Source organism: Onychostoma macrolepis, chromosome 25 (assembly GCF_012432095.1).
Source record: "Onychostoma macrolepis isolate SWU-2019 chromosome 25, ASM1243209v1, whole genome shotgun sequence".
NCBI classification, from domain to species: domain Eukaryota; kingdom Metazoa; phylum Chordata; class Actinopteri; order Cypriniformes; family Cyprinidae; genus Onychostoma; species Onychostoma macrolepis.
In genome coordinates, this window is record NC_081179.1 from 6,168,076 (window position 1) to 6,456,433 (window position 288,358).

Below are 288,358 nucleotides of genomic sequence, written 5' to 3' on the forward strand. Positions count from 1 at the left end.
AGAACGATACAACAGAAGATAGAAAGATAGAATGACAGACAGATAGATAGATAGATAGATAGATAGATAGATAGATAGATAGATAGATAGATAGATAGATAGGAAGATTGAAACGATAGACAGACAGACAGATAGATAGAAAGAACGGAAGATGGAACGATGGAAAGACAGATAGATAGATAGATAGATAGATAGATAGATAGATAGAAAGATAGAAAGAATGGAAGATGGAACAATAGAAAGACAGACAGATAGATAGAATGACAGACAGACAGATAGATAGAAAGAACGTTGTTAGCATGTTGATAACATGTTTAACATGATTAGCATGTTACTAGCATGTAGATTATTTGCATTTTGATAACATGTTTTAGCACAATTATTATGTTGCTAATCATGTTTCTTAATGCTAACACCTGATTAGCATGTTGTTAACATGTTTCTAACATGATAAGCATGCTGCTAGCATATTTTTAACTTGATTAACATGTTACTAGCATGTTTTTAAAATGATTAGCATGTTGATAGCATGTTTCTAACATGATTAGCATGTTTCTAGCATATCGTTAGCATGATTTAACATTGTTAGGATGTTTTAACGTGATTTAGCTTACTGCTAGCATGTTTTTTTATTTAACACATTGCTAGCCTGTTTTAGCACATCATGTTATTATCATGTTGTTAGCATGAATTAGTACATTGATAGCATTAGGTTAGCTTAGGCTAGTTGCTAGGCTTGGCTAGATAGATAGATAGATAGATAGATAGATAGATAGATGGATAGATGGATAGATGGATAGATAGAAAGAACGGAAGATGGAACAATAGACAGACAGACAGACAGACAGACAGATAGATAGATAGATAGATAGATAGATAGATAGATAGATAGATAGATAGATAGATAGATAGATAGATAGATAGATAGATAGATAGATAGATAGATAGATATAACAAGTTAGAACGATAAAACAAAAGATAGATAGAACAAAAGATAGTTTGATAGAACAGAAGATAGAATGATAGAATGATAGATAGAAAGAACAGAAGATGGAACGATAGACAGACAGATAGACAGATAGATAGATAGATAGATAGATAGATAGACATACAGACAGATAGATATAACAAGTTAGAATGATAAAACAAAAGATAGATAGAACAAAAGATAGATAGAACAGAAGATAAAACGATATGACAGACAGACAGACAGACAGACAGATAGATAGATAGATAGATAGATAGATAGATAGATAGATAGATAGATAGATAGATAGATAGATAGATAGATAGATAGATAGATAGAACGATAGACAGACAGACAGATAGATAGATGGATAGAATGGAAGATGCAATGACAAACAGATAGATAGATAGAAAGAACGGAAGATGGAACGATGGAAAGACAGACAGACAGATAGATAGATAGATAGATATATAGATAGATAGATAGATAGATAGATAGATAGATAGATAGATAGATAGATAGATAGACATACAGACAGATAGATATAACAAGTTAGAATGATAAAACAAAAGATAGATAGAACAAAAGATAGAATGATAGAATGACAGACAGACAGATAGAACATAAGATAGAACAAAAGATAGATAGAACAGAAGATAGAACGACAGAATGATAGATAGAAAGAACGGAAGATGGAACGATAGAAAGACACAGACAGACAGACAGACAGACAGATAGACAGATAGATAGATAGATAGATAGATAGATAGATAGATAGATAGATAGATAGATAGATAGATAGATAGAACGATAGAGATGTTGAAAGTTAAGGCAAAAGTTCTGACTGCACACCGGATCAGCTTGGTTTGTAGTGTGTGGGAGAGATGGAGCTGTTTTGGCCTGTGGCTGCAGTGAGATCAAAGCTGATGGATGAGGCAATACATCACTGCACTGAAAAACACAGGATAGGACTCTCCTCGTCTTCCTCTCTCCTCACAAACTGGGACGGCAATACAAACCAGAGTCAAAGAGCATGCTCAATGTTTCAGACAGAGAGAGAGGCTGTGTGTGTGTGTGTGTGGCCCTCACATGAAGAGAAACCCACAGACTAAACTAGGCCTACCACAGACAGTTTATAGAGTGTGTAATTTCATGTGGTCAGATTTTGACAAAAAGCCTGGCCTTCACAGCTGCTTATTCTGGCTAAGAACTGTCCACTTATTAAACAGAAAGAGACATAAAACCAACCGCATTTTAATTTTAATTAAGGGGTGGAAGTATCTGCAATAATTTATGCAACAATAACCAAAATATAAGAAAAAAAAAATTGAAAAAGTAATAAAAAATGTAATAAAAAAATAAAATGTTGTTTGTTCAACAGAACAAATAAATTAATACAGGTTTGGACCAACATGAGGGTGAGACCGAATTTTCATTTTTGCCTAGACGATCCCGAACGCATTTCATTTACATTTTTTTTTTTTTTTTTTTGAAACGTTAACAGCTACGAAAAGCCTTTCCTGAGACTTTAGTTCTGGCAACACACCTGCTCAGCCAATAAAAAGCCGTGAACGTTCAGCTCAATTCCCGCTTTTAATATAAACGTCTCAGGAAGTCGTGACTATTGTTGCAGCCTTTCTGCGCGGCTTTGCCTTTGCTTTGGCTCAGCTCGAAGTTCTGAATCACTGTCACCAACAAACAAACCCCAAGACACGAACAACAAAACATCAAACGCCGCGGAACGATTAGTCTTCCTGCCACCGGGCTGCCAGGAGCTAAAAGCTGCTCTTTCAACGCGCTGTTTCACAAAACCGAACAACACAACCTCCCAAACCGGCGGTTGCCAGGTCTTCCTCACAGCGCCCTGATTTCTGACCCGCTACACCGCAGAAGAATGCGTTCGTCCACAATAAACACACTCAGAAAGCCCGGGCCACCGCACAAGTGTGCGCCGTTATGTTAATTTGATGAGGGCTTTGGTTCCGACGCTCCTCTCCGCGCTGAAAGAGCTCATTGTTGGGAACGGTCAGCAGAAGGGGGCTTTGAGAAACACTGCGCGCTCTATGAGCTCGGATAGGGGTTCCCTGCAGCCCGCCAGATCTTCCGAGGGGCCCGCAGGGGCCAAAACGAGGCCAGAGCCGCTGTGAACTGAAACAATTAGAGCTCATCTGTTGTTTGAAGCGAATCTAAGGGAGTTAATGAGAAGATTTTACTCGTTCGATTGGCGTTTGATGCTTCAGCTATGCAGAATGGATTTCTCCGCATCCAGATTTGCATATTATGCATCCTAAATAGCGTGCACGATCAGGATTAGAGCATCGGGCTCACGGTTCGACTGGTTAGTAGTTGCCCCTGCTGATAGCGATTGTAACTACACCACATGGAAGAAACATAATACAAAATTGTGTAGCCTATGAACACCCTTGATGCATCTCAAATCCCAAAAAATTCCTGTAGCATATATTCTTTACTTGCATTACCCACAATTTATTCCACAATTCCTTATTATTAACCTTTTTAAAAATAATAATAATATAAAAAGATGCAAATCGTGCAATACCAAAGTTGCAAAAGATGGTTATAAATGTATTAACATAAACGTTAAATTAATTAACTTACTTTTAAAGCATCCAGTTTTATTTTGGCATTATTTATATGCTATTATAATTTTTTTTAATAGTTTTAGTGGGCTCAGTTTAAATAATTATTACAGTTCGTATTAAATTTTCATCTTATATTTGTATTTTATTTCAGATTCATTTCAATCAACAAAGATGCTTTTCATAATCTTAGTTTTACACTGTAAATAAACCTGTAAAATAACAGAAAAAGTACTGGCGGCTCATTATCGTTCCGGGAGTTTGATTGACAGGCGATCTGACCAATCATAACACGGAATCTGCTATTTTGGGCGGGGCAGGTCTTAGCCAAATACAGCTAAACACCCTCCCCCCTAAAAGTGAACTAAAAGTGTAGTTTATGATAACAATCACCCTGGATGCATCCAAACACAAACAACATATGACGAAGGTGTCTGTGGCATCAAAACAGAAAAGCAGATTTTTTCCCCAGACAAAAACAGCAGTGTTCAGTAAGACCCCAATGACTTTATTAAATGGGAAAAACACTTCGAATAGCCTATACTTCAAAATTATCTTATTTTATGTTACATGTAAGGCTGAAAGTCATCGTTTTGGAACGGCGTGGAGGGGAGTCAATGATTTCATTTTTGGGTGAACTATCACTTCAGCCAGAAAAATCAGCAAAGCAGACCAGACTTTATGACGATAAGTTGGCTCTGCATGACTAGAGTTTATTTGACAGTTATATCAGCTTATAGAGACGCCAGATCAGACTAATGAAGGCTCCCTCGGTATCCGTCTGTCTCTCTCCCACACACACCTCAGACAGCGCAGTCCGTCTCTCGCTCTCTCGTTAGCTCTCTGCAGGAGACGCGGGGCACCTGTCAAGTCACAGACACACACAACAATCTGGGTCACTCTGACTGAGCCGAAGAAAAAGCACCATCCTTCACCTGTCCAAAACAATTCTGCCTAGTCACTAACATACACTCACAGATCATTCCAGTCCTGTGGAGTCAGACGGGGTCCGCCGAGTAAACATAGTTAGACTGGATGAATTATTTCGCACCTTTCGCTTCCAAAGATGAGTGTTTTGCTGTCTGTCTGCTCATCTCATTATTAATTTTACCTCATTAAACGTCTTTATGTAAGCACGTATACCAATTGCGATGTAAAATCATTCCCTGAGATGAATGCTGATATAGGCTAGATGAATGGAATTGCTAACAGACAGCTTTCTTCAGGCATTGCAGACAAATAGTAATAGTATAAAAGACTCGACTGAAAAGAAAGAGAAAGACCGTTTTTGGAATAGCATACTACATTTTTGCAATATGTATGCTGTGCGCACTATAAAAATATGTATGCCTAGAATATATACATGACCCAAATCTACAGAATACAACATTTCCATATCTGAACTAATATCAGTCACATGTATAATGACACCTCATTTTACAAAAAACTGAATAAAAATGCAAAATAATTTTATTTGTAATGTAAGATAACTGGATTAAGTACGTGCCATGTTTCCATACATGCGTTTTGTTTTATTATATATATATATATATATATAAAATATGTGTGTATGTATACGTATGTGTGTGTATATATATATATATATATATATATATATATATATATATATATATATATATATATACACGTATATATGTATATATGTACATATGTACACACACACATTATATTTAAAATATTTAAAATTTAAAAATGTAAATATGTATAGCAATTTATAATATGAAATATTTTCAAAATTAGACTATTGTGTGCATACTTATGTAGCTTTTAGTTACATTTTTAAATATTTAATACATGTGTTAAATATATTTACAGTAGCATACATATATGCACACACACGTAAACAAGGACACAATCACCTTCCTCTATACAGAAACTGTGAAACCACAGAGCATCAAATCTAAGAGGTGCATTGCCTCCTGGTGGCCAACCCTGATCCTGATCACCATCAAAGCATAATGCAAATAATCGGTGCATTTCAGCAAATATAACATTTTTGCATAACATGAATAATTCAAAAACAAGCCAAATGTTTATGCTACAAATGTAATTTTTATTAATTTAAATAATATGCAAATAAAGGGTCTATAATGATCCACAGAAAAGACATGCTTTGTGACTCATTTTTAAAATGTGTATATATATTTATATTTAGATTTGTCCAGCAGAAATCTATCCAGAGTGAAGACTGAAATCTCTGACAACGATAAAGAAGACCTTTACATTCATAAGAGTTGTGTCTGCATGTGTTTGCCAGAGGACACGGCTGAAGGTCTATCGAAAATGGTCAGTGATAAAAGTGTACAGAAACGAGATCCATATTCAAACTTCAAAAATTAAAATGTTTTTTTACTTATAAAAACTTCCATTGGAAAAACAAGAACCTGGATACATTTCTACTTTGCAAAATTAACATTTTTACTAATAAAAAAAGAAAAAGAAAGGAAGACAAAATAGAAGAGCAAAGGAAACACACAAAAGGAGAAAGAAAACAAACCCCAACCTTAATAATCGACTCCCTTTGGTAAAAACTGTAATAAACCATCCTGTCATCAGTTTCCATGTGGTTCCCGCTCTTTTTCTCCATAAACACCACACTGAAGCACTAAACACAACACACATCTGGCATAAAAAAGGTCTGGTGATATTTACACTGTATTTACAAAACTGTTGAACTAAGTGTGTGTGTGTGTGATTCACAGGTCATGTTCACTGTAAGCTGGTGTATGGAGCAGATATAAGTGTGTTTTCTGATTCATAACACGCCTTCACACAGGCCTTGGATTTTTATTGCTGTCGCATTTATATTTTTTTGCCTATATTTTTAAGTAAAAACTGAATTTTTTCATTCTAATATTACAACGTTAAATTCGCACTTCAGATCTTTGTTCTCTGAAATGATGTGGCAGAATAAATCTCTTAAAGTCACGTTAAAGTTAAGTGCACTTATCCCGAAACGTTTTTTGTTTTTTTGTTTTCATAAAAAGTCTGATTCAGACTTTTCCGCCACTTTCTCGGATCTGCTGCCTGTGAAGTTCTAACTATCAAAAACCAGTGAACACACTCGACTGGCGTTCAAGAGATGCGCGGAATCCGATATATGTATCGGAATGGTGGGCTGGTCTACGGTAAGAGCTGTGCTGATTGGTCCGGGCTGGGTTTGACTGACAGGTCTTCAACCCCGTGTTTTTTTGGCACTGGGCGACCTGCGTTTCTGCAGGAACAGCTTATAAAAAGGGAAAACAAAAACACTGTTAAAAATCTCACGTCGTCGCTGAGCTCCGCCCCTTTCCGCTGATGTCACGGGCTCTTGTGGGCGCTGCCGTACTGGACTCTGTACTTATTAATGCGCTGGAAGTGAAGGATCTCGGGGTCACAGGTGGTGGAGCAGGGCAACAGTCCCTCCCGCCCTTCTCCCATGAGCCACCTGCTGGTTTCAGCAGCCATGTCTCTGGTCACGTGCTCCTTCACCCAGCGCTGAGTCCAGGCGTGAAAGCGCTGGTGCAGACGTGTGCTCACCCGCTCATGAGACTGAGAGAGAGAGAGAGAGCTGTGCTGAGTGACGAGTAAGGACTTTTCACATCAAGTACAAATTTCCGCAGCCATAATATTTTTTAAATATTTAAAAAAAAGTGAACTGAGACCGTATGTAATTATATAATAATAAAATACAATACTGTCAATATAAACATTAAATCCTACTAATATACTATCCTATTAAAACTATTATATTGCAAAAATTATATTGCACATAAACTGAGAATGTATTTAGTTATATTAAATACATAAAAATAAACAATTGCAAAATGAAAATTATTTAATTATATAATACCATCAATTTAAATATTAAATAATTATATTAAATTATATTAAATAATAAATAAAAATATTAAATAATTATATCAATATTCTATCCTTTCAAATACTATTAATGTGAATAATAATACTATTGGCTACAAAGGAAAACATATTGCAAAATTGACAAATATTAAATCCAGCTAATATTCTATCTTATCAATTAATATAAATATTTAAATCCATATTAGTAACAAACAATCAGGAAAAAATTATATTGCACATAAACTGAGAATGTAATTAAGTATATTAAATGAATATAATATAATTGCAAAATGAGAATGTATTTAAATATATAATGCTACCAATTTAAATATTAAATCTTATCAATATCTCATTCTTTTAATACTACTAATGTAAATATTAATACTATTGGCGACAAAGGAAAAATATTGCACAAATTGACAGTGTATATAATTATATTAATATGTTACACTATAAAATATTAACTATTATTAATAGTTATACTATCCTTTTTATACCATAATATAAATATTAAAATCCATTTTGGCAACAAACAATCAGAGAGGAAACAGATCAGAGGTTAAATTATTAAACAATATGTATTTGCAGTTTCATACTAACCATTTTTGTATATTTAATTATATAGTGATAGGGCTGGGACAATAAATCGATTCTGAGATTTTTCGAATGCATCACGATTCCTCTGGAATCGATTCTGAGCTTAGATTTTAACAGCAGATGGCGCTCTAATCTATTTTTTATCCGCACATTCAAACGCTCATGAGGAGCAGCGCTTGTGCATTTCGGCTGAGTCTGTAATTTCACCTCGGCTCAGAATGCTTTTATGACACGAAATTAAATGTTAAACAGCCCACAATTTTATGAATGATTATTTTAGGTTCAAGTATGTGTAAAGATTTGGAAACAAGCAGAGTACAGCTGTTTCTAAAGCTTGCAGCGCCATCTGCTGTTCAAAACTAAGCTCAGAATTGATTCCAGAGGAATCGCGATGCATTCGGAAAATCTCAGAATCGATCCAGGAATAGATTTCTGCATGGATTTATCGTCCCAGCCCTAATAAGTGAGATGATAGACTTTGGTTATGTTTTTAAAACCCTGTAAAACATGATAACCTAACCTAACTTCCACCAATATAAAATATGGTAAAAAAAAAAAAAAAGAGGGGACAGGTAAGTTATAGATGTGCTAGTCCATGTGTTCATGTGATAAAAAGAGAAGGTTTATCTCATAAATGTTAACTAGATATTGATAAGCACAGATATTGATTTTTCAGTTTTTTTAAGTGCTCAAATGAACAAAAAAACAAATAAAAAAAATGCTCAAAAAACTGAAGACAGTTCTTGCATATTAGAAATTCAAAATCAGTGTTGGCGAATATCAAAAACATGTTTGTGATTGTAATTAGTCATCTTGGTGTGCGTGTGATCTTACCTGGTGGGCTCTCAGCAGCGCGGTGCGTCTGTACATGTAGTCTTCGGATTTGAAGACGTACACCATCTTATAGGAGTTGAGTTTGAACATGCACTCCATCTTCATGCTGTCTGCGTTCTCTTTTCTGCCTCCGTCCTTCACCTCCTTCTCCTGAGACTCACTGCCTTGCTGACACTTACGGATCCGCCGTAGGTTCCTACACAAACGGAGGAGGACGATGATGAAAAACCAACAGTATTTACCGCTGTGAACCTCTCTGTGGCATGAAAACAGGAGGGGAAGTTCAGGGGTCAGGGGTCACAGACACAGGATACCTTGGCAGAAACACAGGCTTTTGAGACAGATGATCCCTCAGGTCTGGAGATGAGAAATCAGCCGACAGATACCGCACAACGTAATCCGACCAGCGCTACATGTGACCATGAGAACAGGGAAAATGAATTACATTTTAAATGTTTTATGAAAACATCTCTTTAAAATAAACACTGAACAGTATTATTTTAGTACCAGTGAGATGCTATCATTTATTTTATTATTTCCATTTCAGTAAATTTCTTTACTCATTTTTTGTTATTATTTTTTTTGTCTATATAGTTTTTTTTTTTTTTAAATGTTAGTGTAGTGTAGTACAACTTTAAGCGAAAATGAGAAATATTGTTTTGGGAACTAGTTAATTAAAAAAATTAAAGTTTTATTGTCTAGTTTTATTTCAGTTAACATTTATTTCAAGTAACAAAAATGTTTTTTTGTGGTTTTAGTTTCAAGAAACTATAAACCTGGAACTGAAGAATAATAGCATATGTGGATTTGACCTTTTTTACATTTTATTCATTATTATTATTATAATAATAATAATAATAATAATAATAATAATAATAATATTATATATAATATAATCATTATTATTTAATTTTGATTTTTCCCACATTTTTAAAATGAAAATAAATTTTTCCTATTTATTTATTTTTATTTATTAACTCATTCATTCTACTATTACTTAATTTAAATGTTTTAAATTATTAATAAAAAAAAAAAAAAAAAAAAAAGCATATCATTGCTCTTTTGTTGATTTTGATTGCTTCCATTGTCCTCATTTGTAAGTCGCTTTGGATAAAAGCATCTGCTAAATGACTAAATCTAAATGTAATTGTAAAATTACTACATTTCAATTCGGTCCAAAATGTCAGAAGTGTGTATGTTCGCATCCATGTTTGATCTGTGAATCAATAAGTGAAGCTCACCTCGATCTCCATTGGCCCTTCTGAGTTCTCCTCCTCTGTGTCCAGGAGCTCCACAGTGAGCTGAACGTTCCCTCGGTTCTTCATGAACATCAACTAGAGCGAGAGAAAGAGAGATTAGACTCTTAATACTGTGAGACTCTCCATGTGGCCTTCTCTAGCACTCACTAGGTCAGAGCTCTACCTTAAAGCAGTTCTCGTCCGACATGAGCTGCTCGGCTTTGCGCTGGTAAGACACTTCCGCCGGTGCCCTGCTGCTCTGTGTGAGCAGAGATCCACCTGTGGCTGAGTGGCTGCTCTCACTCAGGTACAGTTCAGTGACCTGAACACAGATCTCCTCACTCACTATGTGCTGGAGCTACAGTTACAGACAGAGAGAAAAAGAGATTTTCATATCCTACAAGGCAAATCAAGAATTTTAAAATTGTAGAGGAATCCAACTCATCTTTTAAAACACTGTACTATGAAGTTTTGATTTCTATGTAACAGTTCAAAGTCCAAAAATATCATTAAACTATTTTCATAAGGAAAAAAAACTCTGAATATATACATACATATGTGTGTGTGTGTGTTCATAATGTGCGCACATTTTACACAAGACATTTTTGTTAAATTAAATATATAAAGGGAATAAACAAATATAAAAAGGTTAAAAAAATCTAATTGATAAAATAATGAATATAAATTCCATAAATTGAGAAAAAAAAATACTATAATTGTACGCATTTTGAACAAGCAATTTTCATAATTTAAATTTATTCTGTTATTCACGCAACTCACTATTTATTCACTTTATATTTTTTCTACATTTGTTATTTTTTTAAATATCCAAAAGATAATTTATTAAACCTTGTTTCATAATAAAAAAGTAACATAACAAATTTACAAGTTAATTAAATTACAATAAAAAAAAGATATATATAGAAACAAATACACACACGTGTATATGTATATATATTTTTTTCAATATATTTGTGTAAGTTTAGAACAAGCCTTTTTTGTAGCTGAGTTTTTTGATTTTCTTGTTTATTACACACTATTTAATCATTTATAATATACTTTATATATTACTATTAATTACTTATATAATTTATTTTCACAATTTTGATTTACAATGAAAATAATAAATATAAAAATATTCTAAATATAATAAAACAACTAGCACTATACTGTAAATATCAAGACAAAATAAATAAATAAATAAATAAATTTTTTTTTTTTACTATGATCACTTCAAAGCATGTTTTTTTTTTTAGGCATGACATGCAGAAGCACTATATTATGATTATGTCATGGGCAGACGGACCTGTCTGACTATGTTCTGGATGAGCTTGTCCATGGTGAAGGCGATGTAGGCGTGAATGGTGAACATCTCTCGGAGCGAATCCTCAAACTGAGACGCCTCTATATTCCCATCCAGCAGATTACGCACCATCTCCAGAAACGCTGAGTAATAATCCTCCACATCTATGTCCACTGAAAGAGAGAGTGACAGTTTCTAAAATCAGTCCAAAAACAGCAACAAACATCCACCGGACTTTAAAAAACAAACAAACAAACAAAAAATAAAACCAACATGAAATTTAATTCACTTCCTTAATAAATGTTCCTGGTCTTACTGTGCACAATTCATCAGTTATTCTGATAAAACAATTGTTCAAAGTTAGCCGGTTTCATAACTCACTGGGCTCCTTCAGACGCAGCTGGATGGCAGTGTTGTCGTTTTTGTCCCGTTTGAGTCCGAGCACCTCCCTCTCCCACTCGCGCTCCCTCAGGTCCTGTTCGATCTGTCGCTCGGCCTGCGCATAGAGCCGCAGCAGACGCGAACACAGGGTGTGGTGCAGCCGGAGGAAGATGTACCAGTTGTTATTTACATAAAACAGATTATACGCGTCCTCGCAGGAGCGCAGCCGCTGAGCCGTGGATGTGCTAAACAGCAGTTTGGACTTTGTCGGGCTGCCGCTAACTCCTCCTGTTAGCCCGTTGTGCTTCTTCGATGCCCCCTCGTCGAGGTCCATGTCTTCCTCATCATCGTCTTCCTCAACGTCCGACAACACGCCTCTCTGGGAGAACAGCATGTCGGGGATGAAGTGGTAGATGATCTGTTTAATCTTGTATTTGTCCTCTTTATTGATGCTGCTCTGGCGTTTCACGTGATGGATGATTAGCGCCGCCGCATCCTCCAGAATCTGATGGTCCTCGTAGGTCAGCGTCAGGTGAGGCCCGCTAGGAGACGTACTGTTGTCCTCCGAAGCCTGTTCTTGCCGCTAAACGAACACACGAACATCAGTCAAGTTTATCTGAGAGGAACAAACCCTTTTAACTTTCTCCAGAGGATAAAGAGCGTCTCACCTCATCAAAGATGCTCTCGATCTCGTTGAGAAGTGTTTTCGAGCGCAGCACCTTAGTGTCGTTCTGTTTGAAGTTAATGCCTTGATGGTCCAGAGATTTTAGGTAGTATTTCTCATTCTGCTCTCTCCAGATCTTGTTAAAACCCCTTTGAGCTTCACGCCACTCTTCCTCCTTCAGCTTTAACCTGAGATGCAGAACGAGAAGATGGATATTTAATGTGTTAAAATAACTTGATTTCAACAACAACAAAACTTTAACAGCTAAAATGTAGATATTGGAAACAGCTAAATAAAAACAAATATTGGCAATAAAATTAAATAAAAGTTTTAAAAACCCACATTGGTCAACCACTATTTTTGGATAATCTAGTATAATATAATATAATATACAATAAATGTAATATTATTGATAATCGCTAAACCACTACTGATAAATACATTTTGGGAAATAAAATAAATTATTATATTTATTAAATAAGACAATTCTATTAATATAAGTAATGCACTTTAAAAAAAAAAATCTGAAAAATCCAAATTGGTGAACTACTAAATTTGAATAAAAGAAAAGTAAAGTACACTACTGGTGAATAAATAATAAAATAAAGTTAGTTAAAATCAAATACATCAAAAAATAATAATTTTATAATATAATATATAATACTACATATATAAAAAAATGGAGCTCCTGTACTCGTTAAAATGCCCACGATACCAAACAGCATGTGATAAGTGCCATATTCAGACAAAGACACTCACAACAGAACAGAATTATTAGAGATTAAAGATGTCTACGAAGTATATGTATGCAATGAATTTAATGTTAAACATTCAGTATTAACGCCTGTATAGCTGATGTGCGTGAGCTGATGGGCTAAGCAAAGCACGCTGAGTGGATAGTTTGTAGTTCGGTCGGATGTGTCAAAAACAAGTAAGTAAAACAATGCACAAGTTACTTAACGGTAGGGAGGGAGGGGAGAGTGCACTTCTGTTGTGTGATCTTTATTGATGTTTGCTCACTCAGCACACGCATGAATTGGCTTAAAACAAAATCGTAAATATAAGACAATTTATAGGGGCATTCACTATAAACAGCATTTATTTTCAACCTTAAACACACAAGACTTTCTGGACGAAAGTAATACTAGCAGCCTGTGTGAAATGTGCTAGGCTGTACTGTAAGTGTCCCTCTCATTCTGCACCAGTACAACTACGTGTGCGTGTTGTGCTTGTTTTGCTTGCTTCATGATGATTCAGCATTATATGAGTGGCTTTGAAATATAAATTTCAGCATGTTTCAGATGAAAAAAAAGGGACTTTTATTTCTGAAAATATCACAGTTAGGAGATTTATAACGAGTGGTTCCCTGCATTATTACAGCAAAACGCGTGATACAGTACTGAGCCGCTGCAACGGAGCAGCTCTAATGCTATTAAATTAAAGATGATGGACCATAGAACAAAAAAATGAACAGTGAAAGTAACAAAAACTTGTAAAATACATTTTAATGGGCATAATTAAGTGTGAAAATAACCGAATGATATACAGTCAAACCAAAAATTATTCATACCAAGTCTGGGAAAAAATTTAAGTTCAGATTTGCATGAACCTGGTTGACAGCATGCCCAGGAGACTACAGGCTGTTATTAAGGCTAAGGGTTGCCTGACAAAGTATTGATAGTTCTGTAAATATTGTCATAATAACAGCTGTCTGAATAATTTTTGGTTGATTGTAATCCATTATATACTTTTCAATCAAAGTTATCTGACATTATAAAGCTGAATTTGTTCTGGCACAGTTTAACTCTTACTTAGAGTTCTTGTCATATTTTATTACCATTTTATAAACTATAGCGAATAAACTGTGATAATGTGAGAAATGTTGAAGGTGTCTGAATAAATTTTGGTTTGACTGTATCTATTTGATAAATGAAGTTAACCAATTAATATTATACATACTCTTTTGGTTTCTGTACCCAATATTTTAAAAATGTTTTTTTTTCCAAGAACATTTTACCAATTCCAAACCACATCAATCTTAATAACTACTAATGATTTTGTATTTAATCATTTCACTCTCGAAGGACCAGCATCACATCCTCTTGTGCCCCTGTTTGAAGAATTTATCTTCCAGAATCTGGCAGTAAGTTTTGGGAGCTCATTTTAGTTCATCTCCTATCCTGAAATGTCTATCTTGCAGGACTGATTAAAAATGAGCTCCTAAAACTTACTGCCAGATTCTGGAAGATAAATTCTTCAAACAGTGGCACAAGAGGATGTGATGCTGGTCCTTCGAGAGTGAAATGATTAAATACAAAATCATTAGTAGTTATTAAGATTGATGTGGTTTGGAATTGGTAAAATGTTCTTGGAAAAAAAATGACCAGAATATCAACTTGCCTAATAATTCTGCACACACTGTAAACCTACAGGAATATCATAATGTACTAGAGTAATTATAAAGTAATATTATTGCCGATGTAAAATGTAGCAACACAAACCCTGCCTGGGACAGGAAATAAATAAATTGCAATAAATATATTTAAAAGATTTGAAAAACCCACACTGTTTAATTTAATATACTACAATGTAATATAATATACATCAGGGGTTCTCAACTCTGGCCCTTGAGGTCCACTTCCCTGCAGAGCTTTGCTCAAACCCTAATCAAACACACCTGAACTAACTAATCAAGGTCTTCAGGATCACTAGAAATTTACAGGCAGGTTAGGCTGGAGAGAAACTCTGCAGGAAAGGGGACCTTGAGGGCCAGAGCCAAAAACCTCTGATATACGTAATGCAGCAGGTCTTTTGAAGGTGATTCTCTCTAACCTCTTGAGTACAATGGGAACAGACACTGCCGGATTCTTCTTCAGTCCGTCGATGATGTCCAGAGCTTTGTCTCCATATATCCTCTGGATGGCTTTCCTGTGGATGATCTCCGAGCCGCCGCCCAGAGTGTTGTCCAGTCGGAATTTCGCCTGCTCTTCCGCAGACATCCGAGACAGCTTCTTCTGAACCGCCTCCAGCACACGAATGGTGGCCAGGTTGGTTTCCAAGACGACATCCAGCTAAAGTCAACGACATCGTTAGCAAGAATTACATCACAACAGCAAGTGGAAGCAGTAAAAATGTTCTTGTGTGTGGAAGCGCCTCACCTCGAATCGCTCGTCCTCACACCTGTACATGTGCTCTTCATACTGAGTCTTCTTGGAGCTGACGAAGGTCGAGTCCTCAGACCAGGATGGGAAGGAAACCCAGGTATCATTCAGCACCTGATGCATCCACAAAGAACCAATTTCTTAATAAAAACTTGCGTCATATGATGCATGCTCATTATTAAGAAGCTGTTGTTAGGGGGAAATCCTCTCTAACCTCTTTACAGAGTGACGTTCTTCCTGTGCATTTGGGAAGCTGGTAGCTCTTGGGTAAAGCTCGGTAACTAGAGCCCAGACGCTTGCATGAAGCGTAGTCAATTTCCATGGCAATTCCTTCAGTGGCTCTTTCTTTTGGGTACCTCTCCAGGTGTGACATCTCCTTATATCCAAGGAAGTTCTTAAACCAAGTGAACAGCTCAGGAAATTTGCTGGGGAAAAATGGGTTAATTAGTAAAAACACAAATGCACCACTGCAAAATAAATTCTGGAGGCAGCTTTGTAATACAAAAATGAATAAAAAATACAAATGAAAGGCAAAACAAATCTACCACCTACTGCAAAATCATTTCTGCAACAAAAATAAATACAAAAATAAAATGGATTTTAAAAAAAATGAATGAATGGTGAAAATGCAAAAAACTAAATCCCACTACTGCAAAATAATTTCTAGGGATGTTTTGCATAAAAAAAAATAAAAAAAAGATTATTGCTAAAAATGTTTTTGCAGTATCCACTATACCTAGTAACACAAACCTTTATAATAACTATAATAATAATAATAATAACAATAATAATAATAAAAAAAACACATTTAATAAATATAAAATAATGAAAAAAATAAAGATAAAATAAATCTTTAGTTTATTTAAATCAAATACATTTAAATAAATGAATTAAACTAAAATAAATAAAAATTAAATATAAATACCATACACTTAAAATGGACTTCAAACTGGACTTACCCCAGGAATGGAACCACAAGTTGAACCAGCTCAGCACGAGAAATGATCTCTTCATTAAAAATGATCAGGCACCGGAGAAAGTTGTCATATGCTTCAGTGCTACGTAAAGCTTTCCGCACCTACGAATGCACCAATAATGTAACTCAAAATAGGAAATCAAAACTTTTGAGATAAAAACAACCTGAATATTACATCAACATCCCTACGTTAACCCAAAGCAGCTCACTTTGTCAAAGAATAGAGACTCTGTTCCTCCACCATGTTTGCCAGATTCTGCCACGGATGAATCTTTGATATTCATTAACTTGAGCTTTTTCTGGAAAAAGAGGGAAAAAAAGTCAGAAATCAAGAAAGTAATTCTACAAATAAACATGCCAAATACTACGAAATTCATTCAGTAAACAATGAAATGTATTTCCATGATTTTATCAAATTCTTGTACCTTCACAGGTGGGGTGACGGCTGTAGTTGAGTGCTTGCGTATCTGGCAGCCGTTCTGATTGGGCCTCTGCTTGTTATTGAGCTGTGGTTTCTTGGCCGTTCCACCGTGATCGTTACGCACAGATTCAGCCTTCTCTGCTGTCGTCTTGCTCAGCAGCTAGAGGACATTCATAGCAGCAAACATGCGTCATTTTCACTTAGTGAAATTTAAAGTAATAAAAAGTCTTAAATAGTATTACATACTATTAATTAAAATTAAAATTTAAAGAAAGGTAGAAAAACAGTAATCGCGATACGTCCTAAAGTGATAATTAAACTTCAAAAGGCTATTATATAATTAAATAAATAGAAAAAAAATAAATAAATAGAAATCTATTGTAACAGCATACGTCTTTACCATCACTTTTTTTAAATCATCAGTTTTAACATATCCTTGCTGAATAAAAGTATTAAAAAAAAAAACCCAACAACAACAAAAAATACTTGCCACAAAATTTTTAACAGTAGTGTGAATTGTTACAAAAGATTTCTATTTTGAATAAATGCTGTACTTTTGAAACTTTTTATTCATCAAAGAATCCAGAAAAAGTATTTTAGACTCCAAAAAAGAAAGCGTATTAGAATGATTTCTGAAGGATCATGTGACACTGAAAACTGGAGTAATGATGCTAAAAATTAAGCATGGCATGACAGGAATAAATTACATTTGAAAGTATATTAAAATAGAAAATCATTATTTTGTTGTAATAATATTTTACAATATTACTGTTTTTTTTATTTATTTTTTTTATAAAAAAAGCAGCCTTGATGAGCATAAGAGCCTTCTTTAAAAAAAACAATAAAAACCTTACTAACTTCAAACTTCTGAACGATATAAAACATTTTGGTAACATTTAGAACAGGGAAAACATTAACTATTAATTACAACTTTTCCCTCCATAAATTCCTAATTTGCTGCTTATTAATAGTTAGTAAGGTAGTTGTTAAGTTTAGGTATTGGGTAGGATTAGGGATATAGAATAAGGTCATGTAGAATAAGGCATTAATATGTGCTTAATTACGACTAATAAATGGCTAATATTCTAGTAATATGCATGCTAATTAGCAACTAGTTAAGAGATCTTAAAATAAAGTGTTACCAACCTTTTTAATAATTATTTTTAACAACAGTTTGAAGAAGAAACATTTAAAATCCTAGTGTAGTTTTTGTATTATAATAAATTAAATAATTCTGCTTGTAGAAAAAAATTAAACCATTATTTGATCAATTTTCATTGGAAAATCCTAAGTAAAATTTTCAACTTAGGAGCACATGCGAAAAAAGTAAGCGTCAAGCCCTGAATTAATAAACTACAAAATAACAACTTAAATATCAAAATATTTATAAAAACTATGATAGAATCTCAATGACACTAAAATAACAAAAAAAAACTGATTAAACTGACCCTGAACTTCTGAAAATGACAGTTCATTCTTTTCAGTTAGAGACTGTTCAAAAAGTTTAGATTAAAAATTCTAAAACTGGAGTAATGTATCAGTCCAGTGGGCGAGGTCAGAGTGGAGGCGGAGCCTCGATCAAACTCACCACAGAGCTGTTGGCGTCTGGCAGAAACTGTCCAAACTCAGAGAGCAGATCTTCCTGGTTTTTGAAGAGTTGGGCCACCTCAGCATAAACTTCCTGCTCGGTCAGGGCTGGGGTGTAACTCCCACCCGCTTCTTTAGCATTACGCTGCTCCTTCTGATTAATGAAACAAGTATATGCGTAAGTGGATTGTGAAGTATAATTTATTTGTGAAGTGTTTTCAGTTTCCGTCCCGACCTGATACTTGTGCAGAATCTCAAGGAAGGATTTGTAGATGTTGGGCTGGCCCTGGAAGCGGTTCTTAATCTTGTTGACGTAGCTGATGGCGTGGTTGAACTCCACAGGCTGGTTGTTCTGCAGCGGTGGGGCGGTGGGCATGCTGTTGACGGGGGTGTGGGGCTGCAGCGGGGGCGAACGCGGGGACGCATACGGAGGGATGGACGGATTGGGATGACTGCTCGGAGTCAGAGCTGGAGACTGCAGTGGCTTTACAGAGAGAGATGGAAAAATATCAGTGATCCATATGTGGAATATTACTGTATAATCATATAAAATAAGCCCATAACATCTAAACACTGAAACTGGTTAACCAAAAACATTTTTATGCATAATGCGAAACTTTTAATTACAAAAAAGCCTGGAATCCCCAGAACTCCTATTTTGAAATGTCATTACTAACTTTAGCGCTACTTCCAGCTGATCATTCAAACGAATGACAGAGATAAAATATAAAATATGGTCACAACCATCTACAACATATTAAAACATAAAAAGCCAAAAAGTAAACTTTTGTCATAATTTATCCACAGTTGGCATATAAATGCGCAGCATTCATTGACTGCGAGCTTCTCTGAAAACATTTTTTCTATCCCCAAATTTAACACTTCTATTACCATTTAAAGCTGGGATATTGTAGTTATACTAAATTAAACCATAAAAAAATCCTTACTTGAAATAACAGAAACATTAACTGATATATGCTGATACTGACATTATTATAAAATGATGTACTAAAATTTCTAAAACTAAAACAAAAATTAATAAACAATGTAAAAAGCGACAAAAACACAATTATTGCAAAATTGTTAATTAAATCTATAATATGAACTATAACAGTATCTCAATAATACTAAATGCTAAAATAACACTGTATTTAAGACATTTGAAACTTTATGAATTTTAAGACTTTTTAAGGACCCACAGGGACCTTTTAAACATTAACCCTGCAAAATAGCTTTACTTTTCTAGTCTGAGTACCTTGCTTTTTGGTGTGGGTTGGGCGGGAGGTGTGGATGCCAGGCTGGGAGGGTTTGCGGGGATCTGGTTCTGGAGCTGCGGTGGTGGCGGTGGCGGCGGCGGTGGCGGTCTGGTGGGGATGTTCTGCACGGAGATGCCGTGAGGTGTGATGTGGTGGATCTGACCGGGTGTAGTTACGTTAACCAGGTCATTGGTCTGAACTTCAATCTTGTATCCCGGAGGAAGAAACGTGTTAAACCCCATAATGAGATCAGGGTGACCCTTAAAGAGCTGCGACACCCTGCTGATTACGCCTGGGGTGTCAATACTGCAGAATGAGAAAGAGAGAGATAGTATTCAAAATGATTAACTACTTCCCAGTAAAATGATCTACCACTGTGAGAAATTATGCAGGGCAGAAATGTGGGAACATGGCAAAAACATTTTTATGAGAACATGGCCTCACTTAAGTGAAAAAAACCCAACATAAGTATTTAATGAAAGCAATGTTCATTTTTATTTATATTATTTTAATGGATAAATTTAAAAAATGCATGTTTTTATTATGCAAGGGCACATTCAATTTCTCAAAAGTGACAGTAAAGACACTTATGTTACAAAATATTTGTTTCAAATAAATGCCGTGCATTTAAACTTTTTATTCATCAAAGAATCCTGAAAACCATTTCCACAAAAATATTATGCAACTAATCAATAAAATAAGAAATGTTTCTTATTACAATGATTTCTGATCACAGACAAATTACAATTTAAAATATATTCAAATAAAAAATAATTTTAAAGTCTTGATGAGCATAAAAGACTTTTCAAAAATGTAAAAAAAGAAAATATCTTACAGACCCCAAACCTTTAAACTAATTTCTAATCATGCACTTTGTTGATATTTAGGTTAATAAATGGTAACACTTTAAAATAAAGGTGCAATTTGATAGGTATAATAAACTAACTGTGTGATCAATTTGCAATATTACAAACCTACTCAATATGTAGAAATTAACATGAGCCTAGATTAATACATGCTATAAAGTGTTCATGATACCTAATGTTAACTAACTGATGTTTATTGTGAAGTGTTTAACATATTAGTTAGAATCGTGATGTTTCACTAGTATCAGCTATTACAATTTTATGACAACCCTACATGTGAATAAACTCACCACTGTGATTTAAACTCTTTCATGATATCCAAGAAATCATTGTAGACATGTGGTTGACTGCCAAACTGTAGCTTCACCTGGTCCAGGTAAGACAGGGCATCCTCCACCTGCAGGAAGGAAAATGACAATCCAGTTTTTCTCACGCACACAGCTGCTATTGCAAGACTGCATTGATTTGACTCCCAAACAACCCAAACACAAAATCTCGTCCCACCTTGAGTCTCTGGAACTGCTGCTGCCCCTGTGCGGATGCGGAGGGGGTGGGCGGGTGACTGTGACCCTGCACTGGCGCAGGACCGTGGGCCTGGACCGCTGCCGGACCATGATGGTGAGCACCACTGTGGGCCGCTGCCGGACTGGGTGTGTGAACATGACCACTTGAGCTTTGGGCCACTGTGGACACCTAAAATCAGAAACGGTGCAAAGATCTCAGCTATGTGGAGCCTCTGTGAGATTCTCTCTAAGCAAAATTACTATATAATTACTATATATATATATATATGCAGTTAACACACTGGCCCCGCCCCCAGACCTGTACATCATCTTACATTTCATGCAGTTGACTGTTGACAAATATGATGCAGGGCAACAACTCCATAAATGCAGTTATGCCCTAAAATTCAAGATATTGGGGCAAAAATGCTCCTGTATGAGTTTTATTATATCACATGATAAGCGATATCACACAAGCAGCGAGAGCAATATCACATGAGTGCTGTTTGTCCCCAATAGAATGAGAGCATGTGCGATTTTATACAACAGTTCAGTAAATTAGAAGATAATATTATTGTATTTTTTAAACACAATATTGTGTTTTTGCTCAGTTTTGCCAACAAAAATATTACCTATAAAGCCACAGCAGAACTGTTGTGCATCTGTGAGCAACACAGCAGTGTTTAGTTTCAGACACAGTTACCGCCACCTGCTGGCAGTTTTAGTTTCTTATTTAGACTATTATTTCATAAAAAAAAAAAAAAAGAAAAAAAAAAACACTTTGAAGTGATAGTTCACCCAAATTTTTTATAAAAATGTGTGATTTACTCAAACCTGAATTACTTACTTTCTTTTGTGGAACGTAAAAGAAGGTATTTTGAAGACTGTTGCTAACAAAGCTGTTTTGGTTACCAATGACTTCCGAATGAACTTCATGAACGAAAAAAACAGATGTTTCTCAAATTATCTTCTTTTATGTTCCCTAGTTTATGTTAGGCCGTTGTTGCCTAAATATTTCTGTGTAATAAATTTGATATTGAATCAAATAAAATATTTATTTCTAAATCTACTATTTGTAAGGTCTACTTAACACTTACTCATTTAACACAAAAATAGTTTTAAATAATCTTTTGGGGGTATTTCAACAGACAAATGTAATTTGCGATTACATTAATTAATCGACATTTAATTAATTAGATCAAAATTTTTCAATTGACTGACAGCCCTAATATACATATATAGTCGCACATTTTTCTGAAATTAATCGCGATTAATCCCACCTAACATTAAAGTTTTTAAATGTACTTCTATATTGCAATAATTTCATATTCAATCTTCAAATTGATTTAGAAACAACAAAAAAATATACTGTCTTTATATTTGTTAATTTTTTTATGACTGAAAATGAGTATCACTGATACCAATATTACTGATGTCTCTAGGAATTTTTTTCCCCCTAATATTTAAACATTGACTATTGCCATTCACCATTACAGTATAATTGAGAGCTATCGATTTTAACATTAGACTTTAAAAAAATAACTAATTTAAGTGAACTTGAAACAATCTTCACATAAACGCATTATTTACATGTACCCTTCAGCAAATAGGAAATAAACAGAAATTGAATAAAGTTATCAAACACTAAATGCTACATTAAATATGAATCCTTAAAGCTACAAAAGCTTTGATTAACAGACATCACAGAAGCTGGGTTATTAGGTTATTTGGTTTGGTTTATTCTGTTATTACTTTAAGAGCTGCTACTGCTGAACATGACGCAGATCAGACACACATGCTTGTAGTTTCATTCGTGCTTTAAAATGAAATGATACAGCGCGTGCCGCGCATTTGTGTGTGCAATTGGCAGGGCAGGTAAATTTGTGTTTACTGACATATGGCCTGACAACATCTCATCTGACCATAGTTCACTGTTGTTCTTCTGAAGCCCCCTTCTCACCTGACTAGCGCCTGGCGCTGAAGTGAAAGTCGCCTGTTTGATGTGGTCGTAAATATGTTCTGCAACTAAATAAATGCACTTCTCATCAAGAAAAAGAAAAAAAGAGACAGAAGCAGCAGTTCTGAGTGGGGTGGCCAACCCTAGCCCCACCCATTGCATTTTAATGAGTGAAATAAGTATTTGATCCCTTATCAATGAGCAAGTTTTCTGGCTCCCACTCTTAAAGGGAGTGCTCCTAATCTCAGCTTGTTACCTGCATAAAAGACACCTGTCCACAGAAGCACAGATTCCAAACTCTCCACCATGGCCAAGATCAAAGAGCTGTCCAAGGATGTCAGGGACAAGACTGTAGACCTACACAAGGCTGGTCTTGTAGCCCATTCCATCGTCAAGCAGCTTGGTGAGAAGGTGACAACAGTTGGTGCGATTATTTGCAAATGGAAGAAACACAAAATAACTGTCAGTCTCCCTCGGACTGGGGCTCCATGCAAGATCTCACCTCGTGGAGTTTCAATGATCATGAGAACGGTGAGGAATCAGCCCAGAACTACACGGGAGGATCTTGTCAATGATTTCGAGGCAGCTGGGACCATAGTCACCAAGAAAACAACTGTTAACACACTACGCCGTGAAGGACTGAAATCCTGCAGCGCCCGCATGGTCCCCCTGCTCAAGAAAGCACATGTACAGCCCGTCTGAAGTTTGCCAATGATTCAGAGGAGAACTGGGTGAAAGTGTTGTGGTCAGATGAAACCAAAATTAAGCTCTTTGGCATCAACTCAACTCGCCATGTTTGGAGGAGGAGGAATGCTGCCTATGACCCCAAGAACACCATCCGCACCGTCAAACATGGAGGTGGAAACATTATTCTTTGGGGGTGTTTTTCTGCGAAGGGGACACGACAACTGCACCGCATCAAAGGGACGATGTACCGTCAGAGCCAGGGGATTGAAGCCAGCCAGGGCATTGAAAATGGGTCATGGATGGGTATTCCAGCATGACAATGACCCAAAACACACGGCCAAGGCAACAAAGGAGTGGCTCAAGAAGAAGCACATTAAGGTCCTGGAGTGGCCGAGCCAGTCTCCAGACCTTAATCCCATAGAAAATCTGTGGAGGGAGCTGAAGGTTTGAGTTGCCAGACGTCAGCCTTGAAACCTTAATGACTTGGAGAGGATCTGCAAAGAGGAGTGGGACAAAATCCCTCCTGAGATGTGTGCAAACCTGGTGACCAACTACAAGAAACGTCTGACCTCTGTGATTGCCAACAAGGGTTTTGCCACCAAGTACTAAGTCATGTTTTGCGAAGGGGTCAAATACTTATTTCACTCATTAAAATGCAAATAAATTTTTTCTGGGTTTTTTTTGTTGTTGTTATTCTGTCTCTCACTGTTCAAATAAACTTACCATTAAAATTATAGACTGATCATTTCTTTGTCAGTGGACAAACGTACAAAATCAGCAGGTGATCAAATAATTTTTTCCCTCACTTATTATATATATTTAAAAATATTTACATGTATTAATATGATTTATATTATATATAATTATAAATACATTACATATATTTCTTAAATATATACATGTACGTGTGTATATTTCTATATACATATAAATGTACACTGTACACACACATATATTATGTAAACACACTTTAACACACTCAAAGTTTTATTTTAGATGCGATTAATCGATTTGACAGCACTGATATATATATACACAGTGATCTACGGTCAGATGAGATGTTGTCAGGCCATATTGAAATCTAAATATATGCATGCATGCATATATATATATATATATATAGTCATGACCAAAAATATTGCTACCCTTGGTAAATATGATCAAAGAAGGCTGTGAAAATTAATCTGCATTGTTAATCCTTTTGATCTTTTATTTTAAAAAAATTCAAAAATCTAACCTTTCATTGGATAAGAATTTAAAATGGGGGGAAATATCATTATGAAATAAATGTTTCTCTCTAATACACATTGGACACAATTATTGACACCCCTAGAAATTCTTATGAGTAAAATATCTCTGAAGTATATTCCCATTCATATTCATAATTTTGAGCACTCCAGGGTGATTATGAACATGAAATTATCCAGCCATGGCTTCCAGTTTCACAGAAATATAAATAGGAGGGGAAACAAAGCCCAAATTCCCTTAATCATCCATCACAATGAGAAAAACCAAATAATATATTTCTGATGTGCAGCAAAAGATAATTTAGCTTCACAAATTAGTGAAGTGGCTTTAAGAAAAGAGCTAGAGCAGTGAAAATTCCCATTTCCACCATCAGGGCAATAATTAAGAATTTCCAATCAACATAAAATGTTACGATACAGCCTGGAAAAGGACGTGTGTCTATATCGTCCTAATGCACGGTGAGAAGGAGAGTTTGAGTGGCTAAAGACAAGGACCACAGCTGGAGAATTGCAGAAAATAGTTGAGTCTCGGGGTCAGAAAACCTTAAAAAAAAAAAAAAAAAAAAGGTCAAACAGCACCTACATCACCACATGTTGTTTGGGAGGGTTTCAAGAAAAATTCTCCTCGCTCATCCAAAAACAGTCTCCAGCATATTCAGTTATCAGACACGACTGGAACTTTAAATGGGACTGGCTTCTATGGTCAGATTTTTAGCAGCAAACACTAAAGATGGGTTTGGTGAACACAGGGATAAAAAGTACCCCATGTGTACAATGAAATATACTGCTGTATTTTTGATGTTGTGGGCCTATATTTCTGCTGGAGGTCCTGGACATCTTGTTTAGACACATGGCATCATGGATTCTATCAAATACCAACAAAAAAACAATAAGTGACTGACTGTTAGAAATATTATAATGGGCCATGCTTGGATCTTCCAAACGTACAATAATCCAAACACAAACCTCAAAAACAACACAAAAATGGGTCACAAAACCAAGCTTCTGCTGGCCATTCCAGTCCTCTGACCTGAACGCTATAGAAAATGAGTGGTGAACTGAAGAGAAGAAGCACCAACATGGAGCTGGGAATCTAAAGGGTCTGCAGTGATTCTGGATGAAGGAATGGTCTCTGATCTCTTGTCAGGATTAACAATGCAGATTAATTTTCACAGCCTTCTTTGATCATATTTACCAAGGGTGCCGATATTTTTGGCCATGACTGTATATATATATATATATATATATATATATATATATATATATATATATATATATATATATATATATAAAATGTCAACATCTTCAGAACAAGATAATATATTTTATTAAAACAGATATAAGTGCAAATGTATATTTTATAATATACTTTTATATAAATAAACAATAACCTCATTTTATTTCAGTTAATTGCCAATGCAACACTTCTCATTTTCATTTAGTTGCACTAAACTGTAGTACTTTAGCAGTACTTAACAGAACTAAAATAACTAAAACTGAAATAAAAACTAATAAAAATGATATAGACACTTTTTAAAAACACTACAAGTAAAACAAAAACAGAAAATATAAGAACTAATAAACTATAATAATACGGCAATGATCCTAAAATATCATTTTGGCCTTTGGAAATTCTGGAGTCACTCTGGATTAAAAGGATGCTGTGTGAACACATTCCTTGGAGCTATAATGCATCACAGTGCATGGTGTGTGTCTGCACCTGGTATGCCTGGGGAAGCGGGTACTGTATTCCTGGAGTAGGCTGCATGCTGTCAGCCACAGCCTCGAATACAGCAGGCGCTGGAGCAAGAACCCTGTGCTGGAAGCCCTCGGCGCTGCCAGGAAGCCGGCGCTGTTGTGGGGTGAACACTGGCTCCTGATCCTCTAAACGCCTCCTCATGCTGTACTCATACTCAAGACGGAAACTAAGACCTGGAACAGACAAGACAAAGACAGCAACTTATTAAATATCATGATTTGGCTGTAGTCCAAACCATTCCCAACAATTTACTAGTCAAGACTCTGACTATCTGATGAATAAAGGCCACAGTAATGTATATACAAACGTGTATGATGTGTATATCCACACATGAGCAAGAGTGCACGTATATATAAGTGTGTATGATGTGTATATAAACGTAACGTACATGTAAATATGTATGCGGTGTATATGTACATGTGCATGGTGAGTGTATGTGTATATATAAATGCTTAGGTGTGTATAAATAAGTACGTATATAAATGTATATGGGTGTGTATACATGTGCTTGATGTGTGTGTGTGCGTCTCCTGCACATGCAGACAGTTAATGCTAACTTGCTAACCCGCGACTAAAAGTGGCGAAGTTTAGTCAGGAATTTCGCTTTTATCAAAGAAACTAAGAAAACTAAAGGTCGGACATTTCAGTCTGACAGAAAACCAGCTTATTGAGAGGGAAAAAAGTTCAGAAATACTGAATAAAACTGGTATTTTATACCTCTGAGACTCACCCGCTTCTGTTAGCTGCGTTTATAGTACACCACGGCTGTTAAAATATCACCGAATTACTAAAACTTACACCGAAAACACCGATAAAACACATTAAAACTGAGTTTAAAATCAACTAACGCAGAAAATTCCTGTTGAAAACAAGCGCCGAGGAGGGGCGGGGCTAACATAGGCTTTGCGAACCGTCTCCGCCCACTTGGTCTCTGATTGGCTCTTTGCTCTGGAGACGACATTGGGTTGTATTTTTATTGAAGTTCTCGACTGTCACTCAAACAAGTATTAACATTGTTAGGGGGGTTGAGCCCAAACCCTCTACTGTTTCTCTCACTCTCACAGACACAGACACACACATACATACACAGCGCGCACGCACGCAGACGCACACACATACAAACAAACTCCCGAAACTACGACTGGCTTTGAGAAGCACGTACGCTAAGTCACTTTTTAGACTGGAGAGTGAGTAGCGATCTGGGCGGGCTTAACTTTACTATAATGCGCCATCACTCTTTGTGATTTTCCTAATAAAGTCGCGGCATTATGTCTGAACGCTTTCAGCAACTTCATGAACTTCCTGCCTGAGGTTACGTCATTCTTTACGCCCCCTCAGAACAGCTGGCCAATCAGAACGAGGGATTTCATTAAATAACCGCCTCTTATAGAATTCTGGACTCCCGATTGGCCAGACACTCTGAGAACGCGTAAAGCATGACGTAACCCCACAGGGGCGTTTACGCGGAGCAATAGCCAATTCCGATTGGTCGGGTGTTCAGAGAGGGCGTTACGTATGACGCGAGGCTCATATTGCCATGCTCCGCCCACGAGAGGCGGGGCTTAAGCCAGTGCCCGGGATTCCTCGCCCCGTCCGCAGTCAGTCAGAGCTGAGGCTCGCTTGTGCGTGTTTGTGTGCATAGCGTTTCGCTTAAAAAACGGACAAAACCCAAAACAACACGAACCAAAACAGCTCAAACTTACAGAATAAACAAGTTCGGACTGATTTTGACGCAAAGCGCTCAAATATTCCGCATGTTCGCGAACGCTATAACACGACACCGAACAAAAGATCCGCATATAAACACCCTCAAACGTTTATTAAGGACACATTTCATAATCTCATGATTTCTGGATTGAACGAGCACACACGAACATGACACCACAACCACACACGCCTCTATCATGACATGTTGTCCTTTAGTAATCAGACCCAAAGTCAAAATGGGAACTAAAAATCTGATCGCATGAACACGGACTCGCTATGTGATCATGCGAAGATCTGAAATGAGAGATCCGATCATACATTACAGCATAAACACGCCAGTTGATCTAATATTCTTTGTTTACTGGGAGACTGAAGGGGAAAATGTCTAACCGTGTTTGAGCACCTCTTCCCTCCCCCTCTGAACACCAGACAGAGCTACAGATCTGCTTTCAGATCAAAAACAAGTTAGAAAAGCCCTCGGGAAAGCATCGGACACACACAGATGGGTTTGTGTCTCATAACATAGAGATACACGTTTCTTTGCTGCTTCAGTTGGCCAAAGCTTTGCCCCTTTTTCTCCCCTTAATGTGCCATGATCGAACGAACAGCCCGATTAATACACTAAAATCTCCTGAACGACCAGCCCCCTGCAGAAAGCACTCAAACACCGACAGAAACGTATATTCGATCAAAAGAGGACAACATAAATTTGTTTTCTTTTGCCCAGCTGCTACATACCTGCGAAAAAGAACCTCGCACTCCGGATTCGTGTTTGGAACAAATAGTTGGGAACGCCCCCCTCTCCTCCCATTGGTCTACGTGACCGCATGCGTCATCTGGATTTGAATACGACCCGCCAAACGCATATAGGCACAGAGATGTACTCAACACACCTGTAGTATTCCACTAGATGTTTTTCTTTGTAATTTGGTTTAAAATGTACTCTGAAATGACACCAGAGGCGCAAAAATGTGTGTTAGTGTATTTTAAATTTCTTAAAGCAAAGAAAAGGAGCAGTATTTAAAGAACACCGTTTGTATTTGAATATTTACCATTGACAGAGATGTGATACTTATGTTAACGCTTTGCTAAATTCCGCCAGTTATTACTAAGTTAGAACACGCCCCTCGTCGAAACCCCGCCTTCGAAAGGCAGTACAGCGAGGGATGCTCAAAATGATTGACAGGTAGAGTGTTTCTGATTGGCTGAATAAGCGCGGGCCACTCCCCTTGCTCACAGTTTTTTTTTTTTTTTTTCTGCAACAGGTATTTAAGTGATATCTACCATTTTATGTGTGGTATTAGACGTAGAAATAATTCGCAGTACTGTTGACCAAATTCTGTTGTTGTTTTATGTAACAAAAGTATATTATACAAGATAAAGGTTAGCATGTGAGAGGAAAAAAACCCCCAAAACAAAACAGGCAGAACATATATTCTTCTATAAGTGTTTTTCACACATTTGCAAAACTTTATTTGCTTAAACCCCCAAAAATCATTAGATTAATAACCATTCGTTTTTTAACATACTCCTCGTTTGAAATCACTACAGGACCTTTAATGTAGTTGTGAAAGGTTGAATTAAAACACTCAGTCAATATAGTTTGTCCATTTAATAAAACTTTAAAACACATGGTTTTGATTTGGTTTTGCTCAAATGATATTGCAGTTTGAACAGCTCGGTTTTGAGTTCGAGATGGACACCAAGACAGCTGAAACCCTTACAGTCTTTTCACATAAACGTTTCACTCAATTCAAACATACAGAAAGAATAAGGCCTTTTCACTGCAGAGCAAAGCACTTTTTCATTAAAAGAACCGCTGTGAACTTATTGAGAATCACAAGCTTGACATTACAAGTTAGTTTTTCCATTGGCATAAGAAACAAGAAATAAAAGATAAAATTGGATATAAAGGAAAATATAATTTACGTATATATATTTGGGAGTAATAAGTGAAAACAAAGCGTGGTTATAATAGAAAAATACAATTGGTCACATTGTGTGCCCATCAAGGCAGGAGTGCAGATCCTGGAATCATTGGGAGTGTGTACAGATGCTTCACTACAAGGAATTTCAATATGAATTCAGTAGCAAAGACTCTTTCAACCCACAACAAAATAAAAAGCGTTTCTAAATGCACTTAACGGGAGCGTTTAGATATTTTAAACCGGTTTTTAGTACAATATTAACAGACAAAATTCTTACAAGTGTAAATGAATCAATGTAGCCATCTCACATTTACACCACACTAAAAAAAAAAGAAAAAAATTGTATATAGACTATATCAGTTGAGTAATTGTTGCGTTATAGAGGTTTACCGATCCACCCAGCTGATGTGAGAAGACTTTTCCTCATCCTGGCCGTCTCTAAACCATCATCTTCAGATGCAATTGCAAAAAATGGACTACAAACTACAGAGACATTCCTGATACAGAATACAGGCAGAATTTAGACAATAAATCTGCATTCAATTCCAGCAAATACATAATCTCTAGTGTGCATTGACTGCATCCCATGGGTCAGATGTGAGTATAAAACTCACCGTCAAGTCATTTCAAACATGTATGACTTCCTTTCTTTTGTGAAACACAAAAGGAGCAGAATGACATTCGGCTGTTACACAGAAAAAAAGCAAGTAAAATGGATTTGAAATGACATGAGGGCAAGTACATGAAGACAGAATTTACATTTTTTGGGCAAATTAAACACGCGGACGGACTGTTGGTCTGAGGTGTTATGGAATAAAAAGACCTACAGCATGATAAATGACTATAAATTCTAGAAATTGTATGTTCGTTTGTCCTGAATCACATTTGAGCACAGCTGATTTGAAGCTTCATGTGAAATATGAATTTTGACAATTTGGACAAAATTCACAGAATAAACTGCACAAAATGCAGCACAACATTACATAGACTACACTACAGCAGGATCACTGAACATTTAGACACCCCCTTCATATGGAGTCATTTAGGGTTACTATTTATGCTGCCCGTCTTTTAATAATGACAGATTCATCAAAAACCCAGTGATTTTGATCGGGAATTATCCTGTCTAAGAGTCGCCGATCAATCAGAAACAAGCCTTGTCTTATGATTGGATGAGAGCAGGCCTTGCCTCTTACTGATTGGTTGGGATTAGACCTTTTTGGTCTGTGATTGGCAAGGAGTGGGCCCTGCTGCTCACTGATTGGCTGAAAGCAGGCCCTGTCTCTGGGCATGCTCGAGGATGGCGGTGTGGCAGAAATAGTACTGCTCGGGTGTTTGGATGCTGAAGGCACGCTGCGCTCTCATCCGTCGAACCGTCTGGCAAATGTTAAGAGTCCCGACGTCCTGCAGCTGGGACAGACAGATATCCAGCGCACAAAAAGTACCTGTGGGCAGAGGAAGTCAGTCCGATAAGCCATTAAAGGGACAGTCCACCCAAAAATTGACCGAGACCATTTAGTTACCAACATCCTTCAAAATTTCTTCTTTTATGTTCATTTACCAAATCTGTATGACTTCCTTTCTTTTGTGGGACATGAAAGAAGATATTTTGGAGAATGTTTATTAACTAAATAGTTTTGGTTCCCATTGAATTCCATTGTATTTTTGTCCGCACAATGGAAGTCAATGTAGGCTGACCATACGGGCCATTTTTATGGGACGCGTCTTGGCCAGGATTTCTATATTGTCTAAAATATCCAGGTTTTGGCTGTTTGCACTTTGCAGATCGATCGTTGTATGACATTCACGAGAGCTATAGAGAGCAGAGCAGATGGCTCCTTATGCTTTCGAATTGCTCTCGCAGTACTTTGGTGTCATACTATGATCGGTGCGCAGCGACGCTTCAAGTCAAACGAACAAACAAATACGTGCGCTTATTTACATCTCTTTGATTGTTCTCTGTAGATCTCACCTTCTCATGCACCACGATTGGTCAATTATGTACAATACCTGCATGTTATTGGTCAAACTACTTTGGATGTTTTAGGCAATATAAAAATCCTGGCCAGGACGTGTCCCGTATAAATGGCACAAATGGCCACCCTAAGTCAATGGGAACCAAAACTGTTTGGTCACCAATATTCCAACTTTCTTCAAAATATCTCCTTTTATATTCATTTACTAAACCTGTGTGACTTTCTTTCTTCTGTGGAACAAGAAAGAAGATATTTTGGAGAATGTTGGTAACTAAACAGTTTGGGTTCCCATTGTATTTTTGTCCATACAATGGAAGTCAATGGGAACCAAAACTGTTTGGTCACCAATTTCCCAAAATTCTTCAAAATATATTATTTAATGTTCGTTTAATTAATCTGTATGACCTTCTTCTGTGGAGCATGAAAGAAGACATTTTGAATAATTTTGGTTCCCATTGACTTCCATTATATTTTGGTAACTGTTTGGTTATCAACATTCTTCAAAATATCTTTCATGTTCCACAGAAGCAAGTCAGTCATACAGGTTTAGCAAATTATGACAGAATTTTCCTTTTTGGCTGGAATTTTAAAGCAGCTCATTAATATGTAGATTTGTTTTTGAGGTCTGTTTAATTACTGACCGGTCCGGCCGATGCCAGCGCTGCAGTGGACCACCATCGGCGGGCCGAGCGGATGACCCCTCCACTGTGAGCCGAAAGCCTGGACCGCCCACTGCTGCTGGTGCTTCACGGCACCCAGGAAGTCAATCAGAGACAGTGCGGAGGACGGGACCCCGTAATCAGGCCAGCTGAGGAACTGAAAATGAGTAACCTGTCTCTGTTCGAATGTCTGGGAAAAAACAACAAAAGTTCAGACAAAGTTCCATTATACTTTTCTTCAAAGTCAGATATACAGAACCACAATATTCAGTGCCAGAGCAAAGGAAGTTATGAGTTCTGAGTTGGCAGTCTAAATCAAATGTGATGACACAAAAAGGCTGTGTGAAACAAAGATATCGCTTGTCTTTGTGGGCTGATTTAAAAAAAAAAAAAAAAAAGCACCATTCCCAGAATCAGTCCAAAAACGCACAAATTCATGAGTTTTCGGTTTGAATCACTTTTTCAAATGCGCACCTCAATTGCTGGACTCAATGATATATCTCAAATATTCATTAAATATTTGCAAATGATTTTGCTGCTGATATATACAGCTGAGAATTGTGAATATTGCCATTTAAACCCATTTTTTAAAGATACCCAAAGAATATTAATTTATTAGTTATATGTATATATGTACACTACTGTTTTATATATATATATATATATATATATATATATATATATATATATATATATATATATTTTTTTTTTTTAAAGAAATTATTACTTTTATTCAGCAAAATTCATTAAATTGATCAAGTGACAGTAAAGTTCTTTTGAAACCTTCCATTCGTCAAAACATCTTAAAATTATCACTGTATCCACAAAAATATTAAGAACAACTGGCAACATTAATAATAATAACCGTTTCTTGAACAGCAATTCAGCATATTAGAATGATTTCTGAAGAATCATGTGACACTGAAGACTGGAGGGATGATGCTGAAAATCAGCTTTGACATCAGGAGTAAATTACATTCTAAAATATATTCAAATAGACAAACTATTATACTGTTTCACAATATTATGGTTTTTACTGTATTTTTTATATCTATCTATTTTTCTATGTTTTTTCAATAATTATATTGCAACTTATTACTATGCATTGTTATATTGGTGCATATAAACAAGTATTTTAATGTTTGTTTGTTTTTTTGTTGTTCTTGTCATTTAGTGAAAAACAGTGTGAATTGAATAGCTTGAAATTATGTAACTAGATGTTTATTGTATTTTTAGATTTTGAAACCACAATGCAACAAAATAGTATTGGGCTAAAATGATGCTTAAAAGTGGTTTTGAGCATACATGCATAAAGACAGCACACATAGATACATACATACATACAGTCAGAGCGAGCTCAAATATCATCAAAATGCTATCAAATGTATAATTTCTAGTGATATTACTCAGCAATACTACAGCCACATTAAGTGGTGAGATTGAATTCATTATATAAATCATATATGAAATCATAATTAGTGACTTATTGAAAACATTAAAACAAAAACTGGTATATGTGCGGTACCTCAGTGTTGTGCAGCTCAAGTGTGGTTTGGTTGTAATGTGCATGTTTATCCACTCTGTGATTGACCACAGCAATGTGCCCGTACACCTCCTGACCACCCTCCTCCTTGGGCCAGTACTGTCCACACTTCCTCCGGCCGCCCTCGTCTGTCCTGCGCACACACACATTCACACACAGATCTCTAAGCAGCAGTCTTCGTAATCTACCGTGACAGCGTCCATATGCCACAGCTCTAATCTGATCTCAGAACAGATCGGTTTTACAGAATAACTTTTTAATAAGTGGCTCAAATCTGATTGGCTGACTTCTACATATTTCTAGGAGTCAGGCTTCATTTTATCAGCCCAATAAGCAACAAAGTTGTATTTATGTTCCCAGGCTGCTACAATGAGATTTTCTGAGAACAAAGTTTTCTAAAAAAAAACATTTAGTAGCAAGCATGAGCAACTGTACATTATATTACCCAACAGTGCATTATATTCTGGTCTCTGGTTAAATGTGATTTATGTGAACCATCACATAAGACGACCGAATAGTGGTTGGCCACTGTATATATGTTGATCAGAAAACCTCTTCCTTTCTAGGTGGGTGGATTTTGGCCTGAATAAGTGGCAATTTGGACTAGACATTCTGGTGATAGTAAAACGTCTGGCTATGGAGGACTATGCATCATTTCCTCTATATTTGTAAACTAGACTCTCTGTGACGTCTCACCTTGTTGTCATTACAATGACAAGCACACTTTGCTCCCAAAGCATTCTCCAGAAATCTCCGTAGGTTTTCTCCAATGGTCCTGTTAAGAAACAGATGCATCAGTTCCAGTGCAGGTTAAGAATCATGATCCTAAATATGATGGGTTATATAAAATGCATGATTGTTTTTACCCTGAGTCCCAATATATGCATTTTTCTGTTTGTATCCATCCATGAAGCTGGCATTTATGTAGTCTGATCTCTGTGGAAAGAAAACATGATCAGTGTCCAAAAAATTTTGGGTCAGTAATTTGTTTTTTAAAGAAATTAATATTTTTCAGCGAGGATGCTTTAAATTGATCTACAGTAAAGTAACAGAAATATTCTGATGTTGCAATAAATTTCTATTCAAAACATGCTGTTCTTTTGGACTTTCTGTTCATTATAGAAGCTTGAAAAAATGTATGGTGTCTACAGAAATATAAAGCAGCACAACTGTTTTCAACATTGATTATAATAGCAGTTTCTTGAGCAGCAAATCAGCATATTAGATTGATTTCTGAAGGATCATGTGACACTGAAGACTGGGGTAATGATAATGAAAATTCAGCTTTGCATCACAGGAATAAATTACATTTTATAATATATTACAATAGAAAACACTTCTTTTAAATTGTAATTATATTTCACAATATTATTGTGCTGTATTTTTTATTAAATAAATGCAGACTTGTTGAGCATCTTTCAAAAACATAAAAAAACCTTACTGACCCCAGTTTTTGAATGGCAGTGTGGATCAGTCTAAAGAAGGCCAACACTGAATAACATCAGACAGCACAAACCTCGTTTCTCCTCGCTTTGAGTCGCACACGAGTCTGATCGAGACACAGCACGTCGCCATAACGATTCCGCTCCTGGTTGTGAGCAGCCCTGCAGAAGTTCAAAGACAACATGAAATCAAACTCTGTTTTACGCTAAAATACCTCACATTATGGCAGGTAAAGTCCACACTCACAGCGCACAGGTGAAGGTTCCAGGAGGCTGCTCTCTGCGAAGCTCTTCGTACTCCAGGTAGATCCCGCTGCGCTGGGCCCGGTTCAGGTGTGCCATGAGCTCAGCCAGACCCATGGCCTCAGGTCCCGGGACGTGTATGGACGTGTTCTCCAGTGGAATCCCCACCAGCTCGTCTACAGGGTCCACACGTCCATTCTGCTCGGACAGCAGCTGCAGGTTCCAGCTGTGCACATCCAGAGGCAAACAGCCGCCCAGGTGCTCAGGTAAACAGTCTCTGGGCAGATGTTGTCGCAGGTCGGACATCTTCACCATTTGAACCTGAGAACAGATTGTTTAGAAATAATGAAACTGACAGTAGCTATGTTTCCATCATAAGATTGGAATTTAACTTATGCGCAAAACTGGAATATCGCATTAAAAATTTGCAAATTAAGCACTAGGGCTGTCAGAATGGCTGAAAAACTAAATTCCAATTTTGTACTTAAATATTATCAATATTTGAATTATATTCGAATTTAAAAGGCATAATTTCAGTTAGGGGGAAAAATGCTGTGACGTATCGATCTGCCATTGGTCACATGGTATCACGTGATGCGAATTCGCAGGCCAGAGTTCACCAAGTTTGAACTTTGGAACACAGCGAAATGCGAAAACGTTTCGCACGGGCTTGCGTTTGCACTCTGACGCATACGCATGTGTATGAATGGAAGTCAATGGAGCGAAAAGAGCAGTGTGGCCGCGGCTTATCTTTGAAAAAAGTGCATAATGTTTAAAATAATGTCTACAAACCATGTATAATTAATAAAGTAGCTTAAACAATTAGAAACAAAACTGCATCATGTATGTATGCATGCATGCATGTATGTATGTATAGTTTAATACAAAGGACAGAAAACCAATCACAAAAAGTACTTTTTTCATTTAAAAACAAGAGATGCAGTAGGATGGGGAAAAACTGCCATAAAGTCGAGACATGTTTTTAAAAAGTTTTAATTTTACATGGCTTTCTAAACATGCTGCTCTCTTGTGCAAGACGCGAGTGCAACGGTGATAGATGCCCCTATAAAAAATGCGATAAATATGCGTTCTATGTGAATGGCTTGGTTTCAGTTTTGATGCAAACAACATCTCCGCGATGTTCTCTTTTTCCACAATATTTTTAATGAACAACGTAGCAGCGCTGCATCCAGTAGTTTCAACTGGATAGGCTAAAAAAAAAAAGCATTTAAATGCAATGATACCTACATCGTCACAGCATCTCATGCACCACTGATAGGCTGCCTGACGCACACCTACAATTTGAATGTAACGTTTTTGCACTCAAATGTGGATTTTTATTTTAAATTCGACGAATATTCGACAATCGATTTTTTTTTTGACAGCCCTATTAAGCACCGTTTCCATCCAGTGAGTTGAAGAGAACAAAATAGTCACTTCCTGATTAACTTGCGCTAAATATCATGAAGAAAAATTCAATTCGAGAAGGCACTGTATATAATAATTTTTTGTATACAATAGCTTACAAGCTTCAGAGCTCGCAGACGAAACGCGGTCATGTTATCTTATTTTAGGAGCCTGCTGTTTGGGAACGCAGTTCTGGGAGTTAATTAGAACTAAGCACTTTGACGAGACTTTGCTCAAGCATTTTAGAATGACAAAACTAGCATTTCAGATGCTGTGCAATGAGATCGGTCCGTTGGTTGGTCCAGTTTTATGCTGTCCCATCGCAAAGTCACATCTTTTTTGATGCACATTAAGAAATTTATTCGGTAAAAGTGTTTCCATCGTAGTTTATGCGCATTTATTTTTTTAAACGGATAAAAAGTTTATCCTACTCAATTGTGCGCTTTTAGAATTTATGAGCATCTTGCCGTTTCCATCCAGTGTTTTTTAATGCAATATTTCAAAATGCACATAAAAATAGGTGGATGGAAGCTAATGTGGCCACAAAAGATGAGAAAATGTGTTAAGCACATAGACCAGAGTGTTACCAGCTCTAACCTGGTTAACCAAGATGGCTTATCAGGGCCAGCCTCCGCTGGTTTTGATTTAAATCAGCTATTGCCATATATGTGTGTATACCAACCCGTTCTCGGAGCTTCTCCTTCAGTAACAGACTCAAAAGATTATACGGGACCCTGAACCACACAGGAGCTCCAACGATAAGCACTTTCTTCAGCCGTGCTGGGAACGCACCCTGCAACCAACAAGCAAATGTTTGGACAGATTTTTCTAATTTACTCTGACATCGAAACAACACAAAAACCCACCATCTCTCAGACACAGGAAAACCGCACACAGATGAATCACAAATCTCACCTTAAGCAAATTGAGGATCTTTTTGCTGAGGTCCAGTTCAAAGTTTGTGTAGTTGGATCCAGCCATGTCATAAATGAAGACCAGTCCATTTCTCTGAGTCTCAAAACTACAGGAAAGAAAGAGAGAATTATAACATTGCAACTCACGATAATGAACCATTTTCTGTCAAAATCTCTGGTTTCACACAACGGTCAAAAGTTTAGAATAATTAAGATTTTTAATGTTTTTGAAAGAAGTGTCTTATGTTCACCAAGGCTGCATGTATTTGATCAAAGATACATTAAAAACAGAAATATTGTGAAATTTTATTTCAATTTAAAATAACCATTTTCCATTTTATTATTTATTTACAATGTAATTTATTCCTGTGATGTAAAGCTGAATTTTCAGCATCATTACTCCAGTCTTCAGTGTCACATGATGCTTCTGAAATAATTCTAACATGCTGATTTGCTGCTCAAAAAACACTTCTGATTATTATCAATGTTTAAAACAGTTGTGCCGTTTCATATTTTTGTAAAAACCATGCTAATTTTTTTCAGGATTCTTTGATGAATAAAAAGTTAGGTAACACTTTATTTTCAGGTCTCTTAACTAGTTGCTTATTAGGATGCATATTACTAGAATATTAGCCATTTATTAGTAGTAATTAAGCACATATCAATGCCTTATTCTACATCCCTAATCCTACCCAATACCTAAACTTACCAACTATCTTACTAAATATTAATAAGCAGCAAATTAGGAGTTTATTGAGGGAAAAGTCGTAGTTAATAGTGAATAAGTGTTCACTATTCTAAAGTGTTACCAAAAGTTAAAATAAAAAGTAAAAAAAACAAACAAAAAAACATATTGACCCCAGACTTTTGAAAAGTAGTGTATATTGATTACCTCTCAACAGCTCGGTCCAGTAGGTAGAACAGGGCCTGAAGAACCACGTGGTTTCCCGTTTTGCTGGGATGGTGCAGTTTAGCTGTGTACAGGGCGATGGATGCACCAGATGGGTCCCGGACACCCTGATACCAGAACACAATGTAAACCATCTCAAAATCTCATTTTTAAATGTTTACATGTTTAGTCATCTCAGCTCTTTGGAATACTAGTGTACTACTTTGTACTGCATACTAAATGTTGAAACAGGATGCAATATGCAATGATAAATGCTTCAACAAACAAAATTGCTGTCACACAACCTCACTTGATTGCATGTTTAATTCATGAATTTAGAATGGCGTTCAATTCATAAGCAATTCAGAAATAAATACCATAGTTTTCAAATTTTGCAAAACTTTGTGCAAATTCTGAATTAAATAAAATAAAAATAAGACTAAAGGAATGCATGAATAAAGGAATGAATAACTAAATAAATGAATATCCAAATGCTCTACCAAATAAATATGGTAGTATTACATTTTTAGTAGTCCGTTTTTAAACTTTTTTTTTAACAAATTTGGAATTAACAAACTATTATGATAAAATAAAAACAACAAAATAAATGAATATATGAATGAAGAAATTAATGAATAAATATCCAAACATACAGCAGTATGTTCTTCCAAATAATGAACAAATAAATGAATAAATAAACCTTAATAAAATAAAAAAAATAGTTAGCATACAGTAGTATGCCCTTTCAAAAAAAATAATAAAGTGGTTTTCAATTTTTACTCCAACTTTGTGCATTTTCTGAATTAAAAATCAAATCAAATCAGGTCAGGACAGTTGATATCACCTCCTGGAACAAAATAAGTGCAGGACACCTCTGGGTAGTAGTTTTAATTGTGTACACACGGGGGCAGAATAGAGCGTGTCTCTCAGAGTTGTGAGGGATGACTCACTCCAATACCTCCGATCAGTAAAGAAACATATTTATCTCTGCCAGTCAGTAAAACACTAAATCGGATTTATTCGCTTTCAGCTGAACCATTTCCGTATGTGCAAGCACACAGCTTTAGCATTTATTAAATATTTATGTCAATAACATATTCCAATAATCTGATGACTCATGAGATAAACAGGACTTGTGTGCATCTCTCTGGGTTATAAATACAGATGGCAGGATGTGAGGAGAGGAGACAAGAAGATGAGGAGGATCAATGAAGTATCGGATGAACCAAAGGGGTCCTGCCTCTGCAGCGTCCAATCAGATTTCAGAATGTACACTCGTCTGACCAATAGGAAAGCAACACAAGGCAAAATGAGCTACAATATTTGGAGAATGAATTTTGCAGACTCTGTCTTGGCCTGGTTATAATAACTGGCTGAAAGTTGAAGTGAAACTTGGATTAGTGACTCTGCAGCTGTAATTATCGGAGTGGAAATGAAATTTAGCAATGCATTTTTTTTTTTTCATTTGACCTAATTTCCCAGATTTAAAGAGCATAAACAGCCCTTCTGAAGATACGGCCCTGATGTGATATGAACTTACCAACACAGTGAACTTCCCACTCAACAGCTCAGAGCGTAACGGCTCCTCGTGAGGCTGCAGTTTGACGATGCCCTCCCTCAGACGTGTCTCCTGTAAGAGAAACAGAGATATATTTATTATGTTTCATATTTATCTTACATGTTTTATGAAGGAGTTTATTTTGTGATAATGATCAGCTAATTAAATTAATTATATGCCCTTTATTAATCACTTGTCTACTAAATATTTCAATTTATTTAATTTGTTTATTTACATATTCAGTTTATTTTATATTTTAATGTATTCTATACTTTAAATATTCTATACATTATATTATATAATAAAATAAAAACAAACAAACAAACGAATGAATTAAAATAAAATAAACCAAAATAAAATAAAGCCACTATTATATGGGTTCCCAAAATGTCCTAATGAATTTCCATAACATGCAGCCAGACACTCTACAATTTTTTGTCAAGCCAATAACCTACATTAACCTGGAAGTGAAATATTAAAGACCGAGAGAGCGAATAAATCAGCATCACTCTACTGTTTGGGTAAGGTCTTTCCGGGCTGATTTTCGCTCCTCGTGTCTGGATTACTGATATCAGGAATGAGGAGCGCTTGTTTTTGTGAACACAGCTTATGTTCTGAACACGTCCTCGCCTGAACCCAAAAATACAGAGTTCTGGAGAACCAAAGAACCTTAAATCTGCTGCACACACAGTCAGACCTGAAAAGGTCTGACTGTGAAAACGCCACGCAGATCTTTACTGAGTGAATTAACTACAGCCCAACCCAGACACACAGACAAACAGCGGCAGTCCCAGCTCAAACCAGATTTACAGACTAATTTCATTCTGAATTAACATCTGAAACAAAAACCTGCTCATTTTAAGTTCAGTTGCACTTTGTAAATCTCTGTCCCTGTAAACTTAAGTTGCTTTTAAGTAAATCTAATTATAATTGGTATAAAATTAACCCTAAAAATAAGGCTGTCAATTTAACATGCTAATTCAGTGTCATTAATTATAAAATAAATATTTTATAATAGTAGGCAAGTATATTCAGTAACTTAAAATATGACTTCTAAAGCCACTTTTGTCTAAAAATGTATATTTAAAAGAATAATTCAATTAAAAATTGTACCTGAAACTTAAACCTACCAAAAACAAATCTTATTTTGTTTATTTATTTATTTGCCCTTAGAATATTTATTTTTAAGGATATTTCTTTCCTTAAGTTTTTATAAATAAAACATGTGTTTTTGTTAATTGTGACCCTGGACTTAAGTGTCAATTGAGATTTATACATCATCTGAAAGCTGAATAAATAAGCTGTTATGATCGGACAATATTTGTCTGAGATACAACTATTTGAAAATCTGGAATCTGAGGGTGCAAAAAAATCTAAATATTAAAAATTATTGCCTTTAAAGTTGTCCAAATGAAGTTCTTAGCAATGCATATTACTAATCAAAAATGAAGTTTTGATTTATTTACGGTAAGAAATTTACAAAATATCTTCATGGAACATGATCTTTAATTAATATCCTAATGATTTTTGGCATAAAAGAAAAATGGATAATTTTGACCCATACAATGTATTTTTGGCTATTGCTACAAATACCCCAGCGACTTAAGACTGCTTTTGTTGTCCAGGGTCACAATTAATTCATTACTTTATTTATTATTATTTTTATGTTTTATTCCCAGTCCAAGAAGGGAATAGATATTTCCATCCTCATGTTTTTTTTTCCCCTCTCTCAGCAATTTTGTCTTTAAAATCTAAATATTAATGTTGTCAAGACACACAATCACCCTGTAGCTGTGAAAAAGCTCGATCGCTCGCAGAACATCAAACTTGCGGGCCATCAGAAACTTCACAGCCACGTCCCAGGACAATGGCGAGACGCCGTGTTGGGATGTCCATTTGTTGATTTCCTCCAAAAACTGCTTCGTGGCCTGAGAAAGAAAGAGATAAATGTTATGTTTTCATTACTATGGTACATTTTGGTCACACATGCAAAATCACCAGCTGCCACCAACCGAATACAGGTACATTTTGTGCTTTGGCGAGCACACAGTCTGCGCCGCAGAGACCTGCACTAGTGTGTCCGTCAAGGGGCTTTGAGTAGGTTTACAAAAGATTTACAGCAAAACACTATGTTCTCAGTCATTTCCTGACAACTATAAACACTCACATGCAAACAAGACCATAAGAGAGTGAGGCAGGAGACGTGGAAAAAACAGAATGATGTTTGGATCTAGAAAGCTCAGAAGATCCAGATGGGGAACCAAGAGGCTTTTGCATCAGGCTTTGCTCATTTCATATCAAACACAGTGACGAAATCAAGCTAAACCGCATTAAATGAACTCTCTATAGGAGAGATGCTGATGCAAATCACCTGACAGCAACTGATTTTCATATGTTTTCAATGCATTCTGGGAAACTATGCCTCCACTCGACTCACAGGAAATGCATCACATGGCTCCAAATGTCTTCATTCCTATTGGTTAAACTTTTCTAAACATTTTTGGACAAGCCAAGGGAGATCAGGCTTTTTGTGCAGTGGACTACATATGTCCGGCTCAATAAAATCGGATATTTAGTCAACATACTGGACTAATGTCATCAGCTATACAGACGTCTGAAACTATTCTTCAGAAATCTGTGAAAATAAAGCTTAACTGTTCATTTGACCTGATAGCCAAATATAATACCAAAAAATAAATAAAATAAACTCGGTCTCTCTCCAGAGGTTCCAGTCCACCCACTTGCACAACACTGTATCCTTAAAAGGACAGATAAGCAGCATATCCAGACAGACAGGCCTGAATTCTGCAGAATTCACCTCTATGAACTGTGCTGTTTCACAAAGTTCTTGCTCGTGGCCTGCCACTGAACTCTGAACATCATGCATATTAAATGGTCTTGATTTGTTTTGAACAGTAAGGCTGCCCTCGCTTCTAAACAAAAATCTTGCATCCTATGAGTTCTTTGGTTTCTCCCAGCATGCACAACACATTTGAGGTCTTCCCCATAACATCTCAATGACTTTCAGCTTCACACCTTAAGAAGATTGGGGTACTTCCGGTAATTCTGAACACACACACACACACACACACACACATGCATGTATGTATGTGTATATTATATATATATATATATATATCAAATATGGTTTAAAGTGATGTTTTATATAATCGTCATCATTATATAAAACATATTTAAATTTTTATATTTTGAGATATTTAAAAAAAAAATAATAATATAAAAACATCAACTAAGACTTTTGATATCTAGTGAAGACAAAAATATATTAATTATTATTAATATTATTAGTCTTTTCAGAGCATTACAATTTTTTTAAAAACAAATCTTACAAAACGATTTTGTAGGATTTATTAACACCCATAAAACACACACATACATACATACATACATACATGTATGTGTGTGTATATATATATATATATATATATATATATATATATATATATATATATATATATAGGGTAATATTAATTATTATTATAATGTTTTATAATCATTATTATTACTATTATAATAATTTTTGGGAAGTTTTAGAAAAAATCATAATTTTAAAATATATTTCTCCTGATTCTGTAAGAGTATCCCTTACAAAAATTAACCATGGTTTTACTACAAAACAAAAATAATACAAATTTTAAAATGGTTACTGTAGCAAAATGATGGTCATCACAAAATAACCATAGTTTAACCACGGTATTTCTAGTAAAACTATTATACAAATGCCAATCAATCTGCCAAAAAAACATGGCTACTACACTTTTACTAAAGTAAAACCATGGTCAATTTTCATAAGGGATACTTGCACAGACTATGTTGCAGGCCTAACACATGTCAGCATCATCACTCCTCTCTACTTTGGCATCAGTCAGCTCTGAACAGGAAGAAAAACACGTGATGAACTGGACCCAGGTCTCTTCTTTCTCTCTGCTTCTACATTCCCTGTGTGAGTTTCTCCAGTTGAAATGCTTTTAGCAGCTCATGTCCCTCAGGACCTCGGAGCGCCGGACACAGCCAGTCTGACATCTAATTACTCCCTCACATTTGTCCAGCAGGATCCAGAAGCCCAGATAAGCCCACGTCCCCACGCTGCCTCAGAGACGGGACCCCGGAGTGTCATTCACTCACTCAGCCATGATTCCTGCTCGTTTGCACAGGCAGAGACTGGCGATAAGACACTGACTGCTGACCGGCAGACCGATGAATGAATGGACGGATGACTGGGAGTTTATTTAAATGAGATTCCACAGCAGGATGGAGGAGACAGAGAGGCCTTGTTAAAGAAATCAACAGACGCACACTCTCCCTGCTTATTAAAACAGGTTACTGAGGCTTTATGAGTCATTCATGACATTTTAGTTCAAGCAAAACTATTCAAAGATTTGCAAAACATTTACACGACTTACACACATTCCTGCTGAAAGTGACCTATAAATAACAAGCAGACTTATATAATGACCATTTCCTGTTTTAGTCTGTGTATAGTACAAAACTGCTCTCCCACCGACCTGCTTCATAAGCACACATTAGAAACATGTGTACATGAGTGTATGCGATTAAATATTAAATGCGTTTTTGAGTGTTTCATGCTCAGATTCAAGGAATATTTCATCCAAAAATGTAAATGCTGTCATTATTTACTACATACATTATTTATTAATTTGTAATATAATTTAAGAAAAAAAAAAAAAAACCCTGCAAGTCTTCTGAAGTGACAGAGCTTTGTGTGAGGAACAGACTGAAATTTAAGCAATTATTTGGGTCAGCCCTTTAACTTTTTGTGCTTATTTTAAAAAATAAAATAAATAAATAAATAGCTAAAAAAATAAGTAAATGATGAAAAACATTTGCATAAAGGGTAATAAAAAGTATAAAGTACAAGAATAAAAAAAGAGTCCCCATATAATGCAAGCAAAAGGAAATAAGTTACAGTATACTATTTACTAAATATTAATGGTACGACATGCAAATGCAAAACAACAATTTTTTTGATGCATTTTGTTATGTCAGTTTCTCAACTACTCTCTGAGGTTATTTTCAAATGCATTTGGCAGCCACTTTTATCCAAAGAAGCGTATACTTCACTGAAGCCATACATTTTTATCAGTTTATCATGTTAATTTAGCTGGGATTCGAACCCATGATCCTGATGTTGCGAGCACCATGATATAAAAAAAATTTAATATTTAAAAAAAAAAAAAGAAGAAAATTATTGCCGTCAAACGATTAATCGTGATTAAAATAAAGTAAATAAAAGTTTTAGTTTACATAATACTGTGTATATTTACTTGCATATAAATACACACATGCATGTATATATTTAAGAAAAATATGTTGTTTATATGTTAAATATAGTTATATAGAATATAAATTATATGAATATAACTATATGCATACTGTATGTGTGTGTATTTATATACAAGTTACATAATATACAGTATACACATATATTATGTAAACAAAAACTTATTTTGGATGCGATTAATGGCGAGTAATAGTTTGAAAGCACTAATTAAAATGTTTTTTATAAATGTTAAACAAAGTTACAATACGGTTTCATTAAAAATAGTTAGACACAGTTTTAAAAACACAGTTTTCATGTTTACTTTTTTGTAATATAACAAGTATTAATTTTAAAGGTTTATTATATTTACCTGATATTTTTCATATCCTATATTTGTCGAACCACATTTAATTCAATAAAAACTGTACCCATGACTCTGATACCTAGGTACTTTGGTCTGAACTAAGATTACCACGGTAAACCACGGGTAAAGGGTGTTCTAGTCAACCGGACAGTGTCCCGGGGTTGCTTAGCAACAGAACCGCTGGAACAGAGAATCGGCGTTAACCGGGCTGTGACGGTATTTCATACCTGCTCCTCCTCGGCGCTCAGGCGGCTGGCCATCCTCTGCTCTCCCGCTGGAGGATCTTATTGAAGCTCACACAGTTGTTTAGATCGGACTGTAGAGATCAGTCCGGGCTTTTTTTTTTATTTAGGCCTGTTAGCAGCGATCAGGCTAACAGCAGCAGCAGCAGCGCGAGACTCGCGCCGTTTTCCGCTCGAGAGGCCCGCCACTTCAGCACGGCGCGTTCATGATCCGGTCCCGGTTCGGTTGGATCCACATATATATATATTTTTACACACATACACTACTGGTGCTCCAGCGGAGCTTCGGTCCGCCCGCCTGTGTGACGAAGGGAAAAATTCATCACGGTGCTCCGTCGAAAGTCGTCGAAGGCCGGTTCGTTTGTTTGGAGGTATGATATTATATTAAACGATCGGCTCCGCGTCATCCGGGAGCTTTTAGACGCTTTTAACGCGAGAAGGCGAATGAAGATCAGACGCTCCTGAAAAGCAGCAGCAGTGAAAGATGAAAGATGACGCTCCCTCTACTGGCCACAATGGAAGACAGCAAACTGAACGACGCTCCTCCTCTCCATTCATAAAAACCTAGAGGAGTCCGAGTCATTGGAGCGAATCGGTTCGTTTGGACGGCTCCTTACTTGTTCAAAAACTGATTCTTTTTTTGTATTTTTTAAATATATGTTTTAAGTATTTAGATGAGTTCCTGTACGTGTTTTTTTTCTAGTGAAATACATATTTAATTTTACTTTTACACGTAGTCATTTAGCAGACGCTTTTATCCAAAGCGGCTTACAAATGATGACAATAGAAGCAATCAAAACCAACAAAAGAGCAATAATATGCAAGTGCTATGATAAGGCTCGGTTAGCCTAACGCAGTACACGTAGCTATATATATATATATATATATATATATCATGGTGTCTTGTTGCATTTGTATGATTCCAAGTGAGCCGAGTGATTTGCGAATCACTTTTAAATATTTAAGAATGATTCATTCGCGAATCGGACTTCGTTCACACACACACACACACACACACACAGAGAGAGAGTCTGGTCAGCTATCCTTGTAGGGACTCTCTATAGGCATAATGATTTTTCTACTGTACAAACCGCATTTTCTATCGCCCTACACCAACCCTACACCTAAACCTACCCCTTACAGGAAACTTTTTGCATTTTGACTTTATCAAAAAACTCATTCTGTATGATTTATAAGCTTTTGTACCTCAATTTAGGTCCCCACCGTGACACGAGTCCCCATGAGTCTGTGTGTATTCAGGTTTAAGTCCCCTCTAGGATATATAAACCTGTACACACACACACACATACTTGAATTAGTGGTTTACAGGGACTCTCCATAACCATAATGGTTTTTATACTGTACAAACTATATGTGTTATTGCCCTACTACACCAACCCTACACCTAAACCTACCCCTTACAGGAAACTACTGGCAATTTTTGAATTTCATAAAACACCGTTTTGTATGTTTTTTAAGCCTTTTGTTTTACGGGGACACAGGATGTGTCCTCATAAACCATGTTTATGTTGTGGTACCCATGTCATTATACACTCGTAAACCATATATACCAGTACACACATACACACATATATATTTAGTTATGTAAATGATGACATATTCTAATGTTTTCATAACAAACTAAAAGTAAGTTTCCTAAGTATATAAACCCCCCGTTCTATTTTTGTACTTATAGAATAAGAGTTCAAAATAAGATATACATTTAGAATATTTTAGCACATTGTTGTTTAGTAAAATGTAAAATATAAAACATTTAGATTATTTTTGAGGTCAATTTTGTTCTTAAACTACAGCTAAACAGATCACAGCAATATTTGATGTCAGTATTTTTGAACTGAAAGTTTCCATTCTGTACAGATATCATTGTGGATGCAAGGGTATAAAAATCATGCAGTTTAAACCTGACGCAAGAAAATCTGCCAAGAAACCGAGCCGATAAAACAACAAAGAGCTTCCTGTAGGCGGGTTTCCATGCATGGGTTAGAATGACTGACAGGAGAGCATTCATGATATCATGCTGGAAAAATGCACACAAGGGCTTTCACTTTCAGAGAAGAAATTCACACTCAGTGACCCGTCATAGCCCCAAACTAAACTATACACACAAAAACATCCCCAAGTCAGGCAAAACAGGATTTGAGAAGCTGCAAGTCTCAAAAACTAGAGAGCATTTTTGGCACACTTTATGTTTTGAGTAGGCCTAGGCTGTTGATGTGCTTTATTGATTGACAGATCTTACTCAGTGTTGGTCATGAGTGATCCGGGAAGTCTGATCTGGGCTGACAGGTGCTGTGAGTTCCTGGAAAGCAGCTACTGACTAATAACCAAACTCTCCGATTACGCTTTGGTTTACTGCAGGAAGTGACCTAGTGGTTTCAAATCAACGAAAGCAGCCTCACTCTAACCGCCTGCACATCTGTGTATGAGGTGTTTGACATTCAACCAGAAGAGATTTTGATGATGCCAGCCTTTCCTTGGCAAAGCTAAAAACTCAGTGCTGTTACAAATGATGCCAATAGAAATGAGACATTAAAAACCCTTGTTATTGTTTTTATACATGTCCGTATATATCAAACAATATTTTATATATTAATTATAATTTATATAACTGATTATACTTTTATTTTATAATAATTGTATATGTAATGTATACAACTGTTCACAAGCTGGTCGGAATGTTTAATGGTTTTGAAAGAAGCGTCTTATGCTCTTTTGTTTGATCAAACAGTAATATTGTGAAATATTATTACAATCTAAAATAGCTGTTTTCTATTTTAATGTATTTAAAATGTTATTTATTCTTGTGATGCAAAGCTGAATTTTCATCATCGTTACTCCAGTGTCACACGATCCTTCAGAAATCATACTAACATGCTGATTTGATTCTCAAGAAATATATCTGATTATTATAAATGTCAAAAACATTGTTGAGCTGTTTAATATTTTTGTTGAAACCACGATACATCTTTTTCATGATTCTGTGATGAATGGAAAGTTCAAAACAACATTTAAACATTTGTGAACTTTGGATCAATTTAATGCATCCTAAAAATAAAATCTTTAAAAACCCTTTAATTTCTTAAAACAATAATAATAATAATAAAATAAAATTTACTAACCCCAAACTTTAATCAATGTGCACTTATAAGCAAGCAAATTTCAGACGTTCAAAAATATTTTAGACAAGGGGATAAACAAAACAGACAGTAAAACTTTATTGGTCATAACACAAATTTAAAAAAACTATTCATAGGCTTCTTCACCAGCTGATTCTTAATGATCTCATCTTCTACAGAAAAGATCGAATTAAAAAGCTATATATAAAATCCAATGAAGATGCGTGACTAAACAGAGTATGTGAATTCAGTAGAGTGTGAGAATTCAGCAGAGCACGAGGGTCTACTCTCATTTATACCTATGTGTTTCCTAAAATAATATCTGCAAAAAAGCAGAATAGTTTCATTTTTGCCATTACGGTTACAGAAATAGTTCCATCTGAGTTACTTAGAACTGAATAGCAATTTTAAATATAGCATTTAAAAACTCATTGACGTCAGTGTACTCCTGAAATGAGATCATCTTCACGGTCATGCGCAGACTTGAGAAAAGTGCTCTCTAAAGCAGTTGAAGCAGAAGTCCTCAGACCTCCATGCTCTCTTTCTGAGCACTGTGAGAGTTCTCCAGCTGTGTCTCTGGCGTGGACAGGTGTTCCAGTTCATATCGGCCGTTTTGGTCGGCCGGGCGAACTTCTGTAGAGGTTTTCTTGTGCTCCAGGATCTGCTGAAGCTGATGGCTGGCATAATCAGGCTTGCTGGTGAGGGGACACTGTGGCACCTCAATTCCCAAGATATCTGCTACCATATAGGGTCTGAGCCAGCCGACCAACGGTGTGCTGCCAGGGGTGTAGTGGGTCTCCTTGTGGTAGAAAAGAAGCCCATCCACCTAGAAGAGAGGAACACAGTTCGAGTTCTTCTATGCCAGGGCTCAACAGTACGAGAATTTCACTCGCATATGCAACCAAAAATAGATGTGCAAACTATAAAATGTATTTAGGAGCATGTGTGTAAATAAAAAAAGTCCTTAAAAAGTCTAAAATATAAAATTTCTGCAGCTTTAAATAGGAACAAGTAATACCATAATTAATTAGTGCTGTCAAGCGATTAATCGCATCCAAAATAAAAGTTTTTGTTTACGTAATATATGTGTGTGTACTGTGTATATTTGTTATGTATATAGTGGGGGAAAAAATGATTTGATCCCCTGCTGATTTTGTACATTTGCCCACTGACAAAGAAATAATCAGTCTATAATTTAAAAAAAAACAAAGAAAAACGCATTTCAAAAAAAGTTATGAATTGATTTGCATTTTAATGAGTGAAATAAGTATTTGATCCCCTATCAGTCAGCAAGATTTCTGGCTCCCAGGTGTCTTTTATACAGGTAAGGAGCTGAGATTAGGAGCACTCTCTTAAAGGGTCTTAACCTGTATAAAAGACACTTGTCCACAGAAGCAAATCAATCAATCAGATTCCAGACTCTCCATCATGGCCAAGACCAAAGAGCCGTCCAAAGGCTGGAATGGGCTTCAAGCAGCTTGGTGAGAAGGTGACATCAGTTGGTGTGATTATTTGCAAATGGAAGAAACACAAAATAACTGTCAGTCTCCCTCGGACTGGGGCTCCATGCAAGATCTCACCTCGTGGAGTTTCAATGATCATGAGAACGGTGAGGAATCAGCCCAGAACTACACGGGAGGATCTTGTCAATGATCTCGAGGCAGCTGGGACCATAGTCACCAAGAAAACAACTGTTAACACACTACGCCGTGAAGGACTGAAATCCTGCAGCGCCCGCATGGTCCCCCTGCTCAAGAAAGCACATGTACAGCCCGTCTGAAGTTTGCCAATGATTCAGAGGAGAACTGGGTGAAAGTGTTGTGGTCAGATGAGACCAAAATCCAGCTCTTTATCATCAACTCAACTCGCCGTGTTTGGAGGAGGAGGAATGCTGCCTATGACCCAGACATGTTCACAAGTGTCTGAGGTCCAAGTCAAGTCTCAAGTCTTTAAAGTGGAGTTCAATTCCTGTCTCAAGTCTTTGTTCTATTTATTAGCAACAGTTCTTTCAGCTAGTTATTGAGGCTAAATCGGTTTTGAAATACTGATTTCACAATATGATTAAAAAAAACAAACAAAAAAACTTAGAAATGAAAAGGTGTCCATTTATTAATTGTCAGACAAAATGCTGCACATTTCTTTGTAAAATTGAAATATGTCAAACAACAAAACTAAATAGAAATTTTAAAACAAACCCCAATCAATCAAAAGAATAACACAAATGAAAGAAATCTCATATAAACAAACTAACAAACTTCTGTGCTCTTTTTCAGTTTAAAATTAGAGGCAAGCACTAAACAGTTTTAAACACAAAACAATCCAAACAAAGGCTGCATACATGCAGCATGAGCAGTTTTTAATATAAATTGGATTGTATAATTTTAAAAAAAACTAATGACTTTAGTTTTGTGAAACTATTCTACATAAAGCATCTGCACGAAACAAAAGAGCAGACAGGTTGAATTAGAAAACAGATTCACTCTCTCCAGCAGGTGGCGCTTGAACAGCAATTAAACATCGTTTCCTTGGTCGCCGCTGTAAACCAAGCAGCGCTGCGGTTATGAACACTACTTTAATATGAATTATACAGAGGCAAGATGAAAAGAAAACACCATCTAAACTTTTCTAAAGACATCCAGTTCCCCTCTGAGATGTATTCATATAAACTCCCATACCAAATGACTTGGGTTTTTTACGAGTCTCATGAGTCACGAGTCCAAGTCAAGTCCCAAGTCTTTATTTATGCAACTTAAGTGCGACTCGAAGCCGCAGACTCGAGTTTCCATCTCTGCTATGACCCCAAGAACAACATCCCCACTGTCAAACATGGAGGTGGAAATATTATGCTTTGGGGATGTTTTTCTGTGAAGGGGACAGGACAACTGCACCGCATCAAAGGGACGATGTACCTTCAGGGCCAGGGCATTGAAAATGGGTCGTGATTAGGTATTCCAGCATGACAAAGACCCAAAACACACGGCCAAGGCAACAAAGGAGTGGCTCAAGAAGAAGCACATTAAGGTCCTGGAGTGGCCGAGCCAGTCTCCAGACCTTAATCCCATAGAAAATCTGTGGAGGGAGCTGAAGGTTTGAGTTGCCAGACGTCAGCCTTGAAACCTTAATGACTTGGAGAGGATCTGCAAAGAGGAGTGGGACAAAATCCCTCCTGAGATGTGTGCAAACCTGGTGACCAACTACAAGAAACGTCTGACCTCTGTGATTGCCAAGAAGTACTAAGTCACGTTTTGCGAAGGGGTCAAATACTTATTTCACTTATTAAAATATAAATTAATTTGTAAATTTTTTGAAATGCGTTTTTCTCTCACTGTTCAAATAAAACTACCATTACAATTATAGACTGATAATTTCTTTGTCAGTGGGCAAATGTACAAAATCAGCAGGTGATCAAATAATTTCCCCCCCACTGAATATTAGTGCTGTCAAATGATTAATCGCGATTAATTGCATCCAAAATAAAAGTTTGTTTACTCAATATATGTGTGTGTACTGTGTATATTTATTATGTATATATAAGACACACATACAGTATATATTTTGAAAATATTTACATGTATTTAGATGTATATATTTATATTCATATAATGCATTTATACATACATACGTATGTATGTATGTATGTATGTATGCATATATATATATATATATATACACACACATTACATATTTTTCTTAAATATATATCCGCATGTGTTTGTATTTATACATAATAAATACACACAGTACACATGTATTATGTGAACAAAAACTTTTATTTTGGATGCGATTAATCGCGTTTAATCGTTTGACAGCACTAGTATATGTGTGTGTGTATATACAGTGGGTACGGAAAGTGTTCAGACCCCCCTTAAATTTTTCACTCTTTGTTATATTGCAGCCATTTGCTAAAATCATTTAAGTTCATTTTTTTTCCCTCAATGTACACACAGCACCCCATATTGACAGAAAAACACAGAATTGTTGACATTTTTGCAGATTTATTAAAGAAAAACTGAAATATCACATGGTCCTAAGTATTCAGTCCCTTTGCTCAGTATTTAGTAGAAGCACCCTTTTGATCTAATACAGCCATGAGTCTTTTTGGGAAAGATGCAACAAGTTTTTCACACCTGGATTTGGGGATCCTCTGCCATCCTCAGTCAGGGCTCTGGCTGGGCCATTCAAGAACAGTCACGGAGTTGTTGTGAAGCCACTCCTTCGTTATTTTATTTAAAGACTGCATCTCTGGAGCTCAGCCACAGTGATCTTTGGGTTCTTCTTTACCTCTCTCACCAAGGCTCTTCTCCCCCGATAGCTCAGTTTGGCCGGACGGCCAGCTCTAGGAAGGGTTCTGGTCGTCCCAAATGTCTTCCATTTAAGGATTATGGAGGCCACTGTGCTCTTAGGAACCTTAAGTGCAGCAGAAATTTTTTTGTAACCTTGGCCAGATCTGTGCCTTGCCACAATTCTGTCTCTGAGCTCTTCAGGCAGTTCCTTTGACCTCATGATTCTTGTTTGCTCTGACATGCACTGTGAGCTGTAAGGTCTTATATAGACAGGTGTGTGGCTTTCCTAATCAAGTCCAATCAGTATAATCAAACACAGCTGGACTCAAATGAAGGTGTAGAACCATCTCAAGGATGATCAGAAGAAATGGACAGCACCTGAGTTAAATATATGAGTGTCACAGCAAAGGGTTTGAATACTTAGGACCATGTGATATTTCAGTTTTTCTTTTTTAATAAATCTGCAAAAATGTCAACAATTCTGTGTTTTTCTGTCAATATGGGGTGCTGTGTGTACATTAATGAGGAAAAAAAATTAACAAATGATTTTAGCAAATGGCTGCAATATAACAAAGAGTGAAAAATTTAAGGGGTCTGAATACTTTCCGTACCCACTGTGTGTGTGTATATATATATATATATATATATATATATATATATATATATATATATATATATATATATATATATATACATATACACATATACACACACACACACACACATGCATGTATATATTTAAGAAAAATGTTATGTTTATATACAGTATTAAATATATTTATATAAAATACAAGTTAAATGAATATAAATATATACATGTATATTTATTTCCAAAATATATATTGTGTTTTTATATATAATAAATATACACAGTACACACACGTATATTATATAAACAAAAACTTTTATTTTGGATGCGATTAATCGTTTGACAGGACTATACTTATTAAATACAGTTTGAAGCAGAAATATTTAAAATATTTAAGTGTACTTTTCTAGTAAATTCCATAAATCTGCTAGTAAAAGCCTCCTTGTATCCAGCTCAATCAGTGTTATTTTATAGACTTAGCATGCCAAATAATAGATGTTCTTACTGTAAAGTTGTACTCATGTGCAAGAGCCGTCTGGATGGACTCTGTTGAACAGCTGATGCTGTTCAGACTCACAAACCGGAACTGCAGAGAGAGAGAGAACAGACCATGAACCACATACTTCAGCTCAAAGTTCAGCTTTGTTCATAGATGCAGTTATTTTGCTCACTTACAGGATTAATCTTGGAAATTTCAGAAAGAGCTTCAACCTCTTCCACTTTAGACTGCAGCCAGTAGAACCGGAACTCGGTCTGTAAAAATACATAAGTTTGTGCTTTTCATTGTAAGAAAAGAATTATGTGCAAACAAACTAGAATTTTAATACCGAAGCATTTATGAAAATTAATTCCACATGCAAAGTGGTTAGCCAGAACATACATTTACATACAATACCATTCAAAAGTTATTTTTGTGATGCAAAGCTGAATTTTCAGTCTTCAGTGTCACATGATCCTTCAGAAATCATTCTAATATGCTGATTTGCTGCTCAAGAAACATTTCTCATTATTAGTGTCGAAAAACAGTTGTGCTGCTTCATATTTTTGTGGAAACTGATACTTTTTACAGGATTCTTTGATAAAAAGAAAGTTCAAAGAACAACATTTATTTGAAATAGCAACCTTTTGTAAAATTATAAATGCCTTTACTGTCACTTTTCACCAATTGAATGTCTCCTTGCTGAATAAAAGTAATAATTTTCTTCGGAAAAAAACAAAAACGAAACAAAAAAAAGAAATTGACCCAAAGTGAACAGCAATCATGATACATCTAACACTAAATTTATGATTGTTTTGGTGCAACAAAAATAATAAGTACAGTATATTTCAGATAAATTAATTATAGAAAATGGTCCAAAAGTGTAGAATGTGTTTATATAAATGTCATTAGAGGAAGTGATCACTCACTGAGCAGTCATACACAGGATGTCCCCTCCAGCACATGACATCCAGGATGTAGTATGTTCTGTCCACGTCACTGTAGATGCAGTCCAAGATGGTGTAATCTATATAAAACATATTTGTCACTTTATTTTCCGGTATGGTTCAGAACTGCAGTACTCTAGCACACTCTAGTGTGATGAATCTGTAGGACAGGTGCAGACCTTTCCCCAGTGCAGAGTTGTGTCTGTTACCGCCGGGAATAAGAGAAGGGAATCGATTGACACAGTAGCCACTTTTGGTGTAAGATGACGTGGATCCCTGAGGATAAAATAATAAACATGAAAATTAAACTGAAAATGATGCATCATGTACATATAAACTTTGGGGTTGTTAAGATGTTTTAATGTTTTAGAAATAAGTCTCTTATGCTCAGCCAGGCTAAATTTATTTGATCAAAACTACAGTAAAAATGTAATATTTTTACAGTTTAAATAACAATTTTGTATTTTATTATATTTTAAAATGTAATTTATTCCTGTGATGCAAAGCTGAATTTTTAGCATCATTACTCCAGTATTCAGTGTCACATGATCCTTCAGAAAAATCATTCTAATATGCTGATTTGCTGCTCAAGAAACATTTCTGAAAATAGTTGTGCTAATCAATATATTTATGGAAAACTGTGATGCATTTAATTCAGGAAAGTATGATGAAAAGAAAGTTCAAGAGAACAGCATTTATTTGAAATTTAATCTTTTAACATTATAAATGATTTTACTGTGATTTTTGATCAATTTAATGCATGCTTTCGGAAAAAAAAGAGTATTAATTATTTAAAAACAAAATTCCTAAACCCAAACTTTTGAACGTTAGTGTATGTCTGATCTCATGATGTTCACGATGGATGGAAAAAGATCCGAACCTTAGCGGCAACAACGAGGGAACGCTTTCCAACTGGACAAACCACCATCAGCCAATCAGAGCTCAGATCTGCAGGGATGTCCACCAACCACTCTGACAGCATCAGCTGAAAAACAGAAATATAACAGAAACATAAAATATACAACTTTTCTATTAAAAGACTTTTAATTATGTTCCCAGACAGCATTATAATGCATCACTTTTGTAGTATTTTTATTATAAAATATTTACATTAGTATATACCCATGCAAGTAACCACTTACAAGTTATTAATAGTATTTCTGCTTTACATAAGCATTTTCCACCCATTTTCTTTAACCCTTAGCAATGATTTTATTACTGTACCTTTAAGACAGCTATATATAAATGACAATCTGTCAATGTGTTTTCCAGCACTGATTTAAGTGTAAAAGCGGTGGATTTGATTGTAAAATACTTATATAAGTCATATATGATTACAGAATTTGTTAAAAGGCATAATACAAGTTATTTACAGTTTCTTAAACCAAAGACTTACAGGCTACTGTACCTTTAAAAGTCCTTTTTTAAACAACTATATCTGTCTAAGTGTTTTTAAGCACCTGGTTGGCATAATGCTTTGGTAGCTTTTTCTTCTGCTCGATCTCCATCCCTTCTTCATCAACGCTGTTCTCCAGCTCCTGCTGACTCTTCTTCTCTTCATCCTCCTCATCCTCGCTGTCGGCTCTGGTCCAGTCTCCATCAGCCAGCCGACGGGCGTGATTCACATAGTTTAGCCTCTTCCTGCCAACATAATGTATTCTGTCAGTGTCACTGCATCTAAATAACATGTCGAAGGTGGTTGATAACAGCTGCTCTTGTGTTTTATGTGGCTGTGTAAGGTAAACTCACTCTTTCTGCAGCTCCAGAAACCTCCTGCGCCGTTCACTCTGCTCCAGTACGCTGTATTTGCTCTTGTACTGGGCCAGCCGCGGATGGGGAGCAGAAGTGCTGTTTGGTTCTCTAGATACAGAGAAGCTGGAGGAGAGAGCCTGGGTCAGAGCCTCCATGATGGACCTGTGAAAACATTTATATGCCACGATAAGTGTATGTAGACCACTAAGGTATTTCAAAAGCAAACAGGACTCATTTAAATCTCATATACACAAACACCACGTACAGATAAACAGACTGCAGGCAGAGAGTGACAGCAAACACGTGATCACAATCCCATCAGAGCTGCTCTTAAAATCCTTTACTCGTGATTTAAAAGAGCAGGCCTAATACAAACAGCGAAAAACACAAACACCTACTTCTGCAGAGAAACACGCGCTCAAACGCAGTGGCGCGCTGACGTCATCACGCCTCACCGCGGCCGACCAAAATTAATCGCTGAGTTTCACCGATCGGTGAAGAATTCATCTAATTTTAAGCATTTTACGGCGGTTAAAGCTCGTTCGATTTACTGCGACGAACCACAAATTACAAATCTGGTAAATACTGTAAAAATATGCTGCGTTAGTTCGTCTCCATGAAAAACCTTAATTCTAAAGCAAAATAAAAGCATTACAAAGAGAGGAAATAGAACATGTAGTGAGACTAGCGGTCCAGGTGTTGCCTATAAATTACTCTTAAATAATATTAATCACATTTTAAATCTTCACCTTGTACTTTAACTACAAGTTCTTTTCAGACGAATGGCGACATCACGTGGTATCTGTTAGTTTTCTCAGCGCTGATCAGGATGGACCAATCACGGTCGTTTGTGATTACTTTGAAAATCTTTTAAAGAAACGCGGATTTCAAATTAATAATTATTACAATTTTTATTTTAACGGTTTATACGTTCTTGTGTACAAATGCCTCAAATAACCCACAAAATCCTGTCAATCAAAAAAAATAAATAAATAAATAAAATGAATGTGTCTGAATGGCAGAACAGTGCAGGGTTTGTCATTCAGTGGCAATAAGTCATCTAGCTGAGTTATTGTAGTAATTCGGATGCGTTTTGCGTTTGTTAGAAACTGATAAGACTGTTTAACTCTTGTCAGTCAGATGTTACTGTTGTTTAGTTGACCGCCGAGCGGCGCCACAAACGCGGTTGTAAAGCTCGCGCTAAACTGCGCTACTCTCATTGTTCGGTCGTCACGTCATGGAAAGAGTTACTGCGTTTGTGCTCAAAGTAAAGAAATAGTTTATGAAAAACTCCTCACGGGCCTGTTGAATCACTTCTCGAAGGGATTATTATGAACACACAGCGATCTGAACTGGATCTGTGGATTAAAAAGGTGCTTTAGATGTACTTTTTGTTCTTTTGTTGGCGGAATGCAAAGGATACGTTTATTTCCCATCCCTGTCTGGGACGAAATGTTGAGATAATGTTTTCATCTGGAATTTAGTTCAGCCGGACTTGCAAAACAGATGTTTGTGTTTGTTTTTTAATACTTTGACAGCATGCAAAATGCCTAAAACTATTATATAGTTATTATGAGACACTGAACTGAATGTGTTTGCCGGTGTCTCGGTTCTGTTGGACGGGATTTGTGGATTTATCGGTTTATTTTTTTTTTTTTGCGGCTGAAGATTCTGGTTTTGTGGAATAATGAAACGGCATAAATTAAGGGAAGTTGGAGAATAACAACCTGGAAGGGAGTTCCAACATGTAATGCTTTATTTACAAATGTAGCATATTGGAGATTGTTTCCCAGGGGAAAAAAAGATTCCTGTTGTCTTCTTCATGGTCAGTAACTTTAAAAAAGTGATCTTTATCATAAAGAATATTGTTCACCAACAGCCTCAAAACTGCTAGTTTTGTTAAAGTACTATGCATGTATTAACAAGTACTGCTGTACTATATAACCAAAGTTTTAAGTTATCAAACAGCCCTGGTTTTGTTAGATTTGATCTGTACAGTCTGATATGAGGTAAGGAACTTTAATTGTGGCCCACTTTTGTGCATCTGGCTTGCAAAGTTACAAAAATGTCGTTGAGAGCCAAAGCCCTCTACACTTTCCAAAGTGAGAACAAGGAGGAGATCAGCATCCAGGAGAATGAGGAGCTGGTGATTTTCGAAGAGAACTCTGTGGACGGCTGGCTACAAGGAGAGAACAGCCGGGGAGAGCGAGGCCTGTTCCCCGCCTCGTACGTTCATATCATCCGGAACCGATCCGGGTCCAATCTGACAGATCATTCCCTCAGCTCCCCTGGAAGCTCTCCTGGTAAGGATTTATCGTACATCCATACGCCTTCCACGACCCTGCCGAGCGACGACGATGAAGACTGGCAGGACTGGGATGAAACCTCAACGGTGGTTGAGGATGAAGATCCTTGGAGAGGTGTTGGCGCCAATGGACATTCCCAAAGTCCGTATTCCAACCCCAACGTCCACTACCGGCCAAAGCCATATATGGAGCGCCAGGACAGCATGTCCAGCAATAGAAAGGGCAGCATGGTGGGCAGGAACTTGAACCGATTCTCCAGCTTTGTGCGCTCAGGTGTTGAGGCCTTCATACTTGGCGACGTTCCAATGATGGCCAAGATCGCAGAGTCTTACTCTATCGAAATGGGCCCCCGGGGGCCTCAGTGGAAGGAGAACCCTCAGCCCTTCATCTGTTCAGTTGAAGACCCCACCAAACAGACAAAGTTCAAAGGCATTAAGACGTACATTTCGTATCGCGTCACCCCCAGTCACACTGGCAGGCCGGTGTACCGCCGCTACAAGCACTTTGACTGGCTCTACAACCGACTACTACACAAATTCACGGTAATTTCCGTGCCGCACCTTCCCGAGAAACAGGCCACGGGACGATTCGAGGAAGACTTTATTGAGAAAAGGAAGAGGAGGCTTATTTTATGGATGGACCACATGACCAGCCACCCCGTTTTGTCTCAGTACGAGGGTTTCGAACACTTTCTCATGTGCGGAGACGACAAACAGTGGAAGCTCGGGAAGAGGCGAGCGGAAAAGGACGAGATGGTCGGGGCTCATTTCATGCTCACCTTCCAGATTCCCAACGAGCACCAGGACCTTCAGGACGTGGAGGAGCGCATTGATTCCTTCAAGGTGTTCGCCAAAAAAATGGACGACAGCGTGATGCAGCTGACGCACGTCGCATCGGAATTGGTTCGCAAACATCTCGGAGGTTTTCGGAAGGAGTTCCAGAGGCTGGGAAACGCCTTCCAGTCCATCAGCCAGTCGTTCCTGCTGGATCCTCCGTACAGCTCGGATGCTCTGAGCAACGCCATCTCGCACACAGGCCGCACCTACGAGAACATCGGGGAGATGTTCGCCGAGCAGCCCAAATACGACCTGTTTCACATGCTGGATAAACTGTCGCTGTACCAGGGCCTGCTGTCCAACTTTCCAGACATCATCCACCTACAGAAAGGTAAAGTGCACTCAAACTTAGTTTTGTTTAAAGGGAGAGTTCACTCAGAACTGCCTTTTTTTAAAACTCTAAATGGGTATTTTGAAAAATGTGTTTTGTTTTGGCCATACAATGAAAGTAAATGGGGTCCAATGCAGGGTTATTTTTGTTAACTAAAACTAAAAGCATGAAAATGCATTTTTGTTGCTTGAAATAAAAGTAAACGCTGAAAATATTTACATTTTAATCATTTACTCTTGGAGCCATATTGGAATTCCAATATCTCTGGAACCGAACCATATAGGGCCTTAAAAATGAAGATGCCTAAAGGAAAGTTTGTTAAGACCCAATCTCTAAAAGGGCATTAAGATATCTTTAATACTTTTTCAGTTACAGGCCTGCAAACTTTGGAGAAAAAACTTGAAAAGTGCTGTTTCCCCATTTTTGAACGGTCACCACTGGCACATAATGCAACAAAGATTGCTAAAGTGAATAGATTTTACTAACAGACCTACCAATCTCTGTGTAAAAATAACATTATGATGCTGCCATCTTTCTGAAGTCATTTTTACCCCCTTGTAATTTGGTTCTGAATCTCAGGTGAAAATTGCCATTTTGACCCCCCTCTACAAAATAGTGGATTACTCAGTCAATATTCTTCCAAGACATTTAAAATTTTGGCTTTCATCACTATACTTGTCTGTCTTTCTTCAGAAAACCTGAACTATCCATTCGGGTGAACTATCCATTTAAGTAGGCCAACTGATTAGGCTAGAGATTTATTGATAAATGGGTCAAACTTGTATTTAACTCATGGGTGTTGAAATTCAGCTTTCATTATTCATTGTGTTGCCTCAAACGTTTCATATTGTTTCTACACCCCTTTTAGATGTTCAGCTTGCTTCTAAACCTAGTGACTTGCTCAAATGTGGGGCACACAGCTGGAGTGACCCAGTGACATCATGCCTGTAGGCAGCCAATCACACGTGTTGTTATTTATGAGCAGTGGTTAGTTGGCCTCACATTGTGGACTGGAGTGAATTTTGCTGTCGATGATGTCAGATAACTCCCAAATGTGACTTGCAGAGACTTTGTAAAGCTGAAATGGCAGTCAAGAAAGAGAAACTCCTGGCTGTGCTCCTGAGAGGAAGCATCCTCTTCATTCTCAGTCTAAATCACAGGAAGTTGGGGAAATAGTGTGGTTAATCAGTGCACTCAAGTCCAAGACATTAAAGCTCAATCAGTTTGTGGCTTAGACAAACTTCCACTTTCATTATGATCCTTTCGTGGAATTTCATAGTGATGTTAAGAATTTCTCGCTCATGAGAGCTCAGACTTAACATAAATCCTGACATTAGTAAGCATTTACACTACCAGATAAAATTTTGGTCACAATATTAAAACCTTTTGAATGAAAGTCTAATGCATGACTTAGTTTGGTAGACAAATCTGTATTTGCTTATGCATGATAAAAACAAATAGTTATAACAAATAATATTGCTATATTATATTATTTGTAATGTTAATTTGTGGTCATAAACACAAATAAATAAATGGTGTGTGTGCATACAACTGAAATAGCTAGTTGGCAAGGCTTGAAGTACTAAAATAAAACTAATAGAGAATTAAAACAAAAAGAAATTTAAAAAACTAAAAAATTAGTATTACAATAATGCTTACATGAGACCCTGACAACTGAGACACTATAATCAACGTGAGGATTTAATGTTGTTGAACAGGTTCGTTAAACAAATGCAGTGATGTGTTCAATGTGGTGAGGTCAGACGATTGTTGAAGAGAACAGAAATGTGTTTCATCTTTATAACTGAGTTTGCTGAAGGCGTGATTGGTCATATGACCGAGGCACATGTCAGATCCCAGATTAACGGTAATGATTTGGAAAAGATTTAATCCCATAAAATAAGAGTTATTTCACAGTCCTTAAATCATTATTGTGCCTTTTCGGTTAGTTAACGTAGCGTTATTCTGTAGAATAAGTTTGCGCTAATCAAATAACCACCCTAAGCAAACATTTGACGTGTTGAAAGGAGGCCAGTATGATTTCTCCAGTTTCATGTCCACACCCTATAACGGTCGTAACATGATTACCGTTCATGTTCAGACACAATGGATCTTAGCGTACAATGGATAATGGTGTTTTTAAATAATCAAGTTGCTAATAGCAACTAATGTATACACAGCATGTCTCCTACAGTAGAAGCCGATTAGAGTTTATTATATTGCGCTGCTGATGTTTGACGCACAGATTTAGGGACCGTATTCTTGATAGCAACAGTCATCGATTCATTGCTGAATCAACATTGATGTTTGATTTCAGTCCAATATTTCATTTGCTTATTAATTCTGATATTGATTCAACATTAAATCAGAGTTGTTTTAGCATCATAAAAATTCTAGTTAATATTTTGAATAAATATTTATATTCATATTTATATTGATTTTTTTTTAAATATAAATTTATTTTTATATGATTTATTTTTACATTTTAGTTGTGTGTATATATATATATATATATATATAAAATTAAAATAAAATTGAGAAATGTTGCTGAAAAATGAAATAAAATGTTATATATATATATATATATATATATATAAAATATAACATTTTATTTCATTATTTATGATTTTATTTTATTTTAGTTTGTAATTTTGGTACATTTAAATAAATAACTTTGGTATATATAATTTTTAGTATAGTAAATCAAATAACTGTTGCTGTCTGGGAGCACTTTAACTTAAGAAACCATTTCTGGCTTACAGTTAATCTTAAAATGTATTAAAAACCACTATACACAGTTATAAAATATAAACGTTCTTCAAAAACAACATTAAATGGCATTCATAATGTATTATATATATATATATATATATATATATATATTGTGACATTTAAATGTGAGAACAACATTTAGCAGGAAATAACGTGGGGTGGGATTTAGTTTTATATGTCAAGATTTGATTAAATGGAAACGTTATGCTATATTATTTGTTCATTCATATGATTTATACTGTTGTCAGAAGGAAATTTCATTTTAGTGGCTAGTATAGGCCTAAACCAATAACATTCACTAAAGAAAGTAAATACAATTTGAGTTTAATATTTGTAATGGATAAACCAGTGTTGGTTTTGTCCTCTGATTTACCTGCAATAGGTAAAAAGCATCTACTGTCCTGCATTTAGGGGATAGTAAAACAACTGTAACGCCGGGATCGCGATATGTGAAAACTGGGCATCTGTTTCTCTTGTGAGCCGCACGACAGCACAGGCAGAGATCAAAGAGAACCAATGAACAGAGGAAAAACAACACATGACCCAGGGAAATAATAACAGCCCTCTCCGAGCGCTCTCTGTACGGCGTTTGAGCGGCCCAGCTGTAATCAGATCCACCGTGGGACGACAGGACACTTGACCCGATGTCCAGAAGTCGGCTTGAACCCGACCGTCTCCCCGAATTAAAGGCTACAGAAATATTTAGGCCTTCCAAAAGCAGTGGGATATGAATTTGGCTTTTAATGCATAACATGTTCCGCCTTCGCAAATAGGGAGAGAATGAAAAATACAAGTAAAAACAAAAGGCGTTCCAGGCCTCGGGCTCTGTGTGTACAGTAGTCGTGAACTCTTCGGATTGTGTGGGTGTTGGTCTGATTTTATTGCCAGTAATACACACTCGCACACATACATCAGAGTTGTGCGTTTTTTGGAGTGATTCTTGTTGCTTTTAGGTTTGAAATAAAGAGGAATAACATGTCAGGGCAAGACCTTGAATTCCTCTCTGAGGTTCTCATTGCTAACTGGCAGCAACTGAGCCGGTTTTGAACGTCACGCATGTGTCTTAAATAATCAGGAAGTGTAAGCATGTGTGAATGAACAGGAGAGATATACAGGATGGTGGATGATCGCTCCACACCTGTCCTGTAATTGTATAGCAGCTAACTTTTACTCACTGTGTATACACTTACGAATTGTAACCCTCTCTGTGAAATCCAGGCTAAAGTCTCAAAATCTAATAATGAGATATCAAGCATCAAAGTTTGATTTCAACCATTAATTTCATTACTTACATTTGTCTTACTCAGTCAATATTAAAGACATCAAGGTTACATTTTCACAGAATGTTCTTTACCTTATGAAGGATGATTTTATGTAAAAAAAACAGTAAATCACAAAAAAAAAAGACTTTAGCTTGGTTTCACAGCCAGGGTCACAATTAATTAAAATCATTTCATTTGATATCAAACCAAGTGTCACTTAGTGTCACCTTTCTGACCAACTTTTAACTGCTCAGGGTGATTTTAAGGCCTCACTTTTGTGATGATGCTAATGCTAATGCTAATTTGCCTGTTGAAAGCTCTTTGTGGCTTTTAATGTTTATGTTTTGCAGTTAAATGCATCTAAGAGGACATTTATACGTATTTTGTTCATAATCAGATCAGTTTTTATCTGTAAAAAAAGTGTTTAAGGGTACTAGATGTATGAAGCTCAGAGTAACCACAGGTATAGTTTGTCACATTAGAAAGTATCTAAATCTAATTGTAAAAAGCATATATCTATATTAACATACTATGCTTCTTTCTGTAGAAGTGTTTTGCTTAAAGTGTGGTTGTGTGATCTTTTTGGCCCACCGTTATGGTTTGTTTCTCCACTTCTGGTGTCTGAGAATTTGCTCTGGGATAAATTGAGCTGTGACTGTTTTTCCAGTCCGAAATTCCTCTGTGTTTCCACGGCGGTGCTGTTAGACACATTAAACGCAGCTCTGTGGCTTCAGGTCAGTTATTCTTTGTGCTATTAACATTCATTTCACCTCAAACACTGCAAGAAAGATCAGATCATACACTGATCATTTTTCTGACTGCAATTAGCATCATGCTATCATATAGCCTGTAGTATGTTATATTTAGGTTGTCTGTGGTGTCGGTTTTGTCTAATTTAATCAAATATAACAAATATGTTGTTGCATATCAAGAGAATGAACTACAAAGATTTTACATAACTTGCGTAGAGAATGTTAGCTTTGCAGGCTAACTGATTAGCTTGCTTACTGGAAATACTACAGAATGCTTCATTTGGCTTTATTTAAATAACTTGATACGTGATTTTGTAATTCAAAAGACACTATTTTACTGGCTAATAATACTACATAGATCAATAAGCTATATGGCTGTATGGACTAAAATACCCCAGAAAATTATTTTAGCAGTCTACTGGAGTTAGGATTTGACATGTTTTCCACTAGAAAGCCTCTAGACATTCATTGCCTCAGAGTAAACAGAAGCCATATATTCTAGTGTTTATATAGGAAAATAAATATACAGACAATCACTGACCACAGAAATGATGTACAGACAGTTTATGGATGTTCAGCTTCCTCTTTTAATGACTCTGTTAGGACCGTAGCACACAAGCAATGTAGTTTTGCATGTTTGAAAATAAAGAACAGGAGGAATTCACAATATTCCAGTCGTATGTTAATGGTTAGCGTGTCTACGGTCCATTAGTGATCAAATCAGATTAACCCCATTTTCAGTGTTTTACTTGCTGAGCATTACAAACAAAGTGAGGAAAACCAGATGTTTGAAACAACAAATATGTGTGCATGACATTGAAAATGATGTGAAATGTTTCTCAAATCAGCATATTAGAATAATTGGATTTGTGATGGTGCAAATTGCCCAGGTTTGAATCAGGCTTGCAACATGTCCTCTTTTCATTTAAATAAACATCTTCCATTTTGATTGAAAAATGAAGGATTTTATAAGAAATCTGTCATATTGAGCATATTGAATTCAGTCCTGTAAACTTGCGTGTGGTTGAGTGAACGGAGAGTATGTGTGGTAGAGGTCAATGCTGGGTTGTGCCTGGTACCGCTGGACGCTTGTTCCTGTCCCTCTGTCATGAGAAATTCACCCTATTATTTCATTGTCCCCTAGTTTAAAGGAATGCATCTTGGAAAATGTATTTTTTCGTTGCTCTTTGTAGCTTTAACTTATTACAGCTCACATATACTTCAACGTCTATTCAGTATCCAGCAATTTGACTTGTCCTAATGAACGACAGCCTACACTGGTATTCAGAGGTTAGCAAATAATAACAGAGTTCATGTACATATCATTTGCATACATAGAGTAACTATATGTTTAACTGTTGTATATTCATATGAGATGAAGATTTCTATTAGTAGCCTAATAAAACCTGTTTTATTTTATATTGTATGTGGATGGCCATGTTAAGATCAGTTTTATCTTGTATTTGTAGTGCATTTCTACATTCTTCAGCAACTAGCAACAGTTGCTTTAGCGTGATGTTTTTTTGTATGTAAAACCTCAATATGGAAGTCCATTTCCAGCACTTTAGAAAAAAAATCATAACAAAATCTCATAATTCTGACATAAAAAGTTGAAATGATGTCAGGAATGATAGGCATAATACTATGATAAAAATCAAAATTGCACAAAATGTCATAATCATGACATAGAATGTCAGCGTTATGAGATAAAAAAGTCATAATTATGAGAAATTTTAATTATAAGATAAAAATACATAATTATGAGAATTCTAAATGATGAGATAAAAAGTCATAATTATGAGATGAATTTAAATTATAACAAAGACATAATTATGAGATTTCTAAATTATAAGATAAAAAACATAATGAGATAATTCTAAATTATAAGACAAAAAGTCATAATTATGAGATGAATTTAAATTATAACAAAAAGTCAAAGTTATGAGAAAAACATTTGACATTTTATGCCATAATTATGACTTTTTATCTCATAATTTTGACTGTCATAATTTGACATTTTAAGTATTAAGTATTTCAATTTTAACTCTTTTTTTCTCAGTTTCAACCTTTATATCATAGTTATGATTTACCAAAGCATTTTTTTTCTCATGTGGTTGAAATGGGCTTACTTACTAAGTCACAGTAATTATGAGCTAAAAAGTCAAAATGTTGACGTTTCGTGATTATGACAGTATGTCATAATTTAGACCCTTTATTTTATGATTATTACTTTTTAATGTCATAATTTTGACTTAGAATTTCATAATTTCAGCCTTTTAACTATAATTGTAATTTACCAAAGCATGATTTGTTTTCTTACGAATCAGAAATGGGCTTCCATGCCTCAGGATAAAATGCTACAAAAAGTGTAGAAATGGGCCATTTTACTCAACATGGTTAGAAATTATTTCCAAAAACAAATATGTTTTCAAACTGTGACCTTGTTTACGCGGCGTAATATTGTCTTATTTTAGATGCTCGGTGTGGGAATGCAAACAAGAGGCCTTTGCATACAGACTCTGGGCTTTTATTTGACTGTACTCGTTTGTTCTTTGTGGTGTTTGTGCAGTGGGTTTGTAATTGGTCATTCTGTGAGCTGAAAGGAAATAAAGTAATAATAAATGCCATGTATACAGTCTCAAACACAAAGAACACAGGGCCAGACTTCCTGTGTCAGATTACAGGTGTGTACAGCACCGTCAAACACTAACCTCTGATCAGCCATTCACACTGGGATATCTAATTCGTCATGCTGTCTGTGATAATCTCTGGCTTTCTATCTGTATTCTGTGCTGCAGATGGACACAGCATGTGATGATTTAGTAGATCTGTTGGTTCACGTCTGCAGATTCACTTGTATCTCTCTGTGAGTCGTGTGACTCAGCGGCTCCGTCCAGTGTGTGTGTGTGTGTGTGTGTGTGTGTGCGAGTGGCTTCTTCTGTCACAACAGGATGAGAACACTTAAAACCGGTTAAACTGGAAACGTTAAACAAATCTGAGGCAAAAGGCACTTTCATCTGACAAGTGAGATCAGAGATTCACTGAGCCGTGACTAAACCTTTAAAAAAAAATCTTAATTTTTGCTTAAATTGGAGTCTTGTTTGGCCTTTGCAATGTAGAGCAGGTGTTGCAGAAAGTGTGATTTAATCTGATTTAATCAGTATCTGTAATGATTTATATTTATAGAAAACACTGTGTGAAATTGTGTAGATTTATGAATATTTGACTAGATAAAATTAATTTTTGTATAACTCTGATAATAAATACAGCATAATATATATATATATATATATAGTACATATAATTCTCAAAAAAAAAAAAAAAAATATATATACACACACACACACACACACACACACACAAACATATATATATATATATATATATATATATATATATATATATATATATATATATATATATATATGTATATGTATATAGTGTAAATCTGATAATAAATACCACATCATATATTTTACATATAATTATATTCAATAAACTGAATATATTTATTCATACACACAAAATTGTTACAACTTTAAATAAATAAAAATTATAAATTATATAATTATGCATGTTATTTTATATAATACTACTTTGTCTGCAGCATCATATTCTCTTTACTTACTCATTTTAGTAATTACAAAAATGTTATTGAATGTCATATTTTTTATGTATTGTGTGTGTGTGTGTGTGTGAATTTTAACCATAACATCTATTCTATTTATTTACTCATTTTTATAATTATAAAATGTTATTAAATATATGTAGTATTATTTAATAAGTTATTCTTTCTTTCTTTTATTCTTTCTTTCTTTCTTTCTTTCTTTCTTTCTTTCTTTCTTTCTTTCTTTCTATTTGCTAAATCAGTCAAAGCCAGTGATACCAGTTTCCTTAAGTGCAAAATGTTGGTAAATAAAAAAAAATTTGAAAAAATTGATAAATCAGTTGAATTTTGCTTAACACAAGCCTAGTCTTTTGCTAAAAATTAGCAAAATTAAAAGTTATCTTCAGTGTTATTGCTAGTTCTTGACTAGTGTTTTTTGCATATTGCTACAATATTTCAAAATTTCTAAAACGTCTCTTTGTTTCACGCCCTCTTAGGTGCTTTTGCTAAGGTGAAGGAGTCTCAGCGTATGAGCGACGAGGGGAAGATGGACCAAGAGGAAGCGAATGGCATTCGTAAACGCTGCAGGACTGTGGGTTTCGCCCTGCAGGCCGAGATGAACCACTTCCACCAGCGGAGGGAGGTGGATTTTAAAGAGATGATGCAGGCGTATCTCCGCCAACAGATCGCCTTCTACCAGCGCGTAGGTCAGCAATTAGAGAGAACCCTCCACATGTACGATAACCTCTAGAGCCTTTGGCGTCTGGACTGTAATGGAGATACAACACTCCTGTGGACGGATATACAAGGGGTTTTTTATTCCCAGAATTGGAATTTTCTAATTCCAGACAGGATTTTTATTTTTTTTTTTGCAAGAGAAAAGGGACATTCTCACTTCTGCACTTAAAAATGTCACTTTTAACCCCAGAAACCAACAATACAGTTGCCTTTGATAAACTATTCATGTATATCTTCATGTTTTGAATTTTATTTAAATATCTGTTAGATCAATGTTACACTTTTTATCCATATTTTTCTTCTTCAGAACTTCAAAACAGAGTCAGGTGTGCAAATGACGTTGCCTGTGCTTTAGCAGGCGCAGACGCTAATCAGACTCAAAAAAACAGTCTGGTCATGTGACACAAAGTTGTTTACATAATAGTTTGCCAAAAACACAATTATTTCTTTAAAAAAAAGCAAATTGCGACACAGTGTCTTATTCAGGCGCAATGCAAAAAACAAAATTGTCAAATGCTGAACGTTAGATTTTCTATTTATGGCTTGTGTTGAGTTGCTCCGCCCACACTGAAATCTCATTGGTCCAAAAGCCTATTTTATCACTGCAAAAAATAATTTTATTTAGTAATTTGGTCTTATTTTCTGGTACAAATATCTAAACACTCGATAAGGAAAAAATTGGGGGGGGGGATCAAAGTTAATTTCCTAGAAATTTTAGGAAACGATTAATTTGCTTCTCAAGTAAATGTATCTTGATTTAAGAATGTTTAGATATTTGTACTGGAAATCAACAGAAATACTAAGAACATCATTTTTGCATCAAAATAACTTGGTCTAATTGGCTTGGATTTGTTGTTTCGTGCAACATTTCACTTTCAGTGACTGCAGAAATATGACTTGATGCTTGAAATGTTCAGTTGCCCAAATTTGCTTGGACTAGATGAGCAAGAAATAAACCCACATAGCAGGTTCATGTGGTTTTGCTAACTTCTAGGAAGTTTAATCAGATAAAATGTTAATCCAGCTCCCCTTCAGGCGGAAGACGATTCCTGAGTTTACGTGAAATGCATGGGTCTGATTTGATACAGAGATCAGATGTGACGGTCATATGATATTCATCAGTGATTCAGATGAATAACACCAGGCTTCTTCGACGCTGTAATCTGTGGTCCGGTACTAATTTTTCCAAGTGTTATTAAGACAAAACATGTTTTTATGAATTCTTGGCCAAGAATCCCCACCCAGAGACTCTGAATATCAGATGGAAACACTTCAGTATTAGCATTAGCATTTAGCCTAAATGTTTGTTCAGGGTGTTTCTAAAGCAAAAGGGAGCTCTTATCCTCCTCTTCTCCTTTTTGTGTGCCCTCAGGAAAAACTTGAGAGGACTTTGAGCTTATGTTAATGCTTTTTGTTTTAATTTCCTCAGAAGTAGGCTAATCTTTATTTTTAGTTTTAGTCGCTAGGTTTAAGGGGTACAGAGGTTTGTGTAAATCTCAAGGCTGCAATCGAAGTTGACTCTGTGGTTAAGAGTTGTGATTTTTACAATGCTTTTGGTTTAACTGTAAAAAGTCTCAAGTTTCAGATTGTAAACTTGGATGTTTACCGTTTGCACAGTAACTGAGGACCAAAATTTAAACCTTTGGGTTTACTGTCGTTTTGCTTTATACATGTTAAAAAATGGAGCAGATTTTACGGAAGCCATTTCCTTTATGGAATTAGATAATAAAAAGCTAACTGTGACTTTTTAATATCACGATTCTTTAACATTACTTTTTATAAACTCACAGTTGAACTCAGAATCTCGCAATTCTAAGAAAAAAAAAAAAGAGAAAAAGTTGCAATTTTTTATTCTGTGGTGGAAACAAAAAATGTGCAATTGTAAGATTTAGAGAGAAAATTCAGAATTGTGAGATTTAAACTCGTAATTCTGAGGAAAAAGTCTGAATTCTGAATTGCAAGTTTATATCAAAACTGAGATAAAAAGTCATAATTATCTTTTTAATTTTTTTATTAGTGTTGGAAACAGGCTTCCATATATTTTAGCTCAAGCAATGTATTAATAAATAATAGTCAACATGAAATAAAAATCAACCTTGTTTACTTTCTTAATACACAAATGCCATTTTTCAATAGATAAACATACATTTTTCTTTCAAGGTTTTTTTTTTACACCAAAACATGTTGCATTATGAATGCATTGCAAACTGCATTTCATGTTGACTTTAGCATGAACAACCTGAAGAATATTTTTAAGAACTGACCAGTCTTGTGGTTTGCAGAACCGCTGTGTTTTAGTGTCCAGATGTTTATGTGCCCGCAGAAGGAAATGTTCATCGTTTTCGAATCGGTTAAAGCAACGGCGAGCGATCCCGAAGGGGATTTTTTTTTCTGGTAACTGGGAAAAAATGCACATAAACAAAAGCCCCTGCTTTTAATTCTCTGGAAAACCTTGGAACGTAAACAGACTGTGTGTCGGGGGTTGCGTGTGTCCACTTGGCGACTTCACTCACATTCCGGGATACAGCTGAGCTCAAACGCACAGCAGAGTTCCTCACGCTTTAGTCATACCAAAGCAAAGACGGGTTTCCATGACTTATCCAAATATTACATTTGCTTAATGATCTTTTCGCGTTTTGTAGCGGCAGTGTCACATCTGAAGACGGATTACACGCATTCTAAGAGAAATAGGTGTTTTAATGAGCTGAAATATCAAGAAACTAAGGACAACAACTGCAGAAATGGACACAAAAATGTTTCTTGGGGAAGGGCAGACCTCACACGGATGATTTTGGACTCTTTTAGGACGTGTGAGGCTGTGTCCAGCACATTGCTCTGTGTTTACTCACTGTAAGGTGGACAGTAGAATTTATATAATGTGTAGATTTTACACTTTTTACACATTCTGGTGTTCAACAGGGGATCTGAATAAAGAGATCTCAAAATGGATTTAGTGTCTTTTCATTTTGTAGGGACCTTTTGTTTTCTGAAAACTTTCTTGACTGGCACAGATTTATGAGTAATTGCATGCTGTTACAAACCAGTCAATAAAATGGCACTAAAGTAGCAACGCCGAAACCATCACTGGACAAAAATACAACATAGCCTTTTCAGTTAACTCATTAGGGAACATGTGGACACATAAAATACTTATTTTCACGTAAAATGCACATTTATTAAAAATGAGTAACAGCAGGCAGTATAAAACTATGATGACATATAAGTCTTAATATTTTAAACAATTTAACAATAAATTAGACTATCCATCAAGGTTTCCTCAATATATAAATACATCATTTTTTTTTTTTTTTAAATGATATAATCATAGTTTGAGTTAAGATTAAACTTCATTAAGTTTTGCTAGATTTATGCTTTAAGAATTTATCGAAATATCATGCTATTTTTGTTAAATATTAATATATTTGATTATATTAAATCAATTACACCTCATATATCTCATAAATGTATTGACATTAAATTCATTATATACATATTACATACTATAATTACACAGGAAAAAATAGTAATCTAAATACGGTCACATATAAATAGGGAACCCATTGCCTTAAAATTATTAAGTAAATAATAATTACAAAAAATAAGTTAAGTGAATTGTCAAGTTCACTTAACTTTTTAAATTATTTACTTAATAATTTTCAGGCAACAGGTTTCCTCAATTTTTTTTTAAGTTAAGTCAACTTATCACTTTTTACAGTGTAACTTTATTCAACTTAACCTCACTGAATAAACTTAAATACATTAATTTACACCAACAAAATGAATTTGGTAACACTTTACATAAAGCCTTTATGTATAATGCATTACAAAAGTAGTTTTAATGAATGAATTATGCCTTGTAATGCACCTTATAATGCATTGAATCTCATGAATAATTGTAACCACAGTTAATACATTATAACACTTATCAATTCATTGTTACACTATGCATTTTAAATTTAGTTATAATTATTTATGACAATATACAATACAATGCAATGTATTACAATGCACATTATGAATAATTATAATGCATTATACCCTCTAATAGCCTTTTATAATGCATTATACATAAAGGCTTTAAGTAAAGTGTTAGCATGAATGTCTATGGATTAAATCAGTTAGAAATAGCTCTTTTAGGTAAAAATTACAGGTTGCCACTCTTTACAGTATACATAATATTTTTCAATATGCATTTTATCACTTGAAAAATATAATGAATAAACAAAGCTTGCCATGTAAAATTTAGCTTCATTATAAAATGCAGTTTTTCAATTATTATTTTTATTCCTTAACAAAACTATCAAATAATTGTTCTTTAATGTTTATTTTGGGAAATCTGGGACTGCTCAGATATATATTTATATATATATTATATATATATATATATATATATATATAGTTTTATGTTTAAACATAAAAGCTGACCTAAATCTGTTCATCATAATTCCCTTAAATGCTAAAGTAAAACACATATTTCTGGACACATTTAAAAAAAACATTCTTAGCCTGAACGAGATTCCTCTGGAGGTCACAAGATGAATTTTAGACAGATCTGAAACTGCCAGCCATCTTGTGTGCAGATGAGCAGCTGATATAATGGGGGAAAAACTGGGGAAAATGCCTGAAAAAAAAAAAAAAAATTATAGGAATTAGATAATAGCACTCCTGATTCAAGAGATCCTAATTCTTTTTGATTAAATGGGATTAACATTACAATAATACAATGATAATGAGCTTTAAGTTATTTATGAGCATTTATGAGATTTATTTTCTGAACAAATGTAAGTTCGCTCTCACAAAAGCCCTTCAGCCGAGTGTCTCCGTCTGTGACCCCTTAAGCGAACAGATCCATAAATACTGGCTTCAAAGTCTCTTGATGTTTCATCCAGAGGTCTCTCTCTTTTTTTTTTTAAAGAATTTCACTGAATATAGGCCAAAGGTCTTTTGGCGTCTTAAAGTGGAATTATAGAGGAACTTTTTGAAACAGAAATCACATTGCAGGAACACAGAGCAGCTGTCACTGTGATGTAATGATGATCCAATACTGTATGAAGAAGAACAATTGATGTATGAGTGTGTCTGGCAATATAAAGAATGCCAGATGGTCATGTTCTCTTAACATGTAGCGCTTAATCTGGCCTTCCCACAGTTCTTTGCTGCTGGTCTGGAAGAGCTTCTGAGTGTGTGTGTTTAATTTGTAAATAATACAAATTATTGGGAGTATGTTTTACATAATGAAATACTATTTCAGCGTTTATACTTCAAAATTTCATGTTAAAATCAGTGTGTCACTTACTGTTTCGTTGTTATTATTTGTAAAATTTCAATTTCTGAGTCACAATTGTAAACCCTGAATCAAATTTTTTCAGTGTAACAGAAATATTTGAAATACATAAAGATTTAATATTTAATTTTAAGATTCATCATGTTTAATCAAACTGTTAAATATATATATTTTTTAATTTACTCTAATATTAATTTTTATGCATTAATTATAATATTACAATATTAAAATATATTTAAATATACATTATTTAATTATTTGAAAATATACCGAATATTTTCATTATTGTAATTGCTTTGGATAAAAATATATGCTATAGGAAAAAATTATTTTTAATCTTTAATCCACAAGCATGTCACAAAATCCTCATTTTAGTTAAACTTAAGATGTGCAACAGAGTGCTGTGCCAGCTTCATTTAATTAATTAATTAATTAATTTGATGATTTACCAGCATTTTCCCTTAGTCATTCTGCAGAAACCTTGAGGCCATGAAAATGTTATAATATGTATATAGAGAGAGGTTTTTTAAATTTTTTAAATATGATTCATAGTTACTTTGTGCTGTTTTATAAAGAGGGAGTAGACAGTTACCAAACTTTGCAGATGTAGATACTGGATGAAGGCCAGATCAGAGAGAGAGAGAGAGAGGGAGAGATGAGGACATGTTTGGACCACACCCCCTAATTGTGCGACCCTTTCCCTGACTCCGCCCCCTTGTCTTCAAGCCAAGCAACATTCCCAGAAGACAACAGTCACTTCCTCAGAACACTGAGCCTACATTCCTCTCGTGCCTTCAGATCTCCTTAAACAACAAACTCAAAAGCTCCTATTTTCTCAGTTTCTTTCTCAGTTTTTTCATGTCTCATTTGAGGCATCAAGCATCTGTTAATCAAATCCAGTCAGAACTGAATGCAGGACAATACTGGTGGACATCACAAGTCCCTGTTTTTTGATGGATGCGTGAGAATGGAGGAGCCTCCTACAACATAACACACTAAAATCACGTATGCCTGTGGAGAAATCTGAAATCTGGGACTAAGAGTGACGCTGGAGCGCATACAGCTACACATGCTATTCACATCCACTTTAATGCCTCAGCCGTGAGATCATGGGACAATAAGATTCTAGAGCAGTGAAATTATTGAGCAGTGGGATCATAACAAGCGTTGAGATCATACAGCAGTGAAATGCTGATACATGCAAAAAAAGTGAGACCATATAACAGAAGTTTAGAGCAGAGCACTTCTAGAGCAACGAGGTTGAGCAGAGCAGACCTAGGGCATTTAAGAAGTAGGGTTAAAAGAGCAGAGTGGTTATAGAGATGACCATAAAAGAGCAATTGTGATTTAGATGAGCACTCATGTTTCAAAGTGGAAGATTCTAGAGGAACAAGGTTGAAAAGCAGAACGGTTCTTCTGCAGGCTAAAAACGGTAGAGCAGTAAAGAAAAGCAGAAAGGTTATAGAGAAGTAAGAATATAGAACAGAGCAATTATGGAGGTGAAATGTTACAAAAGGAGAGTGGTTTGAATGCATAAAGGTCACAGAACAAAGCAATGTAAGGGTAGGGATACACAAAAGTGACGCCGAAGAGCTAGCACTGAGGAAAGCTGACTGTAGCGTTGCCGAGCATCGCCTGCGTTGGAGCAAAAAAAGTTGCACTAGAACGCACCAGACAGACTACTGCCAAAAGCCAGGTAGCGTGTACACTATGCTATGCTTGCGTGAGAGAACATAACTCTCCCGTACCAGCAGGTGGCAGGAGTCTGTATTCGGCATTCAAACAGGGCAACCGGAAGAGCTAGAGCTGTGGATATACAAAACAAGCAGCACTTGATAAGCTGAATAGCCAATTGGAGTTGTCTTTCTTATTGATGATTCGACAAGCAGTAATGTAGAGCGGCAGAGTCTAAATAGAGCTGTTCTAGTGTAGTTTTTTTTTTAGAGTAGTTATGTTAAAAAGCAGATTAGCTATGTAGAGCATTGAATAAAAGCTATGCAGGAATAGAAAGAAGTGAGATTATAGAACAGCGCAATTACAGAGCAGTAATTCTTAGAAGTAGAGCGGTTCTAGAGCAGTAAACTCACAGAAAAGAGCAGCTAAGTAGAGCAGTGAGGAAAGGCTGAACAGTATAGACAGAAGTAAAATTATAGAACACAGCAATTCAAGAGCAGTAAAGTAGAGCGCAGAGTAACTAAGTAGAGCAGTAAAGGAAAGCAGAGATTATAGAGAAGTGAGATTATAGAACAGAGCCATTACATAGCAGTGAACGTATAAGTAGAGCGGTTCTAGAGCAGTAAACTCACAGAAAAGAGCAGCTAAGTAGAGCAGTGAGGAAAGGCTGAACAGTATAGACAGAAGTAAAATTATAGAACACAACAATTCTAGAGCAGTAAAGTAGAGCGCAGAGTAACTAAGTAGAGCAGTAAAGGAAAGCAGAGATTATAGAGAAGTGAGATTATAGAACAGAGCCATTACATAGCAGTGAACGTATAAGTAGAGCGGTTCTAGAGCAGTAAACTCACAGAAAAGAGCAGCTAAGTAGAGCAGTGAGGAAAGTGTGTGCAGTATAGACAGAAGTAAAATTATAGAACACAACAATTCTAGAGCAGTAAAGTAGAGCGCAGAGTAACTAAGTAGAGCAGTAAAGGAAAGCAGAGATTATACAGAAGTGAGATTATAGAACAGAGCCATTACATAGCAGTGAGCATTATAAGTAGAGCGGTTCTAGAGCAGTAAACTCACAGAAAAGAGCAGCTAAGTAGAGCAGTGAGGAAAGTCTGTGCAGTATAGACAGAAGTAAAATTATAGAACACAACAATTCTAGAGCAGTAAAGTAGAGCGCAGAGTAACTAAGTAGAGCAGTAAAGGAAAGCAGAGATTATAGAGAAGTGAGATTATAGAACAGAGCCATTACAGAGCAGTGAACGTATAAGTAGAGCGGTTCTAGAGCAGTAAACTCACAGAAAAGAGCAGCTAAGTAGAGCAGTGAGGAAAGTCTGTGCAGTATAGACAGAAGTAAAATTATAGAACACAACAATTCTAGAGCAGTAAAGTAGAGCGCAGAGTAACTAGGTAGAGCAGTAAAGGAAAACAGAGATTATACAGAAGTGAGATTATAGAACAGAGCCATTACAGAGCAGTGAACGATAAGTAGAGCGGTTCTAGATCAGTAAACTCACAGAAAAGAGCAGCTAAGTAGAGCAGTGAGGAAAGGCTGAACAGTATAGACAGAAGTAAAATTATAGAACACAACAATTCTAGAGCAGTAAAGTAGAGCGCAGAGTAACTAGGTAGAGCAGTAAAGGAAAACAGAGATTATACAGAAGTGAGATTATAGAACAGAGCCATTACAGAGCAGTGAACGTATAAGTAGAGCGGTTCTAGAGCAGTAAACTCACAGAAAAGAGCAGCTAAGTAGAGCAGTGAGGAAAGGCTGAACAGTATAGACAGAAGTAAAATTATAGAACACAACAATTCTAGAGCAGTAAAGTAGAGCGCAGAGTAACTAAGTAGAGCAGTAAAGGAGAGCAGAGATTATAGAGAAGTGAGATTATAGAACAGAGCCATTACATAGCAGTGAACGTATAAGTAGAGCGGTTCTAGAGCAGTAAACTCACAGAAAATAGCAGCTAAGTAGAGCAGTGAGGAAAGTCTGTGCAGTATAGACAGAAGTAAAATTATAGAACACAACAATTCTAGAGCAGTAATGTAGAGCGCAGAGTAACTAAGTAGAGCAGTAAAGGAAAGCAGAGATTATAGAGAAGTGAGATTATAGAACAGAGCCATTACAGAGCAGTGAACGTATAAGTAGAGCGGTTCTAGAGCAGTAAACTCACAGAAAAGAGCAGCTAAGTAGAGCAGTGAGGAAAGGCTGAACAGTATAGACAGAAGTAAAATTATAGAACACAACAATTCTAGAGCAGTAAAGTAGAGCGCAGAGTAACTAAGTAGAGCAGTAAAGGAAAGCAGAGATTATAGAGAAGTGAGATTATAGAACAGCGCAATTACAGAGCAGTAATCGTATAAGTAAGTACAGGAAGTAAGGTGACAGAACAGGGACAACAGTGACATTAAAAAGCAGAGCAGCTAAGTAGAGCAGCAAGGCTAAGCAGTATAGACAGAAGTAAAATTATAGAACACAGCAATTCTAGAGCAGTAGAGCAATTTGAATGCAGTAAGGCAACATAGCAGTAATTCTAGAGCGGCAACATAAAAAAAAAAAACGGGTAGGAAAAATCTATTAATTTTTTTGATGGTTTGAACATCTATCTATCCTAGAATCGATAAGAACTCATATTAAATAGCTTTATTCTCGTCCTTGCTTTTAAAAAAAAAATAAAAATTGACTAAGAAACCTGGCTAAAACAAGATGATTACATTACTTTAAACGAGTCTACACCCCAAGATTACTGTTACAAACATGAACCGCGTCCAAAAGGTAAAGGGGGAGGTGTTGCTACAATTTATAGAAATATTTTCAGTATCTCTCAGAGGTTGGGTTTCAAGTATAATTCGTTCGAAGTAATGGTGCTTCATATAATGTTATCCAAAGAAACAAGTGTTAATGATAAATCCTGTGATGTTTGTACTGGCTACTGTATACAGGCCACCAGGGCACCATACAGACTTTATTAAAGAATTTTCTGATCTTCTATCGGAGTTAGTGCTGACTGCAGATAAAGTCCTAATCGTTGGTGATTTTAATATCCATGTTGATAATGACAGAGATTCGTTAGGATCAGCATTTATAGACATTCTAAACTCAATTGGTGTTAAACAACACGTGTCAGGACCTACTCATTGTCGAAATCATACTCTAGATTTAATACTGTCACATGGAATTGATGTCAGTGGCGTTGAAATTTTGCAGCAGAGCGATGATATCTCAGATCATTATCTAGTCTCCTGTATATTCCATATAGCTAAAGCTGTAAAGCCAACTTCTTGTTACAAATATGGTAGAACCATTACCTCTACCACAAAAGACTGCTTTATAAATAATCTTCCTGACTTATCTCAGTTCCTCAGCATATCCAATAGCTCAGAACAACTTGATGATGTAACAGGAACTATGGACTCTCTCTTTTCTAGCACTTTAGATGCGGTTGCTCCTTTACGCTTAAGGAAGATTAAGGATAAGAGTCCAACACCGTGGTATAATGAGCACACTCGCGCCCTAAAGAGAGCAGCCCGGAAAATGGAGCGCAGCTGGAGGAAAACTAAATTAGAGGTATTTCGTTTAGCTTGGCGGAAAGTACCCTATCCTACAGAAAAGCATTAAAACTGCTAGATCTGATTACTTTTCGTCTCTTCTAGAAGAAAACAAACATAACCCCGATATTTATTCAATACAGTAACTAAATTAACGAAAAATCAAGCATCAACAGGTGTTGGCATTTCCCAAGAGCATAGCAGTAATGACTTTATGAACTACTTCACTTCCAAGATCGATACTATCAGAGATAAAATTGTATCCCTGCAGCCGTCAGCTACAGTATCGCATCAGATAGCGCACTATAGACCCCTGAGGAACAATTCCACTCATTCTCTACTGTAGGAGAGGAAGAATTGTATAAACTTGTTAAATCATCTAAACCAACATCATGTATGTTAGACCCGATTCCATCTAAACTACTAAAAGAGCTGCTTCCAGAAGTCATAGATCCTCTTTTGGCTATTATTAATTCATCATTGTCATTAGGATATGTCCCCAAAACCTTCAAATTGGCTGTTATTAAGCCTCTCATTAAAAACCACAACTTGACCCCAAAGATCTAGTTAATTACAGACCGATCTCAAATCTCCTTTTCTGTCAAAGATACTAGAAAAGGTAGTATCCTCACAATTATATTCCTTCCTACAGAAAAATGATATCTGTGAGGAATTCCAGTCAGGATTTAGATCGTATCATAGTACTGAGACTGCTCTCATTAGAGTTACAAATGACCTGCTTCTATCATCTGATTGTGGTTGTATCTCTTTATTAGTTCTACTGGATCTTAGCGCTGCGTTCGACACTATCGACCACAACATTCTTTTGAATAGACTACAAAACTTTGTTGGCATTAGTGGAAGTGCCTTAGCATGGTTCAAATCGTACTTATCTGACCGCCATCAGTTCGTAGCAGTGAATGAAGAGGTATCATATCGATCACAAGTGCAGTATGGAGTACCTCAAGGCTCAGTACTAGGGCCGTTACTTTTCACGCCTATATGTTACCCTTGGGAGATATTATCAGGAGACATGGTGTTAGCTTTCACTGTTATGCTGATGATACTCAGCTCTATATTTCTTCGCGGCCCGGTGAAACACACCAAATTGAGAAACTAACGGAATGCATAGTCGATATAAAAACTGGATGACGAGTAATTTTTACTGCTAAATTCTGAAAAACAGAGGTGTTAATTATCGGACCTAAAACCCCACATGTAACCTAGAACATTATCTAACACTTGACGGCTGCTCTGTCAATTCTTCTTCATCAGTCAGGAACCTAGGTGTGCTGTTCGATAGCAATCTGTCATTTGAAAGCCATGTTTCTAGCATCTGTAAAACTGCATTTTTCATCTCAAAAGCATATCTAAATTGCGACCAATGCTCTCAACGTCAAATGCAGAAATGTTAATTCATGCGTTTATGACCTCAAGGTTAGACTATTGTAATGCTTTATTGGGTGGTTGTTCTGCACGCTTGATCAACAAACTACAGTTGGTCCAAAATGCAGCAGCTAGAGTCCTTACTAGAACCAGGAAATATGACCATATTAGCCCGGTTCTGTCAACACTGCACTGGCTCCCTATCAAGCATCGGATAGATTTTAAAATCTTGTTAATTACTTATAAAGCCCTGAATGGTTTAGCTCCTCAGTACTTGAGCGAGCTCTTATCGCATTATAGTCCTCCACGTCCGCTGCGTTCTCAAAACTCTGGCCGTTTGATAATACCTAGAATATCAAAATCGACTGCGGGCGGCAGATCCTTTTCCTATTTAGCACCCAAACTCTGGAACAGTCTACCTAACACTGTTCGGGAGGTAGACACACTCTGTCAGTTTAAATCTAGATTAAAGACCCATCTCTTTAGCCTGGCTTACACATAACACATTAATACGCTTCTATTATTCAAATCCGTTAAAGGATTGTTAGGCTGCATTAATTAGATCAACCGAACCAGGAACACTCCCCATTACACACGATGTACTCGTTACATCGTAAGTTGAATGGCATCTGCGATAATGTTTGTCTGTTTCTTTCCTAGTCTGTTTCTCGGTCCGTGTCCGATCAGATGGTGGGTCGGCGCCGGGAGGTGACGTCTGCGGCCCTGATCGTCGGCGGAGACCAGGACGCCCGGATGACCCCCAGAGATATATCCCCAGATATATCAACCAAAATAACAAAATAACTAAAATATAATAAAATACCTAACTACATAATACTACTATTGTTAGAAATTGCAACAAAATTAAAATAGAAATAGAAACTTTTGAACTGCGGGTTTCGTCTGGTCAGAGGAGAACTGGCCCCCCGACTGAGCCTGGTTTCTCCCAAGGTTTTTTTTTCTCCATTCTGTCACAGAGGGAGTTTTGGTTCCTTGCCGCTGTCGCCTCTGGCTTGCTCAGTTGGGGACACTTAATTTCTAGCGATTATCGCCGATTTGATTGCACAGATACTATTTAAACTAAACTGAGCTAGACAATGACATCTCTGAATTCAATAATGAAATGCCTTTAACTGAAAATTGAGTGTTTAATCTTATCATTATACATTACTGACACTCTATCCTCCAATTTGATACTGTTAAGTGCTTTGACACAATCTGTATTGTAAAAGCGCTATATAAATAAAGGTGACTTGACTTGACTTAACATGGCGTTTAGTGTCAACATCTATACATACACACAACACAGATAAGCTACAATAGGTGTCAGCTGTGTGGTTGCCAACAATGGGTTGGCAATATCGATTTATCGTTTTTAATCAGGTTTCATTCTGATGAACCAAGATCTTTTAGTCTATGCTGTTTTCAGTTGATTCTTGAACAAATATTATTTGTAGGACACCTGCAATCCAATAATCACAATAAGCTTAATGCTCTCTTACTTTTGATATGAAACAAAGTCACGTCTTTCAAATTCTGTCAAATCTATGGAGCAATTTAAACAATTAATGTTGTTTTGGCGCAATTTAATGGAGCATGACAGATCGTCCGCCTCAATTCAAGCAGCACCGCGGAGTGCACACAAACCGATCATATCTTCCTCTTTACTGCTAGTTAAAGGGAAAATAAACATGAATGAACATCAAAAGATGAGTTGAAAGAAACAGTTCGTGTATGGTGTCTCATGTAATAGCTTAATCAGCATTTTAACCTCGGAAAGACTTCAGTAAAACAGTTTGTAAACAATATGTCACAGACTGTAACATTTACCTCAGGAAAGCCATGCAGTGTTCACAGTTAGAAAAATAAGAAGAGCATTTTGCAAATATATCTGCACATATATGTGACCCTGGACGTCAAAACCAGTCTTAAGTGTCAATTTTTCAAAATTGAGATTTATACATCATCTGAAAGCTGAATAAATAAGATTTCCATTGATGTATGGTTTGTTAGGATCGGGCAATATTTGGCTGAGATAAAAATATTTGAAAATCTGGAATCTGAGGGTGCAAAAAAATCTAAATATTGAGAAAATCACCTTTAAAGTTGTCCAAATGAAGTTCTTAGCAATGCATATTACTTATCAAAAATGAAGTTTTGATACATTTACGGTAAGAAATTTACAAAATTTCTTCATGGAACATGATCTTTACTTAATATCCTAATGATTTTTGGCATAAAAGAAAAATGGATAATTTTGACCCATACAATGTATTTTTGGCTATTGCTACAAATATACCCCAGCGACTTAAGACTGGTTTTGTGGTCCAGGGTCACATATTACACATTGGATGTTACATATTCAATCTTACTTAACCTATTAGTGATCTCTTCATTATTTAATGAATGTTTGAATAAATCTGCCATGAAAACTAATTTTTAATATAGCTAGCCAACTGTTAGTGACGGCTGTAAATCAGCATTTTGTATTGTATTACAACAATTGTATTACAAATTAGAGAATCAGTGATATTACAGATAACCTTTTATTCAGGTTATCAGATAGTAAGGTAATAGATGACCATTAAATTGTTGGACAGTTTAATAGTTCATGCTCTAGAACACAGAAACAGAGCGGCCATTGCTCTATCTAAACCCTGCCTCCAGTTTGAGTCAATAACATTGCTGCCAATGAGCCTCTGCCCTGTTATTTGCTGATAAAATACTGGGTGTATTATAGGGAAAACAGACAGCGAGATACGGTAAATAGCCTGATCCTGCTGTGACAGGATGTGTGCCGACTCACCATCTTTATTATTTTTTTTCTTTTTTACAAATTCTTCCTCTCTGTCTGTGGTTCACAAGGTTCTAGGAAAGACAGAGTGAGACACAAACACATCTGACCTGCAAATAAACTTTACATTACAGAGGGAAAACATTATCTGGCAACAGACATGCAATGTTTAGAGAACCCTTAAAAATAAAGCTCCTTCAGTGGTTGTTTGCTTATGAAGACCCGTGTTTCACTGTAGAGGGATTTTGAGGTTGAAAAAAGTTCTTCATGTTACATTATATGTTGAAACCGCTTAAGTGCCCTTCCAGAGCTCGTTCCTCAAACTAACAGTCTACTCAGACTGCATATCTTCTCTGTAGCATCCCTGAGAGCAGCACTATGGAAACTAAAGTCCCTGCAGTTCAGAGACAATGACGACAAGTCTCAAATCACATACCCAGACATGTGGACTCTAACTAGGGCACTACACTTAATATTTCCTGCTGGCTGCTTTCACCCAGAGAACATTTAACTTTAACTACCCAATCCTTTTTAAATCTATTAGTGTATCAGACCATCGTAAACACATTTGACCGTTACAATTGTATTTCGACCAATTAAAAGCAAGATTGCTGGATGATTTCACAGATTCTGAGGTGACCTCAGATGGAAACATGGGGTGTTGTAATAGCAGACTGGAAGCAGGAAAAGCTTATTTAGAGGTTGGAAATGTTAACACAGTTGCAGGATGTAAAAAACAGAACTGTGAGGCACATTTCACCCAGACGGGATGAACAGAAGGAGAAGGGGCCCTTTCATATGATCTACACACGTTTTGGGTCAAGGAAATATATCAACTGCAAATTTGCTTAGTTAATTGCTGCTTGCTAAGGCAAGTATCCCTACTGTTGCTCATATGTACACATACTGATTTTAACCCTGTGCATTACACTGTGGCTAGGCAATTGCAACACTGATTCTGTATGTGTTTTAAAGTAAAGTGCAGTGATTTTTCTGCATGCACACACACCCTAGCATTGACACATCTGACCACTGACAAGAGAAACCACGAGAGAGAAAGCATGAACTCTGGTGACCCCTCTCTTTTTTCTTGACCCTAACATCTGCCTTTCTTTCTCCAAGACTAAAAGACTCAGCAAACCACGAAGCCCTTCTGCATTTCTATGCAAATGTTTCCAGTTTCTGCATTTGAAATGTGCAAGGCGGCAAACAAAGCACCTGCATTTATTGACATATTTTTTTCAAATAAGGTCAGTTTTCAGATCCATTTTTAATGGCTCATATTTTCCTACAATATTTTAAGTAATAATAATAGTAACCCAAAACTTCATATTAGTTTCACATTTATTCACTCGCCTCTGAGACTGAACAGAACAGGGCCCTATTCTTTTGTCTAGGGAGATTGCATGACTGTGCAATTCAATTTATGACCTGCTAGTTAAGAGTGTTTCTGAAATAGCCAAACCCCATAATTAAAAGGGGATGTGCAAATACTTTTGCCTTTGCAGTGTATATTTAAATTGTACTGATTCTCTTTCCCAAATATGTCAATCATTATGCATTGCAACAACCTTTAAGCCTTCCATCATTTAGGCAATGTAATTAAAAACAGGTGCTGTTAAAAAAAAACCCTGCTTGTTTACATAAGTTTCAATGCTTTAGAATCAGAAACCAGAACCAATCAATTCACCTGCATTATTGAGACAGTTTACTTCTTTCTGGGTTCCTTTTTTTTTTTTTTTTTTTTCAAGTGGGCGTGTCGACTGTGTTTGGAGCGCGACCTGATTGGCTGGTTGAGTTGAGCTGTTTTGACTGATTCATATGGTGAGACACTTCAAAACAAAAGTCTTTTAGCTAGCAAATGAGTAAAATAAATAGTTATCTGTTAAATATAAAAGGATATGTAGCAGGTGCCAAAGTAATATGCTGAAAACAGTCATGTCAGCTATAGTAACAAGACTGTGGAGCGTTTGACAGTGAGTGTTGTTCCGAAGAAAGAGCCAAGAAAGTCTGAAGAAAGCGAAAAGGCCGCTGGTAGGAAAGAATGAGCGCAGATGAGAGCTCGTGAAATACTTATGGACACCCTTGCGCCATCTGCTGGTCAAAACGAAGCACAACATGCTGCTGATATTTGCGTTAAACTATATATAAAATGATAGCAATAATAATAATGCATTTTTATTTATTAAATGTATCTTTATTTTATATTAAATATTATATATGATCATTTTAACATGTTATGCAACACAAACATGTGGAACACATCATTCAAGAAACAAAAGCAATCTTTTTTGTTTTTTATTTTGTTGTTGGGACCATGACATATTACTTTTTTCTATAGGGACATAATGAATTGCATGTTCACACACTTTTTAAAAGAGCAAAATCTAAACCGAATATAGATGCTAAAAATAAATAAACACTGGAAATGAAAACTCTCACCCACGAATGAAATCATTGAAGAGCTGGAGGAAAGTGCATTTTGATTCTTATGACAGGTTATGTGACCCGACATAATATATTTACAAGCAAACAAAATTCAAAAACATAAAAAAAAAGAAAAAAAGAAAGAAGAAGAGGGTTGTGGGATTGTACATGGTTTTGGGTTTAAGGTCAACATATTCCCATAAATACCCAGAGAACAAATACCATTGATGTCCTGAGTTTTCATGTGATCTCAATTCTGCTCTGCAGAAACACCGATACAAACGTCCTGAGAGGTCTCAGATAGGATATGGTAACCCCAGGATATGCAGTTAACACTAGCTTAATAAAGAAAAGGGAAAATCAGATCAACAGTGATATAAATTCCATACGCAGTACCTTGGGAACCGATCATGTCTCTATATAATTAAACTCTGGAATGATGTGGAAGAATTGGTCTATGATTATAAGGAACGTCACTATTGTTAGATAAGAAAAGCCAAACAACCGATTAAAATTACAATTAAAATTATACAGTTCAGCCAGTGACGGTCCAAATGATTTACTGCAATTCAGAAAGAACCAGTGACAAATAACTCTTTCTATAAACTTTTTTTTTTAAGAAATAGAAAATGAAAACTCTATTCACTCACCCTCAGGTCGATCCAAACCTGTATGACTTTCTATCATCCGTGGAACACAAAAAAAGGCATTTAGAAAAATCTCCAGGCCACTGTTTCTATACAACAGTGTCTAGCAAACCCAAAAAGCATATATTAATTAAATTTCAGTGACACAAAATATGGAAGACAGAAAGTCATAGTGGTTTTTAACGACATAATGTAAGGTTGAGTACATGAATTGACTGAATTTTCATTTTTGGTGAACTATATTGTTAGCCGAATTTCAGTTTCTTTATTTCAAACACTGCAGAAATATATGTCTCAAATGGCAAACATTATTTTGTAAAAAATGCATATGCTCAGACATACTTTCACCCAGCCATCTAACGACTTACATATTTTTCTGTACTTTTAAACCTAAAACAAAAGTTGTGAACTGAGCTCAGAAACAGCTCTGGAAAATAGATGCTGCTGCCTGAGGAATAATGACCTCATATCTTCCCTGCAGCCAATCAGGACACAGTGTGAATACAGCCACTGCTGACTCACTTCCTGTCCGTGGCTACAGTTCTGGAGGAGAAAACTTTACAGTTCTTCAGTGCCTGTAATCAGTGCAGTGGATGAAAGCATTTACGGACAAAACAATTACAACAAACAGAGTAGAAAAGATAGATTTATAGAAAAATACCTAAAAGCATTCAGTAAGGCTGTTCGTTTTACTTTCACACGACTGATATGATGATTAGTAAACATGAAGTCTCATTTACACTCTCGAACCATTAAATCTCAGCACTGTTTATGTGTCAAAACTGAGAAGTATACGTGGCATGGCTGTGAGATTACTCTTTTTGAGCAGGCACGATAAGATTTCAAAGCGGTACTAGCACCATAATCTGACCAAACAGAATGTATCATTTTTCCAACTGCTGTTACATCTCACACACATTCAAATGTACTAGATTTTTCTATTCATACTCCATTGACCATAATACTGTTGCTTTGTAATACTTCTTTTGACCTGTAGAGGACAGCAGGGAGCTGTGACTCTATGCTTTCCCAGCTTTGGAAGTTTTGTACAAAATAATAAGTAGCCAATAGGCCTAAAGATGTTGGTATACTTTTTCAAACAGGTTGTACAAACACAGGTACCTTCTGTTTCCTCACAAATCCACTGCGTTGTTTCCACCTTCAACATCTGTCGTTTTTCCTGCATTTTCCACATTCTTATACCCATTCTTTACAACATCCCATCTATGGTTGAAATTTACATCATGCACATTAAAAACAGAAAATCAAAGCATACGTTCAGCTTAATAATTCTAAGACTGTTATGCTGTCAATTACAACAGAAAATACGTTATTAACAAGCACTTGCAGTGAGAATCTATGGGGTAATATATTGCAAAGGGTTGAAAATTTGAAATATTTGTTAAAGCACTTATATTAACTACCCAACCTCATTTTCAAACTCTTCCTACTCAAACGCACCTGATTCATTCATGATCAACTCATTAGTAGAAACTCCATAAATAGATCCAGGACATAAAAATGTGTACCGTAGGTGTGCCTCCAGGAATAGGTTTGGGAAAAACTAATCTAAATAATACCTTTTGCAATGGGACTACTTTTCTAGGTGGATGAATTTACCGGCATAATGCTTCTGAGTGGAGTTTAGTGGCTTTACATGGCCATAATTGGTTGAAGTTGGATAACTTTTCACAGAAAAGGCTAGTAGGTCATTTAAAAACAGTAGGTAATTTAGAAAATCGCGTGGCTATACTTCCGTGTGTATTTTAAAGGAGCAATGACTTGCTTCATAGACTTCCACTGTAAGTGCAAGCTATTTTGTTATTTTCTCAGGTAACCAACATCATGTAACAGATGCTGTTGACAGAGCTTAACTTGTATTGAACTTAGAATATTCATTTAAACAAGTGATTATAAAGGTGCCAAATTGTCAGCACAATTTTAAATCACACAATGTGTCACAAAAGAAAACAGGCTGCTGGGAAAATGGCACATCTATTGATTGGTGTTTAAAAGCAACGCAAACATAAACCTAAATAACACTAAAAAATAAGATCTTAAACCATTTACTGCCTAAACATACATAAAAAGGATTGTTCAAACATAACATGTTATGCTCTTGTCCAAAAGTACCTTAAAAGTTGGTTAATTCCACCTCAGTTGAGAAATGACTATTAGAACATCAGTACACACACAGATCTGGCTGTGCCATCTAAGAAACCCTAAACTCAGATATGTGCTGGACTTCAATTCATAAGCATCAATAATGGCAAGAAAACTGTATAACACTGACTGGAATGATTCAAGGCCTTGAAAACACAAGTGTCCGGTCGCCTCCCCTTCTCAAACCCAGTACTGGTTCTTTTTCAGAGCAGGGTTTGTTGTCCGACAGTGCTGTATTAACTCAGGATCCGCCCCTTTGGAGTCCATGTTTGACATGGGGATGTTGTTCGCAGGATCTGTTTTCCTAAAAGTCTCCTGATTCACATCTCCGTTCTTCGGCTTTGCCGCCACCGTTTGGACATTGTGCTTCCCGGTTTTGTTGCGACGGACCAAGTAGTAGGCCAGCATTGCGGCCAGGAGCATGAGTAGGAGGATGACGAGAATGGGAATAAGGATAGCCCACAGTGTATTTCGTCTAGACACCACAGGAGTCGCTGTAGTGCTGCCAGAAGCCACATCACCATCTCCTCTCCACCTGGGCTCGGCTTGACCTGGATCGCTCTTGACGAACACCGGTGGCACTTTGAGCAGTGTAGCACCATACACTCTAGAAGGGTCGTAAGGGACCACATGGAAGCGCAAAACGCACTCTGCAGGAGGAACGCTTTTTTCTTTTAGGAGGAAGCGTGCTTCATCTTGACCTTGACCTCCAGCGTTTTGACCCCCAGTTGTGTTTAAGATCTCCAGAGCTACCCGACCTTCATCCAGGTCTTGTTGGGTGAAGGAACTCACTGGTTGGCCATCATCTTGCCCACCCCTCTTGATGAACCGAGCTCCTTGAGGTTGTTGGATCATGCTGAAGGTTGGAGATGTTCTGGTCTTGTTGGCCAGAGGTGTAGCATCCAGCAACTTTCTGTCTACGAGTACAGTAGCACCTCTGGGGAGCAGGGGATTCTGGGCCACCTTCGCCAGTGGTTTCACGGTAATGTTGAGGACGGAGGACACATTCGCCGCCCTGCTTCGGGCCATAAATGCCACACTATCTCTCGGTGAGGTGGACTTAATGAAACGGACACTCACTCTTCCCTGTTTGATCTGCTTCTGCGTGAAAGCCGATGTGGGCTGTCTGTCCACCATTACGGCTGCATATTTTGGGACACTGGTGATCTTATAGAGTACATCTTCCTCGACAGGACCCCCAGTGGAGGTGCTCAGCATGTCCTCTGTGATTAGCGTCTCGTCATCTCCCTGCCTTACATGGATCTCTGGAGCTTTTTTCAGTATCAGAGACTTGGCCAGGATTCCGATATGCAGCGTGTATGGGTCTGTTTGGTGTTTCCCATCAGACACTATAAATTCCATGAAGCCATCGGACAGACTTCCATCGCTAACAAAAGCAACCCGCCCAGTGTTGATGTCTTCCTGGCTGAACTGGTTGATCCGGTCTCCGGAGTCAGTGTAGATGACATATCCATTAGCTGGATTCTTGGAGATGGTAAATCGGACCTCGTCCGGTGTGCTGTCCTGGTCAACCGTGTTGAGGTAGTTTTTGGAGATGATGGTCGTGGAGCCCTGGAGTGCTTCCAGGAGCAGGTCCAAGCTTACAAGTTCTGGCGGGTTTGAGTCTCGCCGTCTGATGGAGATCAGGAAGATCTCCTCCAGAACCACGGCACCGGGCTGGACTTGCGGAGTGCGGCCACTGGGGTTCAGATGGACCCGGAAAGAGAAGCTATCAGAAGATGCTCCGGAGTCATCGTGATTGTACTCTACATCACCACGTACCACGTCATCCTGCAGGAAACGGGGAGCATCGCGAGGCAGGTCAGACCCCCCGAGAGTGAGTCGTCCATGATCGGGGAACCGACGCACTTCATAGACAATGTCTTGCCCCGTCCGCTTCTGCTCAGGCAAACTGGCCAGCAGGTTAGAAGCATCCAAAACAGAGATGTCAATCAGTTTAGACTGACCCTGCACCACAGACACACCTGCAACACATTAACAAAACACCAAAGGAAAATAATTAAATTACGTTTAATTATTAAACCTGTGTCCTAGAGATTAGCATACAACATGGACCTGGAGGGCTACTGCCCTGCAGAGTTTAGCCAAACCATAATTAAACTCACCTACCGGTAATTTTCTAGTAACTCCGAAGACCTTGATTAGCTTGTTTGGTGGTCTTTGATTAGGTTTTGAGCTAAACTCTGCAGTGCAAGACCAGATACTTGGCATTCAAGTTCCAACCACATTGAGTAACAATGCTCATGCAGAAAATACAAGTTTGAATGTGGCCTGCATTGTGTCCTGTTCCCACCACATTTGCCTATTATTATCAGTCTTCTGTTTATTTTTGTATCAATTGACAGAGAGCACCTACTCCAAAAAATTACATTTAATTGGTAGCTACCTTTGTTCTTCCAGAGCTGAGATGACACATTTTGATTGGCTGCGTAGTATGACACAGTGACTGGCAGGCTGTGACGCAGCTCTGTTGCTGGGGGCGATGTGAGGGCCAGCTCAACAGAATCTTTCAGGACCCAGAAGGGCTCAGCCGGCATCTGATGCTCATAATACACGGCACCTGCATCCAACTGAACACACAAGACAAATCAAAAACCCTTTTATAACTGGCCACAGCCTATAACACTGTTCATAAAACAGATCAAATGGTCAGATGTTGAAGCATCAGACAGCAAATAGGGAAAATAGTTTGAATTCTAAACTTGAAATACTTGCAGATTTCATAAGTTTACATTCAACAGGCAAAATCCTGAATGTAATGAGAGAATAGTGCTGCCCTCTACTGGCCACTAATAATATCTGCACATATGCTGCTCTCTTGTGGCCAGAGATGGCATTACAATGGAAGAGGCTTTAGTGACAACACATTTTAAGGGTTTTTATACAATGTCAAAACAAAAGAATTATTCTGTAAAATAGTACTAATACCAATACTATTACTTCTACTACCGCTAATAAAATATAAACCTTTCGATAATGTAGCTGCACGTGGTTTCCTCTGCAAGTATAATTTCACAAATATACAATATTATTTACCTCAGTCTGTGTGAATCTAGTGATCTCCTCAAACTGTCCACGCTGGTTAGGTTTGATTATTCGTCCCAAGCGAGGAGGTTTCACTAGTGAGTATGTGATTTCATCACCGTCTTCACTTGTTATGGCCCGCAAAATATCTCCACTGATCACCTGCCTGGTGCCTGACAAGCATCACCAAACAAATCATATCACTCCACCGATTTCTTCATGAAAACACATTTTAGCAGCTTTCATTCAGCTATAATTGATATAATTGATTTACAAGGCTGTTCCAGATAAGATTACGGACTGTTCATGATGAGGAAAATGAAAATTTTAAGATTTATGAACAATTTCTCTCTGGGCCAATAAAGATCTTTCATTTGGCCCAGAGAAAGACAGGGATTTGGATTTAAGCCCTGGACGTGTGGAGCCCACCTGGGAAGACCATGAGTTCTCCCTTCGTTTCCATGGAGATGGTGAGCTGTCTTGCCTTGACAGCGAAGTGGTGGAGAGGTGAAGTGTGTTCTCCATCAGTCACAGTGAAGCTGAACCCACCAGACTCTGAGCCTGAGACCAGACACAAGCACATCATATTCACTACATCATGTTATACTCTTAAAACAAGGGTTCTTCAATGGTTCCTTGCAGCACATTACATTTATCAAAGTAAAAGTTCTTTGAGGGAACTTATCTAAAAATTAGCTATACATTTGCTAAAGCGTTTAGAGCGGGCAATAGTGAGTTGCTATGTGGTTGCAAAGTGTTCACAGTAGTTTTAGTGTGTTGCAAAGTTTTCCAAGTTGGTTTAGCGTGTTGCTATTGTTCAAATAGATTTTTTGCATGCTCTATATGATTTCTAAGGTGTTCTGAGTTGTTTTAATGTGTTTTTTTGGGGAGTTTAGCATGCTACTATTATATGATTGCTGAGGTGCTCTGTTTATTGCTGTTTTTAGCATGTTGCTATGCATTCGCTAATATGTTCTGAGTGTGCTGTAGCATGTTGCCATGCAGGTGCTAAACTGTTCCAAATAGTTTATTTATTTATCTTTTTTTGCATGCTGCTACTCTATATGATTGCTAAGTTGTTCTGAGTCGTTTGTAACATGTTGCTATGTGCTAAGGTGTTTTTATCATGTTGCTACTGAATATGACTGCTGTGTTGTTTTTTATGAGGTGCTCAGAACAGTTTTTTGCATGCTGCTACTCTATATGATTGCTAAGTTGTTCTGAGTTGTTTTAACATGTTACTATGCATTTGCTAATGTGGTGAGAGTGGGTTTTGGCATGTTGCTAAAGGTGTTCAGAACAGTTTTTTAGATGCTGCTACTCTATTGCTGAGGTGTCCTGAGGTATTTTAAGTTGTTTTTAGCTTGTTGCTATATGGTTGCTAAGGCATTTTTATTGGGTTTTACTATGATGTTTTGGGAGGTTTTTATTACATTGCTGTGGTGTTCTGAGTGGCTGGGCCTTGAAAGTGGCTTTTAACACGATTCCATGTGGTTGCTAGGCTGTTCTATATGATTGCCACGCCCCAAATCTCTTTTCTGGTCCCTCATCAGGTGGCCTACTGTTTTTTTCTTTAGTAGCCAATATTTTATTCTGCTTTTAAAGGTTTTAAAGGACTCGATTCAAAGAAACTGATGTCAACCCACCCTGATGAATGAATAAAACCTCTCCATTATTAATCTGAGCCTGGGTGAAACTGTCCACCCTGTCATCCGGGGACACTTTAAAGGCAACGATCCCATTGCTGGGCATCTCTAAAGCATACACCAGCTCCTCTGGAGGGGTGTCAAGATCTTCACTGCTCAGCATATTGGCTGTGATTACAGACTCCTCGCCGGCTAGAAGCTGGAAGGAGAGAGCAGACACACAAACAAAGAGAGATAAACAAACCGATAAACAAGATGGAACAACTAAACTGTTGTTTTCAGAGGTGTCTAACTGTCTGGAGTCGTTGGGATGTGAAAGAGGCAGTTATGTCTCCTTTGATGCTGCTCTAATGGATGTGTAATGGACAAGTTGCTGAAAGACATTCTTAAACGATGAAATTCAGCTGGGAGAGTGCAGGGCTGCCGTGTGAGCGCCACACATCAACACGCATTTAACTGTTCCTGAACACTTTCACTGCCTCCATCTACCGCTCTCCTGAGAGACCGAGGGAAAAAACTGGAATTGAGTACATGGCGTAGTGCCCTGGAACAGAAAGGTCTACAAACTCATTATCATTTAGTAATCTAGTTTCCACATAACGTGACCTTCAAGATTTAAGTGCATGTAAAATCATCTCCTTTCCTCCTGCCAGTGCTATTTAATGGGGGGCAATGCAGTGTCATTACCAGGGCAAATATTAGTCATAGCAGATAGCTCTCTGTACTGCCCCCTGGTGACTGTTCAAAGACCTTTACATCACTTCCTGTGTAGTATATGCATGGGCATCCACTAGATGGTAGCACTAGACCAGAGTACAGCATACTCAATACAAATCTCCCAAATTGGGCTGGAAATTGCTGTTTCTTCATACTCAATATTTAATAGATGTAACATGGATCAGAGGCTGCATGGCAAATCAAATCCCAGCATGCCGTGCCGAGGCCTGCTTTGATGGGAAACTGCAATCTCTCTCTGATTAGACTGGTGTGTCTCTATAGTGTCTCTACATTAGAGCACAGGGAGCCCAGAACTGATATATTACTCTGTATGTGTGTGTGTTTGAGTAATTGAGTGATTGTGTTTGTGTGGATGAATCTCACAAAAGTTTCATGTTTCGTGCCATAATCAAAAGGAAAACCACATGAAATTGTAAAATGAAGCCATTTTGGGAACAGTGCGATTTTTGGCGCTGGGACAATAATTGCAACAAAATGCAAAACAGAGCTCATCCACATTACTGTAATGTGAAAATTACGATTTCTTATTATACCATAGTAGTATTTGTTGTACTGAATTTAATTTACCCAATTTTAATTCCAATAAAGACATTTTTTTGGCCACATTGCAGTCATTAGAATTATTTATTTATTTTTTTTGCATTATGCAGTTAATTCTATTCATATCACAATAATACAATAATATAATATAAAATATACATAACTATAATTTCTGCATATTACTGTATAAATGTATAATTGTTTAATTTTTTCTGGCTATATATATGTATATACACACACACACACTTAATTATTATATATAATTATTAATAAATAATAAATAAATAAATAAATAAATGTTATAATTATTACATATTTCAATCTATTTTTCCCCTTTTGATTTTAGGTGAAATATGAATCAGGCACTTTCTAGTGAAATCACCTAATTATAAGTGTGTGTTAAATACTGTGCTGGTAAAACTTGTGTTTACAATTTTGGAAAGAGCAGGCCTGAATTTTCGACTTTCTCTGTTATTATCATCAGTAACCATCGAAAATTGAGGTGTTCCTGGATTAAAGCATGTCTGATACAGAGACAGACAGACAGAGAGAAGGCACGCGCGCGAGAGAAGGGGAACTATCCGCATGTGGAAAAACACACATATCATTATTTCACATTTTGCGGGAGTCGAGCGGCGTCTCTGATTGGTCGGCTTTCCCTCCAGCCCAGAAGCCGAATTCTTGCCACCGTCATGGTTTTCCAAAAATATGAGTTTCCACGGCGACCAGAAACCACAGACAACATCGAGCAAGCACTGAATGACACTCTGTGTTCCAGCGGAGGGAGTCGCTCTGAATTTTCCGACTACGTCTCTGTTCTAGAAGCTTCATTAATGTTTAAAACAGGGAAAATGGTCTCGGTGTACCTCCATTCCGGTGTTGCGTTGGAGGCGGGGCGGCTCGTCGTTCACCGGGAGGATGGTGATGCCGATGGTCTGGGACACACTCCGTCGGGTGATGTGAAAAGCGGTCGCCGTGAAGGTGAAACTGTCCTCTGTGGTCTCGCTGCTGTCGTGGAAGTAGTACACCTGTCCCTGTTGTACCTGAGGAAACACAACATACGCAACAGACATCAAAAATACAGTCACACACACACCCCTAATCCCTTTTCTGACCATTAGGGCATTTTTGGTTTTACAGCGGCTTTATTTTGTCATTTTTTCAAGTGACAGTAAAAACATCCTTTTAAAATTCTGTAGATGCAGTTTCCCTCCAAAAAGATGAAATAAATAAACAAAAACTACCATGGGAACCATAGTTCCTGTTTTCAGGATTGTTTCATGTTGCTAATCAGAATCTTCCTGTATTTTTTGGCACTTGTTATTTATAGTATAACCCTCATGTAGTGTAGAGGGTTTTCTTTTTCCTAAAAATGCTAGTCGATGCTAGTTAAAACCTAACAATTTACAAAGGATTTTTGTATTTGTTGCCCCCCTACATCTTCTTGTAAAAAGCTTCCAAAAAAAAATTACTCATAAATTTCTTGTTATGCTATATTTTTTACCAGATATCGGATTCAATCTTTTTATCAGCTTGTTTTCTTTCAATTGGCACAGGTTTTGTATTTGTTTTTGGAACTGACTGATCACCTTACTGATCTTAGCTTATGCACCTCAGTTTTTGAGCAAATATTGCCATACTTATCCACAAATAATGTTTTTTTGTTTTTTTTCACTCAAAAACTGAGGTGCCTAAGTTCAGATCAATGAGGCCTATGATCAATCATTTCTAAAAAGAAATACAAAACCTGTCCTAATTAAAAGAAAACAAGTTCACAAAAAGGCAGAATCCTATATTTGTTAACACAGCATAATGAGAGATTTACAAGCAATTTTTTTTAAAAAGGCTGGTGATTTTTGACCCAGAACACCAAATTAGATAAAAGATTTTCAGCACAGCACAACGAATAGTAATGAAAATAATGGAGGAAGCTTATCCCAAAAATGCATTTGAATCGCAGTAACCATGAAAAATATCACAAGTCGGACTCAAATGTATGTCTGAACATGTGCCACATCTCCAACCTTTTTTTATTTATAAGATTAACGTGGTTGTGAATAGTGAAGCTGTTTTTCCAAACAAGCCATTTCTCAATCCGTTTCATTACATAATTAAATATACATCTGTCACACTGAAACTTAATGTGGGTGGTCAGATGCACTTTTTAAACAAAGTGCAGATTTAGTCAAACAAACATAATGCAAACTCTAGGAAGCCCCACAGCTGCGAGCGCGCGTCATGTGAAACTGAAGTATGTTAGTGTGTCCGGCGCAGGAGGCCAGACGTCTGCCGTTTGTCATATGCTATACAGATTTTAACAGGCTCCAGATGATCAGATCATTGCACACAGTACAAACTACATAGTACAAACGACCACAAGTCCTCACATTTTCTTCAGACAACATAAAAATCTAATCAGCATTTAATTTAGGCTTATTTTCATTAGTACGAGCACCAAACTCCAAGAGCTAAGCCCAAGCTTATGCTAACAGAATTTTTAGCAGAGAAAAGCTGTGCTTCACCTCTTTCTGACATTGTTTAAGTCTGCATATTCTCACATTTGTCAGGAAATCGATAACTTATGGCGTATGTTTATGGAAGATGCCATTTGGAATCGAGGTGAAATGTTTTATGTAAGAATCTTAGTTTATTTTTGGCCTTCTTAACATTTTTATTTATAAGAGGCATTTAAAGAAGACAGAGGACAGGCAACCATGGGAAGAATATGACAAGCTGGATTCAAATCCTATTAAGCATGCAAGCAATACAAACTGCAAAACATTTTTATTAAAATGTTGTAAAAACAAGATACATTTCTATTACATTGGTCACAGATGTCAACATGGACAGGTTTGTGACATACAGTACCGTCCTCAAAAACATTAATAATGCTGATATTAATCAAATATATAAAGGGATAGTTCACCTAAAAATGAAATTTCGGTCAGTATTAACTCTCTTGTCGTTCTAAACCTGTATGATTATTTTTTTTGCAGTGGAACTTAAAAGATATGTTATAACCAAACATTTCTGGTTTCCATTGACCATTATTGAAGAAAACCCTGGACCACAAAACCAGTCTTAAGTCGCTGGGGTATATTTGTAGCAATAGCCAAAAATACATTGAATGGGTCAAAATTATCGATTTTTCTTTTATGCCAAAAATCATTAGGATATTAAGTAAAGATCATGTTCCATGAAGATATTTTGTAAATTACTTGCAGTAAATGTATAAAAACTTCATTTTTTATTAGTAATATGCATTGCTAAGAACTTCATTTGGACAACTTTAAAGGCGATTTTCTCAATATTTTTATTTTTTTGCACCCTCAGATTCCAGATTTTCAAATAGTTGTATCTCAGCCAAATATTGTCCGATCCTAACAAACCATACATCAATGGAAAGCTTATTTATTCAGATTTCATATGATGTATAAAGCTCAATTTTGGAAAATGTACACTTAAGACTGGTTTTGTCGTCCAGGGTCACATATAATCAATGGGAACCAAAACTTTGGTTACCAACATTCAATGTTCAACTTAGAAATATCTTCTTTTAAGTTCCACAAAAGAAATAAAGTGACAGGTTTGGGACAACATGAGGGTGAGTAAATGATTTCCATTTCATTTTTGGGTGATTATCCCATTGATAATGTTAATACGAGTTTGATTTACTACAATAAACAACTTTGGCACTTGTTGTCCAATGTAAAATCAAAGTCCGAAGGAAAACGCCAAAGCTGTTTCACATTATTCTGCTGTTGTTTAGTCTGCATTTGTTATGAAATTGATAACTGCTGGTGACTATCTACATAAAATGTCAATTTTTGTAGCAGAGGAGAAATGTATTCCAGATTGTTTTGTCGTGACATGCTAATATCCGTTCTCTCTCTTTCTTTTTGAAGCCGTGAGCTGTTTTGAGATGTTTTCATCTCAGTGCGTTGTGAATGTTTGCTACTATGCTGCAATGTAAGCTATCATTACAATCTGTCCCCTGGTGTGGCAGCGGTGACCGGCAGTATACAAACCGACCGCTGACTCCGCAACACAGAATAAAGAAACGCCACATTCAGCTCAGTAATGAGCATGACGCATACGTCTTTAATTTAGGAACAATTCCGCCTTGGTTCCTTTCCTGTGCAGTAGTTTCTCTCCATATGGAACATATTAGTTGTGTTTCAGAAAGCATTGCATAACCAAAGAAAGGAAACGTAGCACAGGACAGCGAGAGCCAGAGCAGTTAAGACGTCGTGTATTAAGATGTAGTGTGGAGCGGCTGCACACAATGAAGTTATTCTGACAGCTGGACTAAAGCCACCACAAGACATTGATTCTGAACTTCAAATTCAATCTGTCCTCCATCTGTGATCTCTCTCTCTTTCATCCTTCCCTTCTCTGTCTGATCTGAGAGCTGTGTTCATTGCATAAGATATCTGTCAATCTAACACCCCTCATGTCCTGCTGCGTCAATCGCTGAAGGGAATATTCAGTGTTATTTTCAACTTCAGACCTTCAAAATGTCAACGTCGCTGTTTTCAATAACACCAGCATATGTGACCTGCTTTGTCATTTTGAGTCGCTTAGTTTTTGACAGAAAAAAGTCTCAGCTTTCAATTCAAATGAAAATTCTATTTAAATATTACAATTGTACATTCATACTCCAAACCATTGTTGAGATTTAATATTTGAAATATTGTCAATCAGAAAACAGTATTTTGAAAAAATGACCTCTAAAAAATTCAAAAATTATTATTTTTTTTACAGAATAACTGACAAAATTAGCAGATTTAATCAAATATAATATAACACAATACATCATAATATAATATAACATAACATAATAAAATAATTTAATAATAATAATATATTTGAGCAGTTAAACATGATGTTAGCTATGTACACTGCAAAAAAAAAATAAATAAAAAATAAATAAATAAATAAATATATATATATATATATATATATATATATATATATATATATATATATATATATATATATATATAAATTACTTACTGGGTATTTGTCTTGTTTTCCAGTAAATTATTTAAAATTATTTAAAATTAAGTGAGTTTATACCTAAAACTAAAAAAAAAATAAAAATAAATAAAAAATCTGTCAATGAGACCAGAAAAGATCAACTTAATTCAAAGGGAAAACAAGTTTATTTTTCCAAGTCTATTGGCAGAAATCTGTTCTTATTTTAAGCATTAAATCACTCAACTGTGATATTTCTTTCAGAAAAAGACCTTATATATAGTGTCATTTTGCTTCTCAAGTAAATCCAGCTCAATTTAAGAATGTTTAGAGACTTAAGAATGTTGAGAGATGTTTATAGAGATGAAAAACAAGACTAACAAATTAAGCAAGAATTTTTTTTGATGGTTTATTGATGTTTAAAAGTTTTATTGATGTTCTGTGAAGATTTTCCTGCTGTAAATTGTTGCGAAGATGCTAATCTCTCATGCACTACATTAAAAGAGTAACATTTTTAACATCACAATATCACACTATTTGACAACTGAGACTTTGCAATGCTGTTTTGGTAACAGAAATTGAGCCTGAAGTTGAAAATAACCTGTGAAGTTCATCTGTTCTGGCTGAATCGCTCCTGAGTTAACCTGATCTCTGTTCTCAATGTTGCACGCCTGGCGGCGCAGTGTTAATGCTTTATTTGTGGGATATATGGGCTAGTTTATTCTGGCCTGTGGCGGCAGGGAAGCGCAAGTCAGAATTTCCATCAAGTTGGAACGGCAGTCGTAAGAGCAATGTCTAACCGCTCTCAAACAACAGCATACTCATTCCACCGCCAGTCTTTCCCTGTTCATTCTTTCCACTAGAAAACCTCTGGGTCATTCTGCTAGATATCATAATGCAAAGCAGTTTTGGGGGGCCTGCTGGAAACAAAGAGAGCTTAGATAAGTCTTAAAAGACAGTGAGAGAAAGAGAAATTGTTTCTTTGAGCCTCTAAAACACAGCGAGCATCAGACAGGCGTGATCAAGGTCCGCCTCAATAGCTGTTATTCTGTGAACGGCTTGTAATTAAGATGCAGAAAATGCTATTTTATGCCTGACTGTTCCTCAATGATATGGCAAAATGCTACGCAGGGATCCTGGTAGTCTCTGAGAAACCATTACACGAGGCTGTTCGCCCTTTTAATTAAAGCCAATGACAGCTCCTCTGGTTCCAGCGCAGCTCTTTTATCGTGAGAAGAATTAACTCTCATTGCAGGCACAAAGTACAAACAAACAAAACAAACAAGCCTGTAATTACGACATCATTAGTTGTTCCCACTGTTTCCTCTACAAATGAGAACAGTTTACCCAAAAAAGAAAAATTCTGTCATCATCTGCTCACCCTCATGTCGTGACTTTCTTCCTCCTGTGAAACTCACAGCCATTTCCAAGCTGCTCGATCGAACAATGAAAGCATATTGTGACCAGTGGCTGTCAAGCTCCAAAAAGGACAGATAAGCACCATAAAACTTGTTTTTACGACTCAGAAACAACATTTCAAGTTTTCTGAAGTCACATGATAGCTTTACATGAGGAACAGAGCACAGTTTCAGTCATTTATTGATGCTCTCCACTGCAGTTCTTAAATCTCATTTGCATATTTTAGTTGCATCAATATAGCATTATGAGTAATGTGGACTGCTGTTATGGAGATTTTATGTCCTTTCTGGACATTCAGACCTCCTGGACACAATATGAAGTAATTGTATAGTAAAAATCAGTGTGAAGATTGTGCAAAATATCTCATCTTGTGTTCCACAGAAGAAAGTTAGAGAATGAGTAAATTATTACAGGATTTTTAATTTCATGTCAGTGTTGTGATTCTTAACTAAAACTAAAAGAAACCATAACTATTAAAAAAAAAAATTTCAGTAATTAAAAAAATACAAAAAATAAATCTAAACATTCAATGGAAACAATCTATATCCTCTGATGCTCATAAGGACTGACAAACATGTTTCTGAGGTTACTCCTCCCATCCCCACAGCTAATATTCATGGCCACACCTCTGATGCCCATTTAAGGGTTGGTGAACATGTTTTTTTTTAAGATGGCTACTCCTCTTCCCAAGCTTTACAACCATGACCACGCCTCTGAAGTCCTTATTAGGGTTGATGAATGTTTCCGAGGTGAAATGAGAATTAGAAATGTTGCTTTTGCAACTAACTGAAATAAATATTTATGTAAAATGACTAAAACTGAAATAAAAATAAAGCTATATATAATATAAATATATACAGCGGGTAAAATAAGTATTGAACACGTCACCATTTTTCTCAGTAAATATATTTCTAAAGGTGCTGTTGACATGAAATTTTCACCAGATGTCGGTAACAACCCAAGTAATCCATACATACAAAGAAAGCAAAACAAATAAGTTCAGAAATTAATTTCTGTGTAATAAAGTGGAATGACAAGGCATGGAAAGCCAAGACACCAACTGAAATCTATCAGTAATTAGAAAGCAATCCTGCCCCTTGTCAGTGGAATTAATATTAGTTGGTTCAGTCCCAACTGATGGCCTATAAAAAGGTGTCTCATGTATTTCTATACTTCTGGATGTTTCAGTGAGCACTGTTGGGGCCATAATCCGGAAGTGGAAAGCTTCATTTCACCATAAACCGGCAATGACTTGCTCCTCGCAAGATTTCTGACAAATGAGTAAAAATAATTATCAGAAGAGTTGTCCAAGAGCCAAGGACCACTTGTGGAGAGCTTCAGAAAAAGACCTGGAATTAGCATGTATAATTGTTTCAAAGAAAACAAGTAATGGACTCAACCGCTGTGGCCTGTATACACGCTCACCATGCAAGACTCCACTGCTGAAGAAAAAGCATGTTGAAGCTCGTTTAAAGTTTGCTGCACAACATTTAGATAAGCCTGTGAAATACTGGGAGAATATAGTCTGGTCAGATGAGACCAGGCAATCACCTGACTTGAATCCAATAGAATATTTATGGAAAGATCTAAAGATCAGAGTTCATAGAAGAGGCCCATGGAATCTTCAAGATTTGAAGACTGTTTGTGTGGAAGAATGGGCCAAAATCACACCGGAGCAATGCATACGACTAGTTACTCCATACAGGAGGCGTCTTGAAGCTGTCATTACCAACAAAGGCTTTTGTACGAAGTATTAAATCAATTTCAGTAAGCGTGTTCAATACTTTTTCCCTGGGTCATTCCATTTTATTACACAGAACTTAATTTCTGAACTTATTTGTATTGTTTTCTTTGTATGTATGGATTACTTGGGTTGTTACCGACACCTGGTGAAAATTTCATGTCAACAGCACCTTTAGAAATATATTTAATGAGAAAAATGGTGACGTGTTCAATACTTATTTTGCCCGCTGTAAATATATAAAAACAAAAACTAATAAAAGTGACAAAAGCAAATAATAAAATGACTAAAACTTAAATGAAAGTGAAAACTGAACATAAAAATAAAAGCTAATTTAAAATATTAATATAATAAATGACTAATTGTATATAAATAATAGTAAAATGTTGTGTATTTGTTGGCACTCACATCCTCCCAGGTGAAGATGAGAAGTCCATCTTCTTTATCCAGATACTTAATATCTCCATGCTGAGGTGTTTTCTCCATGATAAACTCGATGTTCGTGGAACGGTAGAAGTGGTGTGTGATATTCAGAACCTCTTGGGTCAGTGCCACAGATCCACCCTCCCTCACAGTGAGGTTGACCACCTGGATGGGTATGATGCGTGGAACAATGACCACCTGCACCAGTAGATCTTCTATGGTGGTGAAGCCATTGCTGACATCGACGGTGAAGTGGTCCTGGCCCTGAAGGGAAGCGGAGACGTAAAAGATTCTGCCCAGGTTTATGTCCTCTTGTGTGAAGGATTGAACGTAGTCCAGCACGGGTGACGCTGTACTGTCCGAGCCGTTGTTGAGTTTGACCACATGACCCAGCCGTGGAAAGTCTTTAAAAGAGTACACCATCTCTTTGGGCAGGATGTCTTTTTGCATCACCTAAGAGGATGGCAAGAAGACCTTCAAACGAGTGCAGTAAGAACCTGGAAAAACTGCTTTCAAATACTGCATATGCCTATGGACAGCCAGGTACCAGCTATCTTTTAATAATAATTACCTTCAGAACATGCAGAATATTTCTTTCACAATGTACTCTTTCACTATAGTATTTAAGAAAAGTTAACCTAAAAATGAAAAGCCTCACTGTCATGTCATTCCAAATTCAAACTGTTGAAGAATTTGTATTTGCATACATTTAAATATTACGTTTGATATCTATAATGTTAGGACATGAACTTATTTTGACATGCCATTTTTGAATGGAAATGACATTCAAGAAAGAAAGTTATATGGGTACTACATGAAGATGAGTAAAGGCATTTTATTGTTGGCTGAACTATCCCTTCAATTTTAATCTTTAATCTTTACATAGTTTAAAAGTACATACATTTTTTTGACCTATTAAATGGCCCTGAATGGTACATTATAGAAACCTTGAGCTGTTATCATAAATTAAATTATGCCAAATCCCCTATTTAGCATGTGATAAATCTCAGAAATACTTGGAGGAAAAAGTAGCACAAAACGTAAATCAATGTCAGGCATCACAAATGTCCTAATGAATCTGAGCAGAGGCTGTTTCCTCTACTGCAACACTTGGGTAATTACTGAAAGTACACTCAGTGGAGCGTCAGTAATAGCAGAACCACTGCAGAGTTTCAGCTACATTTGAAACATTTTCTTTCTTCTAAAACACACAGTTTGTAACTAAATGCGACACAGCTCCTGGATAGATTTATGAGACCAGTTTTCAGGGATTTTGGGAGCAGTGCTCTTGCGGTTCTGGAACCTTCCACAACTGTAATACAACAGCTGTTGAACACAAATTATCATTAAGGACTGTTGGAAGTCTTTGTAAACTGATATTAATATTTCTGCTATATGTGAGGTGTTTAAAGCACTGGCTTTCTGCCTTTGGATAACAACTTATGACTTGACATGAAATAACACTCTCATGGCCTCTTTCCTAAAACACAAGTTGAAGAAAACCTTTTTTTGTGTGCGTGTGTGTAAATTGTTGCACTTGATTTGGTAACAATTGTCTTTTTTTTTTTTTTTTGTGACACAAATTAATAAAATTTTGGCATTAAGCGAAAAAATCAGTTCAGAACTGTTGTTGTTTAAACCCAATTCACTACAGTACAATAATTATATCTGAGCAGCAGCTTTCAATTTTATGTTTGAACCACAAATGGCAATAGAGAGTTCTGTGCATGTACAAGAATGGTTTTTACAAACAATTTACACACGTTTAAGCATAAACAATTTTTCAAAATATGTACTTAAAACAAGAAAAAACATGCCATAAATGCCAACAGAATGTCAAAATTCATTAATATTTAAAAAAATATATTTAAGAAAGATAGTTTTACCTCCAGGTGGCTTGTGTCAATAACAGAATGCTCTCCTTCATAGGCAAGGATCACCAGGTTTGACACGACCTTTGGCTGTGACAGGTATCCTTTCTTGAATATCTTAATCCTGAAAGTGCCCTCTGTGGACCAGCCCTTAGCTTGCACAGTGAAGGCAAAGGAATCTTTCGAGCTAAGGCTCTGGTCACTGTGTTCATAGGAGACCACACCCTTAGTCAGGTCCTCTTGTGTAAATGTGGACGATTCAATTCCACTGACTATAATCCTACCATCACTGGGAGGAGAAGTCACATCATAAATGATCTCAGCTGCGCTTCTGATGTCCATGTTGGTCTCTGCACTTAGCAGACTGGTGTTCAGTGTCTTGGTGCTACCATGGTCCATGACCACCATGGTATTGTTGGCTATACTTAGATAAGGGTCACCTGCTTGCACCTGAAGTACAGCTGTTGTCTTATGTAAACCATCAGATACTTGAAGTTGGAATCGCTCACGATCTGCCCCATGGTGGACAAACAAAACCTTCCCATCCCTCAGGTCAGCCTGGTTAAAGCGGTATAGAGGTTGTGTTGGGTCTGCTGCAGAGACAATGTTTCCTGAAAGAATTCCCACTCTCACGTAAACCAGCTGGGTGTCATTAAAGTCAGAGTCATTGTCTTTGAACAAAATATCATCAGTGGTCAATAAATGCTGGCCATTTCTGACAACATTAAAAGGTTTGTGGATTACCCTTTGAGGTACGTAGTCATTCCTGGATTGTATTGCAATGTTAAACACTCCCCTCATTACCTCGTGACCCTCTTCTTGCCAACCATTGCCACCTCTTGAATCAAATACCAGAAAGGAAAACTGGTCATGACTTGTCTCTGATCCATCATGTTTGTAGACCAGCCTGTTCAAAGAGAGATCCTCATTACTAAAGACCCGAATTGCACCATCAAACCTTTGCACTCCTGGTGGGGAGTCTCTGATAAGACGACCATTTTTGGGATCTTGTACTATCCTGTACACAAAGTCTGTTGAGGTGGAGGTTTGAACCCAGAGATATTCTTTATTTATAATGTTTTCATTTCCTTCCAGCACAACAAGTCTCTCATTGATAAGGGCAGGAGCATCAGAATCAGCCTTGATTTTGATTGGAAAGGTGTACACTCTGGAGTACTGATCCTCTGTGAATACTTTGAACTGGAACTGATCCTCAAAGTCAACCGCTCTGCGGACATGAGGACTGTAACTGATGAAACCGTTCAAAATGTCTTGTTGGGTGAAGGTACCACCATCAGACAACTCTTGATCAAGCATCATCAAGGCTCCCTGGACTGGGCTTTTTGTAATCATGTACTGGGCTGATATTGAATCAATGTTGCTTTCCATCACAAAAGCTTGTAGTTGTTCAAGTTTAATGACCTTTTGCTGCCCATCTTCAACTTCTAGAGGAACACTTTTAGCTATTCCTATAAAGGCAGGCATGATCTTTATCATAAATAAGTTGTCTGGGAGGACGACCTGTCCAAGCTGTGCATTGAAGTGAATAAACTCTGTTTCTGTGCCCTTGAGATCAGCTGTGGGGTTGGGAACGTATTTCAGTCGGTTCTGCTCCAGATCAGACTGGTGAAATAGTGTGACTCTTTTTGGTAACCCATCATCTGAGATCAACTGCAGTTCTCCAAACTGAAGTGGCTGAGTGACATTATATACAACGTCGCCAGTTTTTGGAGTTGCAGAAATGGCCAGATTTTGTATTCCAATAGGGGTGCTGTCATCCTGGGTGATCAGAAGGCCAGTATTTGTGACTACAGTCATCTGTGGCTGGGTTATAAGCAACTTAAATGTGCTTGACTGGCTAACCGAATCTCCATCTGAGACCTGCAGGATAAGTTCTGGCACTTCTCCACCTTTGTGCACATAGTAGATATTTCCTTCTTTCAGTTGTCTACAAGTGAACTCTCTTAGACCAAATCCTGGCTGTTGAGCATTCTCCAGATATCCAGCAGCAGCAGGGTCCGATGTGACTGTGACCTTGAGTTCATCACAACGATTGTCGGAGTCTGAGATTTTGATGAGGTTTGGGCTCAAACGTGTGCTCCCATTAGCTGTGATTGAGATGTCACCTGCACTGAGCTGAGGGATGTCATTGACGGGGATGATCTCCACCGGTAGCACATAATTGCGTGCAACACTCAAGCACTGTGGGAGATTCGTTCCATGAACAGTCACCTCTAGCTGGATTTGATCTCCATACCTTTCATTGCCATCATGAAGATACTTGATTTTCTTGTTGACAACATCCAGAAAGGTAAACTTCTTTACTCTTGTCTGTCTTAGGTTCATATCAACCAGTCCATACCAAGGATTGTTCAGCAGAGTAAAGATGATCTCAGATTCACGAACACCTGCAGCTTTTAGGTTAAATGTTGGGTTTAGGTTTACGATGTCGATGTTGGCCTCTCCTCCTTCAGGAACCAGCAGAGGAGTGATGTCCAGGAGCCTGGAAATATTGCGGAACATCTCTGGCAAGTCCTCTGTAGGAGAACAGTGTCTTTCATCAGTATTGACATTAATGTATGTGATTCTTACTGGAGGTGTAGTTGTTAACTCCAAATCTTCATCATAAGTCGAGTAATCATATTCTCCTTCACATTTCACATGAATGTCTTTAGTTATCAGAGCATCCTGCAGGCTTCTGCCCTTCTGATTCACCTTGATTTCTCCTAAACATCCAATAAAGGACTCCGTTGTGACCTCTTCCTCCATACGAGCCAAATAACTTTGAAACACATCCTTCATCTTCTTTTGAATGCCTCCCAGGTACAGGTTCCCCACTAGATCCAGCTTTTCCGTCTCATTAAGAGGGAGTGAAACCATTTGACTGTCCACATATATCAAGAACTCATTGGGGTCAATTTGAACTTTTACTCTGTGCCACTGATCATCATCCACTTTCACCTCCACATTTTCTAGCACATTCATTCCACTTCCCAGATCCATTACACCTTTTAGGAACCCTCCTGACACTCCGATTGCAATGAAGTCCGTCTGTTGTCCTGGGTGGAAGAGCAACAGAGCATCCTCAATGGTCGTCTTCATCAGCATCTCCAGGCTACGGGAGCTTGAGCTAGGTCTGGTCCAGGTAGGGAAAGAGATGAACGATTCTGGACTTATAAAGCTTGTGGCGTCTCCGTCCCCTGCCTCAAACTCATTGCTGCAGCTCTCCTTGGTGTCATAACAGACTGTAGCTGCTGAAGCCAGAATATCAAAGTCATGAGACTCAAACATAATGTTGTTCATGCAGCCACGCAGGGAGGGAACAGCTGTGCTCAGGTACTCCACTTCCAGGTCCCTCACGCCTCCAAGAAACACACCCTGGTCGATGTTCAGGTCCTCATCTTCATTCTCCACTGGGATGAAGGTTGTGTACAGGTTGTCCACAGCCATAGTAAGTTTGGAGTCTTTCAGAATGAGAGACACATGATGGTCCAGAAGGTTACTGAGCTGGAGACCCATGGTGGAGGAGAGAACCTTTTCTCCGGAGCCCATGTTAATCCTAGCCTGTAAAGATACACACAAATGAATTATTAAACAACAAAAGTGACTGAAGAAGCAAAACATCATGTTTACATTTACTGGAAAAAAAAATTGCTTGTGCTGTTTGCCTGTGAAAAAGTTGCTGCCATGATATTAGGGTGTTTAGCTGGTTAGAGCTGGTTTAAGCTGGTCCTTAGTTGGTCATGAGCTGGTTATATGCTGGTCCTGAGCAGGAGCTAGTAGCTCAAACCAGCTACCATGCTTCAAAAAAGCTAACCAGCATATGCTGTTTTTTTCAAATAGGGCAACAAGGCGTTTTTAATGCAGTTTCTAAGCTGCTCTGAGTGTTTTGTAGTACATTGCTAATCGCTTGCTAAGATGATCTGGTTTATTTCCTGCGATATCATTTGAGGTAACATTCATGTTTGTAGCACAAATTGGCTGGAGGAATTGCACGCTGAAGGGTTAATACTTGTTAGTATAAGAAGTTTGTTTCCTTGCTCCAAAAGCACAACTAGGTAATCTTATCTTATCTTAATGCATGTGTTTTTGCTTCTCAGGTACATTTATCTTTAGACATTTTTATAGAAAACAAGACAAAGGTACTGGTTAATAGTATGATTTTTCACAGTGCATTATACATGCATTCAGCTGTGAAATTCTAATACAGACTTTGCTGGATCAGTTGGCTACACAGTATTTCAAACACTCTGTAGCCACTTAAACTGAAAATATCACAGATCTCATTTCAGATCTGCAGCCTCCAAAGAAAAAAAAAGTAAATCTGCATGAATTGAATATGTCGGTGAAAATGTGTTTTTAATGACAAATCCTTCCACCGATGAAATAGTCTTGGTACCATTTCACATTGCAGCATAACGCAGGCAGTTTGAGCGTCTGTGTTTATCTATGCGGAGCGGGAGCCATTTTCTAGGGAGGCTGCAGATGAAGAAGAAATATCTCAGAGCAAACCAGTAACTCATTCAAGCCGTGGAAGCTTTTTCCATGTGTTGAGCTGAAAAACTGTGACGATTCAGTCACAGCGGAGCTGGAATCGAATGTGAGTCATCCCTCTCACCACAAACCAAACGGCTGCTTCTCAAAAACTCACAAGAGATTTTCTCAGTGTGTGGCTTCTTCTGGGGCCCTGAAGTCTTGAAGGGCCATGAGAAAATAGTGGAGATTTTATTTATTTGTCTAGTCAGTCTGGGTTTTAATTTACATTACAAAGTAGATATTTTACAGAACTGCACCCTGTGCTTTCTGATTTTGCCAGATTTGATCTATATCATTAGTGTATAAGTAGTCATATACAAGGCACATGTATCCAAAGCAGTTTAACACATAAAGAGTGTTCACACTGACAGTGAATTATAGCAACAAAGCAACTAGAATTCAAAGGGTGATTTAAGGTGACATGAACAGCTGTTGTTGATCTAAATGTACTGTATTTCACCTGTAATCTGCCATTGTAGAGCTCCAGCGAGAGGTAATCTCTGTGTCCCGCCGCCAGTAGGAGTAGGCCGCTACGTCTGCTTGTTTTAAATTGAAGCGACACTTGAAAACTTGACAGGTCCTGAATGGCATCTATCCGACAGTAGCTGTCCCCGAAATAGGAAGCTGCAAACACAGAGGGAGATTTTTTTTTAATTTGAAATATTTTAATGATGACGTGCACCATTAATGTGTGAATGTGGAAGTGGGAAGACACACAGCAGATGGAAGTTTGAATTGAAAACTTTTCCAGCTGTCTTGTCAGCTGTTGTATAGAAATGACATTGTTCTGGAGAGTTCCAGCTTCGGCCCCATGAGAATGTTTATATAACTGCTTTTCTGCAGGATTTCCAGAGCTTAGTGTAGTAATGTTCGGCTGTATGCTAATGTAGCCACCTGCCTTGGATTGCAAATTTGATTTTTTTTTTTTCCCTCTATTGCTTTCACTCCTTTAGTAAATCATTCACACATCACTCCTGGGCCTTATGTCAAGGAGATCCCTGTTCCATTGAATACGTTTCCAGGGGCCAAATCAACAGTGTCTGCGCCTCGGTAACATTATAAGGCCAGACTTATTGGGAAACCCCTTCATGGAATTCTGGGAAGGATCCAGAAATGGAACATTCTCACAGGAACTATGGTCAAACGTCTTGGTAGAGGGTCAGGAGTCAATTTATGACTCATGTAATTCCCTTATCCGAGATCATCAACAGGATACTATTGTTACAACAAAAACGTCACATATTAGGCAAATACTGATCAAATTTACTATGGTAAATTAAGGTTAAAAATATCACAATGATATATTCATACGAATTAAAGGAACAGTTCACCCAAAATTAAAAAGTCTTTCATCATTACTCACCCCTTGTTGAATGAACCATTTGATCTGGTTCACAAACCAATCTGAAAGATTTATTGAGTGATTCGATACTTGAGTTGACTCAATCTAATGTGAATCCAAGGTGAATCACTCTTTTTGCCTGTTTACTTGAACTCACTAAATTATTCAGACAAAAATTACCAATAAAACACTGACTTAAATTTTGATTTGTTCCTCACACAAAGCTAAAGTATGACATCAGAAGACTTGGAATACAGTCATCTGGAGTACTTTCATGGTTATTTTCCATCCTTTTTGAAACTTGAACGTTTGTACCCTTTAATTGTAATTGCTTGGAAACATAGCAGTAGATTCTTCAAATTCCTTGTTCCACATAAGAAAGTGAATCTGGGTTTGGAATGACATGAGGTTGAATAAATAATGACAGATTTTTGAGTAAATGACTTCTTTATCCTGTTAAATATACTGTACATAATAGAGTAGCATCTGAAATCATTCAGCAAAATTTACTGTCATTAGCTAACCGCTACTTCTAAGACAGTGGCATCCTGCCTAGTTGCGTTTTTGTTTGTTCCTTTGTATTCATGCACAAAGAAAATAAAATGTTTTGAGAGATATATAGCACTTAATACTCACCATAAATAAAGTGAACTGGATGTGCAGAAAACTATCTGAGTAAACTATTTTCATGCGCCAAAAGACCATCTTTAGAGTAATTGAAACACCCATTTGCACTCTGAGTGAGCGATGCATCAAAAGCACCAGAAATCTTCACAGTTCAGCAAAAGGTTCTCACAGATACCCCCTATATACATTCAGTCGATGCACTCCAAAAAACAAACACATAAATCTCGCCGAAAGAGCCAAACACAACAGGAGGCACAGCAAAACTCATATGATCTCTCATATAATAATCTATAATGCTGAAAAGGTTATAACATTTAGATCTGAGCCTGCAAAAGACTGTCCACACAGATCTGAGGTCCTCAGATAGCATATAAAGTAGATAGAGCCCAGAAAAGCAAGATGAATTTTAATGAAGCTACATTTATCTGAAGCCTGTAACTCCGATTTGGAGCTCAACGACCTTCTGCAAGGTCCAGAGAGAGAATATATGGAATGAGCTGGGAATATTTCCCTCAGCTTTACGATCATCAGATCTGTTTTTGTTGGAAAATTCACCGCGCACACGGGAGGTAGAATGGGCAACTGGACCCCAAGGACTCTGAGGTTCAATCCGCCGTCGGTGCGCAATGAGCATGCTCAGAACAGAAAAGACACAAGGGCCACAGTGAGCACAGCCAGCACATATGAATCTGGAATCCATTAAAACTCTTTGAGGGGATTCTAAATGAGACACATGTGTTGAAGACCCCCAGCCATTCCAGGATTCAACATGCACCATACATTTAACCAAGACTCAACTCAGCTCTCGTCTTTATAGGCCAGTCACGTCTCATTGCATGCTAAAAACACAGGAGGCAGGCTTTTGTTTGTGAATGAGCATCATTAGTGTGCTGGTTAGTTGATTACGAAACTCCATTGGTTTAAAGCAAACGGCACATCTGTCTTTACACACCAGTTATTTTTAAGAGGGGAATACTTGTTTGAAAAGAAAACCATGAGTGGAAAAATCGAGAGCAATGGCAGTATGGACAGAAACACAGAATGTATGTGTGCCAAAGTGGAATTACAAAATCTAATTGGCATTGGTAGGAACAAAAATCTATTTAAAGCCAAACATGAAAGCAGATTTGACCCTACTGACTTTATTATTACACATTCCTTGGACATTTGTCTTTGTAATCATCAAAATCAATAACGCGATACACCATTTAAAACGTCTTTTTGTGCTCATATGACGAATGTCTCTTTTCAATCTCTTGCCCTCCAAACAACCACCATTCTACAACATAATGCCCACTTTGACAAGCCATGCAATTCTGTTAAATAAAGCCCAGTTATTTTCCCCCATTTAATAACCTCTTTCATTCTGTCAGAATACTGAAGTAAAATGTGCTTATGCATTTCAAATTAAACTGTAAAGGCACTGACCTAAAAGTACATACTTTATCGGTGATGGTAAAGTACATAATTCAGAGTATGCATTAATTCAGAATGCTGTTGGACATAAAATTGTTGATCACACAACCATTTGTCACACATTGCATGTGCATTACACAATAAAATATATTTAAAAGTGTCATGGAATTTTAATTCAATATAAAAGTCAAAAGCAATCAAAGCTCTACTTTTATAGAGTGCAACAACCAGGTTGTTCATTTCCCATTTCCCATTTGCCAAATCCCATTCATTTTCTACATAAGGGAACCGATTTGAACAATAACTTATAAACCTTTATAGACAGACCTACTATGAGCTAAACGATTATTAATCTATTTGCTTTTGTTGAAGCCATCAAGCTGCATTATTACAACTTATTTTTTTTTAACAACGGAATTCCTGGTGAAATCTACATTACCCATGATTCTGCAGAGAAATCTCTATCAATCAGTGAACTGCGTCAAGCATATTGCGCCAAAAAACACTTTAACTCCTATAAAGCACTACAAATGACATAACAGTTTCCCTATGATCTCAAATACTATGCATAATACGCAGATATTATAATAAATGTAAAGTACAGTCTTGTATCCGAGTCCATGTGAAAAATACTTCCGGAACCAAGGGTGCTGAAAAAATGCGGTGAAAATGCATGCATGGATGCATACACTCCAAATAGTAATATTTTCAACATATTATGATTTGGGATGCGTTCAGCCTAATCTTACATACTATTTAGGACAGAAAATAAGTGGATTTGATTGCAGTCCTGTTCTTTGATGTGACTTTCTAAGTCACACTAGCTTAATCATATGATGCTGCTATTGCTCTTGCATCCTTCGCCCTGGGAAACTGTGTGCTTGTGCGTGTGTATGTCCCTGGACGTCTGCCAGGGCAGATGGTGCTGTCGTAAGGGCCGCTCCAGTCTGTATTTTTAGTGCTCAAAGGGAACTGAGTGGGCCTCTGTCTCCTCATCCTGTGAATGAATCAGACGCACCCTAGTTCCTCAAAACCCCATCAGATATCCGGAACATTCACACGGAAGCAGAAACAACTGAAACCAGCGGAAGCAACCTGCTGTTTAATCTGCCAAACAAGAGATGTGTAGATCATAGGCGGAGGAACCAGACTAAAAGAATCCATAATGAAGCATGCTTTTTATCACAGCTATATTCTGTCTAGACTGAACCTCTCTGAAGGTGACCTTAACTCGCTTGCTCATTTGGCTCACGAATGATTTGTTGTCCACGGCTGCAGTCATGGGGAATAAACGGATCTCTCCTCATATGAGCTCTGTGCCATAAAACCAGCACTGGACTCGATCCAGTCTCTGCACCACACACCTGCTCTTATTATATGTCTGTCTGACCTTTTACCTGAGCTTTCTTCCCCAAATTACATTTACACAACTACAATAAAAAAAGAAAATTTGAGTCATTGAACCATGGCAACCAACAGTTATGTTTGCACTATTCATACAATCACAAATAATTAATCTAAAATATCAATTTTTAAGAGCACATCTCAAAACATGGCAAACATCTTTTCACGTGTGCTCTCCATGGTAACAACGAGTGACCATTACGTTTCCTAAAACAAACCGCTGAGCTGCCAGTAAGATTAAACATAGTAAATGGCGGTTGTGCTGATGATTTGTTCCTCTGGTTATGTAGTGGCTGTGTGTGTGTGTGTGTGTGTGTGAGAGAGAGAAAGAGGGATGGCTGTAATTACATCAATCTTAAAGCTGTGTTTTACTGGAGTCTCTCTATATAGACCCTGAGCTATTCATGGGCAATGCTGTTGCTAAGGCAGATCAAAAACAGCCTCTGCGTTGATCAAAGTCTGTCAAGATATTTCAAGAAAATAATATTTTACAAGAAAATAAGGATGATGACACATCAGTAAACACGTAGGCCTCTTTTTCCTCTCAGAGAGATATATATGAAAAATAATGGTGGGAATGAAAAACAATGCTTTATAACTTTCTCTGAGCAACACATCCTTCAAAATATAGACAAAAATATATATATATATAAAAAAAAAAAAACTGAATTAATATTTAGAACAGTCCTTCTATTTCCTCTGCCTGTTTTTTAAACGAGCTCGTGTCTTTCTTGACCTGCCATATTTGAATATACACAAATGAGGTTTGAGAGCTATTGCTGAGGGGAAGTTTTTTCTGCAAAGAACACTTAAAATTTGTAAAACAGCCTCAGTACAATAAACAAAAATTTATCGTTGTATATATGTCACCTTGAAACACACGATGGTAGTGTTTCCTTACTAGATGAATCGGTGATTTGAATGAATCGGTTGAGTGAATGATTCAATGATTCACGCATACAGTCAGTTGTTTCTTTCTAGAATGATCAGGGATTTGAACGAATCGGTTAAGCAAATGACTCATTCATAAAGACAGTCACTTGTCGCCATCTAGTGGCTCAACCTGCATAAAAATCCCTATAGGCGACTTTAATTATATTGACTATATATTAATTATAATTAATCTTAACCGCTAATGCAAGAACATACTAGCATTACATTTAGTAGGCAATTTTTTTCCATATATTTAGTGTATAACGCGATGTCTATATACTACATCGAATTTATATCAAAAATTAAATACAAAAATCTACTTTCACCATGATTTGGCCCTTTTAATCTTGGTGTTCTGGGAGTAGTTTTTCTTACAGAGGACTTGAGGGTTTAAAAGTGCTGTTAGAACGATATCAGACTTTATTCCAAGAGCTGAACTGAAGAGCGCCAGTGTTTCTCAGGGGGTAACAGCAGACAAAATCTGCTCGTGTGTTTTATAGAACCCTGAGCACATTTAACTGAACTCAAATGTACTGTTGACCCAGAGAGGTTCAGCTCTATTCCCTTCCCTCACATTTCACTCAGATATCTCTTCCCTCTCTTCTCTCAAACACATGCTCAGAGGGAATTACTGCACCGTTTCCACAGCACACTGCCGACACTGATATTAATTAAACCATCTCAACCTTTAAATACAAACAGCGTGCACACATTTTCACACACTCAAGCGAGCCAGAACTGCATGAGAAAACACCACTCTGTGCTTGTACAAGAAGCACAAATTGCAGATGTGCTTAAAATACACTGAACACAAACAGAGAGATGAGAAAAAGTCATTACAGGAGGCTGAGAAGAGTCTTCTCTGCTAAAACAAACAGAAACAGAGAAAAACATTTTTATACTGTTAAAGAACAAACTAAAAGGGGTCATTTCATGCTAAACAAAAATAACTGTTTGAAGACTTTGAAGGAATATTCTAATGTTTGCAATGAAACATTAAAGAGTTATAATGTAACAGTCCATTAACATTACATGCTTACATCTTAGTAGTGGTGATGTTTAACCAAGTCATAACAGAGGTCATTTACATATGTATCTTAAAGGTACATTTAAAAAAACCCTGCTTAATTAAATTGAAAACTGTTTCATTCATTCTTATGTTAAGTGAGAGAGAGAAAAGTGGTCATGGAAACTAAATTACTGGCATTTTTTGGTGCAAGAAAGCAATAATAAGTGGACTCGAGTGGCCTTGATGATGTCATCAAAAAGAAAAGTCGTTTTAAACATAGATATGTTTAGATGCCCCATTCGACCACTCCAGGCACGTAGATGCGGCCGCCATCTTGGAACGGTCAACTTGACATCATTCACCATACTGTAGGTTCTCACAGAGCCGTTGAGCCGTTCTGTGCAGGATTCTGGCATCTTTCGAATATTCAGCGATTACTATGTTGAATGACATCAAGTTGACCATTACAATATGGCGGACGGCTTACATAAAGTGACCCATAGAAACAGTTGCTAATGAGACATCTACATACAGTGGGGCAAAAAAGTATTTAGTCAGCCACCAGTTGTGCAAGTTCTCCCGCTTAAAAAGATGAGAGAGGCCTGTAATTTTCATCATAGGTATACCTCAACTATGAGAGACAAAATGAGAAAAAAAAATCCAGAAAATCACATTGTAGGATTTTTAAAGAATTAATTGTTAAATTCCTCACTAAAATAAGTATTTGGTCACCTACAAACAAGCAAGATTTCTGGCTCTCACAGACTTGTAACTTCTTCTTTAAGAGGCTCCTCTGTCCTCCACTCGTTACCTGTATTAATGGCATCTGTTTGAACTCGTTATCAGTATAAAAGACACCTGTCCACAACCTCAAACAGTCCAACTCCAAACTCCACCATGGCCAAGACCAAAGAGCTGTCAAAGGACACCAGAAACAAAATTGTAGACCTGCACCAGGCTGGGAAGACTGAATCTGCAATAGGTAAGCAGCTTGGTGTGAAGAAATCAACTGTGGGAGCAATTATAAGAAAATGGAAGACATACAAAACCACTGATGATCTCCCTCGATCTGGGGCTCCACGCAAGATCTCACCCCGTGGGGTCAAAATGATCACAAGAACTGTGAGCAAAAATCCCAGAACCACACGGGGGGACCTAGTGAATGACATGCAGAGAGCTGGGACCAAAGTAACAAAGGCTACCATCAGTAACACACTGCGCCGCCAGGGACTCAAATCCTGCAGTGCCAGACGTGTCCCCCTGCTTAAGCCAGTACATGTCCAGGCCCGTCTGAAGTTTGCTAGAGAGCATTTGGATGATCCAGAAGAGGATTGGGAGAATCAGATGAAACCAAAATAGAACTTTTTGGTAAAAACTCAACTTGTCGTGTTTGGAGGAGAAATAATGCTGAGTTGCATCCAAAGAACACCATACCTACTGTGAAGCATGGGGGTGGAAACATCATGCTTTGGGGCTGTTTTTCTGCAAAGGGACCAGGACGACTGATCCGTGTAAACGAAAGAATGAATGGGGCCATGTATCGTGAGATTTTGAGTGAAAACCTCCTTCCATCAGCAAGGGCATTAAAGATTAAACGTGGCTGGGTCTTTCAGCATGACAATGATCCCAAACACACCACCCGGGCAAGAAGGAGTGGCTTTGTAAGAAGCATTTCAAGGTCCTGGAGTGGCCTAGCCAGTCTCCAGATCTCAACCCCATCGAAAATCTTTGGAGGGAGTTGAAAGTCCGTATTGCACAGCGACAGCCCCAAAACATTACTGCTCTAGAGGAGATCTGCATGGAGGAATGGGCCAAAATACCAGCAACAGTGTGTGAAGACTTACAGAAAACGTTTGACCTCTGTCATTGTCAACAAAGGGTATATAACAAAGTATTGAGATGAAATTTTGTTATTGACCAAATACTTATTTTCCACCATAATTTGCAAATAAATTCTTTAAAAATCCTACAATGTGATTTTCTGGATTTTTTTCCTCATTTTGTCTCTCATAGTTGAGGTATACCTATGATGAAAATTACAGGCCTCTCTCATCTTTTTAAGTGGGAGAACTTGCACAATTGGTGGCTGACTAAATACTTTTTTGCCCCACTGTATATATATCTATAGTTTTAAAGGCAGTGGAGGCTATTATATCTTGATGAAAGTTCACACTGTTTGGATTTTATTAATGTTTATGAAGTGTCCTATGCTCACCAAGGCTGCATTTATTTGATCAAAACAAGAATTGTAAAATCAGTCAAAATATTAAATGTAATATAAAATATTAGAATTTAAAATGACTGTTTTCTATTTGAATTTGTCTCATATCTTAATATATGTTAATATACTAAGAGCAGGCATTTGTGTGCGAGAAACCATATAAGTTTGGACTTAAAGGTCTGGATTCTGTTGCTGAACAGGAAGTGGGGGTTGGTAAAAGGTAAGTGGGGTACATGAACATCTGGAGGGAAAAACTCCACAACTCTATTCCATTTTTTCTTCTTTCTCTCCACTCAGAGACTAAAACGTCCCAGAAAATGTGTCTTAATGTGCAGACGTCATAAACGACTGTTATTGCTTTCCACAGGAGCTGAGGCCCATGTTTGGTTTGCAGTAGCTCATGTCCAGAAAACGAGGGAACACGCTGAATTATTTTCCCTAGAGTACACGTAGCACTTTCAGATGCTCCCGGCAGAATGCTTATAAGCTGATGCTAGATTCACCGCAGCAGTGCGAGAAACTGCCTCGTTGGCATGATTTCACTCACCTGCATGCTGAAGAGAGATATTGTAAGGGGAAAAAGGGGTAGAACCCAGAATTTAGATGCTAAGCCCCGCCCCTTATGAACACCCAGATTGGGATCTCGCTTATTTTAAGTTTCTGATCTCACTGGAGTTGCCCACTGAGATATCACAGTCTGTGAATGGAGTTCTTGAACACTCATGAACTCTTTTGCCCGGATGCTCCTTTCTGACCTTAAAACAAGACTTCTGACCTGCCTCAGTATTGAAACAGTCCCATGGGAGCAAACAGAGCAAGAAAACCCCCACAAACTTCCTTCAACTCAAGTTCTGAATTTTCAGAATATTTGCAATATTTGAATGAAGATTTATTTTCTGTGCAAAAGAGAATATTCACATTGCATTTAACATTCATTAACAACTATTTCCAGAAATGTATTTAAGATTGTGAAACGTACAATATAATATTGTTTGCTAATTATTGTATACTTAATATATACACATAGTGTGATTTAAACAAACCCCTAATTCTAAGTATTTAACCTAACCAATCCCATTGTGCTACAGACAGGAATGATACCTCAAATTGATGCATTTTGAGGAGACATATATGGAAATGACATTTGACATATATTGCCTGATATCAAGAATGATATTGCATGTTATTTATGATGATATATAATTTTTACATATGTACATTTTCAGGGTAGATGAAGACATACATTTATAAGATGCATAAAATCCCCATAGTAAAACCTGTATGTACATATGTTAATAATGTCTCTTATAATACTGGTTGATATTATAAATCAGTTTGCTGCTTTGGATTTAGAGTCAATGACGTGCACATCAAATCTCTGTAATTTACATTCAACCAAGGTCAGAAAATCCAGAAATTCGTAAAGTGGAATTTAAATTTTATCTTCCTGGGCGGCTCGCAATTTACTTGTGTGGGCATATTTTTATGCATTATACAGGTGCATCTCAATAAATTAGAATGTCGTGGAAAAGTTGAAAAAACTCAAATTGTGAAACTCATGGATTAAATAAATTCAGTGCACACAGACTGAAGTAGTTTAAGTCTTTGGTTCTTTTAATTGTGATGATTTTGGCTCACATTTAACAAAAAACCACCAATTCACTATCTCAACAAATTAGAATATGGTGACATGCCAATCAGATAATCAACTCAAAACACCTGCAAAGGTTTCATGAGCCTTCAAAATGGTCTCTCAGTTTGGTTCACTAGGCTACACAATCATGGGGAAGACTGCTGATCTGACAGTTGTCCAGAAGACAATCATTGACACCCTTCACAAGGAGGGTAAGCCACAAACATGCATTGCCAAAGAAGCTGGCTGTTCACAGAGTGCTGTATCCAAGCATGTTAACAGAAAGTTGAGTGGAAGGAAAAAGTGTGAAAGAAAAAGATGCACAACCAACCGAGAGAACCGCAGCCTTATGAGGATTGTCAAGCAAAATCGATTCAAGAATTTGGGTGAACTTCACAAGGAATGGACTGAGGCTGGGGTCAAGGCATCAAGAGCCACCACACACAGACGTGTCAAGGAATTTGGCTACAGTTGTCGTATTCCTCTTGTTAAGCCACTCCTGAACCACAGACAACGTCAGAGGCGTCTTACCTGGGCTAAGGAGAAGAAGAACTGGACTGTTGCCCAGTGGTCCAAAGTCCTCTTTTCAGATGAGAGCAAGTTTTGTATTTCATTTGGAAACCAAGGTCCTAGAGTATGGAGGAAGAGTGGAGAAGCTCATAGCCCAAGTTGCTTGAAGTCCAGTGTTAAGTTTCCACAGTCTGTGATGATTTGGGGTGTAATGTCATCTGCTGGTGTTGGTCCATTGTGTTTTTTGAAAACCAAAGTCACCCGTTTACATTTTACGTAAGACATTTTGGAGCACTTCATGCTTCCTTCTGCTGGCCAGCTTTTTGAAGATGCTGATTTCATTGTCCAGCAGGATTTGGCACCTGCCCACACTGCCAAAAGCACCAAAAGTTGGTTCAATGACCATGGTGTTGGTGTGCTTGACTGGCCAGCAAACTCGCCTGACCTGAACCCCATAGAGAATCTATGGGGTATTGTCAAGAGGAAAATGAGAAACAAGAGACCAAAAAAATGCAGATGAGCTGAAGGCCACTGTCAAAGAAACCTGGGCTTCCATACCACCTCAGCAGTGCCACAAACTGATCACCTCCATGCCACGCCGAATTGAGGCAGTAATTAAAGCAAAAGGAGCCCCTTCCAAGTATTGAGTACATATAGAGTAAATGAACATACTTTCCAGAAGGCCAACAATTCAATAAAAATGTTTTTTTTTATTGGTCTTATGAAGTATTCTAATTTGTTGAGATAGTGAATTGGTGGGTTTTTGTTAAATGTGAGCCAAAATCATCACAATTAAAAGAACCAAAGACTTAAACTACTTCAGCCTGTGTGCATTGAATTTATTTAATACACGAGTTTCACAATTTGAGTTGAATTACTGAAATAAATGAACTTTCCACGACATTCTAATTTATTGAGATGCACCTGTATAATGCATAAAAATATGCCCACACAAGTAAATTGCGAGTCGTCAAGGAATAAAATTGGGTGAGCACTACTTTTGTTATTTCAAAAAGTTGATTGATATTATTTAGCTTTCTCCAAGTGTGAAAGGCCTTGTGTGAAAAGACAAGTTGTTTTGGAGATGAAGAAGATTATTATTTGATGGAAGTTCGGCAAACATTTTTTTTCTTTTAGGATGGCATGCACCATTGATTTGTGCACAATAAGACCAGAAACATTGATTAGGAAAGTAAATAGTGCTGATTTCGATTTCATGATGCCTTTAAAGGAGCTGTGCTCAAACACAGATGTGTTACGTAATGATTGTGTAAACATTGACTCTCGTTGCTTCTCAATGCGGGGGAACACGTTGAACAACGCAAGCCTTGTGCTGTTAGCATGAGGTCAATTCCTGATTTCTATCAGCTCAGCGTTGCATGAAACACTTCTTTGAGCTACCGATCTCGCACATAAATTATCTCTTTAATGTCGATGTGGAGTGATTTTACCTCTGACAACTGAACCTTTATGCTTGTGAACGCACGTATGTATGTGTGCATGAATTCCTCTGGGCTGTAAGAATAAGTGCTGGTGTGTTTGATCAGCAATCTGACGTCCAAAACACACACACACACACACACACACACACGTCTGGTTTGCTATCCTTGTGGGGACTCTCCATAGACGTAATGCTTTTTCTACTGTACAGACCGTATATTCTATTGCCCTTCACCAACCCTACACCTAAACCTACCCCTTACAGGAAACTTTCTGCATTTTTAGATTTTCCAAAAACTTCATTCTGTGTGATTTATTAGCTTGTTTATCCGTGGGGACCTCAATTTAGGTCCCCACCCTGACACGAGTCCCCATGAGTCTGTGTGTATTCAGGTTTAAGTCCCCACCTGAATAGAAAAACAGGTACACACACACACACACACACACACATTTGTTTTTCTGTGATAGTGGGGACTTTCCATGTTTTATACTAAGCCTTAAAGCTCAAACAAACCTTTCAAAGCCGTTCTCTCTAGATGTAGGATAAAAAAAATAAATGTAATATAACATGAGCTATATCAAATAAGTATTATATTATATTAAAAAGTAATAGTACACCTAAATTAGATTATATTAAAAAGTAATAGTACGCCTCACCTCAATAAGCCACATAACTCGAGGAAACATTCATGTTCATAGAACAAATGGTTCAGGACTAAAGTTAAATTATGTTAGGAGTTTGATCAAGGCCTAAATATGAGTATTAGAAACAGTAAATCTTGCCTTAGCAAACGGCACCAATAAAACCTTTTCCAGGAGTGCACATTCTCTGTTTAAAGGTAGTTTTAGTGATTCGGGGTGTGTGTGTGTGTGTGTCTTTTTGTGGGAAAACCACTAGGGTTTAATTATAATCAGAGACTGTTTCTAATCCGTAAGGTTTACGTGTCTGATTTTTAAGCAGTAGAGATGAGATAGTTCTGCTAGTTCTGGGCTCGCCGAGTATCAAACTCTCACTGAAGGCGGGGTAATGGTTTAAACATGTGGCTCGGTTGGAGATCACTGCAGAGGAGGTGTGTGTGTGTGTGTGAAGAGGTATGTGTTTAAACAAATCTGTTGAATGTCAGTATCTCCTCAAGGTGCCCTTTAAACACCCTTAGTTCTTAGCTGAAAAACACACCCTTTCATCGTACAACACAGTCAACATATACTAGCCTCTGAGATCTGCTGTGTGAGGGATTGATCTAGAAGACAGACACGTACAGTCCTCCTACGGCATAAAACAGATGCATACATCTATAACATGCTGTAAAAGTCAGAGCAGACAGGAGTGTGTTGTTATGAACAGGCGTTTTTGAGTGCGTATGGATTTTCAGACTGTTTCACGATCACCTCATTGACACGTCCCCAGACAGATAAGGAGGAATATTTGACGGGAGATGGTGAAAATGAGGAGAGTCAGAAATTAAAAGGCAAAGAGCAAAAGACATACTTAATGTGTGTAAATAAAGCTATCACCTGGGATGTTTTTATATACAAGTCTGAGATTCATAATTGTATGGAAGCATATTTTCTGCTGTGGAATATAAAACATTAAAAAGTAATTGTGACTTTTTATCGAGTTTATATCTCAGAATTCAAGACTTTTTTCTTGTAATTATGAGATATAAACTACAACTAAAAAGTCTCAATTAGCTTATTTGGCAAAAAAAAAAAAGTGTTTGAAAAAATGTACTCAAATTTATCGTATGTTGAGTATAAGTGTATTTTGTCCTACAAAATTTGAGATAAAAACACTAGTATTGAAGCCAATCTATGAAAATTAACAAAAATACTCATTAGGAAAAGGATTCTTTTAGGATGCTGCCAATGAAGCTCACTAGGTTTTAAAGCTCTTGTCTTCTATAGGTCCTGTTTCTGGTGTGGATTAGTGTGAAGGATGTTTCCTGCTCATAGGAGGGACTATAAATCAGCCTAATTCTGAGGAGACGTTCAAAGCTCCCACAGGTCCTGTTACCCTTTACTGATCTCTACTCTGCCTTCACTATATATTAAACACACACATATGGGTGAGCCCTGGTGTTGACTGACCTGTAGGGGCACATGTCATGTTATAGGCCTAACTATAGCCACTGCTGCTGACACACTTGTATGTTTCACATTATGAGGATAGATTACATTGATCAGCTGCAGGAAAGCCTTCAGGAATGAAGCAGGAACCACCAAAAAACACCCTGGAACTTCAGTATTCAGTAATTACTGTGACAAAGTTCTTTCTGGACATTTTTGGCTGTCTTTCTGTTTACAAAACACAAAGCTTGTTTGGTCTATCTATCTAACTATCTATCTATCTTTCTTTCTTTCTATCTATCTATCTATCTATCTATCTATCTATCTATCTATCTATCTATCTATCTATCTATCTATCTATCTATCTATCTATCTATTTTTCAGTCTATCTATCTATCTATCTATCTATCTATCTATCTATCTATCTATCTATCTATCTATCTATCTATCTATCTATCTATCTATCTATCTATCTGTCTGTCTGTCTGTCTGTCTGTCTGTCTGTCTGTTTTTCAGTCTTTCTATCTATCTATCTATCTATCTATCTATCTATCTATCTATCTATCTATCTATCTATCTATCTATCTATCTATCTATCTATCTATCTATCTATCTATCTATCTGTCTGTCTGTCTGTCTGTCTGTCTATCTATATCTGTCTGTTTTTCAGTCTATCTATCTATCTATCTATCTATCTATCTATCTATCTATCTATCTATCTATCTATCTATCTATCTATCTATCTATCTATCTATCTATCTGTCTATCTATCTATCTATCTATCTGTTTGTCTGTCTATCTATATCTGTCTATTTTTCAGTCTATCTATCTATCTATCTATCTATCTATCTATCTATCTATCTATCTATCTATCTATCTATCTATCTATCTATCTATCTATCTGTCTGTCTGTCTGTCTGTCTGTCTGTCTGTCTGTCTGTCTGTCTGTCTGTCTGTCTGTTTGTCTGTCTGTCCATCTCTCTCTCTCTGTCCCGTATATTTTTACGTCTCATGGGCACCTTCAAGATGGCTGGGTGGTTGCAGACAGCAAAATTATTATAATTTTGACCAAATTTTAAAGCATTACTCATCTCCTTTAGGGAAAAAAATAACCAGAATGCATTGCAACAAGCTCAGAGAAATTTCCTGTCTAAGATGATGGACTTAGTTTGTGGAAAAACCAATATATATTCAGCCCTAAAATCATTGATTTAAAAAGCAATGGATTTTAGCTAAAATTGCATAACTTTTAATATTTTTGTTTGAAAATATATATTGACTTTTATTGAAAAAACATTAAAATACGTTTAAAATATATAAACTTATTTATATATGCCTTTCCTCCTGAAAAAAAGATCATTTTGCTGGTCTTTCCTCAACAGACCAGAGTAACCATATTGGGAAACAAGCTAAACCTTCTAGCAAGGTTACTGAGTATCAAATCATTGGCTGAGAGCTGAAGAAAGGTTCTGTTTCTGTACATTTTTTGTCCGTTGCATCATGTCTCCCTATTTTATCAATGTCTTCCTCCATTAGCACAAAGTTAAAAGTAGTTTAGCTTTGCTCATAGGGTCTGAAACAGAGCGACAGTGTTCTCAATGTTCTTAAATCAGAAGATCTAAGCCTACAGGACAGATCAGTCTTATCAAATGTGGATCGTCTCTGATGGAGCACATCAAACCTCAGCACACACTCTCACCTCGCCGCTCGAGCTCTTCAATCTGATAGCAGAAATATCACCCAGATTGGGGATTATTGTTTGGCTCAACGACGGAAATTGACTCGGAGGCAGCTGGGATCTTTTTGAACACATTTTTAGTTCAACTATAGACTCTTTGTTTATCAGACTTTGTGCCTTTCATTCTTTCATCTGTTCATTGTTGTTCCTTGGTGGCTTGTGACCAAAGACACATTTCTTACCGCGACGGCACTTCATTTTTAACATGCCATCAACTGGGCGTTCCTGGACACGTTCAAAAGCATTTCTCAGGAGGTGAAAACATCTCACTCAGTAAACAATTTGCTAGTAAACAACACAAGGATCCAATTTGCAAACCTCTATTTAACACTATTAAAGTTTTGCCGTGCATTCCAGAACATGCTGTGACACAGAGTAACATCTTTCACATCTGATTAGTGTTTTCTAAGTTCACAGTCTCCTAATAGGAGCTGTTGTGTGTGTATGGATGAACGCATTCTGTCAGACTGATACTGTCTTTACCAGCTTTATCAAAAATTGCTGTGCTATTGTGGGAACATGCTGTTACTTCTATTATTATGGTATGTGATTTCAGATTAACCCATCCTGAAAAGTCAAACAAGAAAAATCAAACTGGTTTGCCACTTTGCATGTTAGGCCAGACAGTTCCTTTCTGATTATATTAAACAGTTTATGCAGACCAAACTTGATATTTCAAGTCAAAAGTCTGGTGCCAACCTAGATCCGAAGCAACCAAACTTAATTCTTATGAATAGAAAATGACATTTGTAATTTGACATTTGCAAAAAACACACGGATAACGCTTGATTATTTTACTTGAGTTTGAGTTTGAGTTTGAACATTGTAAGTCTGATTGCTTAGAAGAGTATCCACTCATTGCACGATTTGGTATCATTCATGTATTGCACAGAAGTTTAATACATATAGTTAATTGTCTGTTCAAATAAACAGTAATAGTAATGCTTTAGCAAACACTCTAGAACATTCCTCACAGCCTCGTTTCATTCACGTCAAATTAAATGTGGCGTCTACCCCTACTAAGCTTCATTGAATCTCTCTCTGACTGAATCTTTCACTCATGTGAATCCTACTAAACTAACCTGCTGCACATTTCTCATGATTCCTTCAAGATGTTGTACAACAGTGTCATGAATCAGAAGTGAGAACTACAAAGCTCTTAACTGCCTCATAAATCTAATTTCATATAGTGTAAGTTTGATTGATGACTTTTTATATACTCAAATGTTTCATGACCGTAAACAATTTCATATTACTATGCTTTTTATGCACTAATTCAAACCTTGTGCATGAGTGAGTCATGCGGTGGGATCACAAAAGGCACTAATGAAGAAAATCAGACTTGATTAAATAAAAAACACTTTTTATATAAATTTCACACATTTTTCTCTCAAATCCCTTTTAATGCTAGTCAAGGATTCTAGCACGCCGAACAAGTCATAATTTAGTTTTTTCCCCATATTAATAAGACTCCTAAATAGGCTGTTTTTGCTAGTATACCATTAAGTGCTATATGTAAATGACCCTGGTTATGATTGGCTAACCTTGGCATATGGGCGTAATTCATTCATTAGAGCTGGTAAGGTTGCTTAATATCAGCGTTAAGCAAAAATTATTAAAAACATTTTTGGTGATTGAGATAAAGTGGTAATAAAATAAAATAAAATCAAACATAAAATATTAGATGAAGAACAAATCAAAAGAATATTAGCCTCATGTTCCTTTGCAACTAACTGAAATAAGCGCTAAAATTATAAACAGGAAATAAATAGAAACAAATTAGACCTAAAAAGTTAGTAGTTATGCATAGTAAGTGCATAAAAGGGCATAACGTATTGAGTTTTTTTGTGATATGAAATATCGACTTGATTGAATTTAAATGACTTGACTCTTATAAGAGAAGGAATAGAATGTGTGATATTTCTGTTATAAAAGACATAAAACGAGCACTGCTACAGGAAATTGTTTGCCTGGGACAAAGTTATACACTCTAGGATATGTAAAAATATTTGACCACAGAATACTGTGATTGACCAATCAGAATCTGTTACATTATAAAGCCGTAAATTGTATCAAGTTCCACTTAGTTTGGATTAGACAAAACCTTCCTAATCTCTGCAACGAATTGCTATTCGTGTGGCCGACGCTTCCTGCTACCATTGCCATCAATCAGAGTTAATGACAAGCAGAGATGGGGAGTGTGTGTGTGTGACCGCAGAACAAGGGTGTGTAACCCCACCCATCCCATCCAGCTACTGCACAACCCGCAAATACACACACACTGCAGCTCCTTGTTCTTCACACCAAACTGCCACTGAACACCACAAACATCAAGACGTCCTCTAAATGTCAATAACCAGAGCACTCATCCATGCTAAACACTAAAAGTGTTTGGATGTAAAGTGTAAAGTGTATGTTTATGTACTGTACTTTGGGTTCAGTAGGTTCCCAGAATTGGACAAAAACCCCCTTTGAGTACGTACTCATTGGGAAAAATGATTTATAAATAAACTAAATTATTAAGACATGATTAAAATTTTTAAATACAAGTAAACCAACATTTTAATATTGTATTTAATTATTATTAATCAATAGTAATAGTAACAACAACAACAATTATTATTATTATTATTAATAAAATTAACAGTTGTCTTTATTAATTGTATTTATAAGTATAATTTTAATAAACAACAGAAGTCTAAGGTATCACTCTCAAAGTAGTAGTAGCAGTAGTAATAATAATATTTTTATAATATTTAAATTAATAACATTGGTTTAGTAATAAACTTAATATTTAATTTGAATATTATCAACTATTCTAAGTATAATTAAGGTCATAATAGTAGTAATAATAATAATTTTATATTTAATATTTAAAAAATATACTGAATAAATAATTATTAACAAATGTCATGATTTTAATATTATAAATAATATTTAATTATTTAATGTTATTAACTATTCTAAATATAATTAAGGTCTCACCTCATAATAATAATAATAATGTATTAAGAATTATTAATAAACTTAATATTTATTTACATTTATACAAAATAATTTATTTCATATGATGAACTATTCTAAATATAATTAAGGTATCAACTCATAATAGTAGTAATAATGATATTTGTAATCATACTATTTCTATGAATAAGACTTAGTATGATTATTAATAATATTAACTACAGTATATTAGTTTAGTTATTTAGTAAACATACTTGAATGTGTATGTAAATCTTCGTTTTACCCCTTTTGCGCCTGAAAAGCTCGATGTTTATAGAGCGCTAACACAAAGCTTGGAATCTCACACAAACATGCTCTTTCAGTGAAGCAATTACTCAGAGTTCCCTCACCTAGTTGCACGTGTGCCGTATGTGTGTCTATGAATCACAGCGGGTCCGTAACACCTTGTCAACGTTGCTCATTTCCGCTGATTAACTCAACTGAGTCAGTATGGTTTTGCTGGCGGAGAGGTAGACGGGAAGGGATAGGATTTTCTCCCTGCCGCCACACAGACAGGATCACCACTGCCTTGAGTACTGCTATGGCAGTCCTTGAAGTGGTTTCGTGCTCATGAGAGGGAGAGTTGCTTTTTTTAACATTTATGAGGCACCCGACAAATCCAACTCAGACAGGAGGGGCCGACGGGAGGGGAGAGGGTGGATGGGGGCCCGGGTGGAAAAGGAAAACTGAGCAAATAAAGTAAATAGTCTTAACAAAAGTCATTTTTCTGTTGTAAGAAAGGGTCTTTGTGCTGAAACCCCACCGACTTGATGTTTCACTGCATCATGGAAAACTAAGGGGGGAGGAAAAAATACAGTTTTTGAATAAAAAAACGACCAAAAAAGGAGACGTGTTTCACAAGCTGTTTGAATAACGGCTTCTTCCAGAAGCTCCCTAAACTTGGTGCCAAATGGTTTGGCTGTTGGTCGAGGGCGTTGTCCGTCTTACCTCGCTCTGCCAATGACAACAGAACAGCTCTACAAAACCCTTCACAAGCCCTTCAGTTAGAAAGAACGCTTCCTTTCCCTCCAGACTGATGCATCAGGCCCATCCATCACACTTTAATACATATAATAAAACACGCTTTGAGAACAAATTGTACATAGAGTCCACTGGACAACATGGCATTTGCAGCTCAATGCGCACTGAAAAATCATGTCAAAGTATTAATGGCTTCTGAACTTTCTAATGAAATTTAACCAGGGAATCTACATGCCGAACTGCCAGGAACTGAAAATGTACAGTTTTCCGCAGTAAAAATAATTACGGTTTAACATGAAACAGCATTCACGAACAATTTTACTTTCCCAGTGTGACATATTTATGATTAAAAAGGGGTATTCTATGAAAAAAATCAACAGGATTTGATTTGATCCATCAGGAGCTGATTGGATCTTGAAAAGCGTTCTAGATATGACAGCTAAAATTCAGATAAAAGCGCGTGAAGGCAAATAATGTGCAATAAATCATTCACAATACGCCCAGACACATGTATAAAGAAAGTAAATAGAATAACAGATATCAAACTCTATGAAAATCAACTTAAATATTCTAATAAATGGACATTATGTTGATGTAACTGTAAGGTTAAATGATTTGGTGGAGTAAAAACCAACTAGAAGTTCAAAGCAGAAGTGTATACACCGTCTTCAAGAATATTTCATAGTTTTCCACCATACTTCTGTGAAAGGTTTTAAAATATTTCCTTTGTATTTTATAGTCTAGAAATACAGTCACTGAATAGACTGTAAAATTCAGATAACGTCAGGAATTCTTAGCCATTTACTCAGTCACAGATGTTCGGTAATGCCTGAATCAGCCGTTCCAGCATCGCTCAATTTCACATCCGTTAAACGGAGTAAAGTTCAGCTTTGTCCTTGAATTTTCATAATAGGATTCATGCAGTTGTGTTCATCCATCATTCTCACATTTTCCACGACGTTTGAAAGCATTTCATTGCCAGACAGACTGCCAAGTTGAACTGGCTCTGTTCGGAAACCTCTGTTTGTTCTGTGCAATGTCCTGAAGTTGCATTCCACCGACGTTACTTGTTCTACTGAGACGACACATGGAAAACTATTTACGATATTCGCACTTTCGTACCAAAGTGGCTTACAAGAGAGTGAGCATTGTGTTAGCGGCACGTAGAGAAGAACAGAAGCCAAATTCACAGTTTTCCAGTATTCCTAGAATAGCAGCTGTTCACGCATTCATCAAAATGCAATTCTCCCCAAAGGCCACTTCAGGCCCTGCTTATTGGCGTGCATGCGGGCTGGAAATATGGAATGATAATTAGATCTTTTCATTGTTTTTGAAGAATGCAGCTTGGCTTTTTCGCTTGCAGATGAAGTGTTTTGAAGGAGCTGCTTGGAATTCTCCCAGCAGATTCGCCCTTCGATTCCCTGACCTTCCCCTGAAGCTTCCAGACCTGACCAACATTCAGAGCTCTTCTGACTTCATTACGAGAGTTTATCGATTTAAACTCATGGCTGTTTACTGTCTGTTATGCAAACGGACTGTAGAGTAGCTGTTTGATTCCTCTCTGGCGGTCTGTCTCACTTTGGGAGACCTTTGACTGGACTTTAACATGGCTGGGTGGATTCTAATTGAGAACAGGTCAAACATTTACTTTAAATTCAGCTGTGAGGATCCTATTTTAATGAGTAATGACAGATAACATTCTGCTTTTTATAATTGCTCAGAAGAACCTCATATATAATAGATAACATGCCCTGTGGGGAATCGTTGAGATTTATGTTGAGGACGGGGTCAGAATTCTGTGGAATTCAGAGACTGAACATGCAGCTTTAATGGCCTGGATTTAATTTACCATTAACAGCAATTAAAATGATCCATATGGATTCTTAGCATGCAAACACCCCAGAACACCCAGTTTGTGTCTGTGAGAGGACTGGAGCATTTGGTTAATAAATTCACATCGTTAGAGACCCCCAAACAGGAGGTTCATTTACATCCACAGAGTTGCTAATGGCTAATTGCCCTGCTAATGTTTCCCCAAGAGGCTGGTGAAGTATTAGAGAACTTATTACCCCCCACCCACACACACTTCAAACAATACACAGTCCACACATCGTCCACACAATCTACACATTCTCAATACACAGTAGCAGCAGTGGCTGTTTTTCCAAGAGTTAGTGTCGAGTTGTTTTATAAACTGTGTTGCATAAAAATAGAGTTATGTTATATACCATGTTGCACTATAGAATTGCAATATAGAGCATGTTGCACCATAGTTTTGTATTATAGAAGACATTGCGCTGTGGAGTTGTTATATACTGTAGAATGTGTTGTGGTATAGAGTTGCTTTATAGACCCTTTAGTGTTGTAGAGTTGCATTGTAGTGCACCAGACTGTAGTTACTGTATAGTGTGTGTTGTGCCATAGAATTTCATTATAGAGCATCATGTAAAGTAGCATTATAGAGCATGTTGCAGTATAGACTTGCTCTATAAAGTTGCTTTATAGAGTGTGTTGCATTATAGAGTGTGTTGTGGGATAGAGTTGCTTTATAGACCCTTTAGCATTGCAGAGCTGCATTATTGTGCACCACAGTATAGAGTTACTTCATAGAGTGTGTTGAGCCATAGAGTTGCATAGAGCGTATTGCTGTATATTTGTTTTATACACCCTGTTGCACTACAGAGTTGCTTTATAGGATGTCATAGTATAAACTTGTTACAAAGCATGTTGCACCATAGAGTTGCATTATAGAACATATAGAGTTGCTCTATAATATTATGTTATATGTTACGTTACATTATAGTGTGTATATATAGTGTCTTACACTGTAGTGTGTATAGTTGCTTTTAAGACCATGTTGCTGTATATAGTTATGTTATAGAGTGCTGAGGTCTACAGTCGCGTTAGAGAGAATTGCGCCATAGAGTTGTAGTATAGAGCATGTTGCTATATAGAGTTGCTTTCTACACCCTGCTGCACTATAGAGTTGCTTTATAGAGAGTCACAATACAAAGTTATGTTATACAGCGTGTTACACCACAAAGTTGCATTATAGAGCGTGTTGCGAAAAAGAGTTGCTCTATAGACCCTATTGTTCTGTAGAGTTGTGTTATAGAGCATCATGGTGTAGAGTTGCGCTATAGAGCATGTTGAGGTAAGTAGATGTGTTATAGAGCGCATTGCTGTATGGTGTTTAAACACCCTGTTTTACCATACAGTTGTGTTATAGACCATGCTGCTATATAGATTTATATTATAAAGCATTGCAGTATAGAGTTTGGGTTCAGTATAGGGTTATAGATTATGCTGTTGTAAAGAAATAATTATAGAGCACCATAGTATAGAGTTACGTTATAGAGTGTTGCGTTGCGGTATAGAGTTGCTTTATAGAACATGCTGCTGTATAGGGTTTCGTTATAGAGTGCCACAGTAGATCATCTACAGAGACTATTGTGGTATAGAGTTGCATTACATTTGAAAAATCCCATTACTTAATAAATACTTTTTGTATGATTTTCCTGTTAAATTATGTGAAAATCCTTAAAAGAAAATACATTTACTTGAGATGCAACACTGCATAAGATATTAAGCATTGTTTTCACTCATATTAAAGTGCATTCTCTGAAAACGAATCTTAATACCTTAAGCAGTGTTGCATCTCAAGTAAATGTTTAGATATTTAACTGGAAAGCAAGTCAAGAGGACTAGTTAAAAAGTAATTAAGAAGTGCATAGACTGTGTTGCTATGTTAAAGATGAAGTTGTGCTCTAGAGGTCTGTGATTGACAGCTTTCACCGTTCCCGACACTCTGCTCATATAATTCCATACCTCCAACTTATTTTAAGCTCACAGAATCTTGCGATGACGGAATAACTGTGTCCCTGTGACTCACAGTAACGACCTGTTACCCCACCCAGTCTGCTAACAGCAGCCTCTGAGGCAGCACATGCCCCTTTTGAGAGCGGGTTATATTTATCCCCTCCACTGCAGAAAGGCCCATCCCAGCGCTCCACTCTGTCTCCAGAGAGCGCCTTACTAAAGAGACGTTTGCAAATTACCCAGAACGCCTCTGGCTGGATGGAGGTTTAATGCAGGACAGAAGTCAGAGCTGACACGCAGGCATGCTAACGGCTATGTGAGGATCTCAGTGGAAAGTTCTAGCATTAGTTCTATCGCCTCTTCGTTCACAAACTAGCCAAACCACAGAGCGCCGTAGCCATGGAAGACTGGAAGATCACTCGCAGTTGAAACTGTTTACAAATGACAAAGTTCACAAATGAAATTCTGTTCCCAAAGATGCTAGTTTTCAAGAATTATTTTAACGATATAGCTTTCTTGAGTTGGCTAAGTGATTATTTGAAAAAGGTTCTTAAAAAGGTTCTTGTGTTGTTATACTCCAACAAAACGTACTGTAATGGTACCATGGTACAGTACTTTGATATATACCATGGCACTGAATGATTACAATGTTAATTTACCATACTCTTTTCAATTTACTCCAGTGTACTTCAAAGACTATGGTAAAGAAACCGAGAGTAATACTATACTACTTCAATATACAGTATATCGTAGTACTGACTATTTACCATGCTATTTCCATTTCACTAGTACTTAAATATACAATGCTATTGGATTTACTATGGTATCATATTCAAAAACAACGGTAATATTTGCATGCATCAAAGAACACAATGTTTTTTAAAGTTTTTGAATGGTATTTTTCAAAATACCTTGGAGTAAAATGTAAATAGCATGGTAAACATTCAGTACTACAGTATACATCATGGTATTACTAAAGAGGCTTCTAAAGAAGCACAGTTCTCCTGTTGCATCAGACTGCAAAACCCTTTTTAGAACCTTTATTTTTAGTGCCATCATGGGATTTCTCAGATTGAGAAAGAGGAATTTATTTATATCTTACACCATATGCCATAAATGCTGTTCTGTGTAGAGCACCACTGTAAAATAATTTTTATTTCATGAGTTTTGTGAAATACAGATGTCTTTTCATCCATCTGTTCTTGCATGGACACATCCCAGCGGTTGGACAGTTGTGCCCCTCTCTAATGCGAGCGATACCGCACTGTAAATGATCGTGTCAAGCCAGATAGTGGCTGCTGGCCTAGTTTTCTGATCAGCAGACTGGAAAGCTTTGTCTCTGAGGAAACTGTGTGATGTTGTGGTGTTCCTTGTGCTGTCTCATGAAGATGACTCATGCAAAGCTTCCCCTCAGGGACTCCACCAGGCCAACTCGATCTAATCACTTAGTATTCACTCAACACGGTTTAAACTTTCACTATTAACCCATGAAACTCTCATTTGTTAGTGTACTGCGAAACATTCCAGATGTTCTTTCATAAGCAGCTCAATTAGAACAGAATCTAATCATTTTCAAAATCTTATTGTTTCGAACAGCTGTGAAGTTGGATAAACTTGATAAAAATGGACAAACACATCAAGATAGAAAACATCACAAATAATATTTCTATAATATTCTGTTCAGATCTCCTAGACATTAATGAGAACATTTGCTGAAGTCTTCACATTAACACAGAGAGAAAACACAGCTGGACATCTAATAAACTTGTCGAGATTGGAATTGAATTAGGAAATTCAAATGTGTACTTTTTGAGCATGTGTCTAAACTAAGCTAAATGAAAATAAAAATATTAATTACGAAATGTATAAATTAACTGTAAAATAATTGGCAAGAACACTCAACACTGTGTCCTAACCAGACGCGATGCGACAAGATTCCAGTGACAAGAAATTTGGCTGTCCATGCCAGACGTGATGCAACAGAAACATTTAAGTATCACAGCCATCCAGAAGCGCACTACACTCCCAGCGAAATGGACAAGTTTATAATCTAATTAATAAATATTCAACATTTTTAACATTATTAAAAGTACATACTGAGTAACTTGATACCATCTTTGTTTTGGAAACCACTTGTTGGTTCACACTGAGTTATAACGTACGTTTGCTTTAATTTATTTTCAGTATCTGGGGTCAGTTATCTATTGTTGCTTTCAGTATGGCTTTAAATATCATGCAAAATGGTATTCAAATTCACATTAGACAGGTTTAACATTGAGATTATCACTGTCATAGATTGTATGCTGTTGCTCCAGGGGTAACTTCGCAGAAATAGAAACCGTATCTAAAATAGAAATTTTGTGTATCGCTGTCATGGCTAGTTAGGACAAAAATGCTATTAGTAATTGCATTAACTTTGGCAGCCCTAAAATACTAAATTGAAAATGAAAACAAATAAACCAGAAATTTCAGAAAAAACAAACAAAACTAATATTAACAATGACACAGTAAAAATTAACAAAAACGAAACTAAATTTAAAAGTTGAAAACAAAATATAAACAAAATTAAAAATGAAAAACTTTAATATTGAATAAATTAAAGTGTCCAATCAATCGCCAGAGATCTCATCAAACTCTTTGATGACCAAACTATCTACATCTACATTTTTTTTACATCTCTGTATGTACTCTTGTTATGTTAACTATTGTTTCATTTGTGTCTACTAAGGCATTTTAGAAGAAAAATCTAAGTCGCACACGAAAGTTTAATATTTAGGGTTACTGATTTGTTCAAATCCCTAAGCGCATACACTGTATGAGCACAACCATTTATTCAGGGTTAATTCTCAATTTATCAAAAGAGGATAAAGCCCTCACATACCACACTGTGGCATCCCGCTAGGGTGCGAGTATGTTTAGGTCTGCTTATGAAGCAGTAGCCGAGTGATGATCTCGAAGATAAATTTAAACTGATCTAACCTGACAGTGATTTGGCCAAGAGCCACTGCGGGGACGACTGCCCAGACCACAGTGTATATAAACCCACAAACCTTCTGTGTTTCCATAGTGCCACATGAGATTCCATTGGATGAATATGAAATGACAGGAATATGGAGTATGGAGTTTATCTCTTCCCTACGGTCTGGTATTGTCGGGGTTGTGTGTGTGTGTGTACGGTGTTTCATACTGACAGATCATTTATTGAGGAGGACAGTGAGGAAGGAAAGTCTCAAGCATCATGGTTTCAAAACTTTCTACATTGATTCCTGTGTGGGCGGCAGGTTTCCATGGGGACTGCAGATGGGAACGATGTAGACCCTACCTCAACTACTGGAGTAGACATAGTCTTGCATAGAGCATCATCATAAAGTCTAGCTGAATTGCAGCATATTCTGGCCAAAGAACCATCCAATAAGGCAGGAAGAGGTAGGGCTGGGTAAAAATATAGATTATTTTAGATTATTTGCAATCTTGCCGATGCAAAACTTCAATAAATAAATCCTATTTTATTTAACTTGTGAAAGTGATACAATAAACAGATTGTGTAGTGCAAAATAATGGCAAGAAATGTCTTTCAAATCAGTCGTACTCACAGGTTGCAGACAAAAATAACGCAATGTGACCAGTGTTATTTGTTTCACAAACAAACAACTCTGATGAACCAGTTCTTTTTAGTGAATCAAACACATACTGCATGACCAGTCTAGTCCAATTCATAAACAAATGACTCCTATGATAAGGTGACCAGACCTGCCACTTCCCCCGGAAAGTGGCATGTCTGGTCACTTTATCTTATGAACTAGTTCTTTTCAGTGAATCAAGCACATACTGTACACTACTACCAGTGTAGACCAAGTTACGTATAGATAACTCTTACAGTATAAACTGGTTCTTTTTAGTAAATCAAACTCATACCCCAGGACCAGTGTAGTCCAATTTATGAAGAAATTATTCTTAATAACTGGTTCATTTTAGTGAATCAAGCACATGCTTCATGACCAGTGTAGTCCAATTTATGAACACATGACTCTTATGAAACAGTTCTTTTTAGTGACTCAAACACATAATTTGCAACCAGTTAAACTCAAAAAATTGTGAGAGGGTTCTTTGAATGAATAGTTAATTTAATAAAAGTTACTAGTTTGAATCAGTCTGAAACACCATCCTGCATATCTTACAGTATTAACTAAAACATTATAAAACTTTAGAACAGAAATAAACGCAAATGAATCAGAATCGTATGAAATCAAAACTGGAGTAAAATCAGGAAATCTGTACGATTTTGGGAACGAGTCTTTGTCTAAAATTAGTAGCATAAGATGGATGGACAGATTTATTTATTATTTTTTAATTTTCTGTATGGCATACTACTTCCATTCAAGGTCCACATATAATCTTGAAACATTCGTCCCATTATCCGATCACAAACAGCAGACCGCTGAGAGATCAGCAAAGATAAATGTTTGCCTTCTGTTTCTGAGACGCCCCTTGTCGCGCTGGAAACTGCGGCTCTCTCTGAGACCGGTGAACTAATCTCATCAATTTACAAATGCAAATATTATGTTTATTAATCTAATGTGCAGAGCTGTACAAACATTTATTACCCTGCCAACTACCCGGACTCAAACATATGCACTGCTGCAAACACAACACGTATCCACACACTCCTTGTATAGCCTAAAATGCTTACCAGCACACAGGCCTGTTTGTGTAGCATGTTGCCGTGGTGACTGACATCAGCTTGGAGGTTTCATAGTCCACTGATGTTACTGGTACATTGTTTACAGAGTCAATGATATCTGATTCACCATGATTCAGTCTCCCATGCCTTATGATTCATATTAAAGTGTCCATGAAATTTAATTTTCTAAATGCAATCTATTGATCTTATTATGAATGATTCATTCATGCCTATATTTCATTTTGTAGCATTTGCATCAAACTTGCCCTTTTTAAGCAAACTGGATTTTACGATAAAACAACAGACTTCTCTCTGGTTATGTATGCCAGACTTCTCCAATCCACTTAAACTCACATTCAGAGCTGCCTCCATCCAATCAGCAATCAATGGATAGAACCCCACCCTACATATTTAATTTTTCCGATTTTATTTGGATATATGGTGGTGGTTGAGGAGAGACCCCCCCACATGATTGTAAAGCGCTTTGGGTGTATTGCAATACACAATAAAGCGCTATATAAATGCCTCATTCATTCATTCATATGTCACAATACAGAAGTAAAGATTTGTTGATATTTTTGTTTTGTCACATTTATTATTTATTTTTTTATATATAATAGCTATTTTAGTAGCTTGACTCTAAAAATAATAGTTGTTTCCAAGTAGGTTTCCCAAACGCTACTACCATCTACCAATCAAACAGGAAGTCCCACCCCAAACTCATGTGATTAGTCAAGCAATAAGTTGACATGTCGGATCGCTGAAACAAACAATGCTGAAAGTGCGCCAAACTATAGACAGACTCTGTCAACCTATGAAATGCTGACCCTTAACCCTATGTTTATATTAATTCTATGTAAGTAATGATTTAAATATCTATCAAGCTAAAATTTCATCTTACTTTTTGGCCATATAAATATTAGCATCTGCACCAAATTGCATATTTTTGCTCTGTTTGGCCTCTGAATAATGTATTCTTGGAATATTATACTATATGAGGCAAAAAAGCCTGATGCATCAAATATGACACTCAATAAAAACACATATGAAAAATGTTTGCCTAAATGTTCAAGGTCAAAAATTTCAATTTCAAAAAAGTATTTTTTTTACCTATTTTTCATAGGTCAGGCTTTACAGGGGGAAAAAAAAGACCAAATCTATTCCAGACACAGTTTGACAGTTACACAACTTTACTCTGAACATCTGCTTGTGCCACGCCCAGTCTCGCCATGCCACGCCCACCTTGCCCTGCCCTGCCACACCCGAGCCTGTCTCACAGCTCCAGTTAAGCATTGATTTTTACTATTTTCCAATTACTCTTACTCATGTTTCCACACATGGTCCTCATGTGGTGTTTAACGAAACAGGACGCAGATGCCAAAACATTCTTGCTAGTCTACCAACTCAAACGCACATTGTAGATCAGTTGCTCTTCTGCCATGTGAGTTTGTGGCAGCTGGTGATGGAGAAATGCTTTGATCCGAAGCTGAACAACGGTCACTTCAGTGCAACTTTAACTCGCGCGCTAATTAGACTGCAGGTCTCACAGGCGCCGCTAAAGATCTCGGAGCGGAAAAGCAGGAACATCTGTGCGTAGGGCAGCTGATCCACACCTCTGAAAGTGACTCTTTATTTCAGGACCTCTGATCTGCGCGAGCCGCTGCCAGACTGCCCAATGCACGCAAAGAGCCCTCAACGGAAGCGCGAGAAGGAGGGGTCACCAAACTGTGGGTTTATTGTATACACCGGCAGAACAGACTCGAGCCTCACAAGTATGAATGAGTTTTTCTGTGAGGGAACCTTTGCTTCAACACACACTTTGAGATGTTTGAAGCATCTCCACAGAGCTCCATATTTTTGCAGAATACACAATAATGCAACTTTTAAAAACTTTTGCACTGCTTTCAAATATTCAAACACATGTAATATTATGCTACATTGGCTTATTAATCTAAATGCACTGAAATTGAGTGGTCTTACCTCCGTTGGCAGTCTGGAGCAGGTATAGCAGTGCCAGAAAGAGAGCAGACAGGAGCGGACACAGGGCGCTCATCTTGCCACTTTAGTCCAAGTCTCAGAGTCTCTGTGGCCACTTTGGGACCTGAAGCGTGTGCAGGGTGTACTCATGGAGGGGGCGGGACGGACACAGATGAAAATGATACCCTGAACCCCCCCAAATGGAAAGAAAAAACCAGCCCCTTATGCACAAACACACACCCCTGCCCAGCCCTGCAACGCCCCTCTGGAAAAACGACACCTCTTTTTCTGCTTTCCTACACTTCTCCACCCCCAATTTCCATCCTCTGTGCTCTGTAAAATTATTCAGTTTTCATTCAAAAAGCAGATGGACCTCAGCGTTTCTGTAAACCTTTGAAGATCTGAAGATTGGATGAAAAATGTGTGAAATAATCACCTAGATGTCATTTTAGGAACCAAAATAGCATACATTCTCTTAGCATCTATGATTCCATGAAGTTTCTTTAACATCCTCAGAACCTTCTATTCATTACACAAAAGGTTCTTTATAGTGGAAAAAGATTCTTAAAATGTTCTTTACTCGCGGAAAAATTATTCTGTTTTGATCTTTTCGTTTCTTCTATGGCAACACTGCAAAAACCTCATTTTGGAAACTTTATCAAGAGTGTAGAGATTTTTTTTTTGGACTAGTAAGGAACCAACAAAAACACCCTGGTAACCAGCATAGTAACATACCACAAACAGCCACAACATCTGGGCATCATGATAGCAACTTCTGTTTGTAGCAACTTTTATTTTGTGACTGTTTCTCCTTAGAGAGCCGTGATGCATTAAAGATCCCAGAAACCAATGGACTGAAGGACCTGAAGTGTGACAAAAATAACTTTTTAAATCTCAAAAGAACCTTTCAGCCAATTCAAGAACTCTTCACTGAACATTTGGGGTTGAATTTAGAAACAAGTAACATTAAATCCAATGTGAAGTAGAAATTGCAAAACATATTTCAGTAATATTTGTTTTATTTAGAACTTAAATAAATCTTGTTTTACATTGTATGCATTGATGAAAAGGTTCTTAACAATATATAAAAAGAACTAAATTCTTATTAAAACTGTGTTGAATGAGTTTATAGTATCTTCCCATGTTTGTCAAGAGAACAATTTTTAGCAGTTATTAATATGATAATTAGGTAACTATTGTAACTTCTATTGAAAACAAACAGATTTGTATATTGTATATTGTATATTTGCTGTAGTGTTCTGAATAGTTTCTAAATAGGTTTCTAAGTAGTTTCAAATAGAACACCCTAGAAACCACCTTTCAAAATCTGAGTAGTTGCTATGGCATTTCAAGGTGGTTGCTAGGGTATTCTGGGTGATTGCAAGGATGTTTATTACTGGCCTAAGTCAATGTCAGTCTATGGGTTTTACTGCCTGTTTAATCATCCGCCAGGTGAAAATCAATTGTTTATAGACGAAAGAAGACAATTTAGCAAACACCCACTAATTATTATACAGTGTAATGCTTAACAGCTGTGCAGTTTGAAGTATTTAGTCTTATCTCGGACTTGAGCTAAAAATGAACTCTCACGCACACACATAACCCCTAATAAACACAAACCATTTGAGAACCCCCTCGTCATGTCTGCTGGCATGGATCTCTGATTACATAAAAATCCTTGTGTGTGTTGCTGTATTTCTTCAAAATCACCCCAAAAAAGAGTTTCCAGACTTTCACAAAGACTCATTGTCACAATGTCTTTAAAAGGCTAAAAATAAACTATGGTTGTTCGGTCGGTGGGTGGGTGGGGTCTGTGTGTGTGTGTGTGTGTGTGTGGTCGTGCTGCAGCAGTGTTAGATTGTTTAGTCATGACATCATCTGGAATCCCACACACTCATGTTTATATTAGACAGCTCAGGAGCGCCATATCACTGCTCTGCAACGCGTTTAGTTTCTGTCGTATTCATAGGAGCTGCTGGTATCAAATTACTGGAGAGCTTAAAGCTCCTGTAAGCAATTTTTTAATCCCACACATAAAATATCCCTACTACCTGATAGATAGCGGCCCCACAGAATTTTTGGATGCTTAAGACGCATTTAAAATGACTGAATGTCACTGCATTAGATAACAAAATATCAAACCTAGTGGCATTTATTTTAAAGAAATAGCATACATTTTTAAGCACAACATTTAACAAAATTAAATTTAAGTTTAATTTTAATTAATATACTGTATACTGAATATTTGCTAATATAGCACAGAGAAATATGAAACTGGTTAAACTAACCTAGAGGTCAAAATAAGGAAAAACAAAACAAAAATAAGTAAATTTAGAATTTTTTTTATAGTAACATAAATGAGTTACCCAGATGTCACAAAGTTTATAAAATGACTCTTTTACTGAATTTGAGACAAGATTTAAGACTATCTGGTTGTCAAATGTTAGTAGATGATGTTCACAGTTACTGTGATGACTACACATATGGTGTCATATATGTGACCCTGGACCACAAAACCAGTCAATTATACAAATAAACTGAATAAATAAGCTTTCCACTGATGTATGGTTTGTTAGAACAATATTTGGCTAAGATACAACTATTTGAAAATCTGGAATCTGAGGGTGCAAAAAAATATATATATATATACACTGAGAAAATTGCCTTTAAAATTGTCAAAATTAAGTTCTTAGCAACACATATTACTAATCAAAAATTAAGTTTTGATATATTTACAGTAGGAAATTTACAAAATATCTTAATGGAACATAACCTTTCCTTAATATCCTAATGATTTTTGGCATAAATTTTTTTTATAATTTTGATTCATACAATGTATTGCTACAAATATACTACTTAAAGGGGTCATTGGATGCAAAATTCACTTTACAAGTTGTTTGAATATAAATGTGTGTTGGAAGCGTGTGTACACATCTATCCTATAATGATAAAAATCCACCCAGTTTTGTTTTAAAATCCTCTTTCTCAAATCAGGCTGTTCTGAGACTCCTGTCAGAATGACGTAGTTCTGCACAGACCGCTCCCACGATAGTAGATTGACAAGGCCATCTTACCTTAGACCTGCCCTGAGTGAGCTGAGTGAACTGAGTGAACTTCAAACAGTCCGACCGCCATTATGTCAACTCTGGTGCAGGGGAAGTCAAGATGTCTCCCATTAAGTGATTGAGGTGTTTTGTTGTTGGATGTAATAATGAATATAGCAGTCGTCATTTACTCCCGAAATCTGAGCCGCTGAAGACCCAGAGGATTAAAGTTACTTTTGTTTTGAAGGGAATGTGCCGATCCCCGATCTACATAAATGCATCTATGTTCGCGCAAATCATTCGTGATCCAGCCTCACCTACAGAAGAAGTGAGTATAAGGGTTTTTATGAATCTTTGCAAATTGCCTTTCCTAATAATGTGATAGTTAGCCAGTTTCGCGGCTGAAGTTTAAAGTCTGCTTGTCACCCCACAGAAGAGAGGGGCTTTGTGGTCCAGGGTCACATATGCATTAAAAATCACCAAAACATCGGCTGATTAAAAGACACTGAGCAAAATGACTAAGTCAAAAGCTCCTGCAGCATTTGAGCGCAGATTCTGCTTGCTTTTATATTTAATCATCTAATGGAATGACATTCATACAATTTTAAGTATAACTCAAGTATCAAAATACTTTTTGGGTCCTCTATATGACTGAAATAGATGTCCTGGGAAATCACACGCGTCTCTCTGACAGCAGTCGTGAGTGTTAGCCAATCAGAAGACTTGTAGACGGCTCTCGGCCTGTCAATCATTTTGTCTATTTGCTGACAGGATTTGGACATGTAGTTCTAGGAATGAGGACGGCGGTCTGATCCAGCTTGGTGGAAGTTAGTAACATCACTAACAGTACAGCAGCTTAAACGAGCCATTAAATTGGAGTGTTTTTGTCTCAGTGCTTTAACAATAGTGCTCATAAATTTTTATATGCATTATCCTCTAAAATATGAGCCAGAGAGCCCTTACTAGAAATTATGCTGAACCAAAATACCCCCTCTTTCCTTTTCAGTCGACAAAACACATTGTTATGTGGTAACTTTGCAACTACATGTTGGGTAAATCTCTGTAGACTGTTATGTTATGGTTAGCAGAATAAGTTATTGTTTGTTTGTATGTTTTTATTGCCATACCAGCATCTATGGCTATTTCCATGCACGGCAAGATCAATATATGTTAAAAGAAACAAATAGTATTAAATGTAGGGTAGACGATTTCAGAGTGGCTAGCAATAGAAAGCTAGCTTTGAAAGCATAAGATCCCACCCTCCTTGCAAATCACTCTCCAAAGCCACGCCTTCAAAACACATGACCGTGCAAAAGGAGACCGGAGGCTAATCAGCGACATGATGAGAGACGTCGCTGGTGGAGGATTGAATGCAGTGCTGTCAGATTACCTCGTCTCATTCACCGGTGAGAAAATATTACAGTAAGAAACGCTTAATATTAAAATAATAACGCCTTTCATTCTAGCGTAATGGAACGTGCTGATGACGTATCATGTCTGCGTGAAAAGGGTTTGTGGAGGTATGCAAATACATACGTTGACAGGCAGGTAGGACAGCCTATCATAGCCCTCGGACCCAACATTTTATGGTCCTACATCTTCCACAGATGATACATATAAATACATTTAGACCACTTAAAGGGATAGTTCATCCAAAAATGAAAATGACCCCATGATTTACTCACCCTCAAGCCATCCTAGGTGTATGTGATGTTATTCTTTCAGATGAATACAGTCAGAGTTATATAAAAAAATGTCCTGGCTCTTCCAAGCTTTATAATTGCAGTGAATGGGGGTCGAGATTTTGAAGCCCAAAAAAGTGCATCCATCCATCATAAAAAGTGCTCCACACGGCTCCGGGGTTTAATGAAGTCCTCCTGAAGTGAATCGATGCATTTGTGTAATAAAAATATCCTTATTTAAAACTTTATAAACCGTAACCTCTAGCTCTAGTAACTATCGTATGCGTGTTCACGAGAGAGTGCAGGCGTAGCGTAAGCCATGTGGAGCGCTTTGTATAGATGGATGCACTATTTTGGGCTTCAAAATCTCGACCCATTCACTGCCATTATAAAGTTTGGAAGAGCCAGGACATTTAAAAAAATAAATAATTCTTATTGTATTCGTCTAGAAGAAGAAAGCTATATACATACAGGATGGCTTGAGGGTGAGTAAATCATGGGGTAATTTTCATTTTTGTGTGAACTATCCCTTTTACTTAGTGATTGCTATCGGGAAGTGAAGAGACTTTCAACCAACATAACAAAAAAAAATTTAAATGTTTTTAACCAAATCACCTACCCTGCCTTTAATATACAGTAGTAATGACAACCAACTCACATTAACAAAAACATTATATAAGATTTTTTTATCTTAATATTAGATTTTAAAAAAAATTACTCCTAGTGAAACGTTTTCGAAAATATCCATTAGAGAACTTTTTGAGTTAAAATGTTACCTAGTGGTATTTAAAGCAGTTCATTTAATCTGCTCTACAGACAGAGGAGTCTGACAAAAATTACATGTTCGTGGTACTTCACATTTTAAAAACAAATGAGTACATCTAGAATGACCAATTCGGCAGTAGAATAAGCTGACATGAACTTGCAGAGAGTAGAATAATTGTTGGGGGACCATCAAAATAAGTGTTAGCAGATATTATGCAGACAGTGTAGTTGCAAAGTTACTTATAGGTCGTAGAACGTCTAAAGTGGATTATCAAAATTAAGTTTTACCAACACTTGCTCCTGTTTATCACAAAAAACAAACTTGGGGTGAATGAATTTGCATTAGTGGGCAGCAGGGGTAGTTTTGAGAACAGCGCCCTCTGCTGGACAGATTACACTGAGGTGGTTTGTAGCTTGTTTTTTGTGTCTGCAATTTACTTCATCATACATCTGTTAACAAATACAGTATTTTCTATATAAGATGCTGTTTACACCTATCGAGATAGATGTGGGTTTTGCACCATTTCAATCCAATGCCCCTGAATCTCCTTAGTGCCACTGTTTGGGCCGTTTGACAGGAGAATTGGATCAGGACAAGCAGAGATGGTCTGTGCACTTTACACAGCTGTCTGTTCAGCCTTTGGTCAACATAAAGTGGCATTCGATGCGTCTGATCTCTCTGTCTCTGGGTCTGTCTTTATTAATGTTTATCAATGACATTTTCAAGCTCTCACCACTGCCAGCATCGAGTCAATGTTCTGCCAGCGTTTGGCCTGCATGTGTGTGGCTGTTTGCCATGGTGATCAGTGGATGTGCTGATGGTTTGTCATCACTGGAGTCAGATGCTCATTCCAGACAGACATACTTATAGATTACAGACAATCTCCGCTGACTGGAAAACATTGATTCAACCTCTAACATTAGAGGCAAATGTTATTATGTACCAAAAAAAAGTTTCCCCTCAAAAAAGTTATAATTTTGTTTGGCATGCCATTTTCTACTCTTTAAGATACCCATATGTAATTTACCACTGTTATAATTGGCTACCAAAAGGTTTTTGGTCTGGATGGTCTGATGGAGGAGTTTTGCATTCTGAACATTTCACAATCAGTAATGCAGCACAAATCAATGGGAAAAACAATGCTAAATGCTAATAAATGTGCACATGTGATATGCCCACATAATCATGCATAGTTGGGACAGTAAAATAGATGAAGTAATGGGAGGTATTTATTTTGGTAATATATACTAAAACTTCACATGATTATATGGTCAGCTTTATTTTATTATTTGCATTTAACATTGTCCCCCCCCCCCCCCCATAATCTCTGACATTATACAAGACATTCTCTGTATATACTGTATATATATATTTTTAATAATTTTATTGTGTATATACATTTGTTTTTATATATTAACAAATATTTATAGAATTTATATAAAATCATTTATGGAATTATATAAATGTACTGTATATACGGTATATATTGTTTTTATTTTTATTGCATATATACATTTGTTTTTAATTGTACTGAATATGTTAACAAATATTTATTAAATTTATGTAAAAATATTTAAGTATTTTATAGAATTAAATAAATGTAAATGGACACTGATTTACTGTATATATTATTTTTATACCAGTGTTATTTTAGTTTTATTTATGCACTTTTATAATATTTTAAAATAGCTTTTAATTTTAGTATACCTTTTATTAATTTTGTTATGTGCTATTATTATTATTATTATTAATCTTATTTCCAGTTAGTAATTGTAGTGCTTTTGCTTCAACTTATTTAATAAGTTGCCAATGCAACATTATTAATTGTCATTTAGTTCAAGTTTTTCCATCAAAAATTCATATTTGACTTTATTTATTTATTTTTTTACCTTATAACAAAAAGGTTTTTAATAGTTTTAGTTAACTCTAATAACCCTCATATGTAAAGTTAGAAATTGAATAACTAAAATATGTGTGTTATAGTTTGGATATTCGCCAAAAAAATGAAGCTGATTATGTGTATATTCTAGCCCTACATAAGGTGTTTAAGAATTGCTTAAAACCAGGTGAAACACAAAAACACTTGGCTTGAAGATTTTTCTATGCATTATCTCTAGTGAAAGCATGTATGCAAATGTTTTGGGGCGTGTTTTATGCTAATTACCTTACAGGTTACAGGCCCGCCCTCATTTTAAACAATCTGAATTCTTCAATGTTTAAATGTAAGACCAAATGTATGCTGTGAATCAAGCAAAGCTTTTAAGCATGCACAGGTATGCAAATGACAGTGTGCAACAGTTTTCTTCCAAGATATGACCCTTTAAAACAGACTTCAACCTCACACACGCAAACAAACACACACACACACACACACATACACACACACAAGTTTGTGTTGAACACACTGCAGCTGCTCTGTGATTTCGGCATTTTAACCTGAGTGAAAGTCGCTGGGGAATAGATGACAGGCTTCCACTCCTCCCTCTCTCTTAGAGGATGAAAAAGAGCTAGACAAAGAAAAGTCAATAATTACAGCGTGATGCCCCTCTAGACACAAACGAAAAACACATTCAGAAGAACAGGAGACCTTTCAATTCTCTCTGCCTGGATTTGTATTCATGATGATTTCTCTCTCCCCCATCACCGAGCTCCTCCTGGGTCTGAGTAAATTCTCCTGTTCTCTCATGCTGAGAGCAGAAAAAAGATAGAGAGAGAGGGAAAGCAGTGTTTTAGGGATGTTTTCCAAAAGAACTCATCAAAAATCTCCAGGAGTAAAACGAAGCCCAGCAGGAAGGAGAACAGGAAACCCTCAGAGACGTAAACTTCTCTCCCTCTCACTTTAAAACACACTCTGACTGGTTAAAGAAGAAAGCGTGTGTTTTCTGTTTTAAAGGACAGTCTGGCAGCCCGTGAGTCGATATATCCAGCTGACACACATGCGAACTATAGTCAGACAGTCGAAAATTGGAGTCTGTTGAGCTAAAATCTCATGGTTTAGTGTTGATTAGCACACACTGAGGTCTGCACATCTGGAGAGAGCCGTCCATTAGCATTCATCCGTTAGCTGTCATCATAAGAGCTCTTTTTTGAGCCGATCACCTGAGCTGTAAACATCATGTGACTAATCATTCTTGAAACACATTAAGTAACATGACAATGCTAATTGGCTGATGGCAAAGGCAGCAGATGTGAAAAGTGTTATTTTACACATTAAAGAAAAATAAAAAATTACTATATACAATATTATTTGTAAGAAAATTACTTTCCTTAAAAAAAGAAAATAATAATAATGTAATTTCTCAATTATTAAACATAACAGGGTTGCAAAAGGGCAAAAAAAAAAAAAAAAAAAAAAAATATATATATATATATATAAACTTTCAAAACTTTTGGAAACTTTCCAGGATTTTTTGGGAATTTACCGGAAATGTTCTGTGCCTTTGCAACCCTAAATATATACAGTGCTCTCCATAAGTATTGGGACAGTAATGACAATAATACTTTGTTTGCTGTGGAGTCAAGACATCTGCAAATATGATTAAAAGATGAATATAAGACAAAACTGCAGAATGTCACATTTTATTATTAGCTGTTTCAACACATACATGTTTTACCAAAAAAAAGGACAGCACTTTTAGAGTTCATCCCACTCATTGATGTGAGCATAAGTATTGGGACAGTTGAACATAAGGCAGATGTAAAAGATTAAAAGCTATTATTTAGTTGCAGATCCCTTGCGCACAATCACAGCAGTGAGTCTGTGACCCATAGACATCACCAGACTCTTGCTCTCATCCTTTGAAATACTTTCCCCAGCCTTTAATGCAGCCAGTTCCAATTGTTGCTTGTTTTGAGGAGTTTCTGCCTTTACTCTCCTCTTCAGCTGGTGAAATTCATGTTCAATCGGATTTAAATCTGGAGACTGACTTGGGCAATCTAAGACTTTCCATTTTTTTGCCCTTATAAACTCCTTGACTGAACTTGCAGGGTGTTTTGGGTCACTGTCCTGAACCAATATCAAGCACTTTCTGATGAGTCTGGTGGCATTTTCTTGAATATTGGTAGGCAAGATGGTTTTGTACCGTTCCAAATTCATTCTGCTACTGTCATCATACATTAAGTCATCAAAAAAAGCTGAGAGGGCCATACATGCCCATGCCATGACACCACCTCCACCATGCTTTACAGATGAGGCTGTATGCTTGGGGTCATTACAGTTCCCTTTTTTTCTCCACACTTTTGCTTTCCCATCACTTTGATAAAGGTTAATCTTTGTCTCATCGGTCCATAAACACAGTTCCAAAACTCTTCTGGCTCACCTTTGTGATTTTTTTTTTGCAACCTCTAATCTATTTTTGGTGCTGGTCAGAGGTTTGTATCTTGCTGTGTAGCATCTGTAATTCTGTGTCAAAGTCTCCTGAGGACAGTAGATTGTCAGAGCATCACCCCAGCTTTCTGGAGGTTGTTGGCGATTTTACAGACACGTATTTTAGGGTTCATTTTCACAGCTTTTATGATTTGTCTGTCATTGTCATTTGTCTGTCAACTGCCGTTGTTTTTCCCAGCTGATCAGGTCGTGGTTGGCTGCTGATGTCTCCGGTGGTCTCCAAACTCTTGATTTCTTCATGCCCTTTGTTTTTTCTATAGCTCTAATTGACTTCCTCTTTTCTTTTAGCATCCAAATTGCTTGATTTTCTCTCAAAGTCAGCTCCCTCATCTTCATCCTGGTGTGTGTGTCATCATCAAATGCAAGATTCAGAATGCAGAAGTAATGGATATAACTGATACGACACATTCCCTGCTTTTAATATCTGAAGAATTAATGCAACAGGACACAGCTGATCACTTAGAAAGACCTGCGAGGCAACTGTCCCAATACTTATGCTCACATCAGATAGAGGATGAACTCTAAAAGTGCTGAACTTCTTAGCTGGTAAAACATCTATGTGTTGAATCACCCAATAATAAAATTACATTCTGTAGTTTTGTCTCATATTCATCTTTTAATCATATTTACAGATTTCTTGACTCCACTATCTATCTATCTATATTTTTTCCCCCCCCAGCCGATCAGGTCATTATAATTCATATATATATATATATATAAATTAATTATAACAATTAGTAATGTATTATTTAAAAATATCATTTAATTTGATTATATTTTTAATGATTAAAAACTGACAAAAGTGTAAAACCTAGGAGTTTGAAGGACAGTGGCAATTAATTACAGTTGTCACAATTACAATTAATGACAGTTAATTAGTACTTTGTGGCTGCACTGTGATCATTAAATAGAGTCTTTTAATGTCACCTGATGATTCTTGTTCTAAATATGCCTGACAAGATTTTTTGGTACACAAACTATTGTTAAAAAGGATGACATTATTTCTGTAAATCATGGTAAAAATATATGAAAGTCATTTTTCTTTTTTGCTTAGAAATGTTTTTAATTTAACAGGTCACATTCTAATCTATGAGCTATAAATAAATAAATAAATAAATTGTATCTCTAAATATAATGAATTTTTGTGATCTATTTTTTATTTTTTATTTTTGGCAAAAATATGTCAGAATAAGCAAGCAACGAACAGTAGCTAATTTAATTGCAAAGTGGACTAGACTTGCTAGTTGTCAAAATTCTGGCTATGCAAGACTACACAAATACATGCAGAAGATTATTTTTTATGTCATCTGGTACACATCGTTATTGAATTAATGCGTCAGACAGATCTGCTATTTCTATGATTAAAAACAAAACAGTGGAATATCTGAATACCAAACAGTTCCTGATCACTGAATGTCAGTCAAAAAACGACATTATTTTATGTTCGTGCTGTTCATACTTTGCTGAATAATTTCACTGAGGGTTCAGAGCAGTTGATTGTTACTCAGTTCAATAGGCCGCAGCAGCGATTTGGTCTGGGGAAGTATTTCCCTCATTCATTGTCTTCATGGGCATTTCAGAAAAGGCTTCAGTAAAGAGTTCTAAGAAGCAAACCAACCAGCTCCGACATGAATCACAGCATTTGAGTCATTCGCCATGAACTTATGAGGCACTGAATGAAGTATTTATGTATGCCATTCACCCATAAAGCATTACAAGTCCAATCGAATCTCTTTGGGTGATTGTGATTGTGTCTGTTAAATGTGTTGTATAGGAACTTGATTATTTACACAATGAGAGAGAGAGAGAGAGAGAGAGAGACTGAGAGAACATAACAGGATGCCAAAACTAGCTATTGTTCAGTGGGGACTGAGTTATCTGACGTGAGGGTGTCAGCTTTGTTAATTCGGAACACAATATGATTGAATTTTAGCAGGATGGAATATTCTGAAGTGCGACAGATCAAACGAGACCACAAAATATAACGGAATCCACCAAATCAATGGCTTACAGTATACTTACTAATGTTTTTGCTGTTGTTTTCCCTCCACAATGATGTCACTTCCTGGAGGATGATGCATCAAAGAACTGGATTTTTTTTTTTTTTTTTTCACATAAAACCATAGACTGTATAAGCTTAAAAAACAAAATAATTACCAATATATATTATTTTATATTAATGATATTATTTTAGAATTACTATTTAAATATATTTTAATATTTTAAAAACAAGAGAAGTAAAAAAAACAAGAAAGAAAAGGAAGAAGAATATTTCTTAATTATTAAATAGTTAAAAATATTGATGTAATAAATTTACTTTAATAATTTAAATGTACTGTTACATGTTTTCATATTAATGTTAAAATATATTAAAATATATATTTGATATTAAAATGAGAAATAGTCAATAATTCAATTATTTACTAATATATATATATATATATATATATATATATATATATATATATATATATATATATATATATATATATATATAATATTTATATAATGATATTCTTTTATCGTTTATTATATATTTTATATGAATACAAGACAAAAATCAAGAAAGAAATAAGAATATTTATTAATTAGTAAATATTCTATACTTTAATAAATATATGAAACTATATTTTTATATATTTTAATATAAATATACATTAAATGTATATTTGATTTTAAACATGACAAATGGAAAAGCAAGCAAGAAGAAATAGAATATTTCTTAAATAATAAATATTATATACTGAAATAAATGTATGAAAATATAATACAAGATATTTTCATATTAATGTTTAAATACATTAATATATATATATAAAATACTAAAACAAAAGAATCAAGAAATTAAAAAGAATTTCAAAATACAATGTTTATTGGTAAATATCAAGCATGGTATTTTTCATATTAATATTAGAATGCATTAAAATATATTTTAATATTACGAGAAGGGAAATGAAAAAAATGAAGAATTAAAATATTAAGAATATTTCTTAATAAATCGACATTTTTGTAGGTTGATGCACATGTGGTTTCCATGGTAACAGCAACTTCTCTGATTGGTTGACCTTGCCTCAGGTTGATGAAGCCTGCTTGCTTTATGAGGTGTGTATCAGAGCTGAACACTATCAGTGACGGGCATCAATCCAGAGGCCCTGCAGGGACACGCGCAAGTCTCGCACTATCAGCTCTGGGTCAATAAATGCCTCACAGTCACCACAAGAACATAAACAAACAAACAGATAAACTAAAATAATGGCGTCGAGTTTGTGAGAAGCTGGTTTCACTTACGATGCTTTTGATTAGCAACACCTGCAGTTTCCTGAGGGAGTCTGACAGTGCTGGACCACAACAACACAGAGACCAGCGCCAACTGAACTATGAGACACAATCAGCTGGACTTCTCTGGAATCAGAACAAAGATGCAAAACACACCACAACCTGTGCCTTCACTATGTGCTCATCAGTAGCGTACATTTTGTCTTAAATCGAAGCCACATAGGAAACCAGAGAAAAATTGATTCCTTACAAACCTGTAGGGGGAGCTGTTGATCAATCGACTGCAGTAAGAGAGAGAGAGATAGACAGAAAAAAGACAGACAAAGAGAGAGAGAGAGAAACACAGAGAGTGTTGTTTGGCAGGAGTTCTGGTGTTTGTGAGCAGATGGAGACTCTGGATCCCATTTATATTTAGACAAACCTGATGAAGACAAACTGATACTAGTGCATTCAGATCCTTGCACACTTGCACACGTTTATATAGCGAAAAGAGTGCATGCTATAGACTTCTAGTGTTTTTAAAATAAACTAATTTTACAGTACTATACCGTAAAAGAACACATTTTGAATTTTGCCATTTTAAAACATTTTAAAGCCTGTGCATTTTACATATAGCCAGATTCTATTTAAAATATGTATAAAAATAAAATAGTTAGAAAAAATGTATTAACAATAAATTTTCTAAGTTAAAATGCATATACTAGTTTAACTATTTACACTATAACTATCAAATTGATAAAAAAAAAAAAAAAATAGTTTTTTTTTTTTTTTTTTTTTTTACTACATAATAATAGTAAACTGTATGGAAAAAAGTTATTTGCAAGTTTAATCTCACAATTCTGATTTAAAAATTTTTTTTTTTTTTTATAATTTCTTGATGTAAACTTGCAATTGCAAGAAAAAAAAACAGAATTGTGAGAATTAAACTGGCAATTCTAAGAAAAAAAACTCGTAATTGCGAGATATTAACTCACAATTCAGACTTTTTCTCAGAATTGTGAGTTTTGACTTTATTACTTGCAATTGTGAGTTTATATCACGCAATTGTGAGAAAAAAAAAGAATTGCAATATGTAAACTTGCAATTGTGAGAAAAAAATCAGACTTTATTTCTCAAAATTGCGAGTTATGTCTTTATTACTCGCAATTGTGTTAATATCATGCAATTGTGAGAAAAAATTCAGACTTTATTTCTCAGAATTGCGAGTTATGACTTTATTACTCACAATTGTGAGTTTATATCACGCAATTGTGAGAAAAAAGTCAGAATTCTGCGATAAAAAGTCACAATTACCTTTTTAAAAATGTTATTCAGTGGCGGAAACTGGCTTCCTTAAAACTGTCCCTTTAAATTATATAATCAAGAGGAAGTGACATCTTCTTCAGAGGTGCCATATTTAAGTTAGTTGTATTCATATTTAACATTCATTATTTGTTATTTTTAATGCTTAAAAATGTTTATTTGTTCTTTTTGTGTGAAAGATAATAATAGAAGGACATAATTTGATAACAGGGAGTGCTGACCAGTTTGGTTTGAAATGGTCCATTACATAACAAATTGCGTTGAAGTATTGATGATAGTGCTGTATTTCATATTTCAAGGTGTAAACAATATCCAGTAACAATATTTGATGCTTTATGCTTTCAGAGGCCTAGAATTCCCTGAATGAAACATGGCATAAACACATTTTCTTGCACCTTTATCTAGTTTTGTTTATGGTTTTTGAGGTTGAAAGCATGTCGTGCAACCTGCTCATATTAGCATCAGCCTACTTTGGCTTGCACAAGTACTTTGCACCAAACTGACTCATGACTATATCGATATTTTTCACATTTAGCTTTGTTTTTTTTGACCCACGTGTTGAGAATCCCACCTCTGAACCTCACCAATCCATTCGAATGACTGAAGAGCTTCACACAAAGACCTTGCAGCCGTTTACCTGTTATCAATCTGAGCGTGTGTTTCCTCTGCATGCACAGATGTTTGATAATGTAACTAGATGAGATTTCTCTCATCGGACTGTAAATCCGCTGTGAAATGCAGAGGAAATGCATTTACGCTGTGTGCATTATTAAATAAACTTGTGCTACAGGCAGCCGAATGGTCACGGGAGGGGGGAGCTGCTGCTTCTCGCATCTAATGAGAAACACAAGACGCATTTTTACCTGCTATGATCTTCCCCTTCAAAATAACAATCGTTCAAACTGTCTGGCTTCACATCCAGAGATGATTTCTCAGAGTAATGCATTTAAATGTCATGTGCAGCTGTAGTGACAGGAAGAGCTCTAATGATTGAATCGTACGAGATTTGAATCCTCTAATGCATCCAGAACAGCCATTTTCATGCCTTAAAGTCAATGTGAAATTAAAATGGACCCTATTTACTTTCTTAACGAATGCCTTTGGCCTTATTGTGCATGATTCATTAGTGCACATTATTTTAGTAAGTCTTCATAATTTTCTCTGCTGATGTAACCAAGGCTACTGTGCAGATGGGGGAAAATAAATTTAACAAATAATATCATAGCCCACTTTTCGCAATCCAATTAAATCCTAATGGATCAAGCCCCGTTGTTGCCTTATTTCCACGAAAAGGCACTCGCGACCCATTTTATGTAATATGACATATTTCAGCGATACCAATTAAAAAATGGAGGGCAGGAGTTATCGATTGGGAATTGATTGGATTATTAAAAATGTGTGTTTCTTATGGTTTCAGTGGACTGGGATGTGGGTGATTTTTAAATCGTAAATCCTTATTTGTTATTATTACTAGAGATGCACAATACTGTATATCTGTACCACTGTTTAATTTATCTGCTCATATTTATTGGTCAATATTTGATATATATTTAATTGTACATGCTATTGTAACTTTTGCCCCATTTAATTATTTAAAGTTACTTAAAAAAATATTATTCATGCATATTATTGTAATGTTGGGATGCATTCGCTTTTATCATTTAAAAATTATTAATCTGAGTTTTTTTTAAGGACAAAATAGTATAGAATTTTAACATTTAAAATGTTTAATAAACAGTTAAATAATTATTAAATAATAATTAAAAATAATTATTGTCTTATTGCATCGACCAGAATTTTAATAAAATAATGTGAGACAATGTTTAAGCGGAAGTAAATATGGTTAATTTTTATTTGAATTTGATTTTAAACTCAAAATTTACAGACTATTTGAAATGACCAAATCATCTGACATATTTTCAGAGTAAAATCAGAAATGTTATATATATATATTATAATAAACACAATATATATAATGCAGAGCAGGATGCATCCTTAAAAATTAAAGATTATTTTGTTTTATATTTTATGTAATATAAAATACATTTGATTTGATTGGACCATGAGAGATGGGTATAACATGGCAGACTTTAGTTAGGTGGTTGTATAAATTCAAAATTAAGATTGTAAATTGGATCAAATTTGAATATCCTCATAAGATACTAGCATGCAGCTCACTTCTTAGCAGCAATATGGGTTTCCCAAATATACTGTATGTACGTGTGCATGTAAAGCCATGCAGAATAAAGATGACACGTCTCGTTGTGTGATGTTGCTGTTCTTTGCTTTCTTGTGTGGAACCCAAGCAGATGTTTGCCGCTGGGCTTTCTGGATCTAAACCATCATCAGCAATTTCACACACACAAAAAACCACGTAAAAAACAACAGGAGACAGATTGCGCTCGCTAAATCGCCTCTTCCTCAAACGAGCCTCGCAGTTATGAATTCACACCTCCGTGTGTGAGAAGTGTTTCAGTGTCAGCGCAGAAGAGGAAACAGAAAGTGCCTGTGATTACTGGAAAACAGCAGCCAAAACCCTCAGACAATGATTTCTGTCAGGAAAAGACACTTGTGTTACAAAAATGGGAATGCAGCATTTAACTGTCAGCGTTAAAACACACACACACAAGGTTGCAGTGCTTCTTTGCTTTGCTGCTGACAGGCTTGTGATTCAGACAGCTGCTGAATAATGTCAGCAGGAACATTTAAACCATCTGACCCTTCCCGTCGGCTACTGGAATAGAAGCGTAAACCGAAAACAAACAGACCAGGAGCAGGCTGTCTGTGCATGTGCAGTTTCATCGTGCTGACTTCAACAAATGCCAGCAGGTTGCGTTGCATGAAAACCCTGGCGAAGCAGCATCGGTGCGAATCGCTTGGCGTGCGTTCAGCGGAGAAGGACGGTATTCTGGGAGCAGATGGAGAGAGTTTGGGCTGGTCTTCCCGTGGGTGGAGTCGCTCGGTGGTGCTGTCGTGTGACCACATTACAAAACTGGTGGCCATTTTTAGAGCCGCCACATGTCACAGACGAGAGTAGTTTGCCGTTAGACCCAAATCATGAGTCAAAAACTGTCATTCTGGCCCATATGACGTTTGATAGTGTGTGACAGTAGAAATGAGTCAGTGGGTACAGATTTTGTGATACTGTTTATAGCGTGGTAAATATATTTGAGCGGCTATTAATGTTTTGCATGTGAAAGCGACAAAGTAACATGGAGTAATATAATTTGAGACTAGGAAGAACTTGTTATTGTTAATATCAAAAATTATAATAATTACAAAATCTTTATATTTAAGTTAAATTATTAATTTTTGTTAGTTATATAATGTTGTAAAATGTTATATTTATATTATTAATATTACATTAATTATTATAAATTTTATTTATTATTAAAATGTAGTTTTATAAATAATTTTTTTATGTTTTTATCTGTTTTATCAGTTGATCTGATTTATATAATATTAAATAATACTTTTATATTTATTTTATATTATCTATACTGTTTTGAATCCCCTGTAACTCAAGGCAGGGAATAACGTTTTTAAAAAAAATAAATAATTGTTGTTATTACTATTAATTTTTAAAAATATGAATAGTATTACATTTATAATACTTTTTAAAATTAATATTTAATTAATTAATTATACTTCATAAAATTACATCAGTCTTGTTAATAATAATAATGATGATGGTTATTATAATTATTGTTAAATAATTATATATAATACTACTACTACTACTAATAATTATTATTAGTAATTTTATATAAATTAACATTAATATTTAATTAATTAATTAATAATATTAAAATTAAATCTTGTTAATATAATAATAATAATAATAATAACTCTATTAAAAGTGTTGTTTTTATATTATATTATATTATTTTGTATTTTTAAGTAATATTAATATATTTACATTTAAAATATTTGTATATATTATATAATATTAAATAATATATATAGCATTTATAATATATATTTATATAATATAACATAATATAATACAGGTGCATCTCAATAAATTAGAATGTCGTGGAAACATTCATTTATTTCAGTAATTCAACAAAATTGTGAAACTCGTGTATTAAATAAATTCAATGCACACAGACTGAAGTAGTTTAAGTCTTTGGTTCTTTTAATTGTGATGATTTAGGCTCACATTTAACAAAAACCCTCCAATTCACTATCTCAACAAATTAGAATACTTCATAAGACCAATAAAAAAAACATTTTTAGTGAATTGTTGGCCTTCTGGAAAGTATGTTCATTTACTGTATATGTACTCAATACTTGGTAGGGGCTCCTTTTGCTTTAATTACTGCCTCAATTCAGCGTGGCATGGAGGTGATCAGTTTGTGGCACTGCTGAGGTGGTATGGAAGCCCAGGTTTCTTTGACAGTGGCCTTCTGCATTGTTGGGTCTGGTGTCGCTCATCTTCCTCTTGACAATACCTCATAGATTCTCTATGGGGTTCAGGTCAGGCGAGTTTGCTGGCCAGTCAAGCACACCAACACCATGGTCATTTAACCAACTTTTTGTACCGTTGGCAGTGTGGGCAGGTGCCAAGTCCTGCTGGAAAATGAAATCAGCATCTCCATAAAGCTTGTCAGCAGAAAGAAGCATGAAGTGCTCTAAAATCTCCTGGTAGATGGCTGCGTTGACTGTGGACTTCAGAAAACACAGTGGACCAACACCAGAAGATGACATGGCAGCTAAAATCATCACTGACTGTGGAAACTTCACACTGGACTTTAAGCAACATGAATTCTGTGCCTCTCCACAGCCCAGGTAAGATGCTTCTGACGTTGTCTCTGGTTCAGAAGTGGCTTGGTAGTCCTTTTCCTGAAGACGTCTGAGCGTGGTGACTCTTGATGCACTGACTCCAGCTTCAGTTCTCTCCTTGTGAAGCTCTCACAAGTGTTTGAATCTGCTTTGCTTGACAGTATTCTCAAGCTTGCAGTCATCCCTGTTGCTTGTGCACCTTTTCCTACCCAAATTATTCCTTCCAGTCAACTTTGCATTTAATATGCTTTGATACAGCACTCTGTAAACAGCCACACCTTTCAGTAATGACCCTCTGTGACTTACCCTCTTTGTGGAGGGCGTCAATGTTCGTCTTCTGGATCATTGCTAAGTCAGCGGTATTCTCCATTATTGTGGTTTCAAAGAACAAGAGATACCCAGAATTTATACTGTAGGGATGGTCATTAATTGAAACTCAAATGTAAGTATTCTAGTATTTTGAGATACTGATTTTTGACTTTCATGAGCTGTAAGCTCTAATCATCAAAATTAAAATAAAAAAAACTTTTGAAATGTTTTACTTTACATGCAATGAATCTAAAATATATGATATAAGTTTCACTTTTTGAAATAACTTACAAGAAAAAATTTACTTTTTCACGACATTCTAATTTATTGAGATGCACCTGTATAATATAATATAATATAATATAATATAATATAATATAATATAATATAATATAATATAATATAATATAATATAATATAATATAATATAATTAATATACATTTATAATTTCGATCACTTTATATTACTTTAACTGTTTTGAGTAATTTTTTTTTATAAGTGTAAAAATTAAGCTTTTTCACTGATGCCAAATTTTTATATTTTGGTTTGTGTCCATTAGTTAAAAATAGATATTAAGTGATCAAGTATTTAATTTACTGGATTATTCAAAAATTGGCATTTCAACTATATATATATATATATATATATATATATATATATATATATATAAATTGTGTTGTGATCTGCTGTAAAATTTCCCAAACTGTGATATTTTGGTTACATTGCCTTCTCTTATTTAACTAAAGATGAAGATCCTGATCCGGTCAAGCAGAATGGCAGATGAACATCCACATGTTCTTCTCCAGAAGCTCAGCACGGCCTGGAAATCGTCCGTCAAAAGTTCTCCTGCCATAACATTTAGCTCCAGCGTGCCCGTGTTGGTGAATTAAACTTCCAGACACATACATATCATGAAAGGCTGTCTCAGTCTCTTGCGTTTTATCCTGGTAAACCAGTGCCTGAATCTTTGATGATCAAAAAAGAGCGACAAAACATTGGAATGACAAGCGCGGTATCTCCGAGCAGCAGAGGAGACTTACGTGCAGGTGAAGGAGAATTATATCCTCTGCTCATGAAAGCACACTGAAAAGAAACACTAAAAGAGCTCTGGATAGAAAACGACTGTAGTGTTATAGTGTTAATTAATTAAATGTAGTGATGCTAATAGCTTTGCTAGTCTAAAGGCCTGTCTACACCAAGAACAATAATGATAACTATATGTGACAAAACCAGTCTCAAGTCGCTGGGGTATATTTGTAGCAATAGCCAAAAATACACTATTATCGATTTTTCTTTTATGCCAAAAATCATTAGGATATTAAGTAAAGATCATGTTCCATGAAGATATTTTGTAAATTTCTTACCGTAAATGTATCAAAACTTAATTTTTGATTAGTAATATGCATTGCTAAGAACTTCATTTGGACAACTTTAAAGGCATTTTTCTCAATATTTAGATTTTTTGCACCCTCAGATTCCAGATTTTCAAATAGTTGTATCTCAGCCCAATATTGTCCGATCCTAACAAACCATACATCAACGGAAAGCTTATTTATTCAGCTTTCAGATGATGTATAAATATCAGTTTTGAAAAATTTACACTTAAGACTGGTTTTGTCATCCAGGGTCACATATTAGCATCCACACTCACGCACGATAATGCTCTGTTTATTATAATCATGCACTGCAGTTGCTCGAGCTGTTTGAAGCAGGATAGATTTTGATTGGCTGTCAGTGTTTTAAAAAAAAATCGCTTATTGGAATGTATTATTTCCAGTGGGGGTAATGCATTACAAGTAATGCGAGTTACATAATCAGATTACTTTTTTTAAAGTAACTAGTAAAGTAACTCAATATTTTTTACTTTAGAAGGAAATATCTGTGTTACTTTTTAAAAAGTAACTCCAGTTACTTTGTATTCCACTGAGTCCGAAATTTTAGTCCGAATTTTTCACATTTACACACTGACTCTGAAACTTTCGTCCGTCATAAAAAAATTCAGTTCAGGTTCGATTTTCTGCGTTTTCGCATCAATAACAAGCATTTTGATAGGAAAGGATGACGAATACAAATGAATGAATGTTTGGTTTTGGATGTTTTGAATGGTTTTAGGAGGACAATGGGACATAAAATAGAGAAAGCTGTCTGTTCGCAGAATCGTGGGTCTAAAAAATAAACTACAGTGATTCGAATGCACAGACAAGACAACATCAATGCTAACATGACGCTGTTAACAGTTGGATAAGAGTGGAAGTGTCGCAGCAATCTGTTGAGATCATTTACAGATTTACTTTCACAGCTTGGGAAAACAACCCATTATAATACATGCACGAGTCACTCGTCTCTGTCAGTCATATTTAGGATTGATCCAGTTCAGATTTTTTGTCTCCATGTGTTCAGTTTGGCTTTGTTTTATTTTTTATTTGTCACACAAGACAGCATTAGTGCATTTGTGAGAAATATGGAGGAATATGTGGATTAGGCCAACATTAATGTTGACAATTCTGCAAAAAAAAAAAATTTCCCATGAAAAATTAAGGAAATTATACATTTTCAGTCAAGACAGAGAATATATTGTGAATATTTTTTTTTACATTTATTTGATTATTATTATTATTTTTAATTTGTCTTGATTAATAGCTAATGTTTTTTAAACAAAGTTTAAAGCAGAAATCTTAATTACATTTTATTAGATTTATAGCTCCTTAGACTCACAATCTTGCGTGGTTGGTGAAAGAATAAATATGCCGTTTGATGAAGCAGTTGAAAGTCAAATTAATTCATAAATGCCCATGTTTTCTTTTTTTCAACTCATGGTTCCATTTCTACAGAGAAATAAGCATCAAAGTCATTAAATATTGACTTGGTTATCTCTAAAGCGCACTTGAATTTGTTCTAGATCATTAGACGTGACATAATGCTGTCTTCATACACAAAACACTGTCATTCTTGTGTGCAGTTTCCTGCTATACATTATACAGACAGCAGACTATGTTCTCAAGTGTGCGGCCAGTGAATCTTTTGATATCCCATAATGCAACAGGAGCCGAGGAGCCATTAGATTTGAAAAAATCTAGAAAAAATGGCAAGAACTTTGAGTTGAATGGCTGTTTTAAAGTGTAAGCAATGCAGGTATCAAGAAATTGGTTCTTAGTACTAGTTTAACAATACCTAAGCGTATTATTTATTTATAAATTATTACATCAAGGTCAAAGGTTATTGGTTATTGTTTTGTTTAGGATTTTTAATTAGGCACCAAACAAAACACCCAAAACACTACTTCCAGTAGATGGAGTAACTTTTACATGTCAAATTGGGCAGATTTCAGCAGTCTTTCTGAGCAAATAACTAACATGTGATCTCATGACTCAATCTCAAGAAGGCTGAGGCCTACAGAACACAAACTAAACCTCTAAACACACAAAAACTGTGTTTTATTATTGACAGATCTTCAGCTTTTGTCTCAATCGTATCAGCAGAACCGCACTCATATTTCCCATCTTCATCCTGGTCTCTATGTTAACTGCAGGCATTGTTATCTTCATCTCTACAGCAACACGAGACAAGCGGCCAACTGAGTCTAGCTCTCAGTGCGCAAGGCCAAATCAGCGGCTGACAGCATTATTATTTGTTAGATGTGGTTGCTCTTTTCTCTGAACAGGAACAGCATTCTCCTTTCCGCTGGGAAGTAGAAATTTGGAAGAAAACGCGATCTGAAAGCCTCGTCTGGCTATTGTTCAGCGTCCTTGGCGGATGTGGTTTTAAAACACGGCGGGGGAATTTGTGATTCTGCCTGCTGATATTTCCAGCATCCCGAGACTCCAGGAACACTCATTTTAATTTATTTTTAATGGTAGTTATTGTCATTGTGAAGGTCGCTGACATTTGCTTCACCCGCTTCTGAGACGCTTCTGTCGGCTGGAGGTTGTAATTGCTTGTGACAACAGTTGCACACAGAAAACACTTGTGTGTGTGTGTGTGTATATGTGCGCGCGCAATCAAGTGATTGAGACCCCCAGCAGATGGACTTCGGGGACCTGCGGTTGTGTTTGTCATCCTCTGGGAAAAGGTCAGGCGTGGGATACTTCCACTAGGCGATAAGAAAATCCTACATTCCACAAACATTAGATGTCTGTTTACTTATTCATGTGTTTTGAGATATGAAGGCAGGAGTTTTGGAGGTTTATCCATTGGAGGATGCTGATAAAGTGGATTTGAATGGGAATCAGGTATGAGATCCCTTAACAAACACATTAGTGGACGTCTCTGCTGATATGTTAATGAAAAATCAACATAAATGTGTCCTGAAGGGTCAGTAAAAGTTATAAAACCCTCTTCTTCGCAAAGCCCTACTTTACCTAAAGCCCTACTTTAAATCTATGAAGGATCTTGTGTTTGGATAGTTCTAAATACAATTTTACAAAAACATCTAAATATCATGTTACTGTAATTACATTTTTTTTAATGCAATGTTACAATCAATTCCATAATTTTTTTTAAATTTTTAAATTTTTTTTAGTTCAGTTTTATAAGTGCACACATAATATTTATTGATATTTTGAATTAGCTTTTCTTTTTATTTTTTATTTTATAGTAATAGTTTTTATCTAAAAGTAGTAGTTTTAGTAATTCTTTCATTTATCAGTATTTGAAATATTTCTGTTTATATCTGTTATATTTATTTTTATTTGAGATTGAGTTTACATTTTTTTTTTTTACAATTTCATGAGCACATTTTACTGAAAATCACAATATTTTCAGAAATCTTTTGTCTAATTAATGTCATATAATAGACCAAAAACATGCATAAAACAAGGGATAGTGAAGCCAAAAATGTCATCATGTCATGATGTTAAACCTGAACACAAAATTATACATACATCATATATATATATAAATATTATATGTATGTATGTATGTATATATATATATATAAATGAATACAAATATTTAAATATATGTATTTATTTTTGATTCATAATTAATATATTTAATAATAATAATAATAATAATAATTGCTATTTAATATCCATTAATATTTCTTATATATTTTATTTAGATAAAATAATATATATAAATAAAATAAAATATTATGTGTGTGTGTGTGTGTGTGTATATATATATATATATATAAATAATTTTTAATTAATTCATATATTCATTCATTTATTTATTTATTTGTTTTTGTCTATACAGTTCAATTAAGTAGGGCGTGTGTTACCATTGACTTTAATAATATGGACAAAAGACATATAAATTAGAGAAAAATTGTGTTTAATGTTCAACAGAAGAAAGTAAGTCATACAGGTTTGGACTGACTTGAGAGTGAGTGAATGACAGCACTAAGTCTAGTTAAACAGATGCAACTAGTACTCTCGCTGACAGGTGGAGGGGGAAGAATCAAACTTGTTTTGGACTCAGTAATCGAACTCCATTCTGTTTAGATCCTCTGATGTCTCCAGCTGCCCGGGACGAACCGGTGAGCCCGTCCATCGGGGAGTTTCTGCTTTGATGCTCGGACATTAAACAGGACGTCTGTCGGGAGGCGTTTCGCCGCGTTCGCCGCTTAGCTGAGTAAATCTGCGTGTCCTCTGCTTGAGTGGACTTCTCTTTATGTTAGACAGACAGACAGACAGAGACATGCGTCCATTCTCATCGCTCGGCCTGAAATGAAAGGAAGTTTGGGGGGCTTTGATGTCATTCTGTTGGCTGTGATCTCTTTTGCTTAATTAAGACACAGTGTTTGTTCCTTATACAGCGGACGAGAGTGAACCTGTGCCGACAGGTATTCATAATCACATCTAGAATGAACTGGTGGCCGGAGATCTGAGGCCTTTTCAGATCTGCGTCTGTTTGACTTTAAAGTTTGGTTCCAGTCAGCTGGTCATTAGCGCTAAATAACCCTGACAAGAGTGACCAGGACCAACTAACTAAACAAACAAAGTCAATTCGAAAGTGGCACCAAAATCTTTTTTAATATATGTGTTTATATTTTGAAAATATTTACACGTATTTACATGTATATATTTATATTCATATAATGTATATTATATATAAATATATTTAATATATAAACATAAAATATTTTTCTTAAATATATACATGCATGTGTGTGTATTTATATATGGATAATAAATATACACAGTACACACACATATATTATGTAGACAAAAACATTTATTTTGGATGCGATTAATCGTTGCCCAGCACTAATACACACACACACACACACACACACACACACACACACACACACACACACACACACACACACACACACACACACACACACGTGTGTGTGTATATATATATATATATATATATACTGTATATATGTGTGTATACATTTATATTCATGTAATGTATATTGTATATACATATATTTAATATATAAACATAACATATTTTTCTTAAATATATACATGCATGTGTGTGTATTTATATATGGATAATAAATGTACACAGTACACACACATATATTATGTAGACAAAAACATTTATTTTGGATGCGATTAATCATTGCCCAGCACTAATATATAAATATATATATACACACACACACACACACACATACACACACACAGTGTTTTATATATATAAAAATATATGTAACAATACATGTTACATAAATGTGCTTATAATTTTTAAAATGTATTTCTTTTCATTTTATATACATATATATAGTTTATATTGCTTGTGTGTGTGTGTTTTATATAATTTATTATTCAGAATTTAAAGCTAAACACCCACACATATTTACATTTATTATATACTGTTTTAGCTTTAGCAGTGATATTGAAATATTTATTCATAAAATAGACTTCTCTTTGATCTTTAAAGTGTTTTATGATTTATAGTATCCTAATATTTATGCTCATGGATTACTGATTATTGATGTGCATATAGGAATAATATTATTCATTAATATTACAAATTAATATTAATCACAAATCTTGGGTATCATTTTTCCATTTATATATTTATTTTTTGTTTTTATATTTTTATATATACAATTAGATTTTATATTATTTTTATATTTAATTATATTTTATATGTATATAACTATACATATTTTTTGTATTTTATTATAGTCATATTTGTTTTTTATTGTTTTTGTATTTGTATATTTCATATACAAATGGGTACCTGTGCCCTGGAATATAATATTCATCTCTTATCATTTTGGAGATGGCAGAAAGACGCAAGTAAAATAGTGAAGTAAACAACAGTTTCCTGTCTGGCACCTTCCTGGCTAGTCCTCACAGCTGACAAATATAGTACACGCTGTTTACATCTGCAGTAAACTGTGATGGCACAAATTTATCACACTTTAGAACCACATGTTTCATTGTGAAAACAGACCTGCGGCAGAAAGGTGGTGCGAGACGTCAGGTTTAAACCGAGCAATCAAGCTAAATGTGAGAGCAGCCTGAAACTGCATGACCTGTTGAGAGGAGCGCAGTATTGATCAGCTGGGGAATCTCAGTCAGATTGCTACATCTAAATGACTGAGATGCAGCAGAGTGAAGGACACGGCTAGTGTGTGTGTCTCATCTGTCACATCTCTGTTAGGTAAAGGCTATGAGGGGTCAGATGCACACAGCGGTCAGCCGGCAGCAGGAACAGAAGCATCGCTGTGTGTCTCCATCCATCTATCCATCAATCAATCAGTCGCTCGCGGCATGAGGTCACAGGTCACTGGGTCATGGCGGGCCAGTAAGCTTCATTACACTGACATCTACCTGTGTGCTGCCCTGAAACACAGGAAACTGCCTCTACGGGATGACTCTGCCACTTCCTGCCTGCACCGACATCACCTCCAGAACTCCAGAAGGTGCTGTTTAGAAAGTGATGCAAACACCTGACTTTATTCTGGTGTGTAATGCCCACTTTTTACAATCCAGTAAATTACCAACATATATAAATCAAGTCCCATTCTATGTTTTTTTCTCATTGAATAACACATTTTAATAAGAAATGGCACATTATGTTTTATGTTGAGGTTATACACTGCTGTTCTAAAAATTTCCCCATGCTCACAAAGGCTGATTTATTTGAGCCGAAATACAGTAAAAACAGTAATATTGTGAAATATTATTACAATTTAAAATAGCTGTTTTCTATTTGAATATATTTTAAAATGTAATTTATTCCTGTGATGCAAAGCTGAATTTTCAGCATCATTACTCCAGTCTTCAGGGTCACATGATCCTTCAGAAATCATTCAGAAGATTTGCTGCTCAAGAAACATTTCTGATTATTAATGTTGAAAACAGTTGTGCTTAATATTTTTGTGACACTTTTTTTCCCTCAGGATTCTTTGAAAGTTCAAACAAACAGCATTCATTTGAAATATAAAGATTTTGATCAATTTAATGCGTCTGTGCTAAAGTTTAAATTTCATTCATTAAACATTCTTTTGATCATGATTATGTTTTCAGCTACTAAGCTACAGCTTTATTAAGAAAATTCATTAATAGATGTTTTAAAAAAAATGTTCACGATTTTTTATATTTCTAACAAATATTAATTTGAAAGTTTTTATAGATTTGATTTGTATATTTGTAATATGTGACCCTGGACCACAAAACCAGTCATAAGGGTCAATTTTTTTTTTAAATTGAGATTTATACATGATCTGAAAGCTGAATAAATAAGCTTTCCATTGATGTATGGTTGTTATGATAGGACAATATTTGAAACAACTGACAACTGTTTAAAAATCTGGAATCTGAGGGTGCAAAAAAATTTAAATATTGAGAAAATCACCTTTAAAGTTGTCCAAATTAAGTTCTAAGCAATGCATATTACTAATCAGAAACTAAGTTTTGATATATTTACAGTAGGAAATTTACAAAATATCTTCATGGAACATGATCTTTACTTGATATCCTAATGATTTTTGGCATAAAAGAAAAATCAATAATTTTGACCCATACAATTAATTGTTGGCTATTGCTACAAATATACCTGTGCTACTTATGACTGGGTTTGTGGTCCAGGGTCACATATTGTAAAAAGTTTTATTCTATATTGTATTATTTTTAAATTATTACTTTATTTATTTATTTGGCATGAACACAGACATTTTCAGATGTTTTAATGCAAATTTCAATATACTAATTTAGCACCAAATCAAAGATAAAAAAAAAAAAATAGTAGTATAAATATATTATTATATTTATTTATTAAATTGTGATGTTTTAACACATAAATGTGTTGGATATGAAAGGTTATTAGGGCTATTTAATATTCTATCTTTTTTTTTGGCAGTGGAAGTTAGTATATAAATTAGTATAAACAAATGCTGTATTATATGTATGTATATATATATATATATATATATAGCTGTATTAACACTAAAAAGGCTAAGAATCTGAATCAGTGTATAAACTATATACTGTATCGTACATTTACACACTTTGTAATGCAGCACAGTATATTTCCAAGTCAAAAGTTGATTCTTGATTTACATGCAAAGCCAACAAAAACCCAAACCGGATGACAGCGACAAAGTTTTAGGCGGCTGTGATAGCAATTCATTTACATGCGGCACTGCGTCTTTATGTCAGAGCTCACTTAACTCAGCAGCATGAAACTGCCATAATAAAAGTGTTATTAAAGACCTCCGTAAACTACATTTAAAAACTAATTTCTATGCTACTAAAGATATTCAAGACTTTTTATGGCCTTAAATTTGTGAATGTAAATTTATGAAGCTTAAAAAGTGAATGTAAGACATTTTAATGCTCTTTAATCATCCTCAGACACCCTGATTTAACATGTTTTATCATGTTTCCATCAGTTCCACAGATTTTCAGTGCAGAAAATGCTGGAAAAGTCTGCAGCCTCCAGACTATACCATATTAATGAAGAGCGAATAGCAGTTCAAAGGTGTTTAGATTAAATTATAATATTATGATTTTCAAAATTCCAGCCAACAGGATTTTTCATGTCACTGAAGCGGTGTATTTACTGACAGGAAGGGACAGACGAAAAGGCCCGGGCTGTATTTACACAGAGGGAATGTGAGATTAAATTATGAATAATGCGCGAGAGAGGAAGCGAGGTAGGTAAAGGCGAATGCGGGAGGGAGGCAACAGATCCCCCGAGGACTTTCTGCTGGGTTTAACCCACTGAGGCGGAACCGAACGGACAGCTCCGTTAAATAAGAACAAATTTACTTTTCCTTCCCACTCTAGGGATGGATCCAACCACAATAGCAGATATCCTTGTTTGCTTGCTGCAGTTGGACAAACAGAACACGCATATGCCCAATATAAATATATAAAACAAGTCTGTTGGAAAAAACAAGGTTAAAGGACTGTTCACACCAAGAACGATAACTATAACGATAACTATAGTAGCATCCATACCAACGCACAATAATTTTCTGTTTATTATACACATGTGAGGCAGTTAAGTCGTCTGCCCCTTTTTGGACTTTTTTTCATCGCAATTCAGTTTCTGCAAGATATAAACTCAAAATTGTGAGAAATAAAGTCGCAATTGTGAAATAAAAAGCTGCAATTACCTTTTTGATTTTTTATTCAGTGACGAAAAAAACTGAATTGCAAGAAATTTAGAATTGCAAGAAAAAACTCAGAATTGGGAAATGTAAACTTAAAGTTAGAACTTAACTTAGAATTGCGAGACAAAAAGTAGGAATTCTGAGTTTATATCTCGCAATTCTGTGTTTTTTTGCAAATCTTGCAATTTTGTCTTTTTCTCGCAATTCTAATTTTATATCTCACAATTTAGTTTTTTTCTCTTCGCAATTTATATCTCATAATTCTGAGGTTATATTTTGCAATTCAGTTACTATCTTGCAATTTTGTCTTTTTTTTCGCCAATTCTAATTTTATATCTCAGTTTTTTTCTCTCGCAATTCTGAGTTTATATCTCACAATTCTGCCTTTTTCTTGCAATCTTACGATTCAGTTTGTCTCACAATTGCCTTTTTCTTGCAATTCTGAGTTTATATCTTGCAATTCAGAGTTTATATCTTACAATTTATTTTTTTCCCTCGCAATTCTAATTTTATATCTCGTAATTCAGCTTTTTTCACTGGCAATTCTGAGTTTATATCTTGCAATTCTGTCTTTTTTCTCACAATTCAGTAGAAAGTCTGAATTGTGAGATATAACCTCAGAATTCTGAGAGAATAAACGGGCAATTCTGAGACAAAAAGTCAGAATAGTGAAATATAAACTCAAGTAATAAAGTCAGAAATGTGAAAAACAAAGAAATTGTGAAGGAATCAAAGAAACTGAAATGCGAGATGTAAAAAAAAAAAAGTCAGAATTGCAAGAAAGCAAGCCTGAATTTTGAGATATAAAAGACAAACATGTCCGATTTGTGAAATAAAAAGTTGCCATTACCTTTTAAATTTTTTTATTCCATGTTGATAACGGGATTCCATAGGATTCTGATTGGTTCTCAATGTTTTTACTGTTCATCAGTTGGAAAAGTCCACTTTGAAACTGATTCCAACAATATCGTTCCTCTTTGCCTTTATCATTAAAATTGTAGTGAGCACCAGTTTGAACTGGCTTGTATTCCAATATTTCTAATATAAATGTGTTTGTAACTTGTTCTGGAGATTAGATTTACCCTTCATTTTCGGGTTGGTATTCCTCCAGTGCATGAGAGCAGGCTGTTTGTTTACCAGCGGTCATTACAGCGTCTCGTCTCTCTGCTGATATCCTCCGCTCTCCCCGCTGAGGCCTGGAGGAAAAACACTTATCTACGGAGGGAAATGTCAACCTGCGGCTGAGAATATACAGCCTTTAAGGGCCACAAAGCACAGCGGAGACAAGCTAATCAGGAAACGATCAGGTGTGAGTATGATCAGGTGCGGTGGATGGGGCAGCCTGGGGCCGCGGGGAAACAGGTTATTACACTGAGGGGTTACTGAACCAACATGTCTGATGCAAAACCAAACAGAAACTGGGTCATAGGTTTTTAATGGGTCCTTCCTATTATGCAGTACCTTTTTAAATAAAAAGAAATTGAATGTGTTGTGTTTTAAGAACTTATCAGTCTTTTTAGAATTACAGTATGTTCTGGTCAAGTTTGTGCACTTCAGCTACACTCTTAAAACTACAGGTGCTTCACGATGCCACAGAAGAACCTTTTTGTCTAAATGATTCCATAAAGAACCTTTAACATCTGAAGAACCTTTCTGTTTCACAAAAGGTTCTTTGTGGTGAAAGAAGGTTCTTTAGATTATAAAAAGGTAAGAAAGAGATGGATCTTTAAAGAACCTTCGACTGAATGGTTCTTTGTGGAACCAAAAATGGTTCTTCAATGGCATCGCTGTGAAGAACCTTTTAAGCACCTTTGTTTTTAAGAGTGTATTCAGTTATTTTATGTCATTTAAAACCAGGGTTATTATAGTTTGGAACTGGAACTAATATTAAAACATTTTCATTACTTGAAATAAAATTGTATTGTATGGCTTGGGTTCGCGAACGAAGATTTAGGAAGGACATCCACATCTTTTACAGGCACGCTGGTGGCTGACGAAGCCTATGTGGGACAGGCAGGTCCTACCACAGTGGCTGCAGGTAAAGGTCTGGTCCAGGATGGGCGCTAGGGGGACACGTTTTTTCCTTCTTCTTCTTATGTCCTCTATACTGGCCCTGCGAGTATCTTCAAAGAGTGAGATGGACTGTGCGCCGCCAGTAGTCACGATCAGCTGCTTGTGTTGCCCACTGACGGTGATCGATGCAGCAAGCAGTAAGGGACTTCTTCAAGGAGTCTTTGTACCGCTTTCATGGTGCCCTGATGTTGCGGTATCCAGAGGGCAATTCCCCATACAGCACGATCTTAGGTAGGCGGTGTTTCTCCATCCTGGAGACGTGCCCTGCCCAGCGAAGTTGTACCTTGAGGACCATGGCCTCAATACTAATGACCTCCGCTAACTCGAGGACTTCAGTGTTGGCAACGAAGTCACTCCAACGAATGTTGAGGATTGTGCGGAGGCAGCACTGATGGAAACGCTCGAGGAGTCTCAGGTGATGACGGTACATGAACCAGGACTCAGCGCCATACAGGAGAGTGGTCAGTACAACAGCTTTGTATACACTGACCTTTGTGTCTTTTTTGAGGTTGTTATTGTTCCAGACACGTCTGTATAGTCTGCTGAATGCGCTGTTTGCCCTAGCCAGCCTGTTATCAACTTCTTTGTCAATATTGGCGTCAGACGAGATCACGCACCCCAAGTAGCTGAAATGGTGGACAACCTTTAGTTCTGTTTGTTCAATGGAAATGCTTGGTGGATGGTACTTTTTTTGTGGTGCAGGCTGATATAGAACTTCCGTCTTCTTGAAGCTGACTTCAAGGCCAAAGATCTGAGCAGTTTTTGCAAAACAGGACGTGATTTGCTGCATAGCTGCCTCTGTGTGAGCAAGGAGGGCGGAATCATCAGCAAACAGCAGCTCCCGGATCAGTAGCTCCATGGTCTTTGTGTGGGCCTGCAGACGCCTCAGGTTAAACACGCTCCCGTCGAGACGAAAACGGATGTATATGCATCAGCGTTGTCGAGGTCCTCTGTGGTCTGCTGGAGCATCATACTGAACAAAATGGTGAACAGTGTGGGTGCAAGAACACAGCCCTGTTTCACACTGTTTGCAATAGAGAAGGGCTGCGAAAGGTTGTTGCTATGTCTGACTTGTCCAAGCTGACCTTCATGAAGCTGGATGATCATGGTGAGGAACTTTGGTGGGTAGCCTAGTTTTTCCAGAATTTTCCAAAGTCCCTGCCTGCTCACAGTATCGAATGCTTTTGTCAGATCCACAAATGTGACATACAGCGCTTTGTTTTGTTCCCGGCACTTCTCCTGGATCTGCCTCAGGACAAACACCATGTCTGTGGTTCCTCGATTTGCTCTGAAGTCACACTGTGTCTCTGGAAGGTGAGCTTCTGCTATCACGGGTACCAGTCGATTCAGCAGTACCTTTGCGAGGATTTTGCCGGCAACGGACAGAAGTGTTATGCCACGATAGTTGGAACAGTCTGACTTCTTCCCTTTGTTCTTGTACAGAGTGATAATGGCTGCGTCACGGAGGTCTTGAGGGAGTTTTCCCTGCTCCCAACAGCAGACGAAGAATTCATGGAGTCTGGTGTGCAGTGCTGTGCCTCCGTTCTTCCATACCTCGGGAGGGATGGTATCAACTCCTGCAGCTTTTCCACTCTTCAGCTGTTTAATGGCTTCCTCAGTTTCTTGTAATGTTGGTGCCACACCTAGTTCAGTTTTCACTGGTTGTTGTAGGATGCAGTCAATCGCTGGTTCTTGGACTGAGCGGCTAGCATTGAAGAGGGTGTAGAAGTGTTCAGACCAGCGATTCAGAATAGAGTCCTTTTCGGTGAGCAGTTCTTTTCCATCTGCACTCCGCAGGGGGCTCAGGATTTGATACGAGGGACCATATACCGCTTTTAGAGCTTCGTAGAAACCCCTGTAGTCACCAGTATCAGCACAAAGCTGAGTTGTTACTGCGAGGTTGGTCCACCACTCGTTCTGAATTTCTCGAAGCTTACGCTGGAGGGTCCTGCATTCCTGGCGGAAGGCTGCTTTTTTATGCGAGCAGGATGGTTGGGCCAGGTGAGCCTTGTGTGCTGATCTCTTCTTCAGCAGCTCCTGAATTTCTATATTGTTCTCATTGAACCAGTCCCTGTTTTTCTTCGTGGTGAAACCAAGGGTATCTTCAGATGTTTGCAGGACAGCAGTTTTAATACGGTCCCACAGCACTTTTGGGGTTCGGAGGCAAGTCGGCTAGGCAGGTGGATTCCTCTAGCCTAGACTGTAGGCTCTCCTGGAAAGCTGCTCTGACTGCGGCAGACTGAAGGCTGCAGACCTTGAGCTGCTTCCTCAGTGCACCACCTTTCCTTGGCTTAGGCTTAAAGTGGAATGTAATTTTGCAGCGGACAAGGCGGTGGTCTGTGTGACACTCTGCACTTGGCATTACCCTGGTGTGAAAGACATCTTTTAGGTCACGCTGGCGCACTAGGATGTAGTCTATGAGATGCCAGTGTTTTGACCGAGGGTGCATCCAGGTTGTCTTCAGACTGTCTTTCTGCTGAAAGATAGTATTGGTAATGGAAAGCTGCTATTCAGCGCAGAGTTAGAGTAACAAGCGTCCATTATCGTTGCAGTTGCCCACACCATGCCTTCCAAGTACACCTTTCCAGGTTTCTGAGCCTCTGCCCACTCTGGCGTTGAAGTCGCCAAGGATGACAATCTTGTCGTCGGCTGGGACGTCTTGAAGAAGGCTGCGTAGATCGGAGTAAAACTTTTCTTTGTCTGCAGGATCTGCCTGGAGGGTTGGGGCATACACACTGAACAGTGTGGCATGTTGCTGGTCACGAAGTGGTAGATGCATTGAGATGATACGGTCAGAGTGGCCATTTGGCAAGCTTGCAAGCTTGGTAGCGATGGAGTCCTTGATCATGAAGCCGACACCAGAAAGGTGTCTCTCTGTTGCTGGTTTGCCTGACCAGTAGAGGGTGTAACCTGCGCCATGCTCCCTTAGACTTCCTTTCTCTGAAAAGCGGATTTCGCTGAGTGCGGCGATGTCAACATCCAGCCTAGCAAGTTTGTGTGCAATTAGAGCAGATCGTCGCTCAGGTCAAGTGCTGTCAGCTGAGTCTATCATGGTTCTGATGTTCCAACATGCGAGTTTGAATCCTTTCCCACCTTTTAAGGTGAGTGGGATACGCCTCCGTTTCGTTGCTTTATTTATTATTTATGCTTTAGTTTGCCAACTGGGGGATGAAGAGACAAACTTTGTTTAGGCCACCTTTTCTAGGCCCCTCTGCGTGTGGAGCAAGCAGTGCTGTCCCTAAAGAAGGCTGCTTGGTCGCTCAGGGTGCTGCCGGGTGATGATGTCGTCTCCAGGTCATCATCAGATGACCACTAGCGCCTGAGCCTCCTGCATGCAGGATCGAGACTGCGGCTTCCAGTGTCTATCTTACACCTGCCGGTTTGTCGCTTTCCCATCGCTGCAGGACTTTGTAAGACTTTGAGGGTGGGAGGGGTGACGTGGGTATTATCCTGTGGCACTAGGAGCCAGACGTGAAAGATTTAGGAGATGGGTGAGGACCAGTGCTTCTGTCCACTCAAAAGTTGGGTGCAGCTGCCAAAAAACAAAAGGTACTACCTCTACCCAGAGCTCCCTACACCCCACTTGAAATAAAATAAACTGAAATAAAATATAAAAACTTTTTAAAAAATTGCATCTAGTTTCCAAGGTAACATTTTTCATTTTATTTATTTTAACTTGATGCAGTAAAATAATAAAAAAGAAATACAATGCAATAAAATAAAATAAAATGGCAAAAACTAAAGAAAACTCTAAAATATTAACTAAAATTAAAATGATTTGTTTTTTTTAAGAAAATAAAATTTTCACATTTAATTATGAAAAAAATAAAGAGCTTATATTTCATCTAATGTATTTAGAAATATACGATGAGGATGTGATGTACTGCATGACATGTTAGAGTTTGACTGATACCAATTTCTTTGTTTCAGCTCCATTAAATAAAAATTCATGTTAATTTCAGGGCACCCTCGGGAACAATTACCCACATTGTAGCAGTCAGAACAGACCCATCTCATTTACATTTCCTCATTAATACTGATTAATACAGCTCAGATTGGAATTTTTGGTTCAGGTCAGTTTTACTCCACAGATATTTCATTCTTTTATAACTGTATTTATCAACTTACATTTATATCTCAGCTTTAAAGAGATCAAAACCCTGTATTTTTGTCTTCTCTTCGTAAATGTCTTAAATAACTTCAGAAGACTTAGAAAATAGTGCTGTATAGAGTCACATTTAATGGAGCTTGACAAATGCAGGTTTTGAAGACATGAGGTAATGAAATAACAGAAGTCATTTTTTTGTGAATATTCCTTTAACCTGAATTCTCATTAAGGTATAGGGTTATTTTATTTCATTTTACTTTTTATTTATATTTTACTTTACTCTCTTAATAATTATAATAATTATTATTTTTATGTAATTGTTATATTTTAATTGTGTGTGTGTGTGTATTAGTGTTATCAAATCAATTAATTGTGATTAATCACATCCAAAATAAAAGTCTGTGCTTACATAATATATGTGTGTGTACTGTGTATATATATATGTATATATAAATATACACATATATATATATATTAAAGAAATATGTGTAGTATTTATTTATATTTATGTGTAATATAAATCATATATAAATATGAATATGTATATACATGTCATTATTTTTTAATATATATGTATAATATACATATACACAGTACACACACATATTGTAAACACAAACTTTTATTTTGGATGCAATACCAATTAAATAAAAATAATAATCATTATTTCACTATATTCTGTTATTTATTTATTTATTTACATATTTATTTATTCATGCACATCAGTCAAATATGATACTTAATTTATTATATACATTATTAGTGGTAACACAATCTATTTTTATAGTTTACTACTTTGTCAATAATAAGTACTTTATATTTAATTGTTATATTTATTTTTATTTTATATAAATATATTATTTTTTAACTTATATTTATTTCAGCCAAATGTTATACTTAATTTATTAATATATATGATAGTATTTAATAGATTTTTCATATTTTTGTGTATTCTGTTAATATTAATTATTTTATTATTTTATTATATTATTATTTTCATTTAATTGTTAGATTGTTTTATTTACATGTGTTATTTTAATTTTACTATATTATTTTATTATATTTTTATTTATATATCTTTGTGTGTGTGTGTATAAACTTTATTTTGGTACTATTTATTTATTTATTTTCCCTTTCATATCAGCCAATACTGATGATAATACTGCGTTACATATCAAAGTGCAGTAACACAAATAAAGATGTACTATTAAGTTATATATATATATATATATATATATATATAATAGTTCAGAATTGAAGTAGTTTATTAGGAGCTGATGTGTGTGTTGTTCTTTTTTTACACTCAAATAAAGCCTCTGGCAGGCTATAATAGCTGCGCTGACGAATGGCTTGAGATTACTGCCAGCTTGTGATTGTCACTTAATTCCATTAATATTTCATTCCACTTTCAGTGGAGTTAAACCGGGTCACGGATGTGTCAGGAAAAACTGTGCCGAGAGACTCTGCAGTGGAAAATCCACAAGCAAACATTTCAATAATTTAACCTGTTGGATTTAACCCGTCTCTTCATTATTTCATCAGACCAGAGAGACTATAGAGCTAGTTCACTTAAAATTGAAAACTGAGCCAATTACGCGCTGTTCCAAACTTGGCTTTCATTGGATACAAAATATTTGAAAGCATTATTTACTAATTATATGTCTTTTTATAGGCTGCTAAAAGCATACTTTTTCCTCTTCACTGTCTTTGACGTCATTACTCAGTTGCTAGTAAATGGTTTGAGATTGTGTGTGTTCCTGTGGTGACATAATTTCCTTCAGCTCCAACCACATTACTGACCAAAAACTTGCTCCAGACCTCCAAAATCTGAATTGTCACGGACAAGTCCTTTAAGCTGAGGAATGAAACTCTGGTCAGTCAGACTCGGGCACTGAGTGCCTGTGGAGATGTTTTCGGTAATGATCTCAGAATTGGAGTGCTGGACTTTTCTCTGACAAACACTGCCAAGCTTCACGGCCAGGGTGCTTTCTGTACTGGCGTGCTGCCAGCGACAAGAGCTGAACATTACTCACCACAGAGCAGAGCACTCTGGGAAAAATTTTTTTTGCTACTCTAACGGAGTTGTTTAAAAATATGTGTAATTGATGTTTCTTGTTGGATTCGGTTTCCGAGAGGACCAAGATCTTTATGTTCTCAGATAATGGCAGGTCATTTGTCTGGCAGAGAGTGAACGCAGGATCTCTAAAAGCCTGGTGTCTTCAAACTCCTGCAATCAAATCAGTGTTGTTATTATTAACTAAAATTATTTTGGTAAAAAAATGTTTTTGGTAAGTGAAATAAAGTTGAAATAAAATAAATATTAGATAAAAAAAAAAACTTAAAGGGGTCATTGGATGCCCATTTTGCACAAGCTGATATGATTCTTTAGGGTTTTAATTAAAAGTCTATATTGTACTTTGGTTAAAATTTCTCAATGGTAGTGTAAAAAACACCTTTTTAAACCTGTTAAAATCAGCTCTGTTTTTAGCAAGCCATTATAGTCCATGTCCCTTTAAATGCTAATGAGCCCTGCTGACCCCATCCCTTTCTTCTGTGGGGTGACGAGCAGTACTGTAAACTTCAGCCGTGAAACTGGCTAACTAGCATATTATTAGGAAAGGCAATTTGCAAAGATTCATAAAAAAACCCTTATACTTACTTCTTCTGTAGATGAAGCTGGATCACGAATGATTCGCGAACACAGACGCATTTAGGCAGATTGGGGATCGGCGCATTCCCTTCAAAGCAAAAGTAACGTTAATCCTCTGCGTCTTCAGCGGCTCTGATGTCGGGAGTAAATGACGACTGCTATATTCATTATTACATCCAACAAAAAACACCTCAATTGGAGATGTTCTTGATTTCCCCTGCACTGGATTCAACACAATGGCGGACTGATGACAGCTCACTCAGGGCAGGTCTCAGGTAACACGGCCTTGTTAATCAACTATCGTGGGAGTGGTCTGTACAGAACTACGTCATTCTGACAGGAATCTCAGAAGAGCCTGATTTGAGAAAGGGGATTTTAAAATAGGGATTTCAAAAAAAGCACTGGGTGGATTTTTATCATTATAGGCTGGATGTGTACACACACTTCCAACACACATTTATGTTCAAACAACTTGGAAAGTGAATTTTGCATCTGATGACCCCTTTTAAAGAATGTAAGCCGAAATTGCCTTTGCAACTAATTAAAATAATTTGGAATACTAAAATAACTAAAACTAAATTAAAAAAATTAATATATAGAAAAATAAAACTAAGTAAATAAAAATGACAAAAAACATATACCAAAATGATTAAATATACATATGAAAATAAAAACTAATTTAAAATATAAATAAATACAATTATTATTTATTATTATAATATCAATATAATTTAGTGCTGTCAAACAATTACTCGCATCCAAAATAAAAGTTGTTTACATAATATATGTGTGTACACATGCATGTACATATTTAAATATGTTATATTTGTATATTAAATATATTTATATATAATATAAATTGTATAAATATAAATATATACATGTAAATATTTTCAAAATATATACTGTATGAGTGTGTATTTATATATACATAATAAATAGGCACAGCACACACACATATATTATGTAAACAAAAACTCTTATTTTGGATGCGATTAATCGCTTGACAGCACTAATATAATTATTTATAAATAATGCTAAAATAACACTGGATCCACTTGATCTCAATGCAAGGACCTTAACCCTCTGGGGTCTGAGGTCATTTTGGAGCCCTTGAGATGTTTTGACATGCCCTGATATTTGTGCTTATTTCAGCTACTTAATATACAATAATATCATAATATATTCAGTGCAGTGCTTATATTGTGATATCTCAGATCGTTTGGTGTAGTTCACTATTTAAGCATTTTAAACATGTTTTTTAGGAAAAATGTTTCTTAAATGTTGTGTTTATCTACAAAAATCCTGTCAATGGTATACTCTTTGGTTAATGCCACATTTACGGTAATTTTTTATAAATTTAACTAGATGAATATAATACTTTTTTTTTTTTTTTTTGAATTATGCAAAGCCTGACTATGAAAACAGTGAACCTGAATGAATTTGTTATTCACACCTGCATTTAAGATTTGTTATGAAATCATATGTGCATGACATAAGGTCTATTTTAGTGTGATTTTGGTCAATCGCTGTTGCACTTTGATGTATTTCCAAAATTATATTAGTGCTAGCTTTTTACAGCACTGTGACTGGCACAGATTATGAATATGAATAGTTAATGTGCAGAGCAAACGTTTGAAACGAATCGGCTCAATGTGGAAATCAATCATCAAACCGACGTAACAGATGAACTTCTTCACAGCACAGGTTTTATTGATGGCTTTTCCTGCCAAGTAATTTGCGAATCACCCAAAGGAGCTGCTGGAAATAGTGAAGCTTTCAAAGACTCTCCCATGAACTGGTTTACTTTTTCCTCATTTTCATGTTTGATATTCATATGAGAGCATTCAAAATATCTGAATGCATTTTCTTTTTTTAAAAAAGTATACAGAATGCACAAATATACACAACCCCAAAGTGCAACAGTGATTTAACAAAATCACTAAAATAGTCATGCATGCATAATTTCAAACCAAATCTAAGTGTAAATGTAGGCCTAAGTACCTATTCAAATTCATTTAGAATTCACTGATAATGCTCTTAAAGTAATGTTTTACATAATTTATTGTTAAAAGTAAAAATAAAAAATAATATAATAATAACCAGTGACCAATAAACAAAACAAACAACCATAAGGTTAAAAAAAACTGTGATAACTAAAAAGTATGTGAATGAGAAATTAGAATGAGTTTTTTGATGATCATGGTTTTTCAGATGAACTTCACAGCCCATGGTTTATTGATGGCTGTTCCTGGCAAGTAATTTGTGAATCACCCAAAGGAACCAGAAAGCTTGTTTCCACTACAGGATAATAAAAAATTTAAAAAGCTAATTGGACTTTTTATCTCAGAATTTTTTTCTGGAAATTTTGAAAAGAAAAGTTATACTTGTGAGATAAAAAGTCAGAATTGCAAGATATAATCTCAGAGTTCAGAGAAAAAATAAATAAAAATTGCGAGATGTAAACTCAGAATTGAATGATGTCAGAGAAAAATGTCAGAATTGTGAGTTCCAAATGGAGAATTTAGAGAACCAGTCTGAGTTGGGACAGAAACTAACAATTCTGAGAAAAAAAAAAGGCAGAGCTATAAACTCAGAATTGTATGATGTAGATGCAGAATTTAAAGAAAAAAGTCAGAAATGCGAGATATATACTTAGAATTCTAAGGAAAAAAGTCAGAATTGTGCAATACACTGTAAACAAAAGTCAGAAAAAAAGTCAGAATTGCGAGATATATACTCAGAATTTGGAGAAAAAAAAAGTCATAAATGCAAGATATTTATTCAGAATTCTGAAAAAAAAGTTAGAATTGTACAATATAAACTCAGAATTTTGAGAAAAAAAGTCAGAATTGCAACATAGAAACTAATAATTTAGAGAAAAAAGTCAGAATTGTGAGATCTAAATGCAAAATATAGAGAAAAAAGGCAGAATTGCAGGATATAAACAGAATTTAGAGAAAAAAGTCAGAATTGCGAGATATATACTCAGAATTCTGAGGGAAAAAGTCAGAATTGTGAGATAAAAATGCAGAATTTAGAGAAAAAAAGTTAGAATTGCGAGATATAAACAGAATTTAGAGAGAAAAGTCAGAATTGCAAAATAGAAACTAATAATTTAGAAACAAAAAAGTCAGAATTGCGAGATATATATTCAGAATTCTGAGTGAAAAAGTCAGAATTGCGAGATACATACTTGAAATTTCGAAAAGTTTATATATATATAAAAGTTTACATCTTGCAATTCTGTGTTCAGATCTTGCAATTATCACTCATTTTTTTCTCAGAATTCTGAGAAACAAAGTCCAAATTGTGAGATAAAGTAGTTACTTTTTAAAATTGTTTTATTCTGTGGTGGAAACGGGCTTCCATAACTTTCAGACACTCACACGTCAACTGCTTTATGTTTTCCTCATTTTTATGTTTGATGTGCATTTAAAATAACTAAATGCGTTTTACTTTTTTAGAAACAGTGGAACAAACAGGCCCAAAATGACCAATTTATAACACAAAGTGCACATTGCGTTCTCTGCCACAAGGGGCACTATAGCGGAGGCTATTCCTCTTCTATGACCACTTTTCTCATTCAGGTCAACTACTCCAGGGCTCAACAGCACTGTACAACTACTCACACTAAATAATACGACAGAACGCACAAACATACGCGACCCTACGCGAACTGTGGAGATGTGCATGTGTTCATGAGTTAATTAGCCCGCTCTCCAGCCTGTTACTGCAGACTGTCCTCTCGTTAATACATCAGGGTTAACAAACCCTTCTGCCCTGTTAATTACACTCCTCTAATATAGCTGGATCATTTTCATTCTGCGTTTATGATGGAGATACACACAGACGAGTGGGTTATCTTTCCTGTCCCAGTTCTCATTTAGGTAACAAAGCCGAACAGCCGAACAAAGGGTTTCTTATAATATCATTTGATTAGTTTTCCTATCACAGCTTCTTATAATAAAGGACAATATTTATTTTTAAAAGAAAGCCTGATTTAGTAATCTCGGTAACTCAAATCACAAATGACCTATCAGACATGTTTTTCATATCAGCGGAAAATGATATTGCTGTAGACATTTTAACAACCGCATTAGCTTGAGGTTTTTATTTAATGAGGATCCTTAGATGACCTGGGATGAATAACAATTTGCGCAATATCCGTCCTAAATGGCATTCGAGATTGGGCGTCCCGAATCATAATACACTGAAAAAAGCTTTCCAAAGGTTCACAGCACACTATTTCTGGAGGATTTTTGATGTAAGCATCCATGCACAGTATTATTGTCTAATATTGCCCACAAGCCATATAAAAGGAGATTGTGAAGGTTACCTTTTGACTTTTTGATTTGTATGCACCACTTTTAAGGTTGTAAAGATTTTGACTTTTGAATAACCTCTTCCCATTTGAATTTTAGTTGAAGATTTGAGCTGCTGCAGGGTCAAACCAGAAAGTGTTTTATCAAATAAATATTTTCTGAATGAATTTTCAGCTGCAAATGAAATGAAGGCCTGTAATTGTGTGCGAAGCCATGTGAACATTTTATCGTGTTCAGAGTGCAGCTTGGAGTCATTAAGAGATGATTTGAAGTTATTAAATTGTGTCAGTGCAAACTAACTCTTTCAGAAAAGCACTCTCTGATCAGAAGAAGACCAAAACATTACTGCAGAAATTACACAGATTAATCACAGTATGCCTTTAAAGGGCCCACATTTAGCATTTTATGAATTCATTTATTTTGAATTAAGACGACATGCTCTGTTCCTCACACAAAGCTAACTTGGAATATTTATTTTCATTAGTTCATTTGACATTTTCGTCCAATTCTGATTAGTTTCTATACTGTACAGATCTTAAGACTGTGATTATGGTTGCCACCCGCCAGTAAGTGTTAGGATGAAACATTCTTAAAATAATGCTTATGGAACACTCTTGATACACTTTCTCACAATGTTGAGAGAAAACATGTTTTTGGAACAATGTTCTCAGAACATGTTACTGATTTTGTTTGCATGTTCTCAGAATTTGTTCAGAACTATGTTCAACAACAGTCTTCAGTAATAACAATAGAACGTTCTCAATGGAATGTTCCTCTAATGTTTACATAACCAAGAAGAAACGTTCTTAATTCTTAACATTCAAAAAAGGTTGTTTTGAACATTTAAAAAACATCCAGAAATAAAGTTTTCATAACTGTTTCAAGATGCTAAAATGAATTGTTCCTCTAACATGCATAACCAAGAAAAAAAATATTATTTAGATATTAAAAATTGGTGTGGTAAACATTGAGAGAACATTAAAATGTAATATTCTCATAACAGTATCATACAATTGAATGTTCCTCTAACCATCATTTAACCAAGAATAAGCTTTCTTGCTTAAAATGCAGACAAATTTGGACATAAAAAAAAAAAATCAGGAACAATATTTTCATAATGGATTCAAAATGATAAAATAGATTGTCCCTCTAATGCTCACAAAACCAAGAAAAAAGTTATTTAAATATAAAAACTGGGTGTTTAAACATTGAGAGATCCTTTAAACGTAATGTTTTTAGAATGATAAAATGGAATCTACACTGTAAAAAAAAAAAAATAAATAAAAAAAATAAGTTGAGCCAACTTAAAATTTTAATGCAACCAGCTTCAGCAGATTTTTGAGTTTTCTCAACTTGTCATTTAAAGTTTATACAACAACAATTTGAGAATCTCCCACAAAAATAAGTTGAGCAAACTCAAAAATCTGCTGAAGCTGGTTGCCTTAAAATTTTAAGTTGGCTCAACTTTTTTTTAAATTTTATTACATAACCAAGATGAAGCGTTCTTAATACATACGTTTTGAACATTTAAAAACATTAAGAGACACATAATGGTTTAAAAATGACAATGTTCCCTGCAATGTTCCTCTAATGTTTGCATAACCAAGAAATAATGTTCTTTAAATATAAAAAAAGTAAAAGTAACATTCGTTTTATAATGATAACATTGATTGTTATGTGTGTGTGTGTGTGTGTGTGTGTGTGTGTGAGTGAGAGATATAAACACATAGATGTTTCTTCCTAAGAAAAAGACCCAAATAATCTCTCAGGAGATTTTAATGTCTCAAACATGTTGTATGTTTTGTATGTTTTATATATATATATATATATATATATATATATATTATATATAATATTTGTTTATTTATCAGTGTTTTATCACAGGAGCCAGTGTAACCATTTTTTTTCTTAGCCTGGAGTCACAGTAGGTTCTTCGATCTCAAAGCCTCAGGTGAGCATGGCATTGAAGGGTGTTATCCACACTGCACGATGTGTTTGAAAAAGCCCACTGTTTAAATACAGGATGTGTTTAGAAAAGCAGAACTGCTCCAGGTCGCTGTTATTGTGTTAGGACTAAGAACTGTGGGATGTGGACGACTGTTGGGGAAATTAAATTTGCTGGGCTACAGGGGACATTCCATCAATATCGCTCCGCTCTCCGCCGAACACAAACCAAATCAAACTGGTGCCACGCACACGCATACACACACTTGCGGCGAGAGACAGACAGTGAAAACAGCAGACGGGGCACCAGGTCATTCTTTTTTAAGGTCAGACCAGAGAAAATGTGCTTTTATCTGAGGAAAATGTGTCATTGCAAAGTACTGCAGTTATAAAGCTCCCCATTTGAATCCCAGCAGCATGAGAAACATCACAGAAACCTGCTCAGTGTGTGTGTGGCTTCCTGAATGCCACGGCAATAAGAGACGCAGTGAAACCTCCCGCATTTCACAGGCTCTCGACGGAAAATCATATTCGCACTTTATCAAGGAAACAGTGTCCATTGAATATTTGTTATTAGTTAAGGATACATGGAAAAAAAATTACAAATCTCATGAATATCTGAAATGTTTCTTCAAGACATCACAGATATTAAACAGAGAGCAAATGACTTCTTACATGTTTCTTCTGAGAAAAAGACCCGAAATCTCATGTCTCCTCTGAGGAGATCTTAAAGGGGCAGTTCACATTAAAAATTTGTAATCATTTAACTCTCATGCTGTTCCACACCTGCATGACTTTCTGTTTTCTGTTGAACACAAAAGAAGGTATTTTAAAGAATGTTGCTAACCAAACAAGTTGCTGGTAGCCATTGACTTCCATATTAAATTTTTACCATACTATGGAAGCCAATGGCTACCGTCAACTGTTTCAGAAGAAAGAAACTCATTCAGGTTTGAAACAACATGAAGGTGAATAAATGATGACAAAATTTTCATTTTTGGGTTAACTGTCCCTTTAATGTCTCAGACTGTGCTCAGATTTGAAACCAAAATGTGCAATTAAAAGAAATGTTTTATATTTTTAAATTATATTCTTACTGTATGTCAGCTAGTATCTCCTTTTTTTGAAGAAACATCTGAAGTCGAACTACAGCAGAACTGCTGTAGAATTCAGAAGAATTTCAATGAAACTGGGAATATTTTGAAGTGAGAAGAAAAAATCCCGTACAGTGTGTCCAAACCACCTGCCTGCAACCATTCAGTAACATGTTATATCAGTGGAAATTTGAGCAGAGCTCCAAGTAAGCCATTGTTTTAATGAAGAAAATATCCTCAGTTTGTGTTTCAGAGAGAATCCAAGACAAGTCACAGAAAGAGAAAACATCGCTGGTCAACAGCTGAAAAATTTCCTCATTGTGAGTTTTAGTTAGGCTGAATTTAGTTAGTGTCATTTGGCAGAGGGCAGAAGCAGCCAATGAGAAAAGCAGGTCAGGCGGAAAACAGGCAGGATGTAAATTTGAGTGTCAGGGTGAGAAATGGCGCGTATAGTCGCACGAGCAGAAGATCCGCTCGACAGGAACCGCAGGAACCGGGCCAAACAGACACACGACTCCCAAAATAGAACCATCTAGAGCTGCAAATCCGGGCCTGCAGGAGATTCTCACCGTCAGGAGAGCTGGAGATCGACTGCGAAACTCTAATTATGTCTCTCTCTGTCTGTCTCTCTCGTTTCTCATCACAGTTCAGGTTGCATTTCTGTTCTATATTTCAGAAATGTCAGGTAATTAGTGGTATTTTCTATGGTAAGAATCACCATCACAATTCATCATAATAAAAGTATTAACTTTCTGTTTGTGCTACAGATATTAAAGGGATAGTTCACCCAAAAATTGTAATTCTGTCATCAATTACTCACCCTTAAGTTGTTAAAAAAATCTATATGAGTTTCTTCTTCTGTTGAACACAAGATTTTAAAGAATGTGGGTAACCAAACAGTTGATGGTAGCCACTGACTTTCATACTAGGAAAAAAATAAAAATGCTATGGAACTTTTTGGTTACCACAGTCTTCAAAATATCTATTGTATTCAACAACAAAAAGAAAGTCCAACAGACTTGGAACAAAATCAGGGTGAGTAAATGATGACAGAAGTTTCATTTTTGGGTGAACTATCCCTTTAATACTACTCCAAAATGTGCTTTTTATAAATGAGTAGATGCTTTTGGTCCACAATTAATAATACAAAATATAGCTGCAAACAGCAATTATCGGGGTTCAAGTGCTTTAAGACATTTTAGCACATAAGGAAAAAAACATTGTATATTATTTAACATGCCTGTAACCAGCTAAATAAATGATTAAAAAGAGCATTTTTGGCAATTGCAGGTCATTTACTAAAGAAATATAGTGTTTTTGAAGCCGTTTTAACTGTTACAGTGCCACCTACGGTCCATAATGCTTTGCGTGCTTGTTTAGAATCATCTGAGGCAGTTTTTATTTAGGATTTATAGGCTTTTGGGTATATGTGCCCTGTTTATAAACGACCCCATTATAGCTACCCAAAAGGTTTTTTGATAATTATTGACCTAGAGAGTCCAGAGAATTGTGCTGCAGAATTGTAGGTTTAGTGAAAAACCTAGGACTAGTTTGCATAAGTAGATTACAAAATTGAGAATATTTAATAAATTATTTGATTGACAGCAGTGGCTCTTGAAGCAAAGTTGCTTGGTATGAGGAGATCTATCAAATTATATGAATATTGTGTGAAACACCATGTGATAACAGAGGCGTAAAACTCATTAGCACCACCTAGTGGCCGAGTTCGTTCAAAATTCTTATAGACGTTTAGGACCATGAGGCCTTGTCTAATAAGTGCTCAAACTTCATTTTTTGAGATACGTCAGTGTCCTCATAGACCCTCATTGCACTTTGGAAAAAGACACTGTATAACCAATTTTCAAGCCATTCGGAGTGCGTAGTTACAGCTGTTTTTATGTTTTTTTTCCTTCTTATAGCACCACCAAGTGGACAAACTTTTTTTTTGCACTGTGACCTCATATTGAGCTCTTATGTCTCAAAATATCTCTTTCCTTTCAAAAGTTGTAGGCGTTTTAGTAAAAGCGGCTCAGCTCATACGAACGTTTTGGCGTCCCATCGCAAAAGTGAGTTGAAAGTTCAACTTTCATTTTTGATAATTACTGATATTCACTCTCATGCATTGGGTTGGTTCCGATTGGGTGAAAAGCCTAGGACTAGATGACAAAAGTAAGTTTTTCAAAAAATCCAAAATGGACACTTGAGCCTATGACTGACAGTTTAGGAGATATGAGCGTTTTCGTACATTTGATCGCTGTAGCGCCCCCGTCAGACAGATTGGGGTGCACCTTGGTGACATTGTAGATAGCGTGAGTACTACCATCCTTCCAAGTTTCAAGTCTCTACAACTTACGGTTTGGTCTGTCCGATCACTTTTAGGGGAGAATGCTGATCCATTCTAACAATTACGGTACTAAAAACCATTTGAAGCACTTTAGCTATGTATATACAGTAGCAATGATCTGGCAACCGTACTGCAACATGCTAAAATTCACTCAGGACATTATAGCAACTGCACAGTAGGACTGAATATGCAGAGACTGTAGTGGTGAGGTTTATGTGAGCCAATAATTTGCATATTTCCTTCAGAAAATGTAAAAAATCTAGTTTCTCCGGTATTAAGCAATATTAAAAATCTCCGGTATTAAGCAATATTTAAAGTCATAATAATTGTTATTGTCTCTCACTGCAGTGCTGTGGCACTCGTCGGGGGGCTGAAATGGTCTGGACTGATGCAGATTGCTGTTTGTAGCTGCAGCCCTGAAAAGCACTTAAAGTGTGCTTTGAAAGAGGGCTGCTCCCTCCCGAGGCCACGTCTCTCCGTGTGAGTGTCTATGCACTTCAGAGATTTCTGCACTTTTACACCAGTAGTCTCTACAGCCTTCCAGCAAAGCAGGAAAATCGTTCTCCTCACTCTCTCTCTCTCTCTGTGTTACCCTGTTTAACCCATGTCTGGGGATTTTGTGTACCACTAACATCTCTATTGGATATAATCAGTGTCAAAATTTAATGGAGCTATAAATATTATTTTAATTTTGTCCTAAGATCACTGCGTGTGGTTTGGTTTTTATACATTATGAAAATCTTATGCTATTCTGGTCCTGCCTTCAATGTGAGGCTATGGGATTTTTCTAATTCATCACCCAACTCTGGCATAAAAAAAATGTAAGTCACCTCTCCTCAATAAAACTGTGATTTGAGGTATCGTTGTTGTCCGTAGCACAACTCAGCTAGCAATTTTAGATTATACAAACGCTGTGGGAATATTGTTTTAAAATGTTTCTAAAACATTAAAATGGCAATTTGTTTTGTTACAAAAAGTTTTTGTAAGATTTAAACATATCATGATAATAATGTTTAAATGTTACAAAAAACGTTTTTTCATTTTATTTACGTTTATTTTTGCCCAAAATAGAAAGTTATTTGAACATCGGTTTTTAATACTCTAAGAACATGAATATGTCCAGTTTATAGGTCAAGATATAATGTTATTTAAAGGTTACAAAAACATTTTTTTACAACATTCTACGAACTTTATTTTTACCCAAATATAACGTCATATGAATGCTTATTTTGAATATTCTTAGAATGCTAAAATGTCCATAACATAAATGTTTCTTACAATGTTCTACTAACTCTACTTTCACCCAATATATATATATATATATATATATATATATATATATATATATTATTGTTGTGATATAATGTTATTTAAAACGTTTCTTACAATGTTCTACTAACTTTATTTTCACCAAAAATATAGCGTTATTTGAACACTATTAAATAATGTTAAAATGCCCAGTTTTCTTGTCAAGATATGACGTTATTTACAGGTTACAAAAAACATTTCAAGTACAAATAACACCATAAGGATGTTCCAATAATGTTGATCACAGAATGTTTTCTGTCAGTGTTGAGAATGTATAGGGCCTATCAAATATGAATAAAATGATAAAAACATTCCATAAATATTACTTTTGGAACATTTTGATCTAATATATCATAACTTTAAAAAAAACAAATGCTAGTGAAAGTTGTGAGAATGCTCCCTGTTAGCTTGGAAATAATAATTATTATATTAACAATTTGCATCAGTTAGCTAGCAAGCGTTAGATCAGGAATCCACCTTGTTTCTTTACACTAATTTTTACAGAGTTTGATTTTTTACACACTGTCTGTGTGTCAACAGTGTAAAATATGCAGCAGCTAATTACGAGTTGCTAAACTTGTCTCTTTGCCGCTAGCATTCACACACCATTACAAACACACACACACAAAAGCCCTCAGGCGTACAGAACTGTCACCAGTGTAAACACACATTAAAACCAAGAAGCTCTCCTGAAAACATCACACACACTTGGAGTCATTAGCTTATTTTTGACACTGGATATTTCCTCCTGATAACCCGATGTTCCACAGTGTGAATGTGTTAACATTATTTGATGTGCTCACAGAGTCAGATGAAGACACTGCAGCAGCATTTCATTTAGCTTTGCTGGAGTGTGAGACGCCTAGCCCTGAAGGCTAAGAGATATGAAATCCAATCATGAGACATTCAAGACAGGATAGTCAAACCATAACTGTGTTTGAAATAGAGTATTAGTGTATTCAATGGCATACTGAAAAAGATTAAATTTACTTTAAAACTTTACACATACTTTAAAACATACTTTAAAAATTAAATTTAAAATATGAAAAAAAAAAAAAAAGTTAAAGGGTTGTTGTGTTTGTTTGTACTCCTGCCAAAATTCTTGTAAATAAATATCAATATGACTATAATAATAACAATTCTTCTTATTATTATTAATAAATAAAATTAATTTTACTATTGTAAATATTGCTATTGTAACATTTCACTGTAAAACTAAAATTGAGTATTTAATAAAAATAATGTAATAATTTTATTTGACGGAAATAATACCCAAGTTTGCTGTGTATTTGCTGTGTTTGCTTGTATTCCTGCACACACTGTAAAAAAAAAGTTGAGCGAACTTCAATTTTTTTTTCCTATTCTCAGATGTTTGTTGTATAAACTTAAAACGATGAGTTGAGAAAACTCAAAAATCTGCTGAAGCTGGCTGCCTTAAAATTTTAAGTTGGCTCAACTGTTTTTTTTTTTTTTTTTTTACAGTGCAGTTTGGCCACGTTATACATCAATATGACAACAACAACAACAACAATAATAATAATAAACTATTATTATTATTATTATTATTATTATTGTTGCTCAATAAAAATCTAATATTACTATTTTAAATGTTACTATTGTAATATTCCACTGTGGAAAAAAATCTAATATTTTTAAAAAAATATAATAATTTTATTTGACAGTACAACTGTAAAATGACACCAAATATATTAAATATTTATGACCATACTCTATATCCCTAAACCTTCCCAATGCCTAAACTTAACAACTACCTTACTAACTATTAATAAGCAGCAAATTAGGAGTTTATTGAGGCAAAAGCCGTAGTTAATGGTTTGTTAATAGCGAGAATTGCACCTTAAAGTAAAGTGTGACCTAAAAATTGAATACACTAGCATTGTAAACACATTGCATTTTGGGATATAATACTCCGTGCAGTGCACTAGTTGTACATTTTGGTTAATGAATTATTCCATTAGTAAACCGCACAGTACAAACGCAAATATAGTATACAAAGTACAAATAGTATTTTAGTATGCCTTTCACCTACAGACATTGCCTAATGCTAGCATACTTTTTTATGTACTATATATATATATATATATATTTTAAATAATGTATATCAGTATGCAGTATGCATTGATACATGTTTCGAACAGTAGTATGCTTCATTGTTGCCACTGTGTTGCATGTTTAATTTAGCAGTGTGCATAGTTCGGCAGATGTAGTAATCTGAGTTTCTCATGCATACAGTACAAAAAACAGGATACTGTGTGCAGTTTACATACCGCATACTGCAAAATTAATCTGAGCACTAAATTAGTATGCTATTCTGACCATACCGCATGCATATAGACATTAAGTGCAGATCTGATTAGTCTTGGTTTCTCTAGAAGCTTTTTTGGCAGGATTTGTGACAGTATATACTAATGTCAGGACTCTCTCTCTCTGTGTGTGCAGTGTGGGCGTCTCTATCTCCAGCAGGCTGATTTAAACTCTCATACCATCTCAGCAGGGTTTGGATACGCTCTAAGAATCGCACAACGCTCAAACCAAACGTCCCAGAACTGTTCCAGAACACTCGGTTTGAGCACACGTGACACCAGAAGTCCTGAGGGTTGGATGTCAATCTGGCTCTCAATCACATGTAAGTGCGTTTTAGTGTTCTGACCGACCCGTGTCACGTGATGTGAATGGGATGAGAGGTTTCAGACACGTGCTGCATGCAGGAGGCATTACAGCTGTGAAAAAACTGACAGTTCCTTTAAGGCAAATCGGTGCACTCAGCAGCCATCTTGGCAAAAGTTGCCAACTTCAGTAGAGGTACGCTGTCAATTTTAAGAGGGTATTGCAAACTCTCCGTTTGAGATTTATTGGTAGCAGATGTATATATTGTAAACAAACATAAAATGTTACATAATATGTCTACATGTAAGCTAGGTGGCTATAGAACAATGCTAAAAAGGTTAAATTAAAAAGATAATGAAAATTACCCCATGATTTACTCACCCTCAAGCCATCCTAGGAGTATATGACTGGTGTATATCTTTCAGATGAATACAATCGGAGTTATATTAAAAAAAAAAAAAGTCCTGGCTCTTCCAAGCTTTATAATGGCAGTGAATGGGGGTCAAGATTTTGAAGCCCAAAAAAGTGCATCCATCCATCATGAATAGGTGTACCATGATAAATCGATTCATGGATTTGCGATTTTCCGAATGCAAAAAATTTCCATATTTAAAATTTTATAAACCGTAAACTCTAGCTTCCACTGTCATACTTGAGTTCATGAGAAAGTGGCATTCCAGCGGATGATGTAGGATGTAGGCAACTGCGGTGATGAATGCGGAATCGCAGAGGAGAGAGCAAAAAAAAAAAACACCGGTCAGTCAAGAGGAGACTGGTTTTCCTTTGCTGTAAACAAAACTTGGTTTTCGCGAGACTAGCATATTCTTACCGGAGCTTAGGCTATGCCTACATCCTGCATCATCCACTGAAACACCACTCTCTCGTGAACATGTGGACAACAGTTAGCGGAAGCTAGAGATTACGGTTTATAAAGTTTTAAATATGGTTATAATTCTTATACAAATGCATCGATTCTGCTTTATTAGAAGAAATTTTAAAGATATTCATTAAATTTCACAGCCTAAGAAAACACTTACTCAGAAGTCACTTTCAAAGCAAGCAGCTGAAAAGAAATGTGGCAAATTGATAAACCTGAACATCAAAAAAAAAATTCTGCATGGGAAACTTTCCGCCTTCACGTGAAACTCCCGATCTCGTGGTTTCCTATTGACATGACTGAAGTTTGTCTGCAAAATTTCTTCAAACAGTGGTAAATGAGACTGCACTTTAAGACACTAACATACGTTATAAAATGCATAGCCTATACAAGCCTGTCGTAAATTTTACTTTTTAAAATAAAACCAGGCTAAAAACAAATGTGCATGTCCAATAATTTAAACTGCAAGGTGATTGGCTCTTTCAGCTGGAATATGCAAAATCAAACCAAATATTCAGTTTTGTATATTAAGTATATTAAATGTATTAAACTTATGTATTACAATTAGTACACTATTGTAATGTATATATAATGTGAATTCGGTCATACTTTATTTTAATGTTCAATACTCACCATTAACTATGACTTTTGCCTCAATAAACTCCTAATTTGCTGCTTATTAATAGTTAGTAAGGTAGTTATCAAGTGTATCGTCAGTTCTGGCAGGTCACGTTAGTCAAGCTCTCATCAGCTGACTCTCAGCTGATCCACGTCTACCTACAGGGATGCGACACCTATCACAGCACTCATAAGGTCCTTCAGTATTATCGCCAGCTTTCGCATTGCTCAATAGCTAATCACCCTCCTCCATCCCCAACTCCTCCTCCTCTGTCAGTCAGGATTCAGCCTTCTGATTCTCCTTTGTATCAGACTAATGTTACATTAAATTATTGAACCTTAATGACATCTGCAATACATGTATGTTGGTCCTGTTCTGTTTACCCTGGAGGGTTATTGGGTTTATCCATGCTAGGCTGCATGGATGCGCAGGGAGTTCTTGCCCAGAACAGAACCATACCGCCAATCCAAATTGTATGCTAATTATCAGTCATCTTTGACGATAGTGGTCCAGACAGAAGTTAAGTTTAGGTATTGGGTTGCAGGGATGTAGAATATGGTCATGCAGAATATGTGCTTTATAAGTACTAATAAACAGCCAATATGTTAATAATAGGCATGCTAATAAGCAACTAGTTAATAGTGAAGTCCCTATACTAAAGTGTTATACTTCAGTGTTATTGGTTATACTTCAGTTGCTCGTTGTTGGTGTTAGAGTATTGTTATGGTAAAAGCCAATTCACAACATGACTTCTACACATTCTTACTAGCACATAACTTGTGCAGATGTTAACTATAATATTAACATTTATGCTGTGAATAAATCTGGTTAATCTCATATGCATTTGATGTGCTTGGGTGAGTTCATTTACTATACAGCCTCCATATTGAATGTTTTTCTACAAGCATCATGATTCAAGTCTGGTCTGCAACAAGTTCCAGTCCGAATAATGCTTGTTCTAATAATTTCCTGTCAGACACATTTAACTAATGTTCTCTGCTTTTCTGTTTTTCCCCCTCTCTCTTTCTCTCTCCATGTCTGAGTGCTTTACTCAGTGATATTCCCTCAACAGTGTGTTGGGTGTTGGTGTGTTCTGTTGAATCTGGGTCATTCTGCATTATCTTTATTGTGACTATGGTGTGAATGAAGGATCATTTTATTCATTTTAATGCATCACAGAAATCCAGTGCATCCAGGCCGCTACATCCATCCTCTAATTGGTTTGATGTCTGTCATCTTCGCAGTGATTTCTCTGCCAGACCCATTTCTGCTCTACAGATGGTGGCCAGAACATGTGAGAGTTTGTCATATGCGCAGCCAGGAATGGCTTCATCACGGACACACGTAAGTCAGCTGACTGCCGCTTTTGGGTGGAGCTCTTGCAGTTTGTCGGGCTCCACCAGGGGGCCCCATCGTGTTTAATATTACCACCCTCATCCACAGCGGAGCACCATTAGAGATTACTGTTCTTATTAAACTCCACTGCAGTCCTGCCACGGCGCACTCAAAACCCTCAAACACTCTCGGAAGCTCAACAGCGTACTGAAATAAAGATAAAAGGGGAATTTTCAGAGAGGGAATTATGTCTGCAAGACACAAGAGTTTCTTCCAGTCCACCTCCTTTTTCTTAGAGCATTTCTCACAAGTCACGAGCCTTTAGCCTTAGATTGCACGCAGATGGACTCGTATTGTTCACAAAAATGTCTCAAAATTCAAGAACCAGTCTTTAAAGACTTTTTTTTTTTGGAGTATTATTAGTGCACTGGTAAACTTAAAGGTGTCACATTGGCTAACAAGAAAGAAAGAATTAATCACTGGATTTGCAAGTTTCATGGCATTAGATTTATGAAATAAACAGTAGTCAAGAGTTTGATATAAGACAGTTAAAAATATATATTTATTTATAAACGGTCTTATATAATTAATTTCAACTGACTAAAATAGCAATATCAACTGAAATCATTGAAATTTCCAATGAAAATACTATACAGTATATATATATATATAAAACTTTGATTTTGGATGTGATTAATCGCGATTAATTGTTTGACAGCACTAGTATTATTACAGCATAACTTCAAGTTCAGTTATGTATTTACATGTTTTTGTGCAGATTATTGACTATGAGTGGATTATTTGAATGAATCATATTCTTTCTCTGTTTCTTCTTCTAAAACATTGTTAAAATCTCCCAGTTAATGGGGAACACTCTCAGAACTTTGGCTAACATTCTGGTTCTCTCAAAATTATGTACAAACGTTCTTCCAGTAATGTAAATAGAATGTTTTTAGTGTCCTCAAAACGTTAGCACAAAAATGCTATTTATACATAATGGAAGGTTTTTCAGAAACATTTCAGTTGGACGTTTGAATATTACTACTTGTTTCAGAATGTTGAGCTGTGTTCCCATAATGTTTGCAAAATTATAAAATGTCAGCATAACCAAGAAAACATTTTTAAAACCATTCATAAACTATTCAGAAATAAAATGTTCACAACTTAATGGGAACATTGGCACAACGTTCTTAGAAAATATTTTTGTTATTTGGGTTGCAGAGTTTTGTCAACAGCTTGTTGTACACGTCAATCAAAACAGCCTCTTCCTGTCCAAGTTGACGGTTCGTGGCCAGAAAAAGCTGGACCAGACTTCATATTAGTGTCAAAGATCTACCAATTTGAGACTAAAACATCTTCCAGTGTCTTCTGCCATATATCGGCACCAACCAGGAAAATTTCCCTGAATGACAGACCCCCAGTGACCAAGACCCCAGAGATCAGAGAGTCAACACGTCCCTCGGGGCGTCCAGCGGTGCAGACATCCATGTGGTCTCAGCTGAGCAGGTGAAGAGTCTGCAACACAAAGATCCTCCACGGACGAAAGACCATCTCTGATCTAGAAATATCCTCGGGCATAAAGTGCTCCTCCTCTCTCTCTGTCTGTTTGTCTGAGAGTGACGGGGTCTGAAGTTGCTCTTTTTTGATATGACAGTGGAAGTATCACTTCATCTTGTTGATGCCACGGGCCAGTTTGTCATCTGCAGAGACTTCACTCCCCAAAACAAGGTTAAAAACCCCAGCACAGGCCTCGGGTTCCTTTTTAACAGCATCTTCTGTAATCTCTCTCCTCTGTGCGGCCCAAGTGTGTGTGTGTGTGTGAGTTTCCTTTATCAAATACATATGTGACAGTCTCCACACTCTGTCTCTATGAAATGGAGGCCTGAAGGGTCGGACTCTTTAATCTGTCTGTTCTCCGAGAAAGGTTTTCACTCTTTCTGAGTATGAATGAGTTGGGTCAGAGCTCTCATACCCACAGAATGCTGAAGTTTCGTTTCTTTAAATGAAAATAATTAGGTGTTTACTTTTTTTAAGGAACAGTCCTATCATTATTTGTCTATTTATGTCTCCAAATTCTGAGAAGAAAAGTCAGAATCGTGAGAAATAAACCTATACATTTTTTTTTTTTTTTTTTTAGATTTATTTTCGGTGTTTTTGCCTTTATTTTGATAGGACAGTTGAGTAATGACAGGAAGTGAAGTCGGCGAGATCGGGAAAGGTCCACGAGCCAAGACTCAAACTCATGATGCCCAGAGTACAATGGCATTATATGACGGCGTGCTACCCACAAGGCTATCGGCACCCACAAAACAAGGCAAAATAAAAAAATAAAAAATTAAACAAACACAAAAATGCAGCGCTCAACAGACTTCAAAACACTGATTCATTTGAATGTAGATCCATTCAGGAACAACGTTACGAAGTGTTGCTTGTTTCTGCTTGCCTTCATTTGGAACTATTTTGATTGGTGGACCAAAAAGACACAATTAACTGATAATAGTTCCGTTTAAGACGCAAGTTACTCAATAATAATTTCTTGTTTACTGAAGCTTTGGTCTGAATGGCCGTTTCTTTTTTTTGAAGATTTTTCCCATACAAAAAAAGCATTGAGCATAGAATTTTTTCTTCTTCTTTGGGAAATTTAAAGCCCCAATTTATTTGAACTGAGAAGATATTCTTCACTGATAATGTTCATCTCTGGATGTGAAATCAAATATACAGTAACATCATGATCTTGGTTACGACGTGAATACAGAATTACACAATAACAATCAAATAAAAATAGTTACTTATTAATGAGAAACCACACTGTGCCAAATGTAATGTGTGAAAATTGGCTAATTTTCTCATTCTTAATTTTGCTTTAATTGAATTCAGGGATTCCATTTTCACAGGCATTTTTCCTGTTTGACTGCATCACCAGAAAAACCATGCAATTGTTGTTTCCCTCGAGGGTCTGGAGTACTACAGAGAACAATTTAGATGCGTAGTCTGAAAACTCACATGCTTACTCTCTCCTCCTCTTATATTGTATGCTGTTGACTTCACCTACTAGACAATAATTAGGGTCACCTGTTAATTAGAGTCATCTGCTAATTAGGGTTAAGGGTCATCAGCGGTTAGTTGATCACAGGCTATGAGGGAGTTCCCAGTGATTTTGCTGCTCCGGTTTTGTGTAATTTGATCATAGTAATGTAGTATATCATACTATGTGGAATTGCATTTAGTCATCAGTCCACTTTTGCATAAAGACTGTTCAGAGTAACTCACTGCACCTCTGAAATTAATACCGGTTGACTGATCATGACATCAGTGCATATCTAAAATGCATGAGCTCTGACAGTTACCATGCTGAACTGCTCTGTAATGCAACTAAATGAATAACATGCATCATCTGCATAATTATTGCATGGATCTAATGCATTAAACTGCAGACAACTCAAAACTGGTTAGTGATAACTGTGAGGCCTTGTTTAAAAATATAGCTACATAATATGTTCTGTCATGCTACTCATATCAGCCTGACAGATTCAATGAACTTCAGAAATGGAGGTATAGTTGATTGTTTTTTGTGTTTTGTGTGCCTGACTTGTTCTTTTTTCTTATAAAGCTGAAAATAAAGACTGAAATTATATGTTGCATGGTATTTTTTAAATCTGCTATAGCACATTAAGTGAATAAAAAAATGAGGGTAAGATTGACAACAGCTACAGTACAATAAATGATCTCAAATCCCAAATCATATTCTTGAATGTAATTATGCAAATGCTTTTAATTTATGTGACTTTCTGAGTTTTATTTAATAGCAGGTGCTTTGGTGACCTTGTGTGATCATTATTATGTCACAATTTATTTTCCTTTAAAAAATATATAGCTGTAAAAGTCCTGCAGAGGACCGGCCACGGCAGTAGACGGGTCAAGGACACGGGTCATTATTTTCGCTGCTGTCTGAGCGTTTACCAGAGCAGTAAAACTAATGAAGAACCCAGGTGTGCGAGGAGAGAATGAAATGTTATAGATCTAGAAATCATCTACATTCTTATAGAGATACTGTATCATTACAAAAATAATAGAGGTTCTGTTAATGATTCCCACAAGTGGTCTTCCAAAGATATGGACAAAACACTACGCTAACATAGTCTGATAGATTCCCCTGTGCTATTTATTCAGTGTTGTCGAAACATTGCTACTGAAACCACTGAGCGAAACAGATATTGTGTCCAGAGAAGTCTGATTACCGAACAATTTTTATGAGCTGGTTGTAAGTATGCTGCGTGACCAGTGTAGTAAGACTCCCAAATGAATGACCCTAATGAGCTGGCTCTTTTTAGTGAATCGTTCATAAGCATACAGCACGATCAGTGTAGTCTGATTTCTGAACGAATCACTTCAGTAAGCTGGTTCTTTTAGCGAAAAACAGACAGCGCAATCAATCTAATTACAGAATAAATGACTCTCATAAAACAGTTTTGTTTAGCGATTTAAAAGTATAGTATAACGCAACCAGTATAGTCTGATTCCCAATTTACTTATCAGTTTACAACTAGCTGCTAGACTTAAATCAGTGAAGTTACTGATTTGTTCTTATGAAAGCTCATTTATTGAGCTTTGCAACTCAATTGTAATTGCAACCTTTTATCTCACAATTTTGACATATTTTCTCGCAATTCTGAGTTTACATCTTATAATTCTGACCTTTTCCCTCACAATTCTGAATTCATAATTGCAAGACATAAACTCTCAGAAAAAAAGTCTGAATTGTGAGATGTTAACTTGGAATTCTGAGAAGAAAAGTCCAGATCGTGAGATATAATTTTAGAAAAAAAAAAAAAAAATTGCAGTTTGTCGCAACTTGCGAGATGTAAACTCATAATTCAAATGAAAAAAGTCAGAAATATTGGGATTGTGAATCTCGCATTTCTGACTTTTTTTCAGAGTTTATATCTTGCATTTTATATCTATTGCGAGAAAAAAGTCTGTAAAATAAAAAGCTGCCAGTATATTTTTTATTCTGTAACAGAAATTGTCTTCTGTATATGTTCTTCATATGGCAATGTGTAGGTAAAAAAAGAAAAAAAAAAGAAAAGAACATTATGATTTCTGACATTAGTAGGCCTACCTTATAAAATAAAGTAAATGAAATGTGTTAGCACTTTTTTGTTCATTTAGTATTATAGGATAATTATTGGATTGCATTTATGCTGCATCTAAAGGACTGTGTTAAAAGTATAAGAATTGTTTTAAATGTATTTACTATATAAATTCTTTAATTTTAATTCAGTTTTCATTTAGTTTAGTTATCTACAATATTTTACCAGGGATTACATCCCATTCATGATCAGACAATGTGAGCAGTAAGAACACCCACTTTTACCAATAAATTTAGAGACTGACGACATCCAATGATAAAATCACAATCTGCATGAACGGCCTATAAGGATCCTATTGTGGGAGGGAATATCATATGTCTGATCTGGCAACATCTGAATGTGAGATAAAAATATGTGACTCTCAAAAGCAGGTCATCTAAGTGATATGGCCCTTTCAAGTGACGATTCAGTTCGAGATAACCATCTTTTCCAACGCAGGAGTCGTTTGTTTGTGCAGAGGGTCAGGAAAATATCTCAAAATTTTCTCTTGCACCAAATCACTTTGAATAAAGTAAAGATATAAGCGCAATTAAAATGACAAAGCTCCACCTGAAACAACATAATATACGTCTTCATCTTAGCTGCGGTCAGCATTATCCATCTTTCAGAGCAGATTTTCTCTCTCACAGCTGCCTGCATAACCACACCTAACGGCAAAGCTGGTAAAAGTCATTTTGTGAACATAAAAAATCAATATGTTTGGATCAATATAGCTGAAATGAAGGAACACAGGATAGATATTATGAGAGAGAGCGGGAGAGTAAATGTGATTTCAGCACAACTGTACTGTGAGAATCTGGTTCTGTAGCTTTACTCTCCTAACCGCCCTTTATGTGGGTTTAAATCACTAAGTGCTAAAAAAATAAGCCATCATAATGAACACTTGTTATTTACATGATTTCATCGCAGTGTTTTAAAGATGAAGTGATAAATTACTTTCTCCTATTCCAGATTAATATGCAGAAAAAAATATGGTAACACTTTATTTTGATGGTCCCTTTTGAACATTCTGTTGACACTAAGTAATGTTGCAACTACAGTACATGTCAACAAACTCTCATAAGAGTATTAGTATTAGACTGTCTGCTTCATATCTACTAACTCCTTATTGTGTTGGTCTCCCAACAGATATTCTACTGACTATAAGTAACTTTGCAAGAATGTGTCAACTTAATCAAACCCTAACCCTACCAGTCAACTAATACACTACTAACACTCTAATGAGAGTCAGTAGAAATGTAGGTGCAACATTACTTATAGTCAATAGAATGTGTTAAAGGGACCATCAAAATAAAGTGAAACCAAAAATGTTTGTATGTGTATTCTACTAAAAAGTGAAAACACTGGCTCAATAGCACTGGCAAAATAATGCCATAGTTTATCCCGACCATCCCGACCAGTTTCATCTTTACCGACATATGTGACCCTGGACCACAAAACCAGTCTTAAGTCGCTGGGGTATATTTGTAGCAAAAGCCAAAAATACATTGCATGGGTCAAAATTATCAATTTTTCTTTTATGCCAAAGATCATTAGGTTAAGTAAAGATCATGTTCCATGAAGATATTTAGTAAATTTCTTACTGTAAATATATCAAAACTTCATTTTTGATTAGTAATATGCATTGCTAAGAACTTCATTTGGACATCTTTAAAGGCGATTTTCACAATATTTAGATTTTTTTGCATTCCAGATATTCAAATAGTTGTATCTCGGCCAAATATTGTCCTATCATAACAAACCATACATCAATGGACAGCTTCATATTTATTCAGCTTTCCGATGATGTATAAGTCGAAAAAGACACTTAAGACTGGTTTTGTGGTCCAGGGTCACGTATTTCAACGATTCGGTGTTTCCCAAAATCATAGTTCAAATGAACATTCACAAACATTCGCTAAATTAGGCATTTAGGACTACAGCTCTCAACCTGGGGTTAGAAGAAGTTTACATTATTTCTTCATTAACAACCATCCTATATTGTTGAGAGTGCTGGGTAGTAACTGATTACATGTAATCTGGATTACATAATTAGCCTCCAAAATTTAAATACTTGTAATTAGATTATATTACATTTTAAAATACCTGAAATCAGACTACAGTTACGTTTTCATTGGTTACATGATTACATTTTATTCACAAAAGAAATTATTAATAATACTTATTTTTCATTAAACTCACGAACCCCCTGCAGTTCCTTTATTAACCCCAGTTTGGGAAACTTTGATGTAATGTAGTGTTTAATGCACTTCATGTTGTTAAGGTGCAGGATTATCCTATTTAAATCAATGTGATGAACATGTAAGTCAAAAGTAATTTAAAAGTAATCTGATTACATTATAATACCTAAAATGTGTAAAATGTGTATGGATTGTGTTACTGACTACAATTTTTGTCATGTAATTTGGGATCAGTAACGAATTACAAGTTGCAAGTAATATAACCAGCACTGATTGTTGAAACAACGTGGTTCAAATGATGGAGGTGCAACCATGTTTGGAAAACTTGCTAGTTGTGGTGAGCTTGCAATGATTCATTGTACTATGGTCTATAAGCAGCAAGTTACATTGTTGTATGGGACCCCAGTTCACTAGCAACGGTGATTCAACCAATGGTGTGAGTTTGGGGGGGACTATCTGTTTGACAAACAATGGCAGATGGATAAACCTTCAGGAAACCAGTTTGAACCAAGAAGTCAAGGTTTGGTTAATTAGATTGGCTGACTAGCATGCTTTATCCATTGAAGGTTCACTTCTAATCACATCCTGCACCAGTGAGACCAACTGCCATTGAGATGAATGGAGATGCTAATGGTTAACAGCTTGCTCCAGGTATTATAGTCCGACTACATTTAGCGAATACATTTATGCTACAAATAAAATTTCTGTAAAAGCTTAGATGCCGAAGCTCAGATTTATAATGTGTTTGTAGTTCATTTGCATTATATTTAGATTTGTACGTACCTGCAAAATGTTTCTTTATTTTTAATGAACTTAGATTCTCTTGAGATTACAAACAAATAAAGTGTGTGGGTTTAAGTTTAAGGTTATTGTACTGAGATGCTGTCCTGTTTGTCAAGTGGAAGTGTGTCATTGAGATTCTCGTCGTAGAGCCAGACTTTATTTCCCACGAGTCGCACCTGCTGCCGCCCCTGGAGCTCACTGTGGGTTCAGTGATGGTGGAACGCAGAGCGGACACCGCCTGACATCTGAGCACGCTGAGATCTCTTGTCTGAAAGAACACAAGGTCAGAGATCTGAGCTCTTTATGACGTGGATAGAACATTTCAGCAGTACATCAGACAGCAGACTTCAGAAAAACACTGACAGACTTACTAGAACATCATATCATCTCTGTTGAAAAGACCACCTTAGGTGGTCACCACCAGCTTACGATGTGGTTTAGATTCCCCACAAGGCTGAGTAACAGGCACAACCAACAAACTACTGAACAGCTTAAACTAAATTTTGCTGGATAACAATTTTTTATTTTATTAAAATGTTATATATTCAAATAACTGTATGTTTGGAAGATTGGTCAAAGAATGAGTCTAAATAGAGATGTTGAAAATTGCATCAATAATCACTTCTGATGAATTTGTCACACTAGAACAGATCATATATTTAGGTTAATATATTTTGGATTATTTGTGATATGTTTGATTTTATTTTATCAGTAATGGAAGAACTTATTCAAAATATTATTTAAACTCAAGTGTTTGACAAATGCATGACTTTGTGTGCTTTTATATTGGTAAAATAACGTCAAACAAGGGAAAAATGCCCCAGAAAATCAATAAATTTTTTATTTCCAACAATGGTGCACAATATGCATATTATTTAGTATATAATTGTAGCCTAACCAGCTTTGATCAATCAGAAGTTCATGCTGGTCTAAACTGGTCTTGTTAGTGGGGTGGAATTTAAATAATTATGGGTCATGTGCCACGCTTTCGAAAATAACAATGTTGGCTTCTGTGACTTGTTATGTGAATTCTTCGTTTTCATTCATCAGCAGACCGGTCAGCTTTAATGTTAATGTTTTTTTCTCCCTTTTAGTTTGTGCTCTTTTATGGGTCAGTAAAAGCATATGTGCATTAACGTTAAATGTTCTAGATAGAGAGGGTGGAAGGGAAGGTAAATGTTCAGTGAGGCCTGGATTAATTTTCTCCTTTGTCTGATCCGGCCTCCTGCTGAGGAACCCGTACTTCACCTTTCATCTTTTCATCCTATATTCATTTATGTGGATTTAAGCATTTTTGTGTGTGTGTGTGTGTGTGTGTGTGTGTGTGTATTAATGCACATTAGAATGAAATATGGTGGTCTGAGTTGGTTTATATCCAAACAAGAGTGCTGGACCTGTTGCTGGGGGAAACAAGCTTTTTTTGTCTTAAAAACATTGATTTCTGAAAGTGTTTTTACCACCATGTGGTCTCTCAGGGAAAGTGTTGGCTCTCAGCTTTCATATTTTATTCTGTATTAGAGGTGAATAAATGGTTGTTTTCCTATTTCTATGAGGAAAAATGCTTTGGTCTACGTTTAGAATCAGAAAGAAAGCAGATGGACATTTGAAATGTTTACCACATGGTTGCTGTATCCTCTACTGTGACCTTGCCCATGGTGGAGGGGATGGTCTTCTCTTCATGGTTGATGTGATGGGCCAGTAGCTGTCAGAGCACTGGAGGACATCAGGGAACGCATGTCTTTCTTTATGCTGCAGCCGTTGTCTGTATCAACAAGGGGTCACTGTCAGCCGGTATGGGATTCTGGCATTTCAAGCCTGACAGAACTTTAGACCGAACTGGTTGATCTATCCATGCTGAAGAAGAAACACATGTGCTTTGTTCATTGGCCTTTACTGCCCAAGCTCATCAGAATCCGGCAGTCCAGTTCAGACTCGTAACAGTTTTCAGGTCACAGTGGAGCGATATTTATTGGCGAAACAGTTTTCTCTGCACTTGGTTAGATGAACTTCTCTGTGCTGCACCGTGATGTCAGATTAATGCATCTTTCAACGTCTAACTGTGGTTTTAATGGGTCATGTAACTGTGACCACACAGGGCATATCTGAATTTAGTAGATATTTTGTTTGTTCAAAATGATATGTTGTAAATACATTCCATCTCACATCAGTTTGCCGCATATTATGCTCATCAAAATCAGAATTTAACAAATGAGCTTGTATTTTCTGGTGATTATCATGCAGAATTTTGAACAGGAGCACATCACACTGGTCTTACAGAATGACATCATAGAGTTGCATTATGACATCACAATGCAATCACAGCACAGCCTAATAACAGACTGATATCACATAGCATCACATGATGACTTGTGACATCACACAATCTCAGTGTGGCATCATGCCACTAAATATCAGAGTACTGCATTTTGACACCACACTGCAATCACATAGTGGCATCATGATACCACACTGAAATTCAGAGAGTGGTATTTTGATATCACAGTGTGTTATGAAATCACATTAGGATCACATCATGATATCACACTGGGATCACAGAATACAATTATATCACATCACACTGAAATCACAGTGACATCATGATATCACACTGGAATCACAAAATGACATCATGATATCAAATTGGAATCACAGTACCATCATAATATCACACTGAAATCACAGTGGCTTCATGATATCACACTGGAATCACAGTGATATCATGATATCATACTGGAATCAGAGTACCATCATAATATCACTCTGGAATCACAAAGTGATGTCATGAAATTACACTGGAATCTCAGTGTAACATCATGAAATCACAGTGGAATTACAAAGTGCCATCATAATATCACATTTACATTTATTCATTTAGCAGTTGCTTTTATCCACAGTGATTTCAAATGAGGAACATCACAAGCAATTTGTCATAAGAGCTAACAATAGTCATAGTACAAAATTTAGTGCCAAATGTAATATTTAAGCTAGATTAGTACATAAGCTAGAGCTGAGGTGAAATGCAGAGAAGGAAGAAGTTTAAAAAACAAACAAAACAATGAAGTATAAATATGATTTACATCACATTGCACTCACATAGTGGCATCACGATATCAAGCTGAAATCACAGCATAGTAGTATTACACAGCACCACAATAAGCGAGTCCCCACAAGTGTGAATCCTGCTTGGTGTGCTGCTGTGTGATCATTTCCTGCTCTCGCTTGGGTGGTAATTACTGTAGATAACCTCTAAGTCCTATCCGACCTGGAGCCATGCCCTTATCTCCCACTTTTAGCTTTCTGGAGTTCACACTCTCTTGCTCCCTCTCAGCATGCGTGTTTGTTTAGCTCCATCTCACTGCACTAGGGAGACACGACAGGTGCTTCCGAAACGAAGGAACTAGCATTCTTCCATCAGCAGCGCTAATCTGATTTAGCACTGCTAGCCCAGTGCGAGGCACGGCTGTCACGGATACCTGTGGAGAACATGTATCAGTACACGGAGACGCCAACCTGACACCATCTGCACGTACAGGTGCCATCAACAGCATCTCCGAGGCTTAGCAGAGTGAACCATCGCTGGCATCTGGTGATGCAAGAAGCCCCAGGAGTGTGAAAATGGTGGTGATGCTGAATATCTCCTCAACTTTGACACTGACACCATAAAGGGATGAAGATTGACAGAACAGTCAGACATACTGTAGTAAAAGGCTGATGTTGTGTAACTTGTTAAGACTGTGTCTTATTCCGCTTCTGCAATATACAAACCCGATTCCAAAAAAGTGGGACACTGTACAAATTGTGAATAAAAAAGGAATGCAATAATTTACAAATCTCATAAACTTATATTTTATTCACAATAGAATATAGATAACATATCAAATGTTGAAAGTGAGACATTTTGAAATGTCATGCCAAATATTGGCTCATTTTGATTTCATGAGAGCTACACATTCCAAAAAAGTTGGGACAGGTAGCAATAAGAGGCCGGAAAAGTTAAATGTACATATAAGGAACAGCTGGAGGACCAATTTTCAACTTATTAGGTCAATTGGCAACATGATTGGGTATAAAAAGAGCCTCTCAGAGTGGCAGTGTCTCTCAGAAGTCAAGATGGGAAGAGGATCACCAATTCCCCCAATGCTGCGGCGAAAAATAGTGGAGCAATATCAGAAAGGAGTTTCTCAGAGAAAAATTGCAAAGAGTTTGAAGTTATCATCATCTACAGTGCATAATATCATCCAAAGATTCAGAGAATCTGGAACAATCTCTGTGCGTAAGGGTCAAGGCTGGAAAACCATACTGGGTGCCCGTGATCTTCGGGCCCTTAGACGGCACTGCATCACATACAGGAATGCTACTGTAATGGAAATCACAACATGGGCTCAGGAATACTTCCAGAAAACATTGTCGGTGAACACAATCCACCGTGCCATTCGCAGTTGCCGGCTAAAACTCTATAGGTCAAAAAAGAAGCCATATCTAAACATGATCCAGAAGCGCAGGCGTTTTCTCTGGGTCAAGGCTCATTTAAAATGGACTGTGGCAAAGTGGAAAACTGTTCTGTGGTCAGACGAATCAAAATTTGAAGTTCTTTTTGGAAAACTAGGATGCCATGTCATCTGGACTAAAGAGGACAAGGACAACCCAAGTTGTTATCAGTGCTCAGTTCAGAAGCCTGCATCTCTGATGGTATGGGGTTGCATGAGTGCGTGTGGCATGGGCAGCTTACACATCTGGAAAGGCACCATCAATGCTGAAAGGTATATCCAAGTTCTAGTACAACATATGCTCCCATCCAGACGTCGTCTCTTTCAGGGAAGACCTTGCATTTTCCAACATGACAATGCCAGACCACATACTGCATCAATTACAACATCATGGCTGCGTAGAAGAAGGATCTGGGTACTGAAATGGCCAGCCTGCAGTCCAGATCTTTCACCCATAGAAAACATTCGGCGCATCATAAAGAGGAAGATGCGACAAAGAAGACCTAAGACAGTTGAGCAACTAGAAGTCTGTATTAGACAAGAATGGGACAACATTCCTATTCCTAAACTTGAGCAACTTGTCTCCTCAGTCCCCAGAATGTTTGCAGACTGTTATAAAAAGAAGAGGGGATGCCACACAGTGGTAAACGGCCTTGTCCCAACTTTTTTGAGATGTGTTGATGCCATAAAAATTAAAAATCAACTTATTTTTCCCTTAAAATGATACATTTTCTCAGTTTAAACATTTGATATGTCATCTATGTTGTATTCTGAATAAAATATTGAAATTTGAAACTTCCACATCATTGCATTCTGTTTTCATTCACAATTTGTACAGTGTCCCAACTTTTTTGGAATCGGGTTTGTATGAATCAGTATACTGAGAATTTGGGTGACAACTAGCAACATTTAGATGCACTTAAAGGAACAGTTCACCCAATAATGAAGATTATAGCCGCTTTTCCACTATCGGGCCGAACGGTTCTCTTTGCTTAACTGTTCCATTCCGTGCCTATCCGGGCCAGTCAGCATGGATACGGTTTCATTTTCCACTGTGGTGCTGATAATGGAGCCCGTTGGAATGTAATACAAATGCGCCAGTCATTGCCTTGGTAACGCAAGTGTAATGCAAACAGCGATATGGATGATGATCAGATATTTGACTGTCTCAGACATTTTTTTATTTTTTATATTGAACGTAGCATAGCTATTTACTTGGCTGTTTGATCAAATAGCGCACTTCCGCTTAGCCAGCTATGGAGAAACTGGTAGCCAGGCAACAGAGTGGCAATGTCACGCACACGCACTCTACCAGCACGGTTGTCTAACCATGGCAAGAATTCCAGACCGAGAACGGTTTGTAATCGTGCAGCGCCGTACCAGGCTCATGTGGAAATACAACTGGAACCGTACCTGACAGTTCTTAGAACTGTTCGGCTCGATAGTGGAAAAGCAGCTTATGTCAATATCTACTGGCTTATTCCAGAGGTTTCCAGAAGTGACATCAATAGAATAGTAAAGTTGTTTTATAAAATACTACAAAACCATTTTTTATTTGTACAAATGCAAGTATTTAAGTATTTAAATACTTGATAAAGTAGACTTTTTGTACTAGTATAACACACAACCTTACTAACTCGATCTCCAGTTATGACGAAGGCTTGACTGAGAACATTGAACGCTTTGCTATATTCTGCACCGTTCTCCTCCCTCTCCATTACGGACCCTTTCAAATGACTAATACCCTTTCACTCTCTCCACCACGTTTTCGCAAGCCGCCCCTCAATTTACATAACATGAATAGAGATGAACCTCCGCCTGCGCCGCTCTGGCCGAGCTGTTTTTTAGTTAGATGATCCGTTTATTAGTTTATTGGTCTATTTATCTCTCCTGCTCTCCAAAATCACTTCAGCTTGTGTTTACCTCACAGACGAGCTCTGGTCTTTAACAACAAATTTGGGATTCCTGCTTCTTACTTCATCAAAAACAGCCCACAGAATAAATATATTCATAAATATGAGGCGTGAGGTGGTTCTGATGGGAGAAGAGACACAGCATTATGTCTGAATTGATCACAGATTGTCTTTTTTTAGGAGAGGAGAACTTGTGTTAACAGCTGTTAGCACAAGTCTCACATGTGTGGAGAAAGAACAGATGAGCGTTAAAGGAAATGGACCACTGTCACCTGGATGTAATAGTTAAAATGATAAGGATGTTAAAATTATGAAGCAATGAAAATAAAACAAAAAATAAAAATCACTACAATATAAAACAAAGTAGATCATTTTAAGTTTAATATTTATTCATGTGCTATGATATTTTATTTTTCATTTGTGTTGGTTATTAATTTAAAAGTGCAGCATTGCCACCACAAGTTCTCCAGCGGTCAATTTACCGCAAAATTATTCACAACTATGATTTTAAAAATAAAAGACGAACTGCACACTATGTTCTGCACCATTATTCATAAAAAAATCAGAATTTGCATAATATTGTGAAAACATTCATGAGGTTTTGGTGCGACATGATTTTCCCCACGGTAATTGTAACTTTATATTTATGTAAAAATGCCTAGATTAATTATTCATGGCTCTACAATCGTATAAATATGGATACTTTTCACTGACTCAGTTCGTTCATGAAAATAATGGAAGAACCAAATAACAGAGTTAAAAAAGGAAGGGAGCTGACTGTGAAGTTACTCACAGAACCAGCACCTCAAAAATATTATCTTCCCTGTTCTCTCAGCGGGTGTTTAAAACTTCTTCTAAATCTCACAACACTGTGAAGTTATGGGGTTGTTAACTGATCAACTATTTGCAATATGAATGATTGTGTAGGCTGTATAACTACTGGAAAAAAGTTTTCTTCACTTCTACTGTACCTTCAATGCACTCAGGATTTTGTTGTGAAGTTCAGGGTCACTGATGGCATAGCTCGATTTTCCCACAAACCCTTACAGTCAATTAAACCTTACAACCGGATATTATAGAGTAAATACAGCAAAACTCCATCGTAGCCTACATAGGTATGTTTAAAAAAACGCTGCCATTTTGACCACTCATGAACCTAAAATATACATTACAGTAAAGCTTTCGGATTAATTTAAATTCAGACGTAAGCGAAAAATTACTCGCTGTTCATTTAGGGAGTCCGTTGCAAACTGGATGGCTCTGAATGATTCACTGACCAAGTGAACCTGATTCAAACTGCTGCTGACGAGCGATTTTGAGGAATATTTCTGCCTGACTCACTGGTTCATAATCATAACAGTTATTTGCTCACGAATCCGACATCTTGACTCAACCGTGGCTAATTCTGTGATCTGTCATACAGTGAGAGAGGTTCAAAGATGGCCGTTGTCATGGTCTTGCAACCAGAGATAGCCTACGATAATTTTCTGGCCATGTCAGAAATTCAGCATGATCATCACACAGTTTGTTGGGGGTAACGCATTACAAGTAACGCGAGTTACGTAATAATATTACTTTTTTCAAGTAACTAGTAAAGTAACGCATTACTTTTTATTTTACAAGAAAATATCTGAGTTACTTTTTCAAAAAAGTAACGCCAGTTACTTTTTTCCCATTTATTGACATGTCACTGTAGTGCTAGACTAAATGTGATTGTGCATTAATTCATCCCACTCACAAAAAACTGATTTAGTATTCATCAAAATGAATTAAAACAGTGAAATGCAAACTCAGAATATGACGCAAACCTGCAATAATTAAATATGTTAAACAACACGAATGTATCTAATCCCATTTCATTAACCAATGCCTTTGCTGCTGACCTTTGATGATCTAGTTCAATCATACTAATAAGCAAAAATGACTTTAGATAAACTAACAATTGTGCTTCATCGTTTTTTTTTATTGCTGAAGAGTGTTGAACCTTCTTCTCCTGTGTTCTACTGTACAGACATGAATTTACTTTTCCTTCAGCCTGAGGTTTATTCATTACACTTTTTGGTGTGAAAGGGCTTTTACATTTGCTATAAATAGAACTTCTTGTATTAAAAACAATCAAGCCCTTCTCATATTTAAAAAGTAACGTGAAAGTAACGTAACACATTACTTTCCATTAAAAGTAACTAAGTAACGTAATTAGTTACTTTTTTAGGGAGTAACGCAATATTGTAATGCATTACTTTTAAAAGTAACTTTCCCCAACACTGGTACCGTGCATCATAGCATACGAGTCAATAGGTGTTATCATCCTACAGTCTACATGCATGTCGTACCCAAGTTTATTAGATCCGTATCGCACAGTGTAGTTTGCAGTGATCTTATAGGATTGCTAAAATCGTGCCGTGCTCTTATAGGACTGCTAAAATCGTGCAACTGTTCAAACCGAATATGGACGAACACAGTGATATGGTGAGTTTTTCCCAACTGTAGAGTTTATTGATGCATGTTTTTATTGCAGTGTCAAGCCAACATATCAAAAAACTCTGCTGTGTTATGAAATATGTTATATCGAATTAGAAAATAATCCAAAATATAAGCATTTTCTAGTGATCTCAGACCCTACTGTACATCTGAGCTGATATTAAATACAATGGTTATGAACATACAACTCCATTTTTAGTCACAGAAGCCTACACATGAAACTTCCTATATTAACTTTAGTGCCAGAAACTGGATTAACCCTCTATCAGATATCTGCAAATAAGAAATCAATAGTGAAAAATAACACATTTATCTATTTAGCCAAAACAATTTTTTTCTAGTAATATTACTAAATAAAATATTGTCTATTGTGTGCTAGTTGCCTGTGGGTGCTCCCATTCAGTGTTGAATGTCATTAGCTGCACACATGGCAGACTACTAGCAGAAATAGCACAATTTAGGCTTACTTGAAGCTTGAGAGACATTATGGGATAGCAAAGTGTTCAGTTTGCACACTTAAAAGTCTCAGAGGATGCAGTAGGTTGTTTGCTTCGCCTTACACTTTTGATTGCTTTTTGTAGTAGGGAAGTATGCATACTCAGACACAAATAATCCTAAAATGTAGTTTATTACCAAGTTTAAGTAAAAAAAAAATTCTATGTTTTCAGACTTTTAGATCCCATTGTAAAAGACAGAGAGATTCTGAGGTTGATTTGTAAGTTTGTGCTCTATAAACAAGAGATCACAGACATCTTCATCTCCCGTCACACTCGCTCCTCACACTCTCATATGACTGTGTCATATCAATTTTTCATAAAGAATAACTTGTCAAATCTCTTTTGGAAAGATTAAAAGGCTCAGAAAGGAGTCAAAAGAAAGCTGAGGAACAGATTTGGGCTATTAGGGCTATAAATATATACTATTAACATTCAGATCTGTCATTGTGGCTGTACGTTTTGTGTTGGTGGCGGTATTAGCATTATAAAGACAGACTGATTCCTTGGAGCTGTGAGGTGTAAAAACATTTTCTCTGCTTAATGGACAAAAGCGTCTTCGTTATATCGTCGCTGCCTGTATAATATCACATTGTGGCACCTCTAAATGTTTTGCAGCCTTTCACACACACACACGCACGCATGCTAGATTTTTTTCACAAACGCAGACACGTGTGAAACCCCACACGGCAGATTTCGGCTTTTCGCCTCACATGACACTCATATTAGCATTACAGGTTCAGGTTATCTGTCTCTGGTGGCTCCTGCTGCCAGAAACATGATTTCAGTTTGCTTTGCTTTAGTATATGCTTCAGATAGTGTGTGCTGGAAATTGTCACTATATTCTTTGTCTCTCCTCAAACTGTAATTCTACCACATTGGCTAGAAACAGTAAATAAATCTCCTCAGACTTGACATTCAATGCACACACCTCATAATCCGCTCATGAAATTCAAGTATGTTTCCGCTGTTGATCTTTGATAGCACAGACGTGTAGATGCTGGAAGATATCGATCGCATCCTCCTCTCATGATTTGGTGGCTTTGGAGGCCGTCAGACTATTGCTTAGCAACCGCTCGGCTAAATGCGGCACATGGCTTGTTCTGTTGTTAGCAGAGAGGGTTTATATCAAACCAGAACGACCTAGAGGGAAAAACCCAAAATTGTGATTGTGTCTGGATAGCAGATAAATAATTTAAAGGGACAGTTCACCCAAAATTGAAAATTCTGTCATTGTTTACTCACCCACATGTCATTCCAAACCCATATGACCTTTGTTCATACAAAAAAAAGAGATGTTTCGAAGGTTATGCTGGTTGCTCATTTCCATACATTTATAATGAATGTGGACTGAAGCTGTCAAGATTCAAAAATGGATCTTAAAATAGATTTACACGCTTTACAATGGTATGTACTATAAAGGCACTAAATTGCATAATTCCTCAAAACTCACAACGTTTAAAACAGTTTTATTGAGTTTTATCTACTGTTTGGAAAGATGTTTTGTCAGCTGAACAACTGGCATGATGTTAAACAACAGTACAATCCATCGAACTCACTGCACTCACTGTTTTAAAATGGTTTTCTTCATATTTGACAGAAAGATCCTTTTCAGTGAGGGTTGGGGAATTTTCTTCCTTTTCTGTTTCTGTTGATTGTGGAGTTCCTCAGGGCTCCGTTTTGGGGCGTATTCTGTTTTCTTTTTTTTTACTGCCCTTCAAAAAGAAACATGGTATGTCTTATCATCTTTATGCCGATGATATTTAGATTTACTTGCCTATTAGACCTGGAGGACCAACTTCTCATTCATCCTTGTTTTGTATGTCTTTAGGAGGTGAAGTGTTGGTTAGAGCAAAATCGTCTCCAGCTAAATGCGACTAAATCTGAAGTTGTAATTTTTGGGCCAAATCTGGTTGACAGTTACATAAAATATGTTTTAGGTCCATGGTCAACAAATGTGTGGTCCCAGATAAGGAATCTGGGTGTAATTTTTGACTCAGCTATAACATTTGATCATCAGAATAAATGCCGCGAAAAGTTGCTTTTTTTCAGTTGAGGGCTATTGCAAAAAATGAAATATTTTTTGCCTGTTGTTTGACCTTAAGATAGTGATTTACACATTAATCTCCCCCTGCTTGGATTATTGTGCACTTTATTTGAGCCATTAAACCCATATCACATTTGTGACCAAATCATTCAGACTAGTTTTGAATCAATAGATTTATTAAAAAACTTTATTTATTTTGTTTTAGCAAATAACGACTTAAATTTAGTTGTTTCTCAGACAATGAAATCTATATGGACCTTTATGATAGTTTTTTTTATTTTGATTTTTTTTTGTCATTTTAATGCTTGAAATGCTTATTATATTAAAAGGTGGCCGAAAATACGTCATGAGCGACATAAAGTTGAGTAAACAATGACAGAAGTTAAATTATTTGGGTGAACTATTCCTTTAATGCCTTTTCAAACATTTAATTTTGTGTTGAACTTTGACAGCCTCCATCTTGGATTGTTTGTCACTGAATTTTGGCATCCTGAGAACAACAAAGATGATTCTCCCTGAACGAGACACACACAGTCAAGAATCCACCTCATATCTGTGTCGAAATCAGATTAATGAATAAATGAACGACAGTCCAAAGAGGAAAAATGGAGGATCATGGGATATGTGGGTCATCGTGCACTGATTTCCCCAGATTCGCTGACAGAACTGTGAAGTGCTTTGAAGACAGATGTCACATTAAAGGAGGTTAGGGTGAGTGGAGCTTCAGTAACGTCACATAAACCCTGAGTTCAGCATCACTGAGAATCAAAAATGTTTCTTGAATTCTCTCTGTCTGTCTGCGTTGAACACAACACCAGCAGCCGCATACAGAAAACACTAATCCAATTATTCCCTGGGGAAGGTTTGATATTAATTAAAAATGTTTAATTACTGTCTCTCTACCTCATGGGGCTGCAGTATGTGCACACTATTATTGGTGACTGTAATAATATATTTTTAACTAGAATATAAACTGTGTGCAGAGATGATTCTTTCTTTGATGAACTGAATGTTGACATCTTGTTATTTTGACTCATACATCATTTTTTTAAATTATATGTTATTATATAATTATATATTATTAATTATTGTATTATTTCATATAATATCCCATAACCAATATTTCATAGTGGTCTATCTATCTATCTATCTATCTATCTATCTATCTATAGTGGTGTGAAAAAGTTTTCCTGTTTTTTTTTTTTTTTTTTTGCATGTCACACTTGAATGATTCAGATCATCAAACAAATTTTAATATTAATAAAGATAACCCGAGTAAATACAAAATGCAGTTTTGAAATAATGATTTCATTTATTAAGGGAAAAAAGCTGTCCAAACCTGCCTGGCCCTACGTGAAAAAGTAACTGCCCCCCTAAACCTAATAACTGGTTATGCCACCCTTTGCAGCAACTGCAATCAAGCGTTTGCGATAACTGGCAATGAGTCTTTCACATCGCTGTGGAGCAATTTTGGCCCACTCTTCTTTGCAGAATTGTTTTAATTCAGCCACATTGGAGGGTTTTCAAGAATGAAAGGACTGTTTAAGTTCATGCCACAGCATCTCAATCGGATTTAGGGTGAATCCCATTTCTCTGTCTTACCCCTTCCCCTTCCTACCCCTTCGTCTTACCCCTAGCCCTTGTCCCTCGAAACCGAGTGGTAAGCACCAGGGGTGAAAACATACCCCTATGAGACACCACTTGGTTACGGTTACGTCATCATACACCGTCGCTAGCTGGCTGCTACGTCACCAGAGCTGACAAGTGTTGATCACAAACTTTAGCTTGTGGAGTTTAGTTAAAACTGTAGACATGCATGGAGTCCATTCAAGGCTAGTCTGCGGGACTGTTGTGCAAATCAGCAATGTAACGTTAGCGTAGCAAACTAGCGATTTTTTAAAACGTTTCAATTAAGAACATGGTTGCAAATACTGTTCCAAGTTTTCTCCATTTGTGGATAATGGTTCTGACCATGGTTTACTGGAGTCCCAAAGCCTTAGAAATGGCTTTATAACCCTTTCCAGACTGATAAATATAAACTATTTCTGTTTCTCATCTGTTCTTGAATTTCTTTAGATCACGGAATGATGTGTTGCTCTTTAAGCATGCTTCACTTTGTCAGACAGGTTCTATTTAAGTGATTTCTTGATTCAACAGGTCTGGCAGTAATCAGGCCTGGGTTTGGCTAGGGAAATTTAACTCAGCTTTCTACAATATTGTGGTTAATCACAGTTCTTTCATGATTTAACAGGAGGGGGCAATTCATTTTTCACGTAGGGCCAGGTAGGTTTGGATAGCTTTTTTTCCCTTAATAAATGAAATCATCATTTAAAAACTGCATTTTGTATTTACTTGCATTATCTTTGTGTAATATTAAAATTTGTTTGATGATCTGAATCTTTTAAGTGTGACAAATATGCAAAAATAAAAACAGGAAGGGGCAAAACCTTTTCACGGCACTCTATCTATCTATCTAATCAAAATTATAACATTTCCAATTTGAATAATGATATAAAAATATATATATATATATATATATATATATATACACACACACACACACACACACACACACACATACATACATATACAGTGAGGAAAATAAGTATTTGAACACCCTGTTATTTTGCAAGTTCTCCCACTTAGAAATCATGGAGGGTCTGAAATTGTCATCGAGGTGCATGTCCACTGTGAGAGACATAATCTAAAAAAAAATCCAGAAATCACAATGTATGATTTTTAACTATTTATTTGTATGATACAGCTGCAAATAAGTATTTGAACACCTGAGAAAATCAATGTTAATATTTGGTACAGTAGCCTTTGTTTGCAATTACAGAGGTCAACCGTTTCCTGTAGTTTTTCACCAGGTTTGCACACACTGCAGGAGGGATTTTGGCACACTCCTCCACACAGATCTTCTCTAGATCAGTCAGGTTTCTGGCCTGTCGCTGAGAAACACGGAGTTTGAGCTCCCTCCAAAGATTCTCTATTGGGTTTAGGTCTGGAGACTGGCTAGGCCACGCCAGAACCTTTATATGCTTCTTACAGAGCCACTCCTTGGTTATCCTGGCTGTGTGCTTCGGGTCATTGTCATGTTGGAAGACCCAGCCTCGACCCATCTTCAATGCTCTAACTGAGGGAAGAAGGTTGTTCCCCAAAATCCCGCAATACATGGCCCCGGTCATCTTTTCCTTAATACAGTGCAGTCGCCCTGTCCCATGTGCAGAAAAACACCCCCAAAGCATGATGCTACCACCCCCATGCTTCACAGTAGGGATGGTGTTCTTGGGATGGTACTCATCATTCTTCTTCCTCCAAACACGTTTAGTGGAATTATGACCAAAAAGTTCTATTTTGGTCTCATCTGACCACATGACTTTCTCCCATGACTCCTCTGGATCATCCAAATGGTCATTGGCAAACTTAAGTCGGGCCTGGACATGTGCTGGTTTAAGCAGGGGAACCTTCCGTGCCATGCATGATTTCAAACCATGACGCCTTAGTGTATTACCAACAGTAACCTTGGAAACGGTGGTCCCAGCTCTTTTCAGGTCATTGACCAGCTCCTCCCGTGTAGTTCTGGGCTGATTTCTCACCTTTCTTAGGATCATTGAGACCCCACGAGGTGAGATCTTGCATGGAGCCCCAGTCCGAGGAGATTGACAGTCATGTTTAGCTTCTTCCATTTTCTAATGATTGCTCCAACAGTGGACCTTTTTCACCAAGCTGCTTGGCAATTTCCCGTAGCCCTTTCCAGCCTTGTGGAGGTGTACAATTTTGTCTCTAGTGTCTTTGGACAGCTCTTTGGTCTTGGCCATGTTAGTAGTTGGATTCTTACTGATTGTATGGGGTGGACAGGTGTCTTTATGCAGCTAACGACCTCAAACAGGTGCATCTAATTTAGGATAATAAATGGAGTGGAGGTGGACATTTTAAAGGCAGACTAACAGGTCTTTGAGGGTCAGAATTCTAGCTGATAGACAGGTGTTCAAATACTTATTTGCAGCTGTATCATACAAATAAATAGTTATAAAATCATACATTGTGATTTCTGGATTTTTTTTTTAGATTATGTCTCTCACAGTGGACATGCACCTACGATGACAATTTCAGACCCCTCCATGATTTCTAAGTGGGAGAACTTGCAAAATAGCAGGGTGTTCAAATACTTATTTTCCTCACTGTATATATACACACACACACACACACACACACACACACACACACACACCGGTATATATCCTGTAATTAAAATTGTGTTAATTATTAAAATACTTACATAGTTACATAATCATTGATTTCATATGAATATAATATGAATATATTATTCCTGATATTACAATATCTAAAATATATAAAATATTTATGAATATAATGCTGATATACAGTAATATATATTGTAAAATACTGATAATAATCGATATATTGATATAATAATTTACTGATGTTATAAAAATCTCTTAAATGCATACAATTATGAATATAATACTGATATGTTATTATTATTAATGTGAAAAATCTAAATATATATTTAATATATTTATGAATATAATGCTGATATACAGTAATATATACTGTAAAATACACACTGCTCAATATTGATAATTTTTGAATAAAACAATAAAGTAAAATTAATAATTAACATGATTAAAATATTGATTAATTATTAAAATACTTCAATTAAATAATTATGTAAACATTAGTTTCATATTCATTTAATATTGATATATTATTATTGATATTATAAATGGCTGATGTTATAAAAATATTTTAAATACATAATTTATGAATATAATACTGATATATTATTAGTAGTATTATTAATGTGAAAAATCTAAATATATTTTTAAATTTTACAATTCATTGCACATATATTGCACATTGTCTTTTATCATACTGTTGTTGTGGCTGTTTTTTAAAAGACACTTGATCCTATGAATTACTGTAATTTTACCAGATGAAATGACATTTCTACTTTTTGTGTCATGCCTGGAAACACTCTTTAGAAGGATACTTTAACCAAAAATGAATAATCAGTCATCATTACTCACCCCATATCCTTCCAAACTGGATCTTTCTTCTGTGAAACACAAAAGGTCAAAAGGTCAGTAGCCATCAACACACAATGACGTGTTAAATTTAAATAAGATACTGTGTCAGTTCAGGGATTGTTTTTCTTTTGCTTCCATCATGTTTCCACATCCTTTCCTCCTGTAACTCTGCACAAAAACAAATGCAACACATTCGCAAACACATCTTTTTATTACTTGCAGAGTGACTTTCTTCCTATTAGTTCTGCATAGCTTGATTTGTTCTTGTTTGTTCTCAGCTGATGGTAAAACTGAAAGCTTCATAATTAATTATGATGCTTAATAATTGATTGTGAAGCATTGTAATTCATCTAACAGATCACAACACGAGTGTGCTGCTTTCACAGTCAGATGTGTGTGAAGAGCGATCAGAACCTGTTTGGGCCCCAATGGACTCAATAACAGATTTCAAAGAATCTGTTACCATGGAACTGCACTCACGATGATGTTCCTTACTCACAAGCCTGAGAGACAAATGTCAGCCGTGGAGCACAGAGAGGATGCATTTTGCTAAAAGTAACCATCACCACCTGTCGCCTAAGTGTGTGTGTGTGTGTGTTTGTGTGTGAATGTGTTATGAAATGTATAAAAGCCAAATTGCACTCAGTAGACCACAGAATTATTCTAGTTACATTAACTGAAATATATATTAAATTTCATTTATTCATATATATATATATATATATATATATAGATATATACACATACATACATACATATATATGTGTGTGTGTGTGTGTGTACAAGTATTTTTTATTTTTTTTTAACTAGGTATTTCACCTAGTTGCCAAGACAACGTTTCCATTTAGTTTAACTTGTACTAAAATAACTAAAACTGCAACTAAAATAAAAATGATTACACTATAAGACATTAAAAAAGTATTAAAATGACAGAAAAAGAACACAATTAACAAAAGACTTTAAGTAAAATTAAGAGCCACAGCAACAACAATATATATATATATATATATATATATATATATATATATATATATATATATATATATATATATATATATATATATATATATATACACATATATGAAGCAAAAAAACTATAACTTTTTTTTTCAGAAATCCTGTTTTTTTTTTTTTTATTCCAAGTAATATCAATCAAACTGCAGTTGGGTTGTTTTGATTAAGTAATAATAACTTAATCAAATACAGGTAATTTACTAAATTAAAGTTAATTGAAAGTATGTTTTTGTGTTTTACATATTAAAAATTAGTTTTATAGCAAAAGCAGATAATTCCACATTTCATGTTTTAGAGTATAAAAAAACAAACAAACAAAAAAAACACTTGTTTAATCTTTGTAATCTCCTCAGATGACAATGTAGATGCCTGACAAACGTTATTGTTGTTGTGATCATAGACTGTATGGATGTGATTACACGCAATACATGGAGCTTTTCCCTCATCATTCTAATGCGCTGCTTTTGCAAGGCTTTTATTTTCCTTTTATGCCCTGAAGAAGATATCACAGATTCATCAAGTTTGTCAAAATTATCCATCCTCGATCACTTTTAGTCCGCTTTGACTAAACTCCTTTCAGCTAGCATGTCTTTTCAAAGTGAAAGTAGCCTTGTCACCTGTCCTGAATACAGCACGCTGATTCGCTAGAATGGACTTATCGGCTACTGTTCAAAAACAACAAGGGTGCTTGTCGACTTCTGCAGTAAAACGTGAACTCGCGGTGCCTTGAAAGTGAACAATACCGGCTTTTTTGACAAAACGTGTTTAGGGCTCAGATCGCGCTATATGTGTAGAACAATGCACGGCAATCAGCTAATTCTTTTTAAAGTGCCATTTATCGGTTTTTGCAAATTAACGCTTCAAGATTAATTGCGAATAATCACATCCTAAATAAAAGTTTTTGTTTATATAATATATGTGTGTGTACTGTGTATATTTATTATGTATATATATATATATATATATATATATATATAAATACACACACATGCATGTATATATTTAAGAAAAATTTTATATTTGTATATTAAATATATTTATATATAATATAAATTATATAAATATAAATATATACATTTAAATACATGTAAATATTTTCAAAATATATATTGTATGAGTGTGTATTTATATATACATAATAAATATACACAGTACACACACATATTATGTAAAAAAAAAAAAAAAACTTTTATTTTGGATGCGATTCATCTTTTGACAGCACACATACATACATACATACATACATACATATATATATATATACAGTGAGGAAAATAAGTATTTGAACACCCTGCTATTTTGCAAGTTCTCCCACTTAGAAATCATGGAGGGGTCTGAAATTGTCATCGTAGGTGCATGTCCACTGTGAGAGACATAATCTAAAAAAAAAAATCCAGAAATCACAATGTATGATTTTTTAACTATTTATTTGTGTGATACAGCTGCAAATAAGTATTTGAACACCTGAGAAAATCAATGTTAATATTTGGTACAGTAGCCTTTGTTTGCAATTACAGAGGTCAAACGTTTCCTGTAGTTTTTCACCAGGTTTGCACACACTGCAGGAGGGATTTTGGCACACCTCCACACAGATCTTCTCTAGATCAGTCAGGTTTCTGGCCTGTCGCTGAGAAACACGGAGTTTGAGCTCCCTCCAAAGATTCTCTATTGGGTTTAGGTCTGGAGACTGGCTAGGCCACGCCAGAACCTTGATATGCTTCTTACAGAGCCACTCCTTGGTTATCCTGGCTGTGTGCTTCGGGTCATTGTCATGTTGGAAGACCCAGCCTCGACCCATCTTCAATGCTCTAACTGAGGGAAGGAGCTTGTTCCCAAAATCCCGCAATACATGGCCCCGGTCATCCTCTCCTTAATACAGTGCAGTCGCCCTGTCCCATGTGCAGAAAAACACCCCAAAGCATGATGCTACCACCCCATGCTTCACAGTAGGGATGGTGTTCTTGGGATGGTACTCATCATTCTTCTTCCTCCAAACACGTTTAGTGGAATTATGACCAAAAGTTCTATTTTGGTCTCATCTGACCACATGACTTTCTCCCATGACTCCTCTGGATCATCCAAATGGTCATTGGCAAACTTAAGTCGGGCCTGGACATGTGCTGGTTTAAGCAGGGGAACCTTCCGTGCCATGCATGATTTCAAACCATGACGTCTTAGTGTATTACCAACAGTAACCTTGGAAACGGTGGTCCCAGCTCTTTTCAGGTCATTGACCAGCTCCTCCCGTGTAGTTCTGGGCTGATTTCTCACCTTTCTTAGGATCATTGAGACCCCACGAGGTGAGATCTTGCATGGAGCCCCAGTCTGAGGGAGATTGACAGTCATGTTTAGCTTCTTCCATTTTCTAATGATTGCTCCAACAGTGGACCTTTTTCACCAAGCTGCTTGGCAATTTCCCCATGGCCCTTTCCAGCCTTGTGGAGGTGTACAATTTTGTCTCTAGTGTCTCTGGACAGCTCTTTGGTCTTGGCCATGTTAGTAGTTGGATTCTTACTGATTGTATGGGGTGGACAGGTGTCTTTATGCAGCTAACGACCTCAAACAGGTGCATCTAATTTCGGATAATAAATGGAGTGGAGGTGGACATTTTAAAGGCAAACTAACAGGTCTTTGAGGGTCAGAATTCTAGCTATAGACAGGTGTTCAAATACTTATTTGCAGCTGTATCATACAAATAAATAGGTAAAAAATCATACATTGTGATTTCTGGATTTTTTTTTTAGATTATGTCTCTCACAGTGGACATGCACCTACGATGACAATTTCAGACCCCTCCATGATTTCTAAGTGGGAGAACTTGCAAAATAGCAGGGTGTTCAAATACTTATTTTCCTCACTGTATATATGTGTGTGTGTGTATATATGTATGTCAGGATCATGGACCTGTTTTCCCCCGTTTCTGTTTCTGTTCCTGTTTTCCCTTATTTGGTCATGTTCCTGTCCTTGTTTAGTTTAATTAGTTCATTCCCTGCACCTGCGTTTCCCTGATTGCCCCTTGTATAATAGTCTCAGTTCATTCTGTGTGTCTCTGTCGGGTCTACTCGTTATGTTTGTGTGTTTCTTGCCGTTTGCAGTATGGATATACCCTGTGTTTGGATTGTATTAAAGACTGTGTTCAGTATTCCTAGTTGCCATCGTTCCTCGCCAACCCAGAGTGTGACAACATATATATATATATATATATATATATATATATATATACACACACACATACATACATACATATATACATATATATACCGTATTGACCTGAATATAAGACGACACCCCTTTTTTCAGATGTACCATTTAGAAAAAGCCTTTTATTGTAAACCAAATATATATATATTTTTTTCTCTCTCTCCCTGTAAAACACATTTTTTCTTAAATTATTTTCATATTGCATATTTTTCCTATTTTAATTTTTGTTTTGAAAGTATGGTAAATGCCAACCCGTTCTCACTCCCAACTCGTCACATATTGGAACTTGGTCAGGACAACTTGGCATCCGTTAAGCTCATCGTGTATGCTGCAGTCTGTGCGCAAATTCAAAAAATGCCTCCAGAAGAAGCCTTACTTCAGCCTTGGTTGTGAAATGCTATTGGTTCTTGTGTGTCTCGTGACTGATTGCGTCATGCTGCGGGACGGGAGTATGCTTTTGAATGAGATGTGAGCACGTTAACGGAGCGGGATCATTTTCAGCAATTAAAACCTTATGTTTTACTCCCTTCTCATAAAGACTTTTTATGGCTTCAGAAGACTTGGAATGCAACACGACTTGTTTGTAATACTTTTATGCTGTTTGTTTGTGGTCAGTTTTTGCAATAAATACCTGTGACTGCACTTATATTTGCCTGTTACGTGTTTTATATTGTTCAGAAGTGGGTAGGTTTAGGGTAGGGTTGGGGTTAGGTGCTCCAATAAAAGTATACATTTATATAAAATGATTTCTATTTTTTTTACAAATGCATGCAAACCATTAAACTAAGACAAACAACTGAAAACAACGGAGGACCCTGCAAGTCGAAAAATGACGCTAAGGGGTACCTTGAGCATCAAAAAGCGACGCCAATGGTCCTGACCAAGCTTCAATATGTGATGAGTTGGGTGTGAGAATGGGTTGTAAATACTGGTAAAATGTACCAACAATGACATTGAAAAATATACACTTTTTGATATACCATAAAAATAACAGATAGCCCATCTGAATTATATAATATTTAGGCTATAGCCTACAACTCATAGTAGCCTACCAAAATTTTATTAACAGTAGAAGTGAAATCTTATTGTAGTCTTCAAATCCGGGTACTGTCTTATGTTTTAAAATCACTTACAGAGGAAGTTTGGTCCCATCAGGCTAACATGACAGTCACGACTTGTGCCGCTGTAAGCTTTTCTTTTTCTTTTGTTTTCACTCGCGATCTTTACAACACACATTACATTACATATTTCATGGCACACTCGTTTTATGCGTTTTTGGCGCAACCTATTGTTGTGGGTGTATTATTGACATATCAAAGTCTCTAGACCAGGGTTCCTCAGATCTTTCCCTGGAGGGCCAATCTGGGGTGCGTTTCCCAAAAGCATCGTTAGCCAACTATGGTCGCAAGTTCCATCGTTACCAGCATAGTTCAACGATTCGGTGTTTCCCGAAACCATAGTTCAAACGAACATTCGCAATCAGCGTCACAAACTTACGTGGTTGGAACTGCAGCTCTCGATCTGTGGTTAGAAGCATAGTTTCTTGTTAATAAGATATATGGGCTTAAATAAATATGTTATTGGGCACAACAAGCAAGCTAACATGCAGTACTATCTGTATCTTCCATTCTATCTAAATATAAAATGCATTTTAATTATGTATTTTTGTAAGTGCCATTTTTGAAAAGTGCGCATGTGCATAAATGCCTAAGGGATCCCCAGAGTATGACGTAAGAGGGAACTTGCGATGAATCAAACATCAAATAAAGCAAAATGACAGGGAACAAAAAATAGTAAATTAGTCAGTAGGTGCCATGTTCAATACAGCAGCATCTTAGAGATCTCTAATCAGTTAAATAACAGAAGTTATTCCTCCAACACATGCGTGTGACGTCATTACCAATGGACCTATGTTGCTGAACCAATGTGGTTCAAACAACGGAGATGCGACCGTGTTCGGGAAACAGTCTTGACTAGTTAGTTCGTTTCCAAAACAATGCATCGTACTTTGGTGGTTAATCAGCGAGTTAAGTCGTTGTTCGGGAAACGCACCCCTGCTGCAGAGTTTAGCTCCATATAAAATTTGGAGCGATATAAAAGGCTATAAATAGCATATTTTAACAACAGTAAATGACCAAATTCCACATGTGATCGTAAAAGGAAGTTATTACAAACATTCGATGGTGGTTTGAAGTGAGTTCTGAGTAAAAGTGTACTCTTAATCTCATAAATTGTTTTATGAAGCATGATGCTAATATTAGCTCTAATGCACCTGCAGAACAGGTCCAATTCTTCTTCATAATGCATTTTATCATAATACTTCATGTTAGGTCGCAAGAAAATGTTTTGTTGTATTTATTTAGAAATACTTTTGATAATAGTTGGGTAAATGTATACTGGGATTGAAGCGATGTGGCTTGGTAAACGTTTTATTGCCAGTATAAAGGCTGATAATGGCTGAATAAAAGCAAAATAATAATAAGGATTATGTCTCATACCTGGCAGAAGTGTGAAAGGTTCTGTTTCCTTAAACTAGTTTGTCATGCATTTCTTTATTTCAACACATTTACAGGTAAATCCTAATATTTTAAATTTGTGATTAATCATGATTAATCACAGTCCATGACTGTGATTAATGCAATGAAATTTTTAATCGATTGACAGCACTAATATATATATATATATATATATATATATATATATATATATATATATATATATATATATATATATATATATATACACACACACACACACACACACATTACATTGTATATGTTAATAACAATTTCTACTATATATATAATATGCATAATACATGCAATGTTAAGTTCTGCCTCAAATTACCTCATTATGACTCTTGTACCTCCATCATACCTTGTTGTGCCTCATTTGATTTGTTGGCTCTACCTGATTCTGTTTCATTGCATCTCCACACACACACACACACACACACACACAGGTCTGTCTGCTGAGTCTGTCCTCTCTCTCTCTCTCTCTCTCTCGCTGGAGGGAATGATCTATGCTTCTCTCTGCACTCCTTATTTTAGGCAGCATTTCTAATTTGTTTTTTCCTCGTCCGACTGCCATTGTAATTCACAACTGTGTGTGACACACACACGCACACACGCACACACGCACACAGAAATAGCCCTGGTGGACACTCGTGCCGTTCACCATAAATAATGAGTCTAATGCAGCACACCGTTGCACATTCTGCAGTCATAACTTGTGATGATTCATCCCGTGTATGTGTGTGTGTGTGTGTCTGGTCAGTGTGATGGACAGTTAAACCAGTAGATAAGTTACACACCCACATCCGGGCCATGTTTAGAGGACACTGTTGGACTCATGAATATATATGAAAAGATATTTCAGAAAAAAAAAAAAAAGATAATATTTTTCTCATCTTTAAGAAATGCATTCAACTTCCCAAGAGTGAATCTAAAAACACAGCCATGCAAATCCGCTTCCTATGGGAAAAAAAGAGCCAAACGATTGAAGCGAGATTGTTCGCTGCTTTGATCAGATGGCCAAAAGCACAAAGCCATTTACCTTTTGCAATTGTGCTTTCGATTTAGAGCAGGTTTAATCACAGAAGGCTGTTTTTTTTTTTTTTTTGAGAAGGAAATAAGAAATGAAAATATCCTTTGAACTGTACTGAGAGTGAGCGACCATTGTAACACACTTTTCAGCTCTGGCCAATGCAATCTACTACAATATACGCGCTCTGTTGAGGGGTGAAGACTTATTGTAGGGGTCTGTCTGTAAATGCTATATAATTTAGAAAGAATGAAGGAGAATTTGGGGCCCTCAGAGACGACGAATGAAATAACCCTCATTTCTGAAGGCTTTGGCTTTATCTCTGAAAGCTCAGTGGCTTTGAAGTCGCGTACAATAGAAGTGAATCTCCAGCGGTCGGTGCGCGCTAAAAATCTGCCACCGTGCAGTATGACGCCGAAGAGTTTTCCAGCACGTGTCTTGCATTTGCACGGCTTGTCTGAAAGATCTCAGAGTGGCTAATTGGTGTCACTTTTACGAGTCGAACTGAGAAACGTGATCAAAACATCGAAGGTGTGAATTTGTCTGTGAGAATCTCAGGAACAAATATTTAAACAGCAGAATGCTGTCAGATAGTGTGTTTTACAGACTGCATTTCTCAGGGTTGTGTCTGTTAAAGGAATAGGCCTCCCCTCAAGACATGCAAGATGTAGATGAGTTTGTTTCCTCATAGAACAGATCACTCAGCAGTGGATCCTCTGCAGTGAATGGGTGCCTTCAGAAGAAGAGTCCAAACAGCTGATAAAAACATCACAATAATCCACAAGCAATCCACACGACTCCAGTCCACCAGTTATCATTTTGTGAAGAAAAAAGCTGCATGTTTGTAAGAAACAAATCCATCATTATGGAGTTTTAACTTTAAACCAGTCATAATGTCCATAATAATAATACTTCCTCCAGTGAAAAAGTCCATCCCCTGTTGTCCTCTCACATCAAAATCCACCAACATATTTGTTTAGAACTGTTTTGGACTGTTTTCACTTATATTGAAAACGTATTTCTTTCCTGATTCAGAAAAAAAAAAAAAAAAAATTTTAACTGGAGAAAGCAATAGATGACATGATTTGTTTCTTACACACACACACAGAGAGAGAGAGAGAGAGAGAGCTTTTCACTTTATAAGACTGGAATTGAATGGAATACTTGTGGATTATTGTGATGTTTTTATCAGCTGTTTGGACTCTCATTCTGACGGCACCCATTCACTGCAGAGGATCCATTGGTGAGCAAGTGATGTAATGCTGCATTTCTCCAAATATGTTCCAAAGAAGAAACAAACTCATCTACATCTTGGATGACCTGAGGGTGAGTAAATATTCAGCAAATTTTAATTTTTGGGTGAACTGTTTCTTTAACAAGGGTGGCGAGAGATCATTCTCTGGACAACGCTGATCTGTTAACAGCAAAACAGCTCTGAGAAAACAAATCAGACAGTGGTGAGGGGAGAAATCTGTCACTGACACACGGTATAATAAACATGTTGAAGTGCTGATGATCAGAAGAAGAGCACACATGAAGGGACAGGTCTGTAAAAGTCATTTTTACACAAACACATACACACATACACACCTGTCATTGCAAATCCATAAGCTGACAGCCCATTTCTCAATTTCTGCTCTCTGAAATATCAAACGCTTAACCCCAAACCCAAACCCTTATCTAGGGCTATATGATTTGGTCAACAAATCACATTGTGATTGTTTTGCCTTATATTGCAACTTAACTGCAATACGATGAACATTTAATATCACATACTGCTGCTTCTGAGGCATCCACGCTAAAAGAACAAAAAGACTCACAATTGCACTGAAACAGGACGTGTAAAAACTGCAAACCAACAAGCCATGCCTTCTGTCTCCAAATTGAAGTTTTGCCCACGTTCTGCTGCCAATAGAGATTTTTTTCTTTAAGGCTTTACACATGCTTTATTTATTTATTTTTAAGCAGTCAGACTCTTTTTCAGAGACCAAAAAGTGTTAAAGTGTTAAGAGTTTTTTGTGATTTAAAATGAAGAAATTAATACAGTAAATAATACAGCCACCTATTAACATAAACTTTCAGGTCTTCCTTCAGTGTTCCACCAAAATAAATGCTTGAGGGTTTAATTCAAGATGTAGATGAGTTTGTTTTTCATGGAAACAGATTTGTTTCTTCTAAACATGCAACGTTTTGCTTCACAAGAGATTAACTGATGGACTGGAGTGGTGTGGATTATTTGTGGATTTTTGGGATGTTTTCATCAGCTGTTTGGACTCTCATTCTGACGGCACCCATTCACTGCAGAGGATCCACTGGTGAGCAAGTGACGTAATGCTACATTTCTCCAAATCTGTTTTGATGAAGAATCAAACTCTGCTACATCTTGGACGGCCTGAGGGTGAGAATATTCTCAGTAAATATATATTCTTTTTTTCTTTTTTTTTTGGGTGAAAGTGATAATGTGTACAGAAATATTTACATATTATAATATTATTATTGTATAATAAATAATATAATATAAAGCTAATGTAATAAGTTATTAATGCTAACAACACCTAAAAGTAAGATTTTACAATAATATCAATTTTAATATTAATATGAAATATAATATTTAGTAGTATTTACTAATAACATTAATATTATCATTGCTGTTGTTAGCATTAAACATGTATTTTTATGTTACACTACAACAGTAATAATACATTATGCGGAAAACTAAAAATAAACTATAATTTTTTTTAAATATATGTTTTACAAACCTATTGAAATAATTTAAAAGTCTGTTCACGGAAATTATTAAAATCACACAAATATAAAAACAAAGTGAAACTGGCACACTTTTCAATACAATCGTAATACAAACCCAAAATCTGTAAACCCATCTAAACCATCATCTTGATTTCATGTGTTGTCTTTCAAAGTGTGAAATTGTGAAAGCATGGCATTTACTTCATTTAATTTCACTCACAGCCATGGCTCATCGTAATGGTACACTTTGCTGAGCTTTTCATTCCTTGTGAAATTCCAGCACTGCAGCGTTTTTCCCATGCTAATTAGACAGAAATAGATGCTGGTGTTTTCCTGCTGGCCATGTTAATGAGACGCAGAAGAGCTGGTTTCTAATGCAATGATTGAAGACCATGTGATGCATGTTGAGTTCATGGAAAGTGGCTGGAATATTCTAGATGCTTATCACCCAGATGTGCCTGCCGTGCTAAAGTTAGCACTTCATCATTTGGCATTGTGAGAAACCTTCATTAAGAACCAATATGATGCCTGTCACAACTTACTTTACAGCAACTTACTTTCCAGATGTTCCTCAGATAAAGAAGGTTTAACTCTTCTACTGCTTTGAATGGAGTTTTATTGCTTCAGCAGGGTCAACATTTGTATTTACTTATGAAAATATGTCTTGCATCACTTCCTAGTCTGTTAGTTGCCAAAGAATTGCAGCATATTTGATGCTTCCGGTGTGTAAGAACAATTCTATCACAGTGGACCTTCGATATATGAAGTCTGTCTGTGAGGGATTGTTTGCATCTCTTTCATTTTTCCCTTTCATTCCTTGCTTTATTTCTCTCTCCTTTTCTGCATTTTTTCTGCGTTTGGTGTCATAGCGTGCCTTTTATTCCTCACACCCATATTCCCTCAAGCTCTCAAATCACACTCCTAAAATACATACACTATCAACACCAGACATCACGGCATCCTGCTAGAGAGAGAGAGAGAGAGAGAGCGAACAGACAGACAGAATGAGAGAGAGATGGAGCAGTAAGGGTGATGGGGGATAAAATTTGAGTTTTTACTCTGCTCCTTTACTCTAAATTGTGTTCTGTCAGCTCTTTTATGGTATTTTCCTTGAAGCCGCCGTACTTGCACTCAGGCTCCTATTTCCTATCACAGTGCTGATATTTAATGAAGCAAAACCTCATTCTCGCTCCAGACAGTTCATAGAAAAGGGAGCTGGATAACCGGCCGAATGAATTTACAACAGAATTAATCTGGGTCATTTTACATCCGCTTATCTCGGTAATGACACTGAATTCCAACTTAAAATACTTTCTGTAATGCACTTAAATAATGAACAGCTCAGAGAACATGACAAAAGGAAGAATCTGTGGAACAGCAGAGAAGCAACACAGATGGATGATTAATAGATAGATAGATCGATAGAATAACGCTAGACAGATATAACGATTGACAGAACGATAGATAGAGTGATAAAATGATAGAACGATAGATAGACAGACAGACAGACAGACAGATAAACTTATACATAGAAAGAATGATAGACAGACATAACGATAGATCAATAGATGGAATGATAGAATTATAGAAGGACAGATAGAATGATAGATAGAAAGATAGAACGATGGATAGATAGAAAGAGAAGAACACTAGACAGATATAATGATGGACAGAACGATAGATAGACAGACAGATAGACAGATAGATAGATAGAAGAACACTAGACAGACAATGATGGACAGAATGATAGATAGATAGATAGATAGATAGATAGATAGATAGATAGATAGATAGATAGATAGATAGATAGATAGATAGATAGATAGATAGATAGATAGATAGATAGATAGATAGATAGATAGATAGAAGAACACTAGACAGACAATGATGGACAGAATGATAGATAGATAGATAGATAGATAGACAGCAAGACAATATAAACGGACAGAAAAAGAGACAAAGTAGTTAGAATGAACCCTAGACAGATGGACAGAACTATGGATGGATGGATGGTAGATCTCATCATTGAACCCATGTGCTGATTAAAAAGCTGAAAATTTTCCCAAACCAGATTTTTCTCATAGTTGCTTCAGGGCATTAACATGATGCTCATATGGAAAAGGTCAAGAACCTTTTTTTAACCACACTTGCACTCTGCTCCACCAAAACACCCTTCGGGCACAGTTTCCATGTGTGAATTCCCAGAATTCTCTGGTCCTCACTGACAGCACTGTAAACGAGAACAGACCGCGTGTGACGGTGGAGAAGAGACATTGTGCTTGGCCTGTCAAACGCGTGTAAACAAAACATGCTGGGGGAATCGCGGTGAGCGCGTGTGTTTTGATGTTCACCTTGTGATGTCGATTTACCGCTGGCTCGCACGCCCCATCAAAACGTCACGGCGGCAGACTCGGGACAGCGGTGAAGCGTGCCGCGGGGTGGAGTGCCTTTTTGGGGTGATTGATGTGTCGAATGCTTGAACGTTCCTCTCTCAGGGCCATCAGCGCGGTGACCCCTCAGTCGATGGGACCAGAGCGGTCCAGCAGCACTGATTGATGCCTTGAAACTCATACGTCACAACATGTCAGATGGTTTTCATACCAAAATATGCAAGCATACCAGAATATGGAATAAAAAGATGAGTATATATATATATATATATATCAGCCATCCAAATCTTGCTGCCACAATGCTACAGTGTTTTTAAAGGGATAGTTCCCCCAAAAATGAAAATGACCACATGATTTGCTCACCTTCAAGCCATCCTAGGTGTCCTTTCTTAGTTGTATTAAAAAAATGTCCTGGCTTTTCCAAGTTTATAATGACAGTGAATAGCGGTTGAGATTTTGAAACAAAATAAAGTGCATCCATCCATCATAAAAATACTCCACACGGCTCTGGGCGGTAAATACAGGCCTTCTGAAACGAAGCAATGCGTTTGTGTAAGAAAAATAGCCAGATTTAAAACTTTATAAACTGTAATCTCTAGCTTCCGCTAAGTGTTATGTTCACGAGAGTGGTGTTCAAGAGGATGAAGTAGGATGTAGGCGTAGTGTAAGCTCCGTAAAGACGAACGCGGAAGCACAGAGGAGAGGGAAAAACAAAACACTGGTCACGAATTAGAAGTACAAAATGAGGATTTGTAAAAAAATAATAATAATAATTCCTTTGCTGTAAACAAAACATGGTTGGCTGGAATGTCACTTTCATATTTTTTTATTTATTTTTTTTATTCCATGGCAGAAACAAACAAACAAACAAATTAAAACTAAACTGCAAGATGTAAAGTCAGAATTCTGGGGGAAAAAGTCAAAATTGTGAAATGTAAACTCAGAATTATGAGAAAAATGTCAGAATTGCAAACTAAGTTTTCTGAGAAAACAAAGTCAGAATTTACATACAGTATATAAAATCAAAATGTTACTATTTTGTCACAATTCTGAAAAGAAAAGTCGGAAAGTGAGATATAAACTGGCAGTTGCGAGAAAAAAGTCTGAATTGTTAGACAGAAAGTCGCGCTTATCTTTTTTATTTTAATTCTGTGGCAGAAAAAAAATAATCTGAATTGCGAGAAAAAAGTAGTCATAATTTTGAGAAAAAAAAAAGTAATTAGCGAGAATTAATTGCAAAATGTAAACTCAGAATTCTTAAAAAAAAAAAAAAAACCGCAATATATAAATTCTGAATTGTGAAAAAAAAGTCAAACTCAGAATCAGACTTTTTCCCTCACAATTCCAAGTTTGCATATTTACAGAATTACAAGAAAAATTCTGAACTGTGAGATAAAATTACCTTTTTTATTTTTTATCCCACGGTAAAAAACAGGATTTTTTCACTCATTCCACCAGGCTCAGATCGTAAGTCAACAAGCAGCACAATGTGAAGTATCAGTCATGTGATACCATTCATTCATTTTCAGCAGAACACGCTTGGATACTTTAATCCGATGCCGTGCATGCTGGGATATGCTAACCTGAAGCAAGATGGTCCTTTTTTTACTTAAGCAAATATATTCGAACAGTTCACCCTTTTAACGGACCCATGTGTACAATTAACGTAACCATTAGCATTTTAATGGGCAATTGAAATGTTGCAGTTGGTTAAGCGGAAAGCCAAGAAAAACAGCAATTATCCATCCGACCTCTGTCTCTAAGCCTTGGACAAGGAGGGGGAAAAAGGCTCCATTCTGGTGCGGCTCTGGAGAATATAATCCCGCTGATTGACAGTCTCATTACCAGATTACTTGGATTTCAGTTGTCTGTGACTTTGAGAGTAAACACACAAACGGATTGAAGATTTGAGCCTTTAACACAGATGGCATTTCTTCCTTCTTTAAAGGATTTCCTTTATTTTCATCCACCCAGTGGATCTTTTCGTAAAGATATGCAGAAGTGATCTGAAAGTGAAACATGTAGCTGTCATAAACTCAGTGATAAGGGGCTGTAATACCTGAAGAAAATCAAAATCGCCTCACTGGGAGTTAGTCGCCTGGACACTCAGAAGTAGTTTGAAATCCGCCATTGTTGTGATGGACGCTCAGCTCGGGACACACTGTTTTGCTTAGCCAATCAGCTGACTGTGAATGTCGTTTGACTAAACACAATCAAACCTGAAACAAATTACATGGCACCTTTTTTGTGACACAGGTAATCAAATTGTACAATCTTAATGACAGTCGTATCCAAAAGTAATTAAGGAAAAACAAACTTTTTGGAAATATTGGAGTGTATTTTCAAACTAAATAAAATATTTTATTGCTTTTTAGTATTTCTTTTAATTACTGTTTGCTAGTTGCAACACTTTTTACATTAAACCTAATTATTATTATTATTAGTAGTAGTAGTAGTAGTAGTAGTAGTTTTATTTAATATAATAATAATAATAATAATAGCAAGGATATTGTCACATGGTATTCAAACATTTATTACTTTTCAGTTAATAACAAAATGAATAATACTAATTGTTTTTAATTAAAAATATACTATATGTTAATAATGTTTTAATATTTAAAACGAACATGAATACAACGATTATATCTCAAGGTACTTACAGCACTTTTTAGATTAAATAAAACTACTATTACTTATTGTTTTGATTAAAAATGTATCTACTATATTTTGGTTGAGAATTAAAATTGACGTCATGACGTCAGTATTTGACACCAATTTGATGTTGACTTAATGTTGAATTTTGGTTTCGCAACCTAAAAACAACAAATATCAACATCAGCTGACGTTGGTATTAGACATCAAATTAACATTAGACGTTGAATTTACATTGAACTTTGGTCACCTGACATCGCAACCGAAATTTAACCAAATATTAACGTCTTGTGTGCCTGTTGGGATGGTATTGATTTTCAAACAAAATACATTTTTTTAGTTCTTATTATTTGGTAGTCACAAAACTTTTTAGATCAAATAAAACTATCAGTAATAATAATAGTTTTTAATGAAACATTTTGGCTCTAAATATTTAGTTTTTTTTTTATATATAACATGAAATCTCAAGGAAGGTATTAAAGATGTTCAAACAAAGGAAAGTATTTTATTACTTTTGAGCTGGTAGTTCCAGAACTTTTTAGATAAGTACAAAATGATTTAAATAAAAGATAATTGTTTTTAATTGAAACATTTTTGTACTAAAAATTGATCATTTAAAAAAAAATAATGATGTTACATCTCAAAGATCTTGTCACACACACTTCTAGATTTGAAGAACATTTTTCTTTTCATCATCCTGGACATCTTTTATTTGTCACTGACCCCAGACTGCTCTTTAGAAATAAAGATGCTCATCTTGTCTCACGTCTAAGTGCAGGATGTTCTTTCTCTGAATAATAAGAAAAATAAAATGGAATATTAGATACGCAACACAATGAGAATTAAATGCGCAGTGACAGGAAAGTCTGTAATATGAAAAAGACCTCTTTTCTAAATGGAATGAAATGTGCATTCATCCATTTTGGGCTGCTCATTTTAACCTGAGCGTGCGGGTCGCGGGTCTCTCTCTCGCGCAGATTGAATTCTGAGTAATTAATGCATCTATTGTCTTCAGCGGAGAGAAGGAGGAGAGGCAGCGGGACGTGAGTGAGATGAAGCCCTCTGACAGGATGTTTATGAGGTGTCAGTTTGTGTTTGGATCAGAGGAAATGACGGGGGCGGAGAGGGAGACGCTCGGCCTGTATGGAGCTCAACTGCGTGACCCATTTGCTCTGTTTGGATCGGTTCCCCTCGGGTCAGTGGCGTTGTGATGAGGTGCTCTGGATGCCGTTCCAATCCTCGGATCTGGATCTTGCTCCCTGACATGGCAGAGCATGAGTCAGCTGTCAGGCGCGCAAACACGCGTGTTCACCTTGGGCCATGTGTGCAGCGTCAGGCCAGTGCTGAATAACCTGATGCTCATTCAAGAACTGTATTTCAACCAGGGTCACGGTAAACTTTTGCGGTTGAAGGAATATTGCTAAAAGCCACTTCGAGCACAAAATGACCTGTTTTATCTAAATTGGCTGCAGTTCATGGACTTTTTGTGCTATTGGCATAATACAGGTCTATTGTGGACACAGACACAGGCTACAATTTTTTTTTTTTGTACCCAACTGTGAGGTCACATTAGCAATGTAAGAAGGTCCATTGTCCGTTATAAATAGCGCCTCCCCTGAAATTTACCGCAAATTTGCATGTTCAAAGATTAACAAATTTTCTTATATATGCTTATATAATGATATAAAGCTGGTCAAAATTAATATTTTTAAACCGCACAGTGAACGTAAATAATGTAAACAAACTGGATGAGAATCGCGCATGCAGTCAATGATTGTGGAGGGTTTAGACCACAAAATTTGTTGTGTGAATTTTTGTTGGAATACTTACATTAGATCTTTGAGCTCGACATTTTCTATAAATCGTTCTTTGAAGTGAAAATGCCATTTAGGGCCCAGGGGTGTCAAACTCAGTTCCTGGAGGGCCGCAGCCCTGCAGAGTTTAGTTCCTACCCTGCTCCAACACACATACATGTAGCTTTCAAATAAACCTGAAGGACTTGATTAGCTGGATCAGGTGTGTTTAATTAGGGTTGCATCTAAACTCTGCAGGGCTCCGGCCCTCCAGGAACTGAGTTTGACACCCCTGATTTAGGCGAACTTTTCGTTTTGTGTTACTGAGGTAGTGTCTTTATGGGTGGAGATAGAGCTTAAAGGAAACCAGGGCGGTTAAGGTTCGCCTTTTTATTATAGCCATATATTTGTTTCATTTATAGCCTGTAGTTCACTCACCTGATTTACAGACATTTCTCATCAAGAGCAGGAATTAATGCATTTTAAACTTGAAATGCATGTTGTTTTCAAATGATCCAATTTCCCCATGTGCATCAGACATACAGGCATCCAGCCGTCTGGTAATAAAGGGCTGTTGATTGTTAAATCAATAGTCGTCTGACTTTCCTCCCCATGATCAAATTCCATTGTAAATGGTAAAGGAGACAAAGAGTGAACAAGCAAACGCACAAACAACTTTTTATAAATATCCTTGTGGGGGTTCCCTATTCAATTCTGTTGTTGTTAATATAAGGTAGCTAATTATAATTACTACAGACTTACCCAACCACAAAATACACTTTTAGGTAAGATTTAAAAACTATATTCAATAGCTTGATGAGCACAGTTTTATTTTCCTTGTGTTTACTAATTTTCTTTAGAAATAGGAAGTTGGGCTTTTTTGTAATTAAATGTGCAGATTTTTCCGGCTTCTTTGTTTTTTATTTTATTTTTAAATATATTTACAATTCACTTACTTTTTACTGAAAAAAATGTTGTTCAAAAATGTTCACTCAGAAATTGCTAGTAAATTTGACAAATAAACGGCCAGTAACACATTGAATTAAACATGAAATTATGAAGTAGAAAGACTGAAATAGTATTTTCTTGTAAAATATACTCCAATAAACTATTTATTTGCAACTTTTAACATTCATATATTTTTAATTTGATATCACTTTTTATTTCTATTTTTATTTTTCAGTTATGTAACATTTATGCATTCTCTTTAGGTTAACAGTTAATAACTTATTATTTATTTTATTTTATTTTTGCAGTTACTTTATTTTCATTAATTCATCTTCATTAATTAACATCACATTTAAATTAAATTAAATTTAAATTAATTTAAATTTATACAGAATTAACACAGTCAGTCAGTATTTTGGGTCTGTTTAATTGGAATAGAAGCTTTCTATTGCTTACATTTTTGTAATCAGCTTGCATATGACCATAAGTCACAAAACTCAAATTTTGAATTCATGTTTATATATAAGTCACTCCAGGATAATCTGTCACATGAGCTCAAGTCGCTGAATAGCTCCACCCACAGTGAAATCTTATTGGTCTAAAATCCCATTCTCACATAATTTTAAGTTAAGCATCAAACATCTGATTGGCTGTGATTTGGTCCTTTGGTCTAGGACCATTATGTCACACCTTGTTAAAACATTGTGCCCCACACACACACACACACACTGGCGTAGTGCTTACGTAGGCCCTAGACTGTGGCATTAGCTGTTGTGATTTTTGTGTGAGATGAAGGGCTGCCTCATTTCTCCTGACAAGCCGTTTGTTTTGGTCTCAGAGCTCGAGCTGAAACTGCTGATGGTCTATTTCTGCAGTCACATCTGCTCTATATACGGCTAACTGCTCGTGAGAGAGTATCGTGTTTTCATTCCAGCAGCACTAAGGTTGAACTTTCATGGTAAAGAGCTTGTGAATAATGGAGTGAGATGTTCAATGAGTGACGAGCACTTGGAGAGAGAGAGAAAGAGAGAGAGAGAGTGGGGATGCTCTTTCTGTGAATGTGTTGTCACATTCAGCCAAATTTGATTCAAGTTCTTCAAGAACATTCTTTGTTGTTCCTTGAATATTTCTGTCAGCCTCTAAACCTGCTCTTAAGAATTGAATGGTGCAAAATTATTTTAAAAAACAGGTTCTTCAGTGGTTCTTAGTGATACCTGGAAGGAAGTGGTTTCTGTTTGTATGAGATTCTTCAGTTGACTTTATGGCTCTTTGGAGATTACTTTTCCCAGATTGGTTGCTCCAATTTTATTCCCTTTATTACTCATGCTTTTACCCACCATTTTGAGTACTGTGGTATGTTAAAACCCAAAGAAAATGATTAATATTCTTAATTTATTTATTCATTTTGATTTCTTCTCTTGTCCTCATTTGTAAGTTGCTTTGGATAAAAAACAAGTCTGCTAAATGACTAAAGGTAAATTTAAATAATTAATCCTGTTTTTGTTTTTTTTCTGAACCAGTGTTTAGAATGAAACCGTAATCTTTTATTTTGTGATGTATTTGTTGGTAAATTAATTAATATATTTTTTAATTTTGATATTTAATGCATTTATATATTGATATTTTAATATTAGTATATTATTATTATTTTTTTTAAATTATTGTTTTAAATATAATATTTTACTTTTTTCATTTTAATTCTGGTTTGTTATCAGTTATTTTTGTATTTTTATACATTTATTTCTTATTTATACTTGTATACTTTCATTTATTTCTTTTTTAACACATTTAAATTATTATAATTTTTTTTATAAATGTTAATATATAATTTCTATTTTTATGTTTATTATTTATACTTGTGCACCTCTGGGAAAATCCCTGCCTTAATACCTCATGCTTTTGTTCAAATACCAGCAATTAAAAATAGCTGCTGATGGTTAGATTTCTTCCTGTTTGAGAGGCCCCTAACAAGTTGTGGGTCTTAAAAAGGTTCTTTTGTTGCATCAGGCCATGAAACCTTTTTTTGTCTCTAATTGGAACATTTATTTTTTATAGAGTGTGTTGTTAAAATCATGCAGCGGTGATAGGTTGATAGAAATGGTGTTGTGAGTCAAGTGAAGGATGGTCCTGGAACACGTCGTACTTGTGTAAATCATGTTAAGCATTTGATTCGGTCGGCTAGTTGTTAGTGGTGTTCCCGGTGTCCTGGGTAGATGATGGGGTGTGCGGTTCAGCCCGTGGGGATTTATTGTCTGACCCAGCGGTCTTACATGGGCTCAGAGAGATCAGAGGGTGCCAGTGAGCAGATCTATGGGGGTTTACAGGCTGATGTCTGTTCACGGTTCAGTCAGAACTACCAACCACAGTGAACTCTTTCACAGCCCATAAATGGCAAGAAATTACAGCTCATTAAGGGGTCTTATTGTGGTAAATTGAATTGTTCTTGGGGTTTTGAAATACAAAACAAGCCATGGTGCTCTCACGCCACACATCATGTTCTCACGCTAATAAAAAATAGTGAAAAATACATTACCAGAAAACTGACAAAGCACCGACAGAAAAGACAAAGTCTCAGCTTTCAAATTTAGTCCATTTTTAATCATTTCAAACACTAAATACTGTTTTGTGGCTCTGATGATATGACAGATTGCTGTAGCACCTCAGTTCAAGCAGCATATGAAGCGATCATCTCTTCCTCTTTACTAGTTATAGCAAGAAATAAACATGAATGACCATCAGAAGGTATCCTGTTTCAACTGCAGAAAGATGTCAGTACACACCATTTTTCAAGTTCAATCCACTGACGTAATCTACTCTCCTCTCTGGTTTTGGTGATGCAATCTTGATTAGCACAAAAAATAATTTTGGCTTGCTTCTCGTTTTCATTAAAAAAGCAACAATCAAAGGTGATGGTGAGGCACTTACAATGTATGTGAATAGGGCCAAGTTTAAAAGCATAATTGTGACACTTATAATAAAACCACTAATTAGCAATAAAGGTGGTTCATTGGCTCGTAATCCTAGGGGAACCACTTTAAATGCTATAAAGCACCTATCTTTAAAGGTTCTATACAGCACCTTTGTCAAATGGTGATATTCAAAACCATAAGAGGAACCGCATTCTCCTCCTTAAATTTTAGATACAGTATGTTACTCCACTCTCAAATTTACTACCATGGCAATAGCTGTTTTTAATCACTTTTATGTCTTTCTGAGGTCAAAAAGTCTCATGTGGAGGCCCTGGAATATTTCCTTATAGGGGGGCCTTGAGGGCAAAAAGGTTGAGAACCAGAATATCTTCAGGAAATACACTCTATTTTAATGCCATTTTTTAGTCCTTTCCCCAACCAAACTAAGAGACTAAGAGATAGTTAGAGAACCTTTAAAGAACTTTACATTGGCTTAATGGGTTATTTATATGGCAGTAGTGCAGCGGTTCTCAATTCCAGTCCTCGCGCCCCCCCACTCTGCACATTTTGTATGTTTCTCTTATCGCTTCAGACGTTTGTTCTATTCGAACGTAAGTGCCCTGCGAAGTGGACATCACCGGATATTCCGCCATGATTCCAGATCAAAGTGAGCGTATAAGTTCCATTTAAAGGTCATTAAAGTGTACGAGACGTGAATTTAAATTTTATTTATTTACATATGCATTTTTGTCACACTCTAGTTAGTTTTGTCTATGTGTGAAGACGCTGCAGCGCAAATCCGTGAATGAATGTTCCGAAGAAGTGAACTTCAACGGATTTCCCCTGCTCAGGGAGTAGGGAGCAATGAACACTGTGTAGGGATCATATCAATCGGAACACAGTTCATGCACGTAGCTCTTTTCAAATGAGCTGGTTATCTGAATCAGGTGTGTTAACTAAGAGAGACATGGAAAATATGCAGAGTGGGGGGCGTGAGGACTGGGATTGAGAACCGCTGCAGTAGTGTTATATATATCCTTAACCACCCCAAAGAACAGCCGAAGAACCGTTAAAGAACCATACTGGGCTTAACAGGTTCTTTATTACGGTCACTGTAAAAAAAATGACTGTGATTTTTAACGGTAAAAACTGTTAAATGGTTAACGGTAAGTTCCTGTAAAATTTACAGGGAAAAACCGTAAACTGACATTCCCAGAATTCCCTGCGTTGCATTTCAAATTTTGTTTGAATTTGATGTTTTTTGTTTGAAATAACTATGTTTCTTCTTAGTTTTTTTATTATCAGTTATGTTTATTAGGGTTGTATGTTACATCTAATGTTAAATGAATGGTTATTGCATATTTCAGTTTAATGAGTCTCACCATGATGGTGTTTAGTGCTTGTGTGAATGACACTGTGCACCTTAGATATATGTTATTATTTAAAAGCTGCTTGTGATGGGCTTTGGTTCATCATGTGACTTGCTCATCACCACCTGCATTTGGTGGTTATCAGTGTATTTCAAAGGTACAAAACAGATTTCAGTACTTTAATAGGTTGGTATATTAACATTATATCAGTTAATGAAATTATGGTATTTAACTGTAAATTTAAGTTAAAAACCGTAAAACCTAAAATGTTACCGCATTTTTTACGGTAAAATTGCAGCAACCACAGCTGCCGTTTTTTTACCGTACATTTTACGGATTTTTTTAACAGTGTATATATACTGTAAAAAAAAATTCCGTAAAATTTCCGGTAAAAAAACCTGATTAGAAAACTGATTTATAAAACTGAGTTATTCAACTGATAAGAAAAAATAAGAAGAAACAGCTATTCCAAAGAAAAAACATCCAATTTGAAATGCAACGCAGGGAATTCTGGGAACATCAGTTTACGGTTTTTCCCTGTAAATTTTACATTCTTTTTCACTTCCAAAAACGGTATTTCACTGTAAAATTGTCTGAAATGTCTATTAAAGTTTTTCACCGTATATATTAGGGAAACTTACCGTTAACCATTTAACAGGTTTTTACTGTAGCATTTTCACCGTTTTTATAGTGTATATAGCACCTCAACCATCCCAAAGAACCGCTGAAGAACAAATATTTTAGATCATGCCAACATTCTGCAGACGATGGCAAAATGTTAGATTGAGTCCTCACATTAGGAAAATTAGATCATTATTTTGGTAACACTTTACAATAAGGTGTCATTTGTTAACATTAGTTAATGTGTTAACTAACATGAACGAACTATGATCAACACATTTATTACAGTATGTATTAATCTTTGTTAATGTTAGTTAATAAAAATACAGTTGTTCATTGTTTATTTATGTTAGTTCACAGTGCATTAACTAATGTTAACAAACACTACTTGTGATTTTAATAATGCATTAGTAAATGCTGAAATTAACATGAACTAAGATTAATAAATGCTGTAGAAGTATTGTTCATTCTTAGTTCATGTTAACTAATGTAGTTAACTAATGTTAAGTAATGAACCTTATTGTAAAGTGTTACCATTATTTTACTGCATTTTGTCTACTGTATTAAAACTATAATGGTTTTCTATCAGAAAGCAGACGGAGGAAGCCATGGCGGAGCAGAAGCAGGAGACAATAAATTTAGTTTACTAAATAATCATTGTTGCGTATGTTTCAATGCTCAGACTTTGTTGGACAAATCCAGCAAGTGTGACTATAACACAAGCAACAGCAATGGAAAAATTACAATAAAAACCTTGAAATGAAGACATTGGCTACATCTGAAATTGCACACTTCCTTGCTACATGGTAGGCGTAGGCTGAAACGTGCATATGATGGACAGTATACTATCCCATGAGGCTACGAGAGAGGATTTGTGAATGGCAATGAAGTGATGCAATTGATTCTGGTAGGTCGTGGTGAATGAATGTATACGTCCAGATTACATTCATGCTACACACATTCATACTATACATTTTAGCGGTAGCAAAGTAATTACTTATGCAAAATAAGTACCTACTCGAGACGAGAGTATACGCATTTTTCGCCTTTTTCTTATCTCTTAAGTCATGAAAACTTGAAACCACAAAATCATAAGATAAGACAACAATGGAAAATAAAGTATAATAATACAGTATTATTGAAAAATGACCGATAAGAGAAAAATAAATGAAACGAGAAATGGTTAAATGATTATTAATATATTTAATGGGGCTGTCATATCGATTAATCGCAATTAATCACATTCAAATACAAGTTTGTTTTTACATAATGTGTGTACCGTGTATATTTATATGTACAGTATATTATGTACTATTATTTTGGATGGGATTAATCGCGATTAATCGATTTGACAGCACTATTGATAAGACTTTATTTTTTTACTCTAAAATCATATTAACACATGTTTACATCTTGTGGCTATTCAAATTTGTATAAATTGGCCTCATTCAATTGTAATGCCTCATTGTAACCAATTATTTCAGCTTAACACAATATAAACAAGTGCAATATACAGTACAGCCTAAAAGGTAGGTGAAGTGTGTGACTAGTGAGCAGAATGTTACCAGCCACATTTACATATCAAAACCTATTCAGTATTCAGCAACTTCCCTTGGCCTGATAAACGACAATGTGACCTACGGCAGTACGCTGAGGTTAGCCAATCATAGCAGAGGTCGTTTTTATATAGCAGTCTTAAAGGTACAGAAGCACAACTAGCCTGTGATTCGCAGGGAAATAGCTGGCAAATGACCAGGAAGCATCTGCTTTGAGGTGTCGGATGTTGTCATTTAGCACCGTAGCTTAATGTTCAGTGACTTTAGAAGACGTTTAATCCTCTCAGAAATATTCACTGACAGGTTAGAGAAAATGTCAAACTATAATGTGATCTTCAGCTGTGGAGTTTAATGACAGGACTCAAATCCCTGACGCTGCAGGTTTCCCTCCTCTATGACCTTATCATTCAAGTGTCTCTGGCTTTCATCTGCGGCCCATGGGTCAGTAACTAAGTGCTTTTTACTGGACACAACTCCAGTAAGTGTGTGTGTATGAGAGAGAGAGTGAGTGAGAGAGCCACAGGCAGACTTTCTTCTCCCTACATCAGTGTTTCCTGCACCGCTTCATGCCACTGCAGAAGAAATCGTGTTTTACTTGAGCTGTGAATGGGACTTTGCGGTCTGAATTGAATGTGAAGAGATAAAAAGACTGTGTACAGTGAAATAATGGTAAGAATACACGCTTTTCTATCGAGTTGTGGGCTGTAAGCAAAAACAAACAAGCAGCTTAGTGTAGCGCGATTCACAAACAAATGACTCTTATGAACCAGTTATTTTTAGAATCAAAAACATACAGTAGTCAGATTCACAAACAATAAATAGCTCAAAAAGACTTAAGTTACCAGTTTGAAACATTCTGATGAATCCTTCACTGAATGTATTTACTGAATTAATCTGGGGTGCATTTCCCAAAAGCAACTATGGTCGCAAATTCTGTCGTTGTCAATAGAGTTCAATGGAACTAACGATCATACAGTTACGCTGGTTTTGGGAAACGCAACCAGAGCGGTTACTAAATCAACATCTGATTCACTTACATGTTATGAGCTGGTTATTTTAGTGAATCAATAACCGTGTAGTGTAACCGCTGTAGACTGATTTACAAACAAATCCTTTAATAATTCTAAATAAATTGAATGAATTGTTTGAATCAGTCTGATGAATACTTTGCTGAATTAATGTATTGAATCCATCAGAATGGTTACTGAATCAGCATCTGACTCTCACTGATTCACAAACAAAAAAATGACCTAGCTGTTTTTAGTGAATCAAAAACATACAGCATAACTACTATAGTCTGACTCACAAACAAATTTTATAAATGAATTGTACAGAAAGACTCAATTTACTTGTTTGAATTTGCCTAACGTATTCTGTATATTCATTTATTGAGTGATTCCTCGGAGCGGTTACCGAACCAACATCTACTGATTCACAAACAAAAGACTCTATTTACTGGTTTGAATCAGTTTATGGATTCTTTAAATTTATTAATTGAGCGATTCCTCTGAGCGGTTACTGAATCAACATCTACTGATTCACAAATAGTTTACACTTATCTATTTTAGTGAATCAAAAATGCAATGAAGTGTGACCAGTGCATTCTGATTTACAAGCAAATGATTCTTTTTTTTGTCAGTGTTTTTTGAATGAATTTGAAAGATTATGCACTGTATGATTGAAAATGAATGACTGAATGAATGAATATATGAAGAAATACTGATTGACTTTAAAGGATATTTGCATCAGGTTACAAAAACTGTGTAAAAACACTATACTACTGTAAAAATATCACAGCTAGTGGCCAGGAATATCCTGTTAATTATTCACACTGAAATGTTTTTCTCTCTCGCAGTTCTTTCATTTTTCCATCCATGATAATAGGTGGAAAGCTGACAGTTTAATTGAGGAAATCAGTGCGGTAAAATATGTCAGGCTGCTGTTTTCTGTCCTAGAGAATCGTCTGGACCCTCTCTGGTACCAGCAGGTCCAATTGTCCTTTAGGGTCCCTTTTACACGGCAGCCAAATCATTCCTGACAGTTATTGGTCTCCAGTCCACGAATGAACGGCAGAATATGGCGGCATACAGGAGCTGAGAGTGTCATTGTGTTTATTGAGAAATTATATCTGAGCTTCCAGGCAGAATTACGCTACAGTCTCTTCAGCTGAGGTCTCCAGTGATGGAGGACGATCAGTCATAGAAATGCTTAGTTATACAAGAAGACTAAAGCTATACAGTATATATGAGTCTGTGTGCGCATGTCAATACTTTGACAGTGAGTCATGTGAAAAAGCTCATTTGACACGAGGCAGGTATTCTTGTTGCAGTGGGACAGAATTTGACATTTTACCTGCATTTGTACAGCTTGGGTCTGTACCTCCTGCCAGCAGTCCCTCAGCTGGAAAGGAGACTCAACGGAGGCCATCTCTTTCTGAAAGATTTCTCTCATTTTCTTTCTATAGAAAAATCCTCCTCTCGGAATGCTGTCCTCTTTTCTCCATCACCAGCAGAGAGACTCAAGCACTGGTTTGTGCTGAGGTTAGAGGCCACAAGTGTGTGCTTCAGTTGTTATCTGTGACGCTCAAACCAAACTTTTTGCATTAGAGGGACATATTTAAAACAGGATTTTCCTTGCTCTTGTGAATTGAAAGTTTGATGCAGGGTAAAAAGGTTGTCATTGGCATGAGATGCCCCTCTTGAAATCACATTTTCATTTTTCATTTTGAAGTTTTATGTGTTTATCAGTATTTGTGAGAACAGTTTTGATGTAAATTGATCTTTTTGTGTTATTTAGGTAATAGTGATCTATGAACTTTGCTGAACATTTATGCTTATGCTGAACACGTTGTTATGTCTGTTTTTTACTGGGGAATTTGTGGACTCAATAATAAAAAATAATGTTTTCATTTTGACATTTTGAAAAGAAAAGTTAACCCAGAAGAATTGTGGAAGAGGTTTTTAGTTATTCAAGGAGTTAGTTAAATACTTGTATGTATGTATGTATTTATTCACTCAATTATTTATTTATTTTAAGTATTATTATTGTTGTCATTCAGTAAAAGCAGACATATTAAATTCAGTTGTGTGTGTATATATGTATGTGTGTGTGTTTATTTATATATATATTAAAGTACTAATATAATAATAATAATTAATAATTGAAATTAAAATATTTGAAATGTAAATATACTTATTATAATAATACAATTTAAATAAAGTTTAAATAGTAATATTGATAATAACATATTTATATTTACTAATATAATGAAATAATAAAATAAATTAAAAACTAAATAAATGTAAATCTTTATTTGTTTAAATAATAATAATAATTAATACCATTTAAATACAAAAGTTTAAATAATATTAATAATATAAATATAAAATATTATAAAATATAAAATATCTGAAAAGTAAATCTACACTGTAAAACATTTCAAGCGCTTTCAACTAATTATTATTTAGTAACTGGTTCCACAGAAAATTTTTTCTGAACTAGTTTTATAGTCCATTCAACTAAAATGTTTTAATTGGTCAAACATTTAGAAGACTACAGCAAGTTATGTCAATTAAAATTGAACAGTTTACTCTGTGTTTTGTATGTTAGCTCAACTAAGATTTATTATTTGGTCATCATAAGAAATTGCTGGGGAACTACATAAACATATATTTTTATAGTTTAACAAAATTATTAAAAATGATTAACTGGTGTTTATCAATCACTAAACACACACACACACACACACACACACACAGTACAACACATAATAGCCTTTATTTAATAACAATCTCCATTTATAACATTTTTCATACAGACTAAACATACAGGAATGTATGTACATCTTGGATGGCCTAAGGGTCAGTAAATTAACAGCAAATTTTCATTTTTGGGTGAACTATCCCTTTAAAGCTCCAGTTGACAAACATTACATCTGTAATACAACTGCAAAATTCAGTTTAAACTTTGTTTAATGAACTAAGAAAAAACAAAAAACATGCTAGCAAATAAACATTTACAAATATTACTACTGTTCACAATTACATCTTTAAAATGAGGCAGAAGTGAAAAAATGAACCAGGTGTTACAGTATATAAAATCAAGTCACCATTTATATAGCGCTTTATACAATACTGATCGTGTCAAAGCAGCTTTACAGAGTCAAACAGGAAAATAGTTTGTCAATAATGCAAAAGGACAATGCATACATTTTTCCAACTGAGGTCAGTTCATTGGTGATTCAGTGTTGGCATCATCCAGTTCAGCTCTCTTCCAATAATGTCTGTGCAATCAGCCAAACATCCCCAAATAAGCAAGCCAAAGGCGACAGCGGCAAGGACACAAAACTCCATCAGTGACAGAGATTGAGTAGAAAACCTTGGGAGCCACCAGGCACAGTCGGGGGGCAGTTCTCCTCTGGCCAGATGAAACCAGCATGGCGTGGTTTAATTCTAGGCTGCAACACAGGTCAGATTGAGCAGAGGACTTGTCTAGTTCTCGCGGTCTTGTCCCAATGGCCAATGAGGTCTTCGGAGGCGATCTGTCTCTAGGGCTTATCTAGCTGACATGATCTCTGCTGACATTCAGGGCTGTAGAGGTTGTCTCTAGGTGCTGATCCACCATCTGATCTGCATACGGACTGGATCTGGGTGACCTGCAGTGACCATCTGATCTGGATACAGACTGGACCTGGGTGACTGCAGTGACCATCTGATCTGGATACAGACTGGATCTGGGTGACAGCAGTGACCATCTGATCTGGATACAGACTGAATCTGGGTGACAGCAGTGACCATCTGATCTGGATATAGACTGGATCTGGGTGGCTACATTCACCTCGGAATAAGAATGAAACAGACTAATATTAGATGCCACTGAGAACAATAAAGCACATTGCAATTGTAGTAAAAACTGTAAACATTTACACATATTACCTGAAATGAAAACAATAAACTCCTAGTCTTGAAAGTACACACACTATGTAGCTGCAGTGGAGCGGTCTGGTCACGTGCCAGTTTTTGGTTCCTTGGAAGAACTGACTGGGCTGCATCTGAAATCTTGCAATGATGACAAAGCACCAATGAAACCTTTGACCACACCCTGATGGAGAAAGAAAAGTACATTTTAAGTTCAAAAAATGAAATGATGCCTTTTAAATAATTTACAATGTATCAATATCAGTTAATTGTGATGCAACAGAAGTTGAAACCTTTTTTTTTTTTTTTTTGCACAAATCAATACCACAATCCATTGCACAACAGGGAGCATTGATGCTGACTGGATTTGTAACAGAACATGTACATTTCATATTATAGGGCTAAGTTACCTTAAATAGCGTAAAAATAATATCAAAATATAAAGGTCCTGCCTGTTGTTGATAAATATCAGTGGTGACTTTTAGAAACTGATTAACTGCCCCAGTGTTTACTGAGCCAAGGTCTTTCCCAGTGCAGGAACTCCTGTGCACTATCTAGTGATTAACTACCTAGGGAACTGACTGAGACGCTTTGAACGGCCTGTGAAACTATTCAGTTGTTCATTTTTGTTGGGAACGACACACTTCTCTTCCGAAGCGCGTTCATGAGACCAGAAACACCGTGTATAGTTAATCCGCCCCTTTTGAAAAGAGCGGCATTTCACCGTGGCTTGTTGTTCTTTTTACTTCACGGTACAATTGCAAAAGTTTACACACGCGAAAACCAATTCAACACGCCCATGTTAACTTCAAATGAGCGCATTACTGTGGTTTACATTAAGTTACACGTTTCAAAGATTTCGGTTAAACATAATGGCTTATAAAAGAGAGAAAGACCGCGCGATCTCTTCATATCATTTCACGTCATGGAAACACAAAAATGATCATACAACACGCCAAAATTAGCTAAAAAGAATTATAGTAACACAGCTTTTGACATTAATTGTTTTATGCATTAAACAGAGGTCCACATTCCCTTCACTTAAATTTCCCTCAGACACATAACGCTTAGCCTATTGGATCTTTTTATATGTTGTATGTTTGTGTATAAATAGGCCTATATACGTTTTACATAAAACATTTACTCCTTTTTAATATACGTTTTGATAAATTCAGTCTAACGTTAAGTACGAATATTTATTCAGTGCCACTGACTTAACTTTACCTGATGCCTGAGCTTGACATACACTTAAATATACACTTTTCTTCGGATATTCAACTCATAAAACACTTTCTAAATGTCCACTCAAAAAAAAAAAAAATAAATAAATAAAAAAATCGAATACGTTGCATGATTTTCTACGACGGCGTTTTAGTGCCTCGTTAAAAAAATTAACGAGACACTTAATTCTAAGATTACGAGATTAAAGTCGTAATGTTTCGAGAATAAAGTCGTAATGTTTCGAGAATAAAGTCGAAACACTACGAGAATAAAGTCGAAATATTACGAGAATAAAGTCGAAATGTTTTGAGAATAAAGATTATAGTTATAATATTTTGAGATAGGCTATTCTAGCCTTTTGCGGAAATGATGAAAAGATGGCCCGGATTTAGAGCACCGGGAGATATTCCAAATCTCAGTTTTCAAAATCTGTCAGTTTTATAGCAAAATACAAACAATATGTAGGCTATATTACAATAATGTGTTTGTTAAACAGCATGTGAGTCAATCATCTTTCCGATTACAATAACGAACCACGAGACATTTTCGTTCCTTCAATTTATATCTTGCTATAAACTTGAAATAAAGAGCAAAACACATTTATAATTTGTATTTCGTTATAAAACTGGCAGAATTTGAAAGCTGAGCTGTGTGTAAAAGCAACAAAGCACAAAATTGTCGTGATTACTGGTTGGCTGGCGCGCTACAAATAATGAATGGAAGACGTTAAATATTATGTCATCATTTACAGTATACCATGAATAAAACAGTTTGTGAATAGGCACTTAACGTTTACAGCAGAAAAGGCAACAATATAACATGTTAACAAATTTGAGTCCACTTCAACCTTTAGAATGTTTTATTGCTGTTTAATTAAACAGGCTACATGTGAGGAGTGAAAGTTTGGGACGTTTTTGCGGAGCAGGTGGAATTTTCACAATAATTTAATGAATTGATTCACATAAATACAGCGATCTGTCATGCAACATTAAAGATCTTGAAAATCACATTATTGTAAGACACATAATTTGTGTTTCGTTATAAAACTGATTTTGAAAGCTGAGACTTTGTTTTATATTAAAAGCACTAAAAGCACAAAGCTAAGCGCACTACAAATAACGAATGCAATGGAAGACATGAAATATTATTTCCAAGCATACTGTCCCCGCGAGTATGACACATGGTATGATTTCTGCTAATAATCCCACATATATTTGTAGTGTATTAAAAAAGGGTTAAATGACAGAGCTACAGCGCCCCCCAAAGAAATGTCGAGTGAGTGTGTGAGCTGATGTAAGATAAACAGTTGTTCCTGTTCAGTCTGTTAATAAATATCATATTCTTGATATTAAGCTGTTTCCGGGAGTCCTTAAAATTGACATCCCAGTAAGATGATGCGGCCGCTCGGACGCAACAATATTCAAATAAATCCCGGTGGCTTGGCAACTTCTCCCGGTGCTCTCAATGCGGGCCATTTGCATGCGCAATATGCTATACTCTCAAAATATTATAGCTTTAATTTCTACGATTTAAATTATCGAAACATTTCGACTTTATTCTCGAAACATTTCGACTTTATTCTCGTAGTATTTCGACTTTATTCTCATAATATTTCGACTTTATTCTCGAAGTATTACGACTTTAATCTCGTAATCTTGGATTTGTTTTTATTTTTTAACGACACTAAAACGCCGTCGTAATTTTCTCTTTAAATTTAGTCTAAAAAAAAAAAAATCACATTTATTTAGTGGGACTTACCTGACGCGTGAACTTGACAAGATGGCGGCGCTGTTTCTCCCGCGAAGTCACTCAGGCGCGCGTGCACGTGTAGAATGGATCTGTTGGCTGGATTTGTTTTTATTAGTTTAGTCAACATTTAGCATTCTGAATGTTGACTGGATTTGAAAATAACCATTCATTTAATGTTTTTGAAATATATTTGTGCAGACTTAATATAATAACATGTCTTCTTAACTAAGCCCAAGCAATACAATTAGTTCAACTTAAATATTTTTGCCCTTCCAACATTTTGTTAATTGGATTTTTTTTTTTTTTTTTTTTTTTACAGTGTAATTAATTTCTGGAATTATGTACATCATCATGTATTTTATTTTATGTTTTACCTTCTCATTGATAGTACTATGCCTTGCACAATAAACACTGTATATATAGATGCACATTTTCTTTTGCTCATGGCAACTGTAATTCAGCAAATGACTGAAAGGAGCTGAGCAACTCAAGCATATTTCCATTATCACTTCAAGGCTGAGGCTCAGTCACAGTGTTGGTGTGGCTCTACAGTCCCAGTAAAGTACTCTAGATTGTAGTAGTCTCCTGTGTCATCCATAACTTAGCACTCAGAAATGAACTGCAACATTTGTCTTGATTTACATAGTTCTGATTTAGTGAATTAGGCATTTAAACTTCACATACAGCACATGCAAATAAACAATGTTATCAGTGTTAGGAAGTTATTCTTATTGCTTCCCACAATTTAAGGACAAGAGAGGGTGAAAAATCATTTAAATTATGTTTTTTTTTTTTTTGTTGTTGCAAGAAATCTTGATTAAAATTACAGGTGGACTAATGTAGGGGAAATATGTAAATCTTTTGGTGTTTTTGAGAGAAACAATATTGTGCACAGAATATTACTTCAATAAACAAAGTCTCAACTGCTTTAACTATTACAAATACTCCTTATAATACCCTGAAATGCCTCTGGATAAATTGCATCTCGTGTTACGGCAGAAATGCTTTGAGAACTTAAACCTTATACAGCAGCGAGACATTTGGGGAATAAACTGACAGTTTAGTTGCTGTTCTTCAGGACTTTATCTCTAGTGTCAATTAGAGTATGCGGCTCTTATCAGGGGGAAACACACGGTAGAATTGGGGGAAATGAAGCATGAAAAGGAGAAATTGAAAATCATAAAGTTAACGGCGATACCAGATAATGAGATGAGACACAAAATTACATTTGGGCTCCTCCAGAAGTGCTAGGGTTGGTTTCCGCTGTTAGTCATTATTTTGCAGTGGGTAATTTGATTTGGAGCAGTTGTCCTGGCGCAGGCCGGAGCGGCTGTCATGCCGTGAGGTCACTTATGTGCTGGAAACTCCTGGTTTTTCACTGATTAGGTTCCACTCAGGATACTTGAGGCTGAGGTGCTCATCAAGGTGACATGGGATTTTAGCCATTCGTGTCCTGATTGTCTCCAACAAGTAATAAAAAAGTGCCATACAATAATCATTTACAATATCAATAAATCACTTGAGGCATATATATGTATGTATGTACAGTATGAATGAATGAATGAATGAATGAGGCATTTATATAGCGCTTTATTGTGTATTGCATTACACCCTAAAGCGCTTTACAATCATGTGGGGGGGGGGGGGTCTCTCCTCAACCACCACCAGTGTGCAGCATGCAGTAATTTCTTTCAAATATACTTTTTATGGATTTTTTTATGTTATAAATGCATTTATTTTTTATAAGATGTATAAGTCATCAATTAGGCTACAATATATTACACATCAAGTTAATGTAAATATTAAATTGTATTTATTATATGTTTATTTTGTTACAGAAGTTATAATATAAATATTTTGGTATTTTTATAAATACTTTAAAATATATTTATGGACTTAATGTTGATGACTAATGAATTCTGAAATTTTAATAAATGAAAGTATATAAGACTTCATATATTAAATTATCTGTTTGTATTTTACTAAATTTATAATAAATAATGGACATTTTAATAACCACACACACACACACACACACACACGTATGTGTTAATCATATTATTAATTTTAATTTTTTTATATATATTTATCTATATATAAATCTTTTTATCTGCATTTTTATTTCTAAATGAATGCCATATATTTTGTTATATTTATTATTACATTCATTGTTTGTTGTTTTTCAATTATCAACATATTGCTTTTTTCACAGTAAAACATTTTCTTTAAACAAATTGAATGCTAAATTGATTTATTAAATAATTTTTCACTGGTGTAAATGGCCACATTACTCTTAAACCTGGGAAATATGCTGTTACGTGTTAGAATAATGAGTGACAATGCTTCATAGAGCAAATCTCACCTCTATACATTTGGAGGCAAGACAAGGTTAAACTTGATCTGTTTCTTTTGGTGTTTACTAACTATGATCTTCAGACATAGTAAGACAAGCATGAACTAAAGCTGTTAAGGTGTCTGTCGAGACAATGATAGAGAATGAAAGGTGCAATAAAGGTATTCTCACCTAAAAGATACACGTCAAAGCTTTGCCGCAGGTTCTTCTGTCATCTGCTGTTTTCCTCTATATGTGTTTAAAATGCAGCCTTGAAATCTTTACCACAGCACACACGTGCACTGAAAGCTTTTTTATGTGTATATGTGCACAGCAAGGTAAGCAGGGAATCATGGGAGGAGGTAAAGCACTCGTTTCCGTCCCCCGGAGGTGCAGCTGTAGAGCAGATAACTGCAGTCAGACGAGCTCATGCCTCATGAGACCGAATCAAACGGCTTCAAAGAGCTCAGACGCCAATAACACAAGACGTCCATCAAAGACACAACCCGGCTGTCCCTCTGGTACCCTTCAGCGGCCGCACACAGTCTCTGACAGGAAGATTAGCCAGGAAGAAATGTACTCATCTGTAATATGTTCATGGAAATACATTTTAGATGAAATCAAGATCTAAACATGCCAAAAAAATATGAAAAGATCTGACAGGATCTGTGTCCGTAAAGTGGCCATTACTGGCTGTCAGAGATTCGGTGTCAAATACAACTCTGTCGGATGTGTTACAGGAATAGTTTGCCCAAAAATGAACGTTTTATTATCATTTAATGTCGTTTCTAACCTGTATGACTTTCTTTCATTATTGATTGTTTTTGTATTTACATGCAAAAGACTGATTACTTAAGGGTCATTCCGTGTCAAATCAACCAAATTTCAGAAACTTCCCCGACTCAAATTTTGGATTTTTGGGGGTCAAAATGTCAATTTTCACCTGCGATTCAGAGTCAATTTACAGGGGGTTAAAAATGACTTCAGAAAGATGGCAGCATCATAATGCTACTTTTACACAGAGATTGGTAGGTCTGTTAATAAAATCTGTTGACTTTAGCAATCTTTGTTGCTTTGTGTTCCAGTGGTGACCATTCAAAAATGGGGAAAGAGCACTTTTCAAGTTTTTCTCCAAAGTTCACATGTCTGTAACTCAAAAAGTATAAAGGATATCTTAATGCCGTTTTAGATATTGGGTCTTAACAAAATTTCCTTTTGGTGTTTTCATTTTTAAGGCCATATATGGTTCAGTTCTAGAGATAATGGAATTTCAATATGGCTCCAGGAGTAAATCGGTAAATTGTACACATTTTCAGTGGTCAAAAACCAAATGTGGTTCACTTTGCAAAAATATGACACTTCTTTACTTTTAAAGAGGAAAGTCTGAAGAACAAATAATATTAAACCTAGAAATGTATGTTGTTTCCTTCCATCAAAACAACTGCATTGAACACACCTGTCTGAGTGCCATAAATATTATTTTTCCAAAGTTTGTGTGCCTATAACTCAAGAAGTATTAAAGATATCACAATATGATTTTAGATTCTAGTCCTTATTAAACTTTTCTTTTGGAATCCTCATTTTCAAGGCCCTCCATCGTTCAGTCCCAGAGATATGGGGTCTCATTTAGGTCTTCCATATTCAGATTATTGAATATTTCACTGGTTGAAAAGCAAATGTTGATCACTTTGTATACAGCCGATACTTATTTTATTTAAAAAACACTGTCTAAAGAATAAGTGATGTGTGTATGTGTACGGCCCCTTTCACACATCAGCGTCATCTTTGAGAAACTTTCTTCAATGTGTTTTATAACGTATTATCTTATTCGGTGAAAATAACACTTATTAAAGTGGTAAGACACATTTTCTGAACATTATTCTGTTCTCACTCTTTCTCGTTCTCCTGTTGCTGCACGCATCAGACTGTGAATTAATTATTAAAATTAAACATTTGTTATTTGGCTTTAATGGGAAGAAGTCGTCACAGATTGCATATTAATAATGTCTGAATTTCGGTAATGGGGAATAAATTAACATATGTGAAATGTCATGCTTTGTCTTTCCCAATTGACTGTCTTGGTCTTGAGATAATTTTATGATTTGCTTCTAAATAATACATTTGTTTTATTTAATGGAAAAGTTTTTTTGTTAGTTTTTTTTTTTGCATTGTCTGACTGCATTCAGATTATTGAACTTGAATAATAATACTAATAATTATATTAATGCACTGCAGTTTTTTTAATGGTATTAGTTTTATTCAGCAAGGATGCATTGAATTGATTAAAAATGACAATGTCCCTCTTGAATTTGGTTCATCAAAAAATTTCAGAAAAAAATATGAAGCAGCTGCAGGACAACTGTTTTCAACACTGATAATAAGAAATGTTTCTTGAGCAGCAAATTAGCATATTTGGAGGATTTCTGAAGGATTATGTGACACTAAACACTGGAGTAATGATGCTGAAAATCAACTTTGCATCATAGAAATAAATTACATTTTACAGTATATTCACATAGAAAAAGTTATCTTAAATTGTAATAATATTTCACAATACTGCTGATTTTACTGTATCTTTTAATAAAGAACCCTACCAACCCCCAAACTGTGAGTAGCAGCATACAGTATGTTTGTGTTATATTAGGATCATCTGCCTTTAGTGCAGTCAGATGAATTTTAATCATGTTTGTGACAGGCTATGTTCATTAGCTGACAAACATTAAAGAATTTTGCAGCTAACATAGTAACCAACATGATGATCAACAACCAGCCATACCATTTACAAACCTGGAGCTAATTTAGAGATATTAAAAGATGGCATTCGGCTCGTTCTGGAGAGATAATGAGCTCTCGTCACTAATTGGCTTCCACTATTCGACACTGCAATAGGAAAAATGTCATGGAAATGAATGACTGTACAATCAAGCCTGAACCCTCCAGCGCTCGATTTTGTCACAGTGTGAACCGTGAGCGAAATCAGCTCGTGACATAATCAGTAGTGTGATATCAGGCGTGTTTATTTTCATGTAATATTTAATTTCCTTGATTGATAGCTTCGATCTGGTTCTTATTAAACACAATGCAGAGTTTCTGTGGAAAATGAAAGAACCAGATGATGACGCAGATGATTGCAGTTGCATTATTTCTTTTGAATTCATGCTCGGTCGTACAATTCTGATCTGCCTGACTCAATTCTCGTTTATTGTTACATGGTCTGATGAGGTTTTGTAATCACTGCTGAATCCGCGACTGCATACACCTCATTAGTGTATGAGAAAACACTGTAAATAATAACTGGACATGATTTATTGCGCTTGCTGTGTGAAACAGATGCAAGTTATATTGAATTACCTGCAGCACGCCTTTAAAGAAACAAGTCAACCAAAAATAAAAATTGCTTAAAATGTAGTCACCCTCTCAGGCCATCCAAGATGTAGATGAGTTTGGAGAAATTTGGAGAAATTTAGCATAATATTACTTGCTCACCAACGGATGCTCTGCAGTGAATGGGTGCCGTCAGAATGAGAGTCCAAACAGCTGATAAAAAACACAAGAATCCACAAATAATCCACACCACTCCAGTCCAAGAGTCTTGTGAAGTGAAATGCTGCGCATTTGTAAGAAATAAACCTAAAATTTCAAAGTTTAACCTTTAAACCATTGCTTCCAGCTGAAAAAAAGATTCCTCTATCAATAATATTGCTTTCTCCAGTGAAAAAGTCATCTTGTCTGAATCAGGAGAGAAATATGCATAGATCAATCACCATTTAAAAGTGAAAACAGTCCAAAACAGTTCTTAACAAATATGTGGGTGGATTTGATGTGAGAGGACAACAGGGGATGGACTTTTTGTTTGTTTGCTTTTACTGGAGGAAGCTTTATTATGGATTATGGACTAGAAAAGTTAAAATGTCTTAATGATGGATTTGTTTCTTATATGCAGATTGTCACTTCACAAGACTCTTGGACTGGAGTGGTGTGGATTACTTGTGGATTCTTGTGTTTTTTTATCAGCTGTTTGGACTCTCATTCTGACGGCACCCATTCACTGCAAAGGATTCATTGGTGAGCAAGTAATGTAATGCCAAATTTCTCCAATTCTGATGAAGAAAGGAACTCATCTACATCTTGTATGGCTTGAGAGTGTACATTTGCCACAATTTTTTTTCTCTTACATTAAACTATGTCTTTGAAGGCCTGTGAACTGTTTGCCTCTTCAGACTGATCTTGGATCAGCACTGCTGAGTTGATCTGAGTACAGCAGAATAGTAAGTACCGCTATTTGTATCAGTTTGCATGTTTAGGATCATCTGATGGTATCAGGGTTGTGCGGTTGTATTTCGATCGTTTAGCTGGATTGGGTGGTCTTTCTTCCTGGCACTCTTAAACAGCAGAAAGGACGTCCAGCTGTTCTCCGGGCAGTAGAGAAACGAGCCCCCTGACGTCTGATTAAGTATTTCATAAATGTTGCATGGAGAGCTGATGGGTGTAATTGGCCACACCATCCATCCTGCCTGTCAGCACTAACTACCTCCTGGGGCCGGCCGCACCGCTCACTTCCATGGCTCTGACACTTTTAGCTCTTGTTTTTTTTTTTCTGGTCATTTATTTAAAAAAAGAAAAAATCTAAATAATGTTGTATTTGTACGGTAGAGTGTCGGATGTATAATTATTTGTACACAGGATAAAAACATATTGTAAAACATGGGTTTGTTCCTTTCACAGGATTCTCCTCCTGTGCTTCGCTTCCGTTCTCATAAAATGTCTGTGATGTTTTTTTCCTCCCTTTTTTTCTGTATTGTTCGCTGTAAAAAATACATCAAATTTAATCTTAAAAAGTCTATGGTAAAAACCTGTTAGTTGGTAAGTAAAGGTAAGTTCTCTTACTTTATACGGTGAGACATTAGTAGAGCTAATGGAAAATTTCATGTAATTTTACAGTACAATACTGTTAAATGTTTTTGGAAGTGTAAAATAATGTAATTTTAGAATTTACAGTGAAAATTCATTAAATATGTTTTTAAACTGTAAATTTAAGTTCAATCTGTAAATTCAATCCAGAACATTTTTATGTTCTGACCACTGACCACAGGTGCCTTTTTGTCATAGGTAAATACATTTCAATTTAAATTATTAACATAATAATGTACATTGTACATACTGTATGTAAAATGTTATTTACTATGTGCATGCATTTAAGTTTTTTTTTTAATGTGTTTGAACAAATATTCATATCTTTTTACTGTAAGCTGCATTTCCTTTGTAAAAATGCAGTAAAAACAGTAGTATTATGAAATAATTTCAAATTTAAATTAGAAATGTCATAGGTTGTCACAGATTTACAAAGCTGAGGAATGCATTTTTGACCACCTAGAATACAACCATCTAGCAAAACAACTATTGTTATTGTAGTTATTTTAATTTATGATGATGATTATATGCAAGTTTATATAATAATAAGAAGAAGAATTATTCTTATTATTATAGTGCTTGTTGCAGTACCTTTAATGATACATTTCTGCTGTTTTTCTAAATAGGTTTTGTTGTGGAGGATCACAAATTGATTTTCAGCTTATTTATCAGTGTAGTATAACAATTATTTTAATATTATTGTTTCAAAAAGCAGAAACAAAACAAATTTAATTGGTTATCAGACTCCAATAACATTAATGGCATCCGTATCAATCATGAGAAAGCTGCATCAGTGCACTTACAATACAGTCTTTTGTCTTGTTTAATAGAAAAACAATAACATCATTTGGAACTATTGGGATTAATATTTGGAATTTCACTGTTGTAGCTGTAGAAAAGCTTTTTGAAGTTTTCAATGTATAAAGCGGGTTAATGAACTATAATAAATCAGGAACTAGATGAGGAAAAGTGCAGTATTCTGATGAAATGTATAAAGAAACTGAAAGAACAGCCGTGATTTATAATTATAATTTGAGCAAATTAGTCATTATTATCAGTTTAACCTTGATGGGGCATCCCAACACTGCATCACACTGTATCTCACTTTCTGTTTTTATATCATTAATTAACTCAATTAACATTGACAGCTCTTTTTTGAGATGATCACCTGGAGATTCAGCTATCAGAAGATGGAAAGACTGTAAGACTGGAAAGAGTTTCTGACTGCACTAATAACCACACACACACACACACGGTTCCTGGCTTCTCAGAGAGATCTCAAGCATTTAGACCGTGAGAAAATCTGGCACTGTGCGGATCTTCTGACAAGCATTTCTGAAAAGTAAATAGTTCAGTCTAATCTTACATAATCTTCACGTGGCCACACGCCTGTCTGTGCTCTCAAATGCGATCAGTTTCTCTAAATAAACAATTCATGCCATGCAGAAGATCTCAAAAAGATCCCCATCTCTCTTAGAGCTAAAGTTTTGCGTATGCAACAGCACACGATCAGTGCGTCTCAGTAGAAACGAATGGCAGATCCAGGGTCAGAACTCAGAGAATATCAGAACAACAGAGAAACCGGCTGTCCTATTTACATGTATTACTGTCCACGGATCGTTAAAGCCTTTGAAGAACCTGATTCTCATCAGATGCTCCTGGAAATGTGCTGCAGAGTCGATACTGTGAGCTTCAGCTGGACCCAAACTTTAGAACAATAGAGCTGTTCAGTGTTTAGTCATCCTAAAACCTGGAGGAAAAATCATTATTTTTGAGCAATGGCTTCCCGTGGGAGATTCTTTTGAGACTTTGGAGTAACAGTTCTGAATTTATGAGTAAAATTTGGTCTGCGGTTAACATTGCTCGAAGACACTGTCACATTTTGTTTTACAACATAAATGACACACTTTTCTGCTTTTCTAAAAACCCATATCTCAAAAGTGCTCGTTCTCTAGGGGTTTTTTGAACTGTAATCTGAACCGCTGACATCACGGCAAACGGCATGCTGGGAACTGTCTCAGTCCTGCTTTTATTAAGGGAAAAACAAAAGAAATGTTTTAGGCTTTTTTGCTTTTAATCAACTGAATATGACTCCGACCACAGAGAAATAACAGACTCTTCGTCTGAAAGAACGGTAATAAGCTTTTGAGGAACATTGGAGCTGATGAAGCCAGGGTTGCGGTGGATATCAAGGTGCGCTCATGCACTTTAAACACTCTATGAACGGCGTCTGTCTTTAATCAGTTCTGGCATTTGCACTAACATCAGCCTGATTCACACATTTACATAAATCCGTTCACAGTCAGAAGCAGTGATACATGAATATCATGAGAGAGATGCTGTGGAGTCTAGTAGAATAAAAAAGCATCTGTATTTTTTTTCTACTTTTCACTTTTGTGTACTAAAAATGGATTTAATTTGGTTTTAGCTACATTTGGTAATTTAGTTTTGCCATAATTTATCAGCTCAAGCAACAGCAAGGTCACAGATTTCATTCTAACCAATAAACCACTTTACAAAAGGTTCGATTTTTAACAGCATTTATTAATTTTGTTTAATGTTAATTTATTAATAAAATGTTGATTGCTAATTTGTTTATACATAATAATGTACATTGTAAATATGTGAAATGTTTACATTTTATGTGCATATTTAGCATATTTAAAGGGGTTGTTTACTGCTTTTTTTCTTTGCTTGATTGTGTTTATAGGGTGCAATATAACATGTCTTCGTGTTTCGTTTGTTAAAAAACGCCTTATTTTTCATATATTTCACCTTTATTGTAAGCCGCTTTCTCCTCTGTCATTTGAACGACCGGTTGACTTCCTGATTCTCTGAAACCACTCCCTCAGAAACAGGTGATGGGCTCAGATTGGTCAGTTGGGCCGGTGTGTTGTGATTGGCTAAACTGAGTACTGCACATTGTCTGGAAACTTCACGCCCATTACCTTCACGGGCGACCGCTGCATGTGCTCCGGTCAAATGTAAATAATGGTGTCAATATTGCCGTATCAGTTTGAGCCAGAATCAGACCCAGAAAGCGGTAATGAAGAGAGTCAAGCAGAACTTCCGCAAGCACGGCTCTTACAAACGTTTCTGAATGGAAGTTTGATGTTGTGATTACATATAATTTTGTAAGTTTGTACACGTTTATCTTATACACACAAAATAGATGATTTTTAATTTATTAATTTAGTTTTATAATCTGCCTCAATAATAGTATTTTATTTGTTTCTAACAAAAAGTTAAACAAGAAACTGAAATCACAGCTAAAACAAACTCAAGGTGGTGAACCTGTATGTGGCAGGGGGGGGGGAAATGACACTGTTTACGCTGTACATTTGTTCGTAACCGCATTTTATACGAATATCTTAAAATCAATATTCTTTATTTTTACCTTTACCCTTGTAGTCGTTGATTTGTCATAAAATAGTAACCTGTTCGCTTTAAATGTAAAAGCTTTTCACTTGTTTGTAAGTCTGGTTGCCCTGAAGGTCACACGCACAGATGGAATTTTCCAGAGTGATTTATGTTGAATTGATAGATAGAGCCGTGCACACGTATCACTGCTGTGACCTCCCAGAACTTATCAGAGCTTATCAGAGGCTGATTTCACCAGCTCACAGTTAAAATAAACCCACGGATACTTGCACACACATTCAATCTGGTCCAGGTTGACTAGGGGAGAGGAGAAAAGGTCTAGTCTTTCATTCTGTGAGATGGCGAGAGAAAACACGAAGGTACTGTAAAGAAGGACTTTGAATATCAAGTTGAGTTATACACGTTTATGGTGTTGAATACATCAGTGGAGTGGAAACAACAATATTTGGACTCTTATTGATTTTCAAGATCTCAGACAGGAAAGTTTTTACCGCTTAAAGCTAAAATACCTTCTCATATACCAGTTTAATTTGCAGAAACAACTATAACAGCTGAAAGGCACAGACACTCTTCACAGAGTGAATCGAGTCACATTCTGTAGGAAAACGGGTGTCATTTCTATCTTATTGCAAGGTAAACTTAGTACTTTTGACATTTCAACTCAGAAATGACATATGCATGAATGTATGTGTGTGTCTGTGTGAGTATATTTATTGATCAGCAAGCCACAAAATTAAAACTACCTGCCTAATATCTTGTAGGTCTCCCTGATGCTGCTGAAACAGCTCTGATGCATAAAGGCATAGACTCCACAAGACCTCTGTGTTATCTGACACCGAGACATTAGCAACAGTTGTGAGGTTGGGCCTTCATGGATCAGATTTTTTGGTCAAGCAATTCGAAGGCCGAGGCAACAGCTTGAACTCTATATGTTCCTCAAACCATTCCTGAACGATTGCACTCTAGCAGGGAACATTATCCTGCTGAAATAGGACACTGCCAATAAGGAACACCATTGCCATAAAGGGGTGTATGTGGTTTGCAACAATTTTTAGGTTGGTGATATGTGTCAAAGTACCATCCACATGAATGCCACAGTTTTCCCAGCAGAACATTGTCCAGAGAAAACTGTTTATTTGAAGTGTGCATTATCCTGCTGAAAGAGCCCACTGCCATGAGCACCATTGCCATGAAGGGGTGTATGCAACCTGTAACAATCTTTAGGTAGGTGGTACTTGCCACAGTAACACCGACATGAATACCAGGACCCAGGGTTTTCCAGCAGAGCATGATTCTGACTCCCCTGGCCTGCCCTTTCCCCATAGTTCAGACTCCTGCTATCTCTTCCCCAAGTAAACACGCGCCCAGCCAAACACCTGATATAAAAGAAAATTTGATTTATCAGACCAGGTAAACTTCTTACATTGCTCCATGGTCCAGCTTGGATGCTCACATGCCCATTCAAGCACTTTTGGCAGTGGACAAGGATCATCACGTGCGCCAAAACTTGCCTGACTAGGCCAGACATAACAGCATTGACTCAACCAAGTGTGTTTGTTTGAGCAATTCCAGATGGAGGATATAATGTGGAGAATAGTTTCTGATATTACACGCTTCACCTTGGAAGAACAGAAAGAGATTGAAAAGTGGTCAAGTAAAACTACATTATGGTTTGTTTGGTGCAATAAAACTTCAGGGCAAAAATGACTATAGAAGTGTAGGATGCAGCAACTCTCTCCCTCTCTTTCTCTCTGTTTATTTGAAGTGTGGAAGGGTGCATTATCCTGCTTAACCCTCTGATGCATGAATTATTAACTGAAAAATATTTTTTTGTACCTGTCTGGTTTTCTGAGAATAAAATTATTTAAAGGTCCCATGGCATGAAAATTTCACTTTATGAGGTTTTTTAACATTAATATGAGTTCCCCTAGCCTGACTATGGTCCCCCAGTGGCTAGAAATGGTGATAGCTGTAAACCGAGCCCTGGGTATCCTGCTTCGCCTTTGAGAAAAAGAAAGCTCAGATGGCCCAATCTGGAATCTTCCCTTTATGTCGTCATACGGGGAAAGGTTACCTATCCTTTCTCTGCTTTGCCCGCCCATGAGAAAATGAGCTATTACCGTGTGAGGTGAGCGCAATATTTTTTTGTCGAGAGAGAGACATCGTGGCTTGCAAATGAGCGAAGCATGGCAGTTGCTCAGTGTTTGGATGTCCAAATGAACACCGAAGTATGTGTACAGTGTTTCTCACAGACTTGGACTATTTGTGGCGGCTTATATGCAAATTCATTCTCTGCCAGCGGGAGACGCTTTTAGAGCGCGGAGATAGCGGTTTCCGTGTAACGCTGTGCACAAAGCAGAGCTCCGCTCACAAACGCTGCTTTATCTGACATTGCATGCAAAATGAAATGAAAATGACATCCCAAATTTTCTGAAAACAGTCGGTTTCCTTCAGAAATACAGTGATATAAAAACACCTGCACTGTTTCGATTTTGAAAAGCTGGTTAAGGCCACAAACCCACCCTCCACCTTGCCCCGCCTCTCTCCTCCTCATTAGCATTTAAAGCTACAGACACAGAATGGCACGTCCTAAGGAAAGCTCATTGTGGGACTGGCTCTTAGTGGCTGAAATTCTGCACTAAGGCTGAATTTTGGGAAAGAGACTTCAGATACAGTACTAGAGACCACTTAGGCCTATATAAAAGCATCCAAAAAGCAGCATGTCATGGGACCTTTAACACTTATTGCCTAGGTACATGGTGCAACCCCTTTTCCTGCCACTATTTTGAATATATTATGCAATATCTCAAAACAAAAAAATAGATAAAAAGACAACAATTAAATGGAATCGTAGACAACACTTTGGGGGTTCGCCAGTTGGTGGTTGGGACATGATGCTACATCTTAAATGGTTCAAAATGGCTTCAAATAGCTATCCACTGTAGTGACCACGATGCATCAGAGAGTAAATAGCCCATTCCCATGAAGGGGTTTATGTGATCTGTAAAAATCTTTAGGTAGGCGGTATGTTTCAAATTAACATCCACATGAATGGCAGGACACAAGGTTCCCCAGCAGAGCATGATACTGCCTCCATTAACCTGCCTTCTTCCACAAGTAAATGGCATAACATCCACCTGATTTAAAGGAAAACGTGATTCATCAGGCCAGGTAACCTTCTTCCATTGCGCCGTGTTCCAGTTTAGATGCTTGCATGCTCATTGTAGATACATTTGGTGGTGGACAAGGGTCATCACAGGCACTGAAAGTTGGATGGAATGTGGAGAATAGTTTCTGATATTACACGCTTCACATTGGAAGAACAGAAAGAGATTGAAAAGTAGTCAAATAAAACTACATTATGATTTTTTTGGTGCAATAAACCTTCAGGGCAAAAATGACTATAGAGGTGTAGGATGCAGTAACTCACTGTCTATTTGAAGTGCAGTAGGATCCTTTATTTAGTTAGGTGGTACTTGTCAAAGTAATATCCGCATGAATGCCAGGACCCAAGGTTTCCTGGCAGAGCATGATACTGCCTCCATCAGGCTGCCATTTTCCCATTGTCCAGACTCCTGGCCATCCACCTGATCTAAAAGAAGATGTGAGTCATCAGACCAGGTAACCTTCTTCCATTGCGCCACGGTCCAATTCGGATGCTCACATGCATATTGTAAGTCCTTTTGGTACTGGACAAGGGTCATCAGGGTGCCAAAATTTGCCTGACTAGGCCAGACATAACATTGACTCAACCGATGGTGTGAGTTTTGAGACGGAGGAGGGAATGCTGGGAATTGTTTCGATAGTACATGCTTTTTTAGTTCATGCAATAAACCTTCAGGGCAAAAATGACTATAGAGGTGTAGGATGCAGTAACTCACTGTCTATTTGAAGTGCAGTAGGATCCTTTATTTAGTTAGGTGGTGCTTGCCAAAAATAGCATCCACATGAATGCCAGGACCCAAGATTCCCTAGCAGAGCATGATACTGCTTCCACCGTCCTACCTTTTTCCCATAATGCAGACTCCTGCTATCTCTGTCCCAAGTAAACACGCATCTGGCCATCCACCTGATCTAAGACGTGATTCATCAGACCACGAAACCTCCTTTCATTGCTCCACAGTCCATCTCTGATGCTCACGTGCCCATTGTAAGCACTTTTGGAAATGGACAGGAGTCATCACGGGCACCGAAAGTTACCCGACTTGGCCAGACATAACAGCATTGACTCAACCAATGGCGTGAGAATTGGAACCAGGCTAATATGTTTGTTCAAGCAATTCCAGAGGAAGGGAATGTGAGAATATTATATGATATTGCACACTTCACCTTGGAAGAACAGAAAGAGATTGCAAAGTGGTCAAGTAAAACTACATTATGATTATTTTTGGTGCAATAAATGGGAAAAACCTTCAGGGCAAAAATGACTATAGAAGTGTAGGATAACTCACTGTCTATTTGAAGTGTGGTAGGATCCTTTATCCTGCTTAAGAGCCCACTGCCATGAAGGGGTGTTCATGGTCTGTAACAATCTTTAGGTAGGTGGTACTTGCCAAAATAACATTCACATGAATGCCAGGACCCAAGGTTTTCCCTAGCAGAGCATGATACTGCCTCCTTCAACCTGCCTTCTTCCCATTGTGTAGACTCCTGCCTTCTCTTACCCAAGTAAATAACATTTAACAAAGCCATTCACCTGATCTAAAAAAAAAACACGTGATTCATCAGACCAAGTAGCCTTCTTCCATTGCTCCATGGTCCAGCTCTGATGCTCACATGTCCATTGAAAGCACTTTTGGTGCTGGGCAGGAGTCATAATGGGTGCCAAAAGTTGCCTGACTAGGCCAGATATAGGTGTGAGTGTGGGACAAGACTATCTACTTGTTTGAGCAATTTCAGACGGAAGAAAATGTCGGGAACAGTATATGATATTACACACTTCACCTAAAAAAACAGAAAGAGACTGAAAAGTGGTCAAGTAAAACTGCATTACGATGCTTGGTGCAAGAAACCTTCAGGGCAAAAATGACTATAGAAGAGTAGGATGCAGCGACTCTCTCTCACTGTTTATTTTTTCTGCTTTTGGGGGCGCTGGCCTCATCTGACAGATGGAGATGTCAGTCAGACTGCGTTCCTTTGTTATGCAGATCTGAGGGGAAGAGCGTTTGGGCCACGGATGTCAAACACTGTTTATTTTTCCTGAATATGTGACCTGATGCTCAACTCTCCTCCCTCGTTTTCTCTCCTCCTGCGCTTCGGAAACGCCAGAGATTATTTAAGACCGTTAAATGGAAACAGCCATTGTGAAAAGACTCTGATGACCCCAGATTGCTCGAGTGCGACCAATGGAACCGCGGAGCTGGTGGGGTGAACATCTGAGCGCAGATTATACCCGCTCTACACTCATGCTAATGCGTCTCCGACCGAGATCAGGGTTCATGTGCAGCATTAGGATGTAACTGCTGTGTAATATTTCATTGGAATGATGTGCGCCGGAAATAAGCGTCATGTTTACAGTCTAATGCTTTTAAGGGCTTGCATCTGTTTTAGGAGAGGTGAATGTAATGCTGGCGTAGAGGACAGGGAGAGGAATCCTTTTACCTGATTGCACTTGAGTGATTCAATGCAAAATGCATGAGCCACATGAGAAATATCTAAAGGGGTAAATTTAATAACACTTCTTGTTGAGGAAAGGGGAGCTATTAAATTGGTGAAAGAAATCCACAGATTTACATTGAAGGAGGCACCAGAGCTATATTTTATACCTGGGCCTCTTGGCAACCAAGAAGAACACCAAGAACTGCTCATATTTTCTTATATAATAGTCTTGTTTTACCTTTATTTCTTCTTTTTAATTCAGTGCTTAATAGCTGTTCAGTAATTTAAAAGTATAGCTTTTGAAATGTATTCATTCATTATTCATGTTGTGGCTAATAACCCTGCAGATAAATCTGTGCTGTTTCTGAAACCAAAGACATCGACATACTTTTAGTTTTTTTAAATAACTAACTTAAAGAACATAAATTATCTAGCAATATTGGTTGTTGTTTTTTTTATTTTCTTAAATAAGTGAGCAATGTCCTGGTCATTTTTTTAAATTTATTTTTTCTTCTTCTCCATTTTAACCCAAAATGTCCTGTTAAATTTAAGTGTCTGATTAATTTGTCTGTATTCTAAAAGTGTGAAGGTGGGCATTCAATTTCTCATGCTACACTATGTTGACATGAAAATTCTATAGTATATAATATAAATATATATATATATATATATATATATATATATATATATATATATATATATATATATATATATATATATATATTATTATTATTTCACATTTTATTTTATTGTATTTTAGTTTATAAATATTTAAATACAAAAACATACTGTAAAATAAAAAGCATGTCTTATGTTTTATATTTAAATATTTATTAAATAAAATACTATAAAATGTTTTATATTTTGATTAAAAATAATAATAATAAAATATTGTATTTTAAATACTTATCTATCAGAATTAAATATTTTGTGCCCTATTAAATAAAACTAATGAAAGTTTTTATTTTATTTATATATATATTTTTTTTTGTATTTGTGTTTTAGTTTATAAATATCTAAATACAAAAACATACTGTAAAATTTTTAAAAAGCATGTCATGTTTTATATTTAAATATTTATTAAATAAAATATTATAAAATGTTTTGTATTTTCATTAAAAATAATACTATTAAATAATAAAAAGCTTGTATTTTAAATACTTATCTATCGAAATTAAACATTTTGTGCCCTATTAAATAAATAAAACTAATGAAAATTATTTTATTTCATTTATTTATTTATTTTTTTCAAAACAAATCCATCTAATACATCTCCACTAATGGTTTGATTATAATTTTTAGGTTTTGTTTTTCATTAAAATGTAGATTTGCCCAGACATGTTTAGAACTCTTGAAATAGATTATGTGATCTTCAACACAGCTGATGCTATACTAATCACATTTCACCCGCATCACCTTTGACTACAGAGAGAGATGGCTAGAGGGGCCCCATCATTTAAAGGCCATGGCTCCAGATGAGTGTGCAGGCAGGTGGCCCCATGTGCTCGCTGTCTAACGTGTGAATTGGATTCTGGCACTTGTGTGGACAGCAGGCTAACAGCGCTCAATCTGTCCTGGGTCTGCACACAGAGCGGGTCAGCGTCGAGGATTGCTCTACTGTTATCCGTTCTGTCGCTGATTCTCTGCAGCCTTCACAAGCTGTGGAGTTTCAACACTTTTACTTCTCACACATTATCGTGCATCATTCGGACTTCCTCTTCCTGTCTTTGGTGTGAGCTGGGAGAAGTCATATTGGACATATGAGCAAAATCAACTCTTGCTTTTCTGTTGAAGAATGTTGGAGAGTTAATAGAGAGAAAATAACCGACTGCGGCTCAGTTGTTCAAACCGTGACCCAAATTCAAACAAGAACACTGACCCAGATTCGAACGGGAACGTAACCACGGATTTGATGGAAACACTGACTCAGGTTGGGAATACTGACTCAGGTTTGGGTGGGAATATTAGTCACAAAGGTACAGTTTATTTCTCTGATCTCAGAGCAGTGGGGGATCGAGCTGCTGCTAGTTTTTAGATTACTATGATTATTTTAGAGCCATAAAAATCACACGCCATTCTTTTAGAGCCAGTAATTAAGAAATAGATGTCAAACATTTTAATAACCACCTATTGGTCTGTGTATCTTAATTTTTTTTTTTTTAATTTTAAATTTACTTTAGCCATGATTCATTAACAAATCAAATTAATTCATAACTTAAATATGATCTGTATTTTGTACATTAATAAACATTTATTGAATTACCTTTACTTGCTACACTGTAAAAAGTGATAAGTTGACTTAACTTAAAAAAAATTGAGGAAACCCGTTGCCTTAAAATTTTTAAGTAAATGATAATTAAAAAAAAAATAAGTTAATTGAATTGTCAAGTTCACTTAACTTTAAAAAATATATATATATATATTATGTACTTAATAATTTTAAGGCAACGGGTTTCCTCAATTGTTTTAAGTTAAGTCAACTTTCACTTTTTACGGTGTATATATTGTATTACATCATTTTACAAATTATTTCTGTCCTACACTTTTTGTCACTTGAACAGCTAAAGCGAATTTTCTGCTGTTTGGCTGTCATGTGATCACTCAAAAATACAGTACATGTACATGTAGTTGTTCTTATGATTGACTCATTCATAAGTTTTCAAAAATCATTATTCACTGAAAATCTCACCATCTGTCCTAGTTCTCCTTGGTGTGTTTAGAAAACTTGTGATGTCTGATTTGTGAATTAATCTTTTGAGTCTTTTTGAGTCTTTTCAGTTAATCAGTTTACAAAACTGGTCTGAATGATTCACTTGAATTTGACTCTTCAGATTCTCTATTCCAGCGTTTTGAATCAATGATCCAAAGACGTTGAAGATTGTACCCAGAGTAATTTTTATAGTTAATAATGTTGTTGTTTTTTAATTTACAATAGCCATTATTCATTAAGTTTTAATTAATTCACAACCTAAATATGATCTGTATTTTATAGATTTTACAAATTAATTTCTTTAAAACGTCAGACTAAATTTTGTCACATGAACAGCTAAAATGAATTTTCTGGTGTTAGGCTGCTGGTGCTTTTTCCTTTTTTTTTTTTTACTGGATTGTTCAACAAGTGCAATACATGTAGTTGTTCTTACGATTAACTCATTGACGAGTTTTAAGGCATTATTCACTGAAAATCTTGCTATATGTTCTCCTTTGTGTGTTTAGAAAACTAGTGATGACTGATTTGTGAATGAATCTTTTGAGTTGGATCTTTTCAATGAATCAGGTCACAACTGAACTGGACTCTTCTGGTTTTTGAGTTCAACTCACTGAATCAATGATTCAGTCTCAGGAGTCAACGAGTCATTATCTCTGAATAGCAGCTTCATTTTTGGCTGTTTTACACGTAGAGCTATTAGATGATTTCAAAGAATTAATATATAATAACAGCACACGAGTCTACTTTTATGTTGCTTCTGTGATGCTTTTACATTTTTGAGTTTCAGTTTAGAGATTTCATCTCCAACCATTGCATAAAAACGAGCAACCAACACAGTCTTCAAAACGTCTCTTGAATCCATGGTTGAAAAAGTCATACAGAAAATGTAAATAATGACAAATTGTGAATATAACATCAAGTAACTTCATAATTTGCATCCAAATGCGAACCGGTTCAAATATCTACCAGCCACAGAGCAGCATAAGAAGACAACATAACCATGTTTTTCTTTATATTCGTATGTGCAAAAGCAGCTCAGGGCTGAAGTTTTCCCGCTGTGTGATCCAGAGACTCTCTCAAGTGTCTTCCTGACGTCCTCTCTGCTAATGAAACCGCAGAACACCCTCAGCATAAAAGCAGCGACTTTGCTAACAGCCTCTGAAAAGCTCTCTCCATTTGAGATTCGACATGCTTAAGCAGGGGTGAAATTTTCAAGAGGGAAAACAACTTTTAATCTCCGTATTGAAGCGAGCCAAGTCCGTGTCCTTTTCTGTTTCACTGACTTTGCTCTTGAACGCTCAAATAAAGTCCAGCCACATCTGGCTGGTGCCTTTGATCTTTGGAGTTTAACAAGCTGGACGTTTCTTTGTTGCAGGAGACGCTTTGAGAAGGCCAAAGCAAGGAACGTACCAGTTTTTGGTGTGACACTGCAGAAATGGAAACCAAGTGAACAAGCGACATCTAAATCTGTGTTGTGTCAAAGTACTTGCATTTTACTGCGGCTTACAAATTAATTTACAAATTTTAGAATCTCGGCAGAAGCCATAGATCATTGGATAACCAGTAATTATTTCTATATCATAATTATTTATTATATTATTATTTATATACACTTCCCTTCAATTCAAAAGAGACAGTAAAGATATGCATTATAATAAAAATGTTCAAAACATATACTATCATTTGAAAAAAAAGAAATACATTAATTATACTTTTTGAAATTAATTATACTTTTATTCAGCATGTTTGCTTTAAATTGATCAAAAGTGACAGTAAAGGCATTTATAATTTTACAAAATATTTCTATTTGAAATAAATGCTGTTCTTTTCTTTTGTTTCTATTCATCAAATAATATTGACTTTTTTCCACAAAAATATTAATTATTTTCAAAATAATAAATGTTTCTTGAGTAGTAAATCAGAATAATAAAATGATTTCTGAAGGATCATGTGACACTGAAAATTGGAGTAATGATGCTGAAAAATCAGCTTTGCATGATTTTTGTACAAGTTACATTGTTACATTGTACAATATAATAAAATAATTTTAAATTGTAATATTTCACAATATTACTATTTTTACTGTATTTTCAGCTAAATATCTTTACAAAATATAAGTTAAAATTATTTTCTGTATTAAAATATACTTTTAAAAAAACATGCAAATTTGTATAAAATAAAAAAATAAAACACAAAATATAATAAAATGCTACAAAAGAAAATTTAAGTAAAAGTGTTAGATGACAGCAAACTAATCTAAATGCAAAAATAGGGAAAATTAATATGCATTTCACAGTATAAACGATATGAACTGATAATAATGAAAACATTTCTGTATTAGCCAATAACTGACATAATACTGATATATTTTTCATCCCTTCTTCTGCTTGCATAGTACTCATGTGATGTACTGTTTTTGGCATATTATATAGTCATTTCTCTCCTTCCAGTTCTTAAACATTAAACACACTCACGGTTGGTTGCTTTAAATCCAAATTTTCAGTCAAACAGTCTACTTAAAGGAACAGTTTAGAATTAGCTGCAGCGTTTTTATGCTGATTGTCAAAAGTCTGGAAAGGCCAGGCCAGACTGACATTGACTCATTTGCGAAAAAGTGTCTGAAGCTGAAGGAAATAGCAGATGAAGGTTCAGGTCAGACGAGCGCCAAATCGGGAGTCTGACACACTGCAGTGAAGTGCCGAAATAATTTAGTTTGATATCCCTTATAGCTGCTTGAGTCATGTATCACTTTCATAAGAGCACAGAGTGGGATATCTGTAAAAGCGGATATCTGCCGGCCAAAGACAAAGCAGAACGAATGAAGAAAGCAACGCTGGCGTTTAGCTTCGGAACAGAGGAGACTTGAAGCTATCTCTGAACCGCAGACACGCTGAGTCACTTGTAGACGCTACTGAGCCTCTCTCTGAAGTAATGAAAGAGGTAATTGAATATTTAAGCACTTAATTAAATTTACTTTTTCATCAGAGTGGGAACAGTGCAGTGGCACTTACTGTCTAAGTAGCTCTTAAAATAAAGTTCCTGCAGCACTGAAGGCGAAGCGGAGCCTCTCTGATCAGTGGAAATGATACTGAGAGATCTGAGCGGGGAGCTATCAGGGATCACAGAGCTGGATTTTCCCATTTTCATTTCCGAAGACTATTCGCATGACATTCACGTGGCAGCAGGGAAAGATCGCAATTGAGTCTAAGAGGCTGTTTGCACAACAGGAGGTGACGCGCGATCGATTCGGGGATAATCAAGATGCAACAGTCAGTTTCGCCAAACTTGACTTCACCCGAGTTCTCTTTCAGGCTGGTGAAGACCTGCGACGCTGATTCAGTGACTGAAAAATTGACCTCGCTGTTGACGTCACGGGCCCAGAGAAGAGTTTCTGACTACTTTGCCAGGTACCACTTTACCAGGCATTGTGGGGATTATCCTAGAGTGCTATGATACAGTTTATCCACAGTAATGTGCAGTTGTGTAACTTGACTTGACCTTTATAGAGCCAATAAGAAGCCTTCAAAACAGCAAACAGAAGTAGTGTTTAAGTCATGCATGCATTTTTAATTATATTTTGAAATGAATTAATGGTAATAAAATACATTTTTCATTGAAATATGACTCACATTCATGACTCACATTCATAATATGACTCACATTAACTAACAGAAATAAAATGTAAATGTGTAACTCTTATTAATAAACTGTATCTAAAATAGTTTGTGTGTGTGTGTGTGTGTGTGTGTGTGTGTGCGTGCAAACATAAATATGAGAATAGCAATAATAAAATAACAATTTGAAAAATTTAGTAATGTTTTATTATAATAAGAGTTTACATCTTTTTTAGATTTTAATATTATATACTCACACAATGCATGTGTGTATGTATATAATGTAAAATATAAATATAAATTAATATATAATATACATAAATAATATTTAAATGTATTATTTTTTTAACACAATCTGATGTAAAATAGTTGACAGTTGGACTATTTTAACTTCACTTTAATTGTATGATTGTTATAATAATAATAATAAAATAACTTATTATTAATAAATTCTAATAGTATTTAAATAATAACAAATAACTTGATACATTTTACTAGTATTTAACTAATACTGTAAATGTTAATTTGTTTATAAACATCAACTGTATATAACTAATATTAATTATTGAATTACTACTATAATTTATGAACAAGTAATTAATAAAATAATTATTAATTACTCTGTAACATTGTAAATGTAAATAATAACACAACTACAGTATATATAACTAATATTAGTTATTATTTAATTACTGCTTTAATTGATAAATAATTAATTAATATAATAATTATTATTTATTAAATTACTCATAATGATGTGTAATAATAATAATAATTAATATTATTGACACACCTGATTTAAAAAAAAAATTATATACATTTTTAATTCAATTCAATTCAATTCAAATTGATTTGTATTGCGCTTTTTACGATACAATCGTTGCAAAGCAGCTTTACAGGAAATTAAGTTTCTACTATATATATATATTAGTGGTGGGCATAGATTATTTTTTTTAATCTAGATTAATCTCACTGTAATCTTGGAATTAATCTAGATTAATCTAGATTAAAATGGCTCATTTGAATTCTGCCAAGTAGATCAGAATAAGTTCACTACTAGTAGTAAACAACTAGCAGTCATCAAGAATTTAATATTGATAATAACATTGAAGACATTGTATGATTATTCCTTAAAGATAAGGTTTTAATAGTTTTAGTAGTAGTAGCCTATTACGTTCTGCCCAATGTCTTCAAGTGAAACCGAACTTTTATTTTGACGGGTTGCCGTGATGATAGTTTTTCTCAAATGAAACGCTCGAATGCTCATGAAGTGACTCTCAGAGCAGTTCTGGAGATGTTGTTCATGTATTTATGTCCTCATTTAGTGAGACGACAGACGTTAATATCGCCGCAAGCGTCACGCGGGCTTCTGTATGAGTAGTGAACAAACCCGTGCGTCTGCGCCATACATTAACACAGAGACACACAGAAGTCATATTTAAATAGTCGTTTTGCGGCTTAATATTTACAAATAGGAGTGGGAGTGTGTGTGCGCTTACGTCTGTTTGTTTTGTGTGTGTGTGTGTGTGTGTGTATGTGCGAACCGGGGCGGAACTCCGCTGTTCGCGCGATACAGAGAGCGCGATCATGTAAGGTAGAGACAGAAATGACTTGCCGATTTCCATTGGGAAGCTTCTTAAAAATAAATTTTCCCTGAAGCAAACCCGGCGGCTTCATAGCTGCATCCATGTTAGCACGCATACACACAGGTTCGAAGACTCGTTCTCGCCCCCTACAGTGCAATTCGGCTAGGTATACATCCGCGCTAAAATATCAAGGTGAAAGTCATCATAGCTTGCGTAGTATAGACCCAGCTCCCAGCCCAACTTTGAGAATAGATTAACGGCGATACTTTTTTTTATCGCCCGATAAGAGTCTCACGTTAACGCAGCACGTTAACGCCGATAACGGCCCACCACTAATATATATATAATATATATACATATACATACACATATACATATACGCACACATACACATATATATATATATACATGCACATACATACAGCAGAAACCCAATATATTTAAGTTATGACAGACTTAACTTGGTAATTCTTTTAAAGTTTAATATTGTTATATTTCGTAAGTATTATGCTAATTTAACACTTAGAGTATTTATGTTTTTTTTTATTATTATTTATTTAACACAATCTGATGCTCAGATGGATCAGTGGGGCAAAAAAAAAAAAAAAGGTTTGATCATTTGATCAAATGACATATAACCGCTGACATCACAGCTTGATTGACTGATCAGGTGACATCACTGAAGACAGAAGTTACAGACCGATAAAATGTCTCGTATTCCACAAAATTCTAATGTTTTACAGTAAAATGTTAATTTAAACCTGCTCACTGAGCCGTCGTTTCTGTCTGCAGTCGCTAGGCAACACTGGTCACCTGCATTAGCCTGCACAAACCTGCGACGACCTCATTACTGAACTTATTTAAAATGCTAAATTTCAGTAAGTGTTTCATAAATGCCCTCATTAATGTTATGTCATAGCAAAACACAGAGATTTACTGATATTTCCTCAGCTAATTTATCTTTCTGCGAGGAAATGGGAGTCAGCAGCCATTCGGTCATCATCATACGAGTGCATCGACCTGTTAGACGCGGCAAAAGTTCAACTTTCCCAGCAAAAACTTTCTCATTATTCTCTAATAACTGCCTGTGTTTTGCTCTCATCTCATCTGTTTGTTCTGGAGTCTAATCTGCACATGTCGCTGTTTATAATTCTCGGGCGAAGTATAGATGGAGATGATTGATGTTTGTGATCGCAGCATGATTTTTATTTCACTCAGTCTGTTCAGAGCTCATTAGAGGAATATCATACTGCAGCCGCTCAGGGAGAAAAGGGGAAGAAAAAATAATATTTTACATTTTTTACATATTTTATTTGATTTAATTTTCCATACATTGTTTAATGCACTTGTGCTGTTTAGTATAATTTTATAATTTATTTATTTTTTATTTTATTTTACATTTTACTTAAATTTAGTTTACTTTTTAGTATCATTAATTTGATGTTTTTGTTGTTGTTTTTTAGGTTATTTACATTATGCCACAAATCCTGTTAACAGAGTTTAACTTTGAACCTGGGACATTGCTTGGTTATTATTCGGTTCTTATGTTTGCTTGAAACAGATTTCTTCTACAACCTTTGACAGCATTCCCAGCACACTTGGAAAAGCAGTTCAGCAGTTTTAGCCGGGATGTGGTGATCTCCTCTTTGAAGACGTGCCAGGTAGGAACAGGGGCAAATCTCCATTGCAAATGTGAACTCTGTCTTGCTGATGCTGACATCTTTACTCCTGTAAAGGTACTTATATAAGTACAGTAAGAAACCTACTAATGAAGTCTGTTGACGTCAGTCTTCAGATTTCTACAGATAATGAGGGAATATTATACTCCGGGGAAATAGATTTGCATCAGGTTTGATTTTTCCTACACTGACTGACAAACCTCTCAATCTTGAAGCAAAAAAAAATGTATACACAAAACTGCTGTCAAACTAGTTATGATTCTTATTGCGTTTAAATTTAAAATTCAGGATTATTTGAAAAGACTGGTTTGAATGCATGTTTCTGTTAAGTGGAACCAGAATATCATCTTATGGCTTTTCTCAGCTAATGAGCAGATGTAAGAAGGCAGGATTGATTCATTACTGGCATTAAGTCCTACTGCGATCTTTAATTTGAGCTTGTCAGTGTCAGCTTGACATTTGATCGTGCATCAGAACTGACAGTTTTCCATAATGATCACAAGCACAGACTTCAAAGACGCCATCAGAGATACAGTAGGTGATGCCAGGTTGACACAGAGCAGCATATCAAATATATTTAATATCTGTGATGTGATGCTGGCTTGGCAAACCATTAAAATATTTACTGATTTGTGTAAAATGCGTGATAATGTGATAATCACATTTTTGTGATTAACTTTTAAATAATTAAAATCATATTTTAGTGGTCCTTTCATAGCAGTAGTATAGCTATCATGTATAAATAAATAAAAAGTGCTGCAGTTACTTGCCATATTCATTAAGAGTTTTTCCTCAATAAACCCCTAATTTGCTGCTCATTACTAGTTCCCTATCAGTCAGTCACGTTCGACGTAACGTCAGTGTGACTGACTAATGGGATCTCGCCCGAGAGCCCAATCACCTTCGAGTATTAACAAAACAAGCCAATGACAGTTGGCGTGCATCAGCTTTTCGCTTCGGAGCCGAGCCATTCAGCGCGAAAGAGTGTCTGCAAGACAGCTACGAAGCAGTTGGTGTTACGGCGCGTCAGCGGAGGTTGCTGTCCAGTGCTGCTGCTTCTGACGGCGTGCTGCAGCTCGTCATTCTGTGGTCGTGCCGCAACCTCCCCTGGGCGCTTCAGCGCTTCTCTAAAAGAGCGTTTCCTTTCTAAAAGAGCAAAATATCTAAAAGAGCTCCACGAGCGACGGGCGTTTTTTTAAAGATGGCTTCCCGCTCGTGTGTTTCTGGATGTGGTAGTTTCCTGGCTTCATCTGACGGTCACGATCGCTGTGTCTCGTGCTTGGGCTTTCAGCACGCTGAAGCAGCGCTCGTGGATGAGTCATGTTCTCATTGTGGGAACATGACCATCGCGATGCTGCACTTCAGATACCTCCTCATCAAACGGGGGGGTATCCCCCTTGCCATGCCCCATTCTAGCTCCTCCGGTTCTCGGAGGGCTACTACGGCTCATGGTCAGGATGATGATTCGGCTGCGCTGCCTCCGTCAGGAAGAGTGGTGTTGTCCGAATCAGATCCAGAGCTGACTGCTATGCTTTCCCGGGCCGCTGAGAGCGTCGGGCTGCACTGGAGGCCGCCTCCTTCTCCCGAACGCTCGAGGCTGGACGACTGGTTCCTGGGGGCGCAGGCCGGTCGCCGGCAGCCGCCTCCGGTTCCAATCTTCCCGGAGGTGCATCAGGAGGTAACTAGGTCTTGGAGGGCACCTTTTTCTGCCCGAAACAGACCTGGCCCCTCCTCCGCCCTCACCACCCTCGATGGTGGGGCGGCCCAAGGGTATGTGGAGATCCCCCCAGTCGAGCGCGCTATTGCCATGCAGCTCTGTAGCCCCGTCCCCCTCTCTCTTCGCCAGCGGGCAGCAGGGTCCGGTCCGAGGACGCGATGCCTTCTCCCGCGCCCCCTGCCCAACCGTGGAGCCAGGTAAATGTTGCACCGCACATTCAGACCCCACACTCGGACGCACTGCCTTACGAGTCGGGTCCCTGTGCTCCACCTCGCTGCCCCACCGCGGGTACGTCGGTGGCTCCCCTGGTCCCGCTTGTACGGTCTCTGGGGGCCTGATTAGCGCTCCCCAGGCCGTCTCGCTGGCTCCTGAGAACCATCAGACTCGGCTACGCGATTCAGTTCACCCGGCGTCCTCCCAAGTTCAGAGGCGTTCGGTTCACCTCTGTGTTGAACAAAGATGCTCCTGTCTTGCATGCAGAAGTCGCGGTCCTGCTGGCGAAGGACGCGATAGAGACGGTCCCTCCAGCTGAGATGAAGTCAGGCTTCTACAGCCCCTACTTCATCGTACCCAAGAAAGGCAGTGGGTTACGACCAATCTTGGATCTGCGTGTTCTGAACCGGGCCCTTCACAAGCTCCCGTTCAGGATGTTGACGCAGAAACGTATTTTTCAGTGCATCCGTCTGCTCGATTGGTTCACAGCGATCGACTTGAAGGACGCGTACTTTCATGTCTCGATCCTCCCTCGACACAGACCGTTTCTCCGTTTTGCGTTCGAAGGGCGAGCATATCAGTACAAGGTCCTCCCCTTCGGGCTATCCTTGTCGCCTCGTGTCTTTACCAAGGTCGTGGAGGCAGCCCTTGTTCCATTAAGGGAAGCAGGCGTTCGCGTTCTCAACTACCTCGACGACTGGCTCATATTGGCCCAGTCTCGAGCGCTGTTGTGCGAACACAGAGCCATGGTGCTCAGTCACCTCAGCCGGTTGGGGCTTCGGGTCAACTGGGAAAAGAGCAAACTCTCCCCTGTGCAGAGGATCTCTTTTCTCGGCATGGAGTTGGACTCAGTCAACCTCACAGCACGTCTCTCAGTAGAGTGTGCTCAGTCGATGCTGAATTGCCTGGAGTCTTTCCAGCGCAAGAGGGCGGTTCCACTAAAACAGTTTCAGAGGCTCCTGGGGCATATGGCATCCGCAGCCGCAGCCGCAGCCGCAGCCGCAGCCGCTGTCACGCCCTTCGGGTTGCTTCATATGAGACCGCTTCAGCGTTGGCTTCACGACCGGGTCCCGAGATGGGCATGGCGATGCGGCACGTACCGGGTCTCTGTCACCCCATCCTGCCGTCAGACCTTCAGCCCGTGGTCGGACCTTGCCTTTCTTCGGGCAGGAGTGCCCCTAGTACAAGTGTCCAGGCATGTTGTTGTATCAACAGATGCCTCTGCCATGGGCTGGGGTGCCATGTGCAACGGGCACGCAGCTGCGTGGCTCTAGACAGGGTCCTGACTGCAGTGGCATATCAACTGCCTCAAGTTGCTAGCAGTATGGCTTGCTCTGTGCCGCTTCAAATCGCCGCTACAGGACAAGCATGTACTGGTCCGTACGGACAACACTGCGACCATTGCGTACATCAACCACCAGGGCGGTCTACGCTCCCGTCGCATGTCGCAACTCGCCCGCCATCTCCTCCTTTGGAGTCAGAAGCATCTGAGGCCGCTTCGCGCCGTTCATGTCCCAGGCGAGCTCAATCGTGCAGCCGACAAGCTTTCACGTCAGCCCGCCCTTTGGAGACGCTTCGGGGACACTCAGGTAGACCTGTTTGCCTCCCCAGACACATCCCATTGCCAGCTGTTTTACTCCCTGTCCGAGGGGACCCTCGGCACGGACATGCTGGCATACAGCTGGCCTCGGGGCCTACGCAAATATGCGTTTCCCCCAGTGAGCCTTCTCACACAGACACTGTGCAAGGTCAGGGAGGACGAGGAACAGGTCCTCTTGGTGGTGCCTTACTGGCCCAATCGGACTTGGTTCCCCGAACTGATGCTCCTCGCGACAGCCCCTCTTTGGCAAATTCCTCTGAGGAGGGATCTCCTTTCTCAGAGAGGGGACACCCTCTGGCACCCGCATCCAGACTTGTGGAATCTCCACGTGTGGTCCCTGGACGGGACGCGGAGGTTCTAGGTGGGCTACCTCCAGCGATAGTAAACACCATCACTTCAGCTAGAGCCCCGTCTACAAGACACGCTTACAGGCTGAAGTGGAACCTGTTCATCGGTTGGTGCTCTTCCCGCCGGGAAGACCCCCGGAGATGCCCGATCTGGGTCGTGCTATCCTTCCTGCAAGATGGGTTGGAGCGAAGGCTGTCTCCTTCCACCCTCAAAGTGTATGTTGCCGCTATTGCCACACATCACGATGCAGTAGACAGTAAGTCTGTCGGGAAGCACGACTTGGTAATCAGGTTCCTCAGAGGGGCGAGGAGGTTAAATCCTCCACGCCCTCATCTGGTAACCTCTTGGGATCTCCCCTCGGTCCTGACGGCCTTGAAGGAGGAGCCCTTCGAGCCTCTGCAGTCAGTAGAGCTTAAGTTTCTGTCATTTAAGACAGTGCTCCTCACAGCATTGGCCTCGGTCAAGAGGGTAGGGGACCTGCAGGCATTTTCGGTCGACGATTCGTACCTAGAATTCGGGCCGGGTAACGCTCACGTTGTCCTGAGACCCCGGCCTGGATATGTGCCCAAAGTTCCTACCATGCCCTTTAGGGATCAGGTGGTGAACTTGCAAGCGCTGCCCCGGGAGGAGGCAGACCCAGCCATGGCTCTGCTCTGTCCCGTCTGCGCCTTGCGCTTTTACGTGGACCGCACGCAGAGCTTCAGGACCTCAGACCAGCTTTTTGTCTGCTTCGGAGGACAGCAGAAGGGAAAGGCTGTCTCCAAACAGAGACTTGCCCACTGGATAGTGGAGGCTATAGTCTTAGCTTACCAGGCCCAATGCTTGCCGTGCCCCTTCGGAGTAAGAGCATACTCTATGAGAGGTGTTGCTTCTTCCTGGGCATTGGCGCGGGGCGCCTCGATAGCAGACATCTGTAGAGCTGCCGGCTTGGCGACACCTAACACGTTTGCGAGATTCTATAATCTCAGTGTAGAGCCCGTGTTCTCCCGTGTACTCTGATAGGGAACGTCACGGTTATGTATGTAACCCTCGTTCCCTGAGACGTAACGTCCCATCACCACAGTTGCTGTACCACCGCTGTACGGCCGGGGCACACAGTCTCAGCTCCTCAGCGAAAAACTGATGTGCTTTTGCACACGCTCTCCTTTTATACCCGCACGGGCGGGGTGCGCGTGGTGAAACACGCACGCCAACTGTCATTGGCTTGTTTTGTTAACACTCGAAGGTGATTGGGCTATCGGGCGAGATCCCATTAGTCAGTCACACTGACATTACGTCTCCGTTCCCTCCTTCAGGGAACGAGGGTTACATACGTAACCGAGACATTAGTAAGGTAGTTAAGGTACAAATATTAAAGTAATATTTCCAGGTGTCCTTTGGCAGTCGTAGCTACAAATAATACATATTTTAAATAAATAGTAATACTGCAGTAAAGTTGGTATCTTATTTTGTTTTATTTTACTTTATTTTACATCCATACATTGTCCATATATATATATATATATATATATATATATATACAGTATATGTATTTTATTTTTATTTTGTTTTATTTTTTGTTTGTTTTATTTTCTATTCATAGTCCAAGTTACTTATCCTGTTTAGGGTAATTTTATAATTAATTTCATTTTTCATTTTACTTTTTGTTTTGTTTTGTATCTAACAGGGTGAAACCGTATATACAGAAGGAAATAATATAGGGTGGGACTTGATATTCAAATCCATCTGGACTTTTTCCCTGCCCAGACACACACTTGGTTATTTCGTTTGATACATGCGAAGACATTTCTGGGTCCATTTTAATTTCATGTAGTCTTTAAAGCCCCAGACTATGCATTGTAGTCTCTGTGGTGCACACACACACAGACTCACACATCTGCACATGTTCACTTTCAGCTGCCGCCCTGGTCGAAGGTCGCAGGGTCGCTGTGTTGTGGGGTCAGTGGCAGAGTAGTGATTGTTAAACCTGCTCTCCATCTCTGCAGGCTCCAGCCGCACATGTTTCCTGATAGTGCTGCCTTCCATCAGCGGAAGAGAGAGAGAGAGAGAGGGGCAGAGCGAGCAGATGGAGGAAAGGTAAACTCCCTGCAGGGAGGAGTTTTTGAACTGCTGTAAGAAAACCTGCAATTTAATGCCTGTTACTGGACAGCATCCAAATGCAGCGGCTGAAGCAATTGTTTAAACTACATCCTTGTGCTTGTTTTTGAGCTGATATAGAGCCGTCCGGTCCTAGTTGTTGCAGCGCTTTGTAATAATAAGGTTCTGTGTCTATTCACACAAATGCTTGTTTGTCTATTCAGTAATGTACATGCCTGCCACAATATTGTTGAGAAATATATTTGAATTATCCTCATTTGGGGGCTATTTTGAGTAAATATTGATATGCATTTCAATTGATTAATCATCATATCAGTTAGGATGAGTTTTTTGTGTTTTGTGCCAACTGACATAATTGTCACACATAAACGATTGGTTTTCCCTCACATTCAATGAGGTTTTGTTGAAATTGTAAGGATGATTTGTGATAGTTTTGGTAGCATCAGAAAGAATGAGTTCAACAATCAATAATGTTTTACCATGTGTCATTTTCCTGTGTTTATGAATTTATATTCTTTGGGATAATTTATTATTTTTCAGCTATTATGACAAATCTCAATTGTAAAAAAGCTGTCAAAAAATTCATGCTATATATATTAATTATTATTATTTATTATTTTATGGAAAAAGTGCAATAGAATAATTTTTAAGAGATTTTAAGGATTTAAAAATGTGTCTAATTATTCATTTAAATTGCCGATACCATTATAAAATTGTAAATATATAACTGAAAATTATAAAAATGCAAATAAAGTTATTATTTATTATTATTATTTAATATTAATACAATACATTATAAAAATATTTATCAATTTTATTTGATAATGCAATCTCAAATATTTTTATTTGATTTAAAAAATGTAGGTGTGTAGGTGTGGAATTTTTTTGTACCTCTATATGGAAAATATTACATAATGTCTTAAATAATTTTTTTGTATTTGAGCCAAAAATAATTTGACAGATGAAGTCAAAATCTGATCTACTGATGTGACATTACAAGCCAAAAAAAATCCTTACTGTTGAGCCCTGCATGTAGTGAATTTGATTACTATTTTAAATCATTTAACAACCCTATGTATTTCAATTATGAATTATATTTTCCAAAGATAGGACGTCCTGGAATGTCTCCTAATTTTGTTTTAGATTTAGCAAACTTCTGGAGACAATTTTGTCCCCAAAGTATAGCTAAGTAAGGCCGCACTTACTCAGATACACACTTATGTACACAGTGGGGACTTTCCAAATCTATAGCGGGGCCATTTTGCCTCATAAAACAGTAGCAGCAGCGGCGGCAGCGGCAGCAGCGGCATCAGAGTATTCCTGGCAGGCTTCATTTCTCATCCGCTCTGCTGGAAGAGCTGTATGATATTAGAGGAGTTCCACAGTAAATAAACCTCATATAGATTAATTTCAGCCGTGTGATATTCCACTGGATAATTTATTCTTTTGTTTGTGTCTTTGACTGTGGATTTGCATATTTTGA

General features: G+C 36.4%; 5 protein-coding genes across 9 annotated transcripts; 1 reads left to right on the forward strand and 4 right to left on the reverse strand.

Annotated features, from left to right (window-relative positions):
* Window positions 1–4,129: 4,129 nt before the first annotated feature.
* sin3aa (SIN3 transcription regulator family member Aa) lies at window positions 4,130–29,453 on the reverse strand. 4 transcript variants are annotated; one of them, XM_058766790.1, is made up of 22 exons: window positions 29,311–29,453; window positions 26,827–27,038; window positions 21,217–21,405; window positions 21,003–21,109; window positions 19,846–20,152; window positions 18,826–19,074; window positions 18,592–18,744; window positions 17,008–17,163; window positions 16,792–16,881; window positions 16,566–16,684; window positions 15,821–16,031; window positions 15,604–15,720; window positions 15,278–15,516; window positions 12,450–12,633; window positions 11,782–12,364; window positions 11,404–11,573; window positions 10,282–10,455; window positions 10,101–10,193; window positions 9,174–9,268; window positions 8,860–9,055; window positions 6,856–7,119; window positions 4,130–4,430 (listed from the first exon to the last, which is right to left on the reverse strand). In XM_058766790.1, exons 1-21 carry the CDS (start codon window positions 29,399–29,401, stop codon window positions 6,889–6,891), a joined length of 3,966 nt encoding a protein of 1,321 aa, XP_058622773.1. In that variant the 5' UTR covers window positions 29,402–29,453; the 3' UTR covers window positions 4,130–4,430; window positions 6,856–6,888. The 4 variants fall into 4 exon arrangements, with proteins under 4 accessions (XP_058622773.1, XP_058622771.1, XP_058622774.1 ...); XM_058766788.1 differs by lacking the exon at window positions 4,130–4,430 and having other exon boundaries at window positions 5,594–7,119; XM_058766791.1 differs by lacking the exons at window positions 4,130–4,430; window positions 29,311–29,453 and adding an exon at window positions 27,596–28,124 and having other exon boundaries at window positions 5,594–7,119.
* Window positions 29,454–30,169: 716 nt separating this feature from the next.
* ptpn9a (protein tyrosine phosphatase non-receptor type 9a) lies at window positions 30,170–47,569 on the reverse strand. The gene is made up of 13 exons (XM_058766793.1): window positions 47,025–47,569; window positions 42,916–43,059; window positions 41,114–41,203; window positions 39,577–39,701; window positions 38,686–38,791; window positions 38,453–38,563; window positions 36,368–36,684; window positions 36,195–36,282; window positions 35,545–35,614; window positions 35,375–35,453; window positions 34,661–34,811; window positions 33,118–33,325; window positions 30,170–31,945 (listed from the first exon to the last, which is right to left on the reverse strand). The coding sequence occupies exons 1-13, from the start codon at window positions 47,055–47,057 to the stop codon at window positions 31,755–31,757; spliced, it is 1,713 nt and encodes a 570-aa protein (XP_058622776.1). The 5' UTR covers window positions 47,058–47,569; the 3' UTR covers window positions 30,170–31,754.
* A 2,413-nt stretch (window positions 47,570–49,982) lies between these two features.
* On the reverse strand, window positions 49,983–58,753 carry snupn (snurportin 1). 2 transcript variants are annotated; one of them, XM_058767356.1, is made up of 9 exons: window positions 58,624–58,753; window positions 58,223–58,387; window positions 57,934–58,114; window positions 57,354–57,458; window positions 56,653–56,749; window positions 56,456–56,553; window positions 55,724–55,801; window positions 55,554–55,634; window positions 49,983–51,002 (listed from the first exon to the last, which is right to left on the reverse strand). In XM_058767356.1, the coding sequence occupies exons 2-9, from the start codon at window positions 58,378–58,380 to the stop codon at window positions 50,700–50,702; spliced, it is 1,101 nt and encodes a 366-aa protein (XP_058623339.1). In that variant the 5' UTR covers window positions 58,381–58,387; window positions 58,624–58,753; the 3' UTR covers window positions 49,983–50,699. The 2 variants fall into 2 exon arrangements, with proteins under 2 accessions (XP_058623339.1, XP_058623341.1); XM_058767358.1 differs by having other exon boundaries at window positions 58,491–58,629.
* A 163-nt stretch (window positions 58,754–58,916) lies between these two features.
* On the forward strand, window positions 58,917–73,778 carry snx33 (sorting nexin 33). Its single transcript, XM_058767355.1, has 2 exons — window positions 58,917–61,698; window positions 70,589–73,778. Exons 1-2 carry the CDS (start codon window positions 60,291–60,293, stop codon window positions 70,840–70,842), a joined length of 1,662 nt encoding a protein of 553 aa, XP_058623338.1. The 5' UTR covers window positions 58,917–60,290; the 3' UTR covers window positions 70,843–73,778.
* A 13,989-nt stretch (window positions 73,779–87,767) lies between these two features.
* Window positions 87,768–142,610, reverse strand: cspg4 (chondroitin sulfate proteoglycan 4). Its single transcript, XM_058767814.1, has 10 exons — window positions 142,485–142,610; window positions 112,141–112,304; window positions 107,160–110,708; window positions 105,259–105,726; window positions 97,580–97,756; window positions 95,436–95,634; window positions 94,219–94,350; window positions 93,802–93,962; window positions 93,152–93,335; window positions 87,768–92,729 (listed from the first exon to the last, which is right to left on the reverse strand). Exons 1-10 carry the CDS (start codon window positions 142,555–142,557, stop codon window positions 90,925–90,927), a joined length of 6,912 nt encoding a protein of 2,303 aa, XP_058623797.1. The 5' UTR covers window positions 142,558–142,610; the 3' UTR covers window positions 87,768–90,924.
* Between the last annotated feature and the right edge of the window lie 145,748 nt (window positions 142,611–288,358).

Bases quoted from the DNA above. Each gene is read 5' to 3' on its own strand.
- snupn (XM_058767356.1), bottom strand. From the start codon at position 58,380: ATGGAGGCTCTGACCCAGGCTCTCTCCTCCAGCTTCTCTGTATCTAGA. The intron at 58,115-58,222 runs GTGAGTTTACCT...TTATGTTGGCAG, and splicing joins TTTCTGGAGCTGCAGAAAGA to GAAGAGGCTAAACTATGTGA. The intron at 55,635-55,723 runs GTAAGTGAGCAA...CTCTCTCTGCAG, and splicing joins AAATTTCCAAGATTAATCCT to TTCCGGTTTGTGAGTCTGAA.
- cspg4 (XM_058767814.1), bottom strand. From the start codon at position 142,557: ATGAGCGCCCTGTGTCCGCTCCTGTCTGCTCTCTTTCTGGCACTGCTA. The intron at 95,635-97,579 runs GTACACCGAGAC...CTCTCCTTCCAG, and splicing joins AACGCAACACCGGAATGGAG to CTTCTAGCCGGCGAGGAGTC. The intron at 92,730-93,151 runs GTAGCTACCAAT...AATGTGTTGCAG, and splicing joins TCAGCTCTGGAAGAACAAAG to GTGTGTCTGTGGTGCAGGGT.
- ptpn9a (XM_058766793.1), bottom strand. From the start codon at position 47,057: ATGGCCAGCCGCCTGAGCGCCGAGGAGGAGCAG. The intron at 43,060-47,024 runs GTATGAAATACC...TTTCTTTCTCAG, and splicing joins TGAGCGCCGAGGAGGAGCAG to GCCACGAAGCAGTTTTTGGA. The intron at 34,812-35,374 runs GTGAGACGTCAC...GTGTGTGCGCAG, and splicing joins GTCATTGTAATGACAACAAG to GACAGACGAGGGCGGCCGGA.
- sin3aa (XM_058766790.1), bottom strand. From the start codon at position 29,401: ATGCGGTCACGTAGACCAATGGGAGGAGAGGGGGGCGTTCCCAACTAT. The intron at 16,685-16,791 runs GTGAGCTGCTTT...GTGCATTCGTAG, and splicing joins AGTCTCTATTCTTTGACAAA to GTGCGGAAAGCTTTACGTAG. The intron at 9,056-9,173 runs GTATCCTGTGTC...CCGTTTGTGTAG, and splicing joins AAGCCTGTGTTTCTGCCAAG to GAACCTACGGCGGATCCGTA.
- snx33 (XM_058767355.1), top strand. From the start codon at position 60,291: ATGTCGTTGAGAGCCAAAGCCCTCTACACTTTCCAAAGTGAGAACAAG. The intron at 61,699-70,588 runs GTAAAGTGCACT...ACGCCCTCTTAG, and splicing joins CATCATCCACCTACAGAAAG to GTGCTTTTGCTAAGGTGAAG.